The sequence below is a fragment of the Phacochoerus africanus genome, chromosome 2, assembly GCF_016906955.1.
Source record: "Phacochoerus africanus isolate WHEZ1 chromosome 2, ROS_Pafr_v1, whole genome shotgun sequence".
In the NCBI taxonomy this organism is placed as follows: Eukaryota; Metazoa; Chordata; class Mammalia; order Artiodactyla; family Suidae; genus Phacochoerus; species Phacochoerus africanus.
Genome location: NC_062545.1, coordinates 189,761,689 through 190,050,046, shown reverse-complemented (window position 1 = coordinate 190,050,046; position 288,358 = coordinate 189,761,689). Strand labels below are relative to the sequence as shown.

General features: G+C 39.5%; 5 protein-coding genes and 1 long non-coding RNA gene across 9 annotated transcripts; 2 read left to right on the top strand and 4 right to left on the bottom strand.

Moving 5' to 3' along the window:
- Positions 1 to 30,525: 30,525 nt before the first annotated feature.
- DACT1 (dishevelled binding antagonist of beta catenin 1) lies at positions 30,526 to 48,506 on the bottom strand. Of its 3 annotated transcripts, none has more exons than XM_047767451.1 (4): positions 47,547 to 48,506; positions 37,860 to 37,992; positions 36,956 to 37,111; positions 30,526 to 33,456 (listed from the first exon to the last, which is right to left on the bottom strand). In XM_047767451.1, exons 1-4 carry the CDS (start codon positions 47,805 to 47,807, stop codon positions 31,673 to 31,675), a joined length of 2,334 nt encoding a protein of 777 aa, XP_047623407.1. In that variant the 5' UTR covers positions 47,808 to 48,506; the 3' UTR covers positions 30,526 to 31,672. The 3 variants fall into 3 exon arrangements, with proteins under 3 accessions (XP_047623407.1, XP_047623406.1, XP_047623408.1); XM_047767450.1 differs by lacking the exon at positions 47,547 to 48,506 and adding an exon at positions 40,208 to 40,791; XM_047767452.1 differs by lacking the exon at positions 47,547 to 48,506 and adding an exon at positions 39,988 to 40,010.
- Positions 48,507 to 59,591: 11,085 nt separating this feature from the next.
- LOC125119884 (uncharacterized) lies at positions 59,592 to 100,380 on the bottom strand. Its single transcript, XR_007133204.1, has 6 exons — positions 100,172 to 100,380; positions 92,565 to 92,629; positions 70,710 to 70,802; positions 70,193 to 70,356; positions 67,911 to 68,054; positions 59,592 to 59,718 (listed from the first exon to the last, which is right to left on the bottom strand). It is a non-coding gene; the product is annotated as an uncharacterized LOC125119884 (long non-coding RNA).
- Positions 88,028 to 88,370, top strand: LOC125119883 (40S ribosomal protein S27-like). Its single transcript, XM_047767449.1, has one exon. It carries the CDS (start codon positions 88,061 to 88,063, stop codon positions 88,313 to 88,315), a length of 255 nt encoding a protein of 84 aa, XP_047623405.1. The 5' UTR covers positions 88,028 to 88,060; the 3' UTR covers positions 88,316 to 88,370.
- Positions 100,381 to 118,914: 18,534 nt separating the features above from the next.
- On the bottom strand, positions 118,915 to 250,534 carry KIAA0586 (KIAA0586 ortholog). The gene is given in 35 exon segments (XM_047767448.1): positions 118,915 to 119,218; positions 129,382 to 129,447; positions 159,796 to 159,904; positions 163,565 to 163,719; positions 173,089 to 173,266; positions 177,077 to 177,211; positions 183,621 to 183,697; positions 184,897 to 185,150; positions 186,429 to 186,648; positions 187,402 to 187,557; positions 191,853 to 192,050; positions 199,268 to 199,386; positions 200,717 to 200,910; positions 205,098 to 205,175; positions 207,216 to 207,323; positions 210,443 to 210,630; positions 212,944 to 213,102; positions 213,105 to 213,137; positions 216,636 to 216,810; positions 218,060 to 218,287; positions 220,352 to 220,424; positions 220,831 to 221,048; positions 221,897 to 222,029; positions 226,939 to 226,990; positions 226,993 to 227,061; positions 228,742 to 228,768; positions 228,771 to 228,908; positions 232,005 to 232,158; positions 235,156 to 235,377; positions 236,402 to 236,576; positions 242,109 to 242,202; positions 244,358 to 244,424; positions 248,741 to 248,811; positions 249,705 to 249,994; positions 250,420 to 250,534. Coding segments are annotated over 34 exon segments (4,674 nt in total). The 5' UTR covers positions 249,904 to 249,994; positions 250,420 to 250,534; the 3' UTR covers positions 118,915 to 119,066.
- A 489-nt stretch (positions 250,535 to 251,023) lies between these two features.
- On the top strand, positions 251,024 to 269,459 carry TIMM9 (translocase of inner mitochondrial membrane 9). 2 transcript variants are annotated; one of them, XM_047767445.1, is made up of 5 exons: positions 251,024 to 251,210; positions 254,010 to 254,101; positions 267,045 to 267,109; positions 267,473 to 267,568; positions 268,940 to 269,459. In XM_047767445.1, exons 3-5 carry the CDS (start codon positions 267,071 to 267,073, stop codon positions 269,072 to 269,074), a joined length of 270 nt encoding a protein of 89 aa, XP_047623401.1. In that variant the 5' UTR covers positions 251,024 to 251,210; positions 254,010 to 254,101; positions 267,045 to 267,070; the 3' UTR covers positions 269,075 to 269,459. The 2 variants fall into 2 exon arrangements, with proteins under 2 accessions (XP_047623401.1, XP_047623402.1); XM_047767446.1 differs by lacking the exon at positions 254,010 to 254,101.
- Positions 269,460 to 269,516: 57 nt separating this feature from the next.
- Positions 269,517 to 281,197, bottom strand: TOMM20L (translocase of outer mitochondrial membrane 20 like). Its single transcript, XM_047767447.1, has 5 exons — positions 281,031 to 281,197; positions 280,838 to 280,881; positions 273,314 to 273,395; positions 270,515 to 270,657; positions 269,517 to 269,570 (listed from the first exon to the last, which is right to left on the bottom strand). The coding sequence occupies exons 1-5, from the start codon at positions 281,164 to 281,166 to the stop codon at positions 269,517 to 269,519; spliced, it is 459 nt and encodes a 152-aa protein (XP_047623403.1). The 5' UTR covers positions 281,167 to 281,197.
- Positions 281,198 to 288,358: the final 7,161 nt, after the last annotated feature.

The window sequence follows — 288,358 nt, the reverse complement described above, 5'->3', positions numbered from 1 at the left end:
TAGGTTGCAGACGCGGCTCGGATCCCGCGTTGCTGTGGCTCTGGCGTAGGCCGGTGGCTACAGCTCCGATTCAACCCCTAGCCTGGGAACCTCCATATGCCGAGGGAGCGGCCCAAGAAATAGCAACAACAACAACAACGACAAAAGACAAAAATATATATATATATATATATATCAGTGGTATGTGAACCTGTCCAGGGATTTACTGAACCAGTCACTGCCTCTTAGATGAATTCTCTTATACAATCCAGTCACGTGCTAGTCACTGTGCTCTGCAGCGCCGCCTCAGTCCAGAAGGCACTATACAGCACAGTGGTTAGAAATGTGGACCTGGAGTTAGACCGCCTGGGTTCAGGTCCTCACTCTGCTACTTACTGTGTAGTCTGTGCCAGATGGACCCTGCGTCTGTGCCCCAATGCTGGGCTGGAAGGATGAGACATCAACAGTAAACTTGAACTTCTGATGAAGTCTGCCCCTGTCTACCACTAAAGACTCCTGAGAGCATAGAAGGATGGGAAGGGGACTAGGGTGTTTATCCCTTTGGCTCCTTCTCTTCGAGGCTCCCACGCCTCTACCCCAGAGATCACTGCTCCTCGTCAGGTGCAGATGGCCTCCTGCCCCTCTCTCCTCCAGAGTTTTGTTAACTGTTCACTCCCCTCATCCATGCAGACCCAAGGTAGTAACAATTTGCCTATTATTCCTAGTTCATTCCATCAATGCCTCCCCTACACCCATTTGTAATCAGCCCATTCTATAACTAAACCCTCCCAGGTTAACTATTTTTATGTGTCATCTGTGCTCTGCTTGGATTCTGACTGATATACAGTGTGACTCTGGATAAATTACATAACCTCTCCATGCCTCCATCTATAAAAATGTACATGATGATATTGACTCACTTCCTAGGCTTGGGAGGCTTCAATGAGTTATTAATACATATGAAATATCAGAAACATTGTCTGGCCTGTAGTAAGCATAAATAGTTTATTTTTATCACCACCATCATCATCATTGTCCTCATTAGGCAACGCTAATAAACAAAAGCGACACGTCCTCCAGGAGCTGACCATCTGGTTTCTAGCCTGCTAAATTGTTGTGGAGAACTGTTAGTTAAAGGAAGGACCCAGAGAAACCTGACAATTACTACAAAATGTAGCTTAGGGAAATCCAGAGGTGATTCAACAACACTGGCCTGTTAAGATTGATCGTCATTAACTGGTGGTCCCAAAGGATTTCTACATTTAGTTGCTTGCTCTGCTTTTTCTCAAAGCCCTTTTGATGTATCTTATCCTAGATTCATAGATGTTTAGCACTGAAGAGGACTCTAACTAGGAACATAACCCCTCATTTAGCACTTTATTTAGGGAAAAAAAAAACAGATTTAACCAAAATAAACTTTTAAGGCCATTTAGATGCAGCCCCTGCATATAAAAAAAATATCGGGGCTCCAGGGAATCTCAGTTAACCTTTTGGAGAGATTTATTTCTAACCAAAGTTTCCTAAATTCAAGAAAGACTATTATTGTGTTCTCTCCCTAGAGAAGGGAAATGGATCTTAATAAAAAAAGAAAGAAGAGGAAGAAGAAAGAAGAAAGAAAACAAAGGGGAAAAGGAGGTCCCCCATGCATTCTGCAGACAGATTTATAATACTCATTGGGTTCAGTGAAATACGAATTGCTATGTGCCCAGAGTATTTGACCAGGATTTATATTCAATTCCAAGAGTGATAATAAATGGCAGGGGGTGGGAGGCAGTTGTACCTCAAAAGAAGAGGAAAATTTACAGAATATTATATGTGCCCAAGTCAAATTGTGAGTGTCTCATTCCCTTGAGAGAATGAAGGGCTAAATCCATCCTTTCAAAAATCAGAATCTTTTGGGGGGAGAAGAAACTAGATCTCAACCCTAAATATTTTATTTCATCTCTCTGAGCCTCTATTTCCTGTAAAATGAGAGGGTTGAACCAGATGGTCCCTGTGATTCCCTAGTTCTCTTTATTTCTAAAATTCAGTGAATTTTAAATTGGATATTACAGATATCAAAGAACCCCCTTCTCAGCCTCAGATTCTATTACAAAGAATCAGATGAAGGCTACACCTCACTTGTGAAATGATCAAAGTTGCTTTTTGATATCTTTGTTTCTTTCTTTAAAAAAAAAAAAATCTCTGAGTGGGTTTCTGATCCTTGAGTCCAAAAATTCATCTTAAACTCAACCAGTTGTTTCAAAGTCCTGGTGAACAGATTTCATTGAAAGAAACTGATGTATGAGTAGCACGCCAGAGTGCCACTTCATTCATATGTTCAATTAGGAAACCCACTTGGAAGATAGAATTGAAATTAGAAAGATGAAAAGATACTTTGAGTGAGGTGAGAAAACAAGCCATCAACTGAGAGAAGATGCTTGCATCACAGATAACCAGCAAAGTGTCAGTAGGCGGAACTTATAAAAAATTGCAAATTAAGAAGTGAACAACAATCCAACAAAATAATGGGCAAAAGATTACAAACAGTTTATAGGAGAGAAATGGTCCATAGCATTAAAAGATGCTCAGCCTAGAGTTCCGGTAGTGGCTCAGTGGTTAAGAAACCCTACTAGGAACCATGAGGTTGTGAATTCAATCCCTGGCCTCGCTCAGTGGGTTAAGGATCCAGCCTTGCTGTGACCTGTGGTGTAGGTCACAGACACGGCTCGGATCCCGAGTTGCTGTGGCCGTGGGGTAGGCTGGTGGCTACAGCTCCGATTAGGCCCCTAGCCTGGGAACCTCCATATGCTGTGAGTGTGGCCCTAGAAAAGACAAAAAGACAAAAAAAAAAAAAAAAGCTCATCCTTACTAATAATCAGGGAAATGCAGATAAAAACAACAAAGACCATTTCGCTTCTATCACTTAGGCAAAAACTTAGACGACTGACAATACCAAGGTTTGGTGAAGATATGTAGACATAGGGACACTCATGGCTGGTAGTAGTATAAATAAAAACAAACTTCCAGAGATAGGAGCTAATGAAATTGAAGACATGCATACACTAAGATCTGGTAATTATACTTCGAAGTATATAATCCAGTGAAACTCTAATGTAATAGTTTCTAGTAGTAGCTTACAAGAACATGTTCATAATAGCAAAAACTGGGTACACTCAAATGTCTATCAAGTATGAAAAAATAAATGAACATAAGCCTACAATGGGATACTACACAAAAGCTAAAATGAATGCGTTTTCAAGCCACATGTACCAATATGAAATCTGTCAATGTCTACTTACATATATTCATAATATTATTTCATTAATCTAGTGTTATAAAATATGCCAAAAAAACTACATGATTTTTGGACACATATACATGTAGTCAAAATATCAAGTCATGAATGGGAACCTGTATGGGGCTGATACGTCTGACATCAGAAGAGTGAAAACATCTGATGAGGGAAACAGGAAAATGTGATTAAGTGTTCACAGGCAACAGGGAAATGACGCTATTTTTTTTTTTTATTTAAAAGAAGAAAAAAGAAAAATCTAGAGTGGAATAGAGAAATGATAAGGTAAGCCTGGAGCATCTGTGGTACCAGGAAGTAAGGGAATACCAGAAAAGGTGGAGCATCTGGAAAGAATGTAGGAGTTAGCTTGAAGGATCTACAAAGGCCAAATCCAGGATATACTGAGCAACAAAATAGTGATAGTAATGAATTATAGCTTACAAAATAAAGCACATTCCCTGAGGCTACATTGATATAATAAAATATAGCTTAAAATATTAACTAAATAAATAAATGGGAGAGAAGGCATGATGGAAATAGGAAAACAATCACCATTTGGCAAACACCAAGGTAATCATTGTTGCAGGCAAGCGTCCCCACTGGATAATAAAGATATGATGAAAAACAGGATAGTTGCATAGTCTCAATGTATTTCTGCATAAGATACTTATTAATATTTCCTAATTACAAAGGGGGAAAGAGTAACTTCTCAGTGGAGAAACCTGGAAAGCATCTCCTCAGCCAAGGGATCAAAGTGAACATATCATCAACATTAAGAACTCCTGGTGTGATGCACTAAAAAGGGCACAAAGTCACTTTTGTGATGTTCTTTCTAAAAATGCATAAAATAAATTGAAACATAAGAAAACACCAGACAAATCTAAATTGAGAGACATTCCACAAGAAAACTGGCCAGTATTTTCCAAAAGTGTCCAATCACAGAAGACTGAGAGGCGATATAGGACACTCGTGGGGAAAATTGGTGACATGTAAATAAGGTCTGTAGGGTAGTTAAGAGTATTCCACCAACATTGATTTCCTGGTTTCAATCATTGTACCACGGTTATGTAAAGTGTTAACATTTGAGGAAGCTAGATGAAGGGCATATGCAAACTTTTATTTTTTAAGTCTAAAGTATTTGAAGATAAAATGTCTTACAAATGACTGCAGCAAATACAAGAAAATAGCAAAGTGATTAATGGTAATGAATTCTGTATGTTTAAAATACTTCATAGTAAAAGAAAAATGAAGGATGTGTAAATTTAAAGTGTGAGTATAAGGAATTAGACAGCCCAAGGGATATTTTAATCACAGTTTTAAAACAATGAGTTACTGTGGTGTGGACTAGGCTTTGCATCTGCTGGTCAGGAGCCTTGATAGAAAACTAGAAATATAAACACTAGCACATTGAGAAATTCTGGTCTTCTGATGCTATTCTAAGCAAAATGCATGCTGTTAATTTCCAGTTCCCTTGCCTAGTGTGCTCTTGTAGTTCTTGTTCATTTCACTCTGACTACTACTATTCTAATTTTCCTCCTGATTTGCTTTTCTCCTAATTCCTCCCAGCCTAGAGGTCTGGGGTCCAGTTCACTTTGCAGCTTTAGAAGCAATTGTCAATAAATAGGAAAAACCATCTGAACGGAAACAGGGAAATCAAGTGTACAGACTAGCCTTGAGGAGATGATGAGTTTGACTTTGAAAGGTTGAGTTTGAATGGCTTCATCATGACTCACTGGAAATACAGGTCTGGAATTTGGGACTGCAATTAAGATAAGACCTAGTGTCAGGGGATTATCCACAGAAGATGTGTGACTTGATAAGTCTGCCAAGGTTTGGAAACAGAATCTTGAAGTACAACTAAATTTAAGGAGCAGAAAAAAGAGAAACCTGCCTTTATTGGGAATGTAATCAACTTTATTACCAATAGTGTTAAGTGATGGAGTAAGTTCAAGAAAGATGAGCACTGAGTTAAAACTAGCAAGTTTGGTTATTAGAACGTGACCTTCGAGGCATCAGAGGCTGAAGAATAGCAAGGAGGGCCAGCAGTGCAGGACGCTGAGGCCAAGTATGTAGGAAGGGCATGGAGAAGCACAGGTTTGAGGTGGTGAGATAAGGAGGAGGAGGGGATGAGTGAGCCTGGAGGGAATAGCTGCAAGGAGGAGGAAGGATTTTAGAAAGAAACATGAACACACTTGAGGGAGAGGAGGAGAAAAATTTTGCCAATAGAGAAGGAGAAAAATTTTGCAAAAGTATAGCAAAGTTGGGGGAGGGGTGCGGTGCAGGTCACAGGCGGAGGTGGGGGGTTGGGGGAGATGCCAGCATGAGAGCTGAACCTACCACCCTCTGCGATCACAAAAGGAAGACTGAAAGTGAGGATTTGGGAGTCAGAGAAGAAAGACACTGAAGAAACCTTTCACCTAGAGCCTCTGAAAAGTCTAAGTCATCTGCTGAACAGGGAGTATCTGAACAGAGAGACTGAGGAAAGTAAGGAGGTACAAGGGGAAAGTGCCATTATAAAATAGCCAAGGTGCAAATCCTCTCCTACCCTATTTTCTCCACTGACTGTGGAGCTGCCCTGGAGTGGAAAAGGATCAATGCATACAGCATTTAAAAAGGCTGCCTTTGCATTTGTTTTGTAGCTTTATTCCAATTACCCTGTGACATAACTGGAATGGATTTTACTAAATCTTTTTATCAACAAGGAACTCAAGGCTCAATAGTTAAATGCCTACCAAAATTGCACATCAATCAAATCAAGATTAGAACTCAGTTCTAATCACTTTGTTCACTCTAAGCGCTTTGGAAGAAAGCTCTGCTTTATACAGATTATCTGCAGCCAAACAATTTTTTAAAAAGCTCTCAAGAAAAGCTGCCAATGTGTGCACTGTCAACAGAATCATGCCTAATAATCTTATTAGTGGAACAAGATTCTTCATTAACTTTTTTATATGATTAGATGGAGGTTGGTAACAGATGGTAGATACTGAGAGCAGCTCCTTATAGCTAAAAGCTGTTGGCAGGAGCTTTTAGAATATACAATGATGGATGACATAGTATTCAATTTAGGGAAGGTGACTGAGTCTAATACAATGACCCAAGGGTCAAGCTCAGGCTTAGTCCTATTTAACCTTTTTATGATTCTTACAGCATGCATAAAAACATACAAATAGAATCTGAAGATAATCATAACCGATAGGTGAGGAAAATACTAATAAGGCAGGGGAAAGAAAATAAAAGAAACGATAAAATATAAGGTTTACAGTGAAAAGAAGAGGGGAAGGCATTACATTAGGCTTAAAGTGAACAGATCTTTCACTAAAAAGAAATGCAAATATACTGTAGTAGGGAAGAACCCCTACATTCCTGGAAGAAGTTCAAGCAGTACCTAGAAGGTATCAAGGTAATAAGTGATAATGCAGGCAGGACAACAGTCAGTTCAATTGGGTCTATAGTTAAAATTGCAATTGATGCTATCACTTGCTTAACAAAAAAGGGGGGGGGAGGAATGAATTTCTGTTTATGCACAAGAAAATGCATCCACACACATACATACACACAGAGAATATCTCTGAAAGGATACAGAAGAAAAGAATATCCTAGGTTACCTCCTATGAAACAAACAAGTGGTCCACAAACTCAATCCCATCTACTGATGTTACACTGGGCAGCATGTTATTAAAACTTTGAGTATCTTTAAGCTAGAGGTAAAATTTCCAGCTTAGCATAATCCTCGTCATTCTCTAATTTCACATATTTATGTTCTCTGCCTGACCCTTAGAGGGAATTTAGTTGGCCTCATCACACATTTCCCCCTACTCGAGACACAGCCACATATAGAAATAGATAAACAGAGAAAAGGGCCTATACAGATATCTTTGGGAAGGTTACCAACAATGATTTCTGAGTATTTAAATTATGGGTGATGTCTTTTATCAACATTTCTTTTCTTTTTTTTTTTTTGGTCTTTTTGTCCTTTTTTAGGGCTGCACTCACAGCATATGGAGGTTCCCAGGCCAGGGGTCTAATTGGAGCTACAGCTGCCAGCCTACACCACAGCCAAAGCCACTCCAGATCCGAGCTGCGACTGTGACCTACACCACAGCTCACGACAACACTGGATCCCCAAGCCAGTGAGCGAGGCCAGGAATCGAACCCGCGACCTCATGGTTCCTAGTCGGATTCGTTTCTGCTGCACCAGGACAGGAACTCCTTATCAACATTTCTGAATGTCATACTAGAAACAGCACATTGATAAGATGATTAGTAAAATGTGGTTGATCTTAAATTCATGTTTAACATCAATTAGCAGTCTCTCACCAAGTACAATCATAGATCTTCCAGGGAGATGTGGTGGGACAACTGTTCTGATAGATTTTGCTTTCTGTGACTCCTTTCATGTGTGTGCCTACATCTCTATCTGTCTTCTACTCAAGCCGGGGCAGCTGAAAGTAGACTATGGGTGGATCATGCCTAGTAACAGAAAAAGCAAACTAGCGAGCATGGTATCCACTTTTCAATAAAGGAAAATAGTTGAAAGAAATGTTCTTATTTTAAGAGGTAATATTTTAATGGGAAATTTTAAAATGATTAAAAAATAGCCCACTCTCCCAATCATCCAGTTCCCCTTCACAGAGGCAGCCAAAGTTCCCAATTTCTTGGGTGTCATTTCAGAGGTCACCTATACATGTAAGTCATTACAATATATTATCTTTGGGAAAATTTTGCCAGAGCAAGTCCATTGTTTTATGTGGGTATCATGAAGATGACTTAGAAGTGTAGTTATTTTAGTGACGTGAACAGAGGTCACTTTAAATTATGTGTGGAACATCGGGACGCTTGCTATGACAGCTATGTGTGAATTTTGGCGCAATGGGGGCCACAGAGATCCACTGTTTTCTCACACTTACTGCTCCAGGAAGCAAGAATACCAGCCTAACCAATATTTCAGCCAAGCGCATCAACTGTCTCAATGCTTTTAATGGTATTCCTCTAATCTGATCATTATTATCCCATTCCTTCCCTATTGCTGACAGAAAGCCCATAGAGAATAGCTAGTTTCAAAGGTGAAATGGGCTTGATTGTGAAAATACGTAACCACACGATTTAGTGACCATTTATCTTAGTCAGAGCTAAGCGAATTCAAATCCAATACATCATATTTCTGCCTCCAAACCTCCTAAACAATGCTGAAAAGACACGGTTATGCCTGCCTGTCCTTAAGTCATTTGTCATTTTTAAAGGGAGGGAGCAGAGAAAGTGGTTTCCTGTATAATTAAAAATCAGGAGTTCCCCACCATGAAGGCGGGATTCTAACCGTGGGGGGTATTTTAGCGGAGGGTGTTGGAAGAGGGGCTGTAGACAAGAGGGCCCAGGTGAGATAAACATCCCTATTTTAATAACCCGTGCAAATGCCACACTCAAGGGATTAGGAAGAGGCCTCCACTTATCGTCAGGATGTTTCCACATGACAGGTGACCTCTGTGACCTGGTCCTGATGGGGAGAAGAGGGTGTTTAGGAAGCAGGGAAGCCGGCTCTCTTCCCTCCTGCCATCTAAGTGGTGTGATGGAGGTGCGCTGAAAGGTGAGCCTGTCACACAAACCTGCTCTCCAACTGCCTGCCAGAACCTGGAGATGGGACAGGAAAGGTCATGACTCCCAAACAGAAGGCTCCCTGGTGATTTTCAGCTGTCACTCTGCAGGGTCACAAGGCTGTCTTCCGCTGATCCCAGAGCCTGGGGTGAGGACTTTCCAGGACCCTCTTCTGGCAAACCCTTCCCCCAGCTCCACATTGGGAACACGTGCTGGGCACCACTAGGAGCCAGAGGCACGCGGTGCTAAGAACCTACCTGGTCAGGCAGCGGGGCTCCATCCTTGCAATCCTGAGAAGTTCATGTTGCTTGGCTCTCGTCTGGCTGATTCCTCCCTCGCCACATGTGGCCCCAACTAAGTCCACTGCCCTGACCTTTAGGAACAGATCCTTCACTTGCCTGAAGCTGCGTGACCCCATTCCCCCCACACATCTTTGTTCACTCTCCCCGCCATTGTTGTCACTCTCAAAGCTCAGTCACCCATCTTTAGCGGATTTAAAAACAGAGGTCAGGGAGAGATTCAAGTTCAGTATATCTACTCCAGGATGTTACCAAGCATCTTCCACTCACCCACCCCCACTTCTATTGCAGTCTAAGCCCCAGAGCAGAGGAAAGGCAGGGAGAACCCAGCACTGCTCAGTGGGGGGGACTTGGGGCCTGCCTACTCTCTGCAGGAGAAGTGCTATCTCTTTCTATTTGTTGTAAAAAGGGCTACAAAGATGAGCTGTTTTTAGAGAGGTTTCCAGTTTTACAGTCAGAGGGCTCCCTGCCATCCACAGGGTAATGTGGTAAGTCTGCTTGGCCTGAGTGAACCTGTATGCCTCGCCCTCGCTGTGTGTATGCGCGTCAGTCACCTGAAGATCCATAAGTCATTCCCTTTCCTTTACCTAGAACCTGGTGTTGCTTTAAAAAGACCCTGACCCTTAGCTTTGGGATGCTCACTTAACTGACAGCAGAGCCTAAGCATGACTGGGGTAGGGGGCGGTCATATCTAGGAAACCCCCAGGCTGGCCTGGCACCCAGGGACTGCAGGGCTGGATAAATACTGGAGGACGGGCAAGCAGTCTTCACCTTGGGCTATTTGCTGAAATAACATCTTCCTGGGATAAAAGAATGTTAGCATAAAAAAAAAAAAAAAAGCAAGAAAGAAAAAAAAGAAAGAGCAATAGAGAAACCTAATAGTTTCAAGCCTAGGGCTTGTGGATCATCTGAAATTAGGATAAAACACCCTGTCTAATGAGAGGGCCATTTCAAAAAGGACTTCAGAGAAAATTAAGGTAAAGGCCTTTGGGTGGACATTGTTCCTGCATCAGCCAGGCTTTCAACACTCCTATCTGTGGTTCATCAAAAAAAAAAAGGTCTGAATTCCACTCTGCTGGCCTCACCATGCCCTCAGCTTTCTCTCCTGCTCTCACTGCCTGCCCTGCCCCACCTCAAAGAGAAGCTACCTCTCCACACCCTGGGTTCCCACCACACCCACAAGCCCTTTGCAGCCCCCAGGCTACCCAGGGGCCTCCCCTGCCTGCTGTCCTCTGACCCTCTCAGCAGCTGGGGCTCAGGCAGCATCTTCAAAGATACCCTGAGTGGCAGGGGCTGTAAAAGGTTAGCACACCTCTGAGCCCAGTTCTTTGTAATTTCACCCAAACCTAACAGAAATAAAACCAACCCACGCTAAATATAACATTTGGGCCATGATACCTTGAGATCGATAGGAAATTTCTATCACTAGGGACTATAATATTGGGGAGTTGGTAGTATATGGGAGAAGACCTTATAGGGTGTGACTGAAACTGACATCCAGCTGGAAGCAAAACACTCTATTAGCATCAAAATGTGTGATGCATACAAATTCTGTGTGTAATTATCAGATACACAGTTTATTGTTCTTCCAAGGTCTTATTTTTTGTGACAGCTTCATTTCATTAGGAAAGAGTCCTGTTCACCACTGAAACCACTTCCAGCTGGTCAGATACCACCCACCCAGAGAAGGGCTTGCAACTGAGGGGTGAATACACCAGGGAAAGGAATGACACATGAGGGAGAGTTTTATTCTAATGATTTTCCAGGCACATAAACAACCCATAATGACATCACCTCCCCACCCCCATAACTTTTCTATGCATTTATTTGGGAAACATCTGAAGCCATTTTCCTGATAAATCCTAGATGAAAGTTTCAACCGACTTTCTGCCATCATCTGAAGGTTTTCATTTAGCATGTAAAACAGCCAATATTTAGAACTAGTTTGAAGGATTTCATTACAAAATATTCCTGATCCCTTCGCTCTCACACTGTGAGCTGAGCAGCTTTCAAAATTTGAGTCACGTGCACCTGAGGTAACGGTTTGAGTTTAAAGCAGTTAAGCAGAAAAAAATAAATTATTTTTCTTTTGCAACTGAAGGGCACATATTAATTATTTTTATTTGCAAAATCAAAATCATGTGAGTGAAAACAAAATAAATAAGCATTGCAGGCTCACATCTTTAAATAGCCACTGGATGCTTTGAAGGCAAAAGAAGTTTAGACTTCCTATTATTTAATCATTTTCTAAATCACCAGCAACAAATATGTCCCAAACCTGCAAATCTAACATAAATGCATTTTATAAGCGAGACCTAAAACTTAAGACTCATGAACACAAGGTAGAAGACTTTTTTTTGTCTTTTTTTGCTATTTCTTGGGCCGCTCCCGCAGCATATGGAGATTCCCAGGCTAGGGGTCTAATCAGAGCCGTAGCCACCAGCCTACACAAGAGCCACAGCAACACATGATCTGAGCCACGTCTGCATCCTGCACCACAGCTCACGGCAACGCCGGATCGTCAACCCACTGAGCAAGGGCAGGGACCAAACCCACAACCTCATGGTTCCTAGCGGGATTCGTTAACCACTGCCACAACGGAAACTCCAATTATTTAATAGCATAATGATTGTAAGACTGAGAAAATACCAAAGTGCATAAGAAATCCCTTCAGACATTAATTAACAAAAAAACAAAAACAAAAACACAGAGCTTCTCTGACCCAATCAAATATTGCCCCGCCCCCAACGAAGAAGGGCTTTGCAGCCCCTTCCAGGTCATCACCCTGCTGAAGACGGAGCAAACATCACTCCAGAGAGACAAGAATCATCCATTTGTCAAAGTAGCTGCAGAGGAGGTCCCAGCTTTCCCCCAAAAGTCATCAGGATGCCTCCAATCTCCTCTGCCATCACCCCCTATCTTTCATCCAGCCTGAATCCCTTTCACTGTGATTGGAGGCTATCCCCTCCTATTTTATCCTTCCTGAAGACAAAGAACATCAGTCACCATATTCTTCCGCTAATAATCCATCATATCCTTACAATTGCAAGTGCCAATAGCAGATCTTTCTTAATAAATTATCCTCAGAACTTTAGCATCTTTTCTCAGGCCTAAATTTTTTTTTAGCTCTTTTTTTTTTTTTTTCTATCTTTTCACAGCTGCACCTGCTGCATATGGAGGTTTCCAGGCTAGGGGTCGAATTCGAGCTACAGCTGCTGGCCTACACCACAGCCACACAGGATCCGAGCCCTGCCTGTGACCTACACCACAGCTCTCTGCAACGCCAGATCCTTAACCCACTGAGCGAGGCCAGGGACTAAACCTGCATCCTCATGGATACTGGTTGGGTTCATTATAGCTGAGCCACAACAGAACTCCAACTGTTTTAGCTCTTTAATCATTCCTACGGCTCTTCTTTGAACAGTCTTCATGGCCCCCTCAGGATGTACAGTCCAGCCTGGACACTACAATCCAGCTGTGCACTGACAGTGCTGATTAGAATAAGATTATGCCTGACAGACCGAGCAGAGACACAGAGAGGAACAAAGACTAGAGATGGAAAGTCCCAACTACCTTCCAGTCTTTGCTTGGAGTCTGTTACCAAGGTTCCAAGCACCCCTGTCTGCTTATGACCACTTCCCTTTTTTTGCTTAGGTTGGCTCCCTTGTTTTCTTGATTCTTACAAACTTTTTCTCACAAATACAATATCTGTGCTTAACAGCTGCTCCCAAACAGAGCTGCTTTAAGACTGACAAGGCTTAGTACAGAGCAAGGCAGAAAGAAAACCTTAACAGCAAAATGCCAAAGGTTGGCCATTTAAACCTGTCTGGAGTCTGTGACCTAGAAATCCCTTTTTCCACATTTTACCCATCAGCACTTAAAAGTCTCGGGACTCCTGCAGACTTGGTACTCCTGATTAGCTCTGGCTAGATGATCAACTCATTACTATCTTTGATGATAAGACCCAACTCACCATTCCCAACTGCACAGCCCTTGCCCCCTCCCAGCCCTCATTAGGGTCACAAGCATCTATTCTAACGCCATCATTTCACAGATGTGGAAACAGGCCAAGACAGACATAAAGTGACTGCATCTCGGTGTATGGTGCTGAAGCGTCCTACTCACTTGACTCCCACCAATCAGTCTGTGACTTGCTCCAGGGCCAGTGAACTCCTTAGCAAGGCCTGAATGATGGGGGAGTTTGCTACACCAACTTAGCAATGTGAGACGTTTAGCAAAGTGTTTTATGGCTCTCTGGCCGTGTTTTCCCATCTGTTTCTCAAGGTATTTTGTTTCTCTGAACACCAGCTCCACGGACATGTCACCCAATGCCAATTGCCTGGACTGCCAAATCACAAGATTCCTCTTATCTCTGACCTTGGTTTCTCCTTAAAAAGCTACTTATTTTAACTCCCTGACTATTAACAAGAAGAACTTCCAGGCAATGTGCCTGAAAAGGACTGTCCCCTAGCCACATGACACATTTCTTCACTATCTTGTCATTTTCCCCCATCAAAAAGGGTAAAAATAATCTCTCCATAGGCAGAATCCTACTTAATAGGTGAATTCTTTTCAAACCCCTGCTCTCCTAGCTGAAAAACCCTTCTTTAGCATGATAAAGTATTTTTATTTCCACATAGAGATCATATCTGCAATTATTTCCATTCCTTCCTTTCTTACTTTTTCCTTTCTTTCCTTCTTCCCTTCCTTCCTTTCTTCCCTTTCTCCTTCCTTTCCTCTTTCTTTCTCAGGTTCACAGCTGTTTACTGATCCCTTCTTCTGTTTTTATTTCCATTTACTTCCCCAGTTTCCTATTTTATATCTATCCTGAGTCTCTGCTATTCAGGCTGCTTTTACCTTTTCCAAATCCCCATTTTAGGGTCCTCTAAGAACTTTGGTTTTATTTTTAACTTCTTATCAATTATTAACACTGCTCCTGAGCCTTTATTTACCTTGTGCTTTAGTAATTGGTCATATCAGAGGAGAGCTAACTTGACTTTCTCGGACAATTCTGTTGTACATATTTGTGTCCTATTCTATATCTAGTCTTATCTCTGTATTCGACTCATATTTGCTGGGACATTACACCTAATCCATTATCCAGAAAATGGAAATCTAATACTAAGTGGCTTGCTGGAGCCCCCATTCCTTTCATAATGTCATAAAAATGTATAACGCTTAAAAGCCAACGATCCCTGAAGTCATTTATCCTCAAGAAAGAACAAGCTTATTCTTGTGGAGCAGAATCTATATCAGATGTGGTTCTCATATTATAAGAAATGTACACTTAATGTACAACATCAGAGCGGCCTGCAAGCGCCCAGCATCCATTCAGTGTCCTGATGGTGCAAAGCCCATTAGATAGAGGCAGGTGGGCTCTTACCATTCAGAGGTAAGGACCAGTATTGCAGCAATTCACTTCAGCCTCTATATCAGATGTGGCTTCACAGAGAGATAATGAGCCCTTTCGAACAATAGGAAATAACTGAGGAAAGTCATTATGTCACCGTTAAAAAATGTACTCGATTATCCTGCCCCAGCAGTTACCTAATCTGAGTTTTATTTCCAGACTCCTGAGTGGGAAGCCTTCAGCACCGCGCATACCTAGCTCATGAAGTAATCGCTCTCAGTGGCCATCAGATAGGGGGAGCAGAATGTGAGCAAGTGCAGAATGAGGGGTGAGGTAACAGGAATGAGGGAGCAGCTAAAACAGTTCCAAAACTACACCCATGCTGACAAAGCTCCTTCTCTCTCACACAAATTAAAGAGAAGGTCCTCATCTGGCACCAGCTGGCCTGAGGTGGCTTCTCTAGAACCACCTGCCTCCAAAGAGGCCCTCACCTGGACTCCAGGCCACTTCCTGGGGGAGCCCCAGGCTCTAAGTGATACTGATCCCCACTGACAGCCACCTCTCCAGACAGCCTCCTCCAGCAACAACCAGTTGTCCAGGTATCAGATTCCGTCTCTCGGCCTCGGGCAACTGCGCAACTCACCTTTCCTGATGACCTTCTCTCAAGCCTTCTGTGCCTGCTCAGCTCCTGGGAGTGTGCAGGTCTCCTAAATTGAATTTTTTTTGTTGTTGTTGTTTTTTTGTCCTTTTTTAGGGCTGCACCCACGGACAAAAAGAAGAATGGCACACAGGCATTTCGTATCACTGCACATTGGTCCTTCCCGGTCTTCCCACTAAAACAGCAGGCAGCCATTTGAAATGATGAGGCAGTTACATCTACTGAGCGAAAACAGTGTGCCCCAGATTAATTAAATTGAAAATGCAGATTCTAAACATCAACTCGACAATTTTAAAAAAATATGTTTATGTGAATATATTTTTAAGGCGTTAAAATGTCTATTAGGGATTAACAGCAAAATGTGAACTGTGCAGAGAAAGACAAATATTGAGATACCACTTATCAGTGGAATCTAAAACATAATATAAATGAATTCATTTACAAAACAGAAACAGACTCACAGACGTAGAAAACAAACTTGTGGTTACCAAAGGGGAAAAGAGTGGGGAGGGATAAACTAGGAGAAACCACACACGCTAGTATATATCAAACATAAACAACAAGGACCTACTGTGTAGCACAAAGAACTAGATTCAATGTCTTGTAATAACCTATAATGGAACAGAATCTGAAAAAAAAATGTATATATACATATAAATGAATCACTTTGTTGAACACCTCAAACTACCACAGTATTGTAAATCCACTATACTTCAATTTTTAAAAAATGAATTATAGCCAACTCTGGAGACTGGAGTTACAGATTAACTTTTTTCTTTTTGCTCACCCCTGTTTTCTAATTCTTTGGTGAAAGTGTACTATATGTGTGATTTTTTAAAAAAAGTAATAATCATAAGTTAAGAGAAATAAATTCAGCCTGTAAATATGTGGGGAAATTTTTTGTTTCTGTTCCTTGTTTAATGTTAGGGATTTAGGATAGCCAGCAGTTGTTGAAAGGTGGAGGGGGTGTGCTGGGTTCTACAGTGCCCTGACTCTGGGAGAAATCTCCTTTGGCCACAAGGATTCCTTGAGTGCTCTGTGCCCTGTAAAGAAACAGAAGAGTCTTATAAAGAAAATTGAGGCCTTGGAGAACCACTGATTAAACCCAGAAGAACCACAGGAGTTTTCAAGGGGGAAGTGCAAGTAACATGGCTTTACAGATTTGTTTAAAGGAAGTAAATATACGCCTTAAATAAAATAGATTAATTCTGAAACTGTATTACTATGACCTTATCTTGATGATCAAAAGTAGATAGAATGCTATGCATCGCCATCGTGATTTTATTTTTGTATTTTTACCACCTCTGCCTAATAGAAAACATCTGCTGCCCTTGGATTAGCTTCCAATTCTCCCTCCCAATCTCTGTGTACCCAGCCTCACCTCTCAGCTCTGATGCCATTCTTGTTCTTTCAGTAGGTATCTCTGTGCTTCATATCATCTATACAACTTGTTTGTTTCAACAATATAAAAGCTTTACACACTTATGTAAAATTTAATGTGTGTAGGAGGTCTCATCGTGGCTCAGCTGTAACACACCCAACTAGAAATCCATGAGGATGCAGGTTCGATCCCTGGCCTCATTCAGTGGGTTAAGGATCCAGTGATGCTGTGAGCTGTAGAGTAGGTGGCACGCATGGCTCAGATCTGGTGTTGCTGTGGCTGTGGTGTAGACGGGCAGCCACAGCTCCAATTCGACCCCTAGCCTGAGAACTTTTCATATGCCTTTTTTGTCCTTTTAGGGTGCAGCCCTAAAAGGGCAAAAAAATAAAATTTAATGTGTGTATAGTTTCACCTCCTAAGAAGATTTAAGCTCACTACCAAGAGATCCTGCTATTTGTCCCCAAAATACATTCCTTCCCTCTTCTGGAGTAACAGAACTCCTGGTTTTACCTGGGGCACATGCCCAAGACAAAGCCCCTCATTTCCTAGCCTCCTAGCCCTGGAATTGACAATGGGACTAAATTCTGGCCAATGTGACAGAAATAAAAGGGCCCTCTGCAATTTATAGGAAGTGCCTTGAAAGAGAGGCAGCATGTGCTTCTTTTCTGCCTTTTCTTGGAAATGGTGATGTGATCGCTGGTGCTTTAAGCAGCAGCTGGGGACCCTGAAGTAAAGCTCACATGCCAAGGAACACAGAGCAGTAAGTCATGGGTTAACCGGGCCCGGATGATATTATGAACCTTTCCAAACAGCCTGGATTGCTTTTCTCTAGATTTATTTTATAAAAATTAGTTTTTATAAACTTCCATCTGGTTTAAGCCAGTGTTATTTTGGAGTTTCTGTCATTCACTGATGAACCAAATCCTAACATTAAAATGGTAACTGTGTTTTCATTCATTCTACAAACATTTCTTGAGTACCAAACACCCTGTGCCAAACACCAAACACCCTGGCCCTGAAAATACAGCAGTGAACAAAGCAGGCAGAATCCCTCTCCTTTTCCTCATGAAGCCTACATTCTAGCTCAATATGCCCACACAACTAGGCATCTAGTAGGTGCTAAAATATTTGATAAACAAGTCAACAAATCAAGCCTTTCTGTTTATCTTTTAGTTTATGTCTTTTTTTTTTTTTTTTTTTTTTTTTTTTCCTGGCTGCACCCACAGCATGTGGAAGTTTCTGGGCCAGGGATGGAACCCATGTCACAGCAGTTGACAGTTGACCTGAGCCACTGCAGTGACAACACAGGATTCTTAACCCATTGTGCCACAAGGGAACTCCTATCTTTTAGTTTAAAATGGATCTTGTGTTCATGTTTGAGGATCTTTGTACAAATAATACTCAAAATACCACAAAACCCACAGCTGTTTTTTAAAAGAAAAAAAATTACTTAGTGAAACTTTCCTGTTACTGTAACCACCACCACCCTCAAAAAAACAAGGTAAGAGTTCCTGTTGTGGCTCAAAGTGTAAGAACCTGATGTGGTCTCCATGAGGATGTGGGTTCAATCCCTGGCCCTGTTCAGAGGGTTAAGGATCCAGTGTGGCTATGGCTGTGGTGTAGGCCTCAGCTGCAGCTCCAGTTCAACCCCTGGCCCAGAACTTCATATGATACAGATTTAGGAGTGAAAAGGAAAACAAAATTAGGTAAACACATTAACAAAGCCTATTACTGCCTTTTAAATTATAGTAAACAATGATGGTGCCACGATGACAGCTCAAAATAAGACACTGTCATGTTGCATATACCCCTCTATGCCTCCATAATGGAGATATGGATAAAATTGGCTGAGAATTAAGTGAGATAATCGCTCAGAAATGGTTAATAAATATTAGCTATATTCAGTTGATGATAAATATTAAGAGCTTTAAAAATAGTCATAATCTTAAATTCAGTAATTCCATTTCTGGGATTCTATCCTAAGAAAATAATCCTAAGTATGAGGGGAAATTTTATGAAAAAACAAAAATGCTCATCCCAGCATCATTTATAAAGGCACAAACCGGAGATTCAGTGACCTTTCCCTGCCACCCTGATTCCTATCCAATGGTGAGCTGAAGCCAAGCTCTCTGGCCCAGGCCGAAGGCTATAAACACAAGACTAGCTGGGAAGATGCAGACAGGGTTGGGAAAAGGCAGAGAAGAACACAGAACTTAAGTCCAACTTCCTGGCAAGGCAGACTTACAAGAAAGAAGAGTTCAAAATGTCAAGTCCATCAGTGGAGAGCAGAGCAAGAGAGCCAAAATGAAGCTTGACCCCTGGTATCAGGCTCCTTGAGGGAACATTCTAGAATGTGGATCCTGGAGCGATGCCCTGAGAGTGGGTGGGGAAGGAAAGGAAGAACCCTCCACAGAGTGTCTCAAGCAAGGTAGGTGGGTGGGCCAGGAGACGCTGGATCCTGAATAGGAACAAAATATATTTCCACCTTGAGAGGAAAGGCTAAATTATTGAATACTGCAATAAGGTATTATGTAACCATTACCAAATACTGATCAGAAAGAATGCGGTTGTCAGTGGAAAATGCTTGACTATTGCTAAGTACATATGTTTATGTACATACAGTACATGTAATGTATACTTAAATATTTATATGCATATATAAAATAAATAAGTACATATTATATGTGTATGAAAATTTACATATACTTACATAGGCATATGTACTTATATAGAAGTATGTATATGATAGCAATATTTAATACATAGTTACTATCAACCATGGCATATGCATAGGAACGATACCTCAAGGAAACATATCAAAATGGCTAGTCATTGCACAGGAAGGTAAAGTAATGATAATTTGCCTTTTTTCTCTATTTAATTTTCTTTAATGTGTATGTTTTAAACTTTTATATTTAAAAACCTGGATGTGAGGATAAAAAGAAAATTAGGCATATTTCTCTAAAGGTATAGTGCTTCTCTTCCAGAAATTTGCTTCTTAAGAATAAAATATGTGTGTCTTAGGCAACGAGCCATATTTTCAGCCTCCTAAATCCTTTCCTCTAAACATCAACTGATGAGAGTCCAGAGAAAGAATGTTCCTCCCTTGGACTACTTTTGGCTCTTTGGGAATAACTGTAACTCTTTCCTGCCATGGGATACCATTTAAGGGACAAAACTCAAAAAAAATTCATTTATGGAACACATACTAATGGGCAGCAACTACCTGGGTCCTTTCTAAAGGTTCTAACTTGCTCCCATGATAACCCATACTCACGCATCACATGAAGTAGGAGAAAAAAAAGTGAAATGCTACAAATACAAGTACTGTTATATTTCTCACCCTATATGTTTTCTTATGTTTATTAGGAACTTCTTAACAGAATGGGAATCATTTTAGTCTCTTAATTCACCAGAGCACCAGGGCTGGGATCAGTATCAATTAATCTATATGACAGATTAACCACATGATTGTCAATACTAACTATCAGGCCTGCCAAAGACCACCCAGGAATTCTCTGAAGCCGACAGATTCAGGCAAATATTTAGAATAATATCCTTAGTAATCAAGGATTGACTTTGAATTTAATTAAAAAAATTTTTTTAAGTTCCTCTGGACAGTTCGGGAAATATGAATGTGAACTGGGTATTATTTATTAGCTAAGATGAAAATGCATTTGTTGTACATAGAAAGGTAGAGATCCTTGATTTTAAAAATCAAGTAGAAAAACTGCAAATAAGGTATAACTTCATGCTAGGAACAAAATACATATAAGCATAATCAGAAAGGGGTCTGAAAGGATATACAATGAAGGGTTGGCAAGAAAAATCTCTGGACATAAGAATGGCACTTTTATATTCTTATTTTTTGCTTATTATTTTTATTTTTACTGTCTATAATACACATACACTATGTTTGTAGTAATAAAGGAGTGTTTTCAATTTTTAAAAGGTCCCTTCAGTTTTAAAAATAGACCTCTGCAATTCCTGGTTCTGGCTAATATTCAGAATAAAATGCCAGAACCCAGAAAAAGCCAGAAATGTGGGAAGCATCCTCTTAAGAATATAAATTTAAAAGGACAATCTTACCGGGAAAAGTTGCCTTTGCAATATTTCCTGCCTAAGTTGCCAGTTCAAGGCTTTAACAAATTTTGCATAAGATTTGGATAAATAAATAGACTCTAGGGTTGTTTACTGAAAACAAGTTTCTGCTCTGATCATTTTGATGTTGCCCATCATTAATCTCAATCTCCCAACAAAATTCTCCAGGCTGCAACTCTATAGTCTGGTATCTGTGCAGAGCATTCCCTTTAAAATACAACAGCTAGATGAATTTGTGATGTTTAAGACACCTTTCCCATCTTGGTAACCTTGAAATATTCCTCTGTTACAGTTAAAGGTAAATTATTCACTGACCCCTTCAGCTGTAATGATTCCAAAGCAGGTGGTATTTACCTGGGCAACAATAATTAAATTAAAATAATTCTCTGAATAAGCTCTGGGCTTCATGCTGCTCCCCCTTATGTTTAACAGATCGATTGTAGCAGCTCCAAAAAACCACTGTGGGAAAAGGAATAAATACCCATTTTTCAAAAGTATAATTATATTCTGTATTTAGATTGTAGTCAGAGATATGATCAGATAAATAATTAAAAGTACAGGTCTGAAACTAAACAAAATGACTCCCAGAGAAATGAGAGGCACTTTTATACTACCTTTCAAGCAATATACATATCCCTAGACAATGTTATTTTTTTCCTACCCCCAAAAGAAAGAATCATGTAGAAATAAATACTGATATAACTCCCCCCATGCTTCAAATTAAAGGCCTGCATCTAGAAAAAGGTAAAATAAAATCTACTGTACTCATTCTAAATACACCCACTGGTAAAGGATTTCCTAGCTTTTAATGACTTACTGTTTCAGGAGATTTAAAAACCAAAATATAGAAAGCTTTGTGTGTTTTTCGGAGTGGGGTGGGAATTTGGGGGAAGCATATCATCTGCTCTCCTTGGAGACTCTGCTGCATCTTTTAATTCTGTCCATAGAATCTTTGAATTCTATCCATATTAAAAAAATTAGTGGGTCAGTAGATTCTGGCTCTGCCATAGCAGCCGATGCCTCCTATAATTACAGCTAAAAACTCTAACAAAAACATGAGGAGAAATAAACTACCAAAGGACTGTGAAAGTAAACAAAAGCAGATGGAATGGGGGGAGGGGGGTGTATTTTCCATTTTTTTCTTTTCTCATGCATCATTATCCTAAGAATAGGCTCTAGTTTCAGAGTAGCCTGTGCTACAGGCAGCTAAAATTTCAATAGAAAACATGTCTTTCTAACCAGAGGTACCAGGAAGTGATCACCCTGTGGGGTAGAGTGAGTAGGAGAACTCTCAGAGGGGAAAAAACTAAAGAAAAGGGTCCCCTAATTCTGCAGATGAACCCTTCACTCAATCTAACATCTGAGCCAAGCATGCAAGGTACAGACTCAAACAACATAGCAAAGGCTTTGAGAAGTTATATGAGATATGAACCACCTACCTAAGTGTCACACTAACCCCTGAACTACATATGTGCAAGACAGACCCAAAGCAAACAGAGCAAAGGCTTATATAACTGAACTGAGATTTAAACCACTACCCACAAAGGTGAGAAGAACTTAGAGTCAGGGCCCTAAATTGGTTGATTGCCTGCTAAAGCAAAAACATCAACATTCTCCTGAGGAAGATGGAAGCACTCAGAAATGACGCAGTATTACCCTGACACATTTAGGATACAATCTGAAATTACTTGACAACCAAAGAAACAGGAAAATGTGACCCATTCTCAAGGAAAAATAACCAACAGAGGCCAATGTCAAGATGACTTAAATGTTGAAACGATCAAAGACTTTAAAGTAGCTACTACAGCTATGCTCCATGAGAGAGACAACATTTGAAATGAATGACAGATGGATGGATTAAGATGTGGTACATATATACAATGGAATACTATTCAGCCATTAAAAAGAACAAAATAATGCCATTTGCAGCAACATAGATGGAGCTAGAGATTCTCATAGTAAGTGAAGTAAGTCAGAAAGAGAAAGACAAATACCATATGATATCACTTATATGTGGAATATAAAATATGGCATAAATGATCTATCTATAAAATAGAAACAGATCCTGGACATGGAGGACAGACTTGTGTTTGCGGAGGGGGTACTGGGGAGTTTGGGTTGGTAGATGCAGCCTGCTACGTTAAGAACGGATGGGTGATGGGGTCCTGCTATACAGTACAGGGACTGCATTCAATCTCCTGGGTTAGAACATAATGGAAAATTTAAAAAAAAAAAAAAAAAAAAAAGAACAAAATAAATGAATAGAAATTCTCAGTAGAGAAACAGAAACTTCAAACAAACAAACAAACAAAACAAAATAGAAATTTTAAAACTGAAAAAGACTATCTGAAATTAAAAAAAAAATCTCATTTGATGGGCTTAACAGTATAATATAGATAACAAAAGAAAACAAAGATGGATCAATAGAAATTATCTAAACTGAAGAACAAGGAGAAAATATTGGGAAAAAAATGAACAAGGTTTCTATATCTTCAGGTCAGTTTCAACAAGTCTAGCAATGGAATTCTACAAAGTAATTACTAAAACATATATGAATTTAGCAGGGTTCAAGGTTAATGTACAGAATCAACTGTACTCTTATATACAACCAGCAAACAATTAGAAAATAAAATTTTCAAAACATCTATTCACAGTATCACCAAAAATCATAAAATACATAGAATAAATCTAACAAAAGATGACCAAGACCTCTATACTAAAAACCACAAAACATTGCTGGAGAAATTAAAGAAGACCTAAATAAATGGAAAGATCTAGCATACTCACATATTGAAAGACTCATTACTTTTAAGATGGTAATATCTCTATAGTGAACTACACTCCATGTGATACCAATAAAAATTTCAGCAGGGTTTTGTTTTGTAGAAACTAATAAGCTGATTCTAAAATTTAAATAATAATGCAAAGGATCAAGAATAATCAAAGGAGCTTGGAGTTCCCATCGTGGCACAGTGGTTAATAAATCCAACTAGGAACCATGAGGTTGTGGGTTTGATCCCTGGCCTTGCTCAGTGAGTTAAGGATCCGGTGTTGCTGTGCGCTGTGGTGTAGGTTGCAGACGAGGCTCGGATCCCATGTTGCTGTGGCTGTGGTGTGGGCCAGCAGCTATAGCTCCGATTGGACCCCTAGCCTGGGAACCTCCATATGCCAGGGGTGCGGCCCTAGAGAAGGCAAAAAGACAAAAAAAGAAAAAAAAAAAGAATAATCAAAGGAGCTTGATCTTGAATCAAAGACAAAACTTTCATTCAAAAAGATACATGCACCCGTATGTTCATTGCTGCACTATTCACAACATCTAAGACATGGAAACAATCTGAATGGGAGCTCCCATCATGGCGCAGAGGAAACGAATCCAACTAGGAGCCATGAGGTTGTGAGTTCGATCCCTGGCCTTGCTCAGTGGATTAAGGATCCATTGTTGCCATGAGGTGCGGTGTAGGTTACAGATGCGGCTCGGATCTGGCATTGCTGTGGCTCTGGTGTAGGCCAGCAGCAAGTTTCCATTAGACCCCTAGCCTGGGAACCTCCATATGCCGAGGGTGCAGCCCTAAAAAGACAAAAGACAAAAAAAAAAATCTGAATGTCCATCGACAGATGAATGGTTTAAGAATATGTGGTACATATACAAAATGGAATACTACTCAACCATAAAAAGAATGAAATAATGCCATTTACAGAAACATGGATACAACTAGAGATCACCATATGAAGAAAGTCAGAAAGAGAAAGACAAATACCATATGATATCACTTATATGTGCAATCTAAAACATGTCACAAATGAACCTATCCACAGAACAGAAACATACTCACAGATATAGAGAACAGACTTGTGGTTGCCAAAGGTGAGGGGGAAGGGAGTGGGATGGAATGGGAGTCTGGAGTTGGTAGATGCACACTATTACATTTGGAGTGGATAAGCAATGAGGTACCACTAGACAGCACAAGGAACCATATCCAGTCTCTTGGGATAGAACATGATGGAAGATAGTATGAGAAAAAGAATGTGTATATATACGTATGACTGGGTCACTATGCTGTACAGCAGAAATTGACAACACTGTAAATCAATTATACTCTAAAAAATAGATTTTTTAAAAATGAATAAGGAAGAAAGAAAATAAGAATGCAAAGTTGAAGGACTTGCCCTACCTGATTCCAATAATTACTGTAAATCTACAAAAATCAAGACAGTTTGGTATTGGGAGTTCCCTGGTGGCATAGCAAGTGAAGGATCTGGCATTGTCACTGCTGTGGCTTAGGTTGCTGCTGTGGCACAGGTTTGATCCTTGGCCCACAAACTTCTGCATGCTGTGGGTGCAGCCAAAAAAAATACAGTTTTGTAGTGATAAAAAAATAGGCATATAGATAAATGAAACAGAACAGAATCTAGAAATAGGTATTTCCTTTTTTTTTCTGTAAAGGTGCCAATTCAAAAGTGAAAGTCATTTCAATGAATAGTGCTAGGCAAACTGAATATCTGAAAAGATTGAACATCTGCCCTTACTTCACATCATACCCAAAAAGTAACTCAAAATAGGCCACTGATCGACATGTAAACCTAAAGCCATAAAACTTCTATAATAAATCATAGCAGAATATCTTTGCAACCTTGGATTAGGCAAAGCTTTCTTAGATGGGAGACCAAAATCACAAACCATAAGAGAAGAAACAGAAAACTAGACTTGATCAAAATTAAAAATGTTTGTTCTTCTTAAGGCCCCATTACAAAAGTGAAAAGGCAAGCCACAGACTAGTAGAAAATATTCACAATATATCAGAAGACTTTAACATGAAATTTAAAAAAAAACCTCCTACACCAAGAAGCCCAATAAATCAATTCTTTAAATGGATAAACTATGTGAACAGATACTTCACCAAAGATGGACAGATAGCCAAAAAGCACATGAAAAGATGTTCAATGTCATTAGTCATCAAGGAAATTCAAATTAAAACCACAATGAGACACGACTACAGAACCACTACATTGGCTAAAATTAAAAAGATTGAACAGGCCAAATGACAGTAAGGATATGGAGCAACAGAAACATATGTTACTTATAAAAGGCAAACTAATACAACTCAGTTGGAACTTATTTTTGCAATTTCTACAACTGTTAAACATATACATACCATAATACCAACACATTTCACTCTTGAGTTTCTACCCAAGGGACACAAAGGCAATTGTCCACACAAAGACCTGTGCATGAATGTTCCTCCCAGCTTTATTTGTAATAGCCCCAAACTGGAAATAACTCAAATGTCCATCAACAGGTAAATGGGGGAGTTCCCATTGTGGCTTAGCAAAAACAATCTGACTAGCATCCATGAGGATGCAGGTTCGATCCCTGGCCTCACTCAGTGGGTTAAGGATCTGGCGCTGCCATAAGCTGTGGTGTAGGTCACAGATGTGGCTCAAATTCTGTGTTGCTGTGTCTGTGGTGTAGGCCAACGGCTACCTCCAATTCAACCCCTAGCCTGGGAACTTACATATGCCAAGGGTGCAGCCCTAAAAAGACAAAAAAAAAAGTAAATTGGATAAACAAATCACTATTTATCTATACAGAAGAATATAACTCAGCAGAAAAAAGAAATGAACTACTGAGACATGAAGCAACATGGTTGAATCTAAAAATCATTATGTCGAATGAAAAATTTAGGTAAAAATGAGTGGACACTATTTAATTCCATTTATATAAGAATTCTAGAAAATACAAAGTACTCCATAGTGACAGAAAGCAGAACAGTGGTTGTCTGGGGAAAGGAATGGAGAGAGAGACGGTGTACAGAGATCTCAAGAAAGTTTCTGAGGATGGAAATGTCTGCTATACTGATTGTGGTGATTACACAGGTATATGTCAAAACTGATCAAACTGTCAAGTTCAAATATGTGCATTTTATTACACTTAAGTTGTACCTCAATAATATGGTACCCAAAAAAATAAGAGGGGGGAAGGAGAAACCAACTTATCAACAAAGGCAATGGGTGATTATGGTTTCTAGTCCAGCCCTTCATTGGACTAAATAAACTAATCGTTTCCCTGTAAAACACTTAGAAATGATGGCTAAACTAGTAACAATCATCCTCATATGTGTATGCTGACCTCACTATAAAGGCACCCAAGCTTGATCTACCTTTGCAGAGCAGAGAGAGAAGTTTCTGGTCCCTAAAGCAAGGCACACAAGGACAAGGATGCTCTCTCAGGGTAGGATTTGGGGCTGAGACTCCCCCATAGTCCTACAGGTACTGAAGGGCCATACCCTCAGTGAAGGGTTGGTCCAGCGGGAAAAAATCCACTTCCTGGCCCAGGATGAAAATAAGGAAGCTCTTCTGCTTGGGATAGGTCTCCTCTGAGAACCAGTCTACCCTCAAATGAGTTTAGGATTTGAATTTAAACTATCTCTTTGGTCAGGTAACCCTGAAAGAGAGAAATTAACTTAAAAGCAGTCCCGTCTGGAAATGTCCCTGAGGCATCTGAAAGAAAAAAACACAAAGCTCCTCAGTATGGCAAAACCCTTAAGCCTCGCATGATCCCTCTGAAAATACCCCAGTGAGGTGACCTCACAATACAAAAGAACACAATACATGAGAAAACTAGAAAGACAACACGTGTGCAAATGTATAGCACTCAGGAAACTACACCTTTGTTGCTAAATATTAGAATTTTTCTAAGTAGGGCAAACAAGTAGCCCCAGAAAATCTGGTGCCTTTTTCCTCAGTGAGGAAATACGTGAATCTCATTAAAAAGAATAGAGAATATCATGTTCATGAAATGAAGACAACATGTTATAGGATGATACATATAAACTGAGACTTGATTTGGAAGGAAAAAATATAAAGGTTATATATTTGTTTGTGCATACAACAGAGTGGAAATATATACACCAAAACTATTGAGGAGTAGGACTCGAGGAGGATTAAGAGAGAGGAGTGTAAACCCCTGTGTATGTACCTGCTTTCCTTTTTTCTGACAATGAGCATTTTAATTCATTTAAATAAAGGAAAGTATTTTAAAGAGCTCTTTTGTTTGAAACAACAATAACAGGTATTTTATCATTGAAAATAATGGACTAAACCCAATTCTCCCAGTGCAGTACAACTGCTAGCTACAGCGAAGTCAAGCAACAGACAGAGGAGGACAAAACCAACGTTCTTTGAAAATCCTGTTTTTCACGCTTCTCTTCCTTTGGCATCCTGTCACCTAAAATGTAATTATTCAGAAGCTGGTTTTCAGAAAGCGTCCCCTTCTGAGAATAATGCTTATTGAGAACAACTTGGCTGGGATTCAAGAACTGACTGCAGGTCACAGTTGCCTTACACAATAAACTACATAACTTGCCCCCAAAGAGATTGGATCACACAATTAGAAAGATGGTGAGATCATCTCCTTGTTTGTGCTTGGCTTAGATTTAATCAGGTAACCAAAGAAATTCTAGTCAAAGAAGAATGACTGGCTACATATACAAACATATGAATACCAAAAGACTAGCAACTCTGCAACATTTTGAAGAATTATCTGAGACATCTTGCTAAAAAAGATATCTCGTTGAAAAAAAAAGATGTTGAAAAAAAAAGTCTTATCTTTATAAGCCATGGAGAAATAATTCGTTATGTTCCAAAGTTAAAAGCTTTCTTAAAGAGGTACTAAAATATAGGAAAAGAGATCATTTCCAAGACAGAATCAAAAAATGGATAGTCAAGGGACTTTTGTTGCATTGAAACTTAGCATCTGAAAAAATCTGCTTGGATTTTTTTTTTTGTTTTTGTTAGGTAAGAAGTAGATATATTGAGAGATAGAGTGTGGACTTTTCAGAAGGCAAGAGCAGGCTAGAAGATACACATTCCATAAACAGAATGTGGTCCATCTCAAGAGGCGAGAGAGTGGCTGAAAAAAAAAATCTTTTTTTTGTTTTTTTTTTGCTTTTTAGGGCTGTACCCACAGCATATGGAGGTTCCCAGGCTAGGGGTCGAATCAGAGCTGTACACCACAGCCACAGCAATGCCAGATTCAAGCTATGACTGCAACCTACACCACAGTTCATGGCAACGTGGGATTCTTAACCCACTGAGCAAGCCTGGGGATCAAACCCAGAAACTCATGGTCCCTACTCCAGTTCATTAACCACTAAGCCACCATGGGAACTCCCTGAAGAAATTATTTTAATTGAGTACATTTCATAATAAATATGTGAATTATGAGAATGAGCTGATTCTATGGTCTCCCACTGGCCAAGTTTGGGACATGTCAAGCATCAAAAAGAACAATAATTGCCAAGTGATTGTAAAGTATCAAATGAATAAAGATTTTTGGGCCCATCATGATATTTTTAAAAAAGAAAGGGAAGAAGACAAGGAAAGCTCTTTTTTATGGAATGCCAGCTGATAAAGGTAGAAGGGAAGATATTTAGAAAACCACCATATTACATTCCAAGGCAATAACTGATTCAGGAAAGGATCAGTAATGTAAACTAAAGCCATTAGGAGGAGGTTAGGAAGAGTAGGACATCCACACAGTACCAAAGAATCACTCACAAATACTAACCATTTGCAAAGAGGAGGGAAAAAAAAACTTTTATAGCGCAGAAAACTCTGTTCATCAAGTTGAACAAGGGACCACTCTTAATTTCCCCAATAGATGGGCAACCTGATACTCTGTTTCTTGATGTGAAACAATAAAAGTATGAGAGATCACTAGTGAAATCGTGCCAAGAATGTCCAACTCAAAGCCAATTAAGCCTTCAGTTTATAGGAAATAGAGTGACTAGAAGATATTGGAAGACACAACATAAAGTAACAACCAAATCCAGATTGTGTGCCCTTCTACAAGACCATTGCAGACTTTAAAAACCCAATGTCATTAAAATATATACACGGAGAGGCTATCTTAGACAAAAAATCTTAGGGATCTATGACCAAATGCAATGTGTAACACTGACTGAATCCTGGTTGGGGGGAGTGGGGAAGCTATTAAAAATTATTGAAACACACTGGAAAATCCAAATAGAGGTTAAATATTTGATGATAGTGGAGTTCTGGTTGTGGCTCAGCATTAACGAACCTGACTAGTATCCATGAGGATGCTGGTTCAATTTCAGGCCTCACTCAGTGGGTTAAGGATCTGGCATTGTCACGAGCTGTGGTGTAGGTTGCAGATGTGGCTCGGATCTGGTGTTGCTGTGGCTATGGCGTAGGCTGGCAGCTGCAGCTCCAATTCTGCAGACCCCTAGCCTGGGAACTTCCGTATGCCACAGTTTCAGCCCTAAAGATAGAAAAAGAATGATTGTCAATTTTCCCTAAGTGTGATCATAATGTTGTGGTTATATGGGAAAATCTCCTTGTTCTTGGGAAATACATGCTTAAGTTTCCAGAGATAAAATAGCATGTTGCCTGAAATTTACTTTAAAATAATGCGGCAGCATGGTGGGGAGAGGGAGGACGGCCAAAATCTGTCTTCCATCCACAAAACCAGCAATGTGACTTACTCTAATATATACATAAAAAGAGTTAAAGGAAGCATGGCAAAATATTAACTTGAATCTAGGTGGTAGCTATACAGGTGTTTACTGTACTATTCTTTCAACTGTTCCATACTGAGAATTGTTAATACCTAGAAGCAAGGGGAAAGAGGGGAAATCTGAGAAATATTTTCCTTAGTAGAGACCTATCAAATTTACCCTAAATTTTAAAGAATCAGAAGTTTGCTTTTCCTCATTTGCTTACTCAACATCCATTCCAATACGCCTAAAATCTGCCTTAATGATTGCAAGTAATAATCTAATGCTAGAATAGCCTAATATAAACCCCACAATAATCAGCACAAGGTTTACAGGTGTAAACCCCTGGTTTTATATCCAAATAACAAACTTAACAGCAGTAAAACAAATTGTTTATTACAGCATATAATGTGTTATATTAAATTTACACAAAGATATATAAAAACACATACTGTTTATATCATACAGTCATTTAACATCAACAGGAATATCAAAACAAATACTACTCATGCACCAAACATGCATATATTGGTATAAAAAAGCAACTTTACACAATACTGTTTACCAAAAAAAAATTTTTTTTTTAAAAAAGCCCTTCCAGAGAGGGTCAGTGGTCCAATCTGGACTGGATTGCACTAATATGTTTGGGCTAATGCTTAGGTGGCACAGTGCTCAGTGAGCAATTCTGAGCTTGGGGGTCACACCCAAAGGTTATTTTGTTAGGAGTGAGTGTCTCTGCATCCAACGACCAAAATGTTATCCCAAAGGCAAGTCTCCAAGGAAGAAGTGGTTGGATCTGCTGCAAATCAGGGAGGGGAAGAAAGGCATCCATGTTGGGTAAATGGCCCTGGGGGGTTACTGTAACCAGGGCCTAGGCACCAAGTGCGGCAAAGGTTTTAGTGAATCATTTTAAGGTATTACCAGCCTACCTATCCAGGTCACCTCTCTGGATTTAGGGTCTGGTCTTCAAGTTCTGAGTCCAGTAAACCAAACAGTTCTGAGAAGAAAATAGAATGGGGATACATCTGAGAAAAGCAGAGTATATAAAAAGTTATAGAAAACCCATGACTGCCCCCTGTACCTACCTCACAAAACTGTATGTGATAGCCCCAACAAGATAAACCCTCATGGAGACGCCACCCCAAAGAACCAAAGGAGCAAGTGTATGTCGGAAAATTCCATCCACCTGACCTTCAGACCAAACGGTCTCATCCCATTAACACTTGAACATTACAACCTGTGCCTTCAAAATGCTCAGAAAATTTCAAATAAAAGCCATCGGTACCACAAAATTCACTATCACCACCATCAGAAACTCGATATTCACTTCTAACCACCAAAACATTCTTTACCTTCCATTAAAGGCACTAGTGTCCATACACGATGAAGATGAGACGTAATTCACCTCGGTTTTAACTTAACAAAAGGAAAGCATTCTATGCAATTATTACACACAACAAGGAAGACGCCACAGCTTTCTTGGGAAGGAGAAAAACTCTCGCTTTCTACACCAACGGTGCTACTCAAACGGTCGTCATCAGTTTCAGAGAGCCAGACCGAAAGCGAAGGATCTTCTTCTTGAGGTTGTGCGAAGCCTTGATCTTGACAAAAGTTTTGGTGGGGTGACCGCGGAGGTCCGGGGCCGGGACCGGCTGCAGAGGGAGCGTCTGGACGAACTGGGACCAAATCAGGCCCCCGCTCTCCTCCGAGTCGCTGGTGCTGCTGCTGTCGCCCACGAAGTCGCCCTCGCTCACGCTGGACTCGCTGTCGCCGAAGCAGTTGGTGGTGTAGTTGCTGCGCTCGTCCTCGCTGGTGTCCAGCACGGTCGAGTGGAACAGGGACTCGCACTCGGCCGAGTACTCCGAGTCGCTGGCCACGTAGGCATAGGGGCTGGCGAAGGGCGGCCCCGCCGCGAACAGGGCCGCGGACTCCCGCCGGCCCCGCCGCGCCCGCCGCAGCGCCTCCTCGTACGACACCTCGGCGGCCGACCTCCACCGCCGCGAGTCGGTTCGCTTGTGTTTGGGCTTGGCCACCACCGCCTCCCGCCCGTGGCCATGCGCGCGGCTCCCCGCCCGGTGGCCCGCCCCCAGCTGCCGGCCCGGGAGCCCAGCGTCCGGCTGGCCGCCCCCGCTTCGCCGCCCCTTGGCCGGCGCTCTCCGCAGTTTCTTGTTCGTATCAGTGTCGTCCGGGAGCCGACACCTCCTGCCGGCCGCCCGCGCCTTCTCCCGCACGGCGGGCAGCGAGCTCTCTGGCCCGTGCCCGCCCAGGGCGCGGTGCTTCTGGGCGGAGCCCCTTGGGGCGGCCGCGGGCCGCGCTCCCCGGGGCGGCCTGACGCCGGGCGGCTGCGCCAGGGCGGGCGGCGCCTTCCCCGGAGGCCCTTCCTCCAGGCTCTGGGAAGAAGAGCCCTCGCTTCTGAAATCCAGGACCGGCCGCTCCTCCGCGGCCGGGAAAACTGGGGGCAGCTGGGCCGGAGCGGCGGAAGCGGGCGCCGCCGGAGAGACAGCCTGCAGGCTGTTTTTCTGAGGCACCTTTTTCAGCGGCTGGCCCCCTCTGTTCTCTTGCAGCGGGGCGGAGACCTTCCCGGGACTCTCTTTGGGAGAGGCAGCTGGGATCTGACTGCTTTCCTTAGGGGACTCCCCTGTCCCCGCGGGGGGACACCTAGCGTGTTCCTGGGAGACTGGCTTGGCGGTTTTGGGCAGATGCTTACCTTGAAGTTCACTGGCAGCGCCTGGGGAGCAGCCCTCAGGCAGGGGCAACCTCTTGCTTTCCAGTAGTTCTGGCTTTGGGTCTTTGGCCCACTGTTTCAGTGGGGAGAATGTCCCATTGTCCAAAGAAGGGATCCCGCCAGAGGGCAAAGGCATCTGTTTAGAATTCTTAAGGTTCCCACTGTTGCCCTGTGAGATGCCCCCAGTCACTCTGACACAAACACTCCCGTTCCTCAGAAGCCCCTTGGTGGGGTCAGCATTCACACTGGTTCTCGGTTTGTTGGTCCTTACAGGGTGTGTTTTTTTCTGGACCAGGCTCAGAATGTAACCATCCATTTTCTTACTGGATGAAGGATAGGGAGCAGACCACAAACTGCTTGGAGATGGCAAGGAAGTGTCTGTCTTGACGGCGTCCAGCTCGGATCCGACACACATGTCACTGGCATGGTTAGCAAGCCTCTCCTCTTCCCTCAGGGGGTTTCCGGTCAAGCAAAGCAGAAACATCGGGCTCTGCACCGCCACGGCGTGAAGCGGGCTGGGGTAGCGGTACACGTCATTCCCATTTTTAGACACCAGATCGCATTGGTACTTGGGATTCACATCTGCAATGACACCAAGGGCATTAGATTGTGATGTGGAGGGGGAACAGCAAACTGGCCCTGAGGTCTGGCCTTCAGAATGGCCTTCTTTATACTCCAACCATCCTATGAGATCTGAAAAACATTTAAAGGTACACTCTGAAGAAATGAACCGGTCAGCACCAGCTTGACTCAGGCCAATTTCCACGAAGATAAACTCATGGGTTGAGAGAGAATGCTAAAGAATCAAAAAATATGCCACAAGATACTCCACTATTTCACATACAGTGCATACATACTATTGGGGGGAGGGAAAAAAATAACTAACAAAGGAATTTTTAACAAGATATGATAGAACTCTGAAGGAAAAATATCCAGCCATTAAAAATGCTTTCAAACTATTGAATAAAATGGGGAAAACATTTTAAAGTGGAGTGAAAATCACAATACCAGGATATTGACTATAGTTTTATTAAGACTAGATATATTAGGAGTTCCCGTGGTGGCGCAGTGGTTAAAGAATCCGACTAGGAACCATGAGGTTGTGGGTTCGGTCCCTGCCCTTGCTCAGTGGGTTAACGATCCGGCGTTGCCATGAGCTGTGGTGTAGGTTGCAGATGCGGCTCGGATCCCATGTTGCTGTGGCTCTGGCACAGGCTGGCGGCTACAGCTCCGATTAGACCCCTAGCCTGGGAACCTCCATATGCCTCGGGAGTGGCCCAAGAAATAGCAAAAAGACAAAAAACAAACAAACAAAAAAAGACTAGATATATTAAAAAAAAAAAAAAGTCTGAAGTGAAGCATGCCAAGATGCTAATAGTAGCATATCAGTGTGGTTGGAAAGCAAATTATGTTTACTTTCCTCTTTATTTTCTGTTTTCTAAATTTTCAGTAAATACATATTGCATTTATAACTGGAAAAATAAACTTTTTTCGAGTCATTCTTACTCTAGGTCACTCTCCCTTCTGTGTTCTGGTTTCCCTTTAAAGTATTTCAGATAAACTATACTTTCTATGGGCTTTCTCCTCATTTTGTATTTTTTTTAGACCTAGTTCTTGATGACATGTGTTCAAATTTAACTGTTAATTGGACAGGGAAATTGATCAAATTTCAACAGAAACTAATTAAATCTAAATAACAATCACCATATATTTTCAAAAGTTACACTTTTTTTGGCACGTCATAGCATACAAAAATTCCTGAGCCAGGAATCAAACCCATGCATGCCACAGTAGTGACCCTGCTCTTTAATCTGATAAGCCACCAGGGAACTCGCCACACACACCCCCTCCCTTTTTTTAAGGAACTCTTAATGAGGTTTTAAAAGATTGAGTAGTAGTATTCATGAATAAATTTCCCACATCTCAAAATGTTCCTACCAAAATACAATGAAATCAAGCTTTCTTGTTTCATCACATACTTTTGATTTCTTATCTTGGTGAATATTACAAATATCAAATCCCTTGAACGATCTTTAGTTAGAGAAAAATCAATGTTTTTATCACTAATTTGTCTTCCATTATAATTATGTTTATTCACTCAAATACCAAAAACCCACTGCATGCTAGATTCTATGTTAATTGTTTAATTTAAAGGAAAGCTCCATGAATTTCAATGATAATTAGAAGTCTTGGGGGGAAAATACAGTCTAGACCCAGAAATTATGTGATTCATTTGTAAACAAAAGATTATTATAAAAGTGCCATGCCTCCAATCCCACCTCCACTTCCAATAAACAGCTTTGTTATAAGCACAGGAAAGCTCTCTAGCTGGTATCCTTACCCACCCCTCCTCCACCACCCTAAGACCTATCCTGACCTGACTTAAAGCCGCATTTACCTACATGTCACTTTGCATCCCTTTTCCCTCCATAGTGTTAAGGAACAAGACAGACATCCCAGGCCCCAAGGGCCAGCCCAGCTGTCTCAATTATGTGAAGATGTGGCATTTGGGACAGCAGGGTTCTGTCTTTAAGGAAAACCTATACCAAAGTACCTTTAATGAGTTTATAAAATTTCCCTCTGAAACCAGATCTGCAGAGTGAAAGGGAGTAATTACCAATGAACTCTGGGCCTAGACACTTTAGATAACAGATTTGTGCTTCCCCAAATGACTACTGCTACCAACACACACTGTACAAATACAAAGACACCAGCCAACTAGCCACCTCAGTTGTCTGATGTTATGTTTGCATTGCCTGGACCTCAGAAATTCAGCCCTATACCAGAGTGGACAAACAACATATAAAACACACATACTTGTGCTAGGACCTATAGCTTCTTTAAGACCCATATTTTCTCTGCTCTTCTGCAGAGTCACACTAAAGCAGAAGTAAGGAATGACAACGCTGCCATTCAGCAAATGAGGAGCCACTGACAAAGGACGTATGAAACTAAATTCCTTCTCTGATGAGAGGATGAACACAACAATTTGTGAATTCCCTTGGTGATGGAAAACAAGAACCTGGCATCCTGAGCTTGAAACTTGCCTCTGCCCCTCACTGGCTATATAGCCTTAAACAACTTACCTAACCTAACCTCCAAAGACCTTGTTTTCTGATACATAAAATGGAGCTAACAACACCTGCACCCTGCAGAACTGTTGGGAGGATTCAAAGCAGAGAGTTGTGCGCAGAGCATACAGCAGTGTGTGACCCAGAATAGGGATGCAGAAACTCTCGCAGGACCAACAAGAGCATGATTCTGTCTAGAGGTCGTTGTAAACAAAGCCCCAATTGGGGAATATGGCCTAATGGGATCTTACCCCATCCACCTGCTAAAAGAAGAGAGAGTTGCCATCATGCAAGGCATTCTGGAGAACACGGTGGGGCCCCCACTACCAGAAGTGCCAAGCAGCTCTTGGCCAGGCTGAAAAATATTTTAATTTAATCTAAGCTTTAGCTTTAAATGATTAAAGAAAGAAGAAAACAGATCCAAAGTGATTTTCAAAAGAAAATGCAAACAAGTTAATGGCAAAGGTTCAGAAACAGCACTCAAGACCTATAACATTGGGACCCAATTTCTTTCTTTCTTTCTGTTTTTTTTTTTTTGTCTTTTCTAGGGCCCCACCCACGGCATATGGAGGTTTCCAGGCTAGGGGTCAAATCGGAGCTGTAGCCACCGGCCTATGCCACAGCCACAGCAACACAGGATCCCAGCTGCGTCTGAGACCTACACCACAGCTCATGGCAATGCTGGATCCTTAACCCACTGAGCAGGGCCAGGGGTCGAACCCACAACCTCATGGTTCCTAGTCAGATTCATTAACCACTGAGCCACGACAGGAACTCTGGGACACAATTTCTAATGCTGAGCTGTTTGCTACTATCAGTATATAAAGCCATGTGACACCCAAAGAGGACTGAACTAGTGGTGAGCTTGATTCCAGATGCAACTATGGCACTAAATGCAAGAAGCTGGTGAAATTCTCTGAGCTCTTGTTTTTTATCAGTAGAAGGAGGTGAAGTTGACCTTTAAGGACCCATTCCAATTAAGAATGTCTTTCAATTCTACAAAGTCTTACCTGCAGATTTGGGGCAACCATCTGATATAGTCAAGGCTGCCTCCAAGGGGCTGCAAAAGCAGGTGCTGGAATGACAACTGGATAAACATTCACTGAAGACTGAGTTTGAGGAATTGGAAAGGGACCCTGAAGCCCCATCACTCAGTTCATAAAACCCTACAAATAAAAATATCATTTGGGATTAAGATCATGTCAAGTAATAATACACATTCGTGTTAAAAGGAAAATGGGTGATCATGTAGGGAAAGTAGGAAAGGGAGAGTATGGAGGGGGTGCCAATTTTGGTTCACTAGGTTTAGTGTCCTGATTTTATGGCTTCATTTCTAGCAATCCTTAGAAAAAGGCAAAGAGCCCATGACTATGGGTACATTTCAAAGTTACTCTCACTCTCAAACTGACCTTCCTCCTTGACCCCACCTTTAAAGATGTGCAAGGAAAGAGACTTAGATCTGTCAAGGCTTCAACTTTTTCATGAACATTTCAGAAAGAATAACTTGAAGAGAAAAACAAATTTATTTAAGGAGCCAAATGGTTTAAAAGGAAAACAAAAAACAAAAAAACTTTTGAAGTGGTCTCAGGAAGTTGAAGTGTGACTAATTTTCTAGCCTAGTTCTGACTTTCTCAAGTTTCAAAGGAAGAACGCTCTTCCAGAAATTTGAATAGAAGCTTTGATTTTTAAACTCAGGGCATTGAGTCAGATCAATCTCATTATTAAAAATTTGGCTGTCTGATTTTGTTTTCCCCTCATGCCACTGAATGGCAGACTGTTTTTTGTTTGTCTTGTTAATTCTCTCTGCACTGGAAACAAATGTCATTGTCCTTTGCAGACCTGGGGATGCTAAGCATGGGGGGGCCAAGGTAGCACTCAGGACTGCAGAATTCTCCCTTGTGCTCCCATACTCACCTGAGCTAGGTCGGCTGTCTGTCTCCAGGTGCTCTTCAGAGGTCTTTTCCACATCCAGTCTCAGGTCACTTATCTGCTTGTCGAGTTCTTGCAACTGGTTCAACAAACCAGCATCTCTTCTCCTCAAACAATTCTGATTAGGAAGAAACAGAGAAAGGAAAAATAAACACATTTTGGTGACAAAGAACCAGAAAGCCCACTCTAAGTATTCCAATTACCATCTGAAGCAGTCACTAAATCTTCTAAAACCAAAATTCTCCTGGATGACTTGAAATAAAAAACTTTAAAAATATGTCCTATATCTAATTCCACTTTCTCACATTTTCTGGTGATATAAAGTTTCTTCATAAAAACAAGGCTTGCTTTTAGTTTCAACTAACATACACACACGCACACACATATATATACACACACATTAACTTTTTATAGGTAGGGATAAAAAAAAACTGAGGTTTTTAAAAATCCTCTGTGTACAGCCAATTTTTTTCACACAACAGTACTTCACAGTAGACTCTTCGACTTGAAGGTAGAGTGTAACAGATTTCCTCCAATGCACTATAATCTTAGGTGAGATTTTCTGGCCAAATGTCCTGCAGAGTTTTGTTTTCTATGAATTGCTTTGTGGGGTTTAATCACTCTTAGGGCCTTTGAAAGTGAGAAACTAATACTAATAGCCAGTGCCAAGTATAATGTGAGCTGGCAGAATCCAAAACCCTCAAGGGAAGCTCCATCAAGATTTGAACTCAACTCGGGTTTCCAAAGGTGACAGATTGGAGTGTCACACCGCCACCTAGTGCTTCCTATGGCTGGGAGAGAAAAAAAAAAAAAAAAAAAAACCTCAAAAGGCATCTGGTTCAAATCACAAATGCCAAGTCTACAAATGAAAATAGTACCACAAACACTGACTGGCCGGGAATTCTCCTGACATGCTCCCCTCCAGGGGACAACAGGAATGCGCCACTTAAAATCGTGAGATTCAAGAAGAGCAGGAGATGCTATTGTACAAGACAATGCACACAATGTCAATGACCAGGCATAACCAGCAAGAATTGGCTCAAATCAGAGTTATACCCAACTCTGGTCTGCTACCAAAAACCACAGACAAATGCCAAAACAAGAGGTATTCCACAAACCACCGTGTACATCCATCCTAACTAAACAGATGCACATCTACTCCTCTTGTCTGTCTTTTGACTTAAAAAGCTTGGAGACATACATGTTTATTTGTTAGAATGAGTTTCTTCAGGGGTAAAAAGGAACTAAACAAGTCAAATCACTTCAATGCTCAAAAAAAGAGAAAATCATCTGAAAAGAGGTAAAACAACAAGGCACTTGACAACTGCACAGCATCACTCTGTTCGTAATTGCAGGAGGGACATTATCTAGCATGTGTCTAGTTTCAGATAGGATCACATGGTCAGATAAGGATTTTTTTTTTTTTTTCTGTTTGCAAAACTACATTTTTGAGGTCACCGAAACAAAGCTGCCGCCATTACTCTGAGGCGGGGTCAAAAGCTGTTCATCAATACATGAAGCGCCAAAGTTCTTTTTCTTCCCGATTAATGAAGACTGCGGGGAATGTCTGAGACACTGACGCAAATCCAGTAAAGAGAAATGCTCCCTGGAAGCAGATTTTCACTTCTCTCACCTCCAATTCAAGTCTCAGCGAAGAGTACGGATAAAATATGAGGGGAGGGGACACTTTCTCCAGCCAAATTTCCATCATTTGCATGTGTCTTAGCCGCTCATACAAAGGGCTTCTATCTGAAATGAGGCAGCAGTCCAGGCAAAAGCTGGCCGTCCGGGGACAACCCTAGGAGCGGCAGGGTCCCCAGGGCCACTTCCGTGTAACCGTAAAATTCGGCACGGGACAGGCAACCATGCCACACGCCCCCTCCTCGGCTTTTGTCCCCTCCTGGCGGAAGGACCTGAAGCCGAGAAGCCCTTCAAAGAAATGCTATTTCAAACGAGGGTTTGCAAACCTTCGGGAAGAGCGCACGCATTCGTCTAACTATAGAGAGGGGAGGTTAGGAACAGGCAACACCAAGAATTCCGAAGGCAAAAGAGGGAGGTGGGGGAGGGCGGCCACCCCCGCCCAGCCCTCCGCGCGGGGTCGCCAGGCCCTCACCTGACACAAAGCGGGCACACGCCGGGGACCCGTGGGCGTCGGCAACCCACACGCCGCGGGCACCCTCAGGAACCCAGGTCAGGGAGGCACCGGGAGGGGATCCCCGGAAGCCGGAGGATGTCTCCAGCCCGCCGCACCCAAGCGCCCGCCGCGGGCCACCTGCCCGAAACCCGGCCCCTCATCAAGGACAGCCGCGCCCCCACCTCCGGCCAAGACCTACCAATTGCTTCCGCAGCAGCAAGATGTTCTCCTCCAAGAACTTCTCCTCCAGGCGGCTGCGCTGCGCCGCCTCCCCCGGCAGCTCCCCTGAGCGGGCTGCAGCGGCCCCCGAGACCCCGGCGCCGCGCAGGGCGCCCCGGACCAGCAGTTCCTGGCGCTGGCGCAGGTACTCCAGTTCCGCCAGCCCAGCCAGCGTGGCCTCCTGCCGCTCGCGGGTGCGCTGCCGCTCCGTGTCCGCCTCTCCCTTCTCCCGCCAGCGCCCCTCGGACTCCGCCGCGCGCTGCTCGCCCCGGGCCGGCGCCAGCGGCTCCAGCTCCCTTGCGGTCCCTGCCAGACTCGGCTTCATGGCCCCCAACCCTGCAGCGCGCACCCGTCCCCGCAGCCGGGCCGCCCGGGAGGAGGAGCGGGCGCTAAAGCTGCGACCCTGGGCTCATGCCTCCCGGCGGTGGGGCGCGGTGGCGGCGGCGATGGGGGCGGAGACCCGGAGCGCTCGGGACCCGCGCGTGGCCGCGGGCTGCAGCCGTCCGGGCCCGGGCGGCGTCGTCCGCTGTCGCCGAGCGTCCCTCGCCGCGGCCCCGCAACTGATAACGCCCTGCCCGGCGCTACGTCACGAGCGGCGGCCCAGCGAACCCCCGCCCGGCGCCCGCCTCCCCGCGCCGGCCCCTCGGCGGCGAGGCCCGCTCCCCCTTCGGCTTCCCCCTCTTGTGTCTGGGGCGCCGCTCGCGCTCTGCGCCGGCCTCCTCCTCGCGCGGCCCTCCCCGCTCCTCCCTCTCTCCTCCCCCCTCGCTCTTCCCGCGGGCCTCCTCGCCCCCTTTTCGGGTTTATGGCACCCAGTTTTTGCCTCGCTCCTTATTGGTTCTTTTCCGTCTCACAAAGCCACGGGCGAGCGCCTCGATCTCCAGCATCCTATTACAGTCGGCCTGCAGGCACAGTCCGCCGAGGGACGCCGTAGTTGGGCTCCCCGGAGAACTTTCTGAAACTCGACCGAGTTGCAGCACAGTATTAACCCTTTCCCACACTTCCACTGTCCCTATCCACTCCGGCCGACTTAGGTTTCTTTCACCTTACCCAGCAAGGTCCTGCCAAAGTATTCCAAGACCGTATCTTGGGTTTGGTTTTTTACTCCACGTTGTAAAAGGCAGGAACTACAAGGCAAAGTACACCGTTGTCCTAAAACCGTTTAGCCCTCAGTTTTGTTGCTGTTGTTTTCATCTTTTTTTACGGAAAGCATTAAAAATTAGGCAGTAGGATGTCGCTGTATTGCAAGCGGTTGCATCAATTCTTTTACAGGCTTGGGGTCTAGTGTGTGCGCGCGCGTGCGCGCCTCGGTTTTTGAGGTTTTTTATTGTTATTTAGTCTGCAAGCACAAAAGCTCTGACTGAAACCAGACTGCTTGCATTTGAATGCCCTTTCCAGCCGAGACAGGCTGTGGAAGTAACTTCACCTCCGTTTCCCCAATGGTAGAATGGAGCTGCTAACAGAACATGTCTGTTGTAAGAATTATAAATTCAGTATGTAATATACATGGGGGTGCGTTAACAGCGTGGCAGGCACATACATAGTAAGGGCTATAAGAGTTGTAACTTTTTTTTTCCTCCAGGGAGACAAACTTTTCCCCCTGGAGCAGCAGTGGTATTATGGTCATGTTTACTTGGCACAATCGTCACAGGGAATTTCAATAGGATGGGGACCTGGAAATGCCACTAGCTGGCTTATCTATGGAAAAGTACCATATCTATTTTTTAAAAAGCAATAGGGCCAGGAGCCTCAGAAGTTGAAGCCAGCAAGTCACAATTTGCTGAAACTTAGGTAAATGATAATCCTATATCATTACCTTAGACTTTTACACCTTTACCCAGCTGCTTACCCCTGTCAAGAATTCTCTATTTCTGGAGTTCCCTGGTGGCCTAACAATTAAGGACTCCGAGTCGTCACTACTCTGGCTCAGGTTACTGTTGTGGCTCTGTGGCTGGTTCCCTGGTCCACGAACTGCCACACAGCAAGCTGGGGGCGGGGGGGATTCTCCATTTCTCCCCTCTGTGTGGTCCTCCAGCCTCCTTCCTTCCAAGATCAGTTCACTTCCCTCCTCTGAATTCCAGTTAATTGCATGACTCTTTGATTCTTACCAAATGCTACTTGTATGGTTATTTATCTGGGTATGTACATACACATCTATGTAGGTGTTTATATGTATCTCTTCCCTCCAATTACATTATTAAAGTTCCCTGAATGCAGAGATTGTTTTAATATCCTCTTGGTATCACTGTACTCAGGACCATGCCTTTGCAAGCATTCAAGAAACTGTACATTAGTTATAAATTGCTTTTTCATGAACAGACTTTCTAACTAACTTTATAGTACCCATTTAGTCTCTGTGACAAATAGAGTCAAGTTGACATTTACCAAAAACCCCCCAAAAAGAAAACAGTTCTCTTGCCACCCTCCACTGATGTCCCCATGGCTGCCCCTCTCAGACATGAAAGGGACTATAGCTACAACCAAGATTCATTATTAACCAGACTGTATATTAGATCTAAAAATGGAATTATGCTTAGGTGCTCATCAGCAAACAAAATTAATTCTATTCAGCTCACCTATGCTTTATGCCTACTGTATGCCAAACACTGTACTTGGTAATAGAGGAATTAAATTCTAATTTTAGTAGGACTTCTGTCTGCCAAATTCCACTCACCCATGTCCTCTGTCATTGTCTCATGTTATTCATTTCTAGGCAAGCCTCTTGATTTCTAGTTCTGAATTAGATGCCTTCTGGCTGGGTGGAGTCTATTATTGTGGCCTGTGTTATGTCACACACTGACAACTATATTTATGTAGTTGAGGGGGGAAAAAAAGCTGAAACATGTTTCTAACCACTACTAATAAATCTTGTCAAAGTAGACAGACAAGTCGCTGTGTCTCCAAACCTCCCCCCCTCTCCAATTCCCTCACCACCAAATGCCACTTTGAGCTGGCTCATTAGTCCAAAGCAAACCATTTGCCATAACAGTTTGTACATCTCCACAAGAAAGTGTCCCCAGCAAACTTAAATATTAAAACTAATGTTTTCAAATGGTTCCACCAATAAAATGGTCACAACTAGGAAAAAAGGTTATGCTTTCCCAAGGATCCCTTACACATTAATAAATAATGCTGTTCATTCACACCCCAATTAAAACAAACTCAGGCTGTCAAGTGAAGTTAGAAGCAAGGAGTTCAATGCTGTAATTGTTCTCCCAGGAAAACTCCTAATGTCGTCAGATTAAATGGGCCTGGTTGGGTTGCCCCTATTCTCTTCTTAACCCAACAGCCAAATCTTCTCCTTTCCAGTTTTGGCCCCAGCTTGCTTGCTTTCTTTGATTCTTTGTTTTGGTTGCAGGTATCTGGGAGGCATTTGAAGGTAATCACCCACCATTGGCTGTGCCCTCCTGTCTACAACTGGCTCGCATTTCCCTCTACTGTTTTGATTCTTCTTTCCCTTTCTTTTTAAAGGAAGTGTTGGGGAGTCTTCCTCCACCAATGCTACTTTGTTACCTTCTTTCTAGTTTTGTTCAGCCTTTGTTAGTTCTCTTGCTTTCCCTGGAGGCCTCTGTCCTCTCAAAAAAGCTGCTAATCAACACTCAGAAAGTATGACATGAAAGACAGGGTGGATCTGCTGCCTGGAGGATATGAAGAGTAAGTTAAAGTTGCCAGCATGAAAAAGGAGTCTTGACTGAAGAGATCACAGTTGTGTAGCCGATGCTTTAAGATATTTCCTGGACAGAGCCAGGAAGAGTCCTTCAGATCACACAGTCCAACGCTTTGCCCTTGGGCAGAATAACTCCCAACAGCACCCCCGCAAAGTCTGAGCATCATTGTACAAATGCCTTATCCAGCAGGGAGCATTCTTTTGCAGCCAAGCAAAGTGAGGAGCATCAATTGCACATTTTGCTATAGAGCAAAGCAACAAAATGATGCCTTGCAGCTTTTATGGCCAAACACAAATGATGTAATTGGGAAAAGCTGTCTCCGAAAAGGAGGGAAAAAAATAAAGGGCAATCCTTTGAGTTGGGGTGATGACCACCACTCGAGGGACTGGGATCAAAGCTCCAGCCAGACATCAAAGCCCATTTGAGTCTAATGCCAGAAGAGCCAGAGTGAATTAAACTTCATATATAAACTAATTATAGCTTGACCCCACAATCAGGCTTCAGTGAGCACATAGGGGAAAGAAAGCAGACATTGAAACAAAAGATCAAGAGAAAAGAAAGTTGGTAGCAAAACTGGGCAGCAACATGGCTCTGACCACTTTAAAAATCCTTTGAAGGCAGAGGGGAACCGGGGAATGGCAGCTGAAACAGCGAACTCTTGACAATGCTGGTCTTGTCTGCAAGGCTGTGAAGCAGCTTCTTCTACCCTCACTGGCTCGTGCACAACCAGAGACATCCGTATTCCTGGAAGAAAAGGTTGTCTTTGAGCTCTTTTTCAGTATTGTTAAAGAAGCTCCCATCACCAGGTTTCTGCAGAAGGAGCAAGTGCCAGGGAGTTCCGTGAAGCTGGGGAGTGAGTTCTTCAGGAAGAACTTCAGGCTTCTCAGAGCACCGTGAGTTCCCAACACTGGCATCTGCTTGGCAGTGACCTGCATTTGCCACGGTCTTCATCACTGATGTCTCCACCAGCCTTGGACTGCAGCCCCTTAGCTCTGCCATTTCATCTGGTCACCTTTACAGATGGAAGGTGCAGCATAGCAACTGTGCAAGACCTCTAGAACTGCTTGCCCTGGTACTCGCAAATGGTTAGGGTGATTTCACCCCCAGGCAAAATGTAAAAGTGTTTCAACGACAAGTGCCCTCTTTAAATAATTATATTCAGTGGATTTTTGCCTTTACTCTGGTTTATTGGACCAGTCACCAATTATTTGAAAGTCTCATACTCCTGAACCGGCATACTATTACACATCTGATCTAACAATCCAAAGAACATTTTAAGTCATTTCTTTGTAGATAAGTGTTAGTGATTTCTTTTCTTTTCTTTTTTTTTTGGCCAGGCCCACGCATGTGGACATTCCCAGGCCAGGGGTTGAACCCTTGCCCACAACAGCAACCCAAGCTGCTGCAGTGACAACACTGGATCCTTGACCCACTGCGACACAAGAGAACCCCAGTGACTTCTTAAAATAACAAAATCCAAATTTATAACCTGAGTCTCTATTAAGAGAAAAAAAAAAAACTTAAGCAGGCATTCTTATAGGAGAAAAACATATATCGTCATCATTTTATTGTAACTCTTTGAGTGATTATCCAACAGATATTTGAGTACCTCATACATGCCTGGTCCCTGCCTTCATGGAGCTAAGGTCTAGGAGGTAAACTGGCACTGACTAAATAACTACACACATCTATGTGTGATATATACATATGTATCTCCAAATTATGAAACAACTGCCACAATTTGCAGGAGTATGTGCAAATAATTTCATATTTTAAGAATAGAGAGAAAGGCATCAATATAAAATATCCTTGGAAGCTAATATTTCTTTTAATTCTATCCAATTGTGTCTTTTTTTTATTTCTTTTTAGGGCCACACCCACAGCATATGGAGGTTCCCAGGCTAGGGGTCCAATAGGAGCTACAGCTGCTGGCCTACACCACAGCCACAGCAAGGATCCAAGCTGAGTCTGTGACCTACACCACAGCTAGTGCAATGCCGGATCCTTAACCCACTAAGCAAGGCCAGAGATCAAACCTGCAACCTCACAGTTCCTAGTCAGATTCGTTTCTGCTATGCCATGGCGGGAACTCCAATTTAAAGCAGGCCCTATTCTTTTTTTTTTTTTTTTTTGTCTCTTTAGGGCCGCACCCGCATATCGAAGTTCCCAGGTGAGAGGTCGAATTGGAGCTATAGTCGCTGGCTGGGATCCTTAACACACTGAGCAAGGCCAGGGATAGAACCTGCGTCCTCAGGAATGCCAGTCAGATTCATTTCTGATGAGCCACGACTGGAACTCCCAATTGTACCATCTTAACAAGTAAATATAATTATTAATATTATATTTAAAATGGCACTTCATTTTTCCTTTTTTTCAAAATAATATTTTCAAAGCAAATATATTCTATGATCCTATCCAAAAAGGAATACTCAAATGAAATCACACACACACAATCACCCAAATCACCAGCCTTTATAAAACCCAAGTTTTTTACAGGGAAAGAGATCTTACATTTAATTTTTTATTATGTTTTTCAAAAAAATATTTACTCTCCTTAGAGCTACATTTGAAATGTCTATAGAGAGATACTTGCTCTATAGCAAAATAACTCAAAACTCTCATCTAACTATCATTCCCTGAAAGGTAGTAACTAGCATGGGTGATTAATTCTTAAGATAACCAATTTCCTTACAGATCTCCTTATTACCTTTTCCTCAGAATGCTCTCAGAAAGGAGGAAGAGAAAGCATCCCTGCAATCCATGGAGCTGCAGGCAATTCCCAGTGTGGTTTCCTGGTCATTTCTACACCAGCAAAGGGAAAGGACCAGTGATGTTCAGCGGGAGAGCTCCGGGTTAATCAGGTGAAAGCAGAGGCTTTTGCTTTAGGGATTTAGACAGTAGGTCTAGTTCTTTCACGTTCTTTCTTCCTATGAACCTCACCTCTCTGAGGCCAGGGGGAAACCAGAACTCAAAACAAGCCCGCACCCTAAATTCTGGGCCGGTGTTTGCCTAAAAGACCCACAACATCACTTTAATTAAGATCCCTTGGGGGCCTAGGGACCCCTGTGGAAAAATCCAGAATGCCATTATCACCCAGAGAGTGACTGAAAGCGCTCACTGCCGCAGGGCTTAGGTGGCCTCGCCCCACAGGGAGCCGCTTCCTCTAATCCCGATGCACCTCCACCCTCCACAGCGTGTGAAGAGTAGCACATCCACTTCAAACAAAAATCGGGCCTTGGGCGCGTTGGGCTGAGGGAAGGCTGGGGCTGTGAAGAGCCTCGGATTCAAAGAGATGTCAGTGGGAATGACAGGCAGTGGCTCCAGCCCTGAGACAGGCGGCCGACAGGAGGCCTAGGGGCTCCACTTCCATCTTCCTCTGCACCCCGGGGACTCGCCCTCAGGGCGGGATTCTTTGAAGTCAGGGAGGACACTTTTGACAACAGATGGGACAATTCGCTTCTGTTCAGTTTGTCCTTGCAGACTAAATTCAAACAGTGGAGGGAGTTTGGCCTAATGATAAGGAAATGCTGCCATTTTGTTACACGCAACTCTTTGCCCCCTCCCAGGCCCCATGGAGCAATTTGGTGGACCCTCTCTAGCCTTGAATAGATGCTGTTTCCAAAGAAGAAAGAACCTGATTCCAATAGGACTCACTGTTATGGTGAGAGGATATCCACTGAGGGGCAGGCCAGGCTGGATCTGAACCCCACACTCCACATTCCATGGCTGGGTAATGCCCACCATCCACCACTGTTGCCACCTTGGACCTCTCTCAGCCTTGTCTTTCTCATCTGTAAAATGGGTCTTATATCTAAATGTATAGAGAGGTTGTGAGATGTCTGGAAATAAATGTTGGTTACCACAAAGTCCCAAATGGTGTACAAGCATGTGCACACCCACACAGAGAATGGACATTTAAGGACAGTCCAATCAGATAAAAATGATCATTAACCACTGCTTTGCCGGTTCTCATATATTGCTTTGAATTTTTTCCTAACATATATATCATATTGTTTTCAGAACACTTTATCAGGTTTTGAAATATAAGAAGGTCTGAGAGACTTTTGAAGAGTAGCACAATGATTTCACCCACTGGCAGTTGGGGCAGCCAAGATAAAACCATATGGACCAGTAGAGCAAGGTAGCCTGTTGGAAAGAGCATAAGCGTTGGCCAGGGTTCAACTCCATTAAGAAAGTCCTTTAATCTCTCTGAGCCTCAGTTGACTTATTGTAAAATGGGATTACTGTTAATTCATAGATAGTATTTGAAGAATCTGGCTCAGAATAAATAAATACTGAAAAACAGTTGATGACCTTCTTTCTTCACCTTTCCTTTTTTTGGGAGGCCTCTTATTATGGACAATTTCAAAACACAAAAGTAGAAAGAATAGTATAATGAATTTCCAAGAAACCATCACCCAGGTTAACAGTTGGAAACAGATTATGAACAGGGACCATTTAGAACTTAATACTTTGATAAGTTGGGGACCAGTGGAGCTACAGGTGTTCCCTGATGACCTAACAGTTAAAGATTAAGCATTGTCACATTGTGGCTCTGGTTGGATCTCTGGTTTGGGAAATTCCACATGCCATGGGCACAGCCAAAAAAAGTACAGATTAGAGTTGTATTTGCATCATTAGTTTAGTGTTAGGCATATAATAAGCACTCAATAAGTGCTATATATCATTATCATCATTATCAATTACTTTTTTGAAACTTATCCAAAAACTTTTTACAGACTTTTTATAATACATCTTTCATTCAAACAGCACAAAGCATTTCGCACCATCCTCACAGTACATCATGATGGGGGGAGGTGAAGTCACCATGAAGAAAAGCAGTGAAATGATTCCCCCAGCCTCTCAGGACAAGGCCCCAGTTACTAGTCCCGTGGTCTGATTGTTCTTGTGCACCAATGACTTTCCCCCTCGTGTTCTGTCTCACCTACTGAGCTTGGCAGCGAGCTCCTTGAGAGCTGGCTTCATGCCTGATGCAGCCTTACCTCTCCAGGGAAGGTGGCAGGACTGGGTTAAGGCTTAACATTCAGTCATAGAGTCTGGAACAAAGTATTATTAGGAAATGAACTAGGTAAGCAAAATTAGATTGAAAATCAGTTAAAGTATCCCCAGTGTCTAGACTGGGTTCCTTTATTTGGGTTAGAGAGAATTTTTTCCTGAACTAAATCTATTATGTTACACAGATTAAAACTAATGGACCCTTTTGGCCATCATACATAGAAATACTGAAGCCAAGAAAACTCAGAAGTAAATTCTTGGCTTAATTAGTGTTGCCTCTTATTCCATTTGACTTTAAACTCCTCAAGGGCAGGGATAAATCCTACTTCCTCTAACTCCCTCAGAACAAAGCCAGATACAAAACAGATACTCACCAAATGCTCCTTTAACTTGACAGCCTTTCATGGTAGATTGAGATGGAATTCCCTGTCTGGAACAGGAAGGATTTTGGAAAATTCTATAAACAGATATTTAGAAACAAAGTTGGGTATGATTGGGTATGTTTCCAGTCTGCTCCATTTTCAGAAACATCTTTTGTTAAGTTTGTGCCTTTTAGGACAGTATGAGGAAACAGGAAAATGAGAAACCATTCCATTTCTAGAAAAAGGCATTTGGGGTCAGTAGAGTTAAAACAAACTCAGACAGCCCAGCCTGTTTGAAGCTGACAAGAAACAGAAAATGACCCACTGGTCCTGTATGGAGCACAAAGCAACTCAATCAGCATTTCATCAATGAGAGGACACTTCGGGGTAGCCTAGCCAGGCTCCTGGCACTGTGTAAAGAGCCCTGGGTATTTCTACCAAAAGGCATTTCTACCTGAGCACATCTGTGTGTGTTTGTATGTGCATAAATAAGGATGAGAATGGCAGATAAGGGTATCACTAACGTGGGATCCGTGCTTTCTCATGGCTTCCAGTGATGGAATTCCTATAACAATTCTTAAAAACTGGTTTCCAGGAGTTCCCGTGGTGACTCAACAGAAAGGAATCTGACTAGCATCCATGAAAATGCAGGTTTGATCCCTGGCCTCACTCAGTGGGTAAAGGATCTGGCGTTGCATTGAGCCTTGGTGTAGGTTGCAGACATAGCTCGGATCCTGTGGTTCTGTGGCTGTGGCATAGACCAGCGGCTACAGGTCTGATTGGACCCCTAGCCTGGGAACCTCCCTATGCCGGGGGTGCGATCCTAAAAAGGCAAAAGACAAAAACAAAAACAAAACAAAAAAAAAACCCCAAAACCAAAAACTGGTTTCCTTTCATTTTGTCATTAATTCCAGTTTCCTCCTTCATGATAGTTTGTAGCACCTCACAGAGCCCTCAGCACCTACTAGGAGTTTAATAAATGTTTGTTGAATTGGGTAGGTGCGAGGGGTAGGAATTGCAAAGGTAATATTAAACCAATGCATTCTCACTGAAGATAGATCCTCTTCTAACTGAAAACGGTTCCTTTCCAAAGATGGATGCATGTAAGCCCCCTTCTCTGAGTGCAGAAAGTTTTACATTAAAACTTTTCCCCACTGTTCCCCTCCAAGCCCTTCTGTCTGTCCTCCTGAACCTGTATATGGAAGACCCAGATATGCTCGGACTAATGCTGGGCTCTTCCCAGGATTTTTCCAAGTGGCCAAGATCTTACCTTGCCAACTCCTCTGGCTGCAGCCGCTTTGGTCCACACAAGGGGTGGGACTCCTGGGTCTGCTGGACAATGGCTGTCCGTCCCTTCAAGATCACGCTGCACCCTCCACCCAGGGGATTTCACTGGCTTAGAACAAGCAGCACAGAAAAAAAACCCAGAGCTTCCAAGTTCACCTTTTCCTTCCCCTCTTTAGCTCATTTCCACACCAAAGAATTGAGTTTCTCTATTTTCAATAGAGCTGGGGCCATTTCAGAATCACAATGCATACCACTCTCTTAATCTGTATCAACTGTGCCTTCTGACACTGTCCCAACCAAAGAGTCATCTCTCTCTTCTCCCTCCTTTCTTTTTAAATATCCCTTCTCGGAGTTCCTGTCATGGCTCACTGGAAACGAATCTGACTAGCATTCATGAGGACACAGGTTTGATCCCTGGCCTCACTTAGTGGGTTAAGGATCCAGCATTGCCTTGAGCTGTGGTGTAGTTTACAGATGCAGCTTGGAGCCCTCGTTGCTGTGGCTGTGGTGTAGGCCAGCGACTACAGTTCTAATTCAACTCCTAGCCTGGGAACTTCCATATGCTGCTGCTGCTGCGGCCCTAAAAAGACAAAATAATAATAATAATAATAATCTCCTCTCCTCTAAGGACCCTCAGTAAGCATCTTGGCAATGGAAGGCAGTGGAAATTAAAGAGGATCTTTGCCCCATCATATCCCGTTGAAGAAACACAGAAAACTGAGAGCTGCTTAGCATGTGACCCAAGCAGAGCTTTGATCATTAATAATCCAAGAAGGGAAGCGTGCAGAGATGGCTGCCTTCCTCTGCATCACTAGGTAATTGCTCAAATTCTTGGTCTTTACAAAAAGTGTGTCATCTGTCCAATCTGTCTCCTGAGAAAGAAGTCCTTTACTGTATAGCACAGGGAACTCTATCCAATCTCTTGGGATAGAACATGATGGAAGAGAGTATGAGAAAAGGAATGTATATATTATGTATGACCGGGTCACTGTGCTGTACAGCAGAAATTGACACAACACTGTAAATCAACTACAAATTGATTTTTTAAATGTTTTCAATAAAATAAATTAAAAAGAGAAATAAATTAGCCCTTCGCCTTTTCCCCATCTCATCACAAAGAACAAAACCCCAAAGCTAGGTGCTTATGTTCCCAGCCTCTGTATATCCTTTCTGCCCTGTGTGTCTGGACTGGGAGCCTATCAGAAGAATTTGAATAATGAGGCTACATTTTCTATTGGCCCAGCTATTTATAAACAAAGCTCTTCCTTCTAGGAAAGGCAACGACATTTAAATTGCTGAAAATTATCAGCCTCGACTCATCTGAATTTCATCGCAGCGCTACTCATTCAGGAAATGGGAACCATGAGCTGTTTCCCTTTTTTGAAATTGCCTCCAGATGTGGCAAACAAAGAATCTTTATTAAAATATCACACAGTAGCCAATGCCCTACCATTTTTCCTTTTGTCGCTTTGGTCAGGAGATGAATAACAAATACCAGTGACAGAAAAAAAAAAAAAAAAAGGTCTAGGTATTGCCTGGGAACACCTTCAAAACTGCAAAAGCCCTCACCTGCCCCCTGAGCCTCCAGTCCATCTTGTCCTGCCTTACCTTGTCTTTTTTTCCATAGTGCTTAACACATCATTACATTGTACACATTACTTATTTATTAAGTTCATTATTTATTGCCTGTCTCTCTTGCTGGAATGCATGTCCCGTAAAAGCACGGATCTTCATTTTGTTCATCCAGGCCCTGATATATCCCAAAGGCCTAGAATTGTGCCTGGCACACTGGGCTGCCCAAATAAACACTTGCTGAGGGAATGAATGAACCAGTCAGATTGTCCATTCTTATTAGGTCAAAATCTCTGGGCATCACCTTGAGAGTGACATTAAGGGCACATGTCCTCCTCCACACAGGCCATGAAGGTATCAGAAGGATAATCCCAAACTTAACTCCAGATACACTTTGTCTCACCCCCTCTACCCTGCTTCTCTCCCCAGTGTATCTATTTTTGTCAATGACGACACAAACTACTAGTCCTGACACTAAAATTCTCATTCTGTTATGCTTCTCTCTCCTTCATCCCTCAGATCACTAAGTCATCAAATTCCTGAAGATGCTTCCTTTCAAATCTCTCTCCAATGTGTCCCTTCCTCTCTATTCTCATTGCCCTTGGCTACACAATTATCACCTCAAATAGATTCCTAATTGATCCCTTAGCCTCTAGTCTCTCCCCCCTACAGGTTCTTTTGCACATCACAAGCATCGTTTTGATCCCCTCAGTCCTCTTTGGAGGACTGACTTGGCCCAGCTGTGATTTGGCCCACCTGGCAAACCTGACCTTCCCAAGTGGGCAAATGGTCAGGAATTAAGTCTTTAAAAAACCAGAAAGTGCTGCAAAGGTAAATGAGTTCTGGTGGGAGGAAAGGAGCAGGGGCGAAGATCTTAACTGCCAGGTTAAGGAGCTGGAACTCCATCCTGAGACTAGAGACAGAATCCTTGGTCTAACTGCAAGCTTTGTTTCTGACAATTAATTCAGCAGTTATCCATGCTGTGCCCACTAGATCTGTGGCAGTGTTCCAAGTGCTGGGGACAGAGCTGGGACTAGTTTTTCTTGGGCTCCTGGGACAGGTAGAGAGAAAGCACCAAAAGCCGGTAAGAAGCTGCCTGCCACCTCTGTCCTGGCACTCACTTGGCCCCTTCTCCTGGCCCCAGACCATCTCTCAGATTTTAAATAAGCACAGTTATTTAAAGCATGCTTCCCGTCATGGCGCAGCGGAAATGAATCTGACTGGGAGCCACGAGGTTGAGGGTTCGATCCCTCGCCTTGCTCAGTGGGTTAAGGACCTGGCATTGCCGTGAGCTGTTGTGTAGGTCGCAGATGCAGCTCGGATCTGGCATTGCTGTGGCTATGGCGTAGGCCGGCAGCAACAGCTCCGATTTGACCCCTAGCCTGGGAACCTCCATATGCCATGGGTGCTGCCCTAAAAAGACAAAAAGCAAAAATAAAATAAAATAAGCACAGTTAGCTGGGCAAGTCATCACTACACCTACTCTCTGGCTTAAAGATGCTGCTGCTGAAGTCTTGGGCCACAGGTTAGTTAGGAAAAAGAAAAGAAATGTTTCCTGTATGTCATCAGTCAACAAACTCTTTCTGTGAACAGCCAGACAGGAAACAGTTCAGGTTGTGGACCTTACACTGACTGTCACAACGACTCAACACAAAAAGAGCCATATAAAACATTTAGACAAGTGGGCATGGCTATGTTCCAATAAAACTTTATTTACAAAATCAGGTAGGGGACAGATTTAGCCCACAGGCCAGAGTTAAATCAACTGACCTCTGCTCTAAGATATTACAATATTTTAAATCTTTTTTTTTTTTTTTTTTGCTTTTTACGGCCGCACTCACAGCATATAAAAGTTCCCAGGGTAGGGATCAAATTGGAGCTGCAGCTGCCAGCCACAGCCACAGCTACAGCCACAGCAACGCCAGATCCAAGCCACATATGTGAACTACACCACAGCTCACGGCAATGCTGGATCCTCAATCCAACAGGCAAGGCCAGGGATCGAACCTGCATCCTCATGGGTACTAGTCGGGTTCATCACCACTGAGCCACAGCAGGAACTCTAGGATATTTTAAATCTAATGCTTAGTTTAAATAAGGAAGGTAGCATGAAGGAATATAAAGACAATGAGTTTTGGAGCTCAGAAAGCTGGGATAGAATTCCCACTTTACAACAAAACTTGGGGCATTAGGAAAATAAACTAGTTTCCTAATGTATAAAATGAAAGCGGCCTAGCATGGTCGCCTGTAGAGTCAATCTTTCTGGGTTCAAATCCCAACTCTGCCACGTTCTACTTCTATGATCTTGGGCACGTTTCTTAATCTCTCCGAGCTTCAGTCTCTTCAGCTGTTTTCATGGGGATAAAAAAATATCCTCATTGAGAGGATCAAGTGAGATCATGCAAATTAAGTGCCTGGAACAGAGTAAGCACTCCATAACTGTTAGCTATCATTGTTGTTATTATTACTGTCACACTACTGTGACTTTCCTAAGGAGTGGCTGTTGAGACATTACAAGTATTTGCTTCTTTTAGAGATTAAAAACAGAGGGGAGTTGCTCTGTTCTTACACTTGGAACATTTTTCACTAACAACTACAGGAAGCTGAAGTCTACCTTGTAAACCAGCCCCTGCTTTTTCAGATGATTGCCTTTAAGTGGATTTCAAATTCTGAAGATTATCATGCATAATGTATTATGCTTATGTCAGGATTAAAATTTTTCCATTGACTTTTCTCTTGCCTCCATCAAGGGTTTTGTTGGACAAGACTTCATCTCAAGAGGAGGCTGCTTTTGCTTTTTCCGAATTGTGAGCACAAAGAATGTCTTTCAGGCTCAGGGTCTTTAAATCAACTAATGTGGGTTTTGTCTCCAATTACAACCAAATTAAAATTCTCCAACACACACTAGACTTCCCTGCCCAAGTTAGACATAAGGGTGTCCCAATTCATTCAACACCACAGGGAGAAAACAGGACTGGACTCTGTTTCCACTCAGAGCACCCTGTCCCCCTGGCAATTGGCTCCAAAATTGAAGGAAAAAAGGATATTCATGAGCCTTAGGAAATCTTTGGTTCCAGGGTGCTTTGATTAGAGTTTCATGTACAGGTAATCTTTCAAAGCACAGAAAATAATAGATCTTACCTTTTAAACTGTGTAGCACACATCAAGAATAATACTTCTCCAAAGTACATTAAAGCAAAGATGGACCTTATTTGAGCGAGAATCTATAGGACCATGTTTGTTGCCTCTCGTTCTTTATTAAAATGCATCTCAGAAATCTTAATGGCTCTTTGCATAAAGATCCCTGGAACCACAATGTGGACTGTTCACTTCTGGTCACATCACCACTAGGAAGCTCAGTGGACTTCTCCTAGCCTGCGCAGAGTGGCGGGCTGCGTTTCAGGTTGTCTCAGACAATCCAAGCCACTGTATACATCTGCTCTTTGTTAGAAGTAATCAGCCACAGGGGCAAAGGCGGTAAACAGTAATTAATATGCAAATTTGCAAGTAACTTGCCTCTTGGTGCTGAGGCTTCTTTGTTTGTTTGCACAGCCGTGGACAAACTGGGGTTTGTCTTTGCTGTAATTAGCAGGATAAATATAAAATTATGACATTAATTGTTAGCTGGCTTTTTTAAAAAAATCATAGTATACCCCTGCTGGGCCTGAGATGCTGCAGCTCAGTGGGGGGTACCTTCAAAACTGAATTTTAAAATGCTGAAATACCCATTCTAATTAAAAGGCAAACACTGAAATGAGTTTGTCACTTCAAAAATCATAGTTACCGGGCAACAAATCATCAATGCATATATTAACAATTAGTATTTGTACATCAGTTGACCTTATCTCAATGCAAAAAAGAAAATCACTCTTTTATAATAATAATGAAGAGTAATATTTATTAAGTGCTCTGCACCAGGCACTGTTCTAAGTACTTTTCTTGCATTATTTCAATGAATCCTCGAAACTCAGACTGAGTGGTGCTCTTAATATCCACACATGTGGAAAACAGTGCATTAATATAAGTTTTTCTGGATCTGCTCTCTAATAGTGTTCTCCTCAAGATTATTTTTGCAAATTGACGGACTAGTGTAAATCAACTATAATAAATTTTTTTAATTTTTATAAAAAAATTATGTAAAATCAAAAGATGCCTTAGTTAGTTAAATTGACATTTTTTTTTCTTTTCTGGTGCAAATAAAGTATGTCTTACAATGGCTCATAAAAAATAAAATATTCTTGCAGTTCTCATTTTATTTGGCTGCTTTCAACTAATTCTTCACAGCATCCTGACAATGGCCTAAAACTTATCTCGAGTTCTGACCTGTCTTTACTGCATCAGATTCTTGCTTCTGCTACCAAGTAAAGCCCACACTCTTTAGGCTGATCTTGAAGGCTCTCCAGAATCTGGCCAGCTACTTTCCAACTTTTATTTTTACATCATTTATCCCATTTTATTCTTTCATTGTTCAACTCAGCTCCCATTATTTAGGGCTAATTGGCAAAGTCACTATACTTGTTCCTGGAGGTGAGATGGGGTGGGGAAGAGGGGAAAGTGAAATTTTTTAAAAGCACAGATTCTCAAGGGGGTTCTGGCAAGAATACAAAGAAAGCAATGATCAAGTTTTAAACTAAGACTTTTGATTGCCCTGATGATGGAGAAGCAGGAGGAGGAAGCCAGGGCCTCTCTTTCAGTAACAAAGACAAATGCCTTAAACAAGGCATGTGACATGTGCTGCAAAGCCCTTGGTGATGGTCCTCTTCCAACTTGATGCACAGATCCCTGAAGGCCTTTCCTTCCTCCCAAGTCTCAGCTTTAGGTTGACCCCCTTGGAAACCGCCCCCGCTTCCCCCAAGCAGATGAGGCAGGCTGCTTCCTGTTCCCATTGCCTGGCTGTCTCCCCACTAAACTATGGGCACCTTGAGGTTAGAAAAAGGATCTTTTCCCCTTTGTGTCTCCTATGCCTTGAACAATGCTGGCACTTAATTGGCACCAGTTGCCCTTTGCAAGCAGCCAGACAGTGACAGACCTGCTAACAAAGTCAGAAAGTGCCTTCAGAGAGGAAATTAACAATTCAAAGCAGAGACCAGTGAAAAGGAATCTGGAGGGGTAGCCCAGGAAACCCACCTCCAGACTGGCCTGGGCAGGTGATCGCCAAACCTCCAGCCAGATTACTGAGGGCTGAGATGGGAGTGGTTGCAAAAAAAGGGGGGCAGGGGGAGTGGTTAGCAAGATGACTTTGTAAACTGCTCCATTCCAGGACTTTTTCAAACAAAATACCCCAGGCACTGCCCTCTGAATCTGGCAACTTTGGGGCAGGGGGGCGGTGGGGGGAAGACTAGGAGTAATATTTGTTCTAGTCTTTTAAGAGATGATGAAATAATGGTGCCACTAGAAGGAAGTTTCCTGGCTACTTCCATAGCAGTCATTAGAGTCTGTAAAACCTGACCTCAGTGGATGTTCAAAGGGACGCACACCATCAGAGCTGGGAGGCCTCTTTCTGGCAGTGGCTGCGACTCCCTTGCGCAGGGCCAAAGCAGGAATCATGAGAGAAAGAAAAGCATCCCCAGGTTTTCAATATGCCTTCAAGCTCCCCCTTTCCCTCCCATAAGACTGTCTCCCATCAGTCACAGAAAAGCACCACAGCATCAGTTACTCTGAAAGGATGGCGACATGTCCCCAAAACACACACTGTGAGGTTACAGACTGAAAAATCCCGAGTTATTCTGCTGGTACTAATACTACAATGTCTCTAACCTTCCAGAACTCACCTAGACACGTCTGTTCTCCCATTTTCCATACTTCCACTCCAGCTCTTTCTAAAGCCTTTTACAGGGTGCCAGGCGTAATGGACTGGGGGCTCTTTAGGAAGCAGGCATATATTAATCAGTTCCTTACATTCTGTGACAGAAATCTTCCCGCCCTTCCCATCTCATCATCCGGAAAAGGCCACTTTTATTATTTTATTTTTGGGGATTCCACATGGAATTTCATTTTTTATTTTTATTTTTTGCTTATTAGGGCTGCACCTGCAGCATATGGAAGTTCCCAGGCTAGAGGTCGAATTGGAGCTACAATTGCCAGCCTACACCACAGCCACAGAAACATGGGATCCAAGCCATGTCTTGCAACCACAGCTCATGGCAACGCTGGATCTTTATGCCATTGAGCGGGGCCAGGGATCGAACCCTTGTCCTCATGGATACTAGTCAGGTTCATTTCCACTGAGTCACAATGGGAACTATGGAAGTTCGTTTTTGGGAAAAAAAAAAAAAAAAGAAGTAGGCTTCTGCTGCTTACAGGAATAAAAAAAGGAAACTATGACTCTAACCTCAGTCATGAATCAGCCAGTGAAGTATAGGGGTTCAGAGCAGGGATTCAGGGCCAAGTAGCCAGGTCTGGATCGTGAGCTGCTTATTTACTTGCTGCATGACCTTGAGCAAATTCCTTCCTTCCTTCCTTCCTTCCTTTCTTCCTTTCTTCCTTTCTTTTTTCTTTCTTTCTTCCTTTCTTTCTTTTTTTCTTTCTTTTTTCTTTCTTTCTTCCTTCCTTCCTTCTTTCTTTTCTTCTCTTCCTTCCTTCTTTTTTAATTTTATTGGAATATAGTTGTGTTAATCTCATGCATACAGCAAATAAGTCAGTTATACACATTCATATGCCCATTCCTTTCAGATTTTTTTCCCCAAACAAGCTAGGATGAGGACTTTTGCTACTTTGTTCATTTCCATATCCTAAACTCCTGGCACATTGAAAGTACTTGATTTTTAATCGCTGAATGGATTGAATGAATACATTTTGCTGCCATCATTCCTTGCAGCTTTATAAGCCACAAAGTAGTATCACTTCTAACTGTTCCCTTGGCCTCATGCCTAACAATTGGCCCCTGGTCCTCTGGGGTCCTGCAGCCTCTAAAGGTGGCGCATCAATAAAGAGCATGGCCTGGGAGAAGTGTCATTGCAATGGGAAGGATGGGGCAAGTTCTGAGACCAGCTCTGACCCTCCTATCTGTGGCCTCTGTTTCTCTGAACTGTAAAATACAAGGGTTGGAACCAGAAGATTCAAGCATCTAAGTATATGTCTCCACTAGGAGACTGACAATGAAAGACAACTGACCACAGACTCAGAGTAAAACTGGGTGGCTTATTTGGTAAGACTAGGTAAGCTCATCAAGTCCCACTCCCAGAAATAAGCACTCAACTGTAAAAAGTGTTCCAAATATTATTCTAAAAATCTGTAATTCAGAGTTCCCTGGTAGCCTAGCAGTTACGGTATTCAACATTGTCACTGCTACCGCTTAGGTTACTGCTGTGGCTGGAGTTTGATCCTTGGCCTAGGAACTTCCACATGTCACAGGTGCAATCAAAAAAAGATTTTTTTTTTAATTAAAAAAAATCCACAATTCTTCGTTGAATTACAGTCTGCTGCTTCTCCATTACAACAGACTGTATGTTTTATTACAGTTTTCACTTAAAATTCACAAAGGAAATGGGTTACTAACCTGAAAGTGGAAGTGCTCCTCCGAAGACCTTAAAAACACCATGGACTCTCTGTGGCCGCAGATGCTGATGCTCATCACTGCCGCCCCCAACCTGGGAAAGAAGCACGGCACACTCAAGATTCATTACTGTCAGCTCAGTGAAATGACATGTATTAGCACGCAGATTAGATTGTTTACATGATGACAATTACTACAAGAGGGAAGACAGCATTGAGATGTGCCTGTGTGGTTGACACATGTGAATAATGAAGAGCCCACGCTACAGATGGAACACAGGATGAGCCTCTCACCTGCATCCACAAAGGCGCTGAGGCAAGGTGCAAATGATCACTGGTGGTGTGGCAAGCAGGAGTGCCCGTGGGCTAAGGCTATGCCTTGTTTAACAATCTCATGTGGGTGAGGCCCAGCCAAGGATCCATCTCCATTCTTCCCCTATCACAAGCTAACCTCAGCCTGGGATTGAGGTACTGACTTACTCCAAGTAAACCCTCAAGTCATTTTTGAAGCTTACACAGTTGGACTCTGAGAGACGAGGAATTTTCCTGGAGTCTAGAATGTAGGTCTTTCCTCTAAGGAATGCTGCCTTTGCTTGGCAGGGCTCCAGTATGTCTTATAGGCACTCAGCTCTTTATAATACAAAGCTACCATCCAACCTGACGCCAGCTTGGCTTTTCAGGTCCCAAGAAGTGTTAATGATCCAAATGGTTTATTCTCCGAAGTCAGTGAGACTTTGTTTGGCATTTAAGCCTGGTCTAAACAGTTTTGGTCTAGGTTTCTTCCACATTTAGAGATTATCAGTCCTTTTTTTAAAAAACAGATTACATTTCTATGCCCTGGTTTAAGAGGAAGCCACTCTACTTGCTGCTACCTATTGGCTTTCCAGCCTCTCTCTCTCTCTGAACCTCTCTTTCCATCTGCTCTGAATTCTGTCTAGCACCTTTTGAACATTCATTCTTTCATTCAGTAGACTATCATCAAGCACCTATGGGCAGGGGAGGGGGAGCAGTGGGGGGGGGGTCATACATTATGCATGCATTACGAACAGCACAGAAAAATACAGCCACTAATGTCTTTTTAGTGGCCACGCTCTGGTGCTTCTTCCCTCACCTCAATCCACCTTGACATTAGCGGTCCAAGCTTTACTTTATCTCCTCGTCTTTCGTATGTGAATAGTACACTCTCACCACAAAACAAAGGGGAAATACAGACAAGAAGAAAGAAGAAAAAGATACCTGAAATGTGATATCCCTTGATCATTACTTTTCCTTTCTTTACCAGATATCATAACACCAGATACAACATAAAAGGGGCAAATATATTTTTGTTTCTTCATTTAATTTTTTATTTGAAAATAAATTTGCAAAGTTCCCAGGTAGCCTAATGGCTAGGGATTCAGCATTGTCACTGCTGTGGATCGGGCTCAATCCCTGACTCATGGGCATCTACATACTGCAGGGGCAGCCAAAAAGAAATAGATAGATAGATAAACAAGCACAGAAAGCTGCAAAAATAGTACCCTTCACCCAGTCCCCCCCCCCCCCCCGTCATCATTTTACACAACTATAGTGTAATGAAACAGAAATAAACAATTTACCAAAGAACTCAAAATGTTGGTGTGTGATATTGAAACCTGGAAATTGCACTCGTGTGTACATGTATGCATGTGTGTGTGTGTGTGTGTGTGTAGTTCTATGTAATTTTATCACCTGTGTAGATTCATATAATCACTACCACAATACATAAGATACACAACTGTTTTGTCATCATCAAGGAACTCCCTCACACTTCTTGTTTAAAGTTGCACTCACTGCTGTTTTTAACCCCAGGGCCACCATCAATGTGTTCTACATAGCTATAATTTTGTCCTTTTAAAATACTACAGAAATAGGATTATCCAGCATGTGACCTTTTGAGATTGGCTTTCTAAACTTGGCATAATGCTCTTGAGATCCATTCAAGTTCTTGCATGGATGAGTGGTTCATTCCTTTCTATTGTGAGTATGAGTACATGGTAGGATGTATCACAGCTTGTTTAACACCTGAAGGACAGTGAGGTTGTTTCTGATTTTTAGCTATTAGAAATAAAGCTTCTAGAAAGATCTGCATACATATCCATGTACCATTAAGTTTTTATTTTTCTGGGATAAATACCGAAGTATAATTGCTGGGCTTTATGGTAAATGCATTTTTAGTTTGATAAGAAACTGCCAAACTATTTTTCAGACGGCTGTATTAGAAATCCAGTTGCTCCATATTCTCACCAGCATTTGGTAATGTCATTATTTTTATTTTAGCTGTTCTAAGTATGGCATTTTTTTTTCTTTTTTTTTTTAGGGCCACACCTACAGCATAGGGAAGTTCCCAGGCTAGGGGTTGAATCAGAGCTGCACCTGCCAGCCTATACCATAGCCACAGCAATGTCAGATCCAAGCCACATCTGCAACCTACACCACAGCTCACAGCAACTCTGGATCTTTAACCCACTAAGCAAGGCTAGGGATTGAACTGGCATTCTCATTGATAGTAGCCAAGTTTATTACTGCTGAGCCACAATGGAAATCCCTACTTCAGTTTTGTTTTTTTTTTACCTAAAAAAATAATAAAAGAGCTCAGCCTGACATGGAGAATTAATTCCTCAGGTGTTACATCATAAGAACACTAATTGAAGATGTGAAGAGTGCCCATGGTTTATGGGTGGAGCCTAGGATAGAATATGCAAGCAGAGCTTACATTCTTCTCAGTGGGATGTCTCTGTGTCTCATTTTGCTTGGGGGTCCGGTATCTCCTGTGCTTTAGCATTTTTTTCTGGATTTTTCATTTTTGAACAAAGTATAATTAGTAATTGTTGCATTAAATTAAATTGGAATATGAGTTCCCTGGTAGCCTAGCAGTTAAGGATTCCATGTTGTCACAGCTGTGGCATGGGTTTGATCCCTGGCCTGGGAACTTCAGCATGCCGTGGACCTGGCCAAAATAAAAAAAAATTGTTTTAAAAAGCTAGAGTAGATGTAAGAGAGCTCCGTCAGAGCCAGCGAGATGGTCAATGAAAAACATGAGGCACAGGGAAACGCTGCTGTAACAGATGTGAGAGAGTCTAGAGATTAAGTTCTTACATGGTAGTTTGGCCATTTATTGTAAATCTACAACTATTTATTTTATCGAGAACCTGTTTATACTGCAATAAATCCTTTTGACAACAACAAATTTAACAGACATGAAGGAGTATATTTAGTGGAAAATTAAGTACTAAATGGCCAAGAAAGTTGATGAACATGTTCCTTAGAACATAAAATGTTTGTTAATACTTATCATTCTCCATGGGGATCAAAGTGGTATCACTGACTGCTTGAGAGCCAGAAGACTATGTCTGCTAAGGAAGCATCAATATCAATGCTCAGTTGTTATTTTAAGGAGTTCCCTTGTGGCCTAGCAGTCAAGGACTGGCATTGTCACAGTTGTAGCTCTGGTTATAGCTGTGGCGAAGGTTCTATCCCTGATCTAAGAACTTAGGAATGTTGTGGGTGCAGCAAAAAAAAAAAAAAAAAAAAGCTCATTATTTTAAGAAGAAAGTACTGGGCAAAATGTTAGCCACTAAAGCTTCAGAATATACATTTACACTCACTTACACTGTGAACCATGTGTTTAGATCCTTTAAATCAAATGACTATTCTTCTAAACACATTTCAACATTTTTTTTTTTTGTCTTCTGTCTTTTTAGGGCTGAACCCACAGCATATGAAGGTTCCCAGGCTAGGAGTCAAATTGGAGCTGCAGCTACCGGCCTACATCACAGCCACAGCAACACCAGATCCGAGCCTTGTCTGCAGCCTACAGCACAGCTCACGCAACACCAGATCCTTAACGCACTGAGCAAGGGCAGGAATCGAACCCAAGTCCTCATGGATACGAGTCGAGTTCGTTAACCACTGAGCCACCACGGGAATTCTATCAACATATTTTCAATTCTGTTTTATCATGTACAGAGAAAAAACAAAACAAGAGATGTTATGTCTTATCTCCACTAACAGAATCACAGTTAAATGCTACCAGCTTTATATTAGTTTACTTCAAATAGAAAAAGATTTTAATTGCAACACTGGGTCTATGTCTTTCATCCAATTAGTGGACTCAAAGTAAAAAGCTTTTAGATGTTGATTCCCCCTTGCCTGATATTGTAAATGCAAACTGAAAATTCCATTTAAAATTTTGATAAAGTAAAAAAAAATTTGGTGATAATAATTCAAGTTTTTGTGAAGCAGAACAACATGGTAAAGATAGCATTCTCAAAGTGCCCCTTGTGGTGCAATGAGATTGGTGGCACCTCTGGAGCACTGGGACTCTGGTTCAATCCCTGGCCCAGCACAGTGGAGTCTATATGCCACCGGGGCTGCCAAATAAGAAAAAAAAAAAGAAGGAGTTCCTGTCGTGGCTCAGTGGAAGCAAATCTGAATTGCATCCATGAGGATGCAGGTTCAAACCCTGGCATTGCTCAGTGGGTTAAGGATCCTGTGTTGCCGTGAGCTGTGGTGTAGGTCGCAGACGTGGCTCAGATCCCAAGTTGCTGTGGCTCTGGCGTAGGCCTGCAGCTATAGTTCTGATTAGACCCCTAGCCTGGGAACCTCCAGATGCTGCAGGTGCCGCCCTAAAAAAAAGCAAAAAATAAAAATAAATAAAAATAAAGTTTATGAATAGAAAGATATTATTGCGGTGTATCCCTACACAAGCAAGAGATCAAGTGAACAACCCAGAAAGGAGAGTTTATTATCTTCAGATGTGATGTGAAATGCTGTCATTGTACTTGGGAATATCTCATAGGAAGATACACCTTTTGATAGGAACAGAATTCCTGCTTTTAACTGGATACTTTTATATTTTATTTAAGGATGGAAAGGGATTTCAGAAAGGCTACAGTTTGGGGGCATCTTAATTTAGCAAAACATTCAGAACATTCATATACAGAGCAAACTTCAGTGAGTTTTTGCTTGTAAAGTTATCCATTGAAATAGTTACTCTAAATAGAGACAGAAAGACAGTCCTCGTGAAAATGTTTGGGCTGAAGTATTCAATTTGAAAATTCAAATTAAAAATTTAAATGGAAAATATATTTTACTTAGCAGAATTTGTTCTGAGCTTAACAAGTATCTCAGCATCTGTAGAAAGTATTTTCTCAGACAAGAGCCAATTAAAGGTGTTAATTTTAAAATTTATTAACCTTCAGATGTAATCTTTAAGATGATTGTGAGCATTGATATGTCAATATTTAACTTAATAAGGCCATATTGAAAAGAAAATCCATCAGAAAAATACCAATGGTTTGATTAATAGACAGAATACTATGAAACTGATTAAAGCACATTAATATATACTAAGACTGATTATTCTGATGATGTGTTTTAAGTTCAGATAATAGATGTAAATAACAAAATTTTTTTCATGTACACTGATTTTCTTTTCTTTTCTTTCTTTTTTTTTTTTTTTTAGGGCTGCACCTGTAGCATATGGAGGTTCCCAGGCTAAGGGTCGAATCAGAGCTGGAGCTGGAGCTGCAGGCCTACACCACAGCCACAGCAATGCCAGATCCAAGCCCTGTCTGTGACCTGTGCCACAGCTCATGGCAATGCCAGATCCTTAACCCACTGAGTGAGGCCAGGGGTCAAACTGCATCCTCATGGATACTAGTCAGATTGGTTTCCAGTGAGCCACAACAAGAACACCTGATATATTATTTTTATTCTTTAGAAATAATTGTATTTTTGAATTGGGATTTTATGGACCCATCATTCTAATAAAACTAAATTGTTGGTTAATAAATGTATGTTTAAAAAAATTATATAATTAATATTTTAGTACATTTTCACTCTTAAAACTGTCCAGATTTCAATGCTGAAAATGGAAATTATATAATCACTCTATTTATAAGGAGGCATATTTCACACTGACATTTAGTCCAAAAAGTGGACAGCAGCACATTCACGCATACCCAGATTGAATACACAGAGAGTTTGATGGGTCAGTTAGCTTAGGTTATCCTAAGATTCAGTAATGGATTGACCACAGTCCTTGGGCCACACCGACAACAGACAAAATGTCACCAAGGATATCCGCCAAGTATTGCACAATTCCTCCTCTCTTGTAGAGAAAGAGGGAAATTAAGTACCAAGAGTGGCTGTGACAGTCTGAGGAGGATAGTTATGTTTTTCACTGTACATAGAGCACAAGGATAACGATGATGGTCTCCAGGTCTATAGAAAGTTGAAGAAATGTGTCTTAACCAGTCCTTCAATCCCGCATTGCCCAAGAAAGGAAGACAGACACAGCCCAACCTTTCAGGATATCCCACTGGCTGATCTTGCTTCTCATGAGAGTCTAACTCCAACAGTATGAACTGTTGGGTTCTAGTGGAGACACTGAAAGACTTACAGCACGCTGCATCCCCACAGAGAGAGTATCGGTGCGTTCTGGGGCTTATGTGTCATTTCTCATAAGTCTTTCCAGATTTGGAGAGAAGCAAGCATAGTGGAAAGAAGGCAAATGTTGGAGTTCCTGTCGTGGCTCAGCAGAAACAAAACTGACTACCATCCATGAGGACGCAGGTTCGATCCCTGGCCTCACTCAGTGGGTTAAGGACCCGGCGTTGCCATGAGCTGCGGTGTAGGTCAGAAATGCGGCCCAGATCTGGCTTTGCTGTGGTTATGGTAGGTCAGTGGTACAGCTCCAATTCAACCCCAAAAGGAGGTAAATGTTGAATCTAGATATGCCAGCTATGTTCCCTTGAGCACCAGAACTCCTCACCTGTAAAATGAGAATGATCATAATAATACCTTGCAAAAAAAAGAGAATAATTTGCAGCAGGGAGAATAAGTTGTTATTTAAAATACAGAGATTCCTACTTCCATCCCTAGGGAAGGAGATAGTTTTCTCTTAGGAGTAGGTCAAGTTTTTGCCCAGTAAAATGCTTTGATGAGCACCGACACTCAAACGCTGGGTGTGGGCCATGGTTTAGAAAGATATTAAGGGGAAAAAAAAGAGGAAATTATCAATAAACTAAATTTTAGTAGATATGGAAAAGAACTTTGAGGGAACTATTTAATCTGAAGTTCTCTGCTGTGAGCTGCTGTTGATCCCCAGACAAAACATGCTTCTACTTTTACCCTAGGCTCTTTAATAAATGTATAGTCCATCTTATTGCCTTGTAAGAACTGGTATTTTGGGAAATGCTAGGTCAGGACTACCTCTGTGGACACATGACCTGTGCAGTCACACTCCCATGCTTAGGCCATGTGCCTGGTTTAAGGTTCTCCTGTCACCAACTAGAAATTCTTAATTATTTCTGACCAAGGGGCTCGTTATTTTCCTCCTGCACTGAGCCCTACAAATTATGTAGCCAGTTCTGTTCTCTTTGGGGGTCAGTGGGTCTGTGGAACAGATAAGAGAAAAGCTCCGAAGGCTAGATACCAATGAGAGTGCAAATTCAGCAGAAACCTGAAATCCGATCTAGCAATGACCACAAGAATCTATCCCAATCTTGATGAGAAAATTGGATTTCTACAGAAAATTAAGACATTCAAACCAACTTTATGTTAATTTCAAAGGTAGGGCAAGACTAACATTATCTGTATTACATTAATAATATCAGATAGATAGGCAGAAAGATAAGCAATATTGCACACAACATGGCTGGAACACCATGCACCAATGAATGGCTGGTATTATCATCATTTTAGGGTTATACGTGCAAAGCAATGAGGAAGTGTGAAAAGGGTCAATATACATACATACATGTGCACACACATGGGTTTGGGGTGCTCCTCTAATTCTCTCTTCCAAGGAGTACATCCCAAAATCTACAATTTTTGGACTCTTAGATTGGACAAAATCTTACTTACAACTTGTTACTTGTGCTGTGAATGATACTTTTAGTCTACTTGTAATTTTACCAGGATTTCCAGGGCCAGACCTACAATGAAAAGAAACTGGTAATGCAAAAGTAGAAGGGTACAGGCAATGAAAATTATACTACTTTAAAGTGTTTATGGAGAAACATTGTTTTTAGCTGTACTCACAGCACGTGGAAGTTACTGGGCCAGGGACAGAAACCTTGCCACAGCAACAACCCAAGCCACAGCAGTGACAATGCTGGATCCTTCACCTGCTGATCCACCAGGGAACTCCTGGAGAAACATTTTTTAACACTAATGGTAGAGCTATGGCCCACCCTTACTGTGGATGTCATGACTGGAGTCATTTTCCCTTTGAGGGCCCTAGGGTACAGGAAGAACTCACTTTATTCCAAACACAGGAGAGGTTGATACATCCTTTGGACCTTCGACCCTTACTGATCTTATCCTGAAGCACCTTTGCGTTTCCATTTGAGGTTGAAGACAAGTTCTATCAATAGACTCAGCTTTCTTTGCTCCCTGATATCCCCTGAAAAGGAACAATTCAACATTCAAAATGACCACACACACCTTTCACCTCCACTGGCTCTAAAGCCATATTAATGCCATAGTTGCCCAATAGGGGAAAACCCTAAAATCTCAAAACAGTGATATTTGATTTTGGGATGTGATTCAGTGATGTAAACAGACGACATAAGACATTTTTCGTGAGCATGAATTTACATTGCACTGTCCTGAATGCATGACAGAATGGCTAGTAGGTACTCATTTCTGTTCTGATCCAGATGGAGAATGTGGTAGGAAAATTTAAGAGACCCCGAAGTGACCCACACCTTTGAGTATCAGTGGGACCTGTAACTAGCTTCTAACCAAAGGAATAGAGCAAAGGCAATGGGACCTCACTCCCACATTTGTTATGTTATATGGCAAAGATGAGGTGATTTTTCAGAGGTGATTAAGGTCTATAATCAGTTGACGTCAATCAAAAGGAGATGACCCTGGGTGGGCCTGACCAAACTAGGTAAGACCTTTAGAAGAGAGTCTAGAGTTCAGGGATGCTGGCTTTGAAGAAGCAGGCTGGCATGCATTTTACAGCTGCATGAAAATGAATCCTGCCAACAACTGCATGAATTTGGAAGAGGACCCCAAGGCTCAGGTGAGACCTTAGTCCCAGAAGACATCTTAATTTTGGCTTTGTGAGACTGAGCAGAGAAGCCAGCTAGGAGGTGCCAGTGAGATCCTAAATGTATGCTGGTTTAACACACTCAGTTTCTGGTAATTTGCTATACAGTAACAGAAAATATATTAGACAGGGGTAGAAAACTAGGGTGAGGGCCAAATAGGAGGCCAGCCTACCAAGGAAGTCATGAACTACATGATAATTAAAGCTAACTGGAAATGATCAGCTGCTAAGAGCCCCAGTTTGGTACTGCCTACTTGACAGGGAAGCATAAGTGGGAAAGGCAGTAACAGATTGCTTTTTAGATCTGAAATAAAAGCTACCACTCACTTGAATATTATCTGAAACACATTCATAATAATAGCTGTTTTGCTATTTAAGTCAGACTTCTTTTGCACAGCAAAAAAAGAAAAAAAAAAGAAAAAAGAAAAAAAAAGAAAAAAGAAACAGAAACATAATCTCAAGGTTACTGCTTATCCTCCAAAGTGTAGGTGTGAATTAGCCAGTAACTCTAGGTCTATGGGTATGTCTTAGAAAGATATTAATATTTAGACACTACTATGCTCCCAGCCAACTCTCCAATCAGCTAGAAACCTGAAGCTATTTTTTCAAAAAGTTAAAGAAAGCTGTGTATGAGTTCTGGAATCACTGAAAACTATTACATGATGACTGATTTTTCTATCATTCTGATTCACAACCTAGAAACGGAATGAAAGAGAATGGGAAGAGAACTGGGCTCCACTGATGTGTGGAAGCCTTGAAAAACCTTTAGTCATGTTTAGCATTGGAGTTTCTAGGTTAAAGGAAATGTATGAATATATATGAAAGAATTTAATTAAAGTATGCTGCCTTCTTTATGCCTTCATTCTTAAAAAGTTGTGAAGCAATGTTGTCATCAATTGAATCTCACTTTAAATGCATCCAGGAGCTCAGTATTTGAAGGAACTCCACAGTAAGTCAAAGTAAAGCAAATTTAGGTCTTAGTGGTGTATATAATTAGGCAACCTAAGACTTCTGTTCTAATGATACATACTTTGGTATGCCAAGATTTTATAATGAAGAACTGAGTTTTTAAAAAGCTACATTCAATTTATTTTCCTGAAATGGAGTGCTGATAGAAACTGCAAACTAAAGAATGTCGCTCTCCATCTGGTTCTACAAGAATGAAGTCACTAGCCTCTGCAGTCTAGTAACTGGCCTTAAACACACCTTGAAAGGAGTTCAGGGTGGAGATCAGGAATGAGGCACTCTGTGCTTTCAGAAAAACCAGTGGAACAGGGCTTCAGATAGACAGTTACGTATTTTTCAGAAGAAAATTTTATGAACCCAATTTCTTGTATCTTCTCATTCCTAAAACAGCACTAATATCATTAACAGAATCATCTGTTCCTCTTGAGTAGGAGCAACCTTCTACTTCTAAGATGTGAGTGAGACTGCATATAATCTCCCCTCACCAAAATCATATATATACTGACCTTACCCCCTACCTCTTTGGAGCAGTTCCTCCAAGCTATCTGAGAGGTTGTCTCCTGGGCTATAGTCCACAGTGAGCCCCAAATAAAAGTGAACTCAGAGCTCCCACACAGGGTGTTTTTGTTTTTTTCAGCTGACAAAACCTTGGCTGATGTGGGGGTGGTCCCAGATGGGCCTTCTGGAGAGAGAACAGAATGAACACAGATTGATCTGGAACTGACAAAGAGAGGGCTAATGGGATCATTTAAATATGATGTCCATCTGGAAGGCAATAGGCCCCAGAGGCCTCTAGATGAGCTATGGACAGACCTCCAAGCCAGGTGTTAAGGGCAGAAAGCTCAAGATCTTAGGAGACAGTGTCCTACTTTTTGCAGTCTGACCCCACAGACCTAAGTCCTGAAACCTCGGCACACTAGCCATGTCACTAGTGGAAGCACTTAACCACTCTGTGTCATCTCTTACTTATAAAATGGAACTATTAAAACCCCAACTTCATAGGTTACCGTGAGGATAAAATAACACATAAAGTACCTGGTGCTTCATCAGCTCTTGGTTCTTGTTAATTGTTTCTATTTGGCATGACAGAGTTGCAGAGGCTCCAATTACTTAAAAGACTGACTAAACCTGGGAGAGGGAAAGAAAAAAAAGGTAGTGCTGAAAAGAATTAACACACCATAGGAAAAAGTGCTAGTTTCTCCAGCAGGAGAATGCCTCAGGCATTTACAGTTCAATGCCTAGGTATTATTTCTTATCATTATCCCATTTAGAATTATAATGAAGAATGCTGGGAATAATTAACCCCATTCTATAGTCCCAGGAGCCTGTCATCACCGGTTGGAAGGATTAGGTACCAGCTCTATCAGTCCTGGCACATGAGCACTTTTCCCTGTGATACCATGTCATCCTGCCTCTCTTTTCGGGCAGGCTCGGTAAATTCCCCACCCCCTGCACAATGGCAAGAAGCATTCATCTCATGCTTGATAACACTTTTACAGTCGTGGAACAGCAGCAGCTTCTGAAACATCCAGCCCTGTTAAAAGCTTAGTAATGACAACAGCCACCAGTGAGCATCCTTTTAGAGCCCGAAGTGGTAAATCCTCTCTGCAGCTGAGCTGCCAGCCCGGAAGCCCCACTCCCTCCTTTGTTAGAAATTCGAGTCACAAAAACCTACAATAAAATCCTGCAGGCACATCAATAAAGGATATAATGAAATCAAATGAGTCTTGTTCCTTACATTTACATGCAAAGTATATCAAAGGAGCATCCAGTTCGTCCGAGACCAACACAATGGATTCTTTTGTGTGGGAGGAGAGAAGATATATGTAGCTGATTTAGGAAGCAATTCCAATTAAAAGGGCTGTGTTTAAGGCACCAAAGACAATGCAGCCTTTTGCTAGACAGTTAACTATTAGAAGTGTCTGGCTGTCGAGGTGGTTTTATGGTAATCGGGCAAGAGCAGGGTGGAAAGGAACACAGCGATTCCCCCACAGGGTCCCAGGCTCCAGGTCACACTGCCTCTCTTCCCAGCTCACTCCCATGTGACCTCAGGGACAAGAGTACCTGCCCAACAGAGTTGTTATGAGGATTAAACAAAAGAAAGCACATAAACCCGTCTGGGGCAGTGCCAGGCACGTGCTAAGCATTCTACAAATTGTGCTATTATTGTTATGATGTCCTCTGACTTGGGCCCCACAGCAAAGCTGAAAGGGGCTGGAATCAGCCCGATGACAAGTGAAGGGGATCCTGGAAGGGTCTGCCCTTGAAGGCCACCTGCTATGTGCTGGAGTCAGTACCACTTGCTTTTTTTTTTTTTTTTTCATTTAAAAAAAAATTTAAGTGAGAATTGCAACTATTTATTTATTTATTTATTTATTTATTGCTCTTTTACAGCTGCACCTGTGGATATGGATGTTTCCAGGCTAGGGGTCCGACTAGAGCTACAGCTGCCTACCTACGCCACTGCCACAGCGACGCAGGATCCGAGCCCTGCCTGCGACCTACACCACAGCTCACGGCAACGTCAGATCCTTAACCCACTGAGCAAGGCCAGGGACGGAATCCCCGCAACCTCATGGTTCCTTGTCAGATTTGTTCCCACAATGGGAACTCCACCACTTTCTTTCCTAGAGAAATGGAGTTCCTTTGCTAATACTAGATGGCTCAGACATGTGCCCTTTAAATTGACTTGCCTGCTTCCCACACACTTTTCATAGTTTGTAGCTTCAGAATCAGAGTTGGAAGATGGCAATTTGGAGATGGATTATTCCCAGTGGCAGGTTGTGGGCAATTTTTTCTCCAGATTCTTCATTTGTTTTCAGTGGGAGTCACCTTTTGGAAAGCAAGCACACAGGCTGTCTCGGGCAGCTCAGACCTGAAGCTGAAATGTGACAACCTATTTGTGCACTCAGAGGATCACACTTTCAAGGGAATCAAAGGATTTCGCCTTTGGCTGTTTCCCCCTTGCTGGTTCACCTCTTTCCTGTATCACAGAGGACCCAGACATTCTTGGCTTTGTAACTCAAAGTGCCATTCTTTTTTTTCTTTTTATTTGATTTATTTATTTATTTATTTATTTATTTATTTATTTATTTATTTATTTTGCTTTTTTAGGGCTGCACTTGCAGCATATGAAAATTGCCAGACTAGGGTTGGAATCAGAGCTACAGCTGCCAGCTTACACAACAGCCACAGCAATGTGAGATCCAAACCGTGTCTGCATCCTACACCACAGCTCACTGCAACGCCAGATCCCTGACCCACTGAGCGAGGCTAGGAATGGAACCCAAATCCTCACGGATACTGGTCTGATTCGTTTCCACTGTGCCACGACGGGAACTCCCCTAAGTGCCATTCTTTATCAACCTTATTAAAAGGGTAATAATTTTCTGCTGGGCACATAGGTTGGGGTCAGTTTGAAGCATAAATGGAAAACTGACGAAACTAGAGAATAGAAGAGAAATTCAAAACTGCAAGAAGCCACAGGAGGTTCAGACAGGAGACTCCTGAGGGCCCTCGAGTGCCCTAGGAACAAGAGTACAGCACCGTCCCCACCAGTCAGTCACTCTACAAAGCACAAACGCAGCTGTCACTTGACAGAGCACAGGATATGTACTTGGATGCTCATTTCAAATATGGGTGTTATCACTGTGAAGATGTAAATGGGCCTCAATCCCAGTGCCTCTTGGATGAGAAAGCCCTGAGGAATAGCACATGAAGCCGTCACTCCGGCAGTGACATTTTAAGACCAGTCATGAGGAAGGGAGAGGAACTGCAAAGAAGAGGCTACAAAAAGGGCTTTTGTAATATTGAGTTTAAGGAAAAGGGCCTAAAGCGATTCTGGCAAAATGTAAGTATTTGTTTGAGGTGGTGAGGCACAGGTATTTGCTATGTCGTCTTCGCCACATGCTCTGTGTGTTTAAAAAGTTATTTTGAAATACTTTAAAACAATTGCACAGATTTCAAAGGAAAAGCAGTACAGTTGTTGACAAATAAAAAGGGAAGAATCTTGGCTCAGAACAGCCCCAGGAAAAGCAGATAAAGTAGGTGAGCAATAGCTCAAAGCTTCCTTCAAGGTGGGTTTCAGAATGACTCTGGAACATGCAGCTCCCAGGGAAGAAAAATACACTCCCCTTGATGTGGCAAAATCTGTTTTTAAGTTTAAAGGAGAAAGAAAAAAGGTCTGGGCTGGTGGCCTGGGTGAAGAGGCACTGCCCCTGAACTCACCTGCAGTGCTCAACACAGAGTGCTCCCCTTTCTTCTCAGACATCAATGGGGTATGAAATACAAATTTAAATAATCAAGCAAATAGGCAACAACAACATAATAGCTTGGACACCAGTCAGTTTAAACAAAATGGTGATGAAATAGGAAGTCATGTTGAAGACTCTCCTTTCTAAAAAATAGGCTGGCATAACCAAGAAAAAGTGCCATCAGAATACAAATTCAGTATTGAATTGTCTTGTTTCTTCATGAAAGAAAAAAAAAAAAAAAGAACATCAAAACAAAGAGGAAAGACCCAGGTTGGGTGAATGAATTCAATGTTCAACCTCATCAGGAAAGTGCCTCCCAAAGCGGGCTCACTTAGCAGATGTCGTGAGGCTGCCCACCCTTCATGGCCAAGGGGTAGGTCAGATTGGAAGCGTGTTCCCTCCACAGAAGAAGGCTGTTGCTCAGAAAATAAAACTGAAAAGCACAAAGTATTGACAGTGGAGACTACAAGCAATAGAAGACCTTTAGTTCATTTATCTGCAATACAAATTTCAGGGGAAGTGATAAGATAAAGAATAGCATCACAGATTGTCTTTCCTTGTTCATGAAAAATTTCCGTGACCAGGATTTCTTTGACACAGTAAAAGAGACTGACTCCAATTGGCCTTTCCTTTTCCCCCACAAATGACCATAAAACAAGAAATAGTGTAGTGAAACTCCCTCCAAAGTGGACCTGCACACCTAAGTTCTTAGTGTCTTTTCCACACTGGGCCTAATGTCTGACTTAGTGTCTGGACCTAATACAGACTAAACTGATGAAAAAGAAAACCCTTGCTATTTCAACCCACAATCACATTTCAACCTAATTTTCAATATGTCATGACTCTAAAGAGACAAACTGCTGGCAGCCACATCCCATGTATGTGTTTTCAGACTGCGTAGACTAAATGTGACTCATTTTTCCAAAATTACTGAAGATGCCCATAGAGACTCATTGCTTTTTTTTTTTTTCTTTTCTGATGATAAGTAATTTAAAAGACTGTATTAAAACAAACATGGAAGTTGTGCTTTAGGACATTTTGCGTTGCAAGCAATAGAAATGAATTTAAGGAGTTCCCTTTGTGGCTCAGCAGTAATGAACCATGAGGATGTGGGTTCAATCCCTGGTCTTGCTCAGTGGGTTAAGGATCCGGTATTGCCATGAGCTGTGGTGTAGATTGCAAATGAGGGTTGAATCCTGTGTTGCTGTGGCCTGGTGTAGGCTAGCAGCTGTAGCTCTGATTCGACCCCTAGCCCTGGAACATCCATATGCCATGGGTGTGGCCCTAAAAGAAAAAAGAAAGAAAAAAATCAATAAGTTAGTGAATTCACACCACAGAAATGTTTTATAAGGATACAGGGAGACCCCAAGGGCAAGAATACATGAGACCCCAGAGGGGCCAACACTCATCACTGTGTCTCTCTGAGAAATGGCTTCATCCCCATGGAAAAAGGGCTTTCTCTGCTAATTCACCCTCATGTTGAACAGGAAATGGGCATCAATAGCTTGCAAGGTCACAAGCTGTCAATTACTAGTCACCCCAGTTGCTGACCTGTGCCTTCACTCCCTCCTCCGACACCTGCTACCATCTTGGGTTCCTTCACCCTTAACTCACCTAAACTATAAATGGGTAGTTTAGGGATGCCTGCTGGTCCAACCTGAACCTGTCTATGGCCAGCACAGCAGAGTCACACAGCCTCTGTGTGGTCTCCAGAGAAGAGGATGCGGCAAACGACACATGAATTTTACTACACATACGTTACGAAGCTGAATGCCTTTTTGTGGAAGTATTTATTGAGTGCCTCCTTTGGGTTTATGCTCTCCCAGGTTCTGGGGAGACAACATTGAACACAAAAAACAACGCTCCTTCTCTCTGGAAGCTTACATTCCACTGAGGGGGAAAAACAATGAGGAAACTACTCTGTAGGTACGTCAAGTATCAGCCGGTTTTTAAGTGCAGTGAACACTGGTAATGGTGTGCTGGTAATGTTTAACAACCACCTCTTCGGAAGGCATTCCACAGATTTCCAGGGTGGAAACACCCTCACCACGTCAATTTCCAGCTCCCAAAATGAAATCACTGACCATGGAGTTGGGTAGAGATGTGCACATGTGCACTATTGCACAGAGGCTCCACCATACAGATGCAAGAGGCATAAACAACCTCAAGAGCACACATGACAGTAAACTATAGTAAAAGAACTAGGAAGTTATATGTTTTGAGGATTTATTACTTTTGTTTTTAATATAATTAATTTTATTGCAAGTTTATTTATTTATTTATTTTTATTTTTTGGCTGCCCCACAGCCTGTGGAGTTCCCAGGCCAGGGATTAGATCCAAGCTGCAATTGCAACCCATGACGTATGTAGTTGCAGCAATGCCAGTCCTTTATTAATTTTTTTTAATGTTTTCTTTTTTTCTTTTTAAAAATTTTTTGTTATTATTATTTTTTAATAGTTATTTCCCCAATACAATTTTTTTTTCTACTGTATAGCATGGTGACCCAGTTACACATACATGTACACATTCTCTTTTCTCACATTATCATGCTCCATCATAAGTGACTAGACATAGTTCCCAGTGCTACACAGCAGAATCTCATTGCTAATCCATTCCAAAGGCAATAGTTTCTATCTATTAACCCCAAGCTCCCCAACCACTCCCCTCCATCTTCCTCCCCTTGGCAACCACAAGTCTATTCTCCCAAGTCCATGATTTTCTTTTCTGTGGAAAGGTTCATTTGTGCCCTATATTATATTCCAGATATAAGTAATATCATATGGTACTTGTCTTTCTCTTTTGACTTACTTTACTTAGTATGAGAGTCTCGAGTTCCATCCATGTTGCTACAAGTGGCACTATTTCATTCTTTTTTTATGGCTGAGGAGTATTCCTTTGTGTATATATACTACATCTTCTTAATCCAATCATCTGTCGATGGACATTTGGGTTGTTTCCATGTCTTGGCTATTGTGAATGGAGCTGCAATGAACATGAGGGTGACTGTGTCTTTTTTAAGGAGAGTTTTGTCCGGATATATGCCTAAGAGTGGGATGGCTGGGTCATATGGTAATTCTATGCATAGATTTCTAAGGTACCTCCATACTGATCTTCATAGTGGTTGTACCAGCTTACATTCCTACCAACAGTGCAGGAGGGTTCCCTTCTCTACACACCCCCTCCAGCATTTGTTATTTGTGGACTTATTAATGATGGCCATTCTGACTGGTGTGAGGTGGTACCTCACGGTAGTTTTGATTTGTATTTCTCTAATAATCAGGGATGTTGAGCATTTTTTCATGTGCTTGTTGGCCATCTGTACATCTTCCTTGGAAAAATGTCTATTCAGGCCTTTTGTCCATTTTTCAGTTGGGTTGTTGGCTTTTTTGCTGTTGAGTTGTATAAGTTGCTTGTATATTCTAGAGATTAAGCCCTTGTCAGTTGCATCCTTTGAAAGTATTTTCTCCCATTCCATAAGTTGTCTTGTTTTTTTCTTTTTGGTTTCCTTTGCTGTGCCAAAGCTTGTCAGTTCAATTAGGTCCCACTGGTTTATTTTTGCTCTTATTTCTGTTGCCTTGGGAGACTGACCTGAGAAAATATTCATAAGGTTGATGTCAGAGAATGTTTTGCCTATGTTCTCTTCCAGGTGTTTGATGGTGTCTTGTCTTACAGTTAAGTCTTTCAGCCATTTTGAGTTTATTTTTGTGCATGGTGTGAGGGTGTGTTCTAGTTTCATTGCTTTGCATGCAGCTGTCCAGGTTTCCGAGCAATACTTGCTGAAAAGCCTCTCTTTTTCCCATTTTATGTTCTTGCCTCCTTTGTCAAAGATTAATTGACCATAGGTGTCTGGGTTTATTTCTGGGTTCTCTATTCTGTTCCATTGGTCTGTATGTCTATTTTGGTACCAGTACCACACTGTCTTGATGACTGTGATTTTGTAATATTGTCTTAAGTCTGGGAGAGTTAGGCCTCCTGCTTGGCTTTTGTTCCTCAGAGTTGCTTTGGCAATTCTTGGTCTTTTGTGGTCCCATATAAATTTTTGGATTGTTTGTTCTAGTTCTGTGAAAAATGTCATGGGTAATTTGATAGGAATTGCATTGAATCTGCAGATTGCTTTGGGTAGTATAGCCATTTTTACAATATTAATTTTTCCAACCCAGGGGCATGGAATATCTTTCCATTTCTTCACATCTTCTTTAATTTCCTTTATTAATGTTTTATAATTCTCGAATGCCAGATCCTTTAAAGCACCATGCCAGGCTTGGGATCCAACCTGAGCTCTAGTGCTGCAGAGGTGCCGCCTGATCCCCTTGTGCCACAGTGGGCGCTCCTGGATTATTTCATTTTTAATGATGGCTTTGTTTACTAACTGGCTCACAGAATTCCTGAAAATTTAACAATCAGCCAGTATGAGCCAGACCCAGGACACCACTGGCAATAAAGAAAATAAAGGAAGCTGCTCTTTGAAAAACGTATGGTTACCAGAGGAGACTGGCTGGAATAGGGAGGAATAGGCTGGGGGTCTTGGATGGAAGTGTTCTAAAATTAGGTTGTGATGGTGGTTGTACAGCTATAAATATAATAAAATTCAATGAATTTTTAAAGAGAGAAAATAAAGATGGCTGAGGGTGGGTGTTCCAGTTACCTTTTGCTGTGTAAGAAACCTCCTCAAGACTCAGTGGTTTGGAATAAGAACTGTTCTATTATATCTCACAATTCTGTGGGCCAGACATTCTGGCAGGGTTCAGTGTGACAGTCCTTTAATTAGTGACATCAACTGGCAGATGGACAGGTCTTGAGGGTCCAAGATGGCCTTGCTCATGTGTCTGGGGCCTCGGTGGGGATGACCAGAGAGCTGGGCTCAGCTGAAACCAGTGACTGGAGTCACCACACATCGCCACTTCACTGTGGCAGCCTCAAGGAAGCAAATCCAAGACTCCCAGAGACACTGTGCTAAGAGGCAAGAAGTGGAAACTGCCAATCTCTTAAGGCCGGAGCCTGGAAACTGTGCCAGCACCTCATCTGCCATATTGTGTTGCTCAAAGCAACCACAGAACATGTCTGTGTGTAAGTGGACAGAGACCCTGCCTCTCCACAGGAGAAGTATCAAAGAGCTTGTGGTCATCTTTAATCCACCACAGAGAGAGAATGGTTGTGGTGAAGGAGCTGCATGTTATTTTAAATATGGTGATTGGGGAAGACTTTTCTACTAAGGCCATTTTTTTTTTTCTTGAAAACTGAGCCATATGAACAAATAAAATGTGCATATAGTTTTTGAGTCCAGTGTTTGGCAGCCAAGTCCAACTAAACCCTCAGACCCCACTCTGCCGTAGGGATATTTCAGTGGCAACATTTGAGAATCACAAATTACAGCAATGTCTTCACTCTCCAGGTCAAAGACCCTGAAGTCAAAAGAACCCAGGAACCTGCTCCCAGGCACCAAACAAGGCTGTGATAGGCAACAGCAGAAGAGGACGGGAGCCCAGCTCTTCTGCCCAGAATACCTACTTAAAAGGCCAATGCCTTTTCTACAACTCTGTGTTTTTTTCTTATTTTTACAAAGCCCTTTCAGAAAGCAGTGTTAGTACAGGATTTAGCATTTGGCTCTTTCCTATGGTAAACTACACATATTTAACATAAGTTAGAACATGCATTCCTTGAGGAGAGACTTACTTTTACACTTCTTCACAACCACTGTGTACACTCGTGCAGTTTGTAGACTGCACATGAATCTGTCCAGGCTGGGGCAGGAGTTGAGTAGCCTGCAGTTGGCCTGCCGGGCTGTGTGCTGTGGGGCAGGACTGCACTGTCACCAAGAAATGGGCAGGATTTTCCAGTGCCTACAAAGGAGAGTCAAGCGATAGCCCTGCACAAAGCGCACATCGTGTAATTACGGTGCTGGGCATACCTGTGGGGGATGGGGGAGCAGAAAGAATGGAACGTGCTGACTAACAATGTTCAGACTCCTCACAATGTGTCTCTCATGAACATTCTTTGGTTATCTATTGCTGTGTAACAAACCACCTGTGGTCGTGGACCCTGTGGGTTAGGAGTCTGGATGGGGCAGAGCGGGGATGACCTGCCTCTGCTTCATGATGTCTGAGGTCTCAGCTACAAAACCCATTTGGGAGCTGGAATCATCTGGAGCCTTCATTACTCCCATGTCTGGTGCCTAGGTTAAAGTGATTCCAAGTCCAGCCTCCACTGGAACTGTCAACAGGAACACACATGTGTGGCCTTTTCATGTGACTTGGGTGTCCCATAGCATGGCAGCCAGCTCAGAGACAGAGCATCTCAGGAGGGGCAGCCTTCTTAGACAGCCAGGGGGAAGCTGCATGGCCCTCCAGGACTAATCTCAGAAGTCACCTTGGAGGTATTACCTCCACGACACATGACTGGCTGCAGGCACATCACTATGGCCAGCTTACATTCAAAGGCAGGGAAATGAGACTCTTGATGGGAGCCTTGCAGACAAGCACATGGGTTGAGAGATGCTGTTGCAGCTATCTTCGTAAAATGCAACCTGCCACAGGGCACATCTCTTCAACGACCCAGTGCCACAAAGGAAATAGAGCAGAAATCGAGGGATTACGCCTCCCAGATGCCCCTCACCATGCTCTGGGTGAAGGGCCCTCTGGTGCAGAGTGCAGATGTACTGCTTCCTGAGGCTAGCACCTGAGTCTCCAAGGGCCTGTCTCTTTTAAGCCCATGGTCAGGAAGTGAGCTCAGCGTGGGTGATGCTGGCAGCTGCACAAACTCTCCAGCTGCTTTTCGCCCTTGGGCTTGGTGGTTATGCCACCAGGAAATTCTATAGGCAAGCCTGACAACTTGAGGCTTTGCCTCTTTTTTAATCTGTGGGCCACCAACTAACTGTCAAAGTTACTAGGGCTCATGCCAGAGCCAGATGTTCCTCAAAGATGTGCAAAGAAGGCAGTTCCCTTGTGATATCTTTTTAAGTTGTCTGAGGCTATAAGATGCCTTTTCTTAGTCTAATGCAGGGTTGGACACCCCTGGCAAAGCAACTGTAGCCATTCCCTCTATTTCAGTATACATGAAGTAACCAGCTATGATCTCAAACCTCTTTTCCTTTTAACTAATTGGGTGGTCTTCTGCAGCTGGGCTATGGAAACCAAGGGAAGTTTATATATATATATTTCTTTTTGAAGTTCTAAAATGTATGCCTCCCCATCCCACCCTTTGCCACTCTCCCCCTCCATTAATAAAGATACACTTACCTGGTGTAAGTAAGAACGCAAGAAGAAGTCACCAGACATACCTGCAAGTACATCATAGTGATCGCTTTCCACCTCCACCCTATCAAATCTACCTGCGCTTCATACCTGGAGGATCTGAGGAAAAGCTTGGTAAAGCTACCATTTAGCTACTACAGAGTATCAGCAAATAATAAAGGCCAAATCCACCCTTTCCCCTCCTTTCCTCTGCTCTGGCTTTTCTCTGGTTGTGTTACCTGCAAAATTAGCTGTCGCTGTACCAGACGTCATTGAAGCAGAAGTGGGAAGAAGCTGCACGCCCAGAGAAGAAAGGCCCCTGTGAACATAGGCCTCCTTTCCTCTATCAAGAGTTACTTGTGCATAGAAGCAAACTGCTTTTAGTATTCAACTTCAAGGTAAAACTTCACTGTTGGAAGTCAGCATTTAGCTACTTTGCATACCAACATCTGTTACAATGAAAAGTGCACTAATAAGTCCCATTTCCCAACCCCCCAATTCTCCCCCTGCCTTTGCAAAAAAAAAAAAAAAAAAGGGCAATGTTCATTCAAGATTACAAAGTGCTAAGACTGAAACCAGGTATGTGTAGGAAAAGAAATAGGAGAAGACATGAGAGTGACCATCAAATATTCACCAGGAATGAGAATGAGCCCTGGCCTGTGCTGAGTACTGAGCATGGTGCTGGGAGAGTTCTAGGGGAAGAGCTGACAAGAACCACATGTGACTCTTAGTGGCTTCACCTAGGCCAGTAGCACTGAAAGTGAGTACAGGCCTTAGGACTCAGTAGGAAATAACAAATGGAAGTAACTACATTTTGTGACCAACACAAAAGTTGCATTCCATTGTAACAGGGTGACCCCAGAGTGTTAAAGCATCCTCTCCACCCAACCCCCACCCCCATCCCTACCCTCCTGCCAACCTGAAAAGCTGCAAAAGGCAGCAAGTTCAGGCTCCGGCCTCTTCTGACACGGCAAATTCCTCTAGGGCTGCCGAATCCAGTGAACTTCACATCCACTTAAATCCATTAGAAAGAGAGGCACAGAGCAGCCAAATCTGTTTGTATCTGTGACCATGTGTTCATGGTTGATTCCATGTGTCAACCTGGCTGGGTCCAACGCCCAGCAGCCAGTCAAGCACCAGTCTAGAGGTTGCTGTGAAGGTTTTTTGTTTTGTTTTGTTTTTTAATGTGATTAACCTTAAACCAGTAGACTTTGAGTGAAGCAGACTTCTCTGTGGAATGTGGGTGGGCATCAGCCAATGAGTTGAAGGCCTTAGGATAAAAGACTGGGGTTCCCCCAAGGAAGAAGGATTTGCCTCCAGGCTGCCTTGGGACTTCATCCACTCTTGCAATATCCACTCTTCCCTGGGTTTCCAGCCTGCCGGCTTCTGGCAGCTTCCAGACTTGCCAGCTTCCACAATCACATGGGCTGATCCCTTACAATGAATCCTATTGGTTCTGTTTCCCTGGAGAACCTTGATACAATGCTATCTACACACTGTGCACTGCTTACTGCCTGGTTCACTCATACAGCAGGAACTGTGAGTTGCCTGACCAATAGCTATGCTTCTCTTCTTTCTTGGTGTCAGAATCCTAATCTTATTTAGGATGGTCATATTCCAGCTAAAAGAATACATTTCCCAGTCAGCCTTATAGACAAGGATGGCCCCGTGATTTTATAGGAAAGCTTCTTAAAAGGAAGAAGGGTTCTTGGCATGCAGCCTCTCTCCCCTTTTTCAGTTTTCCGTCTACAACTCTGAGGATAGTTTGAACTCACTGGCCATCCTGCACCATGCAACCAGGCACTAAAAGTGGCAGGGCTGAAAGAGATCAGCTCTGGACTGCCTACTCCCCTTTTATCTGGAAGAAAACTAGATATCTATCTTTTAAAAGCCATTGTAATTCCAGTGTCTGTAAGCAACAACATACCGTAATTCCTAGTGGATCACACAATACACCAAAACTGAAATAATTCACACCAAACCTCACCAGCCCTCAATCCCAGACCAGCACTTATCCCATTCTACAGAAGATGAGACTAAGGTACAAAGAAGCTAAGTGACTTGCCAAGGTCATACAATTGGCAAGTGACAGAGCTGAGATTTGAACTTAGATGATTCTGGAGTTCCTGTCTTGGTACAGCGGAAATGAATCCAACTAGGATCATGCAGTTGTGGGTTCAATCCCTGGTCTCTCTCAGTGGGTTAAGGATCTGGCATTGCCGTGAGCTGTGGTGTAAGTCGCAGACGTGGCTCAGATCTGGCATTGCTGTGGTTGTGGTGTAGGCCGGCAGCAACAACTCTGATTAGACCCCTAGCCTGGGAACCTCCATATGCCGTGGGTGTGGCCTTAAAAAAAAAAAAAAGAAGAACCAAAAGAATGAACTTAGATGGATTCGATTCTGGAATTCGCACTCAACCACAATGCTAAGACTAATGGAATGGAAGTCACAGGACGCAGATTTCAGTTTGACATAAGGAAGACTCCTCTAAGGGTGGAGGCTGTTTATTCACAGCGCAACTTGCATAATGAGCAGTGACTATCTGGTCATAGGAAGTGTGTAATTAAAAACCGGACAGGAGGAGTTCCCATTGTGGCACAGTGGGAATGAGTCTGACTAGGAACCATAAGGTTGTGGGTTTGGTCCCTGGCCTTGCTCAGTGGGTTAAGGATCTGGTGTTGCCATGAGCTGTGGTGTAAGTCACAGACGTGGTTTGGATCCCACGTTGCTGTGGTGTAGGCTGGCAGCGACACCTCCAATTGGACCCCAAGCCTGGGAACCTCCATGTGCTGCAGGCATGGCCCTAAAAGGACAAAAGACCAAAAAAAAAAAAAAAGACTGGATAGCCACCTGTCAGGGGTGGTGGTTTATGGTGTCTTTACAGTCTATTTCTTTTTCTTTCTTTTTTTTTTTTTTGTCTTTTTGCTATTTCTTTGGGCCGCTCCTGCAGCATATGGAGGTTCCCAGGCTAGGGGTTGAATCGGAGCTGTAGCCACTGGCCTATGCCAGAGCCACAGCAACGCGGGATCCGAACCGTGTCTGCAACCTACACCACAGCTCACGGCAACGCCAGATCGTTAACCCACTGAGCAAGGGCAGGGACCGAACCTGCAACCTCATGGTTCCTAGTCGGATTCGTTAACCACTGCGCCACGACGGGAACTCCTTTACAGTCTATTTCCATTCATCCAAGTCTACATAGGTATTTTGACTGAATTAATTACTCCATACTAGGGATTTTAAAAAGAAAGGAAAGGGTACATTTACTCTTAATACTGATACTATTCTAATCCTTAATTTGGGAAGTGGGATTGAGACTCTCCATTGGGATTGAAGTCACTGTGCTTCGTCACTTATGTATATGTTCCAGGTCTTCCACTATATATTAAGCACTACATGATGCTCTTTATTAGAGAGAAATTAAGGAGGCAACTTTGGGTGTTGTACGCAAAGGGAGCAGTAGTCAGTGCCTGTTCGCTATTTCCCACCCTGCGGCCTCGGCTTCCCTCTTTCCAGGAGGATGTGATGGAGTTGGGGCTCCTGGACCATGACTCACTGAGTTGGCCACCTGCCATTCACCCATTTCTCGGTGGTTTGGAATATGAGAGCTGGGTCTCGGTACCCTCTGAGGAGGATGAATGTGATGGTGACAGAGGCAGCCCGTGACTGTGTCCAGAGTACTTATTTTTTTAGTGTCTCCATCTTTTCTCCACCCCTTCTGTGGCCGCATCTCCTAAATTGTCACTCACTCCTCTTCTCTGAGGAAAAAAAAAAGCAGGGAGCTTCTCTCTCATTGACTTTTTTTTTTTTTAAATCCAATCAGAGTTATAAGCTCCTCTTAACTGATATTCAATTGTTGCATATTATTCTGGGAACATGGGAAAAAATTCATAAAGCCAGACATTCTTCTAGCTAGACGGATTTCACAAAAAACAAGGTTTGTTGGATTATTATTATTATTATTATTATTTACATTCTGAGACAAAACATACTTTATACTTGAACACCAAAAATATCAGGATGACTTCTCTTTTTCTTTTCCAAGGTGAGAAAAACTCAAGGATACTAAATGGAGGAAATTTCTATAGACAGGCTGACTCTTCCAGAGACTTTTGCATTCCAGCCTTTTAGATACCACAAAAAAATATTAAGGAAGTTCCTATAAAAAGAGAGATTGTTGAGTTGGGAAGGAAGTTGCACATCTGATCTTCCCTCACTGACATATCAAGAAGGTCATTCTGTTGAATTAGCAAGAGTCTTTGATTTCACACTATAGAAACTGACCTCAGAAAAGGAACTTATCAGAAAGATATCAGGTGACTCACAGGATAATCTGGAAGGCTGTAGAATCAGTCTGGCCAAATGGCCAGAACTCAAGCCTAGCCAGCAGGGCCCAAAGCCAAAGCTACATCACCACTGAAAAAGACGGTGAGGACAACTCTGCTGGCCCTGCAGCTTCAATAACCAGCCTCTAGGCTCTGGATGCCCTTGGCAAGAACAAACTCTAAATGGTTCTGTATGTTTACATCACCAGCTCAGGATTTAAGACTTGAGAAGGTACATCTGATTGCTAAGGGACCACATGTCTGCACCCTAGTCTCAAGAGGGCTAGTAGAGAGAAATTTGGCCCTCTGCCTTACTTTCATTGAGGTATAAGAACTCTGTGTATACTGAGTATAGGTACTTTGCCTGTATATGCATTACAGTATCCAGGATGGCTCATTGCATCGTGTCTGCTAATGTCTGCTGATGCCAAAATGTCTTCTTCATTCCCATGTCTGGTACCCAAGCTGGGAAGGCTGGAACAGCTGAAACTGGACAGGCATTTCTCTCCATGCCCTCTCCATGGTGGCTAGCCTGGGTTTCCTCATTGCATAGCAACTTCAGAGCACTTGGTCCTTCTTTTATGCTGTGATGGGATTCACCTAGAGAAAATGTTCTAGGAGACCAAGGCACAATCTACTAGGCTTCTTAGGTTCTGTCCTTGGAAGTCCAAGAACACTATTTCTGCTGCATTCTATAGTTCAAAATCCAAGGTGAAGAGAATTAGACATCATCTCTCCATAGATGATACAGCACAGAATTTGTGTTCATCAAGTCTCCCAGACCCTGTATAATTAGAGCTCTCTACAGTAAGTACCAACTTATTCTCAATTGCTCAAACTCATTGAATTCATCAAATAACACTTATTAGCAAAATGGATAGTTCTCTAAGTGCTTTTGTATGTTTTATCTCAGGGCACCCTCACAAGAACCTTTGAGTTAGGCAGATAGATATTAATATCTTCACCTTAATGATGTGGTGAAGCCCAGTGATACTGGTGTCTTATTCAACAGAAAAAAAAATCAGAACTAGAACCCAAGATCTTTGGCTTCTAGTGCAGTGCTTTCTCCTCGATGTCATGCTGTCTCTCCTTAGGTATACAGATCCTCCTACTGCAATAAGCCCCTGCTTTCCTAGGACGTCTAGGTTTGCGGTAGCCCCTAGTTACTAATGAATTATTTATTCACAAATTATCAGGCATGGAAAGCTGTCTACTTAAATAATTAGGTACTATTCAGTTAAATCTTGTAAGAACTAGAAATTCTGTAAGGAATGAGAATTAATGAGTTGACTTAAAATTGCACCTCTGTTTAATGGCATTATTATGCAGATGATTAAAAAACAAAGAAGCCAAATTTTTATTTACCAACACAGAAAGAAGCAACAGTCCACTGCAAGTGAGAAAAGCAAGTTGCAGAGCATTATGTGAACACACACACAAGCACATTTACACACACGCAGACAGACATTTTCATACATACATGCATTAGTACATGCACAAAAAAATTATCTAAAAAGTTATGCTAATCGTATTATATTTTAAAGATTTTAAAGTGTTTGAATTTGAGTTTACCTTATTCTTTTTTGGCCAAGCCCACAGTATGTGGAAGTTTCTGGGCTAGGGATCGAACCCATGCCACAGCAGTGATTCAACCTGTGCAGTGACAATGTTGGATCCTTAACCTGTGGAGCCACCAGGGAACTTCATGGACACCTTTTTCTTGAAATAGTAATTAAAAGACTTTTAAACTCTTCAGTCCTTTCAGAAATACATGATAATGATCAGATTTAAGCATTTTCACAGTTATGGTCCTGAGAAGGACACAAGTATAACCAAATGAAAAAACAAACAAATCTTCAGATGGTATCATATTAAGGGCAGAAATCCTATACTTGTTGATTCATCCCCCAAACAGAAATCACAGTTTTTTCAGTACTCAGCATTGGGAAATGTGTTTTTTAAATAACAACAACAAAAAATATACACAAAAAATACTCTTTGAGCTAAACATAACTGACTTCCAAAAACTCACTGGTTTGGAACTCAAAAGAGACAGGTATTTCTTACCAAACCATGAAGTGATCATTTTTAACAGACCTCAAAAAGACAAACAATCAAGGAAATAGTGAACCACCATGGACAAATATAGACCTATACACACATTAGCTCTCACCTAAAAAGAAATCATTCCAGTCTACCTTAAATTATGTAGAGATTCCAAACCCAAACGTAGCCTTATTATGTCCTACGCCAGGCAAAGGAGGACCTGGGAGACTGGCAAAGCTAGCTGGGCTAAAACAGAGTAAACACTTCTTTCCTCTATGTTTTCAATTTGGCAGTAAAGTAGAGGTCAAAGAGCAAAAGGCCAGGGTCTGGAGAGGAATGCCATCTGTGGGGCAGGTGCTCCAGATCGGAGCACTGTGGATCATCCCAGGAGGGGTGTTATCCAAACTGGCTGGAATGTGAGTGGTTGGGATTGAAAACTGCAGTCTTGTGGGGAGACACCAAACACAAAGCTGGGTAGAAGGATAGAAGGCCAATGATAGCCTTCCCGGCGGTGATGATGTCCCTTCGAGAACATGCCTCTCGCAAAGGATCTCCTTCATCCCTCTCCAGAAGAGGAGAAGAGGAAACACAAGAAGAAGCGCCTGGTGCAGAGCCCCAATTCCTATTTCACGGATGTGAAATGCCCAGGATGCTATAAAATCACCACCGTCTTTAGCCATGCACAAACAGTAGTGTTGTGTGTTGGCTGCTCTACTGTCCTCTGCCAGCCTACAGGAGGAAAAGCAAGGCTTACAGAAGGATGCTCCTTCAGATGGAAGCAGCACTAAAAGCACCCTGAATCAAGATGAATGGGAAATTATCCCAATAAGCACATTTTGGATACAAAAAAAAAAAAAAGAAGGCCAATGATAATGACTACAACCTGTCATTAGTTGAGTGACAGCCATGCTGGACTCTTTTCATACATTATCTCACAGTCCCACAGTCTCCTTGCAAATAGGGTATCAGGTTTTTCAGGGGACAGCACAGACTTAGAAGGGTTACAGGGCACACCAAAAGCCATGATGCTAGTAAGTAACAGAGCAGAATTCAAGCCCAGAGCCTTCTGACCTCAAAGTCTATGTATGTTCTTTCCAACAGGCCAGATGGTGGAAATCTAAAGATTCAAGAGAAGTGTATAGGAACAGTAAAGTCAGGGACAATGAGACTCAGGAGAGGTGGGCCAAGGTGCCAGGCCCATCAGGTCTACCTGTTCTGGACTTTTCCTAGAAACAGAGGCTATTCCTGGTACCTTCCTTTCCTATAACATCTGGGTACATGTCCATTGAGTACTTCATCTACACAGAGTAATGGGGCAGATCAATTGAAATGAATGTTCCAAAGGCAGCCAGGTAGCTCTGCCAAGTGACAGGGGTGATGTAAACAGCAGAGTGAAGTGGAAGAGAGGGGTGCGAGAGTCAGGGACTGAATAATCAGGCATTAGCCCCAGGTTCTGTCCAGATGCTCATGAGGCTCCCTTTTCTAACAGAAGAATCACTCACAAAGATGTGATGAGAACCTGTGGAGCCCAACTGAGCAGGAAAACCAAGTGAGAAATGCATTTCAAGAAGGATATCAAAAACAAAAACAAAACAGAAATAAATAAAGAAGGGCACAGATAACCTTGGAGAGGGGAGATTTGGGACTTTGAGTGACAAATGACAAAATCAAATGACAGTGACCTAAGGCAGGAGTGGAAGTGCTGAAATAAAAGTCTGACTTTGTCAAGAAGCATGGTCATCAGAAGTAGATGGTGAGCAAGTCAAACAGGGAATTAGTCTTGGATTAGAGAAATAGCAAAAGAAGTGATAGGTGAGGGTGAAAGAGGGCGGGAGGAGGGATGATAGAGATGTAAGACAGAGGTATTCCCTGACAGTCTATTGCTTTAGGATCCGGTGTTGTCACTGCTCTGGCATGGGTTCAATCCCTGGTCCAGGAACTTTCCATGGGCATGGAGAAAAATATTTGTTTATTTATTTAGTCTTTTTTTAGGGTCGCACATGTGGCATATGGAAGTTCCTAGGCTAGGGGTCAAGTTGGAGCTGCAGCTCCCAGCCTATACCACAGCCATAACAACACCAGATCTGATCTGCGTCTGTGACCTACACCACAGCTCACAGCAATGCCGGATCCTTAACCCACTGAGCGAGGCCAGGGATTGAACCCACATACTCCTGGATACTAGTCGGGTTTGTTACTGCTGAGCCACAATGGGAACTCCCCCCAATTTTTTTTTTTTTTTTAAGATGTAAGACAGAGGAATTAACTGATGGAATGTGGCTCCATATGAGTGGGGAGGGAAAGGATTCTGCACACGGAGAGGATTTCTTCCTTCAAGGGAGAGGGAGGAAAGCAGACATCTGAGGGTTTTTTAGGCATTTCTTATTGGCGCAAAATAGATTTGTTCTTTTACTATTCCAGTACCATGAAGGATGGACTTGATTCGGCAAGAAAAATGCTCAGAATATCAGACATAAGTTCAAGTTCCCAGCTTTGCTTCTTACTAGCTCTGTGACCTTGGATAAAATTTCTGAGCTTTGCTTTGCTCACCTTTAAATTAGGATGATTACACATCTCCTGCCACCAGTGGTGTGCTGGAGCCAGACTGCATCAACTGTCCCGAGCTGATTGTTAAATATCCAGTAATCCAGGCTTTTTAAGTCAATGGTAGTTTGGAATTGGCTGTGGTGAGAACATTTACACCATGGAAATGGGCAACTGTTACAAAGCAAGGTTTCCCTCTCCCTCCCCAGGGCTTGCCACTGCTTGCTTCCCTTCTATTATTGTCAGGCTGAAATGACAGACTGGTTGTGAAAACCCTTTGCAAATAACCAAGCTCTATATAATATAAAGAGTGTTGAATGCTAATACTAACAAGTGTGGCAGCATGACTTTTTCACATATTAATTAGAGTTTTCTTTTCTGTCCCCTGTCCATCCTTCCTAATAGGTAGCCTTTCATATTTCCTTGTCTTAGCAAATTTTGCAGGGTGGAAGGCAAAGATGCTCAAAAGCAATGGCTCTTCCATTCTTATTAAAGGACCCTACTTGTCAAAGAAATACTGTTAAGAGTAGAAAGGAAAATAGAAACACCAAGAAATTTCAAGGAGAGATTCAGGTTTCCAATGGTCCAAGAAGGGTCAGCAGATTTTACAGGAAGTAGAAGAGGCCAGGCCTGGATGCCTAATGACTCCCTGAGAGGCACCTCAGAAAACGGCTGCAGAGTAGATCTGCAAAACCTACCTAAACTCACAAGACCATCGCCAACCACACTTGGTTTCAGGATATAAGACGGGAAATCTTGCCAGCAGGGCAGCAGCTGTCTCGGGCTCTTCTGCTTTCCCAGGGTTCTAGTGCAAGGGAAATGAGACCACATGAGGTGCATGTGGGATCCTCCTGCCCCCTAGTCTGGAGCTCCTGTCGCCAGGAGCCAACATCTCCTCTAACAACTCCAAAGGCATAGTGTCCAGTGCATTCCAGGGAGTTGTCCAAATTCAAGTCACTTCCCTCAGGTCAGTGCAAGGCTCTGTCTTCCCCTCAGGGACTTAGTCCTCCCAGTGCAGATACAATTCACCACAATTTGCCATAAGTTACTCTATCTAGTAATAACACAGTCGACACCAGTGCCTCTCTCAGGGTTTCAGGGGAAACAGAGAGAACTGATAGAAAGTAAAATTCTCAAGTTGAAAAGGAAAGAGTTTTTAAAAACACATTACCTCTGCTGGGCCCAAGTAGGCAGGACCCTGGGCACGGGTCACCTAGCCTCACCAAAGATGCCCTGCCTCAAGCATGGCCCACAGGCAGAGACCCTGGACATAAAACATAAAGATCATCTGCTGGAGATTAAACCAAAGTCTTGTCTCCCTGACCATTCCACAAAAATTATAGTGAAGAAAAATCCCCTCGACCTCTCCCTATACCTCAGGTTACAACAGCAGTAAGAATTTATTCATATCATTCTTGAGAGTGAACTGTTAACATTTGCGGAGTAGGCAAAAGATGAAAGACATATTAACAGTACCAGGCAGGCATTGGGGGCTGCTCATCCTCTAGGCACTTAGCAATCACAAATCATTCAACCACTGTTTGCAAAGTATTATCTGTCCGTTCCCAGTGCAAACAACCTCCACTTTATAAGGGAATTCTAATCCCAAACTATCTTGTCATTTAAAAACATTACTTTTCAAGAGTTGGCATTATGCTGAGTTGTTCTTTTAAAGGATTAATGAGAATCCTCATAGTTTGAAATAACTAAATGCAAGAACACTTTTAAAATGTCTTGTGTAAAGAATCTTTTCTCTTTTAGAAAGAGAGGTTTTTAATTATAGAGGTAACACATTAGTACAGACTCAATATAAAGCAAACTTTAAACAATATATTTGAAGTAAAATCTTCCCATCAGGCTTCCTTCCTTGGAGGTCATGGGGTTATCAATCTGTGGTGCATCCTTCCTTCCGTTTTCTTCTATGTTTATAATTAATGTCTTGAATTATAAATGACACTGGAGTTCCCATTGAGGCTCAGCAGAAATGAATCTGACTAGCATCCATGAGGATGCAGTTTTGATCCCTAGCCTCGCTCAGTGGGTTAAGGATCTGGTGTTGCCATGAGCTGTGGTATAGGTCACAGACATGGCTTGTATCCCGCTTTGCTGTGGCTGTGGTGTAGGCCAGTGGCTACAGCTCCAATTTGACCCCTAGCATGGGAACTTCCATATGCTGAAGAGGTAGCCCTAAAAAGCAAAAGCAAAAAAAAAAAAAAAAAAAAGACTCCCAGTAAAACCATGACAGGGTATGGTTGAGTCAGAGATTCCTGGTCTCCTCTTTTTATAAGGTCTCTAGTCCCATCCCAAGGGCCTGACTCTGATCAAACCCTAATCAACGCCCCAAAACTCCAGCATTTCCTAATACAACCCCCCTGGGGATTAGGGGTCAACATATGAATCTTGAGGGGACACGAAAACACAGTCCATAATGGTGTGGGTCCCATATCTCCCCAGAAGACATGGGATATATAGTGAGTCCTTCAGAAAACTGACCTTCCCTCTGCTGCCGGGAGAAGGCTCTCCCCACCATGTTGGCACCCTGTTCTTGGACTTCCAGCCTGCAGAACCAGAAAAAAGGAATTTAGGTTTATTTTAAAACTTTTTAGCATCAGGAAATGTTAACAGTTTCCAAATTAGCTACATACAACTTTTAAGAAAACTGAGAACTTGTTACTTTTCCCTTAAGAAATGAGAGATGCCTACAGCACAGAAGAGGAACATAATCCAGGAGCTTCACTCTATAAACATTCTTAGCATCCAGCACCCCTGGGCAGTTCCAAGTGGCCCAGAACCCTCTTGTGATGAGTTTGAAGAGAGTTGGCATTTGCACGTGGTGCAGTTCAAGCTCCAGAGCAGAGCCTACAGAATGATGCATTCAGCTAAGCAGACGCTGTGGGCAAGGCTCCACACTCCAGCCCTCTCCTCCCCTGAAGTTTCCATTACCCACGGGCTTTGATCTGGTAAACAAATCTGACTCCAATCACGTGGCAAAGGTTGCCTTTCTCTCCCTCTCCTCTCTGTGCTTGGGAGAACTGCACAATTAACAAATAGAAAGTATTCTGTGACAGTTCATTATTTGGTACCTGATTGGGGGAGACTGAAAAATGGTCCTTTCAAACCATCTCTTCTGCCAATTTCCTCCTTTCCCTCCCCCTAGAACCTAAACCCTGGGATTCCCCCTAGGGACTTTATAGAAACCAACCCATCTGGAATATTCTGCTGACAGAAAGTCAGTAATTGATGCCAGGCAGAGAAAGCACAACTTCTACAACTGCTTTAATTCCAGAAAAGTCTTGCCTCCTTTGCAGTGCTCACTACAGCCAGACCTTGTCTCATCTGGCTGTGTAGCCTCAAGCCTCTGAGAAATTCTCCAGAGTCCAGGGCCCAGGGGATGTTTGTCAAACAGAATTAATTGCACTGAAGTCACTTGATCTCTCCAAATCCCATCTGAAAATGGGAATTTGTACTTCACAGGGTTATTTGTTTGGCTTCTCAAAAAAATCTGTAGGGTCCCTATTGCCTAAAGGATAAATGGCATGCGGTTTTTTGCAGTTAAGTGTGAAGGCCATGGCCCAAGCACTGTCCATAGTAAGTGTTCCAAAAACGCTATCATTATTAGGTGTATAATCTGTATCTTGTGGGCACATGACCAGAAATCAATGTTTGGTAAGTGGATAAGTCAGTGCGTGAACATAGCTGTATAGGTCAGGAATGTGTTTGGCTGCATGTGAGGGAGACCCCTGCTATAGTGACTATACCAAGTAGACGGATATTTCTCTCATGGAAAACGAAGTCCATATATAGGTAACCCAGAGCTGACAGAGCTGCTCAAGGAAGTTATCAGGGACCCAGCCCCTTTCTTAGCAAATGATCCTGATCCTCAGATTTGTAAGAAGCTCTACTTCCTGTCTTCCATGCAGGAAGAAGAGGGGAAAGGCTTCAGTTGCCTCATCTGTAAAATGCATACAGGCTCACTGTCTTTCCACCGAACCATTCTATGATTCGCCAACCAACTCAATGTCAAACAAGCAAGCTACCTGGGATGAGCACATTTTGTGGCTATAGTGTTTCATGTCCCATAAGTAAGCCACGTGGGTCTCGATTCTACTCACATTCATTGTTCAGAGTGATAATTCTAAAAGTACTTGGCAACACGAAGAAAAGTTTATAAAAATGTTAAATGCAAAAAGGGAGACTACAACAGTTGGTCTAGGATAATTCTAAGATATATTAAGTAAATAAAAGGATGTCGCAGACAATTCTTGGAGATGATGTTATTTTTGAAAGAAAAAAACAAAATTATAATGAAAAAAACTAGTTGGAGTGAAGTAATAAAGACTGTCACTGTTAGCTCCATAGAATTTATATAGTTTTGAATTTTTACAGCACATATATACATATCATAGATCACTTATCTAATAATATAAAGATTATAGCTATGCAATAATGTAAGTACATAAAATTATGTATGCATAGGGTAAAGCTTGGAGAGGATTCTAGAAAACGGGAGATGTGTTGGGCTGGTGAAATTATAGAAAAATTCCTTATCTGTGTTATTATTATGTTACATGTGTAATAGCTATGACTTTCCCCATAAGCTGTTCCCAGGACGCACAGGTACATTACTATAACAACCCAAGCAGGGCATTTTTTAAAAGGGTTTTGCTGATGGCAAGATCAGACTAGTACAGCTCAATTGGGACCAAAGTTTGTGGGGGTTTTTAACTTATTTATATATTTATTTATTTATTTTGTCTTTTTGCCCACAGCATATGGAGGTTCCCAGGTTAGGGGTTGAATTGGAGCTGTAGCTGCTGGCCTACGCCACAGCTCACGGCAATGCTGGATCCTTGATCTATAGAGCAAGGCCAGGGATTGAACCTGTATCCTCATGGATACGAGTCAGGTTTGTTAACCACTGAGCCACAACAGGAACTCCTGGAACCAAAGCTTAGAAGAGATTATCTGGGATGCTTGAAACCAAATTATTTCATATGAATTTTGTGAGAAAAAAAAAAAACTATCTTTCCAGTTTCATTTTTCTCTTTCACTGCCAAGAGCCAAAACTCAGGACAAGAGTCAGGACTTCTTCTCTACCTGAGCTCCTGTCTACACTGTGGTACCGGGTGTTCTAGGTGTAGCTAACCTGGTTATTACTGCCTAGCGAGGAGGATGGCCAAGGGACCACAGAGCCTGCTGGACAGGATACTTAGCACTGCCCTGCTACTCTGCCACTCAGTTTCCAAATGGAAGGACATTACCTGGGTCATTAACCTTGACACCCACATAAACCTAGTCACTCAAAGCAGCTACAAATAAAGCAATTGCTGTGGGAAGAGTCCAAGTAGAGTATAGAAATGTTGGTGGGGAGGTCCCTGCTAGAATATTCCAAACTAGCTGCCACTTGCTGACTAGGTGCCAACCATTGAGCTACCCACTTATATTCAGGACCTCAACTTATCCTCAATGTGACCCTGAAAGGTAGAGAGTACACACACACACACACTCCCTATTTTACACAACATCTAAATGATTTCCCCAAGAACTTGTAGACCATCAAATGAAAGAGCTAGAATTCCAACCCACCAAAATCCGTACTTTCAACTCGTTCAACATTTTTCACATGCATTTGCACTTAAAGAGAGTTTGGGTCCTTTGTTCCAAAGGACCCATGCAAATGTGAGCAGCATGTTTTTAATGTTGGGGGGAAAAACCCCAAAGTTCTCTGAACCCACTCAATGCTGCAAACAGATTCTGTGAACAAGTAGCCAGGCTTAATTCTACCCAAGTGTGTACAACAGGGCCTTTAGGCAGTTGGGTGTGTTTTCTCCTCAAGCAATATATCACCTGAGCCACAGTAGCATGTAATGTGTGGCTTTAATATATTACCAAGGGAAAATGTTCCAATGATTTACTGGGGTACATATCATTGGTATTATGAGGCAGCATTAATCAAAGCTATGGAACTGGCTTCTGAAAACCATTAGGTAAATCCCAAGCTCTACACTTAATGTATTCACCTAGGACCACATTCTGGAAGGAATGAAAAGATCTCACTGCTTTTGCTTTAAATCTGCCTTCCCATTAGTAAAATTAATGTGTGTGTGTGTGTGTGTGTGTGTGTGTGTGTGTGTACAAGTTACTTGAATCTTTAAGGTGCCTTTTAAAATGGACAACTGTTAAAAGATTTCTTCACCATGAGTCCCTCTGAAGGAAGAAAGGCCACTCTCCTAGTTACACATTCTGAGGAGGAAGGACAGCCCTGGATTCCTACTTCTATGGTCAACCACAAGAGCCAAAATATAAAACCAGAAGTCATTTACTTTTTAAAAATAATTAAATATCACTTGTTGGAGGGATAGTTCATAAAAACAAAGATGCTAAAAAGCAAACTCTGATGAAGGAAGTTTAGGATGAGGACCCATGAATAGTGGATGAAGAATAGAGTCAAGGGTACATGCTGCTCTGTTTCTTCTTTGTGAAGACGCTCTCCTTTTTGACTAAACCCTGCTTCTCTTTCTCTCTCTCTCTCTCAACCCCCCCCCCACCCCACCTCAAGTCTGTTTACCCTTCTTGAAATGGAGATTAACCTGGCAGAGTTGTCAGTGCTGACAGGGAGGGGTCCCGGGATAAAGGATAAACCCTGGCACTTTTCTGCATTTTATTTTCTCACTGTGCCAAGTGGTCCTGGTATAATGTAAGAAGACTGTCAATTCTCTGCAATTAGAAGTATGCTCTGACCAAAACGTGATACATATACACAACAGAATACTACTCAGCCATAAAAAAGAACAAAATAATGCCATTTGCAGCAACATGGATGGAGCTAAAGACTCTCATACTGAGTGAAGTAAGTCAGAAAGTGAAAGACAAATACCATATGATATAACTTAGATCTGGAATCTAATATACAGCCAGATGAACCTTTCCACAGAAAAGAAAATCATGGACATGGAGAACAGACTTGTGGTTGCCAAGGCAGGGCAGGGAGGGAGCGGGCTGGACTAGAAATTTGGGGTTAATAGATGCAAACTATTGCCTTTAGAATGGATAAGCAATGAGATCCTGCTGTATAGCACTGGGAACTATATCTAGTCACTTAGGATGGAGCATGATAATGTGAGAAAAAAGAATGTATGTATGTACGTGTAACTGGGTCACCTTTTTGTACACTAGAACACTGTAAACCAGCTAAAATAGAAACAATAAAAATCATAAAAAAGGAAGTATGCTCTTACCGGAAAAACTGACCAGCCAAAATAAAAGGGATATTCACTGGAGCTCAGTTACAGCCTCTGGATTTGCTCCAAAGGGCCAGTATCTCCTGACTCTGTCCATGCTGTCGCAGGTCTGAATGTAGGAACCCCACCCCTCACCCCCATGCCCTGACAGAGACGTGCCAAGGTAGGGAGTGTGTGTGGCTAAGTAGGGAGAGTTGATGAGAGAGACAGTAGACAACATCCTTTCCAGGGAAATATCTTTGAAAATGAAAGAGAAAGAAAGAAGAGGCCAAATGATTATAGGCCTGAGCAGCATTATAAATCCAAGAGACAAGGCATAGTGGGTTGAGACTCTGCCTGCAGAGGGTCAGGTTGCTGCATAGGTGCAGGTTTGCTCCCTGGCCCCCGCTCCATGGTTAAAGGATCCCGCCTTGCACAGCTGCACAGGTCATAGCTGCAGCTCGGATTCAATCCCTGGGCCAGCAACTTCCATATGCCGTGGGTGCAGCCATAAATTTTTTTTTTTTTTTTAATCTGCAAGACAAGGAGTTCCTGCTCTCATGAAGCTAAGTGGATGAGCAGGCATTAATCAAATAAAAACACAAATAAAACATTAATTCTCAGACACCCTGCAGTCTTTGTACTAATCACCATTTCCTTCAAAAGACTCCCTAGGCCACACTGGGAAATGATGCTTTTCAAGAGTTCAGTATAGTTCTGTCAGTCTCTTTCCTCCTCCCGCATGAACAGCCTTATCTTTATTTATAGTTTATCTCACCAGTTTATATTCTTCAAGAGCAGATGTCCCACCTGACCTCAGCTGGGTCTGCTCACCAGCAGAGTGTCACTATTCTGAAAAGATTACCCTGTCGTGCTCTAAAAGTCCTCCTTCAGGAACAGGTTACTAACTGGATATTTTAGAACTTAACACATCATTAAAAAAAACTGTAAGTGATCTCATCAGGTGCTGGTGGATGTTTCAAGTGAGACTTTATTAAAGTGGCCATGGGCTTGCCATCAATAGCTCTACACATAATGTTTCTTCTAGTACGTAAAAATTGTCCTTTTTTTTAGGGCCACACCCGAGACATATGGAAGTTCCCAGGCTAGGGTTTAAATCCGGAGCTATAGTTGTCAGCCTACGCCACAGCCACAGTAATCCGGGATTTGAGCTGTGTCTACAACCTATACCACAGCTCATGGCATTCTTAACCTACTGAGTGGGACCAGAGATCAAACCTGCATCCTCATGGATACTAGTTAGGTTCATTACCACTGAACCACAATGGGAACTCTCCTATTAATTTTGATTTCCAGATTCCTACTCACTGGGAGGATGATCACTAGGAAATATGTTTGCAACCTGGACGAAGTAACATTTAACATACAGTGTGGGAACCCTTAGGAGGTTCCATATTTCCCTTCATTTTCATGGACATGAAATTCTCTAGTGATGTTTTTAGCTGCTCCAGAAATCACTTATGTTTATTTAACCAAATGCACTTCAGGAGCAGAAAATATCTATGTCAGGGTGAGAAAGAAGGATGCGAAACATCTTCTTTTACAAAGTAATTTCTCAATTCTGCCTGGCACATTGATTGAGAAGAAATGACTCATGGGCTTGTCAACCAGAAAACAACTCTGTTCCAGTTCAAGCCCCATTCAAGTCCACTGTCTGAAGTTCATTGTTCTTAGATCCCAAGATGACACCTTGAGTGGGACCACAGCTTACCTACTCACTCTGAGATGATAAGCAATAGCATAATAGCATGATTAATGAATATGTTTTTATCAATTCTGTTAAGCAAAACCCTGAGGGTTACAGGCAGGCCTCATAGCTATCCACTCATTCCTCATCAACAAAAAGTCCTCTGATCACTGACAATGGCAAAAAAAATCACAAATATTGAAATGCCCAGTGTTATTGTGGGAATTCTATATTTAAAGTCTAACCTCCTCTCTAACCCATGAGGGCGCCACAGCAGGAAGTGCTGTGGTGGAGAATTCCTCTCCATTTCTTTGTCTGCTCCTCCCACTTCTGCTCTCCCCATCACTAGGCTTCTGAAAGGATGTGGAGTGGGGGAAGGTAGGTGGAAAGAGGCATGAAAGATCTCACCTGACTGACACCTATATCACGTGGGTGGAGCTCCTCTGGCTGAATTGCTATTTTAAGGTGATGCTCCCTGACTTAGGTGAATGGTTCAAGCTGACCACCTTCCCTGTGGTGCATTTCTGAGTTCTTTAGGGATCCTAGTAAGAACATTAGACTATAATTCTCTTCAGGTGTGTGATGCATTTCCCTCTGGCTGGTTGTTTTTATTTCTTCCCTGAGCCCCAGGGAATTTCATGATCCAACCCTGGTGGGGGTCACGTCATCCCTCTAGGTTGCCCCTCTGGGAAGACAGATGTACAGTGTCTCCAGCAGGGCTCTCTCCCACACTGCCGACTTCAGGTCCAATAAAAAAACTACTCCCATATCCCTGCACTTTCCCCTTCCTCCTTGGTGGGAAGTGGAGCTAGTTCCCAATACATCACAATTGCCCTCATGCTCTCTCCCCTGCTACATGAGAGTGATAGCCATGGTGTCTCATCTTTATGTTCCTAAGACAACAGTCCCATTGGTTCCTCCAACTCCCAGAACACAACAAGCTCTCCAAGTGGTCTTCTTGCAGCTTCTTGTACTGGGCTCCATCAAACTCACTACCACCCTCAACCAGCCTCTCCCTAGAAATTCTAAAACCTGGCCTTTTCTACCTGTGAGGAGAGTGTTGGGGTCAGGTTATCACCACCCACTTTGCAGGTCGTCTAGTGTCTCACTTTAGAATGGAGGCACACTTACACCTATAAGCAAGCCCTGGACCGGGGAAAAGTTCATTTTACCTGCTCGTTACAGCAGATGCAGTTATTCCACAGGCAGCAACTTGGTCTTCCTGGATGCCATCAGTGCCAAACCTAAGTCCCAGAATGCCTTGCTCTGCTGTCTGTGCTCTGTTGGTTGAAAGCTGGGAATCACTCAGACTGAAGGAAACAAGATGAGATCACAGCACAAAACTCATTTTCTTTGGGAACAAGACTCACGTGGTCGGCCTTTCTGAAGCAGACTCTAGAAAATACCCCTGGACTGCTTGAGAGGTTCACAAACCAAACATTCACCCTACCAGACCCCTGTCCACAGGGCTCACCCCTAAAATAAACACATAAGGAGGATCCCCCCACTGATCCTCTCCTAGGCTTCCTCCAGTTGATTTAATGACTTTTATTTTGAGAGAAGTGCTCTGCACCAATTGAACCTTCTGCCAGCATCCTGAGCCAATCTTGGCCACTGAGTGCTGATCATTAGAGTTTAACCTTTATGGAAAGAAGACCTCTGAGGCCAGGTGAGCTTTAATTGCACCTCTTTTGTTAGTTCAGAGCTTCATGTTATGCCAAGAAAAGTAGTCTCATACCTTGTTTATACTAGAGAAGAAAGAATGGGGCAAATTGTTCCTTTCCCCCTATTTCTAAATCACTCTTTTCTTAATAGGTTAAAGCTAACTTCTTATAAAACCTTAACAATGAAACATCACGCTTTAAAGAACGTTTCAGGTTCTTGGCACTGAGCACTGCCAGCCCTTCACGGTTAGATTTTCCTCTTAGCTAGCTGTTCTTTTCCTTTCAGCAGGAATGCTTTCTGGTTTTTATAGCCAAACGGGATGAGAGAAGCAAAACAGCAAGAGGTATTCATGTAGTCATGTTACATTAAATTTCGCTAGCATACAGTTCCATTAGAGTTTCCTTTCCTACTCGCAGAATACCACTGTGTATACATTAGGATTTCAGTCCTCCAAAGTAGGTCTGCTCACAAGAAATAGGAGATTAAAGAACTGATGTCTCTATAGAAAGAGAAATAACATGTCAATTGTGTTTATTTGTTGGGTTCCATGATTTATGCTTTCTCATGTGAAGACGGAGCAGAGAAAAGAAGACACGTGACATTGTTTAGATAATCCCCAAAGAAAGTTGGAGTTCCTCCTTCAGGAAAAGGGTTGCCTTTCATTTAAAATATAAATGGTACTGACAGCTTAGGGGGAAGAGAAAGATTTCTTATGTTCTAAGAAATGAATTCAAGATGCATCTAATTTAGTCTCCATAGGAGGAGGATATTTAGCATTCTAAAGGAGAAAGGAGAAGGGGGGGAGGGGATTAAGGAAGAAGCCCACATAAGCAAGGAACTTAGAAACTTTATGTCCATGTAGATGTGAAAAGGATTGATGCAATTTGAATGTAAAGTACACATTTCAAATTACTTAGTTGCTCCAAACATATTTTAATCCTTCCATGTGTGTGATTAAATCAAATAAATCAATAATGCTGAGCAAAAACTTTAGAAAACTAACATGAAAAAGGAAATGCATTGACAATGTTTCTAAAGAGATACTGTCTTTTACCTAATTGTTCTGTTGGTGAAGAGGCACCAATTCAAGCTCTGCTTATATAATCCAAGATTTTACAGTGTTCCAAATTGATGTGCATGATTATCATTTATAAGCATCAAACATTTTTATATATTAAAAGACTATGTCATTATGTTGGGTGTAATATTCATTTTTTTCCTTTAAAATCATCATCACTGCTTCACAGGAAGTTACATTCCCAAAGAGAAAAATCTAGATGTGAATATGCAGTGAGAAAAAAAGAGAATGAACTAAAAGAAAATGATGGTTTATCAATTGTGCTTTAGAAGAGAAGAATCACAACACACACTTTCTCATCATTGATTAGTGTTGAGGCAATAAATGTGCAATGAAAGTGAAGATATAAAACATACCTTGTAGAAATCTATTAGGGAAAAACTTATACCATCTTTAGCCCATGGAGAATGGAAACTTCATCTTTTCATCCCCAAGTTAGCCCTTTTGTGGTCGGTCTCCCTGTCCTAAACCCAAGTACTCCAACATGGTCACAGAATAATGCTATCAATTCATTGTAAATTGTCCCTTTTCTTATTAGGAAATTTAAAGTTCCTGAAATTTAATATATGTTCATCTTTATAAGCAAGAGCTTTGTTTACAACAATTAATAGGAAAAGGGTCTCAGGTTGATGCCAGTAACCAGATTATTACCACTCAAGAAATTATCCTCCCAAAGGAGGAAGATTTTTATTAAAAGGGGAGGATTTCAAAGTCACTTTAGAACCGTACTCTGGGTGTTATTTTTCAGGCATCATAAAGCATTGTATTCAGCCGCTTTTTGATCCAAGTAAAACACTTCTAAAGATAAGTGAGGTTTGTTTCCTGAGTTAAGGATATCTTTAAGTGACAGATGCAGGACAATAAAAGGCCTTTTTCAGGAGCATATAAACTGGAACAAGGACAAACAAATTTCAAGACTGTTGAGAGATTGAGAAACCTAACAGGACACCTCATGTTTAACACATTCTCAATGGATTTCAGACTTCCTGGCGGTTCCTGAACTATTTCCCATGAAGCAAGGCATCATATATCACTGTCAAAACACACTCTGGCTAATACTTTCCACAGCACTTGGACAAGCCCGCTACAGCCCAGTATACCAGAGACCCAGCCTGTGGAAGAGGGGTACCTTTAACCTCTGGGAAGGAGCTCACCTGCCCATGCCAGGTGTGCATATGCACTCATTCATTGGTTCATTCAGGAAGCATCTGAGGCCTGCCTGTTCTGGCAATGGTCCTCAATCCCAACTAACTATCAGAATCACGTGGGCCCTTCCACCCATTGTTGATTTGGTAGGTGTGGAGTGGGGTCTGTGCATCTTAGTTTTTAAACTGTCCACTGCCAGATTTGGAACCTCTCTAGTGTTTTTTAGGATATCATTGATAAGAGGAGACTTACAGAAGGAAATCACCTTTTTCCTCCAAATATTGAGCCATCTCTTGATGCCAACAGCCTATTCTGTCCCTTTCTTCTTACTGAGGTCCAGGGCCTTTCTAGGTGAGGGTGAGTGGTGGAAAGGGGAGGGGAGGAGAGAGAGAGAGAAGGAAGGAGAAGGTTAAAAAATGAAGATCTGGCCAACCCTCACTCACTATTTTACTGCCGTTCCGATTCTAGCTTCTAGTCATGGTAAAGTGTTTATGACAGACTAATCCTCTTGCCAGGAGCGATTACAAACTCTGGACAAAATATAAAAACCAGCCATTTGAAGGCACTGGGGAAGAACCAAAGCAGGCAGAAACAAGAGAATATGCGTAGCTTGAAAGGAGGGAAACACACTTGTTGAGTCCCACATTTATCCAAGGTACTTCCTAATGCCTATAGGCACAGAGGATACACTCAGGCAGAGGGGCACTCTTGTAGGCCTCAGAAGTCAGGATCAGTACTCATGGCACTCAGAAAGACTGGATGCTGGAGTTCCTATCGTGGCTCTGTGGTTAGTGAACAGTACTAGTATCCATGAGGATATGGGCTCGATCCCTGGCCTTGCTCAGTGGGTTAAGGATCCAGTGTTGCCATGAGCTGTGGTGTAGGTTGCAGATGCAGCTCGGATCTGGCATTGCTGAGGCTCTGGCATAGGCTGGCAGCTATAGGTCCTATTTGACCCCTAGCCTGGGAACCTCCATATGCTGTGAGTGCGGCCCTAAAAAGACAAACAAACAAACAAATGAAAAACCCAACCCCAAAACAAAAAGGCTAGATGTTAGGTAGGGAAAGTCCATAAAGAAGGGAGCCATAGCTGGGAGGGGATAAAATTTTCATACATGCTCAAATCCTAGCTGACTCCTGCACTACGCATGTGCTAGGTGAAAATCCAATGAGTCAGTGGAAAGCAACAGCTGGAAGTCTGAAAGGGCTGAGTAGAGATGTCAACAGTTGTCTGATCCTGGAAAGATAGAGTCCCTCCAACTGAGAGGGGCCTGGTAAACAGTTTGAACATTCCGCTGAAATCCTAGAAGGTCCATAGCTTAGGAATAAGAACAATATCCAAAGTCTAAGAGGTTTGCTTATGAATGCTGACCCTATTAAGATTCAAATCAATTCTTATATAAACTTTTGACGAAATTGCCCAAGACTCAACTCAAACTTGAAAGATCTCATATGCAATGTCACTGTCTAAGACCAAAGGCTAATTCTATACAAACCAATCCTTGCCATGCTCACACTGCTAATTAATAAACCTAATGGGAAACACTACTGATTTAAGACTTCAGAGAAATCAAAAGGATTTTGATTCTTAGATTCATTATATTCCTACCCAGATACTATCTTGTCCTCCATTCCTTCCACAAGCATTTTATGGCAGTGGATAGATGTGCAGCCTTCTTTAGTAACCAGTAGTTAAGGAAAGTTGGTACTTGCTGGCTTCATGTGCAAAAATCATGGAACTTGAGGACTTAGGGAGTCACACTCATATTTTTATCAATGTCAGTAAATTACCTTACTTATTCCATTTTCCCATGAGAATCCACTCAAATACAGCAGGTAATTTATTGCTATACTCTCCTGATCTGAGTCGTTCATAGGAAGGCTTCAAATATCTCTTGATAAGATCGACAGAGAATGGACATAAAGCATTGGGAGAAAAGTTACAACCTTGCATACTTTTGGTCTTCATAATTGAAAACTTGTAACAACATGATTACAAAATAACCATAACATTTGAAACTACTTAATTTGGGTCATGATCTGTCTATAGGCAGACACTCTGTCTTCCTCCAAAATAAAGACTACTCCATTGATTTCAAGCTCCCACACTCAAAAACTGAGAGGATTTTCAGGATTGACCTTATAAGAGTTTACCAGAACACATGGAATGCCAAAGTAGAAACTCCCATGGAAGTGCTGTGCAATCCCTGAGACTTCCAAGCAACACTCAGCTTCTCTCTGTCATGTGCTGTACTGCTCATCTATGAACCTTACAGACATTATTCTGTACAAAAGCAGCCAAAAGAAAATGACTATCCACTTATGATTCTACTCATATGAAATTCAAGAACAAGCAAAACTAACTGATGGTGGTAGAAGCCAGGATGGTGGTTACCTCTGGAAGAGGAGAAGTGTGTTTTTACTGGGAAAGGGGCACAAAAGAACCTTCTGAGGTGCTCAGAAATGTTCTATTTCCTGCTGGAGGTAGTTACACAGTTATGCATACATGCATAAAAATTCATCAAGCTTTCCATGATTAGCACTTTTCTGTATAAATTATATACTTTAGTAAAAAGTGAAATTATACACACAAGAATGCCAAGGTCAAATTTCAGTCAATCCTAATTTAATTCTATTTGTAGATGGTTCTTATCTTAAAAATGATAAAGGCATTTCCCAAGCAGGACATACTGTCACCACTTAACAGGCAGCTACCAAAGCTGTTCCATTGCATAACATTCAATCTGCCCAACTGAATGAACCAATCACTCTGACTTGCACTCTGGCAAAGAAAGAAATGGTAAACACTTAACAGATAGTAGAAATGAATTTGGAATAGTTCATATCTTTGGGATGCTATGGAAAGGGGATTTTTGAGTTCTTAAGATACCCTGATCAAAATGGTAAAGATATTAGTGATTCACTAAAAGCTACTCAATATTGAAAAATACCTGGCAGTTAATATAGACACTCATAGACAATACATTCTCCCAGAAACCAATGAATGCCCTGGCTAACGCACATGCTAAAAACGCAGCTTTTATTACTCCAACTATAAGTTCCACCAAAATGACGTCTATTCCGGCCAAACTTGGAAGGGAGACTGGCTCAATTTAGACCAGCTACAACTGGCTCAAAACAATCAATCCAACCTTCTGAAAACCAATATTGGCAATTAAGGGACACTTTCTTCCTAAAGATGGGTTTGCAGAATCTCCTGATAGTTGCTCAGGAGCCATCCAATGGATGCTAATTGTATTTCCCCAGTGGTTTTCTGCATCAAGAACAAATCAACTGAAGTTCTACAGTAGATAAATAATGGGAATTTTTTTTCAAAATTGGCTAGATAGTGGTAGAATTATGTCTTCCGTATGCTAATATAACCCAGGTAAACCTGAAAGGAGAAAGACAAAATACAGAAATTCCTTCTCAAGGCCTTTTGAACATTTACTAATGGATTTTCTTTTTTTTAATGATTTTTATTTTTTCCATTATAGTTGGTTTACAGTGTTCTGTCAATTTTCTACTGTACAGCAAAGTGACTGTCACACACTCACACACACACACATTCTTTTTCTCACATTATCCCCCATTATGCTCCATCACAAGTGACTAGATATAGTTTCCAGTGCTATACAGCAGGATCTCATTACTTATCCATCCCTAATGTAACAGTTTGCATCTATTAACCCCAGATTCCCAGTCCATCCCACTCCTATACTAATGGATGTTATACAGCTCTCCAGGTCTTTAGGCTATAAATATAGATCATCAATAGTCTATAAGCTTTCAGGATGGAAAAAACCCATCCCTTGATGAGAAGCTGCAGATGTTAGTTGCTAGACTCTGGATTCCCAGCCTGGGGAATTTCTACTTTCCCACCCAGCAATCCCAGAATTTATTTCACTGTAACGGTCACATAGGAACCCTGCAGGGTTTCTCTCCTAATACAAAAACCGTACTCTTCATGCAGGAAAGGAAAAAAGAATAAATGAGACACTGAGCTAAAAACTCTCCCCATCAGGGGTTGGCAAACTACAGTCCATGGGACAAATCTGGCCTATGGACTGTTTTCATACAGTTCACAAGTTAAAAAAAAAATGTTTCTCACATATTTTTAAAGTTTGCTTTTTTAAAAAAAAGAGGAAGAGAATGGAATATGTGACAGAGATGACATTTGGCCTTCAAAGCCTATCTAAAATTTACTAACTAGCTCTTTACCAAGAAAATTTACTGACTCCAGTTCTAAACCATCGAAAACCGTTAATCGGCCTTAGTCGACTGTTTTGTTACCATTGTTAATGGCCACACTATTGACCCCCTCAGAGCTGGTACAATTTTTTCCTCATCATTTCAGGATGTCCTATGTGATTGGGAATAACTCCACCAATCATTCTATTTTGCTGCACGCAGATTTAGCTAAACCCTGTGAGACGTTAATCTAGTATACTGTCCTATGCCCAACATGCACAAGCCATCTTAGCAAAGGAAATGTCATCCACGTCTTTATAGACTTCGAGCTCAGTGACCAGGTTTGCTAGAAAAGATATCAATGCATGTTAAACTGCAAAAACAGGAGTTCCCTTCATGGCTCAGCAGTTAACGAACCCGACTAGGATCCCTGAGGATGCGGGTTCAATCCCTGGCCTCCCTCAGTGGATTAAGAATCTGGCATTGTCATGAGCTGTGATGTAGATTGCAGATGCGGCTAGGATCTTGCTTTGCTGTGGCTGTGGCATAGGCTGGCAGCTGTAGCTCCGATTTGACCCCTAGCCTGGGAACTTCCATATGCCACAAGTGCCGCCCTAAAAACCAAAAAAAAAAAAAAAAAAAAGAAAAGGAAAGAAAAGAAAATTGCAAAAATGGCCACAAATGCTTCCCATCATGTGCATGCTTCTTTGCATGTGACTGCAGATCTTGCCATAAAGAGATGGAGTCTATTTCTCTGTTCTTTGAGTCTGGGCTTGGGCATGAGTTGCTTTTACCAATGAGGCATTAATAACACGATACAAGCAGAGGCTTGAAAGCTTGCACTTTGGAGCCTGTCCTCTCTTGATACTCTTAGGAACCCTCAGGGAATATCATGTGAATGAGCTTGGGCTAGCCTGCTAGATGATGAGACCCATGACCCAGTTACCTCTGTTGCCCTGCCATCAGCCAGCAACCAGCAGACATGTGATTGTGGCCATCAAATATGAAATGACTGGAAATGCCTGCTTAAGTCCGGACAACACCATGAGGAGCAGAGCTATCCCTGCTGATCCAGCCAAATTGAGCATCTACAGAACCATGAATAAATGGTTGTTTTAAGCCACCTAGTTTTGTGGTGGTTTGTTTCGCAGAAAATGCTAAGTGACACAGATGCAAAAATGCTTAAAATTATGGAAAAGAGACATTTCAGGTCCTCCTGACAACAGCTCTAAGAGTCTACCCAGGGTGTAACATTGTCATAATGAAAATGAACTTCCTACTCACACCAAAGGACTTTTATTCCTACAAGGGACTGCAAGTTGACCAAAGAAGCCTCCAGAAACAGATGGCTTCAAGGTACAAACAGGTTATTGGAGACCTTCAGGTCAAGTAGACAATTTCAGAATTGCAAATTCCCCTCAAAACAATGAAACAAAACCAAAACTTTTTGTTATACCAATCAAACTGACTGCCTTTCTCCTAAGACTATTAATACATCACTGTAGGCTATTGCTTTCCTTCTCTGTGTTTTCTGTGACCTGACTTTTCTTCATTTTCCCCCTTCCTTTTCTGAAACAAAACATATTTTCTCACTTGGTTTCTAAGAATGAGTCAGAATATGGCTTCATGTACCAACCTGACCTCTTGCTGGACCTGCTACCCATTTCAAACTCCAGGGGTCACTCAAATCATTGCAATATCTCTGTTTAACACTAGCAACCTGCCTGTCAAGAATATGATCTGAACATCTCCTCTATATTTCCCTTTTTTTTTTTTTGGTCTTTTTAGGACTGCACCTTTGGCACATGGAGGTTCCCAAGCAAGGGGCCAAATCGAAGCTGCAGCTGCTGGCCTATACCACAGCCACAGCAAAACTGAATCTGAGCTGCACCTGTGACCTACACCAAAGCTCACAGCAATGCCAGACCCTTAACCCAATGAGCGAGGCCAGGGATTCATGTCCTCATGGATATTAGTCAGATTCATTACCGCTGAGCCACAATGGGAACTCCCACTCCTCTACCTTTCAGAACATACAACAATTATCTCCCAACCCAGATACTTAGGCTAGTTGTTATAAATTACATAGAATTACATGCAGCCAATCAGAAAAAAAAAAAAATCCAATCACCTTTTAAAATAATCCTAGGTATCTACAATATTTTCATAACTCATGAAACTATTAAGAAATAACAACCAAAGGAAATAAAAATATTTACCAAGCTTACCAAGAAATCCCATTAAACTATCCTGAGGGGAGAAATACCTCCTCACTTAATATTTGCCCCTAATGTAACACCTTGCAAAAAGTAGAAAAAAAAAATCTTTGTTCAGGAAAAGCAGAATACAAAACATCGACTGAAAGAGTTATCACTGTTTGTCATGATAATTCAGGGGAAAAGGCATACACTTTCAACTCTTTACATGTAGATCATATTAATTGTGCAGCACCAGACTTGTTCTTTATCTATAACCTCTAGGCATACCAAGAGCTAACCCTGGGACTCCTTACCTCTCCCTTCAAGATTTTAAATCCTGTTCAAGCTCACCATCTGGGCCTCTTTAAAGGTCTCACAGATGTGACCTCCCAGGAGAAGTCGGAGTAGTCTATTGATTTGCTTGAGGATCTGTAGTTAGGTTAGGGGTCCCTGAATTTAAGAGATGTATCAGTAACTTACCCCTTACTATGGCTGAAACTATAAATGAGACCATTTGCACTATAAAGATCTAGCAAAAGAGCTTTGATTTGTTTGCTTTCTTAGTCATTAGTGGATATCACAGAGTTTTAGAATATTTATCGACCTTATCACGGGACATATGCATCCAACTAATACTTCCTATTGTTTCTAGGTAAACACTTCGGTACAAGAAGAAACAATACCTTTAAAAAAATACAGACACAAGTTGATCACTCTCAAACATTTGATGATCTGAGACTTGGACCCTATCCTCCTGGCATGAGCTATGTCAAATAAAATACTGGCTTCCTAAAATGTTCCCAACATAATTGAGGGTATTTCTCACTGCAATAGTGAGTTTTCTTCAATGCATCTTTAAGAGAGTTTTGAAAACTACTGTGTGGTAGTTCCCGTAGTGGCTCAGCGGTAACAAACCTGACTAGCATCCATGAGGACGTAGGTTCAATCCTTGGCCTCACTCAGTGGGTTAAGGTTCCGGGGTTGCTATGAGCCGTGGTGTAGGTCGAAGATGCAGTTCAGATCTAGCATTGCTGTGGCTGTGGTGTAGGCCAGCAGCTACAGCTCCCATTCAACCCCTAGCCTGGGAACTTCCACATGCTGCAGGTGTGGCCCTAAAAAAAAGACAAAAAAATACAAATACAAATAAAAACTACTATGCAACTGATGTTAGCTGACCACACCTGATTCTATGCTAGGAAGAGACAGAATTCCCTGGGTAACTTTCATTGTCCAGGAGGCGCAGATGACCAAAGGGAGAAAATGATGAGCCCTGAGATGGCTGCCTAGTCTGGCCCCAAAGTACCCATACCACACTGTATACCCAACACCCCTTATAATTAAGTTTTCTTAGATATATATATGTATGTATGTATATGTTTATATATATACAGATGTATACTAGAAAAGAATATTTCAGTAGATTTCCTTTAGTAACATCACAGAAATTCTAAGGATTCTACTATCATAACTGTTCAAGTTACTCCCTATAAGGAAATGATAGTTTCAGGAAATAACATTTTTAAAGAGATTTTTAAAAAAGATGTTTTGCATACAGAATTATTCTTGGATTGGGGGCAATAATCCACCATGCACTAAGAAATGCTATTTTAAGAGTTCCTGTTGTGGCTCAGTGGGTTACGAACCCGACTAATATTCATGAGGATGCAAGTTTGATTCCTGGCCTCACTCAGTGGATTAAGGATCCAGAGTTGCCATGAGCTGTGGTGTATGTCCAATGCTACATTTGTGGCCCTAAAAAAGCAAAAAAAAAAAGAAATGTTATTTTACTTGCTTTCAGAAAAACTATGTTTTTAATAAAAAAACTATAAAACTGATTTAAATATATTTAGCATTTTAAAAGAAAAATTTAAGATACCGGAAATATGTAAGTGATAAGAAGTACACTACTGACGTAATCGTCTCCTGAAAAAAAAAACATTTATTCAAGATGCTATTCATATGCAAAAAAAAGCAAATTTATTTTAGGATTTAAGCCAAATTAACATTTTAAATACCTGTTACCCTGGCATGTAAGCCTAACTATTGTAACAACCTTGATCTTTTTTTGGGGGGGAGGGGGCTGCACCCTCGGCATTTGTAAGGTCCCAGGCTAGGGGTCAAATGGGAGCATAGCTGCCAGCTACACCACAGCTGCAGCAATGCCAGATCCGAACCACATCTGTGACCTACGTCACAGCTCATAGCAACACCAGATCCTTAACCCACTGAGCAAGGCCAGGAATCAAACCCGCATCCTCATGGATACTAGTCAGATTCATTTCCACGCCACCACAACAGGAACTCCCAGCAGCTTTGATCTTGATATCCTGATAGAGTCTACTTATTAGTGGCATGTCTTATAAACAGATCAATATAGAAATTGGAAAATATAAAATTAAATATAAAATAAAATTTTAAAGCTTGAACATCAAAAATGCCATGTGATTTACTTTTATGAACATAATTTTATTCCAAAAATATTTGAGATCATTGGCAGAAGAATATATATAGGAGGAAACCTAGCCAGAAATAATACTGTAAACAAACAAAATACTGATGAATGAATATCAAACTGTTTTTTAAAAAGAAACCCAAGTACACAAGGAGTAGAATAAATTAAGGGTTATAGTTCTACCCTAAATTAGAAAAGTCAAGTTTTCTAAGGTTAGGGTGAAAAAACTACCAACACCTCTATACAAAAATTGCTTTTCCTAAAAAGCTGTTCCAAGAGGGAAGTTTATAGCATTACAATCTCACCTCAGAAAATAAGGAAAATCTCAAATAAACAACCTACTCTTCCATCTAAAGCAACTAGAAAAAAAGAACAAACAAAACCTAAAGTTAGAAATAAAGAAACCATAAAGATCAGAGAAGAAATAAATGAAATGGAGATGAAGAAAACAGTAGAGAAGATCAATGAAACTAGAAGAAGCTGTTTCTTTGAAAAGATCAACAAAATTGATAAACCTTTAGACAGACTCATCAAGAAAAAAGGGAGAGGGCCCAAGTCAATAAAATCAGAAATGAGAGAGAAGTCAGATTGACACCACAGAAATACAAAGGATCATAAAAGACTAAGTTGTTATACCCTAATAAAACAGACAACCTAGAAGAAATGGACAAATTCCTCCTAAGACTGAACCAGGAAGAAACAGAAAATATGAATAGACTAATTACCAGTACTTAAATTGAATCAGTAATTTAAAACTCCCAACAAAAATTCAGGACCAAATGGCTTCACAGATAAATTCTACCAAACATTTACAGAAGAGTTAACATCTGTCCTTCTGAAACTATGAAAAAAATTGTAGAGGAAGGAATTCTTTTGAACTCATTCCATGAGGCCAATCACCCTGACACCAAAGTTAGATAAAGAAATCACATAAAAAAGAAAAGTACAGGCCAATATCACTGATGAACATAGATGTAAAAATCCTCAAAAAATTTAGCAAACTAAATCCAACAATACATTAAAAGGATCAAGTGGGATTTATCTCAGGGATGGAAGGATCTTTTCAATATCCACAAATCAATCAATGTGATACATCAATTAAGAAACTGAAGAATAAAAACCATATGATCATTTCCATAGCTTCATAAAAATCTTTTGATAAAATTCAACTTCCTTTTATGAAAAAAAAAAAAAGCTCTCCAGAAAATGCACATAGAGGGAATCAACCTCAACATAATAAAAACCATACAGGACAAATCCACTGCTAACATCATACTCAACTGATGAAAACCTGAAAGAATTTCTGCTAAGATCAGGAGCAAGACAAGGATGCCCACTCTCACCACTTTTATACAATATAGATTGGACGTCCTAGCCACAGGAATCAGAGAAGAAAAAGAAATAAAAGAAATTCAAATTGGAAAAGCAGAAGTAAAACTGTCACTGCTTCCAGATGACATAATACTATACATTGAAAATCCTAAAGATGCCACCAGAAAAAGACTAGAGCTCATCAATGAATTTAGTGAAGTTGTAGGATACAAAATTAATATACAGAAATCTGTTGCATTTCGCTACAAACAATAAAATATCAGAAAGAGGAATTAAGGAAGCAATCCCATTTACCATCACATTAAAAAGAATAAAATACCTAGTAATAAACGTACATAAGGAGGCAAAAGACCTGTACTCCAAAAACTGAAAGATACTGATGAAAGAAATTGAAGATCACACAAAGAGATGAAAAGATAAACAATGTTCTTGGATTGGAAGAATCAATATTGTTAAAATGACCTTACTAACCAAGGCAATCTCAGATTCAATGCAATCCCTATCAAATTACCAATGGCATTTTTCACAGAACTAGAACAAAAAAATTATAAAATTTGTAGGTTAATACAAAAGACCCCAAAGAGCCACAACACTCTTGGGAAAGAAGAGCAGAGCTAGAGGAATCACACTTCCTGACTTCAGACTATACAACAAAGCTACAGTCATCAAAACAGTATGATACTGTCATAAAAACAGACACATAATCAGAACAGGACAGAAAGCCCAGGAATAAACTCATACACTTATGGTCAATTAATCTGTAACAAAGGAGTAAAGAATATACAATGAAGAAAGGACAATTTATTAAATAAGTGGTGCTGGGGAAAATGGACAGCTACATGTAATTAGAAATGAGAACATTCTCTAACACCATGTACAAAAATAAAATCCAAATGGGTTAAAGACCTACATGTAAGACCAGATACTATAAAACTCCTAGAGCAAAACATAGGCAGAACCCTCTTTTACATAAATTGCAGTACTTTTTTTTGGATCCATCTCCTACAGTAATGGAAATAAAAGCAAAAATAAGCAAATGAGATCTCATTAAATACTTCTGCACAGTATTTAAGGAAACCATAAATCAAACAAAAAGATAACTACAGAATGGGAGAATATATTTGCAAACAATGTGAACATGCAATTTCCAAAATACACAATCAGCTCATATAGCTCAATATAAAAAAACAAACGACCTAAATAAAAAAATGGGCAGAAGACCCAAAGAGATATTTCCAAAGAAGACATATAGATAGCCAATAGTCACATGAAAACATGCTCAAGATTGCTAACTATTAGAGGAATGAAAATCAAAACTACAACGAGGTATCTCACACCAGTCAGAAAGGCCATCATTAAAAAGTCTATGAATAATAAATGCTAGGGAGGGTGTGGAGAAAATGTAACCCTCCTACATTGTTGGTGGGAATGTAAATTGGTGCAGCCACTATGGAAAACAGTATGGAAGTTCCTCAAAAAAGTAAAAATAGGAGTTTCCATCATGGCTCAGCAGGTTAAGACTCCAACATAGTTCTCCATGAATATGCAGGTTCAATCCCCAGCCTCACTCAATGGGTTAAGGATCTAGCATTGCTGCAAGCTGTGGTATAGGTTGCAGATGAGGCTCGGATCTGATGTTGCTACAACTGCAGCTACAGCTCCAATTCAACCTTCCATATGCCACAGGGGCAGTCATAAAAAGAAAACAATGAACTAAACTAAAAATAATTACCATATAATCCAGCAATCTCACTTCCAGGCATATATATAGAAAATATGAAAATTTTTATTTGAAAAGATACATGCACCCCCAGTGTTCACAGCAGTACTATTTGCAATAGCCAAGACATGGAAACAACCTAAATATCTATTGACAGATGAATGGATAAAGACGTGGTTGAAAAAAAAAAAGTGATATATATTACATATATATATAATAAAATATTACTCAGACATAAAAAAGAATGAAACAATTGACATTTGCAGCAACATGGATGAACCTAGTGATTATCATACTAGGTGAAATCAGACAAAGACAAATATCATATAATATGGCTTATATGTGGAATCTAAAAAAAGATACACAGTTATGGTTACCAAAAGCGAAAAGAGGGGGAGTAATAAATTAGGAGTTTGGGATTAACAGATACACTACTTATATAGTGTTTTATATATATATACAACAGATAGATAAGAACCTACTGTATAGCACAGGGAACTATACTCAATATCTTGGAATAACCTATAATGGAAAGGAATACAAAAAATACACACACATATATATAGGTAGTATAACTGATAAAGTAATTCAACTTTGCTAGATGCTTGCAAGTAACAACACTATAAATTAACTATAGTTCATTCTTCTAAAAAAAGAAGCAGGTAGAATAAAATATTTTAATCACAATGATTAAATCATTTAAAAAATGCTTTTGGAGTTCCCGTTGTGGCACAGTGGTTAACGAATCCGACTAGGAACCATGAGGTTGTGGGTTCAGTCCCTGCCCTTGCTCAGTGGGTTAACAATCCGGCGTTGCCGTGAGCTGTGGTGTAGATTGCAGACGCGGCTCGGATCCTGCGTTGCTATGGCTCTGGCGTAGGCTGGGGGCTACAGCTCCGACTCGACCCCTAGCCTAGGAACCTCCATATGCCGCGGGAGCGGCCCAAAGAAATAGCAAAAAGACAAAAAAAAAATGCTTTTGCTAAAATTAAGAAACACCTTTCCCAAACAGAAAAAGACTTGAAGACCAAAAATTGGGCGTGGGGTGTAAAGTTTTTAAAATGAAGCAGCACTGAGAAACATTTCCGCAGCTTTCACATATCAGAGAATTATAAATGAACATCAAAAACAAATTACTATATCCAATTTCTTGGGACAGAACATGATGGAAGAGGAGTTCCCATTGTGGCTCAGTAGTATGAAACTCGAGCAGTATCCATGAGGACATAGGTTTGATCCCTGGCTCTACTTAGTGGGTCAAGGATCCAGTGTTGCTGTGGCTGTGGCGTATGCCAGCAGCTGAGCTCCAATTCAACCCCTAGCCTGAGAACTTCCATATGATGTGGGTGCGGCCCTAAAAAGACAAAACAAACAAACCAACCCTCAACCAGAACATTACGGAATATCAGAAAAAGAAAGTATGTGTGTGTGTATGTATATATATGTATATATGTATGATTGGATCACTTTGCTGTATAACAGAAATTGGCTCAGCATTGTAAATAAACTATACTTTAAAAAAAACAAAAATAACAAAGTAACAAAAATAAAATGAAAAAAATTATGATCCATAGAATAGCATTTTTCTTCTGTTTGTTTAATGGGAACTATTACAAGTGGACATGTCTAAAAGGCCATTGCAAAGGAAAATAAGTTCTAAAAGAGTGAGGAGTTCCCATCGTGGTTCAATGGAAATGAATCTGACTAGCATCCATGAGGACGCAGGTTCAATCCCTGGCCTCACAAAGAGGGTTAAGGATCCAGCATTGCCATGAGCTGTGGTGAGGGTCGAAGACATGGCTCAGATGTCATGTTGCTATGGCTGTGGTGTAGGCCGGCAGCTATAGCTCTGATTCAACCCCTAGTCTGGGAATCTCCATATGCTGTGGGTGCAGCCCTTAAAAAAAAAAAAAAAAAAAAAAAAGTGAAATATAAAGCATTTCAATAACCAAATATCTGAGAGAAGCTTGAGGAGCTGTGACCTAAGAGGAAACACATGTGGACACATTTCTGAGTTTCCACAGATCTTTGTAGCTTCTATCTTCATTGAGAAAAAAACCCTCAGATTCTAAGTTCTCCAGGCAACGTGTCCTACTCCTAAATTGCTCTTTGGTAATTCTCAATCTTGAGTGCACATTAAAATCATCTGGGAAGGTCTTTTTTCTTGTTTCATACCATTGCCTGAGTCCCACCCAGATACCGAACCCAGGCATTTTTAAATAAAGCTCCCAGAGGTTCTAACCTGCAGCCAGGGCTGAGACCAACCACCTAGAAAAATGTTGAAAAACGTCAAGGATGACTATAATTACTGTGTGTTTGAACTTGAGTTGTCGCAGAAAAGATTTTTTAGGGAGAGAAATGTTTTTGCTGATGCCAGGCTGCCTTATTTCTCCTGTGCTTACCATCTAGCATAAGATCCTTGAATCCTCAAGAAAACGACACCCCCATTTATTGAGTACCTATCTAATGCCAGGCACCATGCTGGGTGCTACCTTCAACATAACTCATTAACCCCATTATCCTGAAAACCAGGTATTTACTCAGACAGCTATGATGGAGAGGTTTGATCACCCCATCACTGACCAAGTAGGAGAAGAGACTGGAGCTAGAACCCATGTATGTCTGATTATAAAGCCATACTTTTTATTTTCATTATATGTATTTATTTTTTGAAAGTTAACCTAGTCACATTTCAGAGGTTTATACATAAAGTATAAAGGTTTATAAGGTATATAAAAAATGAAGCTCACTCAATTTTTTCCTGTCACAACTGTAGTTCAAATCCACAGTAAATACAGGCATCTTTGACTCCTATGACTCAGTCTCTCTGTTGCCTAGCCACTTGATCTCTCTCCTTCGAGACTAAGTTAGAAGCTTCTTGTTTATCCTTTCAAAGATATTTAATGCATACATAAGCAAATACAGGTTTGGAAGCCTATGTGTGTACAAGTCATATATCTGGATCCTTCCCCACCTCATTTTAAACAATGGTGGTATAATTCACATACCCTTTTAAGCATGGCTTTTTTCATTTTAAAAATATGATGTTAAATTATGAAGTCAGAGATGTGGTGTGTACACACACACACACATTAGAATATTACACAGCTAAACATTTCCATTTGCAGAAACATGGACAGACTTAGAGAGTATTATGCTTAATGAAATAAGTCAGAGAAAAATATAAGACAACACTTATATGTGGAATCTAAAAAATAGTACAAATGGAGATACACATCTATAAAACAGAAACAGACTCACAGACATAAAAAACAAACTTGAGGTAACCAAAGGGAAGAGGGAAGGGAGGAGGAACAAATTAGGGGTTTGAGAATAACAGATCAGATTACTATATGTAAAATAAATAAGCAACAAAGATTTACTGTATAGCACAGAGAATTATACCCAATAACTTATAATAACCTATAATGGAATATATTTGCAAAAATACTGAAGCACTATAGTGTACACCTGAAACTAACATAATACTGTAAATCAACTATACTTCAATTTTTAAAAAAATCAATGAAAAAACCCATATACCTCAGAAATAATTTCATATTGACACATAAACCTTTTAACATTCTTTTCTGTGCCACTTAGTATTCTGCTATACCATCTTTTTTTTTTTTTTTTTTGGTCTTTTTAGGGCTGCACCTGTAGCTTATGGAAGTTCCCAGGCTAGGGGTCGAATTGGAGCTGCAGCTGCCAGCCTACAACACGGCCATAGCAACATGGGATCCAAGCCATGTCTGTGACCTACACCATAGCTCACGGCAAAGCCAGAGCCTTAACCCACTGAGCAAGGCCAGGGATCAAACCCGCGTCCTCATGGATATTAGTTGAGCTTGTTACCACTGAGCCATGAAGGGAACTTCCACCTCAGGTTTAAAATCAGTTCCTTAAATTAGATGGCTCACAATTATTTGCTCTTATAAAAAATTTGGAATGAATAACCTTTAACAACTTAGTTTCATAACTAGGTACAGATAATTATATCTGTAGAATAAATTCTTAGATGTCAAAAGTCATGCCCTTTCCACTAATCCATGCTACCTCAGGATTCTATGAAATAACTCACAGACTCATGATGATTTTCATTAAATTATTTTATTTTAAAATGTTACCTAAATACCCAAATTACATTTTTCATTTTAATAAAAAATTAAAAATTGTTTTTCTGAATATGTTGAAAGACCATAATAGTCAGAGAGAAGGTTTTATGCCACAGAAAAATGACCTCAAAACCAGCAGCACAAACATTGTCCTGGCTCTCATTTCCCATTCAGAAGGTATCTGCTCCTGAGGATTCTGTGTCCCCCTGGATGGTGTTGATGCTCAGAGACTGAGCACCATCCTCCAGGTTCACTGAGGGGACAGTCAGAGACATCCTTGGAGGTGACATCTGAGGAGTGAAGAGCGGTACTGCTTTCCCACCTGTAAAAAGGAGAGACTCATTCAGCTAAATAAATGGATATGAGTACTTATGGGCCTTAAACTTTCCCAAATCATACAGGGGATCAAAAAGGATTGCATTTGAGATCATTTCAGTTCTCAAGGTGCTCAGAACTTGTCACAAAGATAAAATACGCCCTCCTTTCCACTCCTACCCTGGACAATGAGAGACAACATTTATTTATTTATTTATTTTGTCTTTTTGCTATTTCTTGGGCCGCTCCCGTGGCATATGGAGGTTCCCAGGCTAGGGGTCCAATCGGAGCTGTGGCCACCGGCCTACGCCAGAGCCACAGCAACGCGGGAAGCGAGCCGCGTCTGCAACCTACACCGCATGCAGCTCACGGCAACACCAGATCGTTAACCCACTGAGCAAAGGCAGGGACCGAACCCACAACCTCACGTTTTCTAGTCGGATTCGTTAACCACTGCGCCATGCCAGGAACTCCAGAGAGACAACATTTAAAAGTGTATGCTATGATCTGAATGTTTGTGTCCCCCCAAAATTTGTGTGGTGAAATCCTAATGCCTAGCGTGACAATAGTAAGAGGTGTGGCCTTTGGGAGGTGCTTAGGTCCGAGGGTAGAGCCCTCATGGAGGAGATTTGGGCCTTTATGAAAGAGGCCCCAGAGAGCTTGCTAGCCCCTTCTACCATGTGAGGACACAGGAACCAAAAGGTGGTGCCTTGGCCTTGGACACCCAGCTTCCATAATTGTGAGAGATGAACTTCTGTTGTTTAAAAGCCATTCAGTCTACAGTATTTTGTTATAGTAGTCTGAACAGAGTAAGACAGCATGCAAGTGCCCAGAGCTGTGGTACAGATGATAAATGCTAGGTAAGACTGAGTAGGGCAGGCAGTCTGAGATGAAGAATTCATTAACATGTTTTTAAAAAACTAGAGTTGACTATATATGTATATATCTGCTCAAACCTAATTCACTCTTCTAAGTTTTAAAGGTACACGCCTAAAACTATAAAGAATGACAACTTGGTATTGTTTAAGGCCACAAAAATCCTTATTTCAAATTTCATGGATTTACTCTATATGCATAATAATAAGCAGCTTAAAAGCAAATTATCCTAAATAATCCTAAAGACATCTCTGAGTCAAGAGTCATAGTAACTTTCCTAAAACTCCTTTATACTTTTAAAATATTTTCCACCATAATAAGTGAAAATTTCCATCAAATTTTTCTAGGGACCACAAAAAAAAATAGCTAGTTCTAGAGATTTCAATGATGACACAATCACAATGTCCAAGATGATTAAAATACTTGTAAAAGACAAACTCCTTTCATATTAGGAAGTCTAACAAAGACTATTTTAATATACCATTCCTTTTTGTTACTTGCATCAATTTTTTTTTTAATAGAAGAGGAAAGGGAAAGAAGATTTGGTATCATTACAGCAGTATCACCTACTATAATACCACACCATAATCCTTTAAGAAGAAAGCAATTCTTAGGTCAATTTAAAGAGAATAAATATTTTAAATAGAAAAAAAAAATTTCTTGAGATTTAGCTCTGTCAGGGTATGAATAATAAAAAAAAAACAAACCAAAATTAAGAAACAATAAGAACTGCTTTAAAAAATCTTAATAGGACATAAGCATTATTTAAATAGTCTGACATTTTGATCCATCTCTTAGAGTAATGACAGTAAAAACAAAAATAATAAATGGGACCTAATTAAACTTAAAAGTTTCTGCACAGCAAAGGAAACCCTAAACAACACAAAAAGACAACCCACAAAATGGGAGAAAATCTTTGCAAGTGAATCGACTGACAAGGGATTAATCTCCAAAATTTATAAACACCTTCTGCAGCTCCATACCAAAAAACAACCCCATCAAAAAATGGGCAGAAGATCTAAACAGACAATTCTCCAAAGAAGACATACAGATGGCCAAAAAACACATGAAAAGATGTTCAACATCATTCATTATTACAGAAATGCAAATCAGAACCACTATGAGGTACCACCTTACACCAGCCAGAATGGCCATCATCCAAAAGTCTACAAACAATAAGTGCTGAAGAGGGTGTGGAGAAAAAGGAACCCTAGTACACTGTTGGTGGGATTGTAAATTGGTGCAACCACTGTGGAAAACAGTATGGAGATTCCTCAGAAAACTAAACATAGAACTACCATTTGATCAAGCAATCCCACTCCTGGGGGCATCTATCCAGGGGAAACCATGACTCGAAAAGATATACATACTCCAATGTTCATTGCAGCACAATTTGCAATAGCCAAGACATGGAAACAACCTAAATGTCCATCAACAGAGGAGTGGATCAAGAAGAAATGGCACATGTACACAATGGAATATTACTCAGCCATTAAAAGGAATGAAATACCAGCATTTTTAGCAACATGGATGGACCTAGAAATTACCATGCTAAGTGAAGTCAGCCATACAATGAGACACCAATATCAAATGCTTTCACTGACATGTGGAATCTGAAAAGAGGACAGAATGAACTTCTTTGCAGAACAGATGCTGACTCACAGACTTTGAAAAACTTATGGTCTCCAAAGGAGACAGTTTGGGGGGTAGGGGATGTGCTGGGGTTATGGGGTGGAAATCCTATAAAACTGGATTGTGATGATCATTGTACAACTACAAGTGTAATAAATTCATTGAGTAATAAAAAAAAGAAAAAAGAAAAAAATTAAAAATAAATAGTCTGACATTTTACAAAGCCATGATAGAGTACACAAAATAGCCAAGAGAAGTATCCAAGATCAGAGCTTACCTCATCAATAAAGTAAAAACTAACACAAGGTATAACTAAAACTTAAGAGAAAAATAAATTTTAATCTATAAAATTGTTACCTTCCCTCTACTAAAAAAAAAAATCCATTCCTTGAGCTACTCACACACCTATCAGAAACTACACTTGATACCAGAGTCTCGTCTCTGTTAACTAATTTCACAAAACTGTTTTATATGTACCTTTATTGTCTATCCTATGCATTAAATTAATGATTAAATTGTTCAGTGATGTAACAAGAGCTGTAACTATCTTATTCATTTTTGGGCCTTGAAGAAGTTTCCAAGTCTCAAGGAACATATTAAATTCAGTTATTGTACAGTTACGTTATTTCTTATAGTTACTGTCTTGTATTTACACAGCAATTAAAATTTTGCAAGATTCTTTCCCCCATCACTTTATCCCATCCTAACAGCAATTCTGGGAGACAGACCAAGTAACTGTAGCACAGAGATGTTAGAGTGGGCTTTTCCAAAAGCATATGCTAACTGACTAAACATCTATACAAGCCCATTGTATGTATGGAGCTAAGATAGTGTCAAGAAGATACACAGGTGAAAAAGAAATAGTCTTCATCTTCAAGAAATGTAAAACCTAGTAGTGGAGATAAACATGTAGAGAAATACTTGGTTTAAATTAACTGGAAGCAGCAGTTGAGCTAAGACTTAGAAGATGTGGAAGGTCATGAAGGAAAAGAAAGCAGCAAAACAAAGTCAAGATAAAGTTAGCATGTTAAGGAAACTCAGTATTCCGATAATAAAGTATTGACTGGATAAGAGGAATAATGACAGAGAGCCCCATAAAGGTGGGTCAATATCAAGTTCCATACACAATGACAAGTCACAAAAGATTCCGAACAAAGGAGTAACATGAACAAATGTACTTTAGAAAAGAGAATACCGTTAGTAGTATGGAAAATAAGAAGAGAGGAAAGGTATCTAGGAACCTGTCCATGCAAGAAATGATGATCTGTGGCAGTAGAAATAGATTTAAGATATTTTGGAGGGAAACAGTATTTATAAAGAAATGAGTATGGCTCTAAAATGACAGGTTTAATTGACTGAGTAGCCAGAGACAAGAATACAAACAAGCTTAAGGCTACAGTGGGTACAGAGAGGTGGATAGATACTGAGATCAGTTATATACTTGATGATTCAAAGGCCTGCAAGATGTGTGAATGAACTTTTCTAGCAGGCAACTCGGGTCAAAGACGTCAAAGACGGTGAGGCAGTTCTACAGGTACAGAATTAGCAGTCATCTATACAGATACAATAATCAAAGTAATCAGAACAGGGATCACCTAGGGAGAGAATACAGACTGAGAAGAGAAATGGTGACAAAAATAAGGGAAGGACAAAGAACACAAAAGGGAAATGTTTGATGAGTAGGAAGAGATGCAGGAGTGAAGAGTCACACCAGGTAAGAGACAGTTTTCAAAAAAGAATCTAGTGCAATTCATCTATTTCATAACTGGTAGAGCTGAGACCACCTCTTAACTCACTGCTTTTTTTGCCTGATAACAAATACTTTAATTACCCACATAAACAATGATCGCTTTTAAAGGTGGTTCAGAGAAATTCATGTTAGCAGTGGTATGTAATAGGAGGCAGCTACGGAGAAGAGTAGTGATGAAGCTTCCAGCACAAATCCCTTTTTGATCAGTCAAGTCTGGGGTCCAAATGAGGTCTATGGTACAGTCACCTGGGAAAGGTCCCATCCAGATTGCCAGTGTGAAGCTTTCGTGTGGGAAGGAACAAAAGGAGAAAGGGGAGGAATAAGAGCATGGATATTGGAATAGGGCAGAGGTGGGCTCATCCCTTTGTTCACTCAACAAATATTAACTGAGCACCTATGATGTGCCAGGAGCTGTTCTTGACTCTGAAGATTTCAGTAGTGAAGAAAACAAATGCTCTAGTCTCAATGACTTCACATCCCAGCTGGGTATAAAGGGCAAATGAGTAACAAGTAAGGAAACGAACATCTTCTGTCAGGTGGTGATGAGTACTACAAAGAAAAATAGGTAAGGGATAAGAGGAAGAATGAGTGGTAATGGCCCTCATTTCCTCATCTACAAAATAAAGACAAGACTACCTACTTTAGAAGATTTTGTGAGGATCAAATGCAATAATGCATATAAAGTGTTTTATATAGTACTGGCACAGAGAAAGCACTTAAAACAGATCAGCATTTGCTTTTATGTAACTGGAAAGAAATTATCCTAAGAGGCAATGAACCTCAGAGTGGGCTGCAAAAGGTAGTCAACTTGAGAGGAACAGGAATGTGCCATTGAGATGCACTAAGGAAAAAAAAACCCCACAATTCTAGAAGGCTTCCAATAATTATGCTACTTTTTTTTTTGTCCTTTTCAGGGCTGCACCCATGGCATATGGAACTTCCCAGGCTACTAAACAACCAGTGGATCACTGAAGAAATCAAAGAGGAAATTAAAAAATATCTAGAAGCAAATGACAACAAAGATACGGCACTTCAAAATCTATGGGATGCAGCAAAAGCAGTTCTAAGAGGAAAGTTTATAGCAATACAAGCCCACCTCAGGAAACAAGAAAAAGCTCATATAAACAAGCTAACTTTACATCTAAAGCAGCTAGAGAGAGAAAAACAGACAAGACCTAAAGTTAGCAGAAGGAAAGAAATCATAACAATCAGAGCAAAATCAACGAAACAGAAATGAAGAAAACCATGGAAAAGATCAATGAAACGAAAAGCTGGTTCTTTGAAAAAATCAACAAAATTAATAAACCCTTAGCCAGACTTATCAAAAAAAAAAAAAAAAGAGAGAGAGGACTCAAATCAATAAAATTAGAAATAAAAAAGGAGAAGTAACTGCAGATATTACAGAAATACAAAGGATCATAAGAGACTACTATATGCAACTATATGCCAATAAAACAGACAACCTAGAAGAAATGGACAAATTTTTAGAAAAGTACAATCTTCCAAGACTAAACCAACATCTTCTCATGGATCCACCTCCTAGACTAATGACAATAAGAACAAAAATACACAAATGGGACTTAATTAAACTTAAAAGTTTCTGCACAGCAGAGGAAACCCTAAACAAAACAAAAAGACAACCCACAGAATGGGAGAAAATATTAGCGAATGAAGCAACTGACAAGAACACTGTAAACCAACTATAATGGAAAAAAAGTAAAAATCATTAAAAATTTAAAAAATTTAAGAAGAGAAAGAAAAAAGAAATATATTGTCCAGTGGAAGTGACAGAGACATAATTATGGTGCAGTTTGGTAAGTGCTACAACAGAGTTGTCTTCAGTAGCTCAATAACAAAAAAACAAACAACCCCATCAAAAAATGGGCAGAAGATCTAAACAGACAATTCTCCAAAGAAGACATACAGATGGCCAAAAAAACACATGAAAAGATGTTCAACATCATTCATTATTACAGAAATGCAAATCAGAACCACTATGAGGTACCACCTTACACCAGCCAGAATGGCTGTGAAGAAAAGGGAACCCTATTGCACTTTTGGTGGGAATGTAAATAGGTGCAACCACCATGGAAAACAGTATGGAGATTCCTCAGAACACTAAAAATAGAACTACCATTTGATCAAGCAATCCCACTCCTGGGGGCATCTATCCAGGGGAAACCATGACTCGAAAAGTTATACGTACTCCAATGTTCATTGCAGCACTATTTGCAATAGCCAAGACATGGAAACAACCTAAACGTCCATTGACAGAGGAGTGGATCAAGAGATGTGGTACATATACACAATGGAATATTACTCAGCCATTTAAGGGAAAGAAGTAACAGCATTTTTAGCAACATGGCTGGACCTAGAAATTATCATGCTAAGTGAAGTTAGTCAAACAGTGAGACACCAACATTATATGCTATCACTTATATTTGGACTCTAAAAAAAGGACACAATGAACTTCTTTGCAGAAAAGATACTGACTCATAGACTTTGAAAAACTTATGCTTTCCAAAGGAGACAGTTTGGGGGGTTGCGGGGTGGGTTGAGGGTTTGGGATGGACATGCTATAAAATTGGGTCATGATGATCATTATACAACTATAAATGTAATAAAATTCATTGAGTAATTTATTAATTTTTAAAAACATGGAATTTAAAAATAATAAAATAGAAAATCCGTAATTGCAAAAAATGCAACCACTTAAGTGAAAAACTTAAATAGGGTTAGGTTAGAAAAAATAAAATAATAATTTTTTTTAAAAGTTAAAAAAATAAAATAAAAAATAAAAAGAGAACTTTTTTTAGACTGGAGACATTTTTAAAAAGTTCATCACTTTGGTTACTGTTAACAGGCAAAAAGAGTAACATTCATATCCAGTTATGATCCTCAGAGTTTAATTTTTTAAAAGAAAAGACATAATATCTTAATAAATCATCATTAAAGCAAACAAATTTTCTACCTACATTAAATATAGTTTGACGCTTTCAAAGTTTGACTTTTTAAATTTCCAGTCTGTCATTACGCTATGATGTAACTGTTTCAACAGCTGTTTTCAGGTTTGTTTTTAAAAAGGGAGACTACTCCTCGATTCCGTGGGTAGGCAGTACGTCATTTAACCTGGCATGCATTTGAGCTAGAGATGCCACTGAGCGAGACCATGTTTTTGAAGCTTCCTGAGACATATTTTAACATATTTTTTAGATGTTCGCAATTTAAATTTTTTGCTTTTAAAATATTAAAAATTCCGAAAAATTTTGTTTTCTGTTCTTTGATTATAAGCCTAAAAAGAACAGAAAATCTAAAACTAATTTATTCTAAGTAATGCAAGTAATAATACAAGATTTTTCAGGTCCATTTAAGAATTTGCTTGTATATTGTGTATATGTGTGTGTGTGTATATATAAACTATGAATACATGTACATAGCTTTCTAAAATATTTTAGGTTTAGATAATCCATTTCATAGGCAGGTTTTTCAAACATGTGGTAACCCATTATTGTATCTCTGTTACTTGCAAACTGAAAGGAATCCAAAGAAAGCATTCTTTCCTAAAACAACTGTGAAACAGCAAAGAAAGGAAAATTTCCTGAGTAACTTCCTAGAGTGCATCACCGCAGACTCCTCATTCAGATTCAGTAACTGCACATGGTACAAGACACAAATAAATTTATGGTTTTCTTCTATGAGATAATGACTAGACAGTACAACAAATTGCCTGGATTGGGGTTTTTATACATGCAGATCAAGATTTGTTTCTTATAAACTGCATATTTAAAAATAAAATTTTAAAAGGAAACAAATGTAATAATCTCTAATCCAAGTACATAAAGGATCTTAACCCAGAGTCCATGGATGGGGGACCAGGGATCTGTGAATACCCTGAAACTGCATGCAAGCTATGTTCATATAAGCACAGACCAGAAGAGGGGAAGGTAATCATAACTATTAGCGTCTTAAAGTGTTCTGCGGCCCCAATGTATTTAAGAACCCATGCAAGTGAATCACATTCTCTGAGCTGTTTTTTCCAGCAGTAGTGGTGAAATACAGGGTTCCTCTCCTGTTAACTGTGGATGTCTTATTCTCTGAAGACAACTCTGCTGTAGCACTTACCAAACTGCACCATAATTATGTCTCTGTCACTTCCACTGGACAATATATTTCTTTTTTCTTTCTCTTTTTAATTTTTTTTAATTTTAATGATTTTTTTTCCCATTATAGTTGGTTTACAGTGTTCTGTCAATTTTCTACTCGGTACAGCAAGGTGACCCAGTCACATATGCATGTATACATTCTTTTTCTCACATTATCCTCCATCATGCTCCATCATAAGTGACTAGATATAGTTCCCAGTGCTATACAGCAGCATCTCATTGCTCACCCATTCCAAAGGCAACAGTTTGCATCTATTAACCCCAAATTCCCAGTCCATCCCACTCCCTCCCCCTCGGCAATCACAAGTCTGTTCTCAAGTCCATGATTTTCTTTTCTGTGGAAAGGTTCATTTGTGCTCTACATTAGATTCCAGATATAAGTGATATCATATGGTATTTGTCTTTTTCTTTCTGACCCACTGGACAGTATATTTCTTAAGAGCATGGACTGTGACTTTGTCATTGTCTTCTGAGTGATTAGTATAGTAGGTACCCAACTAAGTATCTGTGACCTTATCATCTTGTATTATTGTTATTTGCTTATGGGTCTGTGGCTCCTGTTAAATGCGCCCCATAAGGACAGAGATTTCGTCTTTTTTATTTCTGCACTCCACCAAGCTGTAACATGATGGTAGGTACATACTGCACCTTGAAATGACTGCTGAACAAAACTGTTTCTACCCAGAGAGTCTGTGGTTCCTCATGGCTAACAGCTTGCTTAGATTCATGCTGACCAGACTCGCCTTTAAAATCAGCCTGGAGTTCCAGCAAGGCAGTTGCTTCCCAGCTGTCTATGAAAATGTTACAGTATTTCAGCTGTGTTTTACTGAGTTCTTGAAGCATTTTTCCTGTTCACCCTGGGCTCATCTACTCCCCGCTTTAACTCCTTGTTTAAGCAGCTGCTAAACTATCTTGCTGTATTCAATTCTCCTCATGTACTTAACCCAGCACTGCAGATTTTGCAATATCACAGATTCAGTAATTGAGGGCAAATACTACAAGTCCTGAAGAATGAGGAGCCTGGTCACTTGATGTCAAGTATACAGTACGTACAAATTTTATTTGCCTCTGCTGTACAGAATTACTATTAAACATCTCTTTCCTTTCATGTTTAGGAGTGATTTTAAAATGTTACTATAGTCTCATTCCAAAATATGTTTGAGATATGTAAATCCTATTACATTTTCAAGTTTGCTATTACTTCTATTTTTTGAGTGAGCTGACAAATGCTTATCTTAAAATTTATAATTTAAGGAAAAAATACAGCAGTTCCTATAGGAAGAATAAATGTATCAGCACCTGTAAAAACAACTCCAAATCTTTTTTTTCTCCAAAAACCAATAGTTAATGTGAAAGATTTGTTTCTTCTGATGCCAGGTTCCAGCTGCTTCACTTTGTTTAAAACCGACTTCAAAGTTTAAACAGTGTCCTGTCCCAACAAATAACCTCCCCCAGATGGAATTATCCAAGTATTAGCCTCAGTGCTCTGAATACCACACCTGCAGCCTTTTAATTCAACATTTTATAAACTTTGCAAAAGGAAATGATGGATTTTTTTTTTTTCTGTTTCCTAACTTTTGGAGAGTTGAGTTTAGTGCATGAAGGGAGTGCTATACCTGGAATGAGTTTGTATATATTTTAGAAGAATACAAAATTGGAATTGCTATCACTACTGTGTTAATTACTATTAGATAAAAGAAGAAAGAAGGAAATGAAAAAAATATGAAACTTTTAAAGTAAAAATCTTACCTGTAAATACAGATGCCAGGTACAGAGTGGGCTCAATTTGCGTCTGATCCATATCACCTGGTGAAGCTACAGTTAAAAATTGTTTTTCATAAGAAAATCAGTTAAGCCTACAAATAATTATGATTCACTCTCACTTAAAAAAACACATAAACCAAATGCACTGTTACAGTTACTTCCATAAAACCAGGTAAACAGACATCTGATCCATTAGCCTTAATATAAAGTAAACAGCTGAATTTTAATTACTGTCAGTAGAATAAATAGATCTAATATTAGATTATAGTAACCTAATAGATTATTATCTCTATGCGTCAATGATTAGGGAAAGGCGGAGGCCAAGAATCCTGAGAATATCTGCAATTTGTATTAAATAAAAAAATCTCATGGGCCATTTCTTCCAAGGTTAAAGTTTTCACAGATTCTCTTACTTAAGGATTTAATCACTATGAAAAGAGGTTTAGAATTTTCCTTCTCCCTAGGCCAGTACTGGGCATGCTGCCCCAGCACAATCTATGAAAACCCATAAAGCTGCAGGGAGCAGAGAGCACTGCACTGTCACCAAAGCCAAATTTCAACATTCAAATGAAATAGGATGGCTGAAAAACACAAAATCTGGCTAGAGGGTTATGAAACCGAGAAAAAGTAAATAACTCTAGAGAGAACCAACAAGATATCTTGGGTGCCTAAGACATATGCCCCTGTTGATATCATGCTGTTATCCTGTACTCTGAAATTCAGTCAGTAACTGCGAATAATTGTTGTTTCAAACAAATTCTTAGGACACACTGATTCAGAAAAAAATCATTTACAGTATGGTATAATCAGTATTTTCTGATTTTCTCTAAAATCATCTCTCAAGTATCCTTTATTTCAATAAAATTCCAAGTGGATTTAAAAGAAGATAACTAAGTGAACAAGATGTTAAGCATTACACAGTTCATTAAACTGAGCGATATACTCTCACTGGTGATAAACATTCACATCAAACTATCATAGTTAATGCTGTAGGAAACATAAATTTAAACATTAAAAAATTAAATGCATAATAGTTTGCACCTCGTAATCCCCTACCCATTTGTACCTCTTAACCCTCTCCCTGTCCCTCTCCACTGGCTAGTGTTCTCTGTTACCTGAGTCTGTTTCTTTTGCATGATATTCACTAGTTTGTTGTATCTTTGAGATTCCTCATGTAAGTGATATACAATACTTGTCTTTCTTTGCCTGATGTATTTCACTAACCATAATACCCTCTAAGTCCATTCTTGTTGTTGTAAATGGCAAAATTCCATTCTCTGTTATGGCTGACTAGTATTCCACATCGTTTTTATTCATTCATTTGTTGAGGGACAAACTATTATGTATAAAGTAAGCTACAGGGAAATACTGTACAACATAAGGAGTACAGCTAATATTTTATAATGACTATAAATGCAGTATAACCTTTAAAAATTGTGAATCACTGTACTGTACACCTATAACTTGTGTAATACTGTACATCAACTATACCTCAATAAAAAACTTAAATGCAATGTAGATCAAGGAAGAGAAAGTTAAAGCTTAAAAATCAGTTTTAGAAGAAAATATAATTTTGTAAGGGTAAGTCTGTAGGCAAATACAAGTTACTTATGTACTGATAATCTGCAAATTGACCCAGATTGAACATTTGACTTCAATACTGTTTATTAAAAATTTTTTATATGCATTGAAAGTACTTACTATGATGTTACTATTAGATCCTATCTATGTCCCCTTTCCCCTCTGCCTTAAGTTTCTGAACATTAGAAGGGAGAGAAATTACAGCTAGGCATCTTTCAGATTCTATATTGTACCTCAGCACAAATGTGGAAACAAAGCTATCAGTACCACCTGAGAGGCCCCCTCCAATGAAAGATTTGTTTGTAGCAAGTAAATTAAGTGGCAGTCTTCTCTGAAGTGGTTGCCCAGAAGCCCAAATCCAAACTTATCTATTGTGTTACAGTAAGAAATAACCAGTAGCCTCCCCTTTCAGACTAAACAAAACTGGGTGGAAGCTAAGAAAAAGAAAATCTACCTTAGGTTTAATTAATCTTCCAACTAATGCACCAAAAACATAAGGGATTTTAAAGACTAACGGCTAATTGAGCTTTCTGCCTTTTACTTTTATACCACTTCTGTCTGCTAATGCTTCTTTCCACTTGTGATTTGAATTCTTCTATTTCTTCGTAATTTTCTTTTCCTCTTCTTATTTTCTATTGTCTTATTTTAAAATTCTCTTTAGGAGTTCCCATCGTGGCGCAGTGGTTAACGAATCCGACTAGGAACCATGAGATTGCGGGTTTGATCCCTGCCCTTGCTCAGTGAGTTACCGATCCAGCGTTGCCTTGAGCTGTGGTGTAGGTCGCAGACGCGGCTCGGATCCCGCGGTGCTGTGGCTCTGGCGTAGGCTGGTAGCTACTACTCCGACTAGACCCCTAGCCTGGGAACCTCCATATGCCGAGGGAGCAGCCCAAGAAATGGCAAAAAGACAAAAAGACAAAAAAAAAAAAGTGTACCTTCAGAATAAAACCACTTGAAAAAAAATAAAATAAAAAATTAATAAAATTTAAAAAATAATAATAAAAAAATAAAATAAAATTCTCTTTAAGCAGGTGCTATATAGGTGTACCTGGATGCTCTGGAGAAAGGAACTGTGACACTTTTTTAAACCAGAGATTTTCCACAGGGGTAGAAGAAGGGAAAGTCTTTAGACTTCCCCCTTTACCCCTGGGGCTTTTTCAAAGCTATTCTGACAGGTCCACACTCCAAAGGGGATGTATCCCCCAAAGGGAGTGGTTGCTACAACGAAACACTCTTCTACATTCATAATAACTAAATGTGAATTTTATTTTTACTTTTTTGTCTTTTGGGGGCTGCAATCATGGCATATGGAGGTTCCCAGGCCAGGGGTCAAATTGGAGCTATAGCCGCTGGCCTACACCAGAGCCACAGCAATGCCAGATCTGATCCTTGTCGGCAACCTACACCACAACTCATGGCAATGCTGGATCCTTAACCCACTGAACGTGAGCTGTAGCCACCAGCCTACATTCCATTTTCTTCACTCCGTTTTCTTTGCAATAAAAAAACGGAGAATGTTTTCTCTAATATTCAGATTATTTGCTAAATAAAAACATTTTCCTGAACTCTGCAAAGCAGCTTATTTTTGCCTTATTAAAAATTGAATTTTAACTCAAAAAAGAACTATTTCATTACTCCAAAACAAAGCATGCATTAGTCATCTCTTTACAACCAACAAAAAGTTACATTAGTAAAAATACCTAAATTAAATAACATATAAAATACGCTAATTTTTAAAGGTATGTCTTCAAATAAGCCACTTCATAGGCTGAAGAAAAATTCTGGGAGTTCCTGTCGTGGCTCAGTGGTTAACGAATCTGACTAGGAACCATGAGGTTGCAGGTTCGATCCCTGCCCTTGCTCAGTGGGTTAACGATCCGGTGTTGCCATGAGCTGTGGTGTAGGTTGAAGATGCGGCTCAGATCTGGCGTTGCTGTGGCTCTGGCGTAGGCCGGCGGCTACAGCTCTGATTCAACCCCTAGCCTGGGAACTTCCATATGCCGTGGGTATGGCCCTAGAAAAGACAAAAAAAAAAAAAAAAGAAAAATTCTGTAATGCCAGATTTTTTCAAAGGATGAGAAAAGATATAGATCCCACCATTGCCTTCCTTCATTTTCCCTAAGATGCCCACTTCAGTTCTTTGTATAAAGTTGTTCAAGAAATACCCACCTGACCAATGTTTCTGAAACCTTTACGTAGAATGGATATAATACTCTGTGATCTTGTATAGATCTTTTTCTAGAAAAAACACCCACTTTTTAATGTAAATAATAGTATATAAGAAAAAAATGGGGAGGGGAAGTAGTAAATAACAACCAGACTGTTATTAGAGAGGCAGTTATAAGCTCATGGCTGAAAGCTAACCTACCTGAATGCAAATGACAGTGCCACCTCACCTTGCCACCCGGGAGAAACGCCACCACTCTTGAAGTATCCCCACTCTGTGCTTCAATTTCCTCTTCTACCACATAGGTTTCTCGCAATTGTTAATAGGAATGATATACGTCAATAACTTTAGAGTAGTGCCTATGGAGGCACTCAATAAATGGTAGTTTTATTACTGGTTTGCCTATGATTATTTTCTAACTTTTCCCAATTTACAAAAGAATTGTTCTGAAGGAATTCCCATAGTAGCTCAGCAGTTAGCAAACCCAACTAGCATCCAGGAGGACGCGGGTTCGATCTCTGGCCTCGCTCAGTGGGTTAAGGATCTGGAGTTGCCATGAGCTGTGGTGTAGGTCACAGACACGAGGCTCTGATCCAGCACTGCTGTGGCTGGGGCAAAGGCCAGCAGCTACAGCTCTGATTGGACCCCTGCCCTGGGACCTTCTGTATGCCGCAGGTGTGACCCTAAAAAGACAAAAAGACCAAAAGGAAAAAAAAAGAATTGTTCTCGAGAGGCAAACTTTTCAAAATATATTTTGACAGGGAGGCTTTCTGTTTAAAAAAAGGGGGAAAACTGTCATCATATATAAGAAAATCACAACTCAGAAAGGTTAACTGACAAAGAAATCAATGTTAAAAATTAGTGTAGGGACTAAAACTCTTGGTAAACAGTTCTTTCCCCACCACTTATCTTTTTCACTCTCCTAGTAGGATGTATCTTCAGATACTGAGACTTGTTAAAATAATCAAAAATTATCTGTTCTACTTTTTAAAAAATGCTCAAGGAAGGAACTATACAGTGTGTTTAAATGCATAGCCTTTGCTTTCAAAAGTAGACTTGGTTTGACTCCCAGCTCTATCATTTATCAGCTGTGTAACACTGGACAAAATAAATAACCTCTCTCTGGGCCTCAGGTGCCTCAAATGTGAAATGACACTATTATTATCTACCCAATTGGACTGATTAAGGATCTTAGCAGAGTGCATCACATATAAGAAGTACATAGAGATGATGGCTAATACATATTATTGTTGCTGTTTATTTAAACATAAACAGGAGTTCCCATCATAGCACAGTGGAAAGGAGTCCAACTAGGAACCATAAGGTTGCAGGTTTGATCCCTGGCCTCGCTCAGTGGGTTAAGGATCCGGTGTTGCCGTGAGCTGTGGTGTAGGTCACAGATGTGACTCGGATCTGGTGTTGCTGTGGCTGTGGGATAAGCTGGCAGCTGTAGCTCCTATTTGACCCCTAGCCTGGGAACCTCCATAAGCCTCGAGTGCGGCCCTAAAAAGACAAAAGACAAAAATAAAATAAAATAAAAATAAATATAAACAAAGCTCTTCTCTACCAAAACTGGGAAAGAATCTTAATTTCTACAATAATTTCTCCTAACAGTTAAAGAAAAAGCACTACCATGTCAACATCAGACATTGTCATTTTTTCCTGTAACAAGTAGCTACCTCGTAATTCTCACTTGCTGGTGACAGGGTCTACTAGAAGTGTGAATACTGTGGTCTGCAGGTGAGGATTAAGATAGCAAACACAACATACTGTGGCCAACATGATTTGAAAATTACTTATCAAGTAATTCTTGCACTTCCTCAATCTACTGTTCAAAATTAAAGAAACAGAATACTCACTGGTATTTAAGTCAAAGAATGAGAAGAGAAAATATCTAAGTTTTTTATCTATAAATTTTTATTAACATTCCCATGGAAATTCTGAGTAGATAATACTAACTAAAAATTGAGGCATAAATTATCTATGAATTTATCCTATTACCTTTTCCACAAAAGGCAAAATTGCTAACCTATATTTAAATGTTTTAAGGTACCACAAAATAAAAACAAGTTATCTCAGATTTGGAAACAGAATCCAAGACTGGAAAGCAGGGATACTACTGACAAAGCTTTCAATGAGGGCACACCAAAGTACTGGGATTGTACCGCTTGTACCTGTGCTTCTTCCAAACACTCACATTACTTCAACACTTTAACTTCTTTTTTTTTTTAATCTTTTATAGCTGCACCTGCAGCATATGAACATTCCCAGGCTAGGAGTGGAATCAGAGCTGCATCTGTGACCTAGACCACAGACAGAGCAACTCCAGATCCAAGCCACATCTCTGACCTACACTTGAGCTTGTGGCAATGCCGGATCCTTAACCCACTGAGTTAGGCCAAGGATTGAGTGCACATCCTCACAGAAACAACTTCAGTTCTTAACCCACTAAGCCAAAAAGGAACTCCCTAACTTTTTATTTTAAATGGTCATTCAAAATCTTGTAGCTATCTGGTACCATTTTTTTTTTTTTGTCTTTTGTCCTTTTAGGGACACACTCATGGCACATAGAGGTTCCCAGGGTAGGGATCCAATCAGAGCTGTTGCCGCTGACCTACACCACAGCCGCAGCAACACCAGATCCAAGCCACAAACTACACCACAGCTCATGGCAACACCAGATCCTTAACCCACTGAGCAAGGCCAGGGATCGAACCCACAACCTCATGGTTCCTAGTCGGATTCGTTTCCGCTGTGCCATGATGGGAACTCCCAATCTGGTACCAATTTTAAAGTAAGCCATGTTGTATTCCAAAGTGGTATTTAAAAGGATAAGAACCAGAACTTTATAATGTTTTACTCTTATATTTTAAAAAATTTAAAAATGTATCTTCTCTATATTATCACCTTTAGTAAGAATCACTAGTACAGCAATACTTAAATCTATAAATCATTATATTATTATTTTAAACAAATTATGTATTTAAGAAACTGTATAGGGAGTTCCCGTCATGGCTCAGTGGTTAACGAATCCGACTGGGAACCATGAGGTTGTGGGTTCGATCCCTGGCCTCACTCAGTGGGTTAAGGATCCGGTGTTGCCGTGAGCTGTGGTGTAGGTCGCAGACATGGCTCAGATCTCACATCGCTGTGGCTCTGGCATTGGCTGGCGGCTACAGCTTTGATTAGACCCCTGGTCTGGGAACCTCCATATGCCGTGAAGCGGCCCTAGAAAAAAGGCAAAAAGACAGAAAACAAACAAACAAACAAAAAAGAAACTGTATAGTACTACAGGCTGTTAACTGCAAAACAAGGATATAAATATGAAGGCCTCCAAAACATGAATTTTTTAACCCACAAGAGTTTTAAAATAAGTGATACCCAGAATTTGAAACAAAATCTAAGAAAAAAATCTAAAATTAACAACATTCAGAATAGATGGAGCTTTTATAATAATTTAAGTTTACTGAAGGAAAAGGAAAGGAAATATTAGGAATTTTATTAAGGTAAAGATATATAAAAAGAAGTTAGCACTTTTAAAGCAAGTTGCTCAATGGCTTCATAAATCTAATAGGTATACAACTCTTGCCAAAACTAGCATTTTCTGGAAAGGGTATCTTGGCAGCATGAAAGCTTACATTCAACTGCCAGGAAGCTAATTGGTAATTAGAAAATAGAGGACCCACCTATCCTGAATGTAGACTATAACTTATGTGAATAATATATACTTAATTATTAAGGCTCATTAAAAAACATTTAAGTGCTTAAATGTACTGCTATGTAGTATAATGACAAAGAGAGTTCCTGCCTTTTAGGGACAGGAATGTCTAGAGGGACATTCCAGCATTAAAATCTGGTTGAGAACTGAGAGACTAGATGTTTTAGTAGACAAGTTTATCTACAAGGCACTTCCTGTTGGTTGAACAGCCTGTGACACTCACAGCTACTAAAACAAATTCCTCTCAGATAATTCTTTAAAAAAGCATGCCATAACGGTTTGAAAACTAAAGGAATCTTGAAAATTACAATAGATTTGCCTTGTGAAAGAAGCCATACATTCCATATGATTTCATTTATTTAAAGTACAGAAACAAGAGAAGTGATCTACACTGCTGAAAATAAGAGTAGTTATCCTTTCAGCAGTGTTAGTTGTGACTGAAAGGGAACGTGAGGGGGCTTGGGGGGTGCTGGCAATGCTCTGCTGGGTATGGGTTTTACAAGTGCGCTCAGTTTTTAAAAATTTTTTCAGCTGTATGTTTAGATATGTGTATTTTCTATATGTATATTTCCATAAAAGTTAAAGTTGGGAAAAAAAAACCCAGTAGGTTAGCTTCATCAATTAGAAGACGATTCCCTTCTATAGAGTTTTAAACTGTTTTCCAGTGAATGAAATTGCCAAATAACTAACTAGGTAGCCTTTCACATCAAGTTAACAGCAGCAGAAGGCCATACAAAGGCTGACTACAAAGACACATTCCCTCCTGTTTCTTTGCTTAAAATCTTGAAATACCTGTGAGCTGAAATTATTCTGAAGCAAAAGGTGAGTTTTTGTTGCTGTTGTTGTTGCTCTAGTTTTGACTCTCACAAATCTAGCCTGACCTTCTACTTTGAATACCTGATATTCCTAACAATTACCACTCAGTTTAACTGAGCACACAAACTAAATCTTATTTCAACTAATCCTGAAAGCATTTCTAAAATATTAATTCATTCTATAAAAGCCACCAAACTTCTTTTTTTGGTTGCAAAAGAAAAGTCTGCCGTTTCAGTTTATGTATATAAAACAATGACAACATAACTACATTTAAACTCAACTACAGTAACTCCTATAACTTAAATTACAAGCCACAGATTGTTATAGGCCAGTACTATCACATTCTTACCAATGACATTTGATAGCTAACAAAGGTGAAGGCAAAGTAGGTCCCTAACAATTACATAACAGTTTGAATCTAAGTGTTTCTATAATTTAATCACAGAAAATCCATTTTCTAAGATGGAAATCCTTCCTTATATGAAAACCTCTCTCAAATTACAGCCTGTGACTAATACTAAAAATACACTGTATTATTTGCATAGCCTCTACAGTGTTTTTTGACATATCTAGTCATTCATAACTAAATTTGGAAACAAAAATTAAATGTGACAGAGTGACCAGTTCACTTCCCCCAAGGCCAGACCTGTTAACTTTGGAGGGAAAAAAGTGAAAGAATGAAAAATGAGCTTTCAAATACAGGAAGCCACTCAAAAATAAGAACAACACCATTCCACATCCTAAAATTAGAGCTTTAAAGATTCTGGGTTGACTAGTAAGTTTGGGGGCGAGGGGGCAGGGAGGCGAGGAGGGCTTTCTGCTCACTGTACACACGACACCAATGGGAACGAGGGCCAGTCCAAGTTCTACGTTACCATTATTATGGTGGGTAATAGTTCCAAGCTGCGAGGCACAGCTGTACAGGCCCTGCCAGCAAGGCCATCGCAGCAGTGCTTTGATAGCGTGGGGCCCTGAAGTGTCAGGATATAGAGAAGGCAGCAGTTGTTGGCTGTGAAAACAGTCTGATACAAACCAGATGGGAACTTACTAGATGGGTAACACAAAGGAAAACAATTGGCTCATTCAACAAAGTCAGGCCCCTGCCCCAGAGAATTCGCAGAAGACAATAACAGTCACCCAGAGTTGATGCAAACAAGAAACAGCCATGTGGTTACAGTTTAAAGAATTGTTTTTCCTCAGACTAAACAAAGTTTTGCTTTCTAATTCTTGTATTCATTAATTACAGTTTGGTGTACAGGCCTCTTTGCCAAAGACAAATATTTCATTTATACGATACATACTTTTGTGACACCAAGAAAAACATATGAGGACATAGAAACTAATTTTGTGCTGCTTCCTGTAAAGTGCTATGAACACAGGCTAAGCTATTTCAAGAAATGGGTAAATTTAGAAAATGATTGATCATACTGACACAATAATTAGAAAATATTCAACATAATATTTCCATGACTTCCTAAGTCTGATATGTTTTAATATAGGAAGAATAATACAAAGGCAATTATCACAGGCTCTCAGAACTACATTTCTACCTAAATGATTTTTTATGACTTTATTAAATATGACAGTATTTTTGCAATTATATTCACAGGAAAAAAGTGCCAGTGTTCTCTGTAACCTTACTGTGTGAGTCTCATCACAATAAAAAGTACTTGTTCACCTTGAGTTGTCAAGTGTAACAAAGATTAACAATTAGATTTTAAGATAACTTTTGGCAGTAACTTTTCACTTAAAGACTTTGTAGGCATAGATTTCACAACAAAGTAATTTGTTCTGCTATTTTAAAACATAGTGATAGCATTCCAGCTTAAAATAATATGAAGGTATTACATTTTTTCCATTGGAAATCCCAGTACAACTTGGGCCTCTGCATTTACTACTAATTTAAAAACACATCCAAGAAAGTCTTATATTTGTAATCACTGCTCTTAGGTGATGAATAAGGAACCCATCAAGGAAAAACTGAAAATAACAGCATTTTTGCATGCACATAAACATATTTTACAATTAACTAAGCCTACATTGTTTTATACTTTTATAATTTAAAAAATTCAGTTTCTTAAAAGACAAGTATCTATGGAATTGTGAAACCTCTGCAGTACTTGAGACATAACTCGGTTTTCCCAATTTGCATTTGGTGCCTTGTCAAGGTTATTTTCATTGACTCTTCCCACCCTAAAAACTAAGGCAAAAGACTTAAAGCCATCTTTCTGTTGTATTAGACCTTTCACCCCCTTGCAAGGTAATTCTGAAGTAAACCAGAGAAATAGAAGTGGAGCAACAGTGTGGTATGTAGGTTGATGCTGTCATCAGCATTGCCAGCTTTTTCCCTTGCACTCTGCTGAATGTGCACTCACACATACTTTTTTTAAAGTCTATATTAGTGGCAATGGAGCTAGATAACTGATCGCTTTGACTAAATTTAAACATAAAATTCAAGAAATCAGTTTGTGCTTATATTAAAGGCTAAATTATCATATAATAAGTAGGAAAGGAAATACAATGTGTCTGACATAAGAAGAATTAAGAATAAATGCATTGGAATTCCTGTTGTGGTGCAACGGGATCAGCAGTATCTTGGGAGCACTGGGACACAGGTTCGCCCGGTGTGGCACAGTGGGTTAGGGATCTGGCATTGCCGAAGCTGTGGCTTAGGGCACGACTGCAGCTCTGAATTGATCCCTGGCCCAGGAGCCCTATATGCAGCGGGGCAGCCAAAAATGAAAAAAAAAAAAAAACAACAACAATAATAATAATAATAATAAATGTATCATTCAGCAATATATCAATTCTGTCAAAAGTTTTTCTCAACACATGAAATCAACTCTCATAAAATGATTTAACAAAGGTAGTTTGTCTTGGATTTATTAATAAATGTATTTATCAGACTCTGGGTTAATTCATGAAAAAAAGGGAGTTTGCATCATTTCTAATTTAAGGTATATTGATACATGTTTTTTTAGAAATTACCCATTTCTACTTTTATGGGGTACGCATATAAATTATGAGATCAACCTAGAGGGCTAGCACAAATTCCGTAAGAATAAAAACAAGTGACTGCATTTAACCAGTTTTTATCAAATAAATAGATTTTGAAATGATTTCAAAGAATAAGAAAAAGGCCAGATCATGCAAAACCTTTTAGGTCATAATGAGGAGTCTGGGCTTTATTCTGGTGAGGAAATAAGTATTTGGAGGGTTTTGAGCACAGTCATTTTTTTGAGAAGGAGTCAAGATTTGATTAATCTTTTTAAACATCATGCTTGCTCTGGGTGGATACTAAACAACAAGGGAGCAAAAATGAATATGGGAAGACCAGTTCAGAAATTTCTCAGGATAATATTAAAGCTGAAGAATATTATGCTCAAAAAAATCAACTACACAACTGCAGAAGGTAGAAAACTTAGCTTGATAACAAGCTGCTGAAAAAATATCTTGGTTTGTTTTATTAGAGCCCTGAAAACCACAGCATTAAGCTACAGGGTTTTTTTTGTTTTTTGTTTTTTTTTTGTTTTTTTTGTCTTTTTGCCATTTCTTGGGCTGCTCCCGCGGCATGTGGAGTTTCCCAGGCTAGGGGTCTATTCGGAGATGCAGCCGCCAGCTTATGCCAGAGCCACAGCAATGTGGGATCTGAGCCTCGTCTGCAACCTACACCACAGCTCACAGCACCACCGGATCCTTAACCCACTGAGCAAGGCCAGAGACCAAACCCGCAACCTCATGGTTCCTAGTCGGATTTGTTCACCACTGCGCCACGACGGGAACTCCAAGCTACAGTTTTTAATAACTTCTGTGAACACTGAGTTAAAGAGTAGTGAGGTTACTTAACCTCTCGGAGCCTCAGTTTTCTCATTTGTAAAATAAAAACGACAACAATAATAAAAAACATCCTTATATACAAGTATGCTGTGAGAATGAAAGCTACAATACGTGAGTTTTTTGTCAGCTCTAAAGCATTTGACAAATGTTAGTTTCATTGTAGATTTGAAGGAAAAGACAGATCTACCGCACTTTGCAGTGTTCAGGTTCTAGATCATGTTCTATCCTTGTGTAACTCTATGCAAGGTATATTGACTAGAGTATGATCAAACTTGTAGAGCTTGGAAATAATATATAAGGAACAGTAAGATAGCATGCAGACCTTGGGTTACGATTGCTCTCATCAAATATTCAAAGATTGTTCCATTGAAAGACTTGTTTCTAACACCCAACAGGACGGAACTGGAACCAATGAGTGGGAAGTTATGGACAGGCAAATGTTAACTCAGAAAGAACAATAAGTGCTTTCTATCCATAAAATGTACAGCAAATAAGGGTGTCTGCTGATATCATGAGATGACCATCTGTTGGATCCAATATTCCTTTTGCTGGCTCTCTCTTTCTTTGTCTTTAAATCCCGAAGGTGTCTAAGACTGTAATGCTGAGATGCTTCCCTTCCCTTTCTGTACTCAATCCTTAGGTGATATCCTTCATACCCACAACTTTAAATATCAGCTATACTGTCAATACTCACATTTATTTCTCCAGTCGCAACCTCTTCCCTGAGCTTTAATAACAAACTATCTACTTGATTTCTTCACTTGGAGATCTATTAGGCTTTTCAAACTTTGTCATTCTCAATGACTGATTTTTTTCCCCTCTGTCTTCTTAATCTTAACAAATAGCACTATTGTTCATCCAATAACTTTCAGACCAGAAATCCTTGGCTCTGCTTTCAATTACGCTCCACATTTAATCCACCCTCATAAGTGATTTTTTGAAATAAACTTATTCCTCAACTCTATTAGATATATACCATCAATCCCTAGCTTGAGCCTGACCACTGTGATACTTCCACCAGGGCTCAAGCCACTGCCGCCTCTGACCTGGAAGACTGCAAGTCTTCCAACTGGTCTCCCGCTTCCAGTTTAATCTCCCTATGGTCTGTTCTCCACCAAGAAGCCAGGGGAAGCTTTTAAAAAATGCAGATTAGAGTTTGCCATCCCCCAGCTCAAACCCTCCACCAGATTCTCATCACACTCAGAAGGAAATCCAAATTCCCTTCAAGAGCCTGCAGGGCTCTCCAAGAACTGCTGCCTACCTCACATCTCATTTCCTACCACAGCTCCCTTGCACACTCCCCTCCTGCCACACTGCCCTTCCATGCTGTTCCTCGGGCATGACAAGTTCAATTCCCACCTTAAAACCTTCATTCTTCCTGCTTTTTCTAGATAGAATACTCCTCCCCTACTTTTCTATATGGAATCTTGTTTGCAAGATTTCCCCTTCCCTTCATTCTCTGTGGAAATGCCACTCCTTCAGAGAGGGCTTCCCTAACCAAATAATCTGAAGGCCCAAACCACTTACCTTGCTTCCTTCACTATTCATCACCCTGCTTTATGCTCCTTTCATTGACACTAGCAGAGATGCACATTGATATAGACATTATTTTTAAAATAAGTAAAGCAGGAGTTCCCTTCCTGGCTCAGCAGAAATGAATCTGACTAGTATCTATGAGGACGAGGGTTTGATCCCTGGCCTTGCTTGGTGAATCAAGGATCCAGCATTGCTGTGAGTGGTGGTGTAGGTCACAGACATGGCTCGGAACTGGTATGGCTGTGGCTGTGGTGTACGCCAGTGGCTATAGCTCGGGTTCAACCCCTAGCCTGGGAACCTCCCTGTGCTGCGGGGTGCGGCCCTAAAAAGACAAAATAAATAAGTAAAGCAGTACCTCCTTAAAATGTTTTGCTTTTTATTTGGAAAGAATTTCAAACTTGGAGAAAAGTTACAAGGATAGTATAAAACATACCTATATTTCATTCACCTGGATTCACAATTAACTCTTTCCCCAGGCTCTACGTTGGTGTGCTATTTTGCCATGACTACATTCAAGTTATGTGCTCAGATAACCCATCTGGAGGCATTCAGTATTCGTCTGCTCCTCTGTGGTCATACTAATTTTGATTGCCCAATCAGGGCACTGCCTTCTGTTTTCCCTTTCAACTAAACAAACCAATCTGTGAAGAGACACTTCAAGACCATGCAAATATCCCGTTCCTCGTTAAAATTTCCCTCTACATTTAGCATTTGCTGACAATTTGTGCCCGATCTAATCTTTGCTAGGATGGTCACAAAATGCTGACTTCCCAACACTCCACATTTGCTTGCTGACACTTGGCATTCTTCTGTAAATCCTCTATTTTTTTTTTGTCTTTTGTCTTTTGTCTTTTTAGGGCCACACCTGCAGCATATGGAGGTTCCCTGTCTAGCGGTCAAATCAGAGCTGCAGCTGCCAGCCTACACCACAGCCACAGCAACTCGAGATCCAAGTCGCACCTGTGACCACAGCTCTTGGCAAGGCCGGATCCTTAACCCACTGAGCGAGGCCAGGGATTGAACCCTAGTTCCCACAGATACTAGTTGGGTTCATTAACCACTGAGCCACAATGGGAATTCCCAATGTAAACCCTCTATGTTTTTCACGGCACTTAACATAATCTGAAATTGCTGTAAATTAACTTGTTTTTTTCTACCATATGGACAAGGATGTAACTTTGTGAAACCAAGATTTTACCTATTTACTACAGTATCCCCAAGTTTTTCAACAGTGCCTGGCAGACACCAACTACTCAAGAATAAATGAATGAATAGAAAAAGAAGAGTTCCCATCATAGCTCACTGGGTTAAAGACCCGATAGTGTTCTATGAGGATGCAGGTTCAGGCCCTGGCCTCACTCAGTGGGTTAAGGAACCAGTGTTGCTATAAACTGCAGGATAGGCTGCAGATGCAGCTGGGATCTGGTGTTGCTGTGGCTGTGGTGTAGGCCAGCAGCTACAGCTCTGACCCCTAGCATGGCAACTTCCATATGCTGCAGGTGTGGCAAGAGAGAAAGAAAGAGAGAGAGAGAGAAAGAAAGGAAGGAAGGGAGAAGAGAGGAAAAAAGAAAAAGAAAGAAAACTGTCAATAAGGCCTCTATACTTGATGGGAGAACAGGACCACCTAATACATTTGATTCAGTAAACATTTACTGGAAACCTACCATTTAAGATGCTGTGCCAGAGTGAAGTGGTGCAGAGATGAATGAAAAAGGTTGTGTAAGAAGGCGGGCAGAGGGCAGTTCTAAGTGAAAAGAGTAAGTGAAGAATAAGGAAGGGCGTGGGTTGGGGAAACTCAGGAGATACTGGTACATGTAACAGGATGAGGATTGAGAAGAAATAAAATTATTATATGCATGTGGCTACAAGTGACCTGAGGACTCATCAAGCCCAACCCTCATGCTGTGCACGAGAGTAAGTGATCCCGCTTATTCCATACCCACTCCCCGGCCCGCATGCTCTCGCCCCCTCTCTGCTTTCCCTTTCCCCTCTCCTCTCATTTACCCCCACCTTTTCCCTTCTTTCTATGCCCTCCCTTCCTTATTCTTCACTTACTCTTTTCCTCCCTCAGGTTTCTCTCTCTCTCCCTCTGTCAACTGTAGAAAGAGATGGGATCAAGGGTGCAAGTGGGAAAATAACCCTTAGAGAGGTAAAAAGCACAGCTCTTTCTTCAACCCAAGAGGAAAAAAGAATGAAGGATTAATGTAGACCCATAAGAAGCTGGGGCTAGAGTAGCTATAAATGTTCACATTTGAAAAAGTAAAATTTAGAAAAGCAAAAGCATATATTAAAAGAGAATTGAGGGGATAAAACTGGGGTTAAGGGTTTTGCAAGAAGGGCTGGAGTAGGTGCTATTTGGGAACTAAAATCAATATGAAATTAATAGAAGAATTACTGGGGAACAGCCAAAGTCCACTTCCAAGCCCCATAGCACAGTTTGCTAACAGGTTATAATTGCACAAATTACATCATCATCCACCAGGATTTTATGACCAGGGAACAAAAATCAGAGACCCCTGGGATAGGAGGAATCCAGAATGGAGATTAGCACAGATCAAAGAGAAAGGGAAGTCTGGACATTGATAACACAGTACTTAATGGGTTAACCATATGGGTCAGGCAAGACATGGGGCCCCAGGAATGGCCAGATAAGAGAAATAGGACTGAGTAAATGGAGGTCCCAGTACAGGTGGGAGAAAGAATCCATGACTGACGTACTAACTACCCCACAATATCTGCTTCCTATCCCATTACCCAAATCAGCCCAGTTAAGGAAAGGAAGAGAAAAGAAGTATTAAGCTGTATAATGAGTGAGACAACTATATCCCTGCATACACCAAGGAGCACAGCTGCTCATTATTCCCCAGAACATAGGTTCTTCCAAAAATTAAGGTTTCCAAGGAAAAAAGAAAATCTAAAGAAGCTGAAAGACAACAGAAAGCCATCTGAGGAAAAATAGTTCCAGCTAATTAGTACCCTACCACTTCTGAACAACATCATCTAAGTCCAGTTCTTCATCTTTTCTGCTCCTTAATGGAGAGGACCCCATGTAGGAAATGCAAGGAGGAGAGGCAGTAACTTGAGTTCTCCCTAGATCAGATACTGCCAGCAACGAGAACTCTGTTTAAGACAATCCATTTTTTTTTTTTTTTAAGATTCCACATTTAAGTGAGGGGGATAGAATGAACTTCTTTGCAGAACAGATAATGACTCACACAGACTTTCAAAAACGTATGGTTTCTAAAGGAGACAGGTTGGGGGTGGGGATGGGCTGGGGGTTTGGGATGGAAAAGCTATAAAACTGGGTTGTGATGATTGTTGTACAATTATAAATATAATAAAATTCTTTGAGTAAAAAAATTTTAAAAAGACAATCCTCTTAGTGTATCTTCTCTTTAAAGAGACATAATAAACCCTGTTCAAAATCAATAAAACTTGCCTAGAGCACTTCACAGTCCTAAGCACCTGAGCTTTAATTTGTACCTCCCATCTCTCAACAGTGTCTATGACTCTCATTTCCACTTTATTTCTAAATCACCACAAGTTTGTTTTGGTAGAATATGTCTACCTTTAGGCCTGAATTACATGTTTATATATGAATTACATGGTTTAAAATATGGCTTTCACTTCACCAATGTTATTTGTTTTCCCTGTTGCAAAGGACAATCCTGAGAGATTTTTCCCATTTATAATTTTTTGATGATTTTTAAATAAAGCTAATAGATTAAGCCTACCTAAATGATGTTAGACCTTTGTTTAGGGTGTGAGTGGGGAAAAGGCTGAGCCCAAAGGCCAAAATTGAGGGGCATTTTACATAAGTAAAATATTATCCTATACAACATCAATAATAAGTGATATCAGTGATAAAAAGCAAAATTATTATGGGTAAGAAACTAAAAGTGCTAACTTTTCTACAGAATAAAATATGTAAGAAGAATCAGAAGGAGAAAAAAATATGTTTACCAAAGGCATATGAGGAAGGTTACTCAAAATGACAATGAGATTGTGTTGCCTTTTGCCATTGGAGTTACAGGGTTTTTTCCCCTAAGAAATTTAATCATTTTTAATACCTTTATGCATACCCAATACCGCTTCTAATTTTAACCCTTACCTTTAATCAGGATGCCACAGGTCATACATGATTATTGAGCTACAGAGTTATCAGTTTATCTCCTGGATTTAAAAATCAGAGAATTGCTAACAGAATGCAATTTACTAAAATACCCACTTGTCAATAGATAGGCTTATAGATAGGAAATAACCCTGGCTAATAAGCATCACAATTTTTAGTTGTCTAACATGCAAATCAATAAAAAATTTTGTAAAAGAATCCAAGCTGTTTAATAAATTACCTTAAACTTTGTGTTCAAAGTCAATTTATCACCTAACACCATACAGAACATGTACCATCTCTAGCATTTTTCTCACAATATCCTTAAAGCTCAGGACCAACACAGATTCAATGCCTATCTGTTAAAGAAGAGTTGATCACAACATGAGTATTCAAAAAGGAGAGGTGTCCCAGAGACAGTCATGATAATAAGAGCTAATATTTGCATAGCTCTCAGTATGATCCAAGGCCTATTCTAAGTGTATTATGTGTCTTTAACTAGAATACCAATCTTATGGAACAGGTACTACATTACAGAGGAGAAAAGCACAGAAAGGTTAAGTATCTTGCCCAAGGTCACCAGCAAGTAAATAGTGAGTGGAGTTAGGATTTGAACCCAGCAGTCTGACTCCACAGTACAAGTTCTGTGCTGTAGTGTGTCTAATTCTAAAGGAGAAGAGATATCAGCATAAGCATTGGAATGGACATTAACCATTCACAAAGGGTAGACCTCCTCCTGCTCCATCAGAAAGACTGGGGATGCTAGCTTAACATTCAGATTCCCAGGCCCATCTCAGGCAAACAGAGTTTCAGGGTAAAGCTGGGGATCTGAATTTTTTTTTTTTTCTTGTCATGTCTGCAGCATGTGGAAGTACCCAGGCCAAGGATTGAACCTGCACCACAGTAGTGACCAGAGCCACAGCAGTGACAATGCTGGATCCTAACCTGCTGAGCCACCAGGGAACTCTGGGGGGATCTGCATTTTAAATTAGAAATACAAGAGAAGTCAAAGTTTGAGAGACACTATATTAGAGACTAACAAACAATCCAGTGCATCCTACAAGTATCCTAAGTCTGTATTACATCTCTGTTGTAATTCATTCTAAATTGAAATAATCAAGCTTTCTTTTACTTACAGGAGAGCTAGGTTAGTAGAATAATCCACTGTTACCCTGGGTGAAATAATCTATCTAATTTGTATTCTAGCTATATAAAATGAAATTCACTAAAAAATTTAAATGATTATTACATTTATTGGAAGAAAAGCATCTGTAGTTAGTTTTATTTGGAGGAAGGCAGTTAAGTATAATAGAAATATTACTACACTAGGAGTAAGAAGATCAGATGCTACCACTAATCTGAATTATGACCTTTGGTTTTTGGAGCAGAGGGATCATCTCCAGTTCAACAGACCCAAAAGTCATAATTCTGATCTTCTTACTCCTAGTTTAGTATTTCATTGCTATTAAAATACAAAGATATTATCAAATCTACACTTAGCCTCTGTGATTATTTTAGAAGGTTAAACTTCGTCTCATGGCTATTGAATAAAAAGGCTACTTTGTTTAATGAACAGTTTAAATTATATTTTGCATAAATTTAATTTCTATAAAAAAACTTTTTGTAAAAATTATAAAAACTTTAAAGTCAGGGTCAGGAAATCTGGCTAAGAATGATGAAAGGATTGCAGAGATTCTGGAATACTGGCAAATCTTCAAAAGAATCCTAGAATACAACTTTGGTGAGATAGGTTTAATATCGAAGACAAGAAAAATCTAAGCACTCCATATACAGTGTATAATTTATTCTCTAACAGTAAGGAAATTAAATGATTACCACAACTAAAATATTCCTACATAGAAAAGGACATTACTTTTATCACCAAGTAAAATGTTATAGAAATCTCTGAATAATTTTGCGTCTTTTTAAAGATTTTCCATATCAATCCTCTAAGCATTTTGCTCATTTAAGGAAGAGCTTTAAATACGCATATTTATCTCCTAGAGTTTACGTATCTATTTAGGCTGCAATTGTGGCATATGGAAGTTCCTGGGCCAAGAATCAAATTCTAGCTGCAACTGTGACCTCCCTAACCCACTGTGCTACAGCAGGAATGCCTATATTTTTACTTTTTTAAATCAAAGGTGTAAATCCTTTCTTGTAGGAATAAATAGTGGAAATAATCATCTATGTTAAAAACCTATTAGCGTGCCAGAAGAGTGTCTTTTCTCATGTGGCTTAAGCCCCCACCTCCATACAAACATCCTCAAGTAAAAGGTAAGAAATGTATATACACAATCAGCAAGTTGACCTAACACACTTGCTGCCACATGTTTATTCTTCGGCACTGTAAGAAAAAAGTGACAATTTGACAGTATGATTACCTAAAGATGTTTGTCTTCTTGTATTTAATTGTATTCTAACAAATTATTTCTAAGACACAGTGTTTTAAAGAAATTATTCTTCTCAAACTACCCCTTTCTTCTTATCCATTGAGAGCAGATGTTTGTTTTACTCCTCTCTCTGGCTCCAAAGCACCTTCTATAGTCCTTTATACAAAAAGGATGCTAAAACAACTGCCCTAAAAATGGATGTACAATGGAACATTATTGAGCCACAAAGAGAAATGAAGTAATGACTTTTACTACAACATGAATGAACCCTGAAAACATGTTAAGTGAAAGAAGCCAGACAAAAAGCGCATACTGTGATTCCTACATGAAATGTGCAGAGTAGGTAAATCCATGGTGATAGAATGTAGACCAGTAGTTGTCAGGAACTGGGTTGGGCAGAGGGGAGAATTGAGAGTAAATATTAATAGGCTTCTTTTTGGGGTAAAGAAAATTTTCTGCAATTTCCATGGCTTTTTGAAAATATTAAAAAAAAAAAACTGAATTGTATAATGCAAAAGGGAAAGTTTTGTGATATGTGAATTATATCTCATTTTTAAAAAAGAATGAATGGGGGAGTTTCTGTCATGGCTCAGCAGAAATGAATCTGACTAGTAACCATGCAGATGTAGGTTCGATCCCTGGCATTGCTCAGTGGGTTAAGGATATGGCATTGCCATGAGCTGTGGTGCAGGTCGAAGATTTGGCTAGGCTGTGGTGTAGGCTGGCAGCTTCAGCTCCGATTTAACCCCTAGCCTGGGAACCTCCACATGCCACAGATGTGGCCCTAAAAAGACAAACAAAACAAAACAAAAAAAACTTCCCACTAACATGTAGCCTCATTTAATTTTCTCTACCCTTAGGCATATTCTTGGCAGTCCCTTCACCTTGCCTTATATGTCCTCAAAGAATGAAAAAAATTAATACTAAAAAAGAAATCACACACTCTTAAGGAAATGACATAGTCTTTTAGAAAAGCAAGTAAAAATGACTTTGGCTTATTTTACCATGGCTGTTTACATCATGTAAACATTCAAAAATATCAGTAACTGAAGAATAATTATAGTGCAATATTCTCATTTTCTCTCCTTTTCTTCTTCCGTCTTTTTACTAAATAACATAATTAAATGTTGTTTGGGGTCAATAGTAAATGATAAAATGAATCATCAAATCCAATTCAATGAACACTGACTATATTTACACACAATAGTATGTTGGGAGACAAGGTTTATTAAATAAATAGGAAAATCTATCCTAACAAACCACAAAAATATCCCATAGATCTACTTTCTTCAAATTTTTGATAATCAGTCTGGGGAATATGGCTCCTGCCACAAGCTGTTAAGTCATACAATAAATACTAAGTGCTTACTCATTAAAATGGTATAAAACAAGGCAAAGAGCCTCTGCTTTGCCCTCAGGTAGATATGGGTTTGAATTCCACATCTTCATTTTCTAAACTGTGTGCTTTGGGAAAATTAGTTATCCTTCATGAACTTTTTCCTTCTCTCACATAAATGGGAGTAATACCACATGCATGGCATGGTTATGAGGAATAAATGAGATAACATGGAGTGCCTTGCAAGGCTTCAGTAAATGGAAACTACTGTTAAGATTATGTTCGAGGCACAAAAGATCTGGAAGGTGAGGTTAAGGATGAATAAGTCATTTTCAACAGGAGGTTCAATGAGGACTCAGAAAAATGCAGCTGAATGTTGAAGAATGAGAAGTTTATAAACATGAGAAAAGAAGGAAACTCCATGTGGAAGAAAGATAACGTGCAAAGCATTGACTTAGAAGTGTTGGGTGTGGAGAAACCTCACTTAATATTTATTGAATTGATTTGGGGGATTTACACATTTTATTAAATGTGCCAGTAAAATCAATTTTTGCACTGATAGTTTTTTTCTTTTCTGAAATCTAAAAATGTATTTTTAAAATAAATATTTCCACTGAGCACTTTTTTTTCCCCTAATGGCTGCTCCTGTGGCATATGGAAGTTCCTGTGCCAGGGACTGAATCCAAGCTGCAGCTGTGATCTACACTACAGCTATGGCAACACTGGATCCTTTAATCCACAGCGTCAGGCCAGTGATCAAACTCATGCCTCTGCCTTGACTAGAGCTGCTATAGTTAGATTCTTAACCCACTGTGCCACAGTGGGAACTCCTCCACTGATTTATTAGCACATAAAATATCTTTTATTTCTGTTTCTAATTAGCTGCTATTAACTACAAAGCACAAAAGTTTCAGACTTTTAGCACAAATGGAATGTATTCTTAAACACTTAGAAATCCAATTTATAGTCTATTGTAGATACATTATAAACATATAGCAAACTATCTCCTCCTGCAGCATTTCATACTAGCAAAAGATGAGTACATTTAAACACCTTTTTACAAAACCTTTTATATTTTCCCAAATAAATTTTTAGTACAAAAAAATATGAGTAAAAGAAGTATCATGAGTTCATTAATATTTATCAGCTTTATTGAAAATGGATACCCAGTAAGATTCACTCTTGACAAACTCATTCAGTTAAATAATTACCATGAAAATCAAAATCTAGAACATTTTATTATCCCCAAAATTTCCCTATTTGTAGTCAAATCTTCCTCCAACTCCTAGGACACCCTTGATCTGTTCTCTGTATACTTTTATTTTTTCCAAATGTCATTTAATGCATTTGTCATATAAATATAGTATGTAGACTTTTGAATTTGGCTTTTTTTTTTTTTTGTCTTTTCCAGGGCTGCACCCGCAACATATGGAGGTCCCCAGGCTAGGGGTCTAATTGGAGCTGCAGCCACCTGCCACAGCCACAGCAACACCAGATCGGAGCCATGTCTTCGACCTACACCACAGCTCATGGCAACACCGGATCCTTAACCCACTGAGCAAGGCCAGGGATCGAACCCGCAATCTCATGGTTCCTAGTCAGATTCGCTAACCACTGAGCCATGAGGGGAATCCCGAATTTGGTTTCTTTCACTTTACATAATGCAGTTGAAATTCATTCATGGTGTTGTGTATGTGAATATTCCATTCCTTTTAATTGCTGAGTAGTATTCCACTGTATGTATGCAATCGTAACTTGTTTACCCATCAATCTGTTGAAGGACATCTTGGTTGATTTCAGTTCTTGGTAATCGTGATTGAAACTGCTAAAAAATATCGGAATGTTTTGTGTGAACACAAGTTTTCAGTTCTCTCAAGAGGAAATGGACTGCTAGGCTGTAGGTAAAGTTGTATTTAATTTTCTAAGAAATTGCCGATCTGTTTTCCAAGGTTGCTGTAGCATTTTATATTCCCACCAACAATGAATGAGAATATGAGTTGCTCTACATTCTCATCAATGCATGATATTATCGGTTTCTTTGATTTCACCCCAACTAATGGGCATTTAGTGGTATCTAGTTTTTAAACTGCATTTCCCCAGTAACTAATGATATTCATTTTTCCATGTGTTTATTTGATTATATATGTATATATACAGTTTAATACATAAAATGAATTATATATGTATGTGTGTGTATAAACACACACATATATAACCTTCTTTGGAGAAGTATCTGTTCAAATCTGTTACCCTTATTTATTCATTTTTATTTTTATTTTTTGCTTTTTAGGGCTGCACTTATGGAAGTTCCCAAGCTGGGGTTGAACCAGCGCTGCAGCTGCCAGCCTACAACTCAGCCATAGCAATGCCAGATTCGAGCCAAGACTTCAACCTACACCACAGTTCATGGCAAAGCTGGATCCTTAACCCACTGAGCAAGGCCAGGGATGGAACCCGAATCCTCAGAGATACTAGTCAGATTTGTTTCCACTGTACTATAATGGGAACTCCATGTTACCTTTTCCAAAAATTGAGTTGTTGATTTTCCAAATACTGAGTTTTATTTTTAAATTTTTATTTATTTATTTATTTTTATTTTTTGCTTTTTAGGGCCATATCTGCAGCATACGAAAAGTTCCCAGGCCAGAGGTCAAATCAGAGTTCCAGTTGCCAGTCTATGTCATAGCCACAGCAACGCAGGATCTGAGCCCCATCTACGACCTACACCACATCATGGCAACACCGGATCACTAACCCACTGAGGCCACAGATTGAACCCACATACTCATGGATACTATTTGGATTTGTTTCCACTGCACCACAATGGGAACTCCTCCCTAATACTGAGTTTTATGATTTTGAAAATATATTCTGGATATAAGAATATATTTCTTTATCAAAAGGTGGATTTGCAAATATTTTCTCCCAATTCTTACCAGCATCTTTTGAAGAAGTTTTTACTTTGATGAAGTCTAATTAATCAATGTATTCTTTCATGAACTATTATTTATCTGTAATATTTTTTAAATCTTTCCCCAAAGGTCATAAAGATTTCCCCCTATATTTTCTTCTAGAATTTTTGTAGTTTTAGGCTTTATATTTATATTGAGGATCCACTTTGAGCTCATTTTTGTATGTGTTTGTGAGATATGGGTCAAGGTTCATTTTTTGCATATAGATGACCACTTGCCCCATCACTGTTAAAACAATTATTCTTTCTCCATTAGATCCTTTGCTATTTGTGAAAAATCAATTTATCATAAACACATGGACTACTTTTTGGACTCTCTATTCCATTCCATTTGTTAATCTTTATCCCAATACAATAACTATAGTGATTGCTGGAGCTTTATGTTTTGGAGTCAGACAGTATAAATTTTTCATCCTTGTTTTTCTTTTTAAAAGTTACTTTGGCTATTCAAGACCCTCTGTATTTCCTTATGAGTTTCAGATTCAGCTGTTAATTTCTACCAAAAATTTTGTTAGGATTTTGATTGAGATTGCATTGAATCCATAGACCAAGTTGGCAAGAACAGACATCTTAATTTTGAGTGTTCTAATCCATGGACATATTATATCTGTTCATTTAAGTCTTCCTTGATTTCTCTCATCAGGTGTTTTCGTAGTTTTTTGGCACACAAATATTGCAAATATTTTTACTGGATTTATGCCTAAGTGTTTCCTGTTTCTGTTGCTATGATAAATTATAGTTTTTCATTATAATTTCCAATTTCTCATTGCTAGTACAGAGAAATATCACTGATTTTTGTGCACTGACACTATAGCCTGTAAATAAAATCAAATATTAATTCTAGTAGGTTTTTTGTTAGGCCTTGTGGGATTTTCTATAGACAATCATGCATCAGCAAATAGAAATGTTTCCTTATTTCTTCCTTCCTAATCTGTATGCCTTCTATTGTTTTAGTTAGGATTGCCGGAATGATTTTGAATAAAAGTAGTGAAAGCAGACCTCACTGCCTTGTTTTTAATTTTACTGGGAAAGCATTAAGTCTTTCACCATCAAGTATGATGTTGTCCATAGGTTTCTTGTAAATGTCCTTTATAAAACTGAGAAAGATTCACTTAATTCTTGGTTTTCTGAGATTTTAATCATGAAAAGATATTGAATACTGTCAAAAGCTTTGCTGCAACTATTGAAATGATCACTTTTTTTTTTCTTTAGTCTGTTCATATGATGACTTTACATTGATTTTTTGTAATGTTGAACCATCCTTGCTTTCCTGGGAAAAGCTCACTTGGTCATGATTTATATAGTGTTGGATCCAATTTGCTAATATTTTGTAGAGGAATTTTGTGTCTATGATCATGAGGGATGCTGGTTTACAATCTTATTTTTCAATAATGTCTTTGCCTGGTTTTGGTACCAGAGTAATGCTAGGAAAATTTTCTAGTCTTTCCGGCAGTGGCAGTCACTCTCTTCTTCCAGGCCTGTACCAGCGAAGAAGTGTATCTCCAGGATCCTGCCTTATCTCCTGATCTTTCTTTTTATAGAGGTCTGTGGAAAAAAGACTCCAAGTGGGAGTATATCAGTAGCTTGTATCAGTAGCTACTATGCTTGACCTTTAGCAATTCATTTTTAAAAAGTTTAGTCAGTGGAATTCCCTAGTGGCTCAGCAGATTAAGGATCTGGCATTGTCACTACTGTGGCACGGGTTGAGGCTGTGGTATGGTTTCAATCCCTGGCCTGGAACTTCCATATGTTACGGGCATAGCCAGAAAAAAAAAAGTTTAGTCAAATACATCCTATCTGCTTGTATGGTGCCTAATGTCCCTTCCTGTGACTGTGCTCTGGCACAGTAAGACAGTTCTTTAGAAGAATCTGTCTTTCTGTGGAATTTAGGCTACTTAGTTGCTCTGCATCATAAGTCTTCTGATGGGTTCAAGATATATTATGATTTTGTAGTTTATCTGACATTTTATTATAGTTAGGAGAAGTGACACTCTCCATTCCTCCTAGGTGGAAACAGAACACCCAAATTCAGCAACATTTTAAAGTGAATTTCTATTTTATTAATCAATAATAGCATTGATTTGTGAAAGACACATTTATTTGGATTCTACTTGTCACACATTTGGATTCATAGGTTGAGGGCAGATTTATTAGTCTGTGCCCCATCTTCTCCATATCAGAGATTCACACAAATGGTTTTTAAATCAATGTCATACTTTTTGAGGAAAAAAAAAAATCAATAAACTTTTAACTGTGATTTTTTTTGGCCATACTCATGACCTGCAGAAGTTTCTGGGCCAGGGACAGAACCTGTACCACAGCAGTAACCAAAGTCAAAGCAATAATATCAGATCTTTAACCTGCTGAGCCATCAGAGAACTCTTCAACTCTGACTTTTAAACTGCTAAAAATCAATTCTGAGAGCTACTCTAATTAAGCTATATTTCAAATACAAAGGCAAAAATCACCACTTTATTAAAGAATAAAAATGATTTCACTTGCACATACGGTTAGAAATAGTTTCTACATACACATAAGTTTTGAATTTCCTAATTTTCACATATTTATATAAGTCATAATCACTCACTATATGTAAGGTAAAAAAGGTACTAAGATGGTTAGGAAATAAACTCAAGACACAATGTAAAAAAAAAAATCCATCTGTGATTTCCTACAAAAACATAACCTGCTTTTGATAAATTATTGCATTTACATTAATTACTTTTAGCACTTTGATAAATACTTCCCAAACAACATGCCATCCACAAATAAGAAAACTGAAAAGTGCTGTGATTTTCAAACAACTTTGACAACTAATCTGTCCTAGCATTTAACCATAAAACATATATTCTAACTTTTTCCCATTAATTATAATAGAGCATGTTTGACTTTCTAGTTATTCCTTATTATAAGGGTCTTAAAAATTTTTTTTAATATAATGATTTTTATTTTTTTTCCACCATAGCTGGTTTACAGTGTAGGGCCTTAAAATTTTAAGAGAAAAATGAAGGAAGAAAAATATTTTTTAAAGTGAACTATTTTAATACATCACTTTATAGAATTTAATTGTTTCTCGGTTCATAATAAATAAATGGATTTAAAATTAGTCTCATTTATATATTGAAGAAAGTTATCTTACACAGTAAAAGGGAAAAAATTAAAATGACTCATTAAAACACTTGAAAGTTGCTTTCACTATAAAACTATTAGACATTAATCAGGACATAGATAAGTGGTATCATGTGGTCAAAAATATATGCAATGAATTCAATACCAAAAGAAAGAGTTTTACTCTTAGACTCCAAGGATAACAACTGTCAGAACAATCAATTATTTCATATCAAAATCTGAAAATAATAATCAAGGGGAGAGGCAGGGAGACAAGGACTACAGATTTCCCAAAAGCATAGTGCTAGAATATATGACCTACCGTATTTTCAGTCAACTTTTAATGGATGTCACTGAAACCTCTGCCACTGCTAGTCAATTGCTTGATTTCTTCATATACACATATACACTTCATATACACATATACACATTGCATTTCAAAGTGAAATACACCATACTTTTTCCCGAAACAGGCATAATTTGAGGTTCAAACATTCTTATCTGTCAGAAAGATGTACTATTGATTCCCTTGTGATAAGGTGAATTTCCTTCATTATCTTCATGGCCTTTGCATATAAGAGATAGGACTGAATTTCTTTAAGGTCCTGAAAGTCCTAGAGGATTATTTTGGCACTCTAACTCTACTATTCTCTGAAACATTTGGCAATGTAGCAGAGTTTCAACAGAGAAAAAAATAAAACCTACAAAATTTATGGGAAAAAAATTATAACTGACTGTATGTGCCAAGGCAATCATATTCATTCAAAAAATACTCAGTATAGAGATACGTATCAATTATAGAGTGAAACATTTGGCTTCTATTTAAAATATTCTATCTATTTGTCTTGGTCAAACTGACATAGGTCTGCTCCCCTAACTTCTATATTAGATGTAAAATTTTCCACATATTATCTAAAATACGACCCAAATGAACCTTTCCATAGAAAAGAAAATCATAGACTTAGAGAACGGACTTGTGGTTGCCAAGGCGGGGTGGGGAGGGAATGCGCTGGACTGGAAATTTGGGGTTAACAGATGCAAACTGTTGCCTTTGGAATGGATAAGCAATGAGATCCTGCTGTATAGCATTGGGAACTATTATCTAGTCAATTAAGATGGAGCATGATGGAGGATAATGTGAGAAAAAGAATGGTATTTGTATGTGTGACTGGGTCACCTTGTATAGTAGAAAACTGACAAAACACTAAACCAGTTATAATGGAAGAAATAAAAATCATTTAAAATTAAAAAAAATTAAAATTTTCCACATATTAGATACAATTGTTCCAAATTCTAAGTAAAATTTCCTCTTACTAGCTAACATGTTGATTTCATTTTTATTATTTTTATTGACATTAACTGTTAATTGGATTTTATTTCATGATATTGTTAGTCAACAAAAATTTAATTATTGCCGTCTTGTGGTCAGACATTCATAGAGGTGAAACTGAAAACAATGTCTCATTTTATCATATATAGTAGCATTCTCCAAGAAAACAAAATTCATTTATAATTTTAAGAAATTATAATTTTAAAAAATTACATTAAATATACAGTCATTGACAGTGACTATGAATGGTAACTGTACTTAGTAGAAGGACATCAACTCAGTCCTATATTATCATAGGAAGATTCATTTGCTCTTATCTACACACTGTCATGAATAATTTTTAAATATAATGAGAAAAGTTTTACAGGCAACTTTCCATAGGATTCCAAAATACAGTATTAACCCTATTGTACAAATTCGTTAGGTTAAAAAAAAAAAAAAAAAAGGTCAGGAGGGCAAGAGAGGAACAGAAAACAAGAAGAAAAGTAAAAACCTAAATCTCATATAGCATAATCTTAAGCACTTCCTCATTCAGATCCTCAAACTGCCAAATGCTTAGTTACACATGCAATTATATTGGCATTCAATACAGGAGATTAAAAACACAATTATAAAAGCAAAGAAAAACATTTCATTACTCAAAATAGTCATAATACTTCTACCTGGACTGTAGACAGAAAGTTTTTAAACAGAAGATATATTCATTTCTACTGTCAAATTTCAGAATTTAGGTTATATAAATTTAAATAACTAAGAAGCAAGAAAGCAAAAGAAGCACATGGCTAACGGCCTTGCAGAAACATAAAGACAACACCAAAATGCTGTGATGCTGACTGTAGCATTACTGTTCAACCACATGATTTTGATAATCAGTAAAGTTCACTCATTTAATAGCATTTAACATGAGAATCCTTTGGGTTTGGGGTTTTACTGATTGATCAAATCACCACACAACAGAAACAGTCTATACAAAGCACCTTAACAGCCATAACTACTGCCTTTATCATATTATAATTTAAAAGACAGCTATGATACAGATTCAGACTTCTATATAGATAAAAATACACTGACATTCAATTATACAAGAACCAAAATGTAAGACTGAAAGAAAAATACTACCTGAGAGTTTTTAAAATTCATTAGATATAGTGTTTATTGGTAAAAATAACAAATAAATACTCAAATATCATGCCAGATTCTTTATCCGAATGGATTAAATGATGGAAAACAACTTAGAGACAAGAATAAGACTTAATAGAAGTAAAGAATATATTTGTTCAATATTAGGACAAGTATCAAACTATTACATTTTATAAGAAAACAAGTCTTGCCTTGTAAAATATAAGTATTATATATTTGTTCAATATCACAAGTATCAAACTGACTATACTTTACATAAAAACAAGTCTTGTAAGAAAGTAAAAATTCCCCTTATATATTTGTTCAATATTACAAATATCAAACTATTATAATATTGCAAGAAAACAAATCTTACCTTGTTGTGGCTGAAGTGAAATGTCAGATTTACTTCTTACATGTATTAAACGACTTTGAACAGGCTTGTGTTCAACTTGCTTAACATCTTGATCTTCCTTTTGTTGGTACTAAAGAATTTAATAAAATGAAGTCATAATATTATTTTAGTTACTTTACAAAGATTTGAGCAATTAAATTATTACATAAAATTTGAATATTATGCATACCCCCTAATTACCAAATGGGCAAAGGAGTATATATTACTAAAGAAAAAATACTGCAAATAAAATCTTTTAAAAGATTTGGATAATATATACAGATTTCAAATAATCAAATCATTTCCATTTTTACTAGAGAATTCAGAGCTACTTATAAATCAACTATTCCAGATATACACATGATGGATTTAGACAGGATAAAAACTTAATTTTAGGCAGTAAGCACTCTCATATAACCATTTTTGCATAAAATGAAAATTTGCATAATGTACTGCAATTTTCAAAGAGCTTTTATATATAGTAACATCATTTAATTCTCACAAGTGTTGAGTAGGTATTGTTATCCTCCTTTGCCATTCAAGAAATGTATACTCTACCACAAGCCCCATCATCTCTTCCTCACCCATACTTTAACCATATTTGAAATTCACAGTAGTCACAAATTCCTTCACAATCATACATTACAAATTATGAGGACTTTAGCCATTATCTTTCTTCCCTTTCCTGTTTTGTGAGCCTAATTATGAATGAGTCTCTGATAACAGTTATCATATTTTCTTTAAAAGGAACTTAAAATGGTACCTCTGAACTCTTATCAACAGATACTCAGGAAAGAATCTGAAACCCACTCCACATAGACTCAGGTGTAACCAGTTCCAGCAGGTCCCTATTTATCTACAGATAACAATAAGCAGCTTTAGACTACAATAGTAACAACTAGCCTTAACTCTGGTCTTCTAAGTTTATAGCCATTAGTCACATAGGTTTCTGCCCTGAAGGAAATATTATTCAGTGTGTATTTCTAAGATAGGTATTATGACCATCTTGGGCTGCTTCAACTTAGAACCTTTCTATAGGTTCCCTTTCTTAATGACAGGGATTAAGAGCTGTTTTGTGTTATGAAGCTAAACTGCCTGTGTTCAAATCTGGCTAAGACATTATCTAGCTTTGACCTGGGGTAGGTTACATAACCCCCCAATACCTCAATTTCCTCATTCATAAAATGGAAACAGTAGCTACTTCAGTTAAGTTGTTTTAAGGAGTAAATGAGTTAAATATGTAATAAACTTAGAACAGCATCTGGCAGAGTAAGCACTATAAACACAGTTTGTGCTATTGCTATTATTAACCATATTTCCTTGTTAACAACAAAGGAATTTTTTTTTCCCCTTTGGTCTTTTTAGGGCTGCACCCGCGGTACGTGGAAGTTCCCAGGCTAGGGGTCGAGTCGGAGCTACAGCTGCAGGCCTACACCACAGCCACTGAAACTCGGGATCTCAGCCGTGTCTGCAACCTAACCACAGTTCACAGCAATGCCAGATCCTAACCCACTGATAGAAGCCAGAGATCAAACCTGTGTCCTCATGGATATTAGTCAGGTTTCTTACTGCTGAGCCACAATGGGAACTCCCAACAAAGGAATTTTTTCTGAAGCCGTTCTTCTGGTAACACTTTGCAGTTTTGCTTTAAAACAGGCCAATGTAAAGGAGAGTAATCTTCTTTATTTATTTTAGGGTCACAGGTGCAACATATGGAAGTTCCCAGGCTAGGGGTTGAATCAGCACCGCAGCTGCTGGCCTACACCACAGCCACAGCAACGCACCAGCTCTGAGCTGCACCTGGGACCCATACCTCAGCTCATGGCATGCCAGAGCCTTGACCCACTGAGAGGGCTGGGGATCGAACACGCATCCTTATGATACCATCTGGGTTCATTTCACTGAGCCACAATGGGAACACCTCTTTTACTCTTTAAGTATCTTAAATGATACATAATTGACAGACAACAATGTGCATATATTTAAAGTGTATTATTTGCTAAGTTTTGACATACGTATATGTTCATGAAGCAATCATCAAAATCAAGACAATCTCAAAGCTTTTCTCATAACCTTTTCTTAATCCCTCCTATAATTATAGTTTGCATTTTCTAGAATTTTATATAAGTGAAATCATGAAGTATGCACTCTTTTTAGGGGAGGGGGGGAGGGAGGTCTGGCTTTTCTCCCTCCACATAACTTCTGTAAGAATCATCCATTTTATTATATGTATCAGTAGTCCATGGCTTTTGACTGCTAAGGAGTATTCCATTTTATTGACATGCCTCAACTTGTACATCCAACAACTGACAGACATTTATGTTGTTTCCAGTTTGGGGCTACAACAACTAAAGCTGCTATGAACATTCATGTGCAAGTCTTTGCATAGACATATGTTTTAGTTTTTCTTGGGTAAATAAATAACTAGGAGTGAAATGTCTGGGTCAAATGGTAGGTATATACTTTTTTAAGAAACTGCCAGACTGCTTTCCAAAGTGACTGAAATCATTTTACATTTCCAACCAGCAGGATATGAGACTTTAAGTGCTCCGTACCCTTGCCAAAACTAAGTCTTTTTAATTTTAGATGTTTTAATGGGTATGTAGTATTGCCTTATGGTTTTAATTGGCATTTTCCTAATGATTACTGATGCTGAAAACCTTTTCACATGCTTATTTACCGTTAGTATATCTTCCTTGGGTAAGGCATCTGTCCAAAGATTTTATCCATTTTTAATCGGGTTGTTTTCTTAATACTGAATTCTGCGAGTTCCTTATATATTCTGGATATAAGCCTTTTAACAGATAAGTGATTTGCCATTATCTTCTCCCAATCTGCAACTTGCTTTTCTTCCTTTTAATAGTGTCTTGAAGAGTAGAAGTTATTTTTGATAAGACCAGTTTATTAATTTTTTCTTTCATGAATTGTGCTAGTAGTATCATTTTTCCCTATCCCAAGGTCACAAACAATTTTTCTTTTATTACAGAAGTTATTAACAGATATTTATTCATTACTGGTTTTTCCCTGATCTTTCCTTGGTCACAGGTTATCAATACTGAACCCTACCTAATGGTGTGTTCCATAAACAGTCTTCATTTTATATTTTTTTGGCTTTCATCCTCAACACTATGCAGTGCTACACCATACTATACCATGACTATTTACTGAATGAAGTAAGCCACAGTGAGAAATGTACTGCTATTACACAGATAAAAAACTGTATTTAATAACATGAGCATTTTTTTTAACATCTTGGTGAGTAATTAACCTATTTTTTCAGTACACAAGCTTGCACAGGCCATTGGCTTAACTCAGGATAAAATATCTTATGATAAAAAAAAAAAAAAGGAGTTCCCATCATGGCACAGCAGAAACAAATCCAACTAGGAACCATGAGGTTGCAAGTTTGATCCCTGGCCTCACTCAGTGGGTTAAGGATCTGGTGTTGCTGTGAGCTGTGGTGTAGGTCACAGAAGCAGCTCGGATCCCACATTGCTCTGGCTGTGGTGCAAGCCAGCGACTAAAGCTCCGATTAGACCCCTAGCCTGGGAACCTCCATATGCCGTGGGTTCGGCCCTAGAAAAGACAAAAAAAAAAAAAAAAAAAAGATTTACAGCCAGACTTGACTAGCAAAAAAAGGAGGCATGATTTGAGGCTGACTCTAAAGACTGTGCTCTTGACAGTGAACTATGCTAAGGCAATACTGTTACCATTCTGATTTAGGTAAGGACAAGTGCTATTAACTGGGTACCTGAGGAAAATCTGCAGCTGCTACTGATAATTTAACATCATTTTCTTGTGCTGTCAGTAGCGTTGTGGGAAGAGCAACATGAGGATGTGGCTGTAACTCCAATTCTTCCAAACTCATTGGACCATGACTAGCACAAGAATCTTCATAAACACCACCTGTTATTAAATATGTAACAAAAAGTTAAAATAATTTCTTAGAAAAAGAAAAATTGACTAAAATTAATATTTCTCACCTGCAGAATTAGAAGTACTTAAACAGAAAACACTGTCACCAAGACTTCATTGCAATTAAAACCAAAAGCTCAAAGAGACTGTAAAAAGTACTTTTGTTCAAATAAATCTGTGGACTACTCCTAAGGTTGCAATCAACGAGTTGTTCCTACAGTTCACACCCAACACCCACGCCTACATACCAACTCCTAATACTCCAGTTTACCTTTTCAATCAGTAAAAGTCAAGAGAATACTTTCTGTTTATAAGGTAATCTTAAAGCAAGGGGAAATCTCCTGATTAGAGAATGTTGGTATTGTTTAGCACATTCTGTAGACATTTTTCTTCGAACGATCAAGCGCCACTTTTCCTCATTCAAATGACATCTCAATTAAATCAATAAAAAGAAGACAATAAGCAGAGATAAATATTTAATAATAATATCACTGCACATTTATATTGTGCTTTGTACTCCAGGCACTTGTACATAATTTAGCTCATTAATCTGAATCTCACAATCATTCTGTAAGGTAGGATGATCAGACAGCTTTATTAAAAACTGTCTTTCCCTGACAAAGCTAAGGCTCAGGGAAGTTAACTGTCCAAAAATTAGAGTACCGGGTAAGCAAAGGAGTTAAAATACTCATCTTTCAACACCTAGTCAATGTTCCTTTTTTCACATTTTTGCTAAATTATTTCTAAGAAAATTCTGTTTTTCCTAATTAATGGTCACTTTGTAAATACAGCACAGTATAGTCTACTTCGTTTTAATCAAAAGAAATAGACCTGAAGCATTATACATAAACAAAATTGTTTTAAATGAAATATTCTAAAGACCCCACAGATGTTTTCCAATTATAGGTAGTCTGTTGACAATTTCTTAGATATAGCAAATAATCACCCTCTGATTTTTTATGTTAATCTATGTTTTAGGTGGATTTTGCATAATACAGAATACATACGTTGACTTTAAGTTTTATCTTTGCAGTATTTGATCTGTACAAAACAATTCCTCAAAATTATTACATGTTTCACCCTCATTTAATTATCTAGCATAATATAAGATTAATTTAAATAATAGTAATAATATCCATAGAGCAACTATTGTTCCAAGCCTTATATTAGCCTCTTTATACTCTGATATGGCTATTCCTATGTCATTTTTCCAACATTTTCTTAAGACTGGCAAATGAATTAAGATAAAAGAATTCACATATATAATGTTGAAAGGGAAGAGATTAAAAACTTTTCTGGCTGATTATAGAAAACCCAAGAGTCACTAGAGTGAGGGAAAAGAATTTTACTAGAATAAGAGAACTTGGTTATATGATTAGATAGCAGAAAAATATATAAAAATCATTGTCTTTTCTCTATATTATGCAATATGCACCTAGAAATGGAAAAATAATCTTTTATTATAGTGACCAGAACAATAAAATTATTAAGACAAAAATGGCAAAAAGACAAAAAAAATAAAAAAATAAAATAAAATTATTAAGAAAGGTATAGAATTCTAGAGTTCCCATTATGGTGCAGTGGAAATGAATCCGACTAGGAACCATGAGGTTGCAGGTTCGATCCCTGGACTCGCTTAGTGGGTTAAGGATCCAGCGTTGCCATGAGCTGTGGTGTAGGTTATATTTAGAATAAAAAATATGGAAAAAAAATTCCTACCTCAATGAGAATTTATTTATTTATTGTCTTTTTCCAGGACCACACCCTCGGCATATGGAGGTTCCCAGGCTAGGGGTCTAATTGGAGCTGCTGCTGCCAGCCTACGTCAGAGCCACAGCAACACCAGATCCAAGCCGCGTCTTCGACTTACACCACAGCTCATAGCAACACCAGATCCTTAACCCACTGAGAGAGGCCAGGGATCAAACCCACAACCTCACAGTTCCTAGTCAGATTCATTTCTGCTGAGCCACAACGGGAACTCCTCTTTCTGTATTTTAGATATTTTCTGTCATCTGTATTGCAAATTTCTTTTTCCAAATTTGTACTTCGTACATTGGCATTATTTATATTCTTTCCATATAATTTTAAAAAATTTTTATATAGTTATTTACATCTTTTATAAATAACTCCTGTGTTTTCATCGCATGGTTAGGTTTCTCCAGCACAAGTTTGTACCTGTAGTCTCCTGAATTCTTTTTACGAGTTCATATTTAGTATAAATTTGTACTAAATTGGAGCTACAGCTTCAATTCGACCCCTAGCCTGGGAATCTCCATATGCTGTAGGTGCAGCCCTAAAAAAAAAAAAAGCAAAAAATAAAATAAAATAAAATGCAGAACGAGCTCTTACAAAGTAACTTCCGTAGGTAACTCACAGAAGAGCAAATTCAAATATCCAACAAGCTTACAAGTAGTCAGAGACATGTCTGCTCTAGCACTGTTTATAATGGGGGGGGGAATGAAAATAAAGTAAATACCCATCAATAGAGCAACAACTGATAAATTATTGGTAATCCACATTAAAAGGTTTTATACAGTCAATATAAAGAATGAATTTAAGGAATACTATTTGACCTGGAGTAATTTCCACAGGGTTTACCAGATGAAAAAAAAAAAAAAAAAACCGCAGGCAAGTGTGCATGGATATGATCCCAACTTGCAAAATCACAACAAATACACACACATCATATGTACCAATTATGTTACTGTATGTATGCATGCATATAATTATATGCATAAGTGAAAAAACCAGGAAGGTTACATATCAGAATCTTAACATAAGTTACCTGAGGTAAGGCATAAAATGGGATAGGAGAAAATGTGAGGAGGAGGGGTAGATGGAGAGCATCCCCAAAAAAGAACCCATAATTTAAAGTAATTCATAATACAATCACATTTTATTTTTACGTAAAAGAAAAAAATTTAAAAGACACAAGGTGATTGTGATAAAAGAAGAAAAAAAATTAAACGTAGAAACAAAGGAAGTATATAATCAAACAGCTCCCCAAACCATTAAAAGTGCCTAATAGGTTTCAGCTCATACTACACCCTATCATTTAACGTGTATTTACCAACCATGCTACATACTCTGCTGGATGACAGGGATATGACAGTGAACAAGATACAGTCTCCACTCTCAAGTGAGATTACAAATCAGTATGATCAGGGCAGCATTAGGCAGGAGACAGTACAGGAGTACACAGAGAGAGTGTATCTGATGGCATCTAACCTAATGCTAAGGGGTCAGGAGAAGATTCCATGACAGCAATCAAACAACATTTCAATTTGCTGTGTAACTTCTAAAAGGTACATTCATTGAGTATAATGTACATTAGTGAGCCCTCTGTTTAAGAGGGATGCTTAAAGTTTTATTCCATTCAAGTCAAATTTAATGCTTGAAATATGAAATCCCTAATTTTACTTTTCTAGAATCTTATTGCTATGAAAAAGCAAACACAGTAGACTTTCAGAGAAGATTAAGTCCCCCTGAATGGCCGGTGCCAGCAGCAGCTTTGGTTCTTTAAAGTCCAATAAATTATTCCATTTGGATGAAACCCAACGGTACCTCAAATTCCACATGGATGAAACCCCACTCATTCTTATTTCCTCCTAATTCTGTCTTTCTTCCACATTCCCTCTCTCTCTCAGTGAATGCAAATACCATCCATCTAATCATTCTAGCCAGAAACCTGGAGATTTCTTAGACCTTCTTTCTCTTCTTTCGCACCTCTTATATTGAAACTAAGTCTTGCCCATTCTCCTTAAATGTCTCTCAAATCTCCCTTTTTATATATTCTCACTAGTGAATAACATCTCACCAGGTTTGCTTTAATAACTACATAAAAGCTGGAGGCTCCTTGCCCCCAGTCTTAATCCTTTCAATCTGTCCATCACAGTGCACCTCACATGAACTTGCCAAATAAAAAGTAAACATGATCATATGGCTCATTTATGCATAAATTTTTTTTTCTTTTTTTTAGGGCTGCACCCTCGGCATATGGAGGTTCCCGGGCTAGGGGTTGAATAGGAACTACAGTTGCTGGCCTACACCACAGCCACAGCAACGCAAGATCTGATCCACATCTGCAACCTACACCACAGCTCATGGCAACACCGGATCCTTAACCCCATTGAGCAAGGCCAGGGATCAAACCTGCATCCTCATGGACACTAGTAGGGTTCGTTAACCACTGAGTCACAACAGGAACTCCAATTTATATGTAATCCTTAAGGGAATCTGTGAATATCACAAAACATTCAGAATTCAGAGAAACTCAAGACTGAATTTATTTCCAAGGGAATAAATACAAAATAAGATTGGAATTCTTTTCTATTTTGCACACAAATGGACCTCTGCTGTCTTCTAGTAAATCCAAAAACTGTTTGGTATTATCATCTATATTCACATGGTTTCTGCTTACTCTCCCAATCTCATTGCATCCCAAGATCTAATTCACTGATAAAGTACTTACATGTCCCTGCTTAAGTATCACTGTCTGTCCATCCCCTTGTCTCACTGCATATTCTGCCTGGAAGGTTTCTCCTACACTTACTACAGGGTCATCATCTTTTTTTGTCTTTCTTCTTCTTTTTTTTTTTTGTCTTTTTGCCTTTTCTAGGGCCACACCCGCAGCATTTAGAGGGTCCTAGGCTAGCGGTCTATTCAGAGCTGTAGCCACCAGCCTATGCCAGAGCCACAGCAACTTGGGATCCGAGCTGCATCTGTGACCCTACACCACAGCTCACGGCAATGCTGGATCCTTAACCCACTGAGTGAGGCCAGGGATTGAACCCACAACCTCATGGTTCCTGGTCAGATTTGTTAAACACTGAGCCACGACAGGAACTCCACCATCATCTGTTCATCATTGAGAATTCATTTCAAGTAAGCTCCCCACATATGAAGTCTTTCTTGACTGCCCTCCCCAGATACACCTGACCTCTACTCCCACCCTACATGGACTTCCTCACAATAACTGTAATAATTTACCACATGTTTTTGCCTTGTCATTTACTACCTCTAGTAGAGAAAAAAACGCATTATGGATAGGGCCTTACCAGGTTTTATATTCCTTTCACCTAGAATGAACTTAGAGCAGAAATAAGCACTCAAAAAAATCTTTTCTGAATAGGTAAATGAACAAAATGGAACATGCATATCACACTTCATCATCTGGCTAATTCCTCTGAGATTCAGTTTCACATTGGCTCTTGTGGGAAACCTTCTCTGAGCCGTCATGTGTGGGCTATTTTTCCTCCGTGCTCCTACAGCAGTCTGCGCTGTTGCACTAATCACACAATATTATAACTGTTATCTTATTTCTCCTACACAAATCTGTAAACTCCCTTGAGGGCAGATATCTACCATCTCTTATCTCAAGACTCTGATACAGTACTAATATGGCAGCAGGTACACATGAGGTATTCAATGTAAGTCTGCTAAGAAAATGAAGAGTTCTAATTGGTAGTTAAGTCCCAGGGTCTTCACAGTTTGTTCAAAATTCCAGTTTACATTTTAGGATTCTCAAGACAATTCTTCAAAGCCTATTTAGCATCTTTTTGTTACTCAATCCAACTTGAGAGCCTCAGAATTAGAAACAGTGGTAGGGGGCTATAGGTTGCCAAGTAGGACACTTTCTGCAAGTGAGCAGGGATACAGACAGGCAACATAATAAGATGGGAGCCTTTGTAGACGAAGTTGTTAAAAATCAACAGGAAAGGCCTGAGATTAGCCAATAGCAAAAGTAATGATACATGGATTTCATTCTTCGACAGTAACCATAACGTAACAGGATATTTAAAACAAGAGGAACAAGCTAGTTCACTCTAGCACCGTCCTTTTAGGCAACTGTGCATAGTTTCTGGTTCTATTAAATACATTTGAGGAGATATTTTTACATACTCCAAGCATTACTAAAAAGAGTAACAGTCATCATGTATCAAGCACAGTGCTAACTATTTTACATGCATTGTCACCTACTAACTACTTTACATGGATTGTTATCCCTAATAACCTTATGAAGTAGATGTTTTTGTGGTAACAAACCTCTAAATGACCCCTAATACATGAGTCCTGGCAGTCGCACCTTTCTGTAATCCCCTATTATATTATTCCAGGATAGGTCTGTGTTATCAACAGAATGTGGTGGAAGTAATGACATGTCACATCTAAAATTAGGTTATGAAAGACACTGTGTTTTCCATCTTGGTTGCTCACTTTCTCTCAGGTCATCCACTCTGGGAATAGTCAGCTTTCGTGTCATGAGCAGCTGTATAGGAAGGTTCATGTAGTAAGGAACTGAGGCATCTTGCCATCAACCATGTGAGTGAGCCTGGAAAGCAGCTCCTCCAACCCTAGTTAAAGCTTTCAGATGACCAGAGCCTCACCAACAGCTTGACTACACCCTCAAGAGATCCTGAGAACCATGCAGATAGGCCACTCCTAGATTCACGACTTTGCAAAACTATGTGAGACAATAAATGTTTGCTATCTTCAGCTGTTAAATTTTGGGGTAAACCTATTAAAATAATAATAATTTTAAAAATTGGGAGGTAATTTGCTACAGAGCAAAAGATAACTAATACACAAATATCATCCCCACTTCATAGATGAATTAACTTGGGCTCAAAAAGATTAAATTATTTGCCCAAATATACAGAGCTGGAACTGATTCCTGAAATTCCAAAAGCTCAAACTCCTAGACATTCTCTTATACTGACTCATCTATATACTCAATCTTATGCCACATTACTTATTGTTTTTTCTAATTGAACAAAATAAATATCTACAATGTACCTACAATTAAAAATGCACTATACCCATAGGTAATCTGCTAGGTGCTACCAGGGTATAAGGGGGAGCTGAACAGGATGTATCCTCATGGATTTCACTTCTAAAAAGTACCTCCTTGTTCCCAAGTACCAAGCAGCTCTCAAGTGATCTGCAAGAGCCATCTAGTGTCAATTCTATGTAATTGCAGTCTGCACAGCTGACAAAGAAACAGAAGTCACATTTTATGCCACTTTGAATCATAATTTAAAAGAATGTAAAAAATTTAATACTCTTATGCACATAAAATGAGAACAAATTCAAATATTACTTTACATTTATTCCTACAGAAAACTCAGTCTTGAATTTCTTTCAGTTCTGAATGATACAAGATGTTTGCTCAATATAAAACTGACACGAGGATGTGGCACAGTGGGTTAAGAATCCTACTGCAGGAGTTCCCGTTGTGGCGCAGTGGTTAACAAATCCAACTAGGAACCATGAGGTTGAGGGTTCGGTCCCTGGCCTTGCTCAGTGGGTTAACAATCCAGCGTTGCCGTAAGCTGTGGTGTAGGTTGCAGACTCGGCTCAGATCCCGCGTTGCTGTGGCTCTGGCGTAGGCCGGTGGCTACAGCTCCGATTCAACCCCTAGCCTGGGAACCTCCATATGCTGCGAGAGCGGCCCAAAGAAATAGCAAAAAGACCAAAAAAAAAAAAAAAAGAATCCTACTGCAGCAGCTCAGGTCACAGCTACAGTTTGGATTCAGTCCTCGGCCCAGGAACTTCCATTTGCCACAGACGCAGCCATGGGGGGAAAAAAACTAGCACTGAATACTCTACACCAATGCTTTTCTAAAATTCAGGCATCCCCTCTTCTGGTTTCTGGGAAATCTGCGTATCTCCAGAAGTTCTTTTCATTTAAGAGAATGCAGTCATAAGCATGAGGGGGAGAATAAATAAATGAGAATATTGTTGATTTTCATTAATTTGAAGATTCTTTTTTTGCAAATTCACCTCCTTGAGGAAATTTATTTTTAACCTCAAAATTAATACTCCCAGCACGTTCAGTCACTTGTAGACACGTGCAGAGCAATGAAAACCCGAATCACGCTACACACACTTCAGCAAGTGAGGCTGAACACAGTGCTACTCTGCTTTCTTATCAGCTCTTATACTGTGAACAAATGTTCTTTTTTGCTGTCTATTTAGTGACATGTTTTTCACATTTTTGCATATTTTGTTGGTGGTTTTACTGTTTAAAATGGCCCCCAAACGTCTTTCTAGTGACCCTAAGTGCAAGAAGGCTGTGATGGGCCTTACAGAAAAAATACATGTATTAGATAAGCTTCCTGCAGGAATGAGTTACAGTGCTATTGGCTGTGAGTTCAATATTAATGAATCACTAATATATATTAAATAAGTGTCTTTAAGTAGAAACATACATAAAATAAGGTTATGTACTGATCACCTGTCAAAAATGTATATAACAGTATGGAACATGATAGAGGATAATAGTTGAGGAAAAGAATGTACATATGTGTGTGTGTGTGTGTGTACATACAGATAGACTGGGTCACTCTGCTGTGCAGCAGAAACTGACAGAACATTGTAAATCAACTATAATAAAAAAAACTTAAAAAATAAAAATAAATTTTAAAAAAATGTATACAACATCGGAGGCTCATAGTAACCTAACCCTATTATTTCCCCTAGAAGGGGTTCAGCATTTGCTAATTTAGTGTTTCTGCTGACTCTACAGGACATGTATACTGCATATACTAAGAATCAACTACATAAGATAAAATTGATGTTCTCTATTCTACTCTTATTGCCAAAGTGTTATAGGAGAAAGTTTACTTAATAAAGTTTCAAAGTAGTCCAGAGTGCATGGACACTGAGTCAGAAATTCGTAAAGGGTGAACTTCTACAATGTTGCCTTATTTAAACTTATTCTACATAAGATCTATTATGTCATAGTTTTGATGTGCTAGTTATATTTTTCTATCATATATTAAAACAAATACATCACTCAAAAATTTCTAAGTAGACATAACGCACATTACCAAAATTATCTCATGCACCACCCAGTGATTCATGTGCCAACACTATTACATCACATTTGGGGAAATACTGCTATATAAATCATTGAAAAAGGTATTACACTCCTTTTAATAAGGAAATTAGGCAAGCCCCTACCTGAAAATAGTTACACTTTTTTTTTTTTTTTGCTTTTTAGGGCCACACCCAAGGCATATGGAAGTTCCCAGGCTAAGGGTCGAATCGGGGCTATAGCCACCAGCCTAAGCCATAACCACAGCAATTCGGGATCCGAGCCACATCTGCAACCTACACCACAGCTCACGGCAGAGATCAAACCTGCATCCTCATGGTTACTAGTCAGTTTCATTTCCTCTGCAACACAATGGGAACTCCTAGTTATGCTTTTCTTAATTCAGATTAGGAACACTACCGTAAGAGTATAACAACACAAAACAGAATGAAGAATTCAGTGTGGAAACAGTACAAAGAAAGTATGATGGGATTCAAAGTGAATATTCTGACATCAAGAAGCAGTATTTTGGTGTATACCTGTAACTGTGTCACACTGTTGAGATAATGGCTTAGGAGCACATTTTTGATCTGAAGACTCTGTGTTACCCACAGGCTCCTGCGTATAGGCAGAATGTCCCAGTAAGATGTTCTCTGCTGCTGCTCTCAGACTGGGCCTTTGTCCTCCACTAAGTTCATCAACACTGTTTTCTAAGTTCTGCAAGAAGTAGAAACCATTGTCACAAATATTACATTAAAATGAGTCAGAGCAAGAAATATTTGTCAAATATATTGTGATGCAGACCACTCGATTGCTTGAAAGGGATTTCAGAAAGTGCTTATTACGCCATATACATACTACAGGACAGTGAGTTTAAGATGTCTAAGTGGGGAGTTCCTGCTGTGGCTCAGTGGGTTAAGGATCCGGCGTTGCCCTGAGCTGTGGTGTAGGTCACAGATGCACACGCATTGCTATGGCTGTGGTATAGGCCAGCAACTGTAGCTCTCAATCGATTCAACCCCTGGCCTGGGAACCTCCATATGCCGTGGGTACGGCCCTAAAAAGCAAAACAAACAAACAAAGAAAAAATATGTCTAAGTGATCAGCTTTGTTTTTATTTATTTTGTCTTTTCCGGGCAGTGCCCACAGCATAAGGTTCCCAGGCCAGGGGTGAAGTCAGAGCTGCAGTTGCTGGCCTACGCCACAGCCACGGCAATGCCAGATCTGAGCCACATCTGCGACCTACACCACAGCTCAAGGCAATACCGGATCCTTAAACCACTGAGTAAGGCCAGGGATTGAACCCACGTCCTTGCAGATACTAGTTGGGTTCGTTAACCACTGCGGCACAACGGAACGCCAATAAGCTCTGTTTTTAACACCTTATTTCTCATGAAGTTAAATACCCATTATCTGTTTTTTTTCAACCTCCAAATTAGACAGCAATAAAATACATCAGAAAAATTTTATTATTTAAAACACTACATGCTGTCACACATTATACACTGTTCAAACAACTTAAAATCAGAAGAATAGAAAATTCACTCCTTGTTCTTCATGAATGCAAACTGGCTAAAAGTATTAGTGTGAATTTTATAATAAATAACTTATTGAAAATGCTGGAGTTCCCATTGTGACTCAGCGGGTTAAGAACCCAACACAGTATCCATGAGGATGAGGGTTCAATCCCTGGCCTCGCTCAGTGGCTTATGGACCCGGCGCTGCCACAAGCTATAGCGTAAGCCTCAGCTATAGCTCCAGGAACTTCCATATGCCGCAGATGTGGCCATAAAAGGAAAAAACAATGTACAAAAAGTACAAATATGTTACTTTACCAAATGTATGACACAAAAACTTAAAAACTGACGAGTTCAATTTTTTTTCTGCATAAAAAATTGTAGGCCCTAATCACTAGCACATTTTGTGACTTGAGGATATTCTAATTAATGAGTTTACTAATCAAGAACTGAACAAAAATTCCAATATATGAAAGCTCTCAAGTTTTTTAGTTAAAAGGAGTTTAATTCAACCAAGAGTGTTTTTTTACTTGAATATTGAAGAAATGACTGCTGAAACATCTTTGATGACTCTATTGACTACAAAATAAAACTTCTTAGCTCAGCACTCAAGATTTTCTATAATTTGCCCTAATTATCCTCTATAGATTTGTATCTCCTCTTATTCCCTAATCTGACTTTTCTTTAAGAATATCAATTGCTCAACATCCTCTGAATAGAAAAAGACTGTTCTGCAATGAATATAAAACCCTTGGAGTCTCTCGGGCAATGTTTAGAACGATGGCAGCTTCAGGTTCCTTAAAAATTAATTAGAACTATTTAACAGGGCCTCTATTACTCTGCCACTACCATGTACAATGTTGTGTAATATGCAGTTCCTTCTCCATTATGAACCAATTTTATGGGGTTCTTATAACTGCTGAACTATTGAACATCTTAATACTCAATGACCCTCCTGAAAATTTAGCTTCCCTATTCACAAAATGCTCTCATACTTCTACGTATTTATTATTTTCCTATTATACTCAAAGCTCAGACTCATGTCAGTTCTAAGCCTATAACCTACAGTAGTACACCTAGTCCACCCACATAAAGGTACCAATTGTAGTTTTGCCATCAGACAACTCTTATTGATCCAAAGCTCCTTCTGGGCAGAGTTTTAAGCACAAAGGATGGCTACTATTTTCTTACCAAAGCAATATTTTAACTTACAGATGTGTCATTGTAAGTAGTTCTTATCACAAACATTTAATAATTCTGTAAACATATGATAACATGCTAAATGTCACTGTTTAATCAGACTGGCAAAAATTTGGGATTAAAAATATGCATGGTATTGGAAAGGAGTCTCACATACTTAGAGAGAAATTTATTAGTATCTATTTAAATTATAAATGCTTGTGCCTTTTGAGTAATTCCACTTCTCATTATTCTACATAGAGAGGCAATTCCTCATAATGCAAAAAAGGATTTTATTATTATAGTGTAAATAGAGAAGAATTGAAACCAATTTAAAAATCACTCGACAGAATAAACTAGGGTATAGTACTTGATAAGATTAAAAAAGGATATGGTATATCTTTAGGATTTATAGTTAAATTTAAAAAATCACACTGCAGAATAACACATACATATACCTCAAAAATTATCCATACATGAGCACACACAAATACACACACTCACACACACACACACACACACACACAAATACATGCAAATGCTTAGATGCTTAGAAAAAGACCTGGAAAGGATAAACTTCCAACTTCTGGGCTTCAGGTCTAGCCAAGGTGACACACTAACAAAGGCCACCAGCTTCCTATCCCTAAATCAATGCTGGAGTAACTACAGAAGTGAGACGAAATCATGGCTTCTAAGAACGAAATAAAATTGTGAAAAAACCCTGGGAAAGACTGACTGCTAACTTACCCTGGTGTGTGTGGGAAGAAAGAGGCTGCATCCTGAAGGGAAGGGGGCGGGAACAGGTTTAGTGAGAATGACTGGAGCAAAATGCTGCTGTCATTCCCTTTCCCTTATTAACTTGAGATCATCACTGCTTGCCCCTTAACCATAAAGATTTTGGCAACAATCTGGGCTGCAGACACTAGTACCCCAAGCACCACCAGGGGCATGAAGGCCTAACTGGGGTGAAAAGCTACAGGTGACATCTGACCAGGAACCCATGGGCACTCATTCCTTTTCCCGCCTCCTCATGCCAGGACAGGAATACAAAACCTCTCAAAAAAACTTCTTCCTAAGGGGCTTCACAGTGCCCAAACCCTACCATGGCCTAAAGAGTTCATTATGATCATTTGGTTCAATCTACTTTTCCAGACTTATCTCTTTACCTAAAGCTCTAGCCACACTGAGACTTTGCACACTTTCTAAACAGCCCTAATCATTCTTGGCTCTTACCCCTTAACATGTGCTATCTCAGCTTCTGAAATGTCTTTCTCCTTCACTGCTGCCTAAAAAAATTCTATTGGATTTTTAAAGACCCACATCAATATCATATCCTATACAAATGTCATCCAACTTCAAGTGGAGTTTTCCTTCCTCCGCGCTCATATACACATAAATACAGCTGTCTGATCAGTTACTGCATGGTAGAGCAATTGTTTGAGCTTTTTTCTTCCTACATGACTGTAACTGCTTAAAGGCAGGGATCCTCCCTAATTCATCTTTGTATCTTTTCTGAGGTTGTGTCTGGCATATAGTAGACACTCAGTTAATGGTTGCAGAAAGAAAAAAAAGATGAATGGATGACCTTCACAAACCATTTAAAAGGGCTTCAGTTCTTTCTATCTGTAGAAGAAGAAGATCAGAACACATGGCCTAAATTCCTTTTAGCTGTAAACTCATAACTCTGTGTTTCCAGGTTACAGTTACCACAAGGCTGATTCCTGAATAAAGTGAAGTAGTAGCATGCTTTTTTAAAAAAAAAGTAGGAATACTTTTGCTATCTTTTTCCTGTATTTAGGTATAACAGAAAAATTCTAAGATTAAAAAGTACCTCTGAATGACAGGCAGCTTGCTGCTGAACTAATGATTCCTGGTTTTGTTTAGTACGAAGAGAAAGAATTGCATCTGCATGAATTTTTCTATAGGACATCCCAGTCACTTGTCCTTCACTGGGAGGATCATCTTCCTAAAAAAAAATAAAGGTAATTACTATAATAAAGAAAAAATTAATCTATCAAATGATTACATTCCTCATAATTTATGATGAATAAAACTTAACAGTCATCAGCATTCCTGTCATGGCTCAGTGGTTAACAAATCCGAATCCGACTAGGAACCATGAGGTTTCGGGTTCAACCCCTGGCCTTGCTCAGTGGGTTAAGGATCCGGCGTTACTGTGAGCTAAGCTGTAGGCCATAGACGTGGCTTGGATCCCGAGTTGCTGTGGCTGTGGTATAGGCCAGTGGCTACAGCTCTGATTAGACCCCTAGCCCAGTAATCTCCGTATGCCGAGGGTGCGGTCCTAAAAAGACCAAAAAAAAAAAAAAAAAACAAAACTTAACAGTCATCATGAAAATGGTCACATTAGCACTTTACAGAAAGAAGATGAACACTTTATTTTCATTTAGTTCTCTTTTCCATTCGACTATACTAAAAATCCTTTGTGTTTGCCTCAATATAAACAACAGTATAAAATAATTTGGTTATATTTTGCCTGGAAATTTATTATAAAAGCTTATGAAAATTGGACCCACTGTTCCATGCAATTGAGTTTCAATGATTCATAAATGTTTTTCTAGTGTCATCAAGTTTTCCGCTCACACGATTTCTTGCTTTGTGTTTATGCAGTGTACAAAGCGGCACCACAGTGTGGCAATGGGGGCAAAGCGCTGTAGCAGTGATGCAACCTGGACCACAGACAAAAATGAAAACTGCAGAAACATGTGGTGGCACCTAAAGACCTTTAATTGTCACTTTGCCTTTGTGCTGACCTCCAGTATTTGCTAAGGAGCAGATACTGAAAGCCCTCACCAGAAGATCCAGCTTAGCGACTTAAAATAGACCAGTCCAAAAATGAAGGATAGTGTGGGCCTCAGAGCCAGAAAACTGGATGTCCTTATAAATACAAGTCTTAACATGATATTATTTTTTTAATTTTTATTTTATTTTTTGTCTTTTTGCCTCTTCTTGGGCTACACCTGTGGCATATGTAGGTTCCCAGGCTAGGGGTCTAATCGGAGCTGTAGCTGCCAGCCTATGCCACAGCCATAGCAATGCCAGATCCAAGCCGTGTCTCCAACCTACACCACAGCTCACAGCAATGCTGGATCCTTAACTCACTGAGCAAGGCCAGGGATCAAACCCATGACCTCATGGTTCCTAGTCGGATTCGTTAACCACTGAGCCATGACATAAACTCCTTAACATGATTTTAAATTCCATTAATAATATTTTTACTTAAGTATCTCATGTTTAACAAAATAAAGTTTATTAACTCTGGAGTACAAGTCTTCATTCCCCAGCTGTATATAGAGAAATGCCTACTGGTCCACTTAAAAGTTATTCTATTTTTCAAGATTACACATCTGCATGTGACTTTATCATGAATTCGTAGCATATCTGAGGGAGGCTTAGCAAAAATACCAATATTAAAGTTTAGTTTCAAATGAAGAAAAAGAAAGATGTTATCATTTAGTCCTGGTTCAGTTTAGCTGTTTACTCTAAATAAATGTGCTTTGGCACCATGATAAAGTTCTAACGATGGATAAAAATGCCATAATGAGGAGTTCCCATCATGGCTCAGTGGAAACAAACCAGACTAGTATCCATGTGGACACAGGTTTGATCACTGGCCTCGCTCAAGGGGTTAAGGATCTGGCATTGCTGTGGTGTAGGTCACAGATGTGGCTCGGATCTAGCATTGATGTGGCTGCGGTGCAGGTCAGCAACTACAGCTCCAATTTTACCCCTAGCCTGGGAACTTCCATATGCTCCAGGTTCGGCCCTAAAAAGAAAAAAAAAAAAAAAGCCATGACATATTAAGTAGGCCAAATGTTAGTGTAATAAAGACTTCTCATTTATGCTTCCCCCATATTATTTTATAAAAATGGTTTCTACCCTCTTTATAACAGACTCAATCAATTACTTGGCACAAATAATTACTGTTAGAAAAGTAACCGCTCCATTAAAATCCTATCAAAACTCTCCTTCATTAATTAGCTCATCTTTCTACACATAATAAAGCAAATTTTTTTAACAAATTTTATTACTTGAATATACAAACCTCCACACTTGGCATCTGTACACCATTGTGTCTTTAATAGCATAAATTGACACCTAGCCTTCAAAGCTTTCGGATTTGACAAGTGTCTGCCACACATACCCAGGCCCTTGCAACTCAAGCTTTAGGATTCATACAGCCCTTATTAGAGCTCAAAATTTATAGTTATTAGCTTAAGCTGATAGCTTAAAATGAGAGGCAAAAGTATCATGTATCTGTATAAAAAGTGTTGTGAACATGTTACTACATAGCTATATGGCAAAAACAAGTCATTTAACATTATTCAGTTCAAAGTAAAATGAAGAGCAGTCACATTTTTTTTTTCTTTTCAGGGCTGCACCCATGGCATATGGAAGTTTCCAGGCTAGGGGTAGAGCTGTAGCTGCAGCTGCTAACCTACGCCACAGCCACAGCAACATGGGATCTGAGCTGCGTCTGTGACCTACACCACAGATCATGGCAATGCCAGATCCCCGACCCAGTGAGCAAGGCTAGGGATCAAACTCGAATCCTCTTGGATACTAGTCGGATTTGTTTCCACTGCACCGCAGCGGGAACTCCCACATATTTTTAACAAAGGATCAATCATATCAGAAGCCCTGGAAGCTATTTCAAAATATTCAGATCTAGGCTTCTAACCTATACACACACATAAAAAATCCTCATGACCTACTGAATCAATATATCAGAGGGTGGGCCAGGACGCATATCTTTTGAAAATTCCACTGGTGAATTTAATACACTGTTGTAGTTTACATCACTTAAATAGGTTGCTTTAAAGAAATTTCTTACATTACAGTTGTAAGGAGAAAGAAGGACATGTTTCAAAAATATACTAATCTTTCTGTCATCATCATGATCATATATAATGATGCAAGTGGGAAGATAAAAAGGCATCTAGAGGAGTTCCTATCGTGGCGCAGCGGAAATGAATCCAACTAAGAACCATGATGTTGCTGCTTCGATCCCCAGCCTTGTTCAGTGGGTTAAGGATGCAGCGTTGCCATGAGCTGTGGTGTAAGTCGAAGACCTGGCTCGGATCCCGCATTGCTGTGGCTGTAGTATAGGCCAGCTGCTGTAGCTCTGATTAGACCCTTAGCCTGGGAACTTCCATATGCTGCGTCTACAGCCCTAAAAAGCAAAAAAAAAAAAAAAAAAAAAGCAGCTAGACTTCTACTTCTAGTCAGGATGTAGTAATAAGGACCAGATATGCCCAACCCCTTAAACAGCAAAAAAATGGACACAGCATGTGAAAAACTGCATTCCGAGGTATGGAGCATCAGGTAACAAAAGACTGTTTTCCGTTTCCTGAGAGACGGAAAACAAATCAGGAGAACCCTATGCTCCAACCGGTTGCCTGTGAGAGTTTCCAGGCAGTGACACAGGAGGGAAAGCCTAAGCAGGGCTCAGTGGACCCCTGACCTGAGAAGCTGGAGCTGAAACTCCAGGGAGGCAAAGATAGCTAGAGTTCCTAAAACAAACAGAAAAGTGAAAGCTGCAGAGGGAGTAAACTCTGGAGATCTAAAGAAGACCCCTTGGAGTTCCTGTCGTGGCTCAGTGGTTAACAAGTCTGACTAGGAACCATGAGGTTGCAGGTTCAATCCATGGCCTCGCACAGTGGGTTGTCCATCCGGTGTTGCTGTGAGCTGTGGTGTAGGTCGCAGGTGAGGCTCAGATCCCACGTTGCTGTGGCTCTGGCGTAGGCTGGTGGCTACAGCTCCAATTAGACCCCTAGCCTGGGAACCTCCATATGCCACGTGTGTGGCCCTAAAAAGACAAAAAGACAAAATAAATAAATAAATAAAGAAGACTCCTTTAGGTGTTAAGCTGAGTACTGATCAGCAGACGCATCTGAGACGATTACAGGAAGCTGGAGGAACAAGCACCTGAGAAGGGACTGGGTAAAACAGTGCCTGATGCTCACACAGAGCCTAGATAATGGTTGGCCCACTAACCAGGCTGGGAAACCTTATTAATGAGGCCCTGGATGGAGTACATAGAAGGGTCTTCTCTCCATAGTACTGTTCTAGTCTTGCCTAACAAACCTTAAAAACAAGTCAAAAGGGTAAAACTGTCTCTAAGTACTTAACTGAGCAAAGCTTAAAAATATTTATAGTAATATAAAACATAGCTAGGAAAAGTCTACAATTTTGAGAGGTCAAATTAGATAGTTTTTCTCAAAGATTAACATATAACTACCATATTATCCATCTATTCAACTCCTAAGTATTTTCCAGAGAAAAATGAAAGCATATATCCATTCAAAGACTTGTACACAAATGCTTACAGCAGTTTTATTTCTTTTTTTTCTTTTTCTTTTTTTGTCTTTTCTAGGGCCACACTGGAGGCATATGTAGGTTCCCAGGCCAGGGGTCTGAATCAGAGCTGTAGCTGCCGGCCTACACCATAGCCACAGCAATGCCAGATCCGAGCTGCGTTCTCAACCTACACCACAGCTCACAGCAATGCTGGATACTTAACCCACTGAGCCAGGCCAGGGATCAAACCCACAACCTCAGGGTTCCTAGTCAGATTTGTTAACCATTGAGCCACGACGGGAACTAGCGGCTTTATTTCTAATAGCTCCAAACTGGAATAAACCCAAATGTCCATCAACAGGTGAATGGACAAACAGTGGTACATCCATACAGTAGAATACTACTCAGCAATAAAAAAGGAAGGAACCACGACACAAACTATAACAGACAAATCTCAAAGTAATTACACTGAATTAAAGCAATTAGGCAAAAAAAAAGGAATACATGCCACATGATTCCATTCATATAAATCTAAAAAATGCAAACTAATCTACAGTAACAGAAAGTAGATAAGTGATTGCTGGAGAGGTATGGGGGATGAGAGGAATAAGAGACAAGAAGGAGGGATTATAAAAGGCCTGAAGAAACTTTTGGGAGTGGATACAGAATATGTTCATTACATTAGTTGTGGTAATGACTTTACAGATATATGCATATGTCAAAAATTATCAAATAAGATTTTTTTTAACAGCAACAATAATAGCAGTGTTTAGCAAAGGCTATGGATAATTGCAGACCAAGTTGAGTAGAGCCACCTTTTCTTGCCTAGGTTGTTTGAAAATATAAAAAAAGTGAAGATTTCCATGCTGTACAGCAGGAAAAATAAATAAATAAATAAATAAATAAATAAATAAATAAAGATTTCTATTCCTTAGCTTTCAAAAGAAAACTCCTATTATAATTTCTGTATGATATTTATATATATATATAATGTATTATATATGTTAAAATATGTAATATTTTTAAACATCAATTTTTTTCTCCATAAAGTTAGATAATAACTAGGAAGAGGTATTACTATAAGTAGGACTCCTGGGTCCTACTTCAGTATTTTTTAAAGCCACTAAGTTCAATTATTTTTTAGCATAAGAATTATAATTATGGTTGGGGAAAATTTTTTAAATGTATTATAAGACAGTTGGTTTTCAACAGTGAAGGTCCCACCTGAAACGTTGTAAAACCAACATATCCAGGTAACAATTTTCACTGAATTAGATTTTCATTACCTAATTATATCAACTGCATTTTTCAACTGCTAGAGCCACAGAGGTTAATAATAATTATCTATTAATTCCCACAATTATGATAATAAAATGTGCAAATGTGATAAGATGTGCAAGAAACCTTAAATTCCTTCACAGATATTTTATTAAATTTTATGGGAAAACATCTGGGGTTAATAGATGCAAACTATTGCCTTTGGAATGGATTAACAATGAGATCCTGCTGTGTAGCACTAGGAACTACATCTAGTCACTTATGATGGAGCATGATAATGTGAGAAAAAGATGTATACATGTATATGTAACTGGGTCACCATGCTGTACAGTAGAAAAAAAAATAATGTATTAGGAAAATAAAAAAAAATAAATAAAACTTAAGCATGGAGAGACGCAAAAAAAAAAAAAAAAATTTATGGGAGTTCCCATTGTGGCTCAGCGGAAATGAATCCGACTAGGAACCACAAGGTTGTGGGTTCAATCCCTGGTCTTGCTCAGTGGGTTAAGGACTGGCGTTGCCGTGAGCCATGGTATAGGTCGTGACGCAGCTTGGATCCTGCGTTGCGTGACTGTGGCATAGGCCAGCAGCTGTAGCTCTGATTCAACCCCAGTCTGGGAACTTCTATATGCCGCAGGTTCGGCCCTAAAAAGAAAAAAAGAAGAGAAAATTTTATGACTATTAATTCAAATATTTGAGAAAAAACCCTAATTGGTGGCAAGAAGTTCATCAAGATATTCTTCATGTCAGAATTCAATGTGAAGTCAATCATTTCTTACCATTTCAAGAGCATCCTGCAGAGTACTGGATAAGCTATCATTTAGGTTTGTCATATACAATCCTTCATCTCCTAAAACTAGAAATTAAAATACAAAAATTTATAAAAAAGAAGAAATAAATTTAGCAAATAATCTGACCATAAAGCCATAGAACATGACTTTCAAATTTATACAATAAAATACTGGCAAAGCTCACATATCTTCATATGCTATTCAATTTCACCAGTTGTTTTTGAAGTACATTTTATAACAAAGGTGAGATTTTTGTTTCACTCACCAGCTTGTGAGAAATTAGAAAGAGCTATAAACACCAACCATAACCATGAAATTGAAAAAGAGGTACTCCTATATACTACAGATACAATTAAAAACTGATTAAAATTTAAAATTGAGTCATCTTTAGGAGAGCATGTTTGCAATGTATTGCTATTTTAAAAGTGCATACTCTGACTCAACAATTCCACTTCTAGGCATGTACTCTATGAAAGTTATCAGTTAGGAGTTCCCGCCATGGCAGAGCAGAAACGAATCTGACTAGGAACCATGAGGTTACAGGTTCCATCCCTGGCCTCACTCAGCAGGTTAAGGATCTGGCATTGCTGTAGCTGTGGTGTAGGCTGGCAGCTGTAGCTCTGATTCGACCCCTAGCCTGGGAACCTCCATGTGTCATGAGTGTGGCCCTAAAAAGCAAAAAAAAAAGAAAGTTATCAGTTATATAAGCTCACAAAGATATATACGTGTATGTGTGCATGTGCACACGCCCATACACGCAAGGATGGTCAGCAGAGAGTTATGTACAGTTTGAAAATACTGAAGACAACCTAAATGCCTATCACTATGGCACTGTTTTTACAGTCTACCCAGGTACTGAAAAAAAGAGGTAGGACTGTATGTATTGATACAGAAAAATGTCCACAACATATTTAAGGTTAAAAAATTCAAGTTTCAAAACCATATGTATTGTATGACCCTATTTTTAAAGGTAAAAATATATACACATACAAATATATTTAGGTATCTATATATGCACGGAAAAAAAAGACTAGAAGGGTATACCCCAAACTATTAAGAGTAACATTATTTCTAGAGATTTATAGAGATTTATAGGGGATATTTCTGAGGTTAAGGCCTAGGAAAGTTAATTTGCACAGAGTTCATCTTCTTTCTATTATACCATGTTAAATCTTGAAAATTTAAGTAAAAACATATTAGAAGAGAATTACGTAGGAATTATGATAATCTAACCAGTAAAATCAATTGAGGCATGTTAACTTACTCTTAGGAACCACTTTTTGACCACAGTTCAATAAAATCTCTCCTTCAGAGAGGAGTCTATCTATAGGTTCAGTTTCCGTGACAGTGATGCTAAAGGTGCTCTCCGTTGTTGATGAATCCAAACTTGGCATCTGTGTGGGGGCAGGAGCCTTAGTGCCAGTGGGAAGCGCCATAACGGGAACTGGCTCTGGAGGTGGAGGCTGAACAGGGACACCCATGCTCTCAGGTTCTTCATCCTTGGCCACAGACATTACACTAAGAAAAAGACATATTTTGAACTTATTAGGTCAGTGAAGGCCTATATTAATTTTTATATAAAATAGATTCATGGAGTTCCCATCGTGGCGCAATGGTTAACGAATCCGACTAGGAACTATGAGGTTGCGGGTTCGGTCCCTGCCCTTGCTCAGTGGGTTAACGATCCGGCGTTGCCGTGAGCTGTGGTGTAGGTCGCAGACACGGCTCGGATCCTGCGTTGCTGTGGCTCTGGAGTAGGCCGGGGGCTACAGCTCCGATTCGACCCCTAGCCTAGGAACCTCCATATGCCGCGGGAGTGGCCCAAAGAAATAGCAAAATGACAAAAAAAAAATTAAAAATAAAAATAGATTCAAAGTACTACATTTCCTTTAGACATATTTCTATACTGATATATAAATTTATATATTTCTATAATATGCCCCATATAATTAACCAATAAGACATTTTTCCAAAATTATCTTCATGTTTTAATCACAGAGCATCTTGAAAGTTCTACCATCCCTAAAATAAATCCACATGGGGATCTTTGACCACATAAAAGTTAACTGATCACAGTAAATGAAGATTCACAGCGGGGGGAAAAATCATCTTCTAATTTTATTAAAAACATCATAGAGAATTCCAAGGTGACCTAGCAGTTAAGGATTCGCTATTGTCACAGCTGTGGTTCAGGTTCAATCCCTGGCCTGGAAACTTCTGCACACCGCAGGTGCGGTCAAAAAAAAACAACAAACCCAAAAACAATGTTAGAGATATCTTCATCTTAATGTTTCCCAAAAAAAGTTTTGTTTTAAAAAGAGAGAACTAAAGGTATAAATAAACTTGGTAAAATTTTTTTAATTTAAAATTTATGAAGTTTATTCCAACTAAAGTATAGAATAGCTTGTGGTTTATGAACCTTCGTTTGTCATTTCTGATTTTTCAATGGGTCACGTAAGTCAACCGAAGATGAAATGTACAGTTACTAAGAGTGAATGTGGAGTTCCTGTCGTGGCGCAGTGGTTAACAAATCCGACTAGGAACCATGAGGTTGCGGGTTCGGTCCCTGCCCTTGCTCAGTGGGTTAACGATCCGGCGTTGCCGTGAGCTGTGGTGTAGGTTGCAGACGCGGCTCGGATCCTGCGTTGCTGTGGCTCTGGCGTAGGCCGGTGGCTGCAGCTCCAATTAGACCCCTAGCCTGGGAACCTCCATATGCCTCGGGAGCGGCCCAAGAAATAGCAACAACAACAACAACAAAAAAGACAAAAAAAAAAGAGTGAATGTATTATCATTTACATAGCTCTCGGATGAAGCTCTTCTTGAAGAGAGCTGGGATTCTCTTCTTCCAGTGGCAGGTCTCTGTCACCCCATGGCTTGGGCAGCTCAGGGCTTGATATCTTCAACTGATCAATGGAAGTCTCTGACAAAGTTGGGGTAAGAACTGCTGCAGGAGGAGGGGTAGTCGCTGGGGTAACTGCTGGGGTATTAACGAGTGTGATGCCAGGCATATCATTTCCTAAAGGTGTTTTTTAAAAGAAAAAAAGTCAGTAAGAAGTCCACAGGAAGGCAAGATAAGTTGTTTTATTTATCCCTTAACATTTTGGCATACAAATAATGGCAATAATAACTAATAATAATGATGATGGCCATTGATGGGAACATTTCCAAATTAACTTAGTAAAGTACAAGAAAATAATCTTGAAAAGATTTATCACTTTCAACATCACCATGAACTTGAAAAGTCTAAATGTCTACTAGATTATATACTTTTAAAAAGTGGCAACCGGAGTTCCCGTCGTGGTGCAGTGGTTAATGAATCCAACTAGGAACTATGAGGTTGTGGGTTCAGTCCCTGCCCTTGCTCAGTGGGTTAACGATCAGGCGTTGCCGTGAGCTGTGGTGTAGGTCGCAGACGCAGCTCGGATCCCGCGTTGCTGTGGCTCTGGCGTAGGCCTGCGGCTACAGCTCCAATTAGACCCCTAGCCTGGGAACCTCCATATGCTGTGGGAGCGGCCCAAGAAATGGCAAAAAGACAAAATAAATAAATAAATAAATAAATAAAAGTGGCAACCAATTGCTTAGTTTGCTTTCAAGAAAAAATGATTTACTAAAAACTAGTAAGCAACAGGTATGTGTATATTAATCACATCTTATAAAACAAGCCATGATATTGTATTTAAAAGTTGCAAAGCATCTTATAAAACAAGCCATGATATTGTATTTAAAAGTTGCTAAAATTAAAACTGAGTTAGAGAAATAAGGTTTCTACCTTCTTCAGCAAATATTTCTTTCACGGGTAAAGCTACATCATGATCTGAAACACAGGGAGAAGAATCTGGAGTCTTTACCAACACACACTCCTTAGGAAGTGGTGAAGGTGAGCGAGGAGGAGTTGGCTGTGGGGTAGGCAACGGGGGTACATGCTCTTGCCTAAAACAAATAAAACAAGATAAATGGCACTTATAATCTCCAAATAAAGGTAATTTAAAAAATAAAATGATGTTATTCAGGGTTGCCTAAAATTCAAATGGATTAATATGGGGAAAATGGAGCACTCGAGATCCTGGATCTTAAACTTCTGGCCACTAGACTAAAGACCAGCCTGCAGAAAGCCTCAGGCAATTGAAACAGCTCTGCCTCTGAACGAGGCCCCTAAGAAATCTAAGCCTCCCTTATCTAATTTAGAGAGGAAGATTAAACAGACACAGCTGAAGATCAAATCCAAACACAAGCTGGGTAGACCATGTAACAGAAAGAAAGCATTTTATAATTGACCAGATATCAAAAATTAGCCTTTTAGTACAAAAGAACAAAGTTTATGAAAAGCAATGAAAGGATAAGAAAAAGTAGGGGAAATGAAGACAATGTGGAGATAGAAGGTACTAGAGAAGAAATAAATGAATAAAGTCAATCTAAATAGGTAACTCGAATGATTACAAATTCAAAAGGATGATAATGATCCTACCCATGTCCTATCTACCTAGTTCCCTTACAGAATTATCAAATATAATCCTAAATCATTTCTTTTATTATGCCTAAAATATTCTACTTTTTAATGTTATATAATTTTTAAAGGTCATACTTAGTTTACAGTAACTACAAAATACTGGCTATATTCCCACTTAAAATTTTTTATGTTTATTTTATTTTATTTTATTTAAATATAGTTGGTTTACAATGTTTTACTATAGTTTAAGGTGTATAGAAAAGTGATTCAGTTATACTATACTCACATATAAAAATATATATACTTATATACACATACCTATATATACTTTTACATATATATGTATATTTATATATACTTATACATAAGCATACCTATATATATATATATATTTATAAGTATTTATAAGTCTATTTTATATATGTAGTTTGTATCTGCTAATTCCAAACTCCTACTTTATCCTTTCCCTGCCTTTCCCCTTTGGCAACCATGAGTTTTCTGTGACTCTGTTTCATTTCAATAAGTTCATTTTTATCATTTTTTAGATTCCACATATAAATGATATCATGATAAATATGGTATCATTGATATATGATAAACATGATAAATATTATATGATATTTATCTTTGTCTGACTTACTTCACTTAGTATGATAATCTTTAGTTCCATCCATATCGCTGCAAATGGCAAAATTTCATCCTTTTTTATAGCTGGGTAATATTCCATTATAGATAATGAAATATACACTCAACACATTTTCCTTATCCATTCATCTGTTGATAGACACTTAGGTTGCTTCCATATCTTTGCAATTATAAATAAAGATGCTATGAACACTGGAGTGCATGTATCTTTTCAAATTAGTGTTTTTGGGGTTTTTTGATATACACCAAGGATAGGAATTCCTGGGTCATATGGTAGTTCTATTTTTAGTTTTGAGACTTAAGTCATTTCACATATGTATAGGTTATCTATGGCATAAATTCCCAGAAGTGGAACTGCTTGGTTAATGGGCTAATTGCATTCTTATTTTTTTCAAACCTATTATGACTGCTCACTTTGAGTTATTTTGTTTTGTTTTGTTTGCTTTTTAGGGCCAAAACCGAGGCATATGGAGGTTCCCAGGCTAGGGGTCGAATCGGAGCTACACTACAGCCACAACAACGCCAGATTCGAGCCACATCTGCGAACTACACCACAGCTCACAGCAACGCCAGATCCTTAATTCACTGAGCAAGGCCAGGGATCAAACCCACAACCTCATGGTTCCTAGTTGGATTCATTTCCGCTGTGCCACGATGGGAAGTCCACTAATTGCATTCTTAATTTGAATACAAATTTCCCTCTACAAGGTTGTATTATTTTACACTAACATCAGAAAGTATGAGAATTCTCATTTCTCAAAGGTTTGCTGAATAATGGCATTAATCAAGCTTTTAAGGCTTTACCAATAAGATCTGTAAAAAAGGAATTTCAGTGATTTTTTTTTTTTTTATTATCAGTGAGACTGACCACCTTATTTTGTATGTATGTGGGCCAACTGTATTTCCTTTTCATGTGTGAACTCTCTGGACATGTCTCTTGCCTACTTTTCTATTTGTCTTTTTCTTCTCTAAAACATTTTTACAGTAGGATGATTAGCCTTTACTCTGTAGTATGAGTTGCAAATTGATATACAAATTAAAAATCATTAAGTATATCGGAAATTCTACAGAACTGCTTAATAAATAACATATTGTCAGCTTTGTTTTTTAATTTTTTTCTTTTTTTAAAGAACCACACCATGGCATATGGAAGTCCCCAGGCTAGGGGTTAAATCAGAGCTGTAGCTGCAGCCTACTGCACAGCCACAACAATGCCAGATCCTCAACTCACTGAGCAAGGCCAGGGATCAAACCCACAACCTCATGATTCCTAGTCAGATTCATTAACCCCTGAGCCACAACAGGAACTCCCAGGTTATTTTTTTAAATGAAAGAAATACACCATATGTTTTTTCCTTCTTGACTCCATAAAGCTATAGCATAAGAGTGCTATTTTCAAATATAAGGCTTCTGACTCAACATCATGATAGGAATTAAAGGTATTCTACTAGTCTTAAATGGGTAATAATGAAACAATAGTATTGAGTATTTACCAAGTTCCAGGCACTGGATTAAGCTCTTTCGTATATTATCTCATTGAATCTTTCACAAAACCTTATGTGATGGCTCACAAGATACTGTATCTCAAAGATGTCAATTCTCCCAAAATTAAACCAATCAAGATGGAATTAACTTCCAAAAAATCCCCAACAAAATATTTTATAGAACTTGAAAACTAACTTTAAAATATATCTTAGGCGTTCCCATCATGGCTCAGCAGAAAACGAATCTGAGTAGCACCCATGAGGACGCAGATTCCATCCCTGGCCTTGCTCAGTGGGTTAAGGATCCGGCATTGCTGTGAGTTGTGGTATAGATCACAGATGTGGCTCAGATCTGGTATTGCTGTGGCTGTGGTTTAGGCTAGTGTCTACAGCTCTGATTTAACCCTTAGCCTGGGAATCTCCATGTGCTGCGGGTGCAGCCCTAAAGAGGACTAAACTTAACTAAAATATATTTCAAAGAGCAAAGGTTAAAAAAAAGCCATGACAATTCTGCAGATAAGGATAAAGGATCTAGCACTGCCAAAAGCTGCAGTGTAGGATGCAAATGCAGCTCGGATTCGACCCCTAGCCTGGGAAACTTCCACATGCCTCAGGTGTGGCCCTAAAAAGAAAAAAAAAAAATCCTGGGTTCCCACTGTGGCACAACAGGATCAGCAGTACCTCTGAAGTGCCAGGATGCAGGTTTGATCCCTCACCCAGCACAGTGGGGTAAAAGATCCAGTGTTGCCAAACCTGTGGCACAGGTCACAACTGTGGCTTGGATCTAATGATCCCTGGCCAGGGAACTCCATATGACGAGGAGCAACAAAAAAAGAAAAACAATAAAAATAAAAGCTATAAGCATATTTTTTGAACAACGGGAAATTCACGTATGGATTCTAGGAGTTCTCGTCATGGCACAGCAGAAATGAACTGACTAGGAACCATGAGGTTTTGCAGGTTCGATCCCTGGCCTCGCTCAGTGGGTTAAGAATCGGTGTTATGGTGAGCTGTGGTGTAGGTTGCAGACGCGGCTCAGATCTGGCAGTTGCTGTGGCTGTGGCGTAGGCCAGCAGCTACAGCTCCAATTAGACCCCTAGCCTGGGAACCTCCATATGCCGCAGGTGCAGCCCTAAAAAAGAAAAAAAATGAATATGGACTCCATATTATATGCTGTTAACACCACTGTTAAAGGGAACATGTCAATATTAGGAAGTGTAACGATTGTATATTGGTTATGTAAGAAAGAATCTTATTCTTAGGAGATCCTGTTAATGATATTTTTTTTCTGCTGATGCTTTCAGAAGTGCCATGATATCTGCAATTTTCAAATGATTTTTAAAGAACATATAATATATAACATGTAAAGACAGATAAAGAAAATGTGCCGAAATGTTATCCATTGGTAAGTATAAGTAAAGCACACACAAATGTTCACTGCATCATACTTTAAATTTTCTATAGGTTTTTACGTTTTTTAAATAAAATGCTGAAGACATTGTTACTAAAATGATAGCTACAAGAAACCAATCTCCACCACAAACTATGATCTATGATCCAACTTAAAATTGGTCTATTTTACTTGTTCTTTAATAAAATTATCAAAAATTCCCCAGGACTCCAAGTCATGAAGGAGAATCACACCTACCGGCAAGTGTGCTGTTGAAACATCCCCAGAAATACTTGTAACAACAGGACCTTGCTTCTTTGCTTCTCCATCACCCAGCATAACAGCAATGGTCTCAGCAAGAGCTTCATTCACAAAATGCCTAATCATGTCTGAATTCACAGGAACCCCGGCATCAACAAAAAGCTGGAGGGCACCACTGCTTGTTCCTTCCACTAAAAAATAAAAGAATTTCAGAATAAGTGTGCAAGAAACGTACCTGTATTCTGAGCCTTAATTCTTAAAATTTTAGAGATGTGAATAATGTATATAAGATGATGTGAGGAGGAATAAAATGAAAATACAAAATCTACTTTAATATTATGAAAGAGAAGATGGTTAAACTCACATAATAAACATCCTCTCTTAACAAACTAAAAAGGGAAGGAGGAAAACACCCGGATGAAAATTTACTTATACATCCTCTTTCCTACCACTACAGAACTGAGTGTTAGAAAGGATTTGCATCTACATTAAATGATTTCATTAAAACAATCCACACCTCTGTAAGTAGGGCACCAGGAAAATATGTGACAGATCTTGGTAAAACACAGAGACACAAGGGCTGTGGGGGCATTTTAGAGAAATGGCAGCTTCTTCATAAATATGCAGACAAACCTTCTTTCCTTCTATTTTCAGATATATCAGTTACTAACTTTACAGGCTAGTCCTCCTCAACTTTTATAGTGGTTTAGGGGCTTGATATCAGCAGCTCTACAGGTATGTTAATTTTCCAAATGAGCTTTACTTTTTACTTGTACGAACATATATAAAATTCAGTAACACTTCCTAAATAGTCTTTGTTAGGCTTAAAGTGGCTAATTTCTAAAGCTCCATGTGGAAAACATGAAAGCAGTGATCCATACAACTTTATGGAGATGTGACCTCTTCAAAAGTATTCCTTAACTAGTACAACTATAGCAGCATCATTCACATTCCCCTAAAAGGTGGGTACGGGTGTCTTGGAATCACCTGCTGAGAGATAAGTAACAACGATTTGCTTTGGAGCTACCAAAGCAAAGACCATCACGATCCCAAATTTATATTCAATAGTACATGTCAATATGTCTCCTTTTTAGTTCCCATAATTCATTGTTTAGGCATGACTAAAAATCAGAACATTTCTGTTATAAAGCCCAAAAGTTCTACCCAGACATAAGCAAAACAAAAGTAAACACACATGCTTTTAAAGAGAAGAGAACAGGATCTAAATATCTTCTATATTAGATCATCTTTCCTTGAGGCTACAAAGCCTGAATGAGTCTCACTAAAACCACCACCTGACCAATGTGAAGAACTGCTAAGAGGACTATTACTAGCCCTGCTTCGTGCTGGCAGATACTGGCAGAGAGTCCATACACTCCAAAACATGCCATGGAGGTATCTGACCTAGCAATAAGGGAAAAAGCATCTGGCAGTTTGGACAGCATTCATCATAAACCAGACAAATCTTTGGAGACATCTGTTTGTTTCTGTGACTCCTACAGTACTTTCCTACACTGCTCTTGTCTTGGGACTGCTGAATACCACCTCCACAACTAGAATTCTGACCAAAAGCTACAGAGGTCCAACTATTTCTTTCTCCAAGGCACATTTCATGGTCTTTGGTGGTCTTTTTAGCTCCCCATTCTTTTTCTTCTGTTTCATTTTGGCTGATGTTTTCTATCTGTGGCTTTTTCAACAGAGTTTGAAAATTCTCAGAGCAATTATCTGGATGAACTGGTTTTGATTTTCTTTTGGGTTGTATTCCTAGATGCCTTCTTCCAAAAAGTGCCTTCTAAAATAGCAAAATGATTTTATCATTAAAGAAGCACTAATCTTAAAAAAAAAAAAATTCCTAGTAACTTTGTTCATAATTTTATTCCTTCCTTTAAAAATAAGACGATTAAAGAAAACCTGGGATAGTAGCAGTGGAAGAGGCATTTGAATTACACTTAATAGGAAGAATTAGTCAAATGCAACAATAAATTTCACGGAGCCAGGACATAGGATGTGGCTGGGTGTGCTCTGAGGAAGGCCAAAGAAAGTAGAGAAGAACAAGCAATAATAACTCCAAGGCTTTGGAGACTGGGAACTTGGAAAATAGTGATAACATTAACAGAAACAGAAACAAAGGAGGGGCAAGTTTGGCTAGAAAAATGAGCATTTTGGACCCGTCAAGTTTGGTATGCCAGTGGAACATCAAGTAAACTGCATCAACAGGTAAAACTGTAAGTAAAGCCTAGATGGGTCACTCTGGATAACTAATGCCAAGAAGAGACTAAAAAAAAAAAAAAAACAGAAAAGAAATAGGGCAGAACACAGGAACTTGGGGAAAATTTTTATTCAAATTGAATTTTTATTCAATTAATTTTTTTTTCAAAAAAAAAGATAAGTAAATGAAGTCTTCAAGAAATTAAATAAACCCAGACACCTATGGTCAATCTTCAACAAAGGAGGGTAAGAATGTAAAATGAGAAAAAGATAGTCTTTTTGGCAAGTATTGATGGGAAAACTGGACAGTTGCATGTAAATCAATGAAACTGGAACATACCCTCACACCATGCACAAAAATAAACTCAAAATGGCTTGAAGACTTAAATATAAGACAAGACACCATCAAACTCTTAGAAGAGAACACAGGCAAAACATTTTCTGACATCAACTTTACAAATGTTTTCTCAGGTCAGTCTCCCAAGGCAATAGATATTAAAGCAAAAATAAACCAGTGGGACCTAATCAAACTGGCAAGCCTTTGCACAGCAAAGGAAACCATTAAAAAAAAAAAAAAAACTTGTAGAAGGGGAGAAAATAGTTTCAAATGATGCAACTGACAGGGGCTTAATCTCTAAAATATACAAACAACTTATACAACTCAACAGCAAAAAAACCAACAACCCAATTGAAAAATGGCCAAAAGACCTGAATAGACATTTCTCCAAAGATATACAGATGGCCAATAAGCACATGAAAAAATGCTCAACATCACTGATCATTAGAGAAATGCAAATCAAAACTACTACGAGATGCAACCTCATACCAGTCAGAAGGGGCATCATTAATAAGTCAACAAATAACAAATGCTGGAGAAGGTGTGGAGAAAAGGGTACCCTCCTACGCTGTTGGTGGGAATGTAAATTGGTACAACCCCTATGGAAAACAGTATGGAGGTACCTCAGAAAACTCAATTTAGATCTACCATATGATCCAGCAATCCCAATCTTGGGCATATATCTGGACAAAACTTTCCTTGGAAAAGACACATGCACCTGTATGTTCATGGCAACACTATTCACAATAGCCAAGACATGAAACAACCTAAATGTCCATTGACAGATGAATGGATTAAGAAGATGTATATACACACAATGGAATACTACTCAGTCATAAAAAAGAACAAAATAATGGCATTTGCAGCAACATAGATGGACCTAGAGACTCTCATACTAAGTGAAGTAAGTCAGAAAGAGAAAGACAAATACATGATACCACTTATATCTGGAATCTAATATATGGCACAAATGAACCTTTCCACAGAAAAGAAAATCATGGACTTGGAGAACAGACTTGAGGTTGCTAAGGGGGAGGGGAAGGACTGGGAGGGACTGGGAATCTGGGGTTAACAGATGCAAACTATTGCCTTTGGAATGGATAAGCAATGAGATCCTGCTGTATAGCACTGGGAACTATATCTAGTCACTTATGATGGAGCATGATGGAGGATAATGTGAGAAAAAAAATGTATATATGTATGGTAGAAAAACAACAGAACACTGTGAACCAACTACAATGGAAAAACTAAAAATCTTTTTTTAAAAAAGAAATTAAAAAGATAAGTGGACAAACAACAGAATGAATTCTAAGACACCAAAACCAGTAGAACATTTAAGAACTAGAGGCAGTCAATTCTCCATACTATAGCCATATAAGAGAACAAGGATTTGAAAAATAAAAAAGGTTGTCTTTGATAACCAAATGCCATGAGAGAGGAGCTTCATGAGGGAGAGGGAAGAAGAAAGCCAATTCACAAGAACTAAAGAGAAAGTGACCAATGAGAAAATAAAAGCAGTAAATATAGACTCTAATGTCTAGGATTTAGGTTGCTAAGAGGTAGCTTAGGAAGGAAGAAGATTATTCTGGGCTGGAAAGAAGGGAGAAAACAGAAGAATGACACATAAGGAATATAAAAAAAAAGATGGAGAACTTACATTCAATTTTAAGATTTATTTTTATTTTTATTTATTTATTTTTTTTGTCTTTTGTCTTTTTGTTGTTGTTGTTGTTGTTGTTGCTGCTATTTCTTCGGCCGCTCCCACGGCATATGGAGGTTCCCAGGCTAGGGGTCAAATCGGAGCTGTAGCCACCGGCCTACGCCAGAGCCACAGCAACGCGGGATCCGAGCCACGTCTGCAACCTACACCACAGCTCATGGCAACGCCAGATCGTTAACCCACTGAGCAAGGGCAGGGACCGAACCCGCAACCTCATGGTTCCTAGTCGGATTCGTTAACCACTGCGCCACGACGGGAACTCCTAAGATTTATTTTTAAATTATAGTAATTAAGAAATGTAGTATTGGCTCAGTGGGTTAAGGATCCGGCGTTGTCGTGAGCTGTGGTATAGGTCACAGACATGGCTCGGATCCCGCGTTGCTGTGGCTCTGGCGTAGGCCGGTGGCTACAGCTCCAATTAGACCCCTAGCCTGGGAACCTTAATATGCCGCGGGAGCAGCCCTAGAAAAGGCAAAAAGACAAAAAAAAAGGAAAAAAAAGAAAAAGAAATGTGGTATTGGGAGCTCCCATCATGGTGCAGCAGAAACAAATCCGATTAGGAACCATGAGGTTGCTGGTTTGATCCCTGGCCTTGCCCAGTGGGTGAAGAACCCAGCATTGCCATGAGCTGTGGTGTAGGTCGCAGACACAGATCAGATCTTATGCTGCTGTGGCTGTGGCATAGGCTGGCAGCTGTAGCTCCAATTAGAACCCTAGTCTGGGAACCTCCATATGCCTCAGGTATGGCCCTAAAAATAAAAAAATTAAAAAAAAAAAAAAAGAAATGTGGTATTGGTGTAAAGATAGACTTGTAGAACAATGGGATCAATAGCAAATCCAGAAAACAGATCCACAAATGTATAGCCAATTGATTTTCAACAAAGGTGTCAAGGCAGTTCAGTAGGAAAAAGGATAATCTTTGCAACAAATACGAGCACAAATGAATAGCCACAGAACAACAACAACAAAAAACGTAAAAACAAAAAACAAAACAAAACTTGATCCTTACTTCACATCATTTATAAAATTTACCTCAAAACATTCCATAGACCTAAATGTACAGTCTAAAACCATAGTCTTGTAGAAGAAAACATAGAAGAAAATCTTAATGATCTGGAGTTAGGCAAAGAGTTCTTAAATAGTATACCCAAGAAACCATAAGCTATAAAAGAAAAATTGATAAAATTGCATCAAAGTTAATCTTTGGTCTTAAAAAGATAATGTTGAAAAAACAAAAAGGTAAGATACAAACCAGGATAACATATCTGCAAAACATATACAATAAAGGACTTGTATCCAGAATAAAGAACTCAGTAACAGTAAGACAACAAACCCCAATTAAAAACTGAGCAAGAGTTTAAAAGATACTTGACCAAAGTAAACATACAAATGGCAAATAAACACATGAAAAATTGCATAACATTATTAGTCACCAGGAAAATGCAAATAAAAACCACAATGAGGTGTCTCCACATGCTTTACAGAATAGCTATAACTGAAAACACTGACAACCCAAGCACTAGTGAGGATGTGTAAATAGCTGGAACTCTTATTCACTGCTGACTGGAATGCAAAACAGAACAGCCACTTTGGAAACATTTAGCAGTCTCTTTTTTTATAGGTATTTTACAATTTTATTTATATGAAGCTATTATATTTAGGACCAGAGGATTTCTTTATTTTTCCAGCAGTCTCTTATAAAACTAAATATCTACTTACCATATGACAAAGAGAAATAAAAAGATTTGTGTAAAAGATCTATTTGCGAATATTCATGGCACTGCTTTATTTATTCACTTATTTTGCTTTTAGGGCTGTACCCACGGCATTTGGAAGTTCCTAGGCTAGGGGTCCAATTGGAGCCAGAGATGCTGGCCACAGCCACAGCAACATGGGATCTGAGCCAGCCTGTGACCTACACCACAGCTCATGGCAATACTTGATGCTTAACCCACTGAGTGAGGCCAGAGATGGAACCCCCATCCTCATGGATACTAGTCAGGTTCATTTCCACTGCACCACATCAGGAACTCCAGAACTGCTTTATCTATAATAGCCAAAAACTAGGACTACAAATGCCCATGAACTGATAAATGGATTAACAAATTATGGTATTTCCATACAATGTATTACTTACTATATGCAACAACATGATTGTCAAAGCATTATGCTAAATAAAGGAAGCCAGAAACAAAAGACTACATATTACATGATAACATATATGTGAAATTCTAGAAAAGGCAAAAATTCAGTGATAGATCAGTGGTTGTTAGGGCCTAGCAGGCACGGAAGGGATTAGAGATCGACTGCAAAGTGCATGAGGAAACTTTTCGGGATGAAGGAAATGTTTCTCTGTATCATGAATGTGTGGCTAATGTGTAGTTGTGTTTAACAAAATTGGTCAAACTGTAGATATAGAACTGGTGGATCTTATGGTAAGTAAATTATACCTCAAAAAACTAATGGAGAAGAAGGGGGAAGAAGAAGGGAGGAGGGAGAGAAGAGAAAGAGGAGAAAGAAGGAGAAAGAATGGTGTGAGCTACAGAAAGAAAGAGGCTTGTCTATCCATTTAGTGAGTACTCTTACTAGGTGTCAAAGGCTAGGCTCTAAAGGAGAAACATCTTTACTTGCGAGTAATTTACAATCTAGTGAGTGAGAATAGATATGCAAACCAATCACAATACAATTTGATAGTTACTATAACAAAGATACACACACCTACACACACAAAGTGTTATAGGATATAATGGAGAGATTTGGGGTGGGAGGGATAGAAGCTGGTAGAATGATCTGAATGTTGCAGTGTGGATAAGGGGGTGAGGGAGAACTAAATTCCACTACAGAGAACTGGGAAATGACACTGAAAGAAAGAGGACTTTTACATTTTGTCAACTGAAGATTATGTGACCTCTAGAATATATGAATCCACAACAACCTGAAGGTGTTGCCTTTTAATAACAAGAAAAGCTAGGAGTTCCCTTTGGCACAGTGGGTTAAGGACCAGGTGTTGTCACTGCAAGAAGCTAGGGTCACGTCTGTGGTGCAGGTTCAGTCCCTGGCCCGGGAACTTCCACATGCTACAGGGAAGGCCAAAGGAAAAAAAAAAAAGAAAAAGAAAAGCAAAAAGATTCCATTTCACTTACCAATGTCAGAAGTTGATGGCTCGCTGGCCTCACTAACTGATACACTGACATTAGCTGTGGCCTGTTGTTGGATTGGAAGGAGCCTAGAAATCATTCTTGACATTATTTCTTGTTCTACCCTGGGGAAAAAGTTAAGGATCCCTAAATTTAGTTGAAATTTATAAATGGTTAGAAATACCACCCTTAAAAAATAACATTATCCATGGACACAAACATTTATAGGTGAAAGCAGTCATCTGAAAGGTGAATCTGGAGAGAAGAAAAAATTCAAATATATATCCTAGCAAAATAAAGCACATGAAACAGAATCACCATGTGGGAGATAGTTTATTAAATCAAATTAAATATTTCAGATCAGTTTAATGAAAAGTTTTAACAGACCTCCTAAATTCAAGATAAGGTTTAGGTCAATGATTACCTGGCATATTACGTGCCTAAAATTCTGGGTTCCCTACTCTGAAAGTGCATATAGAACCCTACAAGATCCAAGCTGGAAAAGAACTCCCTCCACTTCAAGGAAATAAATATATAGCCTACAATACAGGTAGCTTTCCTCTAAAAAGGAAAAGAACATTTATTTTCAAGGTCATTTTTAGGAAGGGGAGGGGAAGAGGAAAAGGAAGGGAAACATGATAGAAGACTGCTTCTGTACATTTCTTTAGAGAAGCTAACAGGCTTCTTAGTTATTATGATACAAGTAACAGACATTCATTGTAGAAAAGCCAGAGCATACACAAAAGTTAAAAAAATAGATAAGGCTCACTCACAATCTCAGATCCAGGAATAAACACAGTTGACAATTTGATATTATTTTTCAACATGCATATTTGATATTAGTTTTCCCCATGCATATTTATTTTTGAGTGAATTCCTCTAAACTGTGGTTGCATCATTAGTATCCTGCTTCATTTATGCACCCGTATGTTATTAATATCTTTCCACATCATTAAATATTCTTCTAAACCCATTCTTGACCACTGTATTAAAATTCAGTTTAACTTATTCCATAACTTCCTCAAGGTTTCTCACAGGTACAAATAGGTATAAAAATAGAGTTCATAAATTTAAATAAGCAACAAACAGAAGAGTGTGCTTGTTTGTAGTAAGTGCTCTAAGTGCTAAGTGTCCTAGGGCCTGGCAGCAGAACTGATTATTTCCTTAGGATAAATTTTGAAAGTGAACCACTTGGATGAAAGAACATGTACATTTTTAAGGCTTCTGTAACTCAACAACAGACAGCCTATATGCAAATATTCAAGGATAGAAACAACTAACTCCAACAGTTAGTTAAGACCCTCAGCATGACATTAGACAGCATGCAGTGATCACTGCAAAGGAAAAACTGAATAAACATTAAGGAGACAAGGAAGATTTTCAACGAAAACTTGATATGTGCTGTTCATACTTGCTAATATAATGCTGCTCATCCCAACACCACTGTAAACTCACCACTGAATTAAGCTATTTTCCAATGTTTCTTTTCTCTGAATTACTTTATCCAGAACATCAGCAGTGGGCTGAACAGTAGAAGCAACCGGTGGAAATGGAGGGCCATTATATTTTGTAGAAACAACTTTAACACTTCTATTAAACTCCAGAATTGGTTCAGAGTATTCTGGAATTTCATCACATTGTTCCTCTTCCTGGTAATAATAAAAACAAAACTATTATATTTATGTATCTCTTCAATACTTACTGCATGCCATGTACAGGCAGGGAAGTGAATTAACCAACACTTCTAAATTAATCAATAGCATTTTCTAAGTAAAGTGGTACCACATTACTTATAACGTACACATTTGCCATATAAATGACATTGAAGAAACCTTAATTACACAATTATTTTGTCTCTTAAAGCCCATATTAATTTTAAAGTCCCAAAACAAACAAGAAATTTGGCTATTCCTACATAAAACAGTCTTAACGTTTCTCTCTAGAAATTTTTTATCATAGTAAAACTAACATTTCCAAGAACCACTACTTACTCTTAGAGAACATATAATTTACATTTAAATATGCAGTTAGGTCATCCTATATTTATTTGTACCATCACATCACGATCAAAAGAATTATTTCTGGAAATTTTAAACTTTTTTATTATGAAAAATATCATACATGTTTAAAAGTAAACAAAATTGTACTCATGCACTTTATCTGTTATACATAAATTTCAAGAATCCCACTTAACCGTTCCCCAGCTTTAACAATTATCAACTCATAATGAACTTTGTGTCTACGCTTCCCCCATTCACTTTTCCCTTTACATACCATTCTGAAATAAACCACAACTACTATATCATTTTATCTATAAATAATCCAATATGTATCCCAAAAAAAGTTACGGCTCTTTAAAAATGTTAACTCAATAATATTCCCCCATTGAAAAATGAAGTCCACAGCTGTTAAATGGCAGAGCAAAGGTACAAACACTTCTCTTTGAACTCCAAATTCTCTGCAATTTGTACAATGTCTCTTTCACTTGTATACTGAACAAAGAGTTGCCTAGGCACTAGGAATATAAAGATAAATAACTGCCTTCAAACATTCATGTGGAGCTCACACTGAGAAGACATACCAGTGAGAAACTAACACTAATATACTGAATATCTCTTAATATTTAAAACAGGGTTTTGGGAGTTCCCGTCGTGGCGCAGTGGTTAACGAATCCGACGAGGAACCATGAGGTTGCGGGTTCAGTCCCTGCCCTTGCTCAGCGGGTTAACGACCCGGCGTTGCCGTGAGCTGTGGTGTAGGTTGCAGATGCGGCTCGGATCCTGCGTTGCTGTGGCTCTGGCGTAGGCCGGTGGCTGCAGCTCCGATTCGACTCCTAGCCTGGGAACCTCCATATGCCGAGGGAGCGGCCCAAGAAATAGCAACACAACAACAACAAAAAAGACAAAAAAATAAAAAATAAAAATAAAACAGGGTTTTATTTTACAATTAACAAAACTGGTCTTAGTTCTGAAAGTCTAATAAACATGAACAAATGTCTTCTTTAAAGTCTCTGACACATCATTACTCAAGTAGTCTTAGGTTCTATGATCTTTTCCTCCCGTCCTTTACATTTTACTTCCTATTTCTGTAACTGTTCCTGTTTATTTCTGTAACTGTTCCTGCTATATGGGCTCTTCCCTTGGATCCTTGGATTTTAGACCCCTCACAACTTTTTTTCTCAATACAAACTAACTGGTGACCTTGCTAATAATCCAGAAATGAAAAGAAAAAATGACAGAATGAAGGACAGATTGGAGACAGGGAAACCAAAGGAAACAAAAAGGAAAAAGGAAGTAGGAAGCAGGAGAAATGAGACACAGGTGGGAAACAGCTAACAATCGTTAAGATTCATGGAGGCAGCTAGGTGATACAGAAGATATTCTGTGGTATAGAATAACAACCTTGTAATTTTAAAATAAATATATAATGAACTGAAAAGTAAAAGGAGGTTTCTTAAAGCAATATAACATAATGGTCAAAAGATACTCAACCATCAGGAACAAGGCAAGGATGTCCCCTTACCATTCCTTTTCAACAGGTACCCGGACATCCTTGACGTAATTAGACAAGAAAAGAAAATTAAAGGTACACAGATTGGGAACGAAGAAGAAAACTGTCTTTGTTTGCAGATAACATGATTGCCTATGTAGAAAATCTGAAAAACTATCAACAAAAAGACTCCTGGAACTAATAAGCGATTATGGTAAGGTTGCAGGACACAAAGTTAACATACAAAGTCTATCACTTTCCTATATACCCACAATGAACAAACGGAATCTAAAGTTAAAAACACAATACCATTTACATTAGCACTCCCCTCCAAATGAAATACTTAGGTATAAATCTAACAAAACATGTACATGATCTATAAAAAGACAACTACAAAATTCTAGTGAATGAAATAAAGAACTAAATAAATGAAGATATAGTCCACATTCATGGAGAGGAAGACCCAATAATGTCAAGATGTCAGTTCTTCCCAAATTGATCTATAGAGTCCAAGTCCAATAAAAATCTCAAGTTACATTACTTATTTTGAAATTTATATGAAGAGGCAAAAGACTCAAATAGCTAAATACAGTACTTAAGTAAAAAGTTAGAGAACTGATACTATCCTACTTCGAAACTTATTGTAAAGCAGCAGTAATCAAGACAGTGTGCTTTTGGTAGAAAATAAATAAATCAATGGATCAGAATAAAGAACCCAGAAATAGATCCATATGAATATAGCAAAGGAACCAAGACGATAAAATAGAACAAATATATGTCTTTTCAACAATGGTGCTACACTCACCATTCACAGGCAAAAAAAATAATTTAGACATAGAGCCTTCACAAAAAATTAATTCAAAATGGACCACAGATCTAAATGTAAAATGAAAAACTATAAAACTCCTAGAACATAGGAGAAAACATAGATGTCTTTGGCTATGGCATGACTTTTTAGACACAGGACCAAAGGGACAGAAGAACATTTGAATAGTAAGTGACAGACGCTTTGAGACTTGAAACCATTTTTTCCCATTGCAGCCTGATCTTAATCCCTATGGCCCCTCTCCAGGGTTCCAGCTTGTTGTCTAGATTCACAAGACTCCCTGTAGATAGATCACTCCATGTTCATCTCTCTAAGTAAGTGGCCTACCCTGGCAATTTATGGAGCCATGAACACGTGTTTCTCTGGGGCGGTACCTGATCAGGTTTAATTAAATTAAAGGTGAAGTGATTCCAGGGTGGGGGTGGAGACTAAGTTCAGGAAACATCTGCTTCCTCTCCCCTCATACAAACTCTCTTCTCTGCAATGATGGATAGCCAGGCTATTGGGGAATCTGGGATGGCTACTGCAGGTCCAGAGTTTAGGGAGGATGGCCAGTCCTAAAGGCTGCTCAGACCTGCCCAAGCAGGGGTCCGGTGAATTACAGCAGGGGGTCAGCAAACTATACTCCACAGACCAAATCCAGACCTCTGCTTGTTTTTATAAATAAAGTTTTGTTGGAACACACACACACACACAGAGCCCAAAGGCATGACCCATGAAAAAACTAACTGGTAAGCTGGACTTTATTCAAACTAAAAACTTCTGCTCTATATAAAGCAATGTCAAGAGAACTAGAATATAAGCCACAGCTTGAGAGAAAGTATTTGCAAAAGATACATTTGACAAAAGATGTTATCCAAAATATACAAAAACCTCTTAAAACTCAATATAATAAACAACCCAAGGAGTTCCCATCATGGCTCAGCAGAAACAAATCTGATTAGTATCCATGAGGACACAGATTTGATTCCTGGTCTCACTCGGTGGGTTAAAGATCCAGGGTTGCCGTGAGCTGTGGTGTAGGTCGCAGACGTTGCTTAGATCTGGCGTTGCTGTGGCTGAGGTATAGGCAGAGGCTATGGATCCGATTCGACCACTAGCCTAGGAACCTCCATATGCTACTGGGGTGGGTGGGGGAAGGATGAATCGTCAGAACACACGATTTTAGGGCAGAGAAAATACTCCGCATGATAGTATAATGATGAATAAATTTTCCGAACCCACAGAATGTATAAGAACAAGAATGAAGCCTATGGACATCTATGGACTTTGAGTGATTATGACGTGTCACTGTAGGTACATCAACTTTAACAAATTTGAACTGTTGGAGTAGATTGATAATGAGGGAGTCTATGTATGTGTTGGGATAGGAAACATACAGGAAGTTTCTACGCCTTCCTCTCTATTTTGCTGTGAACCTAAACTGCTCCAAAAAAAAAATAAAGTCTTTAAAAAAACGGTCAAATCACATGAAAAATACTAGTAGAAAAATAAATTCTCATGGTTGCTAAGCTTTGTTACCTGTATGATATCGATTACTTCATCAAAGTTAGTTCCTGGGAACTTTACCTCTTCATCTGCCTTCATGAATTCTGGAGTCTAAGGAAAGCATTTTCAGAAAGTTTTTGTTTTGGTTAGTATCTTTTTATCATATATATAATTTATCACAATACCACCCATAGCATAAGCTTATTATTACATACCCCCATTTTTTATTTTAATATCTTGTTAGAAATTGATTTGACTAGTAAATGAAATTTAATCCAGTCCCCAAGCCATTAAGTTATTTCAATAGCTATAAGAAATTAAGTATTAGGGAGTTTCCATCATGGCTCAGTGGAAACGAATCTGTGTAGGATCTATGAGGACAGAGATTTAATCCCTGGCCTCACTCAGTGGGTTAAGGGTCTGGCGTTGCTGTGAGCTGTGGTATAGGTCACAGACACAGCTCGGATCTGGCGTTGCTGTGGGTGTGGTGTAGGCCAGCAGACCTGATTATAGTTCTGATTCGACCCCTAGCCTGGGAACTTCCATGTGCCATGGTGGGGCCCTAAAAAAGACAAAAAAAATTAAGTAACAGTTTTTCTATCAAGAATTCTACCAAAAATGTTACTTAAGACAACTGTTCAAGTTGATATGATTGTGATTTCTCTATGGTACAAATAAAGTGTTTTTATATATATATATATATATATATATATATATATATATATATATATATAGAACTTATACATATATAAACTTATATATATATATATATATATATATATAAGTTTACACATATACAAACTCAAGAAACGGCAGATACAGAATCAATTTAGTGATAAGCAAAATAATTATTCTACAAATTTAGCCTCTATGACTTACTATATATAATCTAGTCACCAAAAACCACAATAGATAATTCTTGAAAGCAGAATGATAGTCTAAAAAAATTACTATTTTTAATCAAATATGCTTTAATAAACTTCTAGTTAAAAAGTATTGATGAAAAAATAAAATTAGGCACAAATGTCATTCAGCGGCAATTCTACTTTACTATTTCTGAATGTGAAAAATTGATGCTCTTCCTCTCCTTAAAACTATAGCCTCAGAGTTCCCGTCAGTGGTTAACAAATCCGACTAGGAACCATGAGGTTGCGGGTTTGGTCCCTGGCCTTGCTCAGTGGGTTAAGGATCTGGCATTGCCATGAGCTGTGGTGTAGGTTGCAGACGCGGCTCAGATCCCGCATCGCTGTGGCTCTGGCATAGGCCAGCAGCTACAGCTCTGATTAGACCCCTAGACTGTGAACCTCCATATGCTGCAGGAAGCGGCTCTAAAAAAGGCAAAAAGACAAAAAAACTGTAGCCTCAATAACCAAATTTGCTTACAATAGATGAAACCTGGGGAAAAGTTACAGTATTATTTTGCTGTGTAGTAAAGATATAATTTTTGTAATTCAGTCACAGGCAGCAAATAAATACTAGGAAGAAACATATTTTTGCATCACGTCAATAGTATGGTGACAGGAGTTCCCATCATGGCACAGCAGAAACGAATCCGACTGGGAACCAGGAGGTTGTGGGTTCGATCCCTAGCCTCCCTCAATGGGTTAAGGATCAGGTGTTGCCATGAGCTGTGGTGTAGGTTGCAGACGTGGATTGGATCCTGCACTGCTGTGGCATAGGCCAGCAGCTGTAACTCAAATTTGACCCCTACCTGGGAACTTCCATATGTTGTGAGTGAGGCCCTTAAAAAAAAAAAAAAATAGTATGGTGACAGAGTAACATCCCAAATCATGAACTCCAATCATCACTATAAAATGCACACTTAGGAAAACTATAATTTAATTCCCATTTAAATTAAAAGATTCTTCTCCAAAGAGACAGAAATTCTTTCTTCACATGTAAGTCTTACAACTTAAGTTACCAAAAAGTTACACCAAGGATTATCACTTTCAGAATGTTTACATATGTAAAGATCTAAAACACTTTTTTCCAAAATCCATAAGCAATTTCAGATTTGTTTTCAATCTTCTCCTTAAAACCTAAATTACTGTAATAGCTTATAATTATAATGGAAGACTTTCGTGGAAAACATTAGTTAAAATCTATAGTCAGACACTGCTCAAAGTTATATGATACATTTCCGAGCAATACCTGTATCCAGGTTTTCAGAGGAGGAGAGGCTTCTTTGAGACTAGATGGAGACAGACCGATGTCCACACTACCATTTGAAATGCTGTCAATATCTACGCTGGGTAGTACCTAAGCAGAAGACAACATCCAGCTTTCAGCTTATCATTTTGACTCAAATATTTGTGAATCTATATACTGATAAAATATTTAACTTCTTATTGTGAAGTCAAAGGATAACAAATTTAAATTTTACACATTCTACATATTTTACAAAATGAGGAAAATTTAAAGGGGAAATACAGGAGTTTCTGTTGTGGCTCAGTAGGTTAAGAACCTGACTAGTATCCATGAGGATGCAAATTCAATCCCTGGCCCCATTCAGTGGGTTAAGGACCCGGAGTTGCCATGAGCACGGAGTAGGTCACAGATGCAGCTCAGATCTGGCATTGCTGTGGCTGTGGCATAAGCCAGCAGCTGCAGCTCTGATTCAACTCCCTAGGAACTTCCATATGCCACAGGTGTGGCCCTAAAAAGAAAAAATAAAAATAAATAAATAAACAGTACAAAATAAAAATTAATAAAATATTTTTAAAATAACTTTTAAAAAGGGGAAACACAAAGAATCCTACTACCTTTTTTTTATTTGTCTTTTTAGGCATATAGAGGTTCCCAGACTAGGGGTACAATTGGAGCTGTAACCACCAGCCTACGCCACAGCAACAGCAACGCCAGATCCAAGCCACGTCTGTAACCTACACTACAGCTCATGGCAATACCGGATCCTTAACCCACTGAATGAGGCCAGGGGTCAAACTCATGTCCTCATGGATGACAGTTGGGTTCATTAACAGTTAAGCCACAATGGGAACTCCAAGAATGCTGTTATCTTAAGATAACTTCACTTTCACTATTGCCTTTATCTTTTTACCATCCACTATGTGTAGCTAAAATCTGAAATAATTTCATTCCTGATTATAATTGTAACTAGGTCAAAAACATCACATTATGCTTCCATATAGACTTCATATTTATATTTTAAATGACTGCACAATATTTCAAGAAATACACATGCCTTAATTATTTAATCATTTCCCATTGATAAACATTTAGGATATCTCTAATATATTCACTATTAGATAGATATAGACAAACATATATCACTCCCAAACATTTCACATATGTGTAGAGGCTTTTTCCCTGAACTTTGAATTATTTCATTATGCTGGATAGCCAAATATTAGATTAACTTCTTTAAGCATAAATATTTAAGATTCTTGATAATTTCTGCCAAAATGCAGTCCAAAAGAGCTCTATTTCCATCATCAAAAGCATAATCATAAGTTTTACCCAACCTTCACCCAAATTACATAGTAGAAGCATTTTAGCAATAAGTTTCTAAATGGAGGTATACTATTATTTTAATTTGCATTATCTTGATAACTAGCAAGATTGCAAGTATTCAATTTGCTTACTTGTAAACTCTATTTCCTCCTCTATAGAGTCTTATTCATGTTCTTCGAATATTTCTGGACTTGTCCTTATATTTTCTTATTTATTTACGGTGGGTTTTATATTTAAAAATTAAATCTTTCTACATATGAGAAACAACAATAATACTTTCTCACTATAACGTTGTTTTCCTTTTTATTTAGGAATTTTTTACATGTGTAAGTTTTAGATTCTATATATTCAAATCTATTTTTCTATCATATTTAAGTTTTCTTCTCTCATATCCAAGGCTTAGCTTCAATTCTGATAAGGATTACATGCAATTATTTTCTAATTCTTCTATGTTTTTATACTCTGTAGCTGTACTTTAGCCTATCCCCTATATGGAGCTCATTTTCTACACAGAAAAACTTAAGAGTCTAAAACTGATCTATTTTCCACACTAACCAATTATAAGATAGATTACTTCATTTATAAGAATACTATTTCCAGGAGTTCCTGCTGTGGCTCTGCTGTAACAAATCCAACTGGAATCCAACCTGCTCAATGGGTTGAGGATCCAGTGTTGGCGGCTCGGATCTGATATTGCTGTGGCTGTGGTGTAGGCCAGCAGCTGTAGCTCTGATTCGACCCATAGCCTAGAAACTATGCCAGTACTGTGGCCCTAAAAAGGCAAAAAAATAAGAATCCCATTTCCCACTGACTAATGAAGTATCCATCACATATTACATTCTTTAAATAACCAAGGCTATTTATGAAATAGGACCACTACCAAAACAATTTAACTTTTCTAAACCCCTTTTCTCTATTTTTTTAAATTTTTAATTTATTTATTTATTTATTTTTGGTTTTTAACTTTTCCATTATAGTTGATTTACATTGTTCTGTCAATTTCTGCTGTACAGCAAAGTGACCCAGTCACACATACATATGCATTCTTTTTCTCACATTATCCTCCATCATTTTCCATCACAAGTGACTACTAGATACAGTTCTCTGTGCTGTACAGCAGGATCTCATTATTTACTCCAAATGCAATAGTTTGCATCTACTAACCCCAAACTCCTAGACCATCCCACTCCCTCCCCTTCCCCCTGCTTTTTGTTTTGGGCCTCACCAGGCTAGGGGTCGAATCAGAGCTGCAGCTACCAGCCTACACCATGGACACAGCAACGAAGGATCTGAGGCACATTTGTGACCTACACCACAACTCATGGCAATGGCCGTATCCTTAACCCACTGAGCAAGGCCCGGGATTAAACCCACATCCTCATGGATATTAGTCGGATTCATTTCCACTGTGCCTCAATGGGAACTTCTTTTTTTCTTTCAAATATCAAAATGATCATAAAGTTTAAGTTAAAATAAAAATCAATGCTTTTATTTTTTAATATAATTTCATTTAAATTATACACCAAGGAAGAACTGACAACCTGAATATTTAAGCTTATATATAAGTTCTCTTTTCATTCAAGTTCTTTTATATATGTTTGTGTAAAGGTTAAAGTATTAATTACAGCAAACACACTGCATTTTTTTAAGTTAATTATAACATACTGTTCAATTGCTCCTCTTGGAACGCCACTGAGTCACCTGGCTATCAGTCACTGCCTTTGGAAAGGTAGATTAAATCATGCAGAACAAGTGTAGTGATACCACATTAACATCACAGTTTTAAAGAACAAAAGACCCATCATGAAAGCAAACTTTTCATGAAGGACCATAATAGATTTTAAGTGCTTAAAGTTAAGTGAGAGATTTTTTTCCTTTAATTTTTCTGTTTCTGCACACTGGCATACCTGTACAGTAAGCTGAGGAGGATCCTTTTTTTCTGACTTCATTTCTACAACTGCTATGTTAGGTTTCTTTACTCCGGTTTCTGTTTTTCGAAGTGATGGTGGAATAGAAGTAGTCACTGTTATAGGGTGTGGCTTGTTTATAATTACACCAGCAGGTGGCATGGAATCACTATTACTTTGGGTTTGTCCTAAAAAAAAATTGCAAGGAGAAAAGGAGTCAGGCATCAGAAATAAAGAAAAAAAATTAATACTCAACAACCTGGATTTTTAAGGCTAAATTCTCATATGAAAGGAAAGCACTATCTGTAATCACCTTTCCCTCTGTAATCACCTAACCACTGTCATCATACTTATCATGTTATCCTTTTATCAGCAACTAACATTTATGAAGCACTCATATGTACTAACCGCTTCTTTAAATAAGCCTATGAAGGGGGTCCCACTGTGGCTCAGTGGTAACAAATCCAACTAGTACCCATGAGAACACAGGCTTGATCCCTGGCCTCACAAAGTGGGTTAAGGATCAGGCGTTGCTGTGAGCTTCGGTGTAGGTCATAGACACTGCTCAGATCCTGCGTGGCTGTGGTGTAGGCCAGTAGCTGTAGCTATAATTCGACCCCTAGCCTGGGAACTTTCATACGTCACAGGTGTGGCCCTTAAAAAACAAAAAATAAAAATAAATTTAAAAAAAAGCCTATGAAGTATTATTATTCACATTCTACAATTGAGGAAACAGAAGTTTAGAAACAACCTAATTTGTCAAAGGTCATAATAGTTTGTTAGTGTAGACTAAAGCCAAGACTAAAGTGTACTGCATTATAATATATATTCTATGAAGTACTCAAATCTTCATAGAGCAGCAACGGACAGAAATAAAGCCAACTACAAAATATTAGTGTTTAACTACCAATAAATGGCATGTGGGCCAACTATTTGGTAATTATCATAGCTGTAGAAATTTTGTTACCTTTCACTTCAAAAGTCCACTTATTTCCTGTATTTCAAAGTAAAGAGAGACAGTACTGGAGTTCCCGTCAGAACACAGCAGAAATGAATCTGACTAGAACCATGAGGTCGGGGGTTTGATCCCTGGCCTTACTCAATTGGTTAGGGATCCGGCGTTGCCATGAGCTATGGTGTAGGTTGCAGATGCGGCTCAGATCTAACGCTGCTGTGACTGTGGCGTAGGCCAGCAGCTGTAGCTCCGATTCGACCCCAAGCCTGGGACCCTCCATATGCCGAGGGTGCAGCCCTAAAAAAGCAAAGAAAAAAAAGAGGGACAGTATTTCTGCACTCATTAAAAGCACAGACTCGAACACCATAGTGCCTGGGTTTGAATCTTGGCTCCATTCTAGCTATGTGGGCTTTGACAAATTACTGAACTCCTCTATGCGTCAGTTTCTTCATCTATAAAACTGGAGTTCCCATTGTGGCTCAGTGGTTAGCGAATCCAACTGGGAACCATGAAGCTGCGGGTTCAATCCCTGGCCTCGCTCAGTGGGTTAAGTATCCGGCGTTGCCGTGAGCTGTGGTGTAGGTCAAAGACGCAGTTCGGATCCTGTGTTGCTGTGGCCCTGGCGTAGGCCAGGAGCTACAGCTTGGATTAGACCCCTAACCTGGGAACCTCCATGTGCTGTGGGGAGTGGCCCTAGAAAAAGCAAATAAATAAAAAATAAATAAATAAATAAAAATATAAAACTGGTACATTACCATGTGTTTTATAGGGTGGATTGAATAAGTTAACATATGTAAAGCACTTATATCTGTACCTGGAATACAGTAAGGACTTTGTAAGTATTAGCTACTATTTTAGTAGAAGGTATGTTTGAATAGACATTAGCTTCCAAGTAGTCATGCCATTAACCCAAAATATCAAAAATAACAAATTCTTTTATGTTGAAAATTGTTCATAAATAATTCATCAAAATTAAGGAAGAATAGCAAAGACACTAAAAGAAAAAACAGCCAACTAGATTTGAAGAGCTAGTGTGAGAGCAAAAATAATTTGTTCCATTTTTACAATGATGAATCTGAGAGACTTCAAATAAGTATATAACCAAAGTAAATAACCAAATTATTGACTTAGAACACACAACTCTGCAATTTTCACTTATCACAGCCTAGTTCAAAGTACATAAAAAGTACTCTAAAGTACTTTTCCTAAGACACAATGATATTAAACCAATCAAAATCCTTGAATTCTTTCATTATTATCAATGTCTATGACATCTAAACATTATTTTAATTTCATTTCATTTACGGTAATACATTGTAAAATACCAAGAGAATGTTTCCTGTAAGTGAAACTATAGCAGGAACAGGAACCATCATTTCAGAGACTGCTACCACACAGAGTAAGACACATTTTGAGGCCCCAGCCACAAATACAAGCAACACAGGGAGGAAATGGTGGGTGACTATTTTATCAGTCCCATTTTGTAAGTTCTGCTACTGCTGATCAGAATTTTAAAATTTACCCATTATATTCTGTTGGGTCTTACCTAAAAGAATTGCCATAGGAATTAGATGACCTTCCAATGTACCCGAAAAAGTAGGCATTTCCCTGCTTGGGCTGAACAAATACTGCTGATCACCAGGAGACAGCGTAGTAATGGAATGTTGCAGTTTAGAATCCACCTTTGTAGGTTTTGTTGCATAAAGTCAGTTTGTGTTCTTATTGACTTTACTTTAGTGCCTATAATAAGCATCAATGGCAGATATTTTTAAATATTGTTTGAACATTTACTATCCAGTCATCTAGAAATATAGAAACTCTTCTTCACAGAAAGATCTCATTCTACATAAGGTTACAAGGCCCCAAAATAGAACATGTAAACCAGGAGGTGGCAAACTTTTTTTTAAGTGGCCAGATAGTAAATATTTTAGCCTCATGGGCCATGTGGTCTCACTGGCAACATCTCAATTCTGTTGCTGTAGCATGAAAGCACTCATAGACAATACATAAATTTATGAGCATAGCTATCTTACAATATAGCTTCCTTTACAAAAATAGGCAGCTGGCCTGCAGTCCATGGTTTCTGCTATTTTTGGGGCGGGGGGCAGCTGCCCCTGCGGCATATGGAAGTTCCTAGGCTAGGGGTCAAATTGGAGCTGCAGCTGCCGACCTACACAACAGCCACAGCAATTCAGGATCCAAGCTGCGTCTGCAACCTACACCACAGCTCACAGCAAAGCGGGATCCTTAACCCCGCTGAGCAAGGCCAGGGATGGAACCCTCATCCTCATGGATCTAGTTAGGTTCATTAACCACCGAGCCACAAAGGGAACTCCCAGGCCATTGTTTCTTAACCTCTGAAAAGATGTAACAACTTGCGCGACTACTACGATAGAAAAAAAATACAATGACTTAGAAAAAATGTTGAATAAAGATTTAAAAGATACTCAGAAGAGTTCCTGCCATGGCTCAGCAGTTAACGAACCAGACTACTATCCACGAGGACTTGGGTTCAATCCCTGGCCTTGCTCAGTGGGTTAAGAATCTGGCATTGCCATGAGCTGTGTTGTAGGTTGAATATGAGGCTCGGATCTGGCGTTGCTGTGGATGTGACATAGGCCAGCATCTACCCCTCTGATTTGACTCCTAGCCTGGAAACCTCCATATGCCATGGGAGCAGCCCTAAAAAGACACACACAAAAAAAGATACTCAGAATGTATTCTTTAACTCATTACATTTTTTCCCTGTAGTTATAAAAAGTTAATGATCATTTTGGAATTAAATTTTTTTTCATCTTCTCATTATTATGAAAAACCAATAACCTTTATTTTTTGAAATTATGTACAGCAAATTCTATACTTAACCAAAAGTCTTACAGAAGTTACTATCATCATGCATTTTGTTAAATTCTTGTGAAGTAAATATAGACATTAAATCCTGAATTTTTTAAAAATTGGAAATTTTGGGAGTTCCCTTGCGGTGGAGTGGATTAAGGATCTGGCATTGTCACTGTAGCAGCTGGGGTCACTGCTATGGTGAGGGCTCAATCCCTAGCCCAGGAACTTCCACCTGCTGTGAGTGCAGGAAAAAAAGTTGAGAATTTTTCTGATTATCTATCTCCTTAGAGAAGTACATAAATTTCTATGGAATCTAAGAAAAGTGAATAAAAGTAAAAGTGTAAAGGAAAGAAACTAAAATCTCTTCTAAATAAATTACTGACATTACTACATTTTCACTTTTAATATGTAATTTTATAAATCTAGACTTTTAAATATAGTTTACATATAATTTTATAAATCTAGACAGGAAGAAAAATTTTAGCACCACATTTATGTTTTTTCATCCTGTTCTCAAATATTCATTCACTCAGCTGAAAGAATTTTTCTTAAGTGTTTATTTAAAATACACTTTATCAGCATTTAAAATGTTTTAGGCAGGTGTTTGAATTGTGGTGCAGCAGAAATGAATCCAACTAAGAACCATGAGGTTTCCGGTTCGATCCCTGGCCTCGTTCAGTGGGTTAAGGATCCAGCATTGCCATGAGCTATGGTGTAGGTAGCAGATACGTTTAGGATCTGGCACTGCTGTGGCTGTGGCGTAGGCCAGCAGCTGTAGCTCCGATTTGATCCCTAGCCTAGGAACTTCCATAAGCTGTGGATGCGGCCCTAAAAAGCAAAGAAAAAAAAATGCATTAGGCATCATTCCAGACGCGGGAAATATAATACAATAAACCAACTATACTCACACAGCTTACAGTCTAGTAAGGGGAAAAAAAATCAAACAAATAAAAACATAACATCAAATAGTGAGAAGTGCTATGAAGAACAATAAGGCAGAACAAGGGGTTAAGGAGGACGAGGTGGTAATATTTTGGACAGGATGGTCAAGGTAGACCTTTCTGAGAAGCTAACTCTGAGGGCAGAGATCAAAAGAAGTGAGTGAGGAATTCAAGTTAAGAACCTGACTAGTATCCATGAAGATGCAGGTTTGATCCCAGGCCTCAATCAGTGGGTTAAGGATCTGACATTGCCGTGAACTGTGGTGTAGTTCACAGACAAGGCTCAGATCCGGTATTGCTGTGGCTGTAGTGCAGGCCAGCAGCTATTATCTCTGATTCAACCCCTAGCCTGGGAACTTCCAAAGGCCACGGGTGTGGCCCTAAAAAGACCAAAAAAAAAAAAAAAAACAATTAAGTGTGCCATGCAAGTGTCTGAGGGAAAAGCCCTCTGGGCAAAGGAAATAGCAGGTTCCAAGGCCCAAGGAAGAGCCTATGTCTACAGGTTCTCAAGCACTTCTACCATTAAAAGGGTTTGCTTAATAAAAGGTTGCTTAATAAAGAGATTTTTGAATTTGAAAGCATTTTAAAACTTTGAGTTATCTTTTGCAAAGGCTTTCTAAACCTCAATTGTAAGTTAATAGCAAGCTCCAAGAAATGAGGAAACTTTAGGTAAATATCATCCGTAAGCTTACTAAAATAAAAATCAGTAGGATTTCTAGATAATCCGATACCCCATAAGATCACCTAACTTTAGGAAAGGAAAACTAAAGCAACTGGCACAGGTCCAATTTCCATAAGCACTTTTATGATAATGTACAGTACATGGTTTATCTTTCTGTTTATAAATAACCATGATGGACCAAGGTCTGCAAGGAAATGTCTACTTTCTCAAGATTATAATTTAAACTGCTTAAGATGCATCATCTCATAAATTTTATCATGCTTTATCTGAATATAGCATCTAATACTATATTTTTCCCCACTTATTCCTATCTTGAATCTGGTCTGTTTTTCCCTACTCTCCTAGAAGGAAATGTTTTTCCATTCTTAAGCATTATATAACTTGAACTGTATTTATAAATAATAAATAAAAAACTAAAATTAGGAGTTTCTGTCATGGCTCAGTGGTTAACGAATTCGACTAGGAACCAAGAGGTTGTGGGTTCAATCCCTGGCCTCGCAGGCTAAGGATCCGGTGTTGCCATGAGCTGTGTAGGTCACAGATTCGGCTCAGATCCTGCGTTGCTGTGGCACTGACATAACCAGTGGCTACAGCTCCGATTCAACCCCTAGCCTGGGAACCTCCATATGCCATGGGTGCGGCCCTAAAAAAGACAAATAAATAAATAAATAAATAGCAGCACTTAAAAAAAAAAAAACTAAAATTAAACTTTATATATTAAACTACTATCATAAAAAATGCAGTTTACCCACAAAGCAAAAAAATGAGATTCCTTACCTTTAACTCGTTCTATTACTTTTGGTCTCTGCGGTCTGAACTTAGGAGATGGAGAATTAAATCTGAGATACGGTCCTTTTTTAAGAGTGCTGCGGTGACCCTGATAAACTGGTTTTCCATAAATTTGTAATGTATAATCGTTGTCTTGTACCTCTGTGGTTGCTTTCAAAAATCCCTAAGTACAGAAAATTATTCAACTCAGCATCAAAACAGTCATCAAACACTTATCTCATTTTTCTAAAGCCTCCTTTTGCCAGCATAAGTACAACATTAAGAATGATCATAGGAGTTCTCTTGTGGCACAGGGGTTAAGGATCTGGCATTGTCACTGCAGCAGTTTAGGTTGCTGCTGTGATGCAGGTTCGATCCTTAGCCCAGCAATATCCACATGCTGTGGGCGTGGCCAAAAAAAAAAAAGAATGATAAGGTTGAGAAAGTTCTCTATTTTAAATGGCTCTTAACTTCTGCCGATAGTTTTCAAACTATAGTTTTAAAGTTTTACAGTTTTCAAAATTAAATACAAAAAACTATGGTTTTAAAGTTTTACAGTTTTCAAAAGAATATTTTTAGTTTTCAAAATTAAATACAAAAAAATCATCCACCCAAGAAACATGAAGGTTCTTATACTCAGCATATTTTCAGCACCAAAAAGGTTTAAACACGTTTTACGTGTTTAGTACTTTCAAGTACAATGAAATAACATAAACTAAGTGCTTAAATAATTTTCTACGTTCCTGATCTCAGCTTCAATCATAATCTAAATGCCACAGAAAGGCAGAATTTATTGAGCATCCACTAAGTGCTAAGCACTGAATTAGATGCTTTATTAATCTATTCAACAATCTACGCTAGGCATTAAGTTACAGCTTTGAGAAGCCAAAAAATTCTCTCTGTAACATGGAGTACCAGGCCTCCCTCGAAATCACTAGGCAGTAAACACGTATTTGTTAAAATGGAAAACAAACAAGCCACACACACACACACACACACACAGATGAAATACAGGAGTTCCTGCTGTGGCGCAGTGCGCTAAGGATCTGGCCTTGATGCAGCTGTGGTGTCAGTCACAGCTGTGGCTCAGACTCAATCCCTGGCCTGGGAATTTCCATATACCACAGATCAAGAAAAAAAAATGAAATACAATTTTGAATACCATGAACTAGAGAACCTAATTTTTGGACTAAATGACTCCACATACCTGACTGAAATACTATAAGTGTGAAATCTCAGAAGGAACTGTGTATTTTGTACAGTGATTTCCAACAATGGATATCCAAACCCCTGAATATCAATAGTTTAAAGATGGTTTACATCTGCATCGTCATTCATATTTTTAAAACATTTGCATAGTCATTTCATTATTTATATCTTTAAAAAACAACCAATCACAACATTTACGTCACAAAATCTAATTCAGATCTTACTTCTTTCCTCTCTTTCGGTAAGCTTGAAGCAGCCATGCTCCTTGCAGGTGGATTTCTAAAACACTCCTCTTTTGGCCTTTGAGAATGTCTTCTTGGAAATAAAGAATTATTTACAGTTTTACCTTGTGTGTTTGTTTTAATATCTTTGCTCATATTCTGAGTTCTCTTGGTCCTTTGATTCTTTTGATCAAATTTCTTTTGTTGATAATCTTTTCTTGCCAGTTCATCCTTAACACAACCAAAATCAGAATTACTTAAAATCTATCCAAGCAGCAATGCTTGCAAATCAAAAGATCTAGGAATTATTTTCTGCTGTTACAGACATAAAATTCAGCAGTTTTAAATGCTTTCTAAATTATATTAGTTTACATATGAATAAAAATTCTTTGTAAAATAAAGAAAAAATTTAAAACAATGGTGTTTTGGAGTTCTCATCAAACCAGCACAGTGGTTAAGGAAGCCAACTAGTATCCATGAGGACGTGAGTTTGATCCCTGGCCTTGTTCAGTGAGTTAAGGATCCAGCATTGCCATGAGCTGTGGTGTAGGTCACAGATGTGGCTCGGATCCCACATGCTGTGGCTGTGGTGCAGGCCAGCAACTGCAGCTCCGACTCGACCCCTAGCCTGGGAACCTCCACGTGCCATGGGTGTGGGCCTAAAAAGACAAAATAAATAAATAAATAAATAAATAAATAAATAAAACAATGACGTTTCATGGAGCAGAGAGAATGAGAAATAGTAGATGGGGTTCAGAGGCAGAAGGGCAATTTTTCATTATAAACCTTTTTATACTTTTTGATGTTTAACTATATGAAGATAGTAACTGTTCAAAAAAATAAAAGTTTCCAAAAAGTAAACAATCTTGTAATAAAACTCTGAGATAAATATGTATAAATTAAAGGTACCTGAAGGGTTATTTATTTATTTAATTTATTTTTTATCTTTTGTCTTTTTAGGGTTACGGCATATGGAGGTTCCCAGGCTAGGAGTTGAATGAGAGCCACAGCTGCCAGCCTATACCACAGCCACAGCAATGCTGTATCTCCAACCCACTGAGTGAGGCCAGGGATCAAAACCGAGTCCTCATGGATACTAGTCGGGCTCATTAACCACTGAGCCATGACAGGAACTCCCTACCTGAGGTTTTTTGTTGGTTTTTTTTTTTTTTTTTCGCTTTTTAGGGCCATACTCGTGGCATATGGAGGTGCCCAGGCTAGGGGTCTAAACTGAGCTACAGCTGGTGGCCTACGCCACAGCCACAGCAACACAGGATCCGAGCTGCCTCTGTGACCTACACCACAGCTCACGGCAATGCTGGATCCTTAGCCCACTGAGCGGGACCAGGGATCAAATCCGCAACCTCATGGTTTCTAGTCGGATTTGTTCCTGCTGCACAATGATGGGAACTCCCCTACTTGAAGGTTTAAACAAACATATTTTGCATGGAATCCACAGTTACAAAATGACATACATTGCTAGTTGTCTGTAGAACCAGATTATGAACTCCAAGTCTTTTTATTCTTAGCTCAACTTTTCTTCTAGTGTTTCATATAATAGCTCACATAAATTCTTTATAACCACATTACAGATATATATTCTTAAAACAACAGTGTTAGAAGTATATTTTAGTGTTTACTGCTGTGGAAACGGAACTGACACTTCATCTTGCTACCACTGTAAGCATATACACTTATCTTACAGTCAGGAAAAAAAAAACATTACACCCCATAAAAATGAGTGGCTTTGTTTAGCTTTGCTTCTTCTAATACACAGAATTTTAAAAGTTTCCTTTAAATTACGGATCCCCTAATATAAACTCTCCTGGATTTCTGCAAAGCTAATGTCTGAAGATACACCGTGAACTGTGTAGAGGTGAGAAAGTGGTGGTTTTTCCATCTGAAATTGATTCAACTTACTCGTATTTTAGTTATTGTCCACAATTTGCCAGAAAAGAGCCATAATATAATTTATGAGACAACGCACTTGTTAAGTAAAATGAAACTTATTATTAAGTAAATGTAAAGGATGACAGAGTGAAATTAAGAATCATGAGTGAGGAATTCTGTCAAGGCTCAGCAAGTTATGGATCTGGCATGTTACTACTGTGGCTCTGGTTGCAGCTATGGCAGAGGTTCAATTCCTGGTCCAGGAATCTCTGCATGCTATGGGTGCAGCCAAAAAAAAAAATCATTAAGTAGATTTATAAATTTTGAGGATAAATATTATACTTATAAACTGGAATCAATATTAACTACTGAGAATTGGCTTAATTGGTTTTTTCCAATACCTACTTGAATTTCTGCAGAAATAGTTTTAATCCAGTCATCTACTGTCTTTCTGATCCGAATCTTTTCTGGTATCTCTCTACAAAAGAGAAAAAATAATTTTATTAAATTAATATTACATATCCTAATAACAGATCTCTTGTTTGGTTTTAAATCTACTGTGTAGCACATTATCCTTTCATCTGAAAAGGAAAAACCAATGTTATTAGTTTCACTAAATGTTTGAAGGATGTTTGAAAAGGACATGCTAATCATAGAAGATATTTACCAAAAAGAGAAAAAAAATTAAAGGGAAAATTGACATCTATGAAAATAACAGCAATGTGTATATATACAAATTCTAGCTTTGGAGTCTATATTGTTAAAGGCAATGAAGAATTTTTCTAGATGTTAAAACACATTAAACAAAGTGTTAAGAAAAAAATTGAGAGCCTGTAACCTGCCAGTTTCATAAAAAACCCTGGGATGTCAACACCCTGTCCTACCTGTTGGTAGACAGGGCATTGATAAAGGAATACATGGCAGCTCCATCCTTTGCTCGAATAATAGCTTCCAGGTTTTCTTCAAGTACTTTTTTATTATTTTGTACTCCCCTCAAAATCTTCTCAGCATCTTTTAGTACAGATCTTGTACTGGTTGTTTGAAGCTTTATGGAATTCTGTGGTAAGTCAGCAAGTCTTGATACAATCTGAGATTCTTTTGGCTTAAAATATAAAAGGGTAAAAATATTACCATGTAAAGCTCATATTAATTATTTAAATCCAAAAAAGAGCTATTATTATAGTTGGGGCACACACTATGCCAATACAATCTAAAGAATCAATATGTCAAACTGAAGAGATTTAAAAGAACACCTGACAGAGTTCCCACTGTGGTTCAGGGGGTTAAGGACCAGAGATTATTTCCATGAGGATGTGGGGTCAATCCTTGGCTCCCTCAGTGGGTTAAGGATCCAATACTGATGCAAGCTGCATCATAGGTCACATATCCAAAGTTGATGAGTGTAGGCCTCAGCTGAAGCTCCAATTCGACCCCTAGCCCAGGAACTTCCATATGTAGCAGGTACAGCCACTAAAAACAAAAAAAAATTCTTGGCAATTAAAGTTTCTTTCCATTTAGAAGAACTAATATGAATGTTAGTGAACTAGGGCTATGAAGTCCACTGCAATTCAGTGGCCAATAAAAGCTGTATCTGGTGAAGAATATTAAAACATAACGAGGGCAAGTTGGCTCCAGGTAAGCAGAGTGGACAATGTGAACTGGATAAATGAGGGCCATTCACAGTTCTCCCTCAGCCTTCCTTCCTCTCCAGTAGAAGCTGGAGAGCTACAGGTGGCCATGTGATTCAGTCTCAGCCAAGTAGCAGCATGTAGAAATCACTCGGTAAGGGCTTTTGAAAAAGTTTTGTAAGGGCATCAGGTTGGGCTGACATGCCTTTTTCAGTGCACTGTCTTCATCCTTCCTTTTGCTTTCTGTCTTGATAACTTTTTAATTTCTTTGTAATTTTTACCTTTACTAATCAATAACTTTAACATCTTGCTCCCACTTTACCTGAAGTATGCCATTTGTTTCTTTCTTGTTTTGGCCAAGATCATGAAGAATATCATCAGACTTCTGCATGGTCACTCTAGCTCTTCCTAGTTCTTCATAAGAAGGAAATCTTTGAGTGGATAGAGTATCAATGCTGTAAAAGATTTAAAAATAAAATTTTCTAAATTGTCATAAATTCAGTAAATATTTGATTATGTAAATCTTTGATACATTCTGAGGTATATGAATTCTGAATGACGTCTTATTAAAATTGTACAGCGGAATTAATCAGTTAAGTAATTAAACATATGAAATACCAAAAATTACAAGAAGCAAAATTACTCTGGCCAGACTGGTTTAGGAAAAGTATGAAAAGAGAGGAAAAGTTTTGCTTTGAAGAAGCTAACATGCAAAGCACTTCTAGAATAGAGGAGTAAGAACCTCTAAAAATCCACTCCTGCATAAAAGCAAAGAGAACACTAGCAAACCTGGTCAAATCAGCTTTTTCAGAACTCTGGAAATTAAACAAAATCTTGCACACTCCAAGGAACACTGAATTAAGAAAATGAATGATAAGAAGAGCAAGCTTTAAGGCATTTTAAACTTGTCCTATTTCCACAGCTCTTTCCCCAACTCTGTGGTAGCTTTGAAAACCAACAAACAGCCTTACGACCACTAACAAAGGAAAAACAAGTTTAGAGAGCCTCAAAATGTCCCATTGACAAAGTTTCTCTTTATGCCTGACTCAGAGCTAGCTCAGTGAGAAACCCCACACCTAGATCATTTTTCAAAAACAATGGCAATTATTTAACATCTTTGCTGCCTGAGATGGTCATATCAGTTGAGGCAAACAGGAGGATGGCCAATAAACTGAAAACCTGGGGAATGAGATGTCCATGGTGGAGTTTTGAAAAGCTCCAACATGTTACTGGGGATCTAGAAAGTCATGTGCATGTACAAAGCTGTGCTCATGTACAAGACAACCTAAGAAGGATGTAATCTCTCCCAGCTAGCTGACCTTGGGCTCTGTGCAAATGGTAAGTTAAGGTTAAGAAAGGTTTATAAACTGGCAGAGCACTGAAACTGTGCCCCACCCCCACACACAAACACAGTCTCTTGGCAAAGAGAGGGAGTCTTATTCATTTGAAACAGTTAAAGAAATCTCTTCCCAATCAGTAGCAGACTTAGATAACCAATTAGAGATTTGCTGTACATGATAAAGAATACAAATTACAGAATTAGTCCAGGAAAATCACTATAAACAAAGTTACAAGAAGAACAACAACAAACATCAACAACAAACCCTGGAGGAAAGGGGTTGTTGGAAGAATATGATTTCCAGTACTGGCACATTATATCATTTAAAATGTCCAGCAGCGTGTTAGGGGTCCAGCATTGTCTCTGCAGCAGTGCAGATTCAATATCCAGTCCAGCATAGTGGCTTAAGGATCCCATGTTGCCAAAGCTGTGGCACAGGTTGCAGCTGCAAATCAGATTTGATCCCTGGCCTGGGAAGTTCCATATGCTGTGGGTGCAGCCAAAAAAGAAAAAAAATAAAATAAAGTGTCCAGGAGTTCCCATTGTGGCTCAGTGGATTGAGGACATGATGTAGTCCCCATGAGGATGTGGGTTCAATCCCTGGTCTCATTCAGTGAGTTAAGTATCCAGCTATGGCATAGGTCACAGACGTGGCTTGGATCCCGCATTATTGTGGCTGTTGCATAGACCTGCAGCTGCAGCTCTGATTCAACCCCTAGCCTGAGAACTTCTATATGCTACTGGTGCAGCTGTAAAAAAAAAAAAAATTAAAAATTAAATGTCCAATTTTCAACAAAATGTTCTGAGACACACAAAGAAATAGGAAAGTACAGATTAGACACAGAAAAAAGCATAGGCAATAGAAACTGTCCTTGAGGCACCCCAAGTATCTGACTTACTAGACAAAGCCCATAAATTAGCTATTACAATTAAAGTATAAGAATGAAGTCTCACCAAATAGAGAATATCAATAAAGTTAAAACTAATTTTTTAAACAGAGAAATTCTGGAATTGAAAACTACATTAACTGAAATGTAAAATTCCCCACAGGGGCTAAACAGCATATTCAAACTGGCAGAAGAAAGGGGCTAAACAGCATATTCAAACTGGCAGAAGAATCAGCAATTTTTTTTTAGTACTGTGCCCACAGCATATGGAAGTTTCCAGGCTAGGGGTCCAATTGGAGCTACAGCTGCCAGCCTACACCACAGTCACAGCAACATAGGATGGAAGCTGCATCTGCAACCCACACCAGCTCACAGCAACACCAGATCCTTGACCCAATGAGCAAGGCCAGGGATCAAATTCGCATCCTCATGGATACTAGTCAGGTTGTTTCCACTGTGCCACAATGGGAACTCCCAGAATCAGAAATTTAAAGATAGATTCATTGAGATTATCCAGTTTGAGAAAGAGAAGGAAAGAATTAAAACAAAATGAAAAGCCTCAGAGACCTGTGGGACACCATCAAGCATACCAACAAACAAATAGCCTCAGTAGAGAAGATAAGGGTCATGTGTACTATTTAACTGTGTAAGGAAGTAAGTCAGGAGTTCCTGTGGTTCAGCAGTAATGAATCTGACTAGTATCCATAGGGATGTGGGTTTGACCCCTGGCTTCACTCAGTGCGCTTAAGGATCTGGCATTGGAGCTCCTGTCGTGGTGCAGTGGTTAACGAATCCGACTAGGAACCATGAGGTTGTGGGTTCAGTCCCTGCCCTTGCTCAGTGGGTTAAGGATCTGGCATTGCCGTGAGCTGTGGTGTAGGTTGCAGACGCAGCTTGGATCCCGAGTTGCTGTGGCTCTGGCGTAGGCCGGTGGCTATGGCTCTGATTAGACCCCTAGCCTGGGAATCTCCATATGCCACGGAAGCGGCCCTAGAAAAGGCAAAAAAAAAAAGGGATTTGGCATTGCTATGAGTTGCAGTGTAGGCTGAAGACACAGATTGGATCTGGTGTTTCTGTGGCTGTGGTGTAGGCTGGCAGCTACAACTCTGATTTGACCCCGGGCCTGGGAACTTCCACACACTGTGAGTGCAGCCCTATAAAAGCAAATAAATAGATAAATAAATAAATAAAAGTAAAGAAAGAAAATGAAATAGTCAAAAACTTCCCCAATTTAATGAATATCAATCAACTCATCCAAGAAGCTCAACAAAGTCTAAAGAGGATAAACTGAAAGAGAGCCACACTTAGATATATCACAGTCAAACAGTCAAAAGCTGAAAGGTAAGAAGCCTGAAGGCAGCAAGAAAAAAATTACCAATCATATACCGAGTTTCCTCAGTAAGATTAACAGCTCACTTCTTATCAGAAACCATGGAGTCCAGAAAGCAGTGAGATGATATAGTCAAAACACTAAAAGAAAAAGTATCAACCAAAAATTCAACATTCAGCAAAACTACCCTTCAAAAATAGAAAATAAGATGTTCCCAGGTAAACAAAAACTCATCACCAGAAGATCTACCCTAAAGTAAATACTAAAAGGAGTCCCTCAGAGTGAAATAAAAGGATACTACACTCTAACCTAAATCCACGGGAAGAAATAAAGAGTACTGGTAAAGGTTAACTATATAGGTAAATATAAAAGACAGTATTAAAACACATTTTTGTTTATAACTCTTCTTCTACCTGATTTAAAAGACAACAGCATAAAGCAATAATTATCAGGTTGTACAGATGAGCTTTTAACATATAAAGATGTAATTTGTATGACAACAATAGCAGAAAGAAAGGGGGAGTGAATCAACATACACTGGAGCAAAGTTTTTGAATTCTATAGAAATCAAACCAGTGTCAATCACTAACTTGATTGTTTTAAATTAAGATGTTAATTGTAATACCTAGGGCAATCACTGAGAAAATAACTCAAAAAATATAGTAAAAGAAGCAACAAGGGAATTAAAATGTTACACTAGAAAATTCCTACTCGATATAAAAAAAGGCATTCTGGAGGAATAGTAGAATAAAGAAAAACAAATGAAGATATAGAACATGTAGTATCAGTAATTACATTAAATGTAATAGACCAAAACTGTACATTTATCTTTTTTTATAATGATTTTTATTTTTTCCATCATAGCTGGTTTACAGTATTCTGTCAATTTTCTACTGTACAGTATGGTGACGCAGTCACACATACATGTATACATTCTTTTCTCCCACATTATCATGCTCCATCACAAGTGACCAGACATAGTTCCCAGTGCTATACAGCAGGATCTCATTGCTTATCCATTCCAAAGGCAATAGTTTGCATTTATTAACCTCAAATTCCCAGTCTATCCCACTCCCCCCACCCCCTCTTGGCAACAACAAGCCTGTTCTAAAGGTCCATGATTTTCTTTTCTGTAGAAAGATTCATTTGTACCATATATTAGATTCGAGATACAAGTGAAATCATTTGGTATTTGTTTCTCTTTCTGACTTACTTCACTTAATATGAGAGTCTCTAGTTCCACCCATGTTGCTGCAAATGGCATTATTTTGCAATATTGTACATTTCTTATTACATTACCCAAAATGTAACTTATTTAGTTTTTATTATTGTAGTTTTCATGACTTCAAGAAAAATAAAATTATATTGGCCTACGTTAATCTGACTTTTATAAAAAACTTTTATAATATAAAGTTTCAAATAAACACAAAAGAAAGAAGAATAGTATAATGACCCCCATATACTCTTATTTAACTACAACATCATTAACCCATGGCTATCATCATTTCATTTATACCTCCAACATGGGCTCCCCTATCCTGCAATGGATTATTATTGAAGCAAATCCCAGGTATCATTTCTTCAGAAATGAAGAGAAATTAATAATCTGCATTTTGAGAAAACTAGATATTCATTTTATAGTTATAGAAAAGAGGAAAGATATATATATATTAGCAACAGAAAATAATAACTAAACCTAAGATAATTTTTTAAAGCAATGCTATAAATTTATTGGAATTCTTCAAGAAATTTTAGAAATATAAACAAAGCTCTTTCCATCTAGCTTTTAAGCCAATCCTTGTTTTTACCTGTTTCTCCTCTCAGGTTGCCATCCTAGTTTGGACCTGGTTAGTGAGGTTTACCTGAAGATTCACTTATTCTTGTCAAAGAATCAGGGTTGTTCAAAATTTGTTCCAAGAGTCTTATATTTCCTACAATAGAAGAAATACAATCTCATTTTTCAAGTACTAATTCATTTTGCTCTTATATATCTCATGTTTGTACTAAATTAGTTTCTTATAGTGATGATCTATTGATTCACTCTACGATACGGATTATAAATACATCCACCAAATAAAACTAAGTATTTATACTCATGAAAACTATACTTGTAAAAGTTTAGGCCTGAATTTTTTCCATCAGAGAAAAAAAGAATTTGTTTTTGTTTTGTTTTGTTTTGCTATTTTAGAGTCACACCCAAGGCATATGGAAGTTCTCACGCTATGGGTCTAATTGGAGCTACAGCTGCCAGCCTATGCCACAGCCATAGCAATGCCAGACAGATCTGAGCCACGTCTGCACTCTACACCACAGCTCACAGCAACGCTGGATCCTTAAGCCACTGAGCGAGGCCAGGGATGGAACCTGCAACCTCATGGATCCTAGTCAGATTCATTTCTGCTGCGCCATGACGGGAACTCCTAGAAGTGTAACATCATTACAAAACCCAATAACGGAACTATTTTTATAAATAGTTAGAGAGATTTACTATTTTTTTCCCAACAATTATTGGCTGAATCTTCCCTTTGGCCTCATCTTTAATGAGACTACATAATAACCTTTTTTTTTTTTTTTTTGGTGAGGTTGACTTGTTTATTAAAGATTTTATTGCCTTTTAAATTCCTCAAGTCTCTTTAAATATGTCCAAGACAAAACCTGAATGCATTTAAATTATTCCAAAATTAAAAGCTTAGGAGTTCCGTCATGGCTCAGTGGTTAATGAATCCGACTAGGAACCATGAGGTTGAGGGTTCAATCCCTGGCCTTGCTCAGTGGGTTAAGGATCTGGCACTGCCATGAGCTGTGGTGTAGGCCACAGACGTGGCTCAGATACTGCATTGCTGTGGCTGTGGCTGTGGCGTAGGCCAGCAGCTACAGCTCCCATTAGACCACTAGCCTGGGAACCTACATATGCGGAGGGAGCGGCCCCAGAAAAGGCAGAAAGACCAAAAAAAAAAAAAAAAAGTTAATAACACTTTTTCCAACTGAACATGATAATAAAGGTTAAGAGTTTCATTGTGGCTTACTGGGAATCCAACTAGTATCCATGAGGATGAGGGTTTGATCCCTGGCCTCACTCAGTGGGTTAAGGATCTGGTGTTGCCGCAAGCTGCAGCATAAGTCACAGATGAGTCTCAGATCTGGCGTTGCTGTAGCTAGCACAGGTCGGCAGCTGCAGCTCCAATTTAATCCCTAGCCCAGGAACCACTATATGCTGCAGAAGTGGCCCTAAAAAAGCAAAAAAAAAAATTTAAGTTAAATTGTTCTGAGTTTTATTACTAAAATTCAAACCTAAAAACAACATAAGTAACACGATCAGCCTTACTCTCAACAAAGCATTATTTTTTACTTCTTAATAACAATTTTTTTCATTAAAGGTTAAGTGAGAGCCTATAGAAGATAGATTATAAAGGATTATCTCCAATTCCTTCTACAAAGAATCTAAAGATGATTAATTTGCCCAGTAAGTATCATTTAAAGAAAAATATTAAAAAAAAAAGAAACCCACTTCAGTTACATTAGAGAATTATAAACTATGAGTGTGGAAATCTGTTCCTAACTTGAGCTAGGTCTATAAAAGTAGTGGGTGCTAATTATAACTGGTTTATTACCTGTATGATGTGACATCTCCATATTTCTTTTTCTTCCATAGGATTTTCCCTCTTTGATATTTTATCATCCTTTGAAACAGGTACAGGAGCAAATCTACGAGGTGTTGGTGTCTCCAAAGGAGATTTTTGTTTATCAAAATTCATATCTTCAACCTCTCTTGAAGGTGCTTCAACAGAAATAAAGAAAATAATAAATTTAACTGACTTTTTAAAATTTTTTAACTGTAATATTACTCTTCCTCATATTTTAAAATCAAACCAAAATTATATAGGATACACAAATCATTGACAAATACATAGAAAATAATTTCATCCTCACTAGAAATCAAAAGAAATACAGATGATAAATACTTTACACTTATAGCTAATAAGAAAAAAAATGACAATATTCAGTACTCTCTAAGCCGTGGTGAAAATGGCATAGCCAGACACTGCTCATGTCAATGAAAACTCATGACACCATATGGCACTAAGATTAGCAAGTCTGAAATATTTTATATACATTGAGGAGTTTCTGCTGTGGCACAGTGGGTTAAGAATCCAACTGCAGTGGCTTAGGTCATTGGAGAGGCATGGGTTGGATCCCTGGCCCAGTGCAGTGGATTAAAGGATCTGGCATTGCCACAGCTGTGGGGTAAGTCCCACCTGTAGCTCATATGCAATCCCTGGCCCAAGAACTTCCATATGCTGTGGGTGCTGCCGTTAAAAAAAAAATTTAGGAGTTCCCATCGTGGCGAAGTGGTTAACGAATCCGACTTGGAACCTTGAGGTTGAGGATTCGGTCCCTGGTCTTGCTCAGTGGGTTAAGTATCTGGTGTTGCGGTGAGCTGTGGTGTAAGTTGCAGACACGGCTCGGATCCGGTGTTGCTGTGGCTCTGGCGTAGGCTGGTGGCTACGGCTCCGATTAGACCCCTAGCCTGGGGAACTCCATATGCCGCAGGAGCGGCCCAAGAAATGGCAAAGACAAAAAAGAAAAAAAAAATTTGTATACATTGATGTAGTCATCTTACTCTTGGGAATTTATCCGAAGAAAATAACTTAAAGAAAACATCAAATATATAATGATTTTCAAAATAGTATTATTTATAAAGAAAAAAAAACCTAAAAACTGCCTGAGTATCCAAAAAGATAATTGTCAAGCAAATTGTGAAGAAGTTATTCAGTCACTAAAAAAATTATGAAGAAAATTATGTAAAACAAGGGAAAACCTGATATGTTAGTAAAAAGCACATGAAATTCTATTTATAATGATGAGTACATAAAAACGATATATGCTCAAGAAAAAGCACAGAAAAATAAAATTTAATTTGTTGAATTTTTAATTTACTCATTTTTTTCTTTTATTTCTGTTACTGTCACTAAAATACACAAGGAAACAAGTTCAGTATACAACCAAAAAAAGTCTTTCCTTTAAAACTCAAGTCAAAAGAAAAAAAAAATGGGGGAAATTCCCATTGTAGCTCAGCGGTAACAAGCCCGACTAGTATCCATGAGGATGCAAGTTCGACCCCTGGCCTCGCTCAGTGGGTTAAGGATCCAGTGCTGTTGTGAGCTGTGGTGCAGGTCACAGATGCAGCTCAGATTCTGCATTGATGTGGCTGTGGTGTAGGCCAGCAGCTACAGCTCCAATTCGACCCCTAGCCTAAGAACTTCCACATGTTGAAGGTGCAGCCCTAAAAAGCAAAAAAAAATCCCCCAAAACCAAACCAAAGCAAAACGGAAAAAAATTAGGAGCAAGTAATTCTCCAGAATTGAGCATGAACCAAGTGTGCACTTCTATTGAAAGCACATGGCTGGTCCTACTGGTTTCCCCAGAATCATTTAATAAAAGATTGAAAACAGAAATCTCACTTCATTAGTACAAGATACATAAACTGTGAGCGCAGAAACCTGAGTTCTGGCTATAGCTCTGACACTCACTCTCAAGCCAGGTGATCTTCAGCAGGCAGTCACAGCCTTTCTGTGCTTCATCTTCCTCCCTTTACAACTTAAAAAACTGACCCACATTACTTCCTAGCAGTTTTGTAAGGCTCACTCATTTGTTGTGGAAGGCAAAGCACCTTGCAAGTATAAGGAATCTTTAATATATCTGGAACACAAACAACGTTCTTCTTCTTTTTTGTTTTTTATTTATTTTTTTGCTTTTTCAGGCCAAAGGTGCAGCATATGGAAGTTCCCAGGCCAGGGGTCAATTCAGAGCTACAGCTGCGCCTACACCACAGCCACAGCAACACAGGATCCATGCCGCATCTATGACCTACACCACAGCTCATGGCAACGCCAGATCCCTGACCCACTGAGCAAGGCCAGGGATTGGAACCCACATCCTCATGGGTACCAGTCGGTTTCATTTCTGCTGCACCACAACAAGAACTCCCCATAACAACATTCTAACAAGTCAGGAGTTCCCATTGTGGCGCAATGGAAACTAATCCAAATAGGAACCATGAGGTTGCAGGTTAGATCCCTGGCCTCGCTCAGTGGTTAAGGACCTGGCATTGCCGTGAGCTGTGGTGTAGGTTGCAGACCCAGCTCAGATCCTACATTACTGTGGCTCTGGCGTAGGCTGCAGCTGGAGCTCCAATTGGACCCCTAGCCTGGGAACCTCCATATGCCATGGGTGCAGCCCTATAAGACCAAAAACAAAAACCGTATTCTAACAAGTCAAATATCAGGAACATTTTACCATGTGAATCTGTATATCATTAAAGGGATATGGGCTCTTGATTTTCATCAGTTCACCATTCAAATATCAATAATTTGGAGACAAATTTATTGAGGCAGTTTAAATTCCAAAGGTTTAAATAAGCTATGTATTCTTTTATTATTACATAAAAAGATTTTTAAAATTCCATTAAAATAGATTTGCATTACTACTACTTTGAAAATATTTAGAAATGGTTTATAATTGTATTCAGGTGATTTCTCTCCTGATAATATTGAGAAAAGCAGTAAATATGCAGTTTGTCAGAGAATCGGTGAATTGATAACAAGCATTTCTGATGCTAGAGAAGTAAAACCTTTACATAAAAGTGCTTTTGACAATTTATGAAACTTAACTAAAACCACTCAGTAGGGCATAATCCATAACTTGAGTGAACAAGTTTCAAAATAACCTAGAAATTTTTTGTCCTAAAAAAACCCTAGTGTTATAAAACAAAGACTTAGCCTTCTACAGCCTAGTAAAATAAGTTTTCACCTTATATACTATAAAAAACATTCATATCTGGCATTTTTTATTCATAGAGAACTACATTTTTTACCTTGTTTGGAAGCAAAGGTGTTATGTGAAGACAGATTACAGCTACCAAAATTCACATGGTCTGGTTTTACAGAATACTCTTCTACTGATCTAGAAGGAGGCCCAGTAACAGGCTGAAAACTACTAGTCTTGAGCGCAGCACTAATGAAATGAGTCTAGGAAACATAAAATTACTTTGTTAATTTCAAATATCAACTCAAATGTGTTAGATGACAAAATACACTGAAATTTATTAGGGGACTTGTAAACAATCTATTAAATTCAATAAACAATGAAAATACATACTTTACTTGCAATTATCCACTGCAGCAGCAATGCAGTGGGAAGGACACGGTATCACAAAGACTGCTTGGCTCTGTGGTGTGGCCTTGATCAATTAATTTATTCTAAACCTTCATTTCTTCCTTTTTTTTTTGTCTTTTGTCTTTTTTGTTGTTGTTGTTGCTATTTCTTGGGCCGCTCCCACGGCATATGGAGGTTCCCAGGCTAGGGGTCGAATCGGAGCTGTAGCCACCGGCCTACGCCAGAGCCACAGCAACTCGGGATCTGAGCCGCGTCTGCAACCTACACCACAGCTCACGGCAACGCCGGATCGTTAACCCACTGAGCAAGGGCAGGGACCGAACCCGCAACCTCATGGTTCCTAGTCGGATTCGTTAACCACTGCGCCACGACGGGAACTCCTCATTTCTTCCTTTTAACCTCAGAGATGGCTCAAGAGACACTGAAGCTAGCTAAGAGAGGACCAGGAGGAAGGGACCTAGCCCTAGACTTCTACTTAAGCCAAAACATCTCATCTGTTACATTCTGGATGATAAGATTTCATTTTAATCAAAGTTCAAAAAACACTGATAGTAAGGACCCAAATAAAATAGTAGCCATGCTTAGTAGCAGCAGTAATATATTCATTTATATTTAGATGGACACTGTAGTGACTACTTTTTAGCACTATTTATTAAAATAAGTGAAAAGTGTATCTTATAAGACTGGTTTTTAAAAAGAAGAGAGTTTTTTGTTTTCTGTTTGTCTGTCTGTTTTTGGCTGTACCAGCAGCATTCGGAAGTTCCCAGGCCAAGGATCAAAACTGTGCCCCAGTAGTAACCCACACTATAGCAGAGACAATGCCAGATCCTTAACCAGCTAGCTTACCAGGGAACTCCCCTTTTAGAATTTTTTTTTCTTTTTTTCTTTTTAGGGCTGAACCCATGGTATATGGAAGTTCCTAGGCTAGGGGTCGAATTTAGAGCTTCAGCTGCCAGCCTATGCTATAGCCACAGCAATGCCAGGTCTGAGCCACATCTGCAACCTACGCCATTGCTTGTGGCTGGATCCTTAACCCACTGAGCAAGGCCAGGGTTCAACCCCAAATCCTTACAGATACCATGTTGGGTTCTTAACCTGCTGACTCACAATGGGAACTCCCAAAGAACACTGTTTCATCAAGTATTAACTGAACTACTAAAATACCTAGTATGTCACTGAATCTTCACATCTCTCTAATTATAAGCTTTTTAAGTAAGATGTCTGAATTAGCAAAGATTCCATCATTCCAAAAGCAGAAAGTTAAATAACAGGTTTATTTATTGAAGCATAAATGAATAGCAGATAGACAGTTAGGACTACCTGAAAAAATATCTATGTGTTTTCAAATATGTCATCTCATTTCATACTCAGCAAAAAAATAAAATATTTTCTAGGTAAATAATGAAGGCTCAAGGAGTTCCCTGGTGGCCTAGCAGTTAAGGATCCAGCATTGTCACTGATGTGGCTCAGATCGCTGCTATGGCGCAGGTTTGATCCCTGGCCTGGGAACATGCACATGCCATGGGTGCAACCAAAAAAAATTATTTTTAATAAATAATTTTAAAAATGAAGCTTCAGAGAAATAAAATTATCTGTAGACGGGGGACCAGCACTCTAATAGGCCCATCCCTAGCCTCTCTCCAGATAACATGCTACACACTCAATTTTAGCCTTACCAAAACATTATTTTATATGCCCATGATCATTCCAATAAAAATAATGTCTGAACCACATGAAAAGTTCAAGACAAGCTCTATTAAGAAGTCTTGAAAATTACAGGCCACTTTATAGTGTTCACTTTATCACCTTATATTGAGTTATAATAAGCTTATTTTATATATTCTTCTAAATGTTATATTTTAATTTAATTTTTAAAAGCTTTTAAATTGCATGCCAATTAGGGAAGAAGAAGTAAATTAAAACCAATGCATTTACAATGCTGGTCATTCACTCATTCCAAAAAAAGAAACGTTTACTGAGTACCTGCATGCTAGGTAGTATCCCAGGGCCTGGAAATTCCAAAATGAATAAGAAACTATACTATTAGCTCCTTGTGGGATAACTCTTCTTTTTATAATAGCCCATGGCCTCATGTGCAAAAAGCACTAAAAATACTCATTCTTTTTAATTAAGTAAATGTAGACATAAATGTGTATATGAGGTTGTTCTCATCCATGAATGTGCATCAGAGTCATTAGAGAGCTTTCAAGGATCCCAGGCCCCATCTCGGACCTGCTGTCTCAGAATCTTGTGTCTCAGATTGCATGTCTCAGAGAGGTACAAGCATGTGTATTTTGATAAAGCTCTCCAAGTGATTCTGATGTACATTCCCCAGCTAAGAAGCACCAATGTAAACAAATAGGTGCAATGCAATGTAAGTCCTTTAAAAATGGTATGGGAGTTCCTGCTGCGGTGCAACAGGATAGGTGGAGTCTTAGGAGCCCTGGGAGCCCTGGGACAAAGGCTCCATCCCTGACCCAGCACAGTGGGCTAAGGATCTGGCGTTGCCACAGCTGTGGCTTAGGTTATAACTACTGCTCGGAGATGATCCCCGGCCAGGGAACTCCATATGCCAAGGGGCAGCCAAAAAAGGGAAAACAAAATATGGTATTAACATAAATACTACAAAAGAAGGAAAAATCAATTATAAGGAGAAATTTCACAGAACTAGACATTTGAACTAGAATGTGCAGTTCTCCACATAGACGGAAAGAATGATGAACAAGCAAACTGTTATTTGAGAACTAAGACTATTACAATCTAATGAGCTACTGCAATAATCAATGAATTTAAGGTTAGAGATCCAAGACAAAATGTTGTGGGATGTGTGCTGACTTTATTACAAATACCTGAATATCTATTTGTTGCTGCTGTAATTTTTCGAGATGCCTAATGTGCTGTTCCATAAACACACTCATTTGCTTTTCATGATCATGACAGTGTAGTTTCTCTTGTTTACTCTGAATGCTTGTCTGCTGCTCTGTAACACGTTGTAACTGTTTATCAGTCTCTTGTAATTTATTGAGTAACTCTGTAACAGAATTGACCTTTGCTTCCAAATCACTCTGCACCTAAAACAATAAAAATATCCAGATATCAGAAATATACTCAATTACTATAAAGGTTATATACAGTGACTAGTATTGAGAAGTGATCAAACCAGAGCTTTTACCCTTTAAATTTCTGATGATTTTATGCCTTTATTTTTTGTATTAAAAAGAAATAAAAGGCAGAAGATAGTTATCCTTGAATAGATCTTCTTACTCATAAAAAAATGACAAATTGATCACATAGAATTTTTCTTTACTGGAAATTAAGCACTTAATGGAAACTGAAAATATTTACATCGAACTTAAAAAGAGCAAAACAAAGTACCTTTCAAGACTTCACTAATCTAAGGCTGAACTAGATTGGCAGCCCTGGCTCTTCAACCTATTAGCTCTAAGACCTTATGTTGACCCGAACCTGTTTCTCAATTTTCTCATTTGCAAACTGAAGGGTCTGGCATAGGTGGTCTCTATGATCCATTTTGGCTTTAAAATAAAGATGACCAGTCATCCCAAGTTGCCCAGGACTGAGGAGTTCCCAGGATGAGATATTTTCAGTGCTAAAGCTGGGAAAGCCCTGGGTTTTCTAGCACTAAGACACTGATGAGGCATAATTCTCATAACTTCTGAGAAATAATACACAACCATGGAGAGCAATGAAAATGTTCCTGGGGAGTTCCCGTCGTGGCGCAGTGGTTAACGAATCCGACTAGGAACCACGAGGTTGCGGGTTCGGTCCCTGCCCTTGCTCAGTGGGTTAACGATCTGGCGTTGCCATGAGCTGTGGTGTAGGTTGCAGATGCGGCTCGGATCCCGAGTTGCTGTGGCTCTGGCGTAGGCCGGTGGCTACAGCTCCGATTCAACCCCTAGCCTGGGAACCTCCATATGCCGTGGGAGCGGCCCAAGAAATAGCAACAACAACAACAATAACAACAACAAAAAAAAAAGAAAATGTTCCTGGCTGGACACAACAACTACAGAATCGGTTTCTAATAAACATTTTTACATTTTACAAAGTAGTTATCAGACTATCTGGGGAGAAACATACTTTTATCAGTGGAGCTGCTGTTGCAATGGCAGCAGCAGTCGCTGCAGCCACAGTTGTAGCTGAATCAATGCCACTGGGTGAAGTTCTATTCTCCTGAGTAACAGCATCCTTTTCTGTGCTGGCATCTTCTAAAAGCTGTACCTTTACTTCCTTAAAAACAGGCATGCTTTGAGCTCTGTAAATAAACAAGGAATAAAAATCTATTCAGTAAGCTACACTGAACATTAAAAGAAATACCTACAAGTGGTAATCTGCTGCAGGTGAGTTTTCTTGATTTTTAAAAAATTAAACCCCTGTTTTTCACTATCAGCAGCTTATCGATCACTTGGTTAACAAAATCTATTAAGGCTCAGGTCACTAAACACTAAAAAAATAAAAAGATAATTCCCTGAAGACAGCAATACTTCAAAAAATATGACTCAACACACATGAAAAGACATGAGCATAATTGCTATGATTTATAGTCAAGAAGTACAAATTTAGGAAGTTCCCATTGTGGCTCCATGGTAACGAACTCAACTAGCATTCGTGAAGAGGCAAGTTCAATCCCTGGACTCACTTAGTGGGTTAAGGATCCAGTGTTGCCATGAACTATGGTGTAGGTCACAGATGCGGCTCAGATCAGGCATTGCTGTGGCTGTGGTGTAGACCACCAGTTGTAGCTCTGATTCAACCAACCCCTAGCCTAGGAACTTTCATATGCCACATGTGCAGCCCTAAAAAGCAAAAAAAAAAAAAGTACTAATATCTAAAACATGCAGAAAAGGCTCTAAAAATTTAGTTTTACTCCCGAAGGAAGACAACCCAAGAGGGATTGTTAAAACTACTGAAAAGAATTTATTAAATTCTAGCTCATTTAGATTTAATAAATGTCACCTACTTTATCTAAATAGGCACAAAAATGCTACTGAGCAGTTTGGATTAAAAATGAGATACAGGAGTTCCCTTATGGAACAGCAGGTCAGGGATCCAACTTCTACATGCTGCAGGTTCACCAAACAGAGAGCGATACAGCATACTTAACTAAATACTTGGGGAAAAAAGGACTGATCAACTTTGCTCTGTATTTTCCCTAAAAGAAATCAATGAAAGGAAACATTGACAAAATTGAGGCGTCACTAGGTAAGACTAAGTCAGCTCAGCAGGAATGAGTTCTATCTCCAGTTGCTAAATTTCCTTTTGATTTTTAAAGAAGGTACAGCGCTCTTAAACTTATTCCTCCTTGATGTTGCCTCATTTCTACTAAAAGCATCATTTTTCTCTTATTCTCCACATTTTGAAGTTATCTTAACTTTCTATCCTCCATTCACCTTCTCACACCCAACTCAGTCACCAGTTTTGTCAATTATTTCATCACAATCGCAGGAACGATGTCATAGAATTACAGAGGCAGGAGGAAGCCAACTGACCATCTTACCTAATGTCCTCATTTTGCAGATGAAGAAAGTGAGGTCCACAGAGGCAATGGTATTTGCTTGATCAAAGCCACAGAATTAGTAAGTAGCAGAGTCAGGATCATTCCCTGAGATCTCCGCAGGACACCAAGCTTTCTCTCTCAGACTAGACGTCTCCCTTCATATGTCTCCCCCTCTAGGACTAAAACTTCGTTATCTCTTGCCAACTATTTCACTCTTCCAGTTTCTACTTGCTTAAAAACTTCTCACATTTTTTCTCACACACACTTTTCCACCATTCAAAAATCTAAAATTGTTCCTTATAGAGACAAGTGACTAGGCTAATTTCTTCCGTCTGGCCTTCCTCACACTCCATCCTCTAGCCCTTCCCCTGGCTCCCATATATACTGTACTTGCTGTTCGCTCAGAAAACCACCTCTCTCCTGAGTCACACTGCTCTCAGTTCACACACCACTCCCACAGCTGACTCCATGCTTTTTCTCACACTATTCTCTCAATCTTCTAAAACCAACTTACTCTATCCTTCTCCTTAAGATCCAACACAAGCCTTATCTTTTTTAATAAGCCGGTTCTTTTAACATTTCCTCTTTATCTCTCACTTCATGAATCCCTTTTGCATTTACTGGCAATACCACACAACTGAGGCTTGATAATCAGTTTAAATGTCTGTAGAAAACAGTTTAATAATATATCGAGTGTTTCCTCTCAGTTCAAATCACACATTCCTTCATATACGTACATATTCTCCTCTCAACTAAGCTCTCGGCAACTTGGGGTGGTGAGTGAGGGCAGGGGACTATTTTTTCAAATAGAAACTCAGAAAGAGCTCATAGTAGCTGCTCAATATATGTAATTGACTGAGTGGTATACTAAGAAAATATAATTCAGACAACCCCTACCTTCTAGAATTCCTGTCTGCAGTCTGAATGTGACTTGTCCTTTAAGATCTCTCATACCACACTGATACACTAAATTGACCAACAAGAAAAATAACATTACAAAGTCTAGACATCAACTTCTTTACAGGCTTTAATAAATTATCAAATTCATAAATGCTCAATGTAGCAAATGTAAAGAACTTCTAAGTGTAAAGAACCAGAAGAAAAATGAACAAAATTCTCCCACTCAGAAGAAATTATTACTTTTTCTAGAACTTTTTTCTTTATTCCTAAATCCTCTGAATCTGGCATCTATCTCAATCACTGAAACTGCCCTGAAACTGAAGGCTACCAATACTTCTTGCCCAATTCAATGGACCCCTTTTACTCCTTATCTTTCATTACCTCTGAGCAGCTACAAACTTAGAGGCTCATTCTCCTTGGTTTTGTGAACACCACACTCGCCTACATTTCTGGATAAACTTTCTGAGTAGCATTTAGAAGCCACATTGCTTTCTCTGCACATCTCTTAAATATCTGGTCTTCTCAGAGCCCTTCCCTATGCTACCTTTCTTTTCACTCTCACCTGAGTCACTTCAACCATTTCTAGAGTTTAGACTACCACCTACATGCTGATGACATCTACCTCTGGATTTCTAGCTTAGACCCCTTTTGTGAAATTGACCTTTTTTTTTTGCTTTTTAGGGCTGCACCCAAGTCATATGGAAGTCCCCAGGGTAGGGGTCCAACTGGAGCAACAGCTGCAGGCCTACACTACTACCACAGCAACGTGGGATCCAGGCTGTATCTGTGACTTACACCACAACTTACAGCAATGCTGGATCCTTAACCCACTGAGCAAGGCCAAGGATTGAACCTGCATCCTCATGGATCCTAGTCAGATTCATTCTGCTGCACCACTACAGGAACTCCTGTGAATTTGACCTTTATATTGGATTTCCTATTGGATTTTTTTTTTACCTAGATGTCTCCTAGGTACTTCAAACCCCTGCCCATGTCCAAAATGAAATTTATTCCCCAAAGAATGCCCTTCCCAGTGAATACTGCCAATGATTATTCATTTATAAAAGCCAATGAATTGGGGATTCACCCTTAGCTTCTTCCACACTCTCACACCTAATCATCAATTCCTGCCAATTCTATCTCCAAAACATCTTCTGAATCTGTCTGCTCCTCTCCAATCCAGCATGATTTCCACACTCTTTCCACCATTCCCCAGTGTACTCAGAACCAATACAATTCATCTCTTAAAAAGATCCCTGAAAAATTTATAGCCAATTGGTTTCTTGGCCTCCAATCCAGTGCTCTTCCAATGCAATTTTTATCTACCTAAGTAAGCCTTTTAAGAAATATATATCATACTTTAAAACTGTTAAATGATTTGCCATTTATCCTTAAATCTAAACTTCTTTCAAGTAGTTTATAACCTTGCCCATTGCTTACCTCTCCAGCCACAAGTAAGGAATATTCTACCCTTATTCTAGACCCTCTAGACCTACTCTTCATTCTTTAAAGGCTCCAGTCCAGTACCATTCAATACAGTTTTATGGCATATTATAGTATCAGAGCAAGTTCTCCATCATTCTGTTCTTGTTTTTCTAAAATCAGTTATTCTCAACTATGTGCATTCTACATGCATCTATTCTTAACAGTATGTGTATATATTCTCAACTGTGTATTCTTCCAAGTAAATTTCAGAATCACTTGGCCAAATTCCATCTACGATTCTCAAAAAAAACAAAAAACAAACAAACAAAAAAAAAAACCACAACAGATCAAGTGACACTGACTACAGGTAGTATAACTCTTGAGACATAATTAGACTGTCTTTTAACCCAACATGAAAGTCATTTTTATAGTTCTGACTCAATTATTATTCTCTACATTTGCAAAGACCTTCTCAGAGGCCCTTGGTAATTTTTTTTTATTCCATTCATTCATCCTGGAATGGGGAGAGATTAACTATGAATAGATAAAAGGGGCAGTATTCACAGTTACCTCTCACTGTCCACTTGTTTATGAGTATCTTCTGCTTCTCAGATATGAGAGTTCTGAGAAGTCTGACAGGTTTCAGTTCAGAGTTCTGACTTGAAGGCAAGTTAATAAAGTGCCTATTGTAAATGCAAGTTGCCACTTCTACTGGGGGTCAGTGGAGAGAAGTGGTAACCACTTCCTGTCCAAATAAGTCAGATGTAATCTGCAATTTTTAGTTCAAGTAGAATTTGAGAGGCTGCACCACCCCCTCGTGTCCTTACTTTTGCCTTTTCTCATTAATTTACAAACCCCAGAATACAACTTACCATCCAAATTCCCCTCCTAAACATCATACCCACATATTGGGAATTGGAGGCTGAACAAATGTAAAAGGGAAAATACAATTAGGCCAAACAACCAGGTGTAAAACTCTGGATGGCTCAGATCACATGCTTGTGGTTTAGAGGTAGTATTTATTTTGTTAGTGTTTCCCAGAGTATAATGTGTATACCATGGATAATTACAGGTGAAAAAGGAATAAACTTTAACAGTTGTATATTTCTTTTAATTTTATTATTAGAAATACATTTTCTATTTACAAAGTAATATAAAATTTCCTTTTTGAATAAAATAGTTCAAAAGCATGTTTAAAATTTTCCTATTTTCTAAGGGCCTCCCAGGCTCCTCTGGTTCAGGAGTGGAACACATTTAGCCTAAGAATACATATCTCATTCCATCCCCACTAATGAATTTTTTAAAAATGCCTTCAGTGATGCATTGTTTCATGCTTATCATGGTGCTGTTGTCAAGGGGTTGGTTTTATATTTCATTGACATCTAAGATAAAGTTAAGAGGGAACATTTAAATAGAGTAGTAACCATGGTTTCCCTTCACTCCATCCAGATGCTAAGCTTGTCCCTTTTCCAAGTCTTAACCAGAAAAAGTCTAAATGTCCTTTGATAAAAAATAATAAATATGATAATTTGGAACTACCTGACCACTGCCTTCAGTAGTATACAGAAGTGACTAAGAGAGAGAGCTCTAAAGACAGACTGTCTGATCCCAGCCCAGTGAATACTTGCTAAATGACTTTGGGAAAAATCAATCCCTCTGTGCCTCAGTTTCCTCATCTATAAAATGGGGATTCTGCAAAATTAGAACAAAAACAGAATCTATTTCATTGTGTTTTGAGAAAATTAAATGAGTTAATACACATAAAGTGCTTAGAACAGTACCTCTTCTATAACAATTGTTAACAGCTATGGAGTATTTTATATGTGCCCAGCAGCAAGAAAGATGCTTTATACATATTATCACACAATACATATCTCACACATTGAAAAGAAACTTTTTCCTAGGTCCAAAGCATAAATGAAGTTGATTTTAGAAAACCATATAGAAACACAAGAAATGGCTCACCTATTTTCTGTAAATGAAACTGACTTTTGCTTTAAAACTGCTCTTAAAGCATCTTTCTGTCCCATGGTATACTGAGAAATAAAGATGTCATTTGCTGCAAAATCAAGACCAAAAATGTACTTTAGGTTACTGAAAATATATTAAATTTTAATAAGCTATTTTTTAAAAAAAAAAAGCTTAACCAAAAAAAAAAATGTTTGGGAATTCAGCAATTGATTTCTCAATTTTAAATAGCAAGGAACAAATTAAGTGATTGAACAATAATAGTCATAACCCTCGACTATAGGAGAAAAATTGTGTAAAAACCTTGGGGCCAAATTAGACATTTGTTCAACTCTAAAGAGAAAACTGCTTTGGAGTTCCCATCATGGCCCAGTGGTTAACGAATCCAACTAGTATCCATGAGGTTTCAGGTTCGATCCCTGGCCTCGCTCAGTGGGTTAAGGATCTGGCGCTGCCATGAGCTGTGGTGAAGGTTGCAGATGCAGCTCGGGTCTGGTGTTGCTGTGACTGTGGTGTAGGCCGGCGGCTATAGCTCCAATTAGACCCCTAGTCTGGGAACCTCCATATGCTGCGGGTGCGGCCCTAGAAAAGACAAAAGACAGACAAAAAAAAAGAAAAGAAAGAGAGAAAGAAAACCACTTAGATGAAAATAAAACCAACTACTTTTAAAATGTTATTAAGGAGTTCCCCCTTGTGGCTCAGCAGGCTAAGAACACACATGGTATATATGAGGATGAGAGTTCAATACGTGGCCTTGCTCAGTGGGTTAAGGATCCGGCATTGCCATGAGCTGTGGTATAGGTCACAAATGTGGCTCGGATCTGGCATTGCTGTGGCTGTGGCAGAGGCCAGTAGCTGCAGCTCCAATTCAACTCCTAGCTTGGGAACTTCCATATGCCATGGGTGCAGCCCTAAAAAGACCAAAAAAAAAAAAAAGTCATTAGTTATTTTAAAATCATATTTTTAATCTTTTATCTTACAAAAGACTATTCAGAACTTAAATTCATCACTTATAAATCTAAAAGCAAACCTACATCCTGCTATATAGCACAGGGAACTATATCCAATCACTTGTGATAGAACAAGGTGGAAATAATACAAGAAAAATAATATGTATGTGTGTGTAGGTGTATGACTGGGTCACTTTACTATACAGCACAATTTGACAGAACATTATAAATCAACTATACTTTAATACAAAAATAAAAGCAAACCTACAAAATAGGTTGGCAATAAAACTACCAATACAAACCATTTTCTGGACTTTAGTCATTTAGTAGCTTAATTTGGAAGGAAAAACTAATTTAAAATGAAAACAAAAAATTATAATGCTATTTAATAAATACCTAAAAAAAAAAAAGTGAATGTCAAAAAAACCAAAATTCTACCCTTAACAAGAAAATTCTGACATGTTACAAGATAAATGAACCATGAACTGGAGTTCCCTTCATGGCTCAGTAGTTAAGGAACCCAACTAGGATCCAGGAAGATGCAGGTCCAATTCCTGGCCTCGCTCAGTGGGTTAAGGATCCCATGTTGCTGTGGCTGTGGGGTAGGCAGGCAGCTATAGCTCCAATTTGACCCCTAGCCTGGGAACTTCCATATGCCAAAGGTGCAGTCCTTAAAAAAAAAGAAAAAAAAACAAAAACAAAAAAAAACAGGAGTTCCCACTGTGGCTCAGTGTAAACAAATCTGACTAGCATCCTTGAGGATGCAGCTTCAATCCCTGGCCTTGCTCAGTGGGTTAAAGGATCCATCATTGCCATTAGCTGTGGTATAGGTCAGACAGCTCAGATCCCACGTTGCTGTGGCTGTGGTATAGGCCAGTGACTAGAGCTCCGACTTGACCCCTAGCCTGGGAATCTCCACAAGCCAGGGGGGCAGCCCTAAAAATACCAAAAAAAAAAAAAAACCAACGAAAAGCACAAAAATTAAAAAATAAATGAATCACGACAATATGCTAAATGAAATGACTCAATCACAAAAGGACAAACATTGTATGATTCCATATAAATGAGGCATACTGAAATTTATAAAGATAGAAAGTAGAATGGTGAGAGAAGGAAAAAGAGTCAGTATTTGATGTTCAGTGTTTCAGCTGTAGAAGACGACAAGTTCTGGAGATGGAGTTCTGTGGCTGCACAATGTGAATGTACCTAATTCCACAGAAATGTACATTTAAAAATGGTAAATTTTATGTTACATATATTTTATCACACACAAAAAAATCAAATCTGCCCTTTTACCTTGTCTGTTGTTCTCTTCTGTTTTATCCAAAGGTAACCCTTGCACTGCAACATCTTTAGAAAAATGCTTTAGGACATAAAAGAAAGAAATGAGAGGCTAATAAACTTTATGACTTATTATTTACCAGGTACCATTTACTAGCTTTGTGACTACTGCATCCTGGGAGGTGAGGACTGTGTGCTTTTATATACTTAATTCCCATCATCACTACAATAATTAGGTATCTTGAAGCTACTCAAAGACTTAATGAATGAGTAATGAGCTGTCAAAGGAGTGAATGAATGGGTAAATGAATGAGCAGGCAACTATGGTCTGGAAATTCAGACTCAAATCCCGACTTGAAGTACAACCACTATGGAAAACAGCATGGAGGTAGCTTAGAAAACTATACATAGAACTACCACATGACCCAGCAATCCCACTCTTGGGCGTATATCTGGACAAAACTTTCCTTGAAAAAGACACATGCACCCACATGTTCCCTGCAACACTATTCATCATAGCCAAGACATGGAAACAACCTAAATGTCCACTGACAGATGAATGGATTAAGAAGATGTGGTATATATACACAATGGAATACTACTCAGCCATAAAAAAGAACAAAATAATGCCATTTGCAGCAACATGAATGGAACTAGAGACTCTCATACTAAGTGAAGTCAGAAAAGAAAGACAAATATGATAGGATATCACATATCTGGAATCTAATATACGGCACAAATGAACCTTTCCACCAAAAAGAAAATCAGGAGGAGTTCCCATCACAGCTCAGCAAAAACAAAATTGACTAGAAACCAAGAGGTTTCAGGTTCGATCCCTGGCCTCAGTCAGTGGGTTAAGGATCCGGCATTGCTGTGAGCTGTGGTTGTTGGTCACAGACATGGCTCAGATCCTACATTGCTGTGGCTGTGGCATAGGCCAGCAGCTGTAGCTCCGATTAGACCCCTAGCCTGGCAACCTCCATATGCTGCAGATGCAGGCTTAAAAAGCCAAAGAGAGAGAGAGAGAGAGAAAGAAAAAGAAAAGAAAATCATGGACATAGAGAACAGATTTGTTGTTGCCAAAGGGGTGGGAGAGGGAATGGGATGTATTGGGAATTTGGGGTTAACAGATACAAACTATTGCCTTTGGAATGGATAAGCAATGAGATCTTGCTGTATAGCACTGGGAATATATCTGAGATATATCTAGTCACTTATGATGGAGCATGATAATGTGAGAAAAAAGAATGTATACATGTATATGTAACTGGGTCACCTTCTGTACAGTACAAAATTGACAAAACACTGTAAACCAGCTATAATGAAAAAAAAAATCCTGACTTGCTACTTTCAGCAGAGCAACTCATGTAACATCTCAGTGGCTATAGTTAAATGTGAAAGTGTGATTCACTGTGAGTTGAATGAAGTTCGTAAGTATTGCCAATGCATGGCACAACATCACAAATTAATCACAGTATTCTTTGTTACTGAGCCATAATGTGGTCTCAGTACATGAAAAAAAAACTTCCCCTTCACTAATGATACAAAATAAAACAATGAGATGCCTTTTTCACCTATCAAAATGGTAGTTTTTTAACTTCAACGGCTCCATGTAAATAAAGATGGGGAAAAATAATTCCACTATATTCTACTCATGATCTTGCTAGAGAAAATATATTACTGATACAGTTTTTATGGAGACAATTTAGAAACATTGCAAAAAAGTATGTATATTTTTTATCTAATAACTTTACACCTAGAAATTAATCTAAGGAAATGGCCTGGAAAATATGCCAGAATGTTTATCACCTGGTTGTATATATTATCAAAAATTGGGGGAAAAGAACGTTTATGTCAAATGACAGGAATATGAACAAATAAACTGTGGCACAAACATACACTGAAATTCTGTGAACCCATTAAAAGTTCCCAGGGGGAAAAAAAAAAAAATCAATTACATGCAAAGATAACCTTAATACTACTTAGTTATAAAACAGTATGAGAGTCCCTGCTGCAGCACAGTGGGTTAATGTTCTGGCTTGTCTCTGTGGAGGCACCTACTAGATCCCCAGTCAGGGGCAGTGGATTGAGGATCCAGCATTTTGCAGCTGTGGCTCAAATTCCATCCCTGACCAGGGAACTTCCATATGCTTCAAGTGTGGCTGAAAAAGAAAAACAAAACAAAACAGTATGGTCCTACTTCATAAAATACATATACACATAGGAAAAAAAAAAACTCAAAATGTTAACAGTTGTTGATTTTAGTTGTGGAATTTTGTTTTTCCTTTTTCTTTTTGTATTTTTTACAATGAAGTTTTTTAAAGCTTTTGTTTTATTTCTGCACATGTGTAAGGATCTGCCCCAAATAGGACAAGGTATATCTCATCTTCCAGTAATAGAGAGAAATAGGTATGAATAGGAGCAAATACAAATAAGCTTCAAAATGTGAGCATATCAGGCACAAACTCCTTCAATTTTCTCATTAAAATAGCAGGGTCGGAGTTCCCGTCGTGGCGCAGTGGTTAACGAATCCGACTAAGAACCATGAGGTTGCAGGTTCAATCCCTGCCCTTGCTCAGTGGGTTAACGATCCAGCGTTGCCATGAGCTGTGGTGTAGGTCACAGACGCGGCTCGGATCCCGCGCTGCTGTGAATCTGGCATAGGCCGGTGGCTACAGCTCCAATTCGACCCCTAGCCTGGGAACCTCCATATGCCGCAGGAGTGGCCCAAGAAATGGCAAAAAGACAAAAAAAAAAAAAAAAAAGCAGGGTCAAGTTAATACACACTGTAATCTTAGCACTCATTTATGAAATAAAAACATAATGCAGAGAGATTTCAGTTTGTGCAGGGTAAAACAATAATGAACTAGGTTTGCTGTGCAGGTATATTTTACAGTAGGCAATTCTACACAAAACAAGCTGTAAGCCCATAATAAATCTAATGGAATCCTGCCTGATGATCTTCCAAAGATCACCCTTTTATCTTCAATTATACAATAAAAGCATATCCATACAACTGGAAACTTATTTAGATAATGGAATTCAAATACATTAATCATTAAAGCCTGCTCAAAAAAGAAACAAACACCAACCCAAAGACTAGGCTTTTATTCAGGGACCAAGTACAGCACACAATTATACATTTTTATTGTGTGTTTTTGACAATGTTTATAAGTAGTTTCAATATCATTCTTGGTTTACTTGTTAAATTGACAATATTTAGGTCAACATTATTATAAGTGGTCAAAGTATAATTAGATTGCACGACCAAAATATTACCTATAATCAAATATTTTCAGCATTATAAATAAAAAAATCTAAGATGAGAATTTCATATTATTCTTAAAGACCCCTCAAAAAAAAAAAGAGAAGAAAAAAAGCACATGGAATTCCCATTGTGGGGCAGTGGCTTAAGAATCTGACTAGAGGCGTTCCCGTCGTGGCTCAGCAGTAATGAACCCAAATAGTATCCATGAGGACTTGGGTTCAATCCCCAGCCTGGCTCAATAGAGTAAGGATCTGTTGTTGCCACAGCTGACATGTAAGTTACAGCTGTGTTTCGGATTCAATCTCTGGCCCAGGAACTTCCATAAGCCATGGATGTGGTCATCAAAAAAAAAAAAACAGGAATTCTCATTGTGACTCAGTAGTAAAGAACCCAACTAGCATCCAAAAGGATGCAAGTTCAATCCTTAGCCTCACTCAGTGGATTAAGGATCTGGCGTTACCATGAGCTTTGGTGTAGGCTGCAGACTTGGCTCAGATCCGGCATTGCTATGGCTGTGGTGTAGGCTGGCAGCTGCAGCTCCAATTCAACCCCTAGCCTGAGAACTTCCATATGCCATGGGTGCAGCTCTAAAAAGCAAAAAAAAAAAAAAAAACCAAAAACACAACACACACAAAAGACTTCAGAATAGTCTGAATAATATATTTTTCACACCTGACTTTTTAAAAATTATTTTGTTACAATTCCTTTACCTTTACCTAACAGTATGTAAAAACATTTCTTTGGTAAGTGAAATTAAAATAAAAACAAGGCCTGTGGCTAATGAAACAAAGTTTGTAAAAAAATTTTTGACAATACTTAAAATTTTAACATAAGCAAAGTTAAGAATTATTTTGCTGGAGTTCCCGTCATGGCTCAGTGGTTGACGAATCCGACTAGGAACCATGAGGTTGCGGGTTTGGTCCCTGCCCTTGCTCAGTGGGTTAAGGATCCGGCATTGCCGTGAGCTGTGGTGTAGGTTGCAGACACAGCTCAGATCCTGCATTGTTGTAGCTTTGGTGTAGGCCGGCGGCTACAGTTCTGATTAAACCCCTAGCCTGGGAACCTCCATATGCCGCCAGAGTGGCCCTAGAAAAGGCAAAAAGACAAAAAAAAAGAATTATTTTGCTTACATTTTCTGACCCAGTGGAATTTTCTAATGGAGGCTGCTGACAATTTCTGACAGAAGTTAAGTCTGATGAACCTAATAAAATAAAGGAATCAATTTTAGTGATTTTTAAATCAGAATGTTACTGTTAGAAGCTGTACAGGCATGATTCAAGAACTATAAACTTCATGCAAGACTTAAACTAGAAGCCATTTTTCATGCAAAAATCTTAAAATGTACATAAGTATATCTTTAAGGTTTGTTTTTACATCAATATTCTGGAAAATAGGGCAGAACTGACGAGTGAGATAAGTATAAAATGGTATAAGATAAATCATTACTATTGGATTTGGACAAACTATGGGTACAATCATTTGCCAGGAATAAAACATGCACATAATATAAAAGCCTGATTTAACGGCAGGCTTATGTCATGCTGTACCTCCAAAAAGCAGCATTATAAAAGCTGCGTTTTTATTTTTTGGTTTTGCACATACATTGATTTGATTACCAGTAAAGCAAAAGATATCTTCACCTTCAGCAAGCTCCAGACAAGTTAAGTGAGTTGGAACATGGAAGCCATCAAAAAGCAGAAATTGTGCTTTTCTGCTCTGCTAAACTTGATATCATAATCCAAACAGAAGGGAAAAAGTAAGCCCTATTGGTGAAAAGTAAGCACATCACTCTAGTTAAGTGTGTTCACCACAGATGTGAACAAGAACAGTGTGCAAAAAAAAGTGAAGAAAAAATACAAAATGTTTTATTCATCCCATCTATTCAATATTATTCTAGGTAGACTGTCTGTGCTTGTCATTTTCCCAGGGAAAGGGGTCACTTTTCAAACCACTGTACAAACTAGACAGATCTTATGTTTAAGAATTCAAACATTAAAAACCCTCTGAATTTTGAAATACAAAACAACGAAATGAAAATAAAGACTAAAGAGATACAAAAATTAAACTGGTTGAAAACTATTTAGAATCACATACCAGGTAAGGTTCCATTCGAGCTCTTCCCTGTTCTAACAGGAAGACATTTATTTGCAGATAATACTGGAGGAACACAGGACAACTTATCTTTCAGCAAAGCCAAATTATCTCCTTGACTTGAAGAAACTACCTCACGAAGTCTCCTCGCTGGTATTTTCACCTTTTTTTTCTTTTCCAGGCTAAACTCAGAGCCTTTCATGTTACTCGTTACAAAACTAGTTTCACAGTTCTGAACAGATTTTCTTCTGGGTCCATAAAACTTCAGAACAAACTTTTCACTGCTTTCAGTGCTTGGGGGTCAAGGGTAGGGGAGAAGAAATGAGGGAGAAAATAGGATGAAAATGTGAATTTCAAGGGATTTTGAAACATGCAATCATCAACTTTTAAACAAAACAATGTCTAAACAGACAATCCACAATGCTAGAAATTTCAATTTGGTATTTAATCCTGGATTAGAGACGACTAGAACATATTTACCCATTAATCGCACTCAGTCTATCAATGCACCATGCCAAATGAATCTAAAAGTGAGGATGTGCCGCATAAGCAATAAGAACAACACAGACCACTCCCAAAGGTGCAAACCGAGAGACGTGTAGGCGGAGTTAAAATGTGATAAGTGGGAGTCAAGCAGGTAAAACTGAAATGCTATTTTTTCCAAAATAACCCACATAAGAAGCTTAATAGCTTTCTTCAGCAAAAGAGTCTTACACACCCCTCCAGAAGCAACCAACAGACACCTAAATTCACCCCTCTGCGTCTCCCGAACGCTCAGCAACTGCGGGGCCACAGGTCCATTCTGACGACAGCTGCAGTTGCCCGCGGGTCAACACCCACCTCCCTTTAAACCCGCCCTTGAGACACAACACGCCTGCGCACCTTTAAAAAAAACCGTCCAAAACATCCAACCAAAAGGCTAAACGCGCTCCGGTGCTCATCAGTCCCTCTCCGGGTGGAAACAAACTTCCAACATAAAAGGCTTAAAGCGGGTATGAATTTGTTTTATTAAAAGCAGTACACCGCCCCACAAGACTTAAACACTGAATAACACCCAAGAGAAAGAGTCATCCGCAACACGCAGACCTCCGGACCTAGCTAAGTAATACCACTCTCGTTTACTAGGGACAGTTTACAGTGTAGCTCCAAGAGACCGTTAGAGAGCGGGATTAAGTAAATTAGTTTTAGAAAGAATTTCGACAGATTCGTGTTAATATTGGCGAGAAAGTCAGAAATTGAGAATTTGTCTAAGCAGACAATCAAAAAAATCAATTCTCAGGAGATTTTAAAATTCACTTATGATATCGGCTTTTCCCTCTAGCGTTTCCGGCATTATAACGAATCAGCGACGAAAGGTATAAGAGTTATTTGACATCGCCATTCCCACGTGTTCTCTTTCATCCAGCGGCTGCGGCGCCCGCCCTGACCCCGACCCTCCGCCCCCAGACTCGACTGGCAGCGCAACCCCCCAGCCTCGTTCTGGTGTCGTGTGCGAGAGCCTGTGCTCAAGTATGGTCTCTTTTCTCTGCCCACAGAGTCCCGGGTTCCCAGGCGGGGGGGCGGCAGGCTATGCTCCGGAAAGGCGACAGGGTCTCTGAAGGAGGCCGCCGCGTGTACTTGGGACCTTGCGGGGGGGGGGGGGGGGCTGCTGAGTCTGGCAGTGCATCCCCTGAGTGGGTGTGGGACCTGCCTCCAAATCCAGTGTCACTGGGGCTAGGGTCAGAATTCAAGGCCCTGAGCCACCTTCAACCCGAGTTTGGGGAGTCGGGTGGTCTTGTTTTGGGATAGTGAATTAGGCTGTAAGCCGTGACCTTGAGCCGACAGGCTGGGAAAACTTTGACTGAAACATTCTCTCTAGACAGAATACCAGGGCCAACTACACCTCATCTCATTTGCTAATTTTTGAGGATGCATTACTAAAGGCTTTTTAAAAGACTAATCAAAAAATGTAATCTGATGAAAAGTTAAGTAACATTTTATTCTTAGATCTCAGCTGCCTACTTTGAAAAAAGTAGTCTTAGAATTAACAGGGACCTTAAGGGCTCAGCTTTGGGGAACCCTTTAAATCTTAATGAGTTTCTGTAATTAATTTCAGTTACATTTCATTCATTATCAGGCTTTCAGGTGGTACCTATTTGTTCACAGTTTGTTTTATAATTTACATGTATTAAAAGGTAAAATGATAGTGTCAGTTGTAAGAGACTTTGGAGATGATTTATCTCCCTTATTCTCTAGATGAAACTTGGGTGTGAAATAAAGTTATCTTTCCCTTCTCTAAAGTGTGCTCATAGGTGTAGAAACTCATTAAGATGACTTGAATAAATGAGTTGGTCTGGATCTTAAAACCCCTTAATATCAGAGCAGGGGTTTAAACCCAAGTAGTCTTGCCCCCATCTAGTCCAGTGCTCATACGCTCATCCTTTAGGCCTTGAGGATCTAGTCCAGTGCCCATGGTCCCATCCTTTGTCCTTGAAGCCATTCTTTAAACCAGAGAGTAGTATGTGGTAATCTTTCAAAAATTTTTTTTGCTCTGATTAATGGTAAGATGACTTAGGGTTGCCAGTTAAATCATGCACAATTTCCTAAACCTGCTGCAAATAACCTAAAGTAAAAGGACATGCACTCCTGTGTCATGAGTCACTTCTGTGGCACAGGTTTGATCCCTGGCCCAGGAATTTCCACATGCCGCTGGTGTGGCCAAAAACAAATACATAAATAATTAAAAAGTAAAGGGACATGCGATGTTCTACATCAATCTGACAAATTAGTTCAGATCAGTTTAGACATCTGACCTAACAAAGAACAAATAGCCCTAGAACAAAAACATGGTTCACAAGATTGTTTCATCTCTCTCTTGTTAACATTTTTACTTGTTTGCTTAAGACTGTTTCATCTCTCTCTTGTTAACATTTTTACTTGTTTGCTTTCTCTTTCCCACTCTCATGTCTCTATATATACATAAATAGACATACACAGTTGGAGGTTTTTTTGCTGAACCATTTACAAGTTGCAGACATCACCTTCAACACTAATTTCTTCAGCATGTATCTCCTTGAGTATATACTATTACATAGCCACAGTATGACTTATCACATCTAAGTAGATTACATATTCATATTTCTTCACTTATCCCAAAAATGTCTTTAATTTTAACTTAAAAATGTTTTGATTCATAATCCAATCAAACTTCAACAACTGTGTTATCATAATTTTTAGTCTTGTAATCTAGAATAGCCTTTATCTGGGTTTTGTTTTGTTTTTTTTTTTTTTTCCGGCTTTTTAGGGCCACAACCAAGGCATATGGAGGTTCCCAGGCTAGGAGTCGAATCAGAGCTACAGCTGCCGGTCTACGCCACAGCCACAGCAACATGGGATTTGAGCCGAATCTGCAACCTACACCACAGCTCATGGCAATGCCGGTCCTTAACCCACTGAGCGAGGCCAGGGATCAAACCTGCATCCTCATGAATGCTAGTCAGGTTTGTTAACTTCTGAGCCATGAAGGGAACTCCACTGTTATCTTTATGACTTCAGTTTTTAGAAAAGACCAGTCTAGTCATTGTACAAATTGCTCCACAATGTGGATGTTCCTAATTATTCCCTCATGATCAGAGTCACATCAAACATTTTTGGCAAGAATACCACATAGGTGGTACCACTTCGGTTAAGGTGGTGATTGACAGATCTTCCCAATGTAAAGAGATCTTTTTGCAATAAATAACCTGTGTTCAGTGCTTTGAGACAATGGATATATCCTGTTCCCCAACAACCTATGACCCAGTAGATTTATCATCCATTCATGACCCTTGCCTGAATCACAAGATTACCAATTACCAGTACTAGTCATGCTAAAATCAGAATCAATTTTGGTGGCCAAAGACATCAGAAGAATCAATTCTTGAAAACTAAATCTGAACAGAATTAGAAATTTGGCTCCAGATCTGGTACAAATCTGTATGATTCTAAAAAATGGAGGGTATTCTTTGACTCCCCCACCCCCGCCCCATCACATCCTGATTAGTTTAAATTTTGTTTAATGCTCAGATATTTCTGGGAATTGTTTGTCCTTGAGTATTCACCAAAACATAGGCACATTACCTAGAAAGATAAGGATATTAAGTTATTAAGTATTTTTAATACATAAGCAACACATGCCACAGAATTGTAACCTCAGAATAGACTGAAGGAACTAATTTCACTTATTGAAAAGAGGTTTTCAAAACGTGATCTAGCCAGCAGAGGTTTAGATTTCCTCAAATAAACTTTAAGGGGTCTTAGCAGTCATATTATAATCCCCACATTTTTCAGGTAAGAAATCGGGCCTCACTGGAAAAAACACTGAAGCAAAGGTTCGACAACTACTTTTCCAGAACAGAAAGGAAACTCATGCATCAGAAAAGGTTTGAGTTTGATGGCTAACATCTCTGCTTACTCTTTTTTTTTATGATGATTTTTATTTTTTTCCATTACAGCTGGTTTATCTCTTTACTCTTAAGTTCCCTGGTTTTATGAAAGATTGTGTCTGATGCAAAAATTACTTAGCATTGCTGTAATCATTTCTAAGACTCAAAACAGAGATTCCAGAACTCTCTATCTCATGCCTCCCTCTCCAGTTTTCAGAAATATAACCAGAAGGTATCCCCCTGATTGGATATTTGCCTCTGTAATAACAAACATTTGTTTGTAATATGTGGAAATTAAGATCAAATAAAAGGGCAGTCACATTGCTTCTTCCTGTTCTTACTCTCCGGTAGTTTGTTAGTCAGCATAACTAATGATTAAATAACTGCAAAATAGAATGCTGGAAGACTTAGAAGACCCAAACTAGCAAGTAAATTTGAAAATCACTTATCCAGTCATCTTCAATATTTTCTAGGAACGACTGCCTACAATTAAGTATACCATGATCTTGATATTGGTGACTAATGAGAAGAGCTTTGGAGATATAGACAGACTTAAGAAAACTGCTGACTCCTAGCTCTTGAATTCAGTTAGGGGTCTGGGAAGATATTTGAAAAAAATAATCTAACTGAATGATGACTGTAAAGGAAATCATACTGTTAATACAGTGGACTTTGAGTAGTAAAATTACTTCTTTTTATTTTCCAAATTCTCAAGAAATAGATTATATTACTCTTATGATAAACTTCATGAGGAAATATGTTGTTAAGGACTAGGTATTTAAAGTGAGTTCCAAGAAAATTCATTCAGACATTTGGGGGTGCTCTTCATCCATATCCTGTCAAAGACTTAACAGTTATCCTTGGTCATTCTGAGTTGTATACCAAGGCGGAAGTGACCTAGAGTCAGCACGGTGTTACAAGTCTGTGAAACTTAAACATTTAAAGATTTCATACTTCCTGCCTCTCTGACTTCTGCTTTAAAAAGTCATATTTGTGAATTCTTACTTTATGTGAATTTTAACCTGAAGAAATACCAGGATAGGAATAGGAAAAAGAAACTGATTTTGGCATTATAACTATCAAACGTAAATTTCTAAGGTTTTGTACCGAAGGAAATTAGGTCTTTCTTTTTTGGTGAGACTTGTAAAAAAATCCAGTTTGTTGCATGTTCTCTTGTACAGCAAGTACAGCTTAGCAATTCAGAAGACTCAGGGTCTTTGGCTAACCTTTTGTACCTTCACCTAGATGCCTCTTTTTTGCGTTTTGGGGCCGCACTTACGGCACATAGAGGTTCCCAGGCTAGGGGTCAAATTGGAGCTGCAGCTGCTGGCTGGATTCGAGCCACATCTGCAACCTACACCACAGCTCATGGCAACATCAGATCCTTAACCCACTGAGTGAGGTCAGGGATCGAACCCACAACCTCATGGTTACTAGTCAAGATTCCTTTCCACTGTGCCACAACGGGAACCCCAATATCTAGATGGCTCTTGATAAACCAAGTTCCTTTAATTCTTGTTTTATTGCCCTGGTATTTTTTTTTTGCGTTCCCACAAAACAAAAGTTTCATTTAAAAACTATTTCCACAATGTTATCTTACCATTCTTAGATCTTTACAGGCTGTTTTCTGAGTAAGAAGCCAAAAAAACTCTAGTTCTGAACATTTGCTAACATTTACCACACTACACACTATCTTATTCTTTGGCAGGGATTAAAAAGCTGGACAAGCTCAAACTTTTGAGATTATTGTAGTTTTATATGCAGTTGTAAGAAAAAAGAGTTCCTTTGTGCCATTACCTAGATTTCCACAATGGTAACATCTTACAAAACCATAATACAATATCATAGCCAGGATACTGATATTGATACAATCAAGATGTAGAACATTTCCATTTCAAAAGTCTCATGTTGCCTTTTTATAGTAACACCTACTTCCCTTCTCCCCCACCCTTTCCTTGACTTTGGCAGCCAGTAATAAGTCCTGCATTTCTGTAATTTTGTCATTTCAAGAATGTTATATAGGAGTTACCATCGTAGCTCAGGGGAAACAAATCTTACCAGCATCCATGAGGACACAGGTTCGATCCCTCGCCTCACTCAGTGGGTTAGGATCCAGCATTGCCATGATCTGTGGTGTAGGTTGCAGATATGGCTTGGATCTGGTATTGCTGTGGCATAGGCCAGCAGCTACAGCTCTAATTCAGCCCCTAGCCTGGGAACCTCCATATGCTGCAGGTACAGCCCTAAAGAGACCAAAAAAATATTATATAAATGGAATCGTACAGTATATAACCTTTGGGATTGGCTTTTTTCACTCAGCATAATTCTCTAGAGTTTCATCCAGGTTGTTGCATGTATCTGTATCTCATTCCTTTTTGTTGCTGAGTAGTAGTCTATAGTATGGGTGTACCAGTTTGTTTAATCATTAACCTGTTCAAGAACTTCTGGATTACTTCCAGTTTTTGACCATTATGAATAAAGTTTCTATTAATATTCGTGTACAGGTTTTTATGTGTGAACATAAGTTTTCATTTCTCAGTGAAAAAAATACCCAGGGGAGTTTCCGTTGTGGTGCAGCGTTTAACGAATCCAACTAGGAACCATGAGGTTGCGGGTTCGGTCCCTGCCCTTGCTCAGTGGGTTAACGATCCGGCGTTGCCATGAGCTGTGGTGTAGGTTGCAGACGCGGCTTGGATCCCGAGTTGCTGTGGCTCTGGTGTAGGCCAGTGGCTACAGCTCCGATTGGACCCCTAGCCTGGGAATCTCCACATGCCGCGGGAGCGGCCCAAGAAATAGCAAAAAAATGACACACACAAAAAAAAAAATACCCAGGAATGTAATTGCTGGGTCATATGGTAGTTGTATATTTAATTTTTAACATACTGTCAAACTGTACCGGGGCTATATGCTACCACTGGGAATATCTGAGTGATCCAGTTTTTCCTCATTTTCACCAGCATTTTGGCATTGTCACTGTGTTTTTTTAATTTAGCCATTCTGATACGTGTGTAAGGCATTTTGTTTTCCTAATGGCTAATGATGTTGAACATATTTGCATGTGCATGTCTGCTATCTGTATAGCCTCTTCGTGAAGTGTCTTATGTCTTTTGCCCGTTTTCTAGTTGGGTAATTTGTTTTTACTGTAGAGTTTGCAGACTTCTCTATATTGTCTGAGTATTAGTTCTTTGTCAGATACAGAGTTTGCTTTTGATGCCAAGTCTAAGAACCCTTTGCCCTAAAGCCCACAGATTTTCTATTCTTCCAGAAGTTTTATGTTCTACATTTAAGTCCCAGATCCATTTTGAGGTAATTTCTATATAAAGTGAAAGACTTATTTTGAAGTTAAATCCTGTGGATGTACAGTTATTTCAGCACCATTTGTTGAAAAAGGTTATCTTTATTTAACTGCTTTTCACTGTTACCAAAAATCAGTTGGGCATATTTATGTGACTTTATTTCTGAGGTCTCAATCCTGTTCTGTTGATCTGTGTGTCTGCTTTTCTACCAATACCATACAATATTGATTACTACAGCTATGTAATAAGTCTTGAAATCAGGTAGACTGATTCCCCCATTATTACTCTTTTTTCCAATTTGTATTAAGTCCATTTGTTTTCCATCTAAATTTTAAAATAATCTTTTCTATATTTATAAGAAATCTTACTTGGGAACTCAATAGGAATTGCATTAAACCTATATATCAATTTTGGTAAAATTACTCTGCTGAATCTTCCACTCCATGAGCACACTGTGTCTTTCCATTTATTTAGGCCATTGATTTCTTTCATCAGCATTTTGTAGTGTTCAGTATACAAGTCCTATATACAGGCTTTGTTAGATTTACCCCTAAGTCTTTTTTATTAAGTGATTATAAATGATATTGGATTTTTAAACTTCAGTATTCATTTGTTCACTGAAAGTATACAAATACATTTGATTTTTGCATGTTTCTTTTGTATCCTGTGACCTTGCTGAGCTCCCATCTCTCTGGGTTTCTTTGTAGGTTCTTTGGGATTTTCTACCCTCATAATCGTGTCATCTGCAAAGAGGGAGAGTTTTATTTCCTTCCCATATGTCTATGTGTCTTAATTCCTTTTCTTGCCTTAATGCCCTGGGTAGACCTCCGAGCAGTATGTCAAGTAAAAACAGTAAAAGCAGACATCTGGCCTTACTCACAGAGGGGAAAGTACTCAGTCTTTCACCATCAGCTATATAGAGTAGGGTTTTTTGTAGGTGTTTATTACCAAGTTGAAGTTCTCCTCTCCCTAATTTTCAGAGTAGTTTTTTGTGTTTGTTTTTTTTTTTTTACCATGAATGATTTTGTCAAGTGCTTTTTCTGCATCAATTGGTATAATGATTTTTATTTTTTAGGCTATTAATATGATGGATTATGTTTATTGATTTCAAATGCTGATCTAGCCTTATGCCTCTAGTATGAACCCTACTTTTTCAAGGTGTATAGTTCTTTTTATATATTGCTGAATTATATTTGCTATTATTTTGTTAAGGATTTTTATGTCTATTTCATGAAGATGTTTTTCTGTAGTTTTCTTGTTACAACATGAAACTCATGAGTAAGTTGTTATATGATGTTATATATAGAGAGAGAGAGATACAGAGAGAGGGTTGTTCTTAGTTCTATTTTCCTTTTTTTTTTTTAATGGCCATATCTGCAACATATAGAAGTTCCCAGGCTAGGGATTGAATTGGAGCTGCAGCTGCAGGCCTACACCACAGCCATGGCAACACAGGATCTGAGCTACATCTGTGACCTAGCCTACAACTTGCGACAATGCCAGATCCTTAACCAACTGAGCCACAACGGGAACTCCGTTAACCTTTTGATAACTGCAGCGTCTACGGTACTATATCCTGTTTTATTCTTTTTTTTGTCTTTTTTTCTTTTTTTTTTTTTGTCTTTTCTAGGGCCACACCCACAGCATATGGAGGTTCCCAGGCTAGGGGGTCTCATCGGAGCTGTAGCCGCCAGCCTATGCCAGAGCCACAGCAACTCGGGATCCGAGGCACGTCTGCAACCTACACCACAGTTCATGGCAACACTGGATCCTTAACCCACTGAGCAAGGCCAGGGATCGAACCTGCAACCTCATGGTTCCTAGTAGGATTCATTAACCACTCAGCCACGATGGGATTTCCCCCGTTTTATTCTTGATGATAATTAGTGACTTCTTTTTTTCGATGTTAATCTGGCCAGAGATTTGTCTGTTACAGTCTTTTCAGAGAACCAGCTCTTTGTTTCATTGATTTTTTGTTTGTTTGTTTTTGGTCTGCTGCTTTTCTGTGTTTATTTTAGTTGACTTTGTTATCATTTCCTTCTACATGCTTTGGGTGGGTTTATTTTGTTCTTCTTTTTCTAGGTTCCTGAGGTTAAAAAAAAAACATAGATTGAGACATTTTCTTTTTAATGTATGCATTTAATACTATAAAATTTTCCTCTTGGTACCAATTTTTAGCTGTGTCACACAAATTTTAATATGCTATATTTTTAGTTTCATTCAGTTCAGTGATTTTTTTAAAAATTTCCCATGGAGTTCCCGTTGTTGCTTAGTGGTTAACAAACCCGACTAGCATCCATGAGGACTCGGGTTTGATCCCTGGCCTCACTCAGTCGGTTAAGGACCTGGAGTTGCCTTGAGCTGTGGTGTAGGTCGCAGACACAGCTCACATCCTTTATTGCTTTGGCTCTGGTGTAGGCCAGTGGCTACAGCTCCAACTCGACCCCTAGCCTGGGAACCTCCAAATGCCGCCAGTAAGGCCCTAAAAGACAAAAAAAAAATTTTCCTTGAGACTTCCTCTTTGATTCATAGGTTATCTACAAGTATATTGTTTATTTTCAGTATGTTTTGATTTTCCTCTTACCTGTTACTGATTTCTAGTTTCATTCCACTGTGATCTGAGAACAGACTCTGTATGATTTCAGTTTTTTTAAATTTATTAAGGCTAGTTTATGGCCCAGGATATGGTTTATCTTGGTATGTGTTCCATGAGCACTTGATAAAAAATGTGTATTCTGTGGTATTGGGTGAAATGTTCTATAAATATAGATTTTATCCTGTTAGTTGATGGTGTTTTTCTATATCCTGTGAATTTTCTGTGAGTGGTTCTATCAATTGTTGAGAGAAGGATGTTTAAGTCTCTTAACTATATTTATCTTTTTCTCCTTCCAGTTCTCTTTACATATTTTTCAGCTGTTTTTCATGCACATTTATTTAAAAGTACTGTGTCATCTTGATGGGTTGACCCTTAATGTCCTTTTCTGTCTCTGATAATTCTTTTGCTCTGAAGTCTAGTCTGATTTTTTTTTGTCTTTTTTTGCCTTTTCTGGGGCTACTCCCACGGCATATGGAGGTTCCCAGGCTAGGGGTCTAATCGGAGCTGTAACCACCGGCCTATGCCAGAGCCACAGCAATGCAGGATCCGAGCCACATCTGCGACCTACACCACAGCTCATGGCAACGGGATCCTTAACCCGCTGAGCAAGGTCAAGGATTGAACCCGAAACCTCATGGTTCCTAGTCAGATTGAGTAACTACTGAGCCACGATGGGAACTCCCGCTTAGTCTGATATTAATATATCTACTATTTAGATTGACATTTGCATGGTAAATCTTTTTCCATCCTTTTGTTTTCAACCTGTCTATATCATTATATTTGTAGTTTCTTAGAGACAACTATCAACATATACTTCATTATTTCTTTAATTCACTCTGCCAGTCTTTTTTTTTTTTGTCTTTTTGCCTTTTTTGTTGTTGTAGTTGTTGTTGTGGTTGCTGTTGCTATTTCTTGGGCCGCTCCCGAGGCATATGGAGGTTCCCAGGCTAGGGGTCTAATCGGAGCTGTAGCCACCGGCCTACGCCAGAGCCACAGCAACGCGGGATCCGAGCCGCGTCTGCAACCTACACCACAGCTCACGGCAACGCCGGATCGTTAACCCACTGAGCAAGGCCAGGGACCGAACCCGAAACCTCATGGTTCCTAGTCGGATTCGTTAACCACTGCACCACGACGGGAACTCCTGCCAGTCTTTCTTTTAATTGATTAATTAGACCAATTATATATAATGTAATTGTTTATCAAGGCTTAGATGTGCTTTTTTTTTTTGGCACTCTGCAACATACAGAGCTCCTTGGGCCAGGGATCAGATCCAAGCCATAGTTGCAGTATAAACCAAAGCTGTAGCAATGCCATATCCTTAACCCACTGTGCCAGATGGGGGATCAAACCTGTGTCCCAGTGCTCCCAAGACACTACCAATCCCATTGCACAACAGCAGGAACTCCAGATGTTCTGTTTTATTTTTTGTCTTCTGTTCAGGTTTTGTTTCTTTTTTCTTGCCTTCCTGAGGATTATTTGAATATTTCTTGGAATTCCATTTGGATTAATTAATCTGTTTTTGAGTGTATCTCTTTATGTATCTTTTTTGGTGGTTGCTCTAGGTATTACATGTTATATACAAAGCTTATCAGCCTAATGGTGTCAGCATATTACCAGTTTCAGTGAAATGTGGAAGGCTTGCCTCCCTTTACCTTGCCCATTTATAACATACATTTAGAACCACATTAGACAATTTTATAATTTTTGCTTCAACTGTCAAACATAATTTAGGAAACTTGAAAGGAAAGTATACTGTACCTACTTACAGTTTTTATTACTCTGTTGTTCCTTCTTGATGTTCCAAGTCCCCTTTTATCATTTTCATTCTGCTTAGAACTTTAATCCTTTAATTTTAGCTCTGCTGGCAACAGATTCTCTTAGTTTTTTTTCACTTGACAATGTCTTCATTTCATCTTCATTCTTGAAGGATTTTTTTGCTAGATAGTGGTTTCTGAGTTGACTAATGAGAAATCTGCTGTCCTAATTGTTTTTCTCCTATAGATAAGGTGTTGCTTTTTCTCTTGTAGCTTTCAAAATTTTTTTTGTCTTTTAGATGTTGACTATGCCATACCTTGATGCAGATTTGTGTTTATGCTCTTTGGAATTCAATTCAGTCTTGAGTCTGTGAGCTTTTCTCTTGCCAAATTTGGGGAGTTTTCAGCGATTATTTCTTCTAGTACTTTAACAGCACTGTCCTCTTTCTCTTCTTCCAGGACTCTAATAAAACAAATGTTATGGAGTTCCTGCTGTGGTGCAGGGGATTAAGATTCTGACTGCAGTGGATCCTTTAAGGATCTGGAATTGCCTCAGCTGTGGCTTGGATTCATTCCCTGGCCTGGGAACTTCCATATGCCATGGGTGAAACCCTAAAATTAAAAAAAAATTTTTTTTTATGTTAGATCTTTTGTTATAGTAATACAGACCCCTGGTACTTGTCCTTTTTTTATTTTCTTTTTCTGTTATTCAGATTGAGTAACTATATTTTTTAGTTTCCAGTTCATAGCTTCCTCTGTTCCCCTCTGTTCTGCTGTTGATTTTGTTTATTGAGCTTATTTTTTCTATATTTCACTTCTTAAAATTTCCATTTGGTTCTTGATATCTTCTATTTCTTTGCTAAGACTTTATATATTTTTTTCATTTTGTTTCAAACAATTGCTCATTGAATTTTTATAATCACAATTTTTTAAAATCTTTGTCAGATCATTCTAAATCTGCCATCTCAGTGTTGAACAACTTTTTTGTTTGAGATCTTAGTTGTTGGTATGAGTTTGTTTTTGTTTTTTGCTTTTTAGGGCTGCATCTGCAGCATGTGGAGGTTCCCAGGCTAGGGGTCAAATCCAAGCTACAGCTGCCAGCCTACACCACAGCCACAGCAACATGGGATCCAAGCCACATCTGTGACCTACACCATAGCTCATGGCAATGCCAGATCCATGACCTACTGAGTGAGGCCATAGGTTGAACTGACATTCTCATGGATACTAGTCAGATTCATTTCTGTTGTGCTACAACAGGAACTCCTGTTTTTGTTTTTTAATCTGGATGTTTTGCATCTTGTGTTATGAGACTCCAGATCTTATTTAAACTTTCTCTTCTAGCTGGCTTCTTTTTTTTTTTGTCTTTTTTTTTGCTATTTCTTTGGGCCGCTCCCTCAGCATATGGAGGTTCCCAGGCTAGGGGTCGAATCGGAGCTGTAGCCACAGGCCTATGCCAGAGCCACAGCAATGCGGGATCCGAGCCATGCCAGCAACCTACACCACAGCTCACGGCAACGCCGGATCATTAACCCACTGAGCAAGGGCAGGGACCAAACCCACAACCTCATGGTTCCTAGTCGGATTCATTAACCACTGCGCCACAACGGGAACTCCCTAGCTGGCTTCTTTTAACACTGCTCCATTAGAGGAGGGGGGCACCTCATTGCTGCCAGATGAGATTTTTAGAAGCCCAGGTTCCTCAGTCTGTTGCTTGATTGGGGGGGGGAGGGGGGGGTGTTGGGAGGATGTTCGTTTCTGCTGGGTGAGAGTAGAGGTTAGGGCTCTCTACTAGGCCTTCATTGGTATCTCCCAATAAGGCACTCCAAAAGACTGGAGTGCCTCATTACTGCTCCCCACATGGCCTCCACTGACACCACAGGGAGGGTATGTGGCCTCATTACCATGAGGCAGTATACAAGTACTGAATCTCAACTAGGCCTCCTTTGATATCACCCCAGAGGGGAGGGAGAAATTTCTTCTTTGCTGATAACTGAGCTGGAGGTCCAGGCCCCCATGTAGTTTACATTGATACTTGAGGAGGGGTTCTTATTATTGCCCAGTAAGATTTAAAGTCTCTGCTCCCTAATCACCCTTCTCTGACACTACTCTGGAGTGGGAGATAGAGTGTCTCCTTGCTGTCAAGAGAGGATGAAAGTCAACCTGGCTTATGCTGATGTGGATGGGGATTAGAGCCAGTTTTTTTCTGTATTTTCCTGGAGTACAGCAATTACAGCCTAAAAGTCTTACAGGCTTCACCTTTCCTATAAGCTGCGGGGGGGGGGGGGGGGGGGCTTTTTTTTTTTTTCAGTGCCCTCCCCCCCCCCCACCCCGAGCATTTGCAGATTGCCACCTTCTTCAGCTCCAAGCTTGTGATATATGAGACCCAAAAATGGAAGAGAATTCACCACTGTGTTGTTTCTTAGGTCTCAAGAGCCCTAGCTAGTATACTTTCTTCTACTTTTTAGTCTTAGGTTTGTCTTATGTGTATTGTCCAGGGGTTTAGTTGTAATTAATGAGAGGAACAGGGAAAAGGACATCTACCCCATCTTCACAGAAACACAAGTCCTAAGCCTCTCTGTACGATGTACTTAGAGAATCCTGCTTCTTTGACTAGTTAGTGGTATTTTATAACAGCCACAAAAATGTATCCTATCTCAGAAGTATGGCTGGTATCATAACTAGCACAGTACTTGGTACATTAAGTAAATGTTTACTGAATGAAATCTATCCCTACCTACCCATATCTAACAGGACAGTAACTGCTAATAACCTCAAATTATACATACGTCTGAAGTTGATACTAACGATGCAATAATTCGGTTTGCACGTCTATGCAGTTCAGTAGTTAAAAGGGTATGGGAATCAGTGTTTCATGACTTAAGTGAGCTAAGAGTAACTATAATCAAAATACCTTACCTGGAACATACCACTGATGATAGGCAACAGCAATTCCTGAAAATTTGTGACCTTCAGTTAATTCCTGGTTTGGTTTGGTTTGGTTTGGTTTGGTTTTTAGGGCTACAAGTACAGCATATGGAAGTTCCCAGGCTAGGGGTCACATTGGAGCTGTAGCCGCCAGCCTACACCATAGCCACAGAAATGCCAGATCCAAGCCGCATCTGCAATCCACACCACAGCTCATAGCATCGCCGGATCCTTGACCCACTGAGCAAGGCCAGGGATCGAACCTGCGTCCCCATGGATGCTGGTTGGATTCGTTTCTGCTGAACCACAACAGGAACTTCCCTGGTATTTTTCAGGTAGTTTATCTGGTTAAAATATATAATATAATAATGTATATATTATATTATATATAAAATTTATAAAGCTGAGAAATAAAATAGCAATAAAGAGCATCCCTGTTGGGAGTTCTCATTGTGGTGCAGCAGAAACAAATCCAACTCTAGGAACCATGAGATTACAGGTTCAATCCCTGGCCCGGCTCAGTGGGTTAAGGATCCAGTGTTGCCATGAGCTGTGATGTAGGTCGCAGACATGGCTGGGATCCTGTGTGGCTGTGGCTGTGACTGTGGCCATGGCCAGCAGCTGTAGCTCCAGTTAGACTCCTAGCCTGGAAATCTCCAAATGCTGCAGGTACAGCCCTAAAGAAAAGAAAAGAAGCATTCTTATTAACTTTGTAGTTATTTAGGTGTCTGTTATGGAACATTGTTGCCTGAATGTTGGCCTAATCTAAAACCTCTAGTGCATTGTTTGTAGCAGATAGAGAAGTTTTAGTAGAAAAGATAGTTTATAACCTGTTACTACTAAATCAAAGATTGTCTGATGTATGGACAGTTACACATTTGGCATGAGACTAGGATAGCAAATAGAAAAGAACCGGTGCTGTCCCTTGCTTGTGGAAAAAACTTTCTTAAATGACAGTAATATTCATGAACATACAGGGTAAGGGCAAAAGAGGGGGGAAAGAGAGAATTCCTGCTGTGGCACATCAGGTTAAGGATCTGACGTTGTTTCTGTGGCAACATGGGTTTGATCCCTGGCCCAGCACAGTAGGTTAAGGATCTGGTATTGCACAGCTGTAGCGCAGGTCACAGCTGCACCTTGGATTGATCCCTGGCCCAGGAACTTCCATATGCCACAGGTGCAGCCAAAAAAAAAAAAAGAGGGAAGGAAGAGGGAAGGGTGTATACATGGTTGAGAGTGCTGGAACAGAATTACCATTGATTGTATTTGTTAATCAAAGTAAGAATTAATTTTTTATGATAACGGCATACATACACTTTGCCCTAAACTTGAATTTCCTACTTAATCTCCACATAAACTTTATGAAAATTTTGTGCTTTTCCAGTCACTTTAAATAATAATTGATGAGCTAATAAGAAATGATATACATATCCATTTATGAAACTCAAGGAAAGCTAAATAAAATGCATAGAAATTCTGTTAGTCTACAGTATACATGATTAGCATTTGCTTATTCTTCCTTTTATATGTTTAATTTCTATTTTAAGCAGGTTTGTTTTATGCAGACCTTTTATAGAAAGATGTTCATTTTAGAATTAACCAGGATGGAATAAGTAAAAAATGTGATCCATTCTTATATCAGAATTAACTGAGCCTGGGTCCCCCATTTAGGATATGTGGAAATTGCAGTAATTCAGAAAGGCCTTTTGACTCCCTTATCTTTATTTCTCTATTGTCCCCAAGTTAGATTGCAAATGTCATATATTCAGAAGCTTTTGGGAAGTCTCTGTGATTACCCATTTTGAACTGTAGAACATAAACTTCTGTAACTTCCTTTTAGAGTGTTTTAGAGCTCTGACTCTTTCATTAGCATTGTTGATTTATAAATGGATGGTGTTTGTTAATGACTAAAGCCTTTTCATTTACTAGAGATAGTAAAATGATCTTTAGTAGAACAGGTCTACATTGCTAGCAACCAGTGGAATAGTTTATTTAAGTACTTTTAGAAAGATACCAGCGATCTCTTTCCCATAAAACCTACTATAAATGGGGCTTTAACATGCGGCTTTGCAAGGTAACAGAGCAAACTGTCTTATAATTGGAGATTTAGATAGACAGGGCTTTGGGGTCTATCTAAAAAATCTAATTCTAAACCATAATGTTCTTATTAATGAGCTGGGAGATTGGATGGTGGCATATAATTACATTGTCAGTTAGAAATTTATAAAATATGAGAATAATAATTCCAGGTAGACTTGTTTCAATTCTATTTTCATAATCTGTTCTTGTTTTGATTACCTAACTCTTCAGCTAGTCTAAAAACATTTGAATACATACTGACAAACTTTTTACTTTTAAATCAGGTGACTTATAAACGTACCAAAAGAATATGGCTACACAAATACCAGAATCTGATCAGATAAAACAGGTAAGGTATTATAATTAAGGGAAAAACGATTTTGAAAAAAAATTTAAGGTACTACTGAATACAACTTATCAGTGATCTCCCAAAATAATTATATTTCCTTTCTACAAATGAATAATAAATGATATGAAACATGTTTATTTTTCAGGTAATTTGAAAGATAATCCAGGAAAGAATAGACATTCAACTACAAAATCTGACTATATTTTGTAGGTCATATTATGCACATCATACTACATATCCATTCAAGCTTGCAAAAGAATTTTTGAGTTCAAATATTATAGGATGTTTTGCCTGAATACATCAGTAATTAAAACACTTTGTTTTGAAAATCATATGTTAAAGAACTTTCTCATTTGTTTGTAGTTTAAGGAATTTCTTGGAACCTACAATAAACTTACAGAAACCTGCTTTTTGGACTGTGTTAAAGACTTCACAACAAGAGAAGTAAAACCTGAAGAGGTATGAAGAGTGTTGCCTATTCAGATTCTCTAAGCTCATCATAAATAATATAAATTGGATCCTCCTAAGCATTTTGCTTGTTTCTAATTATTATAGGAACTTAGCCTACCTTTTATATGTTCCATTGCTCAGAGGACATGAAGCAGCCAAGGACTCATTGAGTTTAATTATGGCATTGAGTTTAATTATGCCAAATTTAATAGAGCCACATTGAACTATGGCAGACTTTTTTAGACAATATGTCTAGGACTTGCTGAATATATTGTTCTGTTAGCAAAGGTTTTTTTTTGTTTGTTTGTTTGTTTTTTAAGAGTCTCACCCGAGGCACATAGAAGTTCCCAGGCCAGGGGCTGAATTGGAGCTGCAGCTGACAGCCTACGCCACAGCAATGTGGGACCCAAGCCATGTCTATGACCTACACCACAACTTAGAGCAACACCGGATCTTTAACCCACATAAGCGAGGTCAGGGACCAAACCGGCATCCTCATAGATACTATTTGAGTTTGTTACCACTGAGCCACAATGAGAATTCCTTAAAGATTCTTAATAATTAGCTTTTGGTCAAGATGGCCAGGCTAGAGAAACTTGACATGACTTTCCTACCTGACCCTGAGAGCTCAGATTAATTCTGGAAAAAGAGCTTGAATCTGGTGGCTCATATTGGGTAGACTCCAAAAAAACCCCACTATAAGTTTTCACTTTTAAAATCTTCTTTAAAACATTTACATATTGGCTAAAAGTGACATAAACTTCCTCCTGTATAAGGTACTAATAAACATTCATGCCAAGAACTTAACATATAACTGATAATAAGTTTTGTTGGAGTTCCCATCATGACTCAGTGGTTAACAAACCCGACTAGTATCCATGAGGACACGGGTTTTTGATCCCTGGCCTCGCTCAGTGGGTTAAGGATCCAGTGTTGCCGTGAGCTGTGGTATAGGTCACAGACGTGGCTTGGATCTGGCATTGCTGTGGCTCTGGCATAGGCTGGCAGCTATAGCTCCGATTTGACCCCTAGCCTGGGAACCTCCATATACCATGGATGCGGCCCTAAAAAGACAAAAAAGTAAAAAGTTGAAATTAGAGTGTTGAGAGTGGAGTTTCTTATTAAAAAGGCACAAACCTGCTACTGGGCCTACATTTTAACAATTGGAATAAGAGATGAACATGTGGGATTTCAGTTAATATTGAAACATGACTGCAAAAAATCTATTAACAATTGAAAGCTATGATCACATGCTACTCATTAACACCATTTAATTCTCAGATACATTCAAAGAAAAGTAACCATTGGTTATTCTTTTTGAATACATGCATTTTTAAAATTAATATTTTTATGTTGCCTCTTGGATCTTTTTATTCCTAGAACACCTGTTCAGAACATTGCTTACAGAAATATTTAAAAATGACTCAGCGAATATCCATGAGATTTCAGGAATATCATATTCAGCAAAATGAAGCCCTGGCTGCCAAAGCAGGACTCCTTGGTCAACCACGATAAAGAAGTCCTGATGGATGGACTTTTGATGAAAAGTGACAAAAGCTGTTGCACTGGAAATGAGGATTCACCTGATAGAATCCCCTGAAAGCAGCATCTACCATGTTAAGCCATCTGTCATAAACAGCAAATGGAAACCACTGGAGAAACATAATTGCTATTTACCGGAAATAATCAAAATAGAAGGTCTTATTGTTCAGTGAAAGTAGTGAGATACAACACTTGTTGAGGCCTTAAGATTCAGCAGCTTGGTCACTTGACTAGAAAAAATAAACCATTGTTTCTTTGACGTGACTGTTAATTTTAAAGCAAAATATGTGTTCAATCATGTATGAGATAGAAAGAAATTTTTATTGCTAAAAGTGAAATAAATGGAAATATCACTGAACAGCTGTTTATATAGTACCATGGGTATTATGACTGGACTGTGGACACGAAGTGATTTTCAATCAGGATCATCCTCCAAGCATTCCTGCTCATTCATATCTGCCTCAAATTGCTGGTAAATACATAAAATAGTTACTTGCTAATCATTTCAATGCACAATCCTTTTCTTGGCTCCCTTCCTGTGTCAGGGTGAGCACTACACATTTTTATCCTAGCTACAATTTCATGTATCTTCAGGAAACATCCCATCTGAGACTAGCTTACGAATGTTTAAGAGCTGATTATTGTGCTTTAATGGAGACTGTGTTGTTCAAAAGCTAAGAATCCAACATGAATGATTCCAAGTTAAACCAATAATATACGGTATATTCTCAGCCATTGCATGTGACCAATGTAATAAAAAGTAAACCAAAGTAGTGTCTTATAGCTAAGTGAATTCTAAAACAAATCCAAGCCCTTGTCCCAGCACGAAATTCTAGTTGATGCGTAAGTACACCCAGCAGTTTGGTATCAAATGAAATATATTCATAAGCCAGTTTATTAATAGGTATCAGTCCACTTATATTTACCAATCTAACTTGTACTTAAGAGAATACTAACTGGCCTATGTGCTTAAATTTACCAAAGTGATTTCTATGTCTTATCATATTATTGGAAAGTAGAAGTGTTATTCTGCTTTGATGATTTATATTTTTCTGTGTTACATCTGAATTTTAAGCCAGTAGATCATTTAATAATACCATTTAACTTATAAGCCTCTGTTGACATTGCAGTCAATAGTTTTGATATCTTTCAAAGTACAGAGATAAATGATAACAATGCTATCTTTAAAGTTGAAATGTTGAGACATGCCTAATACCCAACAAAATATACAATTACAGTCAAAGGAACATGAAAGAATAAGCTTAATCTTATGAAAAGCAAACAAAAATTCAGAGACTTTACTCATTTGAAACTTTGGGCCATTCACACACATACTTTGCTCTTTTTTGTAATCAAGCCCAACATGTTTATTTACTGTGTTCATTTCACAAAGATAATTAAGTATTTGCTTACCTGGCAAATAAGGGGAATTTTGTGCAACAGCATCTCAAATACCTTGGGAGGAAGTGTGTGTTTGAAAACTTTCAGAAGTTCCTGTGGTTGCCCACACACCAAAAAGGCATTGCTGAGGTGTTCAACCCCCATTTGATGTTCTCCTGAAACAAAGTTTACAACAAAATTTTAAAGTTCTTCAAAATGTACATTCTACAAATTACCAAGAAAGCACCAAGCATTAAAACTACACAAGCTTTTAAAACTAGACAAGTCTCAAAAAGAGTAAAGAGTATAAAGGGGAAATTTTTGAGCTGCCAATTAGATTCACTGTGGTCAACTTGCAGTGAGAACAACTTTGTGACCCTAATTGCTTTTTTCTTTTGTCTTTTTAGGGCAGAACCCATGGTATATGGAAGTTCTCAGGCTATGGATCAAGTTGGAGCTGCAGCTGCCAGCCTACACCACAGCCACAGCAACGAGGGATCCAAGCTGCGTCTGACCTGCACCATATCTCTTGGCAATGCCAGATTCTTAACCCACTGGTGGAGGCCAGGGATTGGATCCATGTCCTCATGGATACTAGTCGGGTTTCACAATGCTGAGCCACCACAGGAACGCCCCCAAATTACTATTTAAAAGTGCACTCTGCATTGGAAATGCTCATGTTCTGCAATGTGGGTATGCAAGAGGGAGGGATTGAGTTTTTTAAAAAGGTTATGAAACGTCTTGGTGTTTTAGTTTAATGAGATTTTAAAAATAGACTGTATTATCAAAGAAATGAATCAAGATTTAGTGCAACATGAATTACATATCCAGGGGAAGAAAAGAGATTGATGCACTTAGATTTCTAAGTGGTTTTGAGTTTAGGATAACATGAAGAGTGGAAATTAACAATGGACTTTCTATTTAAGCTAAAACATGGTATCACTTAGTCTCACTACCTGGTTTTAGGAAACAGAGGCAAAGATCAGTGAAATAATTTGAGGTTTCAAAGGTAATTAAAATGCTAGAATTAGGAGTTCCTAATTCTGTGGCTTAGCAGGTTAAGGATCTGGCATTGCCCCTGCTGTGGCACAGGTTTGATCCCTGGCCCAGGAATTTCTACATGCTGCCAGGTGCAGCAAAAACGCCTGAATTAGTAATAGAACCTAATTTTCTAAACCCTGTGACTACAGTGTGCTGCCTCTCTTCAGGTGTATCCAATAATAGATGAGATTTTGACATATTTAACATAAGTAGGAAAAAACACTTTGTATAAAACCTTTCAAAGAAAGAAAAATATATAATAGTGCCTGCTTTTAAGCTGATGGTACTAATGTGACCCAAACACAATAATCAATTTGGTTAATTAGGTCAACCAACCAATAAATCAAATCAGCTAGTCAGAAATTTCTATAAAATTTTTTGGCTCTTTGGTCCTTCTGGTTATATAGCCACAAACACAATTGAGAGGGCTACCTGGCAGCAAAGTAGTGAAAATAGGGGTGGTTGCAAAAGGGATTGGAGATTAGAGAAAACTGGGTGAAAAATTATTCCATCAGAACACTGGTTCTCAACTAGTGTATTGTAACAACCTACAGAGGTTTAAAGAATACTGATGCCTAGGTCCCACCCCAGGGATTCTTATTTAATTGGTCTGGGGTTTGGTGGGGATTTAAAGAATAAGCAACCAAGATAAGAACTGCATTAGAAGTAAAATACAGTGAAGTATATAACCTTAAAAGTGCTAATTTGGGGGGGGGGGGGGTCACAAAAATAATGTTATTGTCTTAGAAATAAAGATTTTTAACTCAAGTTTACAGTTTTTGTTTTCATCATCTCAATATTTGTAACATATCCACCTCTAACTATACTATTATATGATAGCTCCTAAAAATAAAATGTAATAAATTATTTTTCTTTTTATTTATAATCCATAATCTTCCACTCCATATTTACACTCAAAAAATGTTAAGGCTGAAAGGTTCCATTTTTATATTATCTACCATCATTTCACCTACAAATAATGTGAATTTTCCTCAAGTCTTTTTTTTTTTTTCTTCTGGCCACACCCACAGCATGAAAAAGTTCCAGGACCAGGGAGCAAACCTGAACCATACTAGTAACAACACTGGATCCTTAACCCACTGAGCCACCATGGAACTCCACAGTTTCCTCAAATTTATCTGGAGTTAGGTGGGGATAAATTATAATTCAAAATACAATTCATGGTCATTAAGTGCAAGGTGCCCTCACAGGTATCACTATATTAGCTACAATCTAAGAATGGTCATTCATAATAATTTTACCATCAAAAACAAGTAATTATTGGATTTCCCTTGCAGTACAGTGTTTTAAGGATTTGACATTGTCACTGCAGCATCTCAGGTTGTTGATGTAGCATAGGTTTAATCCCTAGCCTGGGAACTTCCACATGCCATGAGTGTAGCCCCCCCCAAAAAAGTAATTCTTTTATTAAGAATACATTAAGGCAGGAAAATTTTCATAAAGCAGTTAAATTTTTTTAAGTTTTGAATCATACAACATTTACTTGGGAAACTCATTTATTTAGAACTTTATCTGATAATAAATGAGGTGTTCCTGCATTTGTCTTTGCTTTTCCATCTGCCCACTGCCAAGACTGCAACATGAACCCAAACATTATAACATAGTGGAGCTGGACAGTGTGATGAAGTGAAAATGCTGGGAAAGATTCTCTTTAACTGAAGCAAGTTGGTTAATACATCCAGCTAGTTATATGACATACAAATACCAACCCATAAATATTTCTCAAATTACCATAAATAACTGCTTACAAAATAATGTTTACATTCTTACCTCTGGACAACCAAAATTCTCCCATTTGTACCTCTTGCAGAAAAAGTTCTTGTAATTTTTCATTCTTTGCTGGATCCCACAACTAAAAGAGTCACAGAATATTTAAATAAGTAATGAATATAAGGCATTATGGTTACTGACCAAAAGTATTTAACTTTTATTTTATTTTTTTGTCTTTTTGCTATTTCTTGGGCCGCTCCCGCAGCATATGGAGGTTCCCAGGTCAGGGGTCGAATCGGAGCTGTAGCCACCAGCCTACGCCAGAGCCACAGCAACGAGGGATCCGAGCCACGTCTGCGACCTACACCACAGCTCACGGCAACGCCGGACACTTAACCCACTGAGCAAGGGCAGGGACCAAACCCACAACCTCATGGTTCCTAGTCGGATTCGTTAACCACTGTGCCACGACAGGAACTCCTTAACTTTTATTTTAAAAGCACATTTTGAGGAGTTCCCACTGAGGCTCAGCAAGTTAAGGACCCAACATTGTCTCTGTGACTCTGTGCAGATGCAAGTTCCATCCCTGGCCTTGATAAGTGGGCTAAGGGTCTGGCGTTGCCACAGGCTGCTGCATAGGCCCCAGATGTGGCTTGGATCCAGTGTTGCTGTAGGTATGGTACAGTCCTCAGCTGTAGCTCCGATATGACCCCTGGCCCCGGAACTTCCAGGTGCAGCCCGGAAAAAGAAAAAGAAAAAAAAAAAAGCCACATTTTTAATCTAGTCCTGAAATCCGAAGTGTGACATGTGGCGTTTGGGGGTCTTTTTATTTTTCCCTTTTTTTTTTTGGTTGTTTTATTTGGGGCTTGGTAGGTTTTTTGTTTTTTGATTTTTATGGCTTTTTAGGGCTGCACCCAGAGCATATGGAAGTTCCCAGGCTGGGGCTGAATGGGAACTACAGCTGCAGGCCTACACCACAGCCACAGCAACATGGGATCCGAGCTGAATCTGGGACCTACACCCAGGTCACAGTGACACCGGATCCTTAACCTACTGAGTGAGGCCAGGGATTGAACCCACATCCTCATGGATACTAGTCGGATTTGTTTCCACTGTGCCACAACAGGAACTCCTGGGGGTTTTTTTTCAGCTCAAGTTGCCCATTCTCCTTGCTTGGCTGATTCTGTAATAAATTTTTCTTGACTCCAATCTCAAAAAAAAAAAAAAAGTATGTCAAATGCAATTGTTCTTTATAACACTTAACGTAATTTCTTGGAGTTCTCACTGGGGCGCAACAGGATTGGAGGCATACTGGGAGCACTGGGACACAGGTTCGATCCCTGGCCTGGTACAGTGGGTTAAGGATTGGGTGTTGCTGCAGCTGTGGCTTATGCTGCAATTTTGACTTGGATCTGATCCCTGACCCAGGTACTCCATATGCTGAAGGGCACCCAAAAAGGAAAATAATAATATTAATAATTTCTTAAAATGGAGTTTAGAATGGATAAACAACATCCCGTTGTATAGCACTGAGAACTAAATCCAATCTCCTGAGATAGACCATGATGGAAAAGAATGTTTTTGTTTTGTTTTGTTTTTGGTTTTTGGTTTTTTTTGTTGTTGTTGTTGCTGTTGTTGCTATTTCTTGGGCCGCTCCCACGGCATATGGAGGTTCCCAGGCTAGGGGTCGAATCGGAGCTGTAGCCACCGGCCTACGCCAGAGCCACAGCAACGAGGGACCCGAGCCGCGTCTGCAACCTACACCACAGCTCACGGCAACGCCGGATCGTTAACCCACTGAGCAAGGGCAGGGACCGAACCCGCAACCTCATGGTTCCTAGTCGGATTCGTTAACCACTGCGCCACGACGGGAACTCCCCGAAAAGAATGTTTTTAAAAATGTACATATATGTATAACTAAGTCACTTTAGCACAATATAGTAAATCAACTATAAAAAAAAACAAAATTAAAAAAAAAACAGTTACAATTTCAGACAACAAAAAATTACACAGCAGGCACTGGCCATGACATCACCATGCACATCTAATTGCCTTCCTGGATGATACCTTATTAAACCAGCATATCCAACATCCGCCAGCCTGCGTTAACCCACTAAGTGAGGCCAGGGATCAAACCCACAACCTCATGGTTTCTAGTCCGATTTGTTAACCACTGAGCCACGATGGGAACTCCAAAATCAATAATACGTTAACAATGAAATACAACGTCTTCTAGGGCTCAAAGTACAGAGACATTCCATCTATGTGGGAGGTCAAGGAAAGCTTCTCAGAAAAGATAGCATTTGAAGGCAGTTCCCTTCGTGGCTTAGCAGTTAGTGAACCCGACTAGGATCCATGAGGATGCAGGTTCGATCTCTGGCCTCACTCAGTGGGTTAAGGATTTGGCATTGCCATGAACTGTTGTGTAAGCCGGCAGCTGTAGCTCTGATTCAACCCCTAGCCTGGGAACTTCTATATGCCATGGATGCTGCCCTAAAAAAAGCAAAAAAAAAAAAAAAGATAGCACTTGAGATGAGAACCTCAGTGAAAGTCTGATGAAGAGGACAAGTAATGCAAAATGGCAGGGAAAATATCATGTGAATCTGTATAGCTGGATTATGACACAGTGGATAGAGTAACAATAATAATTATTGATTACCAAAGGCCAGTTATGCATTGATAACTTTCCATGTATTATTTCTAACCCTTAGGAAAATAAGGCTGTCAATATATAAGGCACCAAAGCTTCTTAGTCTTTCATGTGCAGAGTAAGGAGCTACTGCAATGAGTTATATATACAGAGCTGAGGTTTAGAAGGAATTTACTCTGACAGCATAAAAAGAGAGGCAGAGAGACAAGTCAGAAAATTACTTCAATTTCCTGGGTGAAAGATAATAAAAGCCTGAAGTAGTACAGGAGCAATGGAAATAGAAAGGAAATAGGAAATGAGATAGAGAACAGAAAAATAAGAATTGGGGATTGATTGTGGAAGATGAGGTTGATACTGAAGCCAGATGAGTCAGAGTCAAAGCAGGAAGGCTAGCAATAGCAGCAGCATCACAAGGAAACAGTGGAGGAGCAGTGGCAATGGCTCACATGATGATGAATTGACTTCTGAACACATACAGTTGAGGTGCCAACAGAGCATCTAGGCTGCAGACTCTGGCAGGCAGGCAGGCAAAACTGGGGCTCCAGGTCTACAGCAGCACATTTGAGATCGCTTATGGAGAAAGGAAGGAGTTTCCAGAGAGAAGAGGAATTATGCGGAATCTGAGAGCAGTGTTTCACAAAGAAGCCATTACAACTACAGTTTTCTTGGGCTCCACCCAGACCTTCTAAATCAATCTCTATGAGTACAGCCCAGGAATCTGCCAAAAAAAATTTTTTATGGCCACACCTGCGGCATATGGAAGTTCCCGGGCCAGGGACTGAATCCAAGCTGAAGCTGAGGCAATGCCGGATCCTTTAATCCACTGCACCTCCTTGCTACCCAAACCACTGCAGTCGAGGAATCTGAAGCTCCTCAGATGCTTTTATAAATCCTCAAGTCTGAGAATCACTGCCCCAAACCCGTGGGCTACCTCTGAGCTCCTAAATCATAATAGCTGGTCCTTGGGTCAAATAATCTATATTTTAACAAATGCCCCAGGTAAATCTAGTGCAGAATGACCACAGACCAAACTTTGGGAAACAAAAAGGACACGGATTGAGGATGAAGAAAGATCCTCTAAGAGATGGGGTGAGACATCTCTCAGCGCCTTTGCTTTATTCATCTAGAAAACTAGAAGAACAGAGTTGTTATGAAAAGAAATTTGAAAAATTCCTGCTTCTGCCTCTTCCTCAATTGAAACAATTCACAGCTTCATTATTTCCCATCTGGACTGCCACTGTTTTTCCTATCTTTGACTTCCCTCCTCCACTCCATACTCCAAAAAATAAATATATTAGCTTCATTTTCTGAAATAAAGTCACCATAACTGACAGAAAAATATCAAACCATTTTGATTTGGCATTCAAAGCCCTCCACAATAAGGCACCAAACCACAACTCAGCTATCTCTGTGGCCATGACGCTTTGAATATGGCAATTCTGTGGTCTGTGCCTCTGCACAAGCTGTTTCGCTCTGCCTACAATAAACAACAATATTCAACAAATATGTGCTGGGCACCTACCATGTACCAGACACTGTCCTAGGCTTTGGAAAGACAATGAAGAATAAAAACACAGATGAGGTCTGCTCTCATGGAGCTGATGCTAATAAACAGAAAGCATCTATCAAATAATCACACAAACAGATGAGGTAACAGCAACCACGGACAAGGGCAGTGAAGGAGAAGGACTATGCCCCCACAGAAAGTGCTCCATCTCCACTCTCATGCCCAGCTTTGAATACTCCCTACCCTGCTTCTTTTTTGTTGTTGTTGTTTTTCTTTTCTTTTTTTGTTTTTTAGGGCCAAACCCACAGCATATGGAGGTTTCCAGGCTTAGGAGCAAATTGGAGCTTCAGCTGCCAGCCTACACCACAGCCACAGCAATGCCAGATCCGAATCGTGTCTGTGACCCACACCACAGCTCATGGCAATGCCAGATCATTAACCCACTGAGCAAGGCAGGGATCAAACCCGCAACCTGATGGTTCCTAGTCGGATTCATTTCTACTGCACCATGACAGGAACTCCTATCCTGCTTTCTTAACCATGTCAAACTGTACCTTTTCTAAGAGACTCCCCAGAAATCTCTGACTCCTGTTCTCCATGACCCTTTAATCTAATCATGCTCTCTGGACAATTCATCTCACATCTCTCATCACCAGTTGCCAGTGCCATCACTGCAAATAAGGACTGTGATTACTTCTCACCTGCACTGCTGTAATGACTTTCTTTTCCTCCAGACCATCTAGCACACTCCTGCCTGATCTAATCTACAAAGGTTTTTTCTTTCCTTCTTTTTAAAAAGGATTCCTGATCAGCTCTTCAGTAATTCCCCCACTGAATCTGAATTCCTTAATTTGGCCTTTAAAGCCTTCCCTAAGCAACCCCACTTAGCTCTCCAACTTCCCTTCCTACTATCCCCCACTGTGACTCCTTTGTCAAAATGATTTACTGAAAAGGCCTGGCAGATCCCTTTTTGCACCTTTATATAACTTACATTTCCCTTCATCCTGAATGTTATCTCCCCTGAAACCAGGACCCAAATTTACATCTTCCCACACTCAGTTCAATGCCACTTCTTTTCCAAACCCTTCTGTAAAGAATTGCATCTTCCAAAGACGGCCACAGTAATAGTCCCAACCCCACATGCACTTCCAGAACCTAGACACCTCTATGAAGAGCTGGAGTCAGAGTTCCTGTCATGGCACAACGGAACCGAATCCGACTAGAAACGATGAGGTTGCAGGTTCAATCCCTGGCCTCACTCAGTGGGTTAAGGATCCGGCGATGCCATGAACTGTGGTATATAGGTCATGGATTCGGCTCGAATCTGGCATAGGCCGGCAGCTGTAGGCCCGGAGCTGTAGCTCTGATTTGATCCTAAGCCTGGGAACCTCCATATGCTGTGGGTGCAGCCCTAAAAAGACAAAAAAAAAAAAAAAAGAGCTGGAGTCTACTTCCTCTCCCCTTGAGGAACTAAGTGGGCCTCAATGCCGCAGAAGAGGCACCGCCTGGCATGCTCCCACTGTTCTCTCTCTCTCTCTCTGAAACATATGTATATTACACTGACCCTTGAATAACAGGAGTTGGAACTGGCCAGGTCCACTTATACAGGGGATTGTTTTCAATAAATAGGCACTATCGGAGCTCCCACTGTGTCAGAATGGGATTGGCAGCATCTCTGCAGCATCACGATGCCGGTTCAAGCCCTGCCCCGGCATAGCGGGTCAAAGGATACAGCAACTGAGGGTGGGATTTGATCCCTAGCCTGGGAACTCCATATGCCATGGACAGCCAAAAAAGAAAAATAAATAGACACTACAGTGCTGCATGATCTGCTGTTGGTTGAATCCTCAGATTTGGAGCCACAGATAGGCGCCGGCCAACTATAAAGTTATATTCGGATTTCTGACTGGGAGAAGGGTTGTTGCCCCAACCCCACCCCCACCCACTTTGTTCAAGGGTCAACTGTGTGTATACACACAAACACACACCACTTGATTATATACACTTGCTTGCCCTGCATGATCCATACTGTGAGCAAGACCATGCCGCATGGAGAGGATGTGTGTAGGTGTTCTGTCCAATAGTCCCAGCTAAGTGCAACAGCCAGCAGTAACTGCCCCAAGTGTAAAGAAGTGAGCTTTCCGAAGACCCCACACCGCGCCCTGGGGCCAACCTAGCCGAAGCTGAGTGCAGCAGAAAGGTGGTATTCCCACCCAGCCCCGCTGCAACTGCAGATTCAGGAGCAAAAGAGATATATATATTTTTTTTTGCCGCTATTTCTTGGGCCGCTCCCACGGCATATGGAGGTTCCCAGCCTAGGGGTTGAATCGGAGCTGTAGCCACCCGCCTAAACCAGAGCCACAGCAACGCGGGATCCGAGCCTCGTCTGCAACCTACACCACAGCTCATGGCAACGCCGGATCGTTAACCCACTGAGCAAGCGCAAGACCGAACCCGCAACCTCATGGTTCCTAGTCGGATTCGTTAACCACTGCGCCACGACGGGAACGCCCAAGAGATATTGTTTTAAGGCACCAAAGCAGTAGGTAGCAGCTACTACCCATGGGGCGAGGACAGAGCGTGGTCCCGTCCTACTTAGTAGGTAGTAGGTAAATAGAACATGGTAATGTTTGATAATCCTGCCCTGATTGTGAACTTCTGCCCGGTCCATGATCCTCCTGTTGATGGGAGCTAGTCTCCGCCTACTGCTAACTTCTGTCCCACCTAGAACAAGGCCTTATACACAGCAGGCCCTCCAATGGGCCTGGACTGACAGAATGAATGAAAAGTCACAAAAGAACCTAAGAACACCATGTATAAGAGATGAAAAGAGTTAGCTGGACCAACAACCAAGATGACTGTGAGTATCTTCAAAACCGATCACTCGGGGTTCCCGACCTGGGCCAGAAGTAACCAACCCGACTAGTATCCATGAGAATGTGGGTTTGATCCCTGGCCTCTCTCAGTGGGTTAAGGATACAGCGTTGATATGGCTGTGGCGTAGGTCAGCGCCTGCTGCGCCTATTCAACCCCGAGCCTGGGAATTGCCATATGCCTCACCAACCATACAAAGCCAAAAAAAACAAAACAAAACAAAGACTCAAATTCCTGCCTGGGTTCCCAAGTGTCAGGTGTTGCTCAGGGAGGGCAAAGTCTCCTCTTTCTTCTTTGTTATAAACTAAAAGAAACGCCTTTTTCTACCACGTTTACTGTACTGCTGCCTTTTCATGACCCCAGAATGGTTCTTCCTTCCTTCCCTTCCTTTCGGAAGCTCAACCCAGGCCAAAAGGCAGCGGACTGAAGGCAGGCAGAGGCGCTAAGGCATGACTGCGCAGGAAGAGGTACGGGGCCTGGGGCCCAGCGAGGACCCGCACCGGCGGGAGGCTACTCACTGTAACGCCACCTCGGAGTCGCTAAAGCACTTCACCTGGGCGCCTCGTCCCTCAGCCTTCTGTTGCTGGGCTCTTCTTTCTGCAAACACAACGCCGCACGTGCTGGTCTGTGGTCCCGACGCCGGCGTGCGCCCCGCGGGGCCCTAGGCGGCGGCATCCCCGCCCGCGCCCCGTCCTCGCCCCATGGGCCGGGTCGGCCCCGCCGCGCCCCGCCGCCGTCGCACTCACTTTCCCGCAGGCGGCGCTTGAACGCGGGGTCGCCACGCCGCTTCCGGTCGAAGTAGACGCAGTAGCCAAAGAAGGCGACGGCGCCACAGGCTGTCAGGGCTGCCAGAAGGCCGAGGACAGTGCGGACGCCGGGCATCCGGCCGCGGGCAGTCCCACGAGCTGAGCGTTGAGCGCGGAACCGCGAGCGCGGGAAGCCCAACCCGCCAGCAGGGGGCGTGGGCGCGGTGCCCATCGTGTCCTCGGAGCTTCCCCGGCGCCTGGCTGCCGGCGTGAGCAGCGGCGCGTCGACGCCTTGCACTGAGGCTGGCGCGTAGAGTAGGAAACCGACGGTCAGAGAAAAGGTGTGTGGGAGCCTTGCAGATAACAGAGTAACAGGGCTAGATTTGTTCGAACCCAGATCGGTCGCACTCCAAGTTCTGAACCCCTAACCCAAACTTGCCCCAGTGCCTCTGCTTACGACACCTAATTGGGCAGATCCCAGTATGTCAGCAATCTGGCCAGCTAGGGAACTGATCCTCCTTAGGCCTCAGTTTCCCCAGCTGCAAATTTCAGTCATAACTCAATGGTGGGCAATTTCTAGCTCAGACTTCTGCCCACCGAGCACCTGGGCCTTAGTCCATACTCTCCAACCTCCTTAGCTTTATCACCTAGAAGAACCCAGCTGTCCACAGTTCCCAACCTGAGCTCAATAGCAGAAGGAAGGCGGCTTGTTGAAGTAATGGTAAGCATAATTTAGCGTGGAAAAAAAAAAAAAAAACATTAATTTGATGGGCCGGACTTGAGAGCCAAAGGTTCCAGAGCAAAATCAACTGAGACCCATGATTCTAGTCTAGGTGCTTTTCTAATATTTGACTTATTCAGCAGACAGGGAGAAAGGAGGTAAGACTTCCTCCCAAATACCCAAGAGAAGGCATAAGCCAGGTAAGACCTAGATTTATCTTTTTTGGTTGGCTGGTTACTTAGCAATTTACCGATATTACTAGCATTTGCAAAGCAAGGTGATCATCTCTGCTGTGACTTCCATTGGGGTTGAGAAGCAGGCCAGGCCTTCACCAGTGAAGAGTAGGCAGGTGTAAGTTATACATAGGTCATTGTTTTCTTGAGTACTGTATGTTTCTTCCTATAACTGTCCTCTTTGGGAGCTTGCGCTATTGTTAAAACCTGATTGTGGAGTTCCCATTGTGGCTCACTCTAATGAACCTGACTAGTATCCATGAGGAGGCGGGTTTGATCCTTGGCCTCGCTCAGTGGGTTAGGGATCCCCTGTTGCCCTAAACTGCAGTGTACATTTCAGGCGTGGCTGGGATCTGACTTGGCTGTGGCTGTGGTATAGGCTGGCTACTGTAGCTCAGAGTCAACCCCTAGCCTGGAAATTTCCGTATGGTGTGAGTACGGCTCTAAAAAGACAAAAAGATAAAAAATAAAACAAACAAAAACACCTAATTGTAGGAAGTTTTCTTGTAGTGAAGAGGGTTGAGGATCCCATGTTGTCACTGGATCAGCTTGGGCCCTATTGAGAAAAATACATTAAGGAAGCTGTGCAGTTCAAACTCATGTTTTTCAAGGGTCACCTGTAAATGGAATCATACAATGTGTATTCTTTTATTGTCTACCTCCTTTCATTCAGCATAATTATTTTGAGATTCATCCATGCTGCTTTATCAGTGGTTCATTTTATTGATAAATAGTATTCAAATTTGATTTTACTACATTTTTGTATAACTATTCATCTGTTCATGGACATTTGGATTATTTCCAGTTTGGGGCTATTACAAATAAAGCTTCTATAAGCATGTGTATGTGGGAATTCCTTTTGTGGCTCAGTGGTAACAAACCCGACTATTATCCATGAGGACGCAGGCTTGATCAATGGCCTCACTCAGTGGGTTAAGGATCTGGTGTTGCCATGAGCTGTGGTGTAGGTCTCGTATGCACATGAGCAGCTCAGATCCCTCATTGCTGTGGCTGTGCTATAGGCCACAGCGACCCCTAGCCCAGGAATTTCCATATGCTACTGGTGCGGCCCTTTAAAAAAAAAAAAAAAAAAAGAGGCATGTGTTATGTGAGACTTTATGTGACACATCTTTCCTGTTTTCTTAATACCTAAAAATGAAATGGCTGGATCATATAGTAGAAATATGTTAAATTTTTAAGAAACTGCCAGAATTTTTCCAAAATGGCTATACAGCTATATGAGAGTTCTAGTTCCTCCAGACTGTTGCCAATACTTGGCGTGATCAACCTTTTTTAATTTTAACATTCTAATAGGCATGTAGTGGATTCTCTCTGTGCTTTTATCTTGCATTTCCCTAATGCCTAATGATATTCAACACTTTTTAAAAACATTTTATTAGAGAAGTTTTAGATTCACAGAAAAATTGATTAAGTGCAGAGGGTTCCCATATACCCACGGAACCCACACAAGCACAAATGTCTCCTTCCCTCACTAGAATGGCCCATTAGTTATAACCAATTAACCTACATTCACTCCTCATTACCATCCAAAGTCTGTAATTTACCTTACGGTTCACTCTTGATGTTGTACAAATGGCAATGATTTGACAAAGGTATAATAACATGTATCCATCCTTACAGTATCATGCAGAATATTTTTTTTTCTTATCTTTTTTTTTAGCGCTGCACCCATGGCATATGGAGGTTCCCAGGCTAGGGGTCAAATTGGAGCTGTAGCTGCCAGCCTATGCCACAGCCACAGCAATGCGGGATCCAAGCCATGTCTGCAACCCACACCACAGCTCACAGCAGTGCTGGATCCTTAACACACTGAGAAAGGCCAGGGATCAAACCTGTGTCCTCATGATACTAGTCAGATTCGTTTCGACCAAGTCACAATGGGAACTCCTCATGCAGAATGTTTACAGGGCCCTAAAATTCTCTGCATGCCACCTATTCATCCCTCTCTCACCCCAACTCCTGGCAACACTAATTTTTTTACCGTCTCCATAGTTTGCCTTTTACAGAATGTCATATACTTAGAACCATATAGACTGTTCATATTGGCTTCTTACGCATATGCATTTAAAGTTTTTCCACGTCTTTTCATGGTTTAATAGCTCATTTCCGTTAGTGCTGAAGGATACTCCATTATCTGGGTGTACTGAAGTTTATTCATTCATCTATGAAGGAACATCCTGGTTGTTTCCAAGTTCTGGCAATTATGGATCATGTTCTTATAAATATCTGTGCAGGTTTTTGTGTGGATGTAACTTTTACCTCATTTCAGTATATATTAAGGAGGAGGATTGCTGGATCATATGTAAGAATATGTTTAGTTTTGTAAGAAACTGTCTTCCAGAGTGGTTGTACCATTTTGCATTTCCATCAGCAATGAATGAGAGCTCCTGTTGTTCCACATTCTTGTCAACATTTGGTATTGTCAGTGTTTTGAATTTTTGTGTTCTAATTAGGTGTATAGTGGTATATCTCCTTATTTTAATTTGCATTTCCATGATGACATATGATGTGGAGCATTTCTTCATGTGCTTATTTGCCTTGGACAATTTTCTTTCTTTTTTTTTTCTGCCCTGGCCTATTTTCATATCTGGTTGTTTTCTTTCTTTCTTCCTTCCTTCCTTTCTTTCTTTCTTCCTTCCTTTCTTTCTTTTGATGCCAGCTTTTTTTTCTAACTTTTATTAATGTACAGTTCATTTACAAGGCTGTGATAATATCTGCTTTACAAAAAAGTGATACAGTTATTGGTTGTTATTATTCGATTTTAAGAGTTCTTTGTATATTTTTGTAAGTCTGCTATAATCTGAATGTTTGTGTTCACTCAAAATTTGTATGTTAAAATCCTAATCACTAATGATGGTATTAGGAGCTGGGGCTTTGGGAAGGTGATTAGGTCATGGGAGTGGAGCTCTCATGATTGGGATTAGTGCCCTTGTAAAAGAGGCCTCACAGAGCAGCAACCCATCCCCTTCCACTTCAGAAGGCCCTCACCTTGATTTTGGACTGCTCAGCCTCTGCAACTATAGGAAAAAAATGATTATTAGCCACCTAGTTTATGGTACTTTTGTTGCAGCAGTCCAAACGGACTAATCAGATGTGTCTTTTGCAAATATTTCTCAGACTATAGCTTATCTTCTCATTTTCTTGATGAACACCATTTATATGTGCTTCTTTAACATTCACATATCTTCTTTGGAGTAGTATATGTTCAAACTTTAGTCTTTTTTAAAAAATTCATTGCTTGTATTTTACTATTGAATTTTTAGAGTTCTTTATATTGTCTGGATCCAAGTCCTTTATCTGATATATACTTTGAAAATATTTTCTCCCAGTTTGTTTGTCTTTTTTATTTTTTCCTTTGTATAGCCACACTTGTGGCATATGGAAGTTTCTGGGCTAGGGGTCGAATCAGAGCTGTACCTACTAGCCACAGCCCTAGCAATGCTAGATCTGAGCTGCATCAGCACCCTGCACCACAGCCTTAGCAACGCCAGATCCTTAACCCACTGGGCAAGGCCAGGGATCGAACCTGCATCCTCATAGACACTAAGACAGGTTCTTAACCCGCTGAGCCATAATGGGAACTCCATTTGTCTTTTTATTTATTTATTTATTTTTAAATTTTTTTTAGGGCCGCACCCGCAGCATATAGAAGTTCTCAGGCTAGGGGTCAAATCAGAGCTGTAGCCGCTGGCCTACAGCAACACCAGAACCAAGCAGTGTCTGTAACCTACACCACAGCTCATAGCAACGCTGGATCCTTAACCCATTGCATGAGGCCAGGGATCAAATCTTTGTCCTCATGGATCCTAGTCAGATTCGTTTCCGTTGAGCCGTGACAGGAACTGCCATCTTTTTTTTAATATTGTCTTTTAAAAGAGCCAAAGTTTTGAATTTAATTAGCCCCATTTTATCAATGTATTCTTCTGTGGATTGTGCTATTGGTGTTATATCTAAGAAGTCTTTACCTAATCCAATTAGGTACAAGGTCACAAAGATTTTCTCCTGTTTTCTTTTCTTTTTAAAGCTTTAGTTTTTGGAATTTATTCTGAGTTTTTGTATGTGGTGTGAAGTATGGCTTCAAGTACATCTTTTCTGCATATTGATGTCCAGTTGTTCCAGCACTGTTTCTTTATTTTTCTTAATTAAAGCACAGTTAATTTACAATGTTGTGCCAATTTTGCTGCACAGAAAAGTGACCCAGTCATACATTTATATACATTCCTTTTCTTATATTATCTTCCATAATGGTCTATCCCAAGAGACTGGATATAATTTCCTATGCTATACAGTAGGACCTCAGTGCTTATCCATTCTAAATTAATAATTTGCATCTACTAACTCCAAACTCCCAGTCCATCCCACTCCCTCCCCTCCCCTCCTTGGCAACCACAAGTCTTTACTCTATGTCTGTGAGTCTGTTTCTGTTTTGTAGATAGGTTCATTTGTGCCAGATTTTAGATTCCACATATAGGTAATATCATACAGTATTTGACTTTCTCTTTCTGACTTCATTTAGTATGAGAATCTCTAGTTCCATCCATGTTGCTGCAAATGGCATTATTTTGTTCTTTTTTATGGCTGAGTAGTATTCCATTGTAAATATGTACCACTTCTTCTTAATCCGTTCCTGTCAGTGAATATTTACATTGTTTCTGTGCCTTCACTATTGTAAATAGTGCTGCTGTGAACATATGGGTATATGGGTGCATGTATCTTTTTGAATTATAGTTTTGTCTGGATATATGCCAGGACTAGGATTGGTGGATCATATGGTAGTTCTGTTTTTAGTTTTCTAAGGAACCTCCATACTGTTTTCCATCATGGTTGTATGAATTTACATTCCCACCAACAGTGTAAAAGAGTTCCCTTTTCTCCACACCTTCTCTAGCATTTGTGGCCATTCTGGCTGGTATAAGGTGGCACCTCATAGTAGTTTTAATTTGCTTTTATCTAATAATTTGTGATACTGATCATCTTTTCTTGTGCCTACTGGCCATCCATAGATCTTCCTTGGAGAAATTTCTGTTTAGGTCTTCTGCCAATTTTTCAGTTGGGTTTTTTTTTTTTTCTGTTGTTGTTGAGCTGTATGAGTCATTTGTATACTTTGGAGGTTAAGCCCTTGTCAGTTACATTGTTCGAAACTATTTTCTTCCACTCCATAGGTTTTTTTTCTCATTTTTTTCTTATAGTTTTCTTTGATGTGCAAAAGCTCCTAGTTTGATTAGACCAAATTGTTTACTTTTGTTTTTTTTCTATTGCCTTGGGAGACTGCCCTAAGAAAACATTTGTATAGTTGATGTCAGAGAATATTTTGCCTATGTTCTATTCAAGGAGTTTTGTGGTGGCCTGTCTTATGTTTAAATCTTTGAGCCATTTTGAGTTTATTTTGTGTATGGTGTGAGGGTGTGTCCTGTTTCATTGATTTACCTGCAGCTTTCCAGTTTTCCCAGCACCACTTGCTGAAGAGACTTTTCCCCGTTTCACATTCTTGCCTCCTTTGTTGAAAATTTATTGACTTTTGGTGTCTGGGTTTATATCTGGGCTCTCTATTCTGTTCCATTGGTCCATATGTCTCCTTTTGTACCAGTACTACCCTTGATTACTGTAGACCATTTCTTTAAAACAGTGTCCTGGAATTCCCATTGTGGCTCAGCAGGTTAAGAACCTGACTGGTATCCATGAGGATGCAGGTTAGATCCCTGGCCTCGCTCAGTGGGTTAAGGATCTGGCATTGCTGCAAGCTGCAGCATAGGTCACAGATGCAGCTCAGATCTGGCCATTGCTATGACTGTGGTGTAGGCTGGCAGCTGTAGCTCCAATTCAGCCCCTAGCCTGGGAACTTCCATATGCCTTATGTGTGGCCCTAATGAGAAAATAAAATAAAAAACACTGTCCTTTCTTCATTATACTGTCTTTGCATCTTTATCAAAAATCAGTTGTCCAGGAGTTCCCACTGTGGCACAACAGGATCGAGGCATCTTGGGAGTGCTGGGAGAAAATTCTGTCTCCAGCCCAGCACACTGTGTTTAAGGATCCAGCATTGCTGCAGCTGCAGCTTAGATTGCAACTGCAGCTGGGATCTGATCCCTTTGCTTGGAACTCCACATGCCACGGGGAGGCCAAAAAGAATCAATTGTTCATATAGGCAGGGGCTTATTTCTGGACTCTTCCTTTTTTTTTTTTTTGTCTTTTTGCCACTTCTTGAGCCGCTTCTGCGGCATATGGAGGTTCCCAGGCTAGGGGTCGAATTGGAGCTGTAGCTGCCAGCCTACGCCAGAGCCACAGCAACGCAGGATCCCAGCCGCATCTGCGACCTACACCACAGCTCACGGCAACGCTGGATCCTTAACCCA

Bases quoted from the DNA above. Each gene is read 5' to 3' on its own strand.
- TIMM9 (XM_047767446.1), top strand. From the start codon at position 267,071: ATGGCTACACAAATACCAGAATCTGATCAGATAAAACAG. The intron at 267,110-267,472 runs GTAAGGTATTAT...ATTTGTTTGTAG, and splicing joins AATCTGATCAGATAAAACAG to TTTAAGGAATTTCTTGGAAC. The intron at 267,569-268,939 runs GTATGAAGAGTG...TTTTATTCCTAG, and splicing joins GAGAAGTAAAACCTGAAGAG to AACACCTGTTCAGAACATTG.
- DACT1 (XM_047767450.1), bottom strand. From the start codon at position 40,552: ATGAAGCCGAGTCTGGCAGGGACCGCAAGGGAGCTGGAGCCGCTGGCG. The intron at 37,993-40,207 runs GTAGGTCTTGGC...CTTCCTAATCAG, and splicing joins TGCTGCTGCGGAAGCAATTG to AATTGTTTGAGGAGAAGAGA. The intron at 33,457-36,955 runs GTAAGACTTTGT...GTGTCATTGCAG, and splicing joins TGGTTGCCCCAAATCTGCAG to ATGTGAATCCCAAGTACCAA.
- TOMM20L (XM_047767447.1), bottom strand. From the start codon at position 281,166: ATGCCCGGCGTCCGCACTGTCCTCGGCCTTCTGGCAGCCCTGACAGCC. The intron at 273,396-280,837 runs GTGAAGTGCTTT...TGACTCTTTTAG, and splicing joins CTGAGGGACGAGGCGCCCAG to TTGTGGGATCCAGCAAAGAA. The intron at 270,658-273,313 runs GTAAGAATGTAA...ACTTTGTTTCAG, and splicing joins AGAATTTTGGTTGTCCAGAG to GAGAACATCAAATGGGGGTT.
- LOC125119883 (XM_047767449.1), top strand. From the start codon at position 88,061: ATGCCTCTCGCAAAGGATCTCCTTCATCCCTCTCCAGAAGAGGAGAAG.